Source organism: Erpetoichthys calabaricus, chromosome 10 (genome assembly GCF_900747795.2).
Source record: "Erpetoichthys calabaricus chromosome 10, fErpCal1.3, whole genome shotgun sequence".
Taxonomy (NCBI): domain Eukaryota; kingdom Metazoa; phylum Chordata; class Cladistia; order Polypteriformes; family Polypteridae; genus Erpetoichthys; species Erpetoichthys calabaricus.
In genome coordinates this window covers 102,196,427-102,484,784 of record NC_041403.2, presented here as the reverse complement: position 1 = coordinate 102,484,784, position 288,358 = coordinate 102,196,427, and the positions used below count along the sequence as shown (strand labels likewise).

Genomic DNA, 288,358 nt, shown 5'->3' with positions numbered 1-288,358 from the left:
CGGTGCCTGTAAGCCCCACATCATTTTCTAGCCTGCGTAGTAAAATAGAATGGTCAATGGTGTCAAATGCTGCACTTAAGTCCAACAACATAATTACAGTGGAGTTTCCTTCATCAGAGGATATCAGAATGTCATTTACAACCCGTGTTAGTGCCGTTTCTGTACTATGACCAGTGTGGAAACCAGATTGGAATTTCTCAAATAAATTGTAATGCGTAAGGTGTGACTGAAGCTGACTGGCGACTACTTTTTCTAGTATTTTAGAGAGATACGGTATATTTGAAATAGGCCTATAATTATTTAGTATGTGTGGGTCTAGGTCTGACTTTTTAAGTAATGGTTTAATGACTGACACTTTTAGTGCATCAGGTACTGTGCCATACAATAATGAACTATTGATAATGTTTAGAATAGGCGCTGCAAGAACATCCATTGCACTTTTTACTAGTTTTGTTGGCACTGGATCTAGGGAACAAGTAGTGGGCTTCATTTTAGAAATTAAAGTTAAGACTTCCTGCTCAGTTACAGGCTTAAAATTATTAAAGTGCTGAATGCAATGTGAGACAGGGTCTTCTAAGCTAGTATTTGGTTTGTAGTGTGATGCAGAGATCTGGGATCTTATATTTTTAATTTTCTCATTGAAGAAGTTCATAAAGTCTGTACTGCTAATATCTGTTGGTATTTTGCACTGTTGATCTGAATTTCCATTTGTTAATTTAGCCACTGTTCTAAACAGTACCCGAGGATTTTTATTATTTCTATCTATTATTGTAGAATAGTATCCTGAGCGAGCTTTAAAGAGGGCTTTTTTATATTTATTAACACTCTCTGTCCATGCAATTTGAACGACATGTAGCTTTGTTGTTCTCCATCTGCGCTCCAGTTTTCGACACTCTAATTTAAGAGCTCGAGTGTTTTCATTAAACCAGGGAGAGTTTCTATGTGCTTTGATCACTTTTGTCTTAAGGGGAGCCACTGCGTCCAGAGCATCTCTCAAGGTCACAATATAATGTGATGTTAAATAATCTAAATGGTCTTCCACAATTACACTCGACTTACTCAAAGTATCCGTAAATTTTGAAGCAGAATTACAATCTAGATGTCACACTGTCTTTGTTTTAATCTGTGAGTGTGTTGGCAAGGGAAGGACTAAATCAAATGTAATTAAGTAGTGATCAAAAATAACTTCATTTAATAGAGTAATATTTAAATTTTGAATTTCAACTTTGCAAGTTATAATTAAATCTAATGTGTGGTTATGATTATGAGTTGGACCTTTGACATTCTGACAAAATCCTACTGAATTTAACAAATAAGTAAAACATTTGCTAAAAGTGTCAGTTTCCACATTAATGTGTACATTAAAATCCCCCATCAGTACTACGTGAGCATAATTTATAGCCAAATCAGATATAAGATTGCTAAATTCAGTCATTAACAATGAATAAGGCCCTGGTGGTCTGTAGACTAGCACTATAATTGTGTTGGAATCTGTTATAATATTTAAAATGAATGTCTCAAAGGATGTAAAGTCGCCTAAATTTTTAGAAGTGATTTGCATTTTGCTACAGTGAATTATTCCAAGTCCTCCTCCTCGACCAGAATCTCTAGACTTATGAAGGATTGAGTAGACATCTGGTGACGCCTCAGCTTGGGGGTACAGTGTCACATTTACTAAGCCAGGTTTCAGTGAGAAGACACAGATCAGATTTTGTACTTAATATAATATCATTTACCAAAACAGCTTTAGTGCCAAGAGAGTGAATGTTCAATAAGCAGCATTTAAAACTGCATGGTTCTTTCTGAACTGGTGATATATTTTTTTGTTTTAATTTGAAGTAAATTTCTATTAGAGATGCCCCTGGTGGAGGGTCTGGTTTTATCCCTTGGTCTAATTATACACCTTATTTTTTGGTTATCAATTAATTTAAGGTTTGTATCAAGACTAAATTTACTGGATGCCCCACAACAGGGATTATGGGTAACAGCTTCAGGATAGTAACAGGTGGGATAAACAACAGCCTGTGATTTAAGATCACATGACTGCAGCCTGGATGGTGCTCTAATCAGTCAACCAGGCAGTTTTGCTTCCATATTTTGGGATAATACATAAGATCCCCTCCAGTTAGGATGAAGACCATCTCTTCTGAAAAATCCAGGCCTTTCCCAAAAATCATCCCAGTTATTCACAAACGCTATGCTTTTATTTGCACACCAGGTTTCTAGCCAGCAGTGAAGGGAATGCAATCTGCTATAAATCACATCCCCTCTATATAATCTTGGTAAGGGGCCAGATACAACTAAATTCTGACATTTTCTTTTAGCTTTGATGCATAAAAAGATGAAGTTCCTCTTTAATACCTTGCTGTGAATAAATATCATTAGTGCCGACATGCAGCAATAAGGTAGATATTTCATTGTCTGCGACACGGTCCATTGCGGCCTCTATGTCAGAAATCTTGGCCCCTGCGAGGCATTTAACATTAACTGCTGGTTTAACATAGTTTGGAATTCTAACATTCTGCATTATGGAATCGCCAATTATGAGCACTTTCATTTCAACTGCCTGGAAATTAAACAAGCTAATTATGAATTTCAGATTAGCTTACATGACGAACATTAAGCTTTCGCTTAATTGCGAAACACATTTATATATTTGCCTCGCAGTAAGGAGACCTGGGTTCACTTCCCGGGTCCTCCCTGCGTGGAATTTGCATGTTCTCCCCATGTCTGCATGGGTTTCCTCCAGGTGCTCCGATTTCCTCCCACAGTCCAAAGACATGCAGGTTAGGTGCATTGCCGATCCTAAATTATCCCTAGTGTGTGCTTGGTGTGTGTGTGTGTGCCCTGCGGTGGGTTGTCTCCCTGCCTGGTGTTTGTTCCTGCCTTGCACCCTGTGTTGGCTCCAGCAGACCCCCCACGACCCTGAGTTAGGATATAGCGGGTTGGAAAATCACTGACTGATTTATATATTTTTACATTATAAAAGTTGTGTTATTTTTTCATCCATTTATCTATTAGTATAATTTAATTGTTTTGAGGAGCCAAAAACTGTCACAGTCGCATTGGAAACAAAGCATAGACACTTGATACAGAGTAGCACTCACTAATGCCAGGACACTTTACACTTGTGATTCAATATAACAACTTGTACAGGGTGAGCCAAAAAGAAGTACCACATTTCAAATGTTTATTCTACAAAAATGCTACAAGATAAAAAAAGTTTCATTATAATGCAAGAAAGGGTATACAAAATAGATTTTTTTTACTGTGTTTAAAAAATGATGTCTTCAAGGTGGTAGCCATCATTAGTGATACACTCTTTGAGACAGTTTCTGAATGCTTGCATGACTTGTTTGGACATTTCAAGGGGAATAGCGATGATTTCATGGCCAATCACGTCCTTGAAGGCTTCAAGGTTTTGAGGTCCGTGTGTGTATACCTTCAACTTGAGATAGCCCTACAAGAAGAAATCACATGGAGTGAGATAGGGTGAACGTGAAGGCCACCCGACATCACCATGCAGGGAGATCAGCTTCCCCGGAAACATCTCCTGCAAAATTTGCATGGATCTCAGCACCGTATCAGCTTTTGCTCCATCCTGTTAAAACCAGGCATCCGCCACATCCATTTCTTACAGTTGGGGCTGCAAAAAGTTCTCTAGCATTTCAGTGTAACGTTCTGAAGTGTAGGTAACCATTGGTCCCCCCTCCTCAAAAAAGCAAGGGCCTACAATGCCAAATTCTGAAACAGCGCACCAAACTGTAACATGCTCACTGTGCATGGGTCTCTGATGAAGTTCATGACGGTTGGTTTTAGCCCAATAGCGAAAGTTTTGCATATTTATGCAACCATTCAAATGGAAATATGCCTAGCCGCTGAACACGACAATCTCGAACATTTTGCAGAATGTTCACACACAACTCTCTACGGCTTTCCCAGTCTGTCTCAGTAAGTTCCTGCACTACTATCATTTTGTATGGATGGAAATTAAGGTCCTCATGCAAAATCCTCCTCAAAGACATGTTGGAAATGCCTAAGACAGAAGCATGTCTGTACGCTGAACATCTAATAGACTGCAAAATTGATGCCCTTACAGCTTAAATGTTTCCAGGTGTTCATACAGTCCATGGATGGCCTGGAGATTTTCTGTTCAATGTTGTATCTGTCTGTCTAAATGTAGCCACCCACTGAAGAATTGTTTTCCGATCTGGGATGTCACTGTTAGGAGGAATGCTGAAGTCCATTTGAAAGGTGTGTTGCATAGTGATGATGGATTCGTTGTTTTTGAAGAACACTTCAATAGCTAAAGCATGGTGCGCACTGGACCAAGGCATATTGCTGACTAAAAACTATAAGGGATTGCCTATCAAAGGATCCCCACCCCAACCCACTCGGCTACCTGTAGATAATAGCAAAAGGTAAAATGTCAGTCCAAGTTTAATGTTTGCTAATTAGGCAGAAGAGGCATGCAAATAACCATTGGCTCACCACCTCAGGTGCAGTGTGAGTTGGGTGGTGGCCGAAGGCGGGGACCTTGGCGGTCTGATACTCGACTACAGAAGCTCGCTCTTGGGACGTGGAATGTCACCTCTCTGAAGGGGAAGGAGCCTGAGCTAGTGCGCGAGGTTGAGCGGTTCCGGCTAGATATAGTCGGACTCACCTCGACGCACAACTTGGACTCTGGAACCAATCTCCTTGAGAGGGGCTGGACTCTGTACCACTCTGGAGTTGCCCCCAGTAAGAGGCGCAGAGATGGTGTGGGCATACTTATTGCCCCCCGACTTGGAGCCTGTACATTGGGGTTTACCCCGGTGGACGAGAGGGTAGCCTCCCTCCGCCTTCAGGTGGGGAGACGGGTCATAACTGTTGTTTGTGCGTATGCACCGAACAGCAGTTCGGAGTACCCACCCTTTTTGGAGTCCCTGGAGGGGGTGCTAGAGGGCAATACCTTCTGGGGACTCCCTCGTACTGCTGAGAGACTTCAATGTTCACGTGGGCAATGACAGTGAGACCTGGAAGGACGTGATTGGGAAGAATGGCCCCCCCGATCTGAACCCGAGTGGTGTTATTGGACTGTGCTCGTCACGGATTGTCCATAACAAACACCATGTTCAAGCATAGGGGTGCTCATATGTGCACTTGGCACCAGGACACTCTAGGCCTCAGTTCGATGATCGACTTTGTGGTCGTGTCGTTGGACTTGCGGCCACATGTCTTGGACACTCAGGTGAAGAGAGGGGTGGAGCTGTCAACTGATCACCACCTGGTGGTGAGTTGGCTTCGATGGTGGGGGAGGATGCCGGTCAGGCGTGGTAGGCCCAAACGTGTTGTGAAGGTCTGCTGGGAACGTCTGGCAGAGCCCCCTGTCAGAAGTAGCTTCAACTCCCACCTCCGGCAGAACTTCGACCACGTCCCGAGGGAGGTGGGGGACATTGAGTCCGAATGGGCCATGTTCTGTGCCTCTATTGTTGAGGCGGCTGACTGGAGCTGTGGCCGTAAGGTGGTCAGTGCCTGTCGTGGCGGCAATCCCCGAACCCGTTGGTGGACACTGGCGGTGAGGGATGCTGTCAAGCTGAAGAAGGAGTCCTACCGGTCCCTTTTGTCCTATGGGACTCTGAAGGCAGCTAATAGGTACTGGTAGGCCACGCAGAATGAGGCTTCAGTAGTTGCTGAGGCAAAAACTCGGGCATGGGAGGAGTTTGGGGAGGCCATGGAGAAAGACTTTCGGACGGCTTTGAGGAGAGTCTGGTCCACCATCCGGCATCTCAGGAGGGGGAAGCAGTGCAGTGTCAACACTGTATATGGTGGGGATGGTGCGCTGCTGACCTCAACTCGGGACGTTGTGGGTCGGTGGGGGGAGTACTTCAAAGACCTCCTCAATCCCACTAGCATGCCTTCCAATGAGGAAGCAGAGCCTAGGGACTTGGAGGTGGGCTCCCCCATCTCTGGGACTGAGGTCACCGAGGTGGTCAAAAAACTCCTTGGTGGCAGGGCCCCGGGGGTGGATGAGATACGCCCGGAGATCCTCAAGGCTCTGGATGTTGTAGGGCTGTCTTGGTTGACACGTCTCTGCAACATCGCATGGACATCAGGGACAGTGCCTCTGAATTGGCAGACCGGGGTGGTGGTCCCCCTCTTTAAGAAGGGGGACTGGAGGGTGTGTTCCAACTACAGAGGGATCACACTCCTCAGCCTCCCTGGAAAAATCTATTCGGGGGTTCTGGAGAGGAGGGTCTGTCGGATAGTCGAACCTCGGATTCAGGAGGAACAGTGTGGTTTTCGTCCTGGTCGCGGAACAGTGGACCAGCTCTACACCCTTAGTAGAGTCCTGGAGGGTGCATGGGAGTTCGCCCAACCAGTCTACATGTGTTTTGTGGACTTGGAAAAGTCATTCGACCGTGTCCCTTGGGGAATCCTGTGGGGGGTGCTCCGGGAGTATGGGGTACCGGACCCCCTGATAAGGGCTGTTCGGTCCCTGTACAACTGGTGTCAGGCAGTAAATCAAACCTATTTACAGTGAGAGTTGGACTCCGCCAGGGCTGCCCTTTGTCACTGATTCTGTTCCTAACTTTTATGGACAGAATTTCTAGGCGCAGCCAGGGTGTTGAGGGGGTCCGGTTTGGTGGACTCAGGATTGGGTCACTGCTTTTTGCAGATGATGTTGTCCTGTTTGCTTCATCAGGCTGTGATCTTCAGCTCTCTCTGGATCAGTTCGCAGCCGAGTGTGAAGCGGCTGGGATGGGAATCAGCACCTCCAAATTCAAGACCATGGTCCTCAGCCAGAAAAGGGTGGAGTGCCCTCTCAAGGTTGGGAGCGAGATCCTGCCTCAAGTGGAGGAGTTCAAGTATCTCGGGGTCTTTTTCACGAGTGAGGGAAGAATGGAGCGTGAGATCGACAGGCGGATCGGTGCGGCGTCCGCAGTGATGAGGGCTCTGCATCAGTCTGTCATGGTGAAAAAGGAGCTGAGCCGTAAGGCAAAGCTCTCAATTTACCAGTCGATCTATGTTCCTACCCTCACCTATGGTCATGAGCTGTGGGTAGTGACCGAAAGAACGAGATCGCGAATACAAGCGGCTGAAATGAGTTTCCTCCGCAGGGTGTCTGGGCTCTCCCTTAAAGATAGGGTGAGAAGCTCAGTCATCCGGGAGGGGCTCAGAGTAGAGCCGCTGCTCCTCCACATCGAGAGGAGTCAGTTGAGGTGGCTCGGGCATCTGATCAGGATGCCTCCTGGACGCCTCCCTGGTGAGGTGTTCCAGGCACGTCCAACCTGGAGGAGGCCCCAGGGAAGACACAGGACATGCTGGAGGGACTATGTCTCCCGGCTGGCCTGGGAACGCCTCAGGATTCTCCCGGAAGAGCTAGAAGAAGTGGCCAGGTAGAGGGAAGTCTGGGTATCTCTGCTCAAGCTGCTGCCCCCGCGACCCGACCTCGGATAAGCTGAAGAGGATGGATGGATGGATGAATGGCATGCAATTAGAGGAAAATCCTTCCATACATTGTAATCAGCAATGAAAATATAAAATGTTTGATTTTTTTGGTGATAATCATGATGATATTATAAGGAAAATGATATGTACCAGGAAAGTGTACTAAAGTACCATGCGAATCTCTTATGCCTATCATAATAATTCCCTAAAGCAAATTGTCTGGGCTGTGAGCATTTATTTCTAAGTGAAAGCACTATGTAAGAGTAGAATAATTACAAATACCATTAATATGTACAAAGGAACGTGAATTTCTTGTGTTTTCCAAAAATTTATGACCTTGTAAGATACTTAGAAAAACACATCTTCCATGTCTTTGACAGACATGTTCCTTTATTGTCTTTTTGATACAATGTTAACTTGCACATCCTATGCTAGATTTTCAGAATGATGTATTGAAACTGTCATAAAGAAATGTGAAGAAACAGGGCAAGATAAAGACAGAAAACTAAATACTGAAAACCCCACAAAGCTATTAACAATTTGTGATTAGAGCATTAGAACAATCTACTGTAGATAAGAACAGGTCATTCAGCCCAACAAAGCTCACCTGCCCTTAGCATTTCTGGACCCGACTCGACCCGGACCCGAACCTGCCAGGTAATGACCTCAAAACCCGGACCCAAGTCCCGGGCTTTAAACCCCCAGGTTCGGGTACCTAGAATTTATTTCAAGTTTTAAAATTATTTTTTGTAAAAATCAAAATGTATTACAGTATTACATTTAAATTGTTTTAATTGTAACTAACAATATTTCAGAAAAAAACAAGAATAAAATAAATAACATGAAATATTCGACCAACGAATGCGCGTTTGAAATAGGTTTTTAGTTGTTTTTCCTTGCATACCCCGGGCGAACTGCACCATAACAAAGCTATAATTAGACTCTAGAATCGATCGATTCCAGACGTACAGACGTTTGCGTTTAGTTACGGGTAACTTTAAAACGCAGTAATTCGGTAGTACTATTAACAGTTCGACGAAATATTAAATAAATAATACAATTAATAAATATATAGGGTACGTAACAGCATTTATAATTATTTAACTAAACGCACACGTCTGTAGTGCAGCAAGAGCTAGACTTCAAAACAAGAGGTAACATACGTTGCGTGTTCGATATACCACAAAGGCGGAATGATTTATGGCTTTTTTTATTCTTGTCGGGTCCGATGTCGGGTTGGGCATGTAACTTGGCCTTTAGTAACGGAACTGAGAAGGCTTATCACTGAATACGATCTGTCATCGGCCACTTACAAGAAAGGTAATTATCGAATGAAATGGTCTTAAATATAAATATAATGATTATATCCTATTTAGATTATGATCGACTAAATTATTTCTAATTATTTAAAACTAGTCATTTAGCCCGTTACAATAACGGGCGCTAGAACAGTAGTGCATAAACATTAGTAGGAACAGTCTATATTAAATGGCAAGGGACTTTGACCTCATTCTTTTTGTTGGTCGTATTTTTCTTTCTTTCAGCCTTTCTTTTGTTGATGTTTACTTGCTGAGCTGACTGTTCTTCGTGGGCTGCCGCCGTGTATTGTGTGCCTTTAATTTTCTGTGACAGTAATACTGTCTTGTACGGCTCTATTCAATAAGGGCGCGCACAAAAAGGCGAGCTTCAAAAGGGCGATCTCAATTGAGCGCGGCGAATAAGGGCTCGCCTTTTTGTGTGCGCCCTTATTGAAGGATACCATCTTGTACGTCCGCTGGCTTGTACGTCCGTAATATACCTTTAATTTTCTCTGGCGGTAATACAGGCGTGCGCGTCGGTAATATGCCTTTAATCTCCTCTGACAGTAATACTGGCTTGTATGTGGCTGTAATATGCGTCACTGTATTGTGTACCTTTAATTTCCTCTCGCAGTAATACTGATTTGTATTTCCGTAAAACGCCTCTAACTTTCTCTGACAGTAATATCGTGCGTCGCACCGTGCCCCGCGCATGCGCACTTCATCAGAAGACACCCACACACGGACACCTGGACGCACATAGGGATTTTATATATATAGATATTTCTTGAGAGGCTCTATGACACGCTATGCACAGTGAAACCTACTTCAACAGATAACGAAAGAACATTCTCGGTGTCTGCAAATTTTTGCAGCAAACTTAGATCGGCATTGGGGGATAAGTCTCTTAATGCTTTGGTGTTCCTTAAATATTATTATATTAGAGCTAATAAAAAAATACTTGTAAACTTTATGTAGATAATAATAAGCCTTTTGTATCAAATGTAAAATTCAGATTTTTTTAATACAATGATTTTGGACCCGAACCCGACCCGGACTTACCGGGTTTCTAAAATATTGGACCCGGAATCGTCGGGTTTTTAAAAGCCGGGTTTTCAGAAACCCTACCTGCTCTCTACATTTAATTCTTCCAAAGTAGCACCAAGTCTGGTTTTGAAGATCCCTAAAGTCCTGCTGTCTATCTCACTATTTGATAACTTTTTCCATGCGTCTGTGTTTCTCTGTGTAAAGAAAAACATTCTAATATGTGTGTGAAATTTACCCTTTACGCTTTCAACTGTGTCCTTGTGTTCTTGATGAACTCATTTTAGAATAACATTTTCCATCCATTGTACTAATTCCCTATATAATTTTAATCATTTCAATTATGTCTCCTTTAATCTTCTTTTGTTTAAACTGAAAAGGCTCAGCTTTTTGAATCGTTCCTCATAACTCATCCCCTAGTCGCTCTTCTTTGGACTTTTTCCAACACTGCTGTGTCCTTTTTTGTATCCTGAAGACAGAAACTGCACACAGTACTCCAGATGAAGTCTAACCAGATCATTACTAAAAGGTTGCCTACTAAAGGAACGAAAAAAAAAATCCGGTGAAGTTTTTGCTCAGCATCTGGCAGAGTCTGGTCAAATTCAATGAAATGATAATTTCTGAGAAATATAAATTGATATTAACTCTTTATACTATGGGAAAAATACCTACTGGCAAACATGTTACCTATCTTCAATTTCGTTGTAACTTTGTAAAAGTGACAATGACAATAAAGATCTATCTATTTATCTTTCAGCTTAATAAGAAGCCGAAACACACTGCAAGCAGAGTTAATAAACAAAATTTTTGTTTCTCAAGTAAAAAGGTTTTAATTCAAAATCATGGAATGTATTAATTTGACACATAAATTTATGTTCTAAAGTGGAGTAATGTTTATACATTTTAGAAGTTACCAAGCCTGCTCTTGTATTTTAAAATGGAGGTGCAGGCTACTAAGCTCCAAATGTGAAAATATAAGCCTTAAAACATACCGAATATGTCCAAGCCAAGAGTGTAATCGAATATTGCTCCACATCTTGATATTGCACACATATTGCAAAACAGCAGACCTACTTGCAGGGAAAACTTGGGGGTTGGTGGCAGGAACGGCACTCCAGCCACTGTAAAAAACCTCACACTGTTCACTGTGGTGCCGAGGTGTCACCCGTTGCACGGATGCATTCAGATTGCAGTGTGGTGGGTGCAGCAACGCACTGCAATCAGTGCATGCTCCCAACCTCTTTCTCTTTTTTTATTGTTGCCTATGACTTGGCATTTATCCAGTACTAGACAAAGAGCCTGTTTTGACAACGTAAGATGAAACGGGCACGAGTTTGTGTCAGCAGTGTATGAAGAACAAATGATAAGTAACGAAGAAGTTGTTTTGTAATGATTGTAGTCCGCTGATATAGGTGTATTGAATGAATGCATAATTGAATCAGAATGCGTAATTAGGCCTTGAGCTGTAGTCGAAATCGCCTTTCAGGCCTCTAGAGCTTTAATCGAAGTCGCCTTTCTCTTTCAATTTTTGCGGCCATAAATCCACCGCCTGCCGCGATGTTGGGGTTGGATGTCAGTCTCGTAAGGGTTTTTGGCCAGCTGCGCAGAAGGCCACTGCGCATTCGGCTTCGGAAGTGCGCAGAAGGCGACTGCGCATTCGTCTTCGGACGGACGTGAGTGAGTGAGTGAGGAGGCAGGCAAATTATGTATTAAGATTACTCAACTGACTGTAAATGCATCTATTTCTCTCTCACAATGTTCAAACATCTGCCATATTTGCTTTCATTATGTTCATCACATTATATTTGTGGCACTACTAAACATTACTTCGGATTCAAAATCTAAAAACTAACACAAACTTAATGTTTGCTGATTGGTTTTCAGCAAAGAAGTACACTGTTTTAACAGCCTCACTAACTGCATCTCTTTGCCGTTATGTGATTCCATTATGTGCATCCAATTATGTGCTTCCATTGTATTCTGAAAGAGACTCGCCTCATGCCTCAAAAGCATTATGAGCTCGGCCACAAAAATGGCTGCCAATTGTGGATGTTTTGAAGCACTAACTATATAAAACTGAATTAAGAATGAACATTTCCTCACTGTTGTCGCATAGCTACAGGTACAGAGATAGCCACTTGCCATGATTTTTATGTGCTACAACTTTAGCTGCCACTATCCATGTTAGATTATCTGGTGATTATCAATTGACCACAAAAAGTACTCATTAATGTGTGGGAGGTTGTTTTCTACCTTATGCCCAATGTACTGTATGTAGGATAGATACCAGCTCACTATGTCCCTGAACTGGATACTCTGGTTCCGAATATTGATGGATTGTTGGATGAACAACTGCAGCTATGTCCATTATATTCAGAGGATGACTACTATGTTTCTTTTATTGAGGCTATGTATAGCGGTATATGAAAAAACAATTCATGTTCTATATTCTATCTTCTCCATCAAAAAGGTAACACATTAAGTTAAAACAATTTCAACCCTCCACTGATTGGTCACAAACTCACACTCTCAAAGAGAGAATGGATCGTCTGTTTTTTAAAAATCTCTAAACTAATTCCATAATGAGATAAAAGTGCCAATGACAAAAGCCTTTACAGTGGGAACAGTGGGACTTTGCACTTTACAATGTTAAACTATGGAGTATTCTAAATAATAGGCATAATTCCTGCAGTCCAGCATTGAATTTCAAACCCACTTAGAAACTTTCTCTCTCTCTGTCCTCTCTCAAACACATTCACAGAGAATGAAAAGCACTTACCTAGGTTGCTGAACACTACTGTGCCAAACTCTTTTGAATCTCACTGTAATTGTACCAAACTGAACCAAAAAATACTTAAAACTATATAACATTATTTTTAGAGCATGCATTTCAAGCTTAAGTACAGCATAAATTTTAGATTTTAAAGGGCTTACATAGTTCTAGGATCAATTGGCCCACCCATGGCTCACCTTAGCCAATGGGGTGTGAAGGACAAATGTTTCCAGAGTGCAATAATGTTTTGCTAGTAGTGTAAAGATATTGTAATGCCTCTTAGCCCGGACCGGAGAGGGACATGATCCTCAGGTGGCTGCAGACTGTCCAAAGGAGCAGGAATACCTGGAGATCTGGCTATTAAAGCAGCCCAATGAGCTTAAGGGAGGACGGAGACACAACACTTAGAGAGAGAGCTTTGAATGTGTCCCTTGACTGCTAAAGTCCACTGGCCTCAATGTTGCCTCAATGTTTGGCCATCAGCGAGCTTTAGATGTGGACCCCGGCTTTGGGGCAGCTCACAGAACTAGGGGAAAGTGTGATATATAAGTTGTCTCTGACTCCAGATGAGCAGAGTGAGATGGAACTGGGTGGCTTGAGTGAGTGTACAAAGGTACAAAACATCTGGATGCACATGCCACTGCTGAAGACCAGAGTGGCGTTGCAGAAGCAGCCACCAAAGAAGCCAACAGTCCATTTTAGGGCCACATACTGTCTGGCATAAAGTGCTTATCCTGTTCCTCCATTTCTTGCACATCTGGTTTGTTAATTGGTGACATGATGGGGGAAGAAGAACTGACTAACGACCCCGAGATGGAAAGTTGACAGAGCACTAATGCTGGTGGACTCTTGGCATGCTTAGTCTTGCTTCAGGCTGAGCAGACCTGAACACCTTGCACAGCTTGAATGTTTAGGCAGATGAAGTTAGAGGATGATGGTTCTGAGAGGAGGGAAGTGTGGTGCCCCTGGGTCTAGGCCCGGGTACTGTCCGAGGTGGTGAGAATGCATGGCTGGCTAGGAAAGCAGCTTCTTGAGCAGCCAGGTGGCATGTATGAGTAGATTAAGGGACAAAGCAGCTGAGAGAACATGCCACAGCTGAAGACTTGAGCAGAATGGTGGAACCTGCTGTTGAAGGAGCCAACAGTCTGTTTTAGTGCTATATAAAGTGGTTAATTCCATTCTTCTGTCTTTGGCACCTCCAGGTTGTTACAATATATACAGTGTATACAGTGATCCCTCGCTATATCGCGCTTCGCCTTTCGCGGCTTCACTCCATCGCGGATTTTATATGTAAGCATATTTAAATATATATCGCGAATTTTTCGCTGCTTCGCGGGTTTCTGCGTACAATGGGTCTTTTAATTTCTGCTACATGCTTCCTCAGTTGGTTTGCCCAGTTGATTTCATACAAGGGACGCTATTGGCAGATGGCTGAGAAGCTACCCAACTTACTTTCTCTCTCTCTCTCTCTCTCTCTCTCTCTCTCTCTCTCTCTCTCTCTCTCTCTTGCGCTGACGTAGGGGGGCTGTTCGCACACCTAGACGATAGGGACGTTGCTACTTTCTGTGTGCAGCTGCTTCCTGAAGGACATGCTGCACGGTGCTTCGCATACTTAAAAGCTCAAAGGGCACGTATTGATTTTTGACTTTATTTTTCTCTGGCTCTCTCTCTCTTTGTCTGCTCCTGACAGAGGGGGTGTGAGCTGCCGCCTTCAACAGCTTTGTACCGGCGGTGCTTCGCATACTTAAAAGCTAAACAGCCCTATTGATTTTTTTTTTGACTGCTTGCTTTGTTCTCTCTCTCCTGACGCGCACTCCTTTGAAAAGGAAGATATGTTTGCATTCTTTTAATTGTGAGACGGAACTGTCATCTCTGTCTTGTCATGGAGCACAGTTTAAACTTTTGAAAAAGAGACAAATGTTTGTTTGCAGTGTTTGAATAACGTTCCTGTCTCTCTACAACCTCCTGTGTTTCTGCGCAAATCTGTGACCCAAGCATGACAATATAAAAATAACCATATAAACATATGGTTTCTACTTCGCGGATTTTCTTATTTCGCGGGTGGCTCTGGAACGCAACCCCCGCGATGGAGGAGGGATTACTGTATAGTAATGGCATTAAGGTAAGATAATATTAAAATATATCATTAGAAAACCCTACCACACTATATACAAAATATTTCTCACCGCTATATCTTCCTATTTTGCATATTAATTTTATATTATATTATCCTATGGTTTAAGCAATTTTCATATTATGGTTGTTTAGCATGAGTTTTTTTTCTTCAGTCAGCCTTTTCCTCATTTTGTCATTTTGCAGTAGACCGATTATTCAAAAGTCCAATCTTGGTTTGAAGTGGGTTCTGTTGTTTGATGCAATATTGTCAAATATTTAATGACACACAGTAACTATTTTATACTTCACTAACTTATAATTGAAGTATACAGAATTAATTTATACTCCTGCATTTTCTAATTTTCATTTTTTAAAGAACAATCCCAGCACAGGTATAAAAAAAATCGACAAACCATGTGGATGAAAGTTAGGTCATATATACTGTAATTTCTCTGACACAAAAAGTTAGAGTAGCTTCATTAAAACATAGCACTAACAATATAAAAATAATTTTAGAAAGACCATTCAAGCATATAAATTTAGTTCTGGACCACCGTTTTAATTAAACTTTTATTTGCTATATAATTCTCCTATTCAAATAAGAAGCAGGTAACAAATGCTAAAATATGGTCCCAAAACCCTTGCTCTTCCACATTACCAACAGAATATATTGCTAATAAACGCAGCAAATGCTTTACATAAAAGGATACATCTAATTCATACCCAGAAGCTAAACTTATACCAGAAGCTCAAATGCTGGCTGTGAACTGTCTTAGAACCCTTGACCAAGCTGCTTTTGTTATGGACATCAAATTGTTCAAGGGTGGTTTCTGCCTCACACCCAGTGTTGGCAGGATTAGCAATTTGTAGGATGTTATGTTTCATACTAGTACATCCCTGATGCAGATATACAAAATTAATCTTAGTTGAAAGTTATAAAACACATGAATTAAAATAAGAATACAAGTATTAGTCGGGCGGGACGGTGGCGCAGTGGGTAGCGCTGCTGCCTCGCAGTTGGGAGATCTGGGGACCTGGGTTAACTTCCCGGGTCCTCCCTGCGTGGAGTTTGCATGTTCTCCCCGTGTCTGCATGGGTTTTCTCCGGGCGCTACGGTTTCCTCCCACAGTCCAAAGACATGCAGGTTAGGTGGATTGGTGATTCTAAATTGGCCCTAGTGTGTGCTTGGTGTGTGGGTGTGTTTGTGTGTGTCCTGTGGTGGGTTGGCACCCTGCCTGGGATTGGTTCCTGCCTTGTGCCCTGTGTTGGCTGGGATTGGCTCCAGCAGACCCCCGTGACCCTGTGTTCGGATTCAGCGGGTTGGGAAATGGATGGATGGATGGACTTGTAAGTGCTTTAGATTGGCTTTGAACATTTTAACAAATATTCTTTACTAAAATATTGCCATATTGTATGTGAGATACTTTATTTAACCTTTCCAGCTGACAGATTTTAGGTAAGAGGCCTTAGCGTCAATGTCCTGTCATGCTGAACAGAAGTGCAGTGCATTCTGGGAAAATTGAAAAGTAAAGCAGGATTAAGAGTATTTTACATAGTGTGAAAGTATAGCAAGACCTTAAAATGTGTTATATAGCCAGTCTGTTTGCTGCAAGCAAGCAGATTTTTTTAATTCCTAGGGGATAATAACCTTGAGTTTGTTATAATGATTTGGTAACATTCTGTGTGTCTTAAGAAACTAAAAATAGGGGTCTCTTTGCTAGTAGACAGAATGACAGGTGCTCATTTTTGGTAAGAAAAAAAGTGTTCTTTCGGTTCAGTTCAGTTCAGTTGCTTTTCTGACATTTTTCTAAAGACCTTGGTTCAGCTGCAGAAATGCACACTATTAAGGAGCTTATTCACTGAAGATGGAAAATTAATGCGTCTCTCTTTTAGTTGCTTGACACTTTACAAAGAGATCGGTCTTCAGCAAGAAATCTTTTTCTTTTCGTTTTTCAATTAAGGATATATAATCTATAACTTACAAAATGGACCTTCTGGGAATTATTATCTGCAACTGAATAAAGACTACATGAACCCATATACTGTAAGTTGTATAAAACTTGATTACATTGATTACATTTGTTGCTTTCGGTATTGATGCAAGTAAAATTAATTTTTAAGAGAAAGCTTACTTTGATGTCTCTGTCTGATTGCTATTAATGATCTGATAAGTTAAGACTGAGCATTCCTTGTCTAACTGCGGTCCCACAAGGGCACAGAAAATGCTCTTGTGAAGTGGTAAACTGGGTTGAAGTAAAGGAGTTAAAGCAAAGGCAGTCCCAGTCATTGAAGCAGCCTGCCATTAGGGGTCCCCTGAGATAAATACATGGAGTACAATATTAACAGTGAGGTTAACAGGTTATAGATAATAGTTGTGTATCTGGTCTGGACATTTCTTCCTATTCCAGAATAAGAAAAGAACCTAAGAGGTTAGTTGGTACCTTTTGTGTTAGGCACATCTGACAACATGATAAAACACACCTCTTCTGTTAAAGTCTAAAGTGTGTAATAGAATATTTAGCATACAATTTGAAAGACTATTAAATCGGGGTAGACTATGAGGTGTGCCAAATGCTAAAAGAGGGAAGGCAAGTCATAACATGGTAATAGGCCAGAAATGTTCACTTGAGAAAATCTAAATCCAAATAATACGAAGACAGCTATGAAGTTGAGAACATTCTAACATTTAAAGCTGGTCTTACTGCAAATCCTGCCTACCTGTTGAAAATATCTGTACCTTCAGCTTCTGCTACAAGAGGTATTTTTATATCAAGTTAATTCATCAATGTATTATGTGTTTTAAAGACCATTTTAGATGTGCACATTGATGTTGCAGGTATTTAAAGCCACTTTACCCTTAAGACTAGATATGTAAATGACATCCTATGAAAATTACTGATACAAACATACATATCCCTGTGGAAACAATGGATAGTCATACTGAATACACAATTTAAGGTTGTAAACTTGAATATACCTCTTATTAGAAGGACCCAGGAGTCATAGTGCACTCATCACAGTCTTCATCAAAACAGTGTTCAAGAAGGCTAATGGGATGCTACATTATAAATCAATATGTGTGGAGTACAAATCAAGAGTTGTACAACACACTAGTGAGGCTTCATCTTGAGTACTATGTGCAGTTTGGGATATAAAAAAATATCTAGCAGTGCTGGTGAAATTCCAGAGAGGTATGAGCTATCAGGAAAGTTTAAAGGACTTGAACCTTTTCAGTTTAAGCAAACAGAGATAAAGATGTGACATGATTGGAAGGTTTAAAAATTATGAAAAGAATTAGTGAAGTGGGTTCAGGCTGTTACTTTAAAATGAGTTCAACAAGAACACGTGGACACAAATAGAAACTTAAGAGTAAACTGCACAGAACTCACTCCAGCATTGTGTTGGCTCTATGCTTCAGATCATTGCCATGCTGGAATGTGAAGCTTTCCCCCATTCTGAAGTCAGATGCACTTTTGGAGTAGGTTTCTTCAATGATCTCTCTTTATTTTGCCAAATTCATTCTTTCCAAATCCTGAATAGTCTCCCTTTCCTTGCTGCTAAAAAGCACCCCCATGGCAGGATTTTGCCACCAACATGCTTAGCAGTAGGGATGCAATTAGGCCTGATAATTGCCTGCTCTTTGCCAGACAAAGTGATTGGAGTTTTGCCTAAAGAGTTTGATTTTTGTCACATCAGACCAGAGAATCTTTTCTCTCAAGCTGTCAGGGTCCTTTAAATGGTATCATGTGCCTCTTACTCAAGAATGGCTTCCATCTATCCACTCTACCATAAACACCTAATTGATAGTGTTCAGCTGAAATCGTTGTATTGTCATTTCAGCAGAGGACTCCTGAAGCTCTCTTAGATTTGACCAATAAGTTCTGGTCTCCTCCCTAACCAACAATGTTTATGCCCAGGTGTTCAGTTAGACTGGACAACCTACTCTAGGAAGAGTCCTGCTGGTTCCCAACTTCTTTCATTTCACAATTATTGAGACCGCTGTGTTCCTCTGAACACTTAAAGCTTTAGAAATGGTGTTATATAATCTTGCCCTGACCTATGCCTCACCATCATTTTATTGTAGAGGTCTACAGAGAGTTCCTTGGACTTGGCCTTTTTTATGACATGCAATGTAAATTGTTTGACCTTATATATGCTGATGTGTGCCTTTCTAAATGATGTTCAATCAATTCAGTTTGCCACAAGTGGACTCCAATCAAGTTCTGGACACAACTCTAGGAGAATTACAACCCAAACCAGGATCCAGCTGATCCGAATTTCAAGTGCCACAGCAAAGTGTCTGAAAGTAAACTTAAGAGATTTCAGTTTCTGATTTCTAATAAATTTGCAAACCTTTCTAAAAGCAGGTTTTCAGTTTGTCATTATTGGGTATTGAGTGTAGATTGGCAGAAAATGGCACATGTATCCATGCGTAAAGTGAAGGGGTCTGAATACTTTGAGTATGCACTATTTATAAGAAAATACATGCAAAGAAAGCATTCAAAAATACTACACAGTTGAAACAATGGCCTCAGTGCTAACTGCAACACTGCTTTGCGGCATGTCTGCTTTTTCTGTGTCTGTGCCTTCAGCTGAAGTTAATGATGTTTGGGGTAAATTAATCAAGATCATTAGCAAAATTAATCCAGATTGTTCTCATTACCTTAGAGATTAACTTAACATGGCAAGGCAGCTCTCATTAATATTATTAGACTTGATTAAGGAACTAAAATATGGGTAAAAAATATGAAGCAAAATCTCCAAGGAGCTTTTGTTAAGTTTGAATTATATAGTTATAAACTGAGATAAGGTATGAATTTGATCATAGAGTCATAATAAAGACGTAACATATAAATACGAATAAAAATCATTGTCAAGAACAATTACGACAGAAACATCTGTTCAGCTCATTCATACACATATGCACACACAAGCAAAGGGAGAGGAAAAAGTGCTTTGACACAAGCACACACACATGAAAAATACTCATCTCGCGTGTCCGACATTCTTTTTTTTCTCAGTACTGCCATTTCATCATTGTTGCCCTAAGCCAGTTGACAAATCTATGCTCTTTTGAAGTTTTAGGTTTTTTCAAAACCAATCACGAAATACAGGGACTTACAGAGTATGGTATCCATATAATGTTAAAATAGAAAATTAGTGAAACACAAACAAAAGTAGAGAACAAGAACACTTTATTAGTTTGTAACCTCTGCTGTCTTCCCAGTTCTAGTTAAAGAGTTAGTTTGAGAAGTTAGGCTACAATGACCGTAAAGTCCCAACACTCTTTTCCACCTTGTGGTCAAGTTTGGACTGTTAGTTATGTCATGCCGTACAAAAATATGAAAAAGGCCACCACCGTATTTTTAATACTTGTAAAAGTAATTGTTAAAAACTTTAATTTTGCAAAATTCACACCTCTTATTTCTGTAAAAAATACCAACGAGCTCTATTTTACAATTTAAATTAATGGTTGCAAGCAAGGAGAAGAGAGAAGGCATGCATTTAAAAGCTAACTTGAATCTTTTCTCTCTATTATAAACAAAAATCTTGGGGAGGGAGACTAGGGAGAGAAGACGTGATCTTCTCGGAAGACAATTTGAAGTCCCGCGAGAGACACTCTAACTTGCTCCCAGTTCTTAAAACAACGACAAGCAAAACATGCAGCTCACCAACAGCAGAAACCCAGCAGATGATCTGACCGCTTCTCCTTGCGTGCGTTCAGCCACCCTAATCCCCCCTCCCCCCCCTTCACAACGCGAGCGGCAGAGACGTGAAGTGGCAAAAGGACAGCTGCTGTACATGCTTTAAAATGATCGACGCACAGCGTGACAGCAGCAACAGCAGCAGAAAGCCAGCAGATGATCCAACCGCTTCTCCTTAACGTGCATTCAGCCGCACCCCCTTCACAACACGAGCAGCGTTATACGTCCTGCGAGAAAGAGATGTAACCACGCCCGGGGCCAGAAATAAAGGACAAGTATTGTTTTAAAGTAAAAGTGCAAATAATGCATATGTAACAATTCCCATGAAACTAACAATCTCTTTAAATTGTATATCCGGTAAACCAAACCCGGGGGTGGGCGATCAAAGCGAGCAGGGGGTGGAGCCCTCTAGTTATTTTAAAGAAAACAAAAGCAAAACAACTTATTTTCTACTTGAAATCCAACGTGCTGCACTTAAGGATGTAGTCTTTAAAAGAAGGTAACTTGTAATAAATAAACAACCTACAAGCCCTAAACACTGTAATGGAAGGTCAACAAGTGACTACAAGAAACAGGCCATTCTGTAATGAAATGTTTTACTTCACACAAACTGTACATATACATTCTGATTTAAGCTTAATTTAACAAAAGTTCAACAGTTCAAACAACACATGGCACTATCACGTATAGATATACGGTATATAAACAATAGGTAGTGAAAATACTTAAAATTAAGGCAAATTGATATTTCTTTCTAATCTGATTTTTCTAACTCCTTTTCCAATTCTTTTCTATTGTCATGAAATGAAGAATGCACTCACTCATTCTCAGCCATTTTAGATTTGCCAAATACCTTAATACTTCAGATATTAGAAGCAAATACCACTGTAGATGGATGATGCAATAATAATAATATATTGTATGCGTACAGTGCCTATAAAAAGTATTTAGCCCCATGGAAGTTTTCAAATTTTATTGTTAGATAACATTGAATCACAGTGGATTTCATTTGGCTTTTTTGATACTGATCCACATTTAAGATTCTTTAATGTCAAAGTGAAAACAAATTCTCTGGAAAGTACTCTAAATTAATTACAAATATAAAACACTAAATAATTGATCGCAGAAGCATTCATCACCTTTAACATGGCAGATGTAAATCACCACTGGTGCGGTCAACTTTTTTTAGAAGTCACACAGCTAGTTTAGTGGAGATCACCTGTCTGTAGTCAATAAGTTTTAGTTGATTGTAGTATAAATGCACATTATCTGAAAGGACCAATATGTTGCAATAAATAATAAAAAAAAAAATAAAAAGGTATGTTGGCCTAATCTACACAATGAAGACAAATAGAATACTCCAAGCAGCTCCAGGGAAAGGCAACTGAAAAGCCAGGGGATGGAAACAAGAAAATATCAACATATCATGGAATGTCCATTTAAATCTAGTTGTATCCATCACTAAACAAAGGAAATGGCAAGGCACAGCTGTGAATCTATCTACAGCAGTGAATAAGAAGAGTCAAGAAGAAGACAAGTGAGGGAGTTCATGAAGAGACCTATGATATTTCTCAAGGAGGTACAAGCTATAATGGATGAGATTGCAGGGACTGTGCAGACAATAACTGTTGCCCAGTGCCTAGCCAATTGCAAGTTTATGGGAGGGTGGAAAAGAGAAAGACACTACTAAGAAACAAACAAACATGACATCTTCATTAGATTTTGCTAGAAGGTTTATGGGAGACTATAAAGCCAACTACAAGAAAGTTCTACAGTGTGATGAGATCAAAATTGAGCTGTTTGGACATAGGACTAAATCCCATGTTTGGTGTAAGACAAACACTGGACATTATTAAAAACAAATCATGCCAACTGCCACAATAGACCCTGGACTGCTAGTGAGAGTATAGGGTAAAATGAATGTGGGAAAATACAATGAATTCTCAGAGGAAAAACCAGATGCAGCCTACAAGAAACCTGTGCCTTCACAAAAGATTTGTTAACATCCCCCAGCATAAAGCCAAAGATACACAGGAATGAATTCAAAACAACAATATTAATGTCTTGGAGTGACCAATCCAACTGAGATTTTGTGTCTGGACATGAAAAAGGCTGTTCACTCATGATCCCAATGCAACCTGACAGAACTTGAGCAAAGAAGAATGGAGAAAAGTTTTGTGTCCAGATATACAAAGTTCAAGACTGACAAAGGTGCATCTACAAACTACAAAATACTGAACTTAAGTGGGTTATATACTTTTGTGTATATATTTTGTGTTTTCTGTTTGTAATCAATTTAGACCATTTTGCAGAGATCTATTTTATTATTATTTACTATCTCATAATTATGACTTACTATCTCAAATTTTTGATTTAATACTTTGTAATTACAACTTGCTATCTTGTAAATTATAATTTAGTATCTCATAATTTCAACCTATTATCTCATTATTAGGACTTATTATCTCGTAATTATAACTTAGTATCTCATAACTTTAATTTAATACTTCATAATTATGACTTACTACAGTGCTTTTCAACCAGTGTGCCACATTCAGTAAGTGTTACTGCATACCGTAAGTTATAACTATTTGATACTAAGTCAAAATTATGTGATACTAAGTCATAATAATAAGATTATTAGTTATAATTTTGGGATTTTGTTTGGCAGAAATGGGCTTTTTAATTTTCACTTTGACATTGAGTAAATATTCATCTGTTGATAAATGTCAAAAAAGCAAAATAATTACACTGTGAATCAACCTTGAGCAACAAAATGTGAAAACTTCCAAGGTGGTAAATACTTAAGGTATATAAGCACCATATAACATCTTCAGTATAGCATCGTTTTAAATTTCTTCTTAAGCAAGCAAACAGTAGTCTCATATTAAACAACTGTACCATTACAGATGAATGATGTGCTGATCCTCCACCCAGAAATCCGCACAAGCAGTTCTAAGTCACATGTGAAGAAGATAAGTCTAGGTAGCCTTTTGTCTACTTCTGTCTTCAAACTGTTTGATTTAAAATTTAAGCATTTTTTATGAAAACACAAATATTTAAAAAGAGAGTATAATGTTTAGATTATTTATTTTAATCTGTGCATACATTTTTGACACTGAAATATAAGATTACAAAGAGTCTTTGGGTAATGTTGAGGAAGACGAATGCCATATAGTCTTTAAGTGAAGGTCACAAACATTTCATACATATTTATACTTATTTGCTGTCTTGATGGTAGATTTCAGCTATCTGATCAAATTACGTGTGCAGAATAAAATTAAGAGGAAAGATATTTTAGAAGCATAAAGCATCATTTGTGGAATCTGTTATACTTTTATATGTCCAAATTCTACCCTTTTTCTTTTTTGTGATCTTGTTTTACATTAATAAATTACAAAATGTTTGTATAAAAACAAAAAATAAACCCAAAAATCTCATATTCATCACCTTATACCAACGAAGTGCACAGTGTTCAATGCGCTGTGAGAAGTCAAGGCAAAAGGTAATTGTCATTGTGATCTGCTACTTTCTAAATGAGCTACAATGATGTAAGTTTTAAAGTTTAGTTTTGCTATGTCAGACACTTTTCTTAATTGCCATCTGTCAGATATCACAACCAGTTAGATATACTTTTCATGCACAATTTCTTTTGCTTTTCCACCTTTTCCTTACTAACACGTATCTGACATTTCCCGTGTTTGTAGGCAGTTCATATGCTTATGTTGTCACTATGATTGTCATCTTTCTTACACTCGCTGCAGGGCATGAGCTCACATGCTTCTAGCTATTCTTGGATTGTAAGCCCATCTTTAGGACATTCTTTCTCTAATTAAACAGGCCTCATTGTAAGAGCATCTAGGAATGTGTATTCTAGTTGAAGAGTTTATGTCTTTTATGAGTTTTTCACTTTTTCAGTTACTCTGATCAGCATTGTAATTTTCTTTGTGCTCTCAGGAGATAGTGTCTATCAGGCAGGAGCTCAGGTCTGGTTTCAGGTTAGGTAAGCAAAGAAAGCTCCTATAAGCTCTGTATTAAGACTCCAATAGGACTATGTAACAAATGTCTTTTGTTAACTACTTTATAGAATGGACAGGTTACACTATGAGCTGACTTCCTATGCGGTCGCACTGTTAACATTTTGATTGGGAAAACCCAGAGGCACATCACATCCTTCTAGCAAGTAATATTCCTTTTATATTTTTCTACCAAGTGACCCCTGACATGATGACTTTTTCAAATATTTCATGACAGAGAGAGACAACATAATATTTATATCACTATGAAAATTTTTTGAGCTAAACTGGGGTCTTTATACTATGAACACTTTTGAAGATGTACAATGTGTACAATTGGAGATTGACTGAAGGAAAGAGCCAAGGGAAGATTATTAAGCAGTAAGCTAAATTGAAGTAACAAATGCAGACTAAATGTTCTTATGAAAAAGACTAAGAATGAAAATTGGAGATAAAATACAGGAGCAGAGGTCAAATGCAACACTAACTAGAACAAAAACTTAAGTAAAGATTTTAAAATGGAACATGCAAAAGGTTTTTTGAATATATCCAAAAGCTAATACTGTGAATATCACAAGTTGGCCACTGAGGTATTGACACTGGTTAATGTCTGGTTGATGTTTGTTCAGCATTGCCGTCTGTCCTATGGATAGTTGAACTTCGACCCCCTTTTGTATTATGTTAATACTTTTTTTAGGTCTACTGGTTTTTGAACTGTTCTGCTATTTTTCATTCTGTTTATTGGATTGTGCTCTGGATTAAGTTAACTTTTGCCTTGCCTTCCTGGTAAATATTTCTGACTCCTTTTGTTCTGGATTTTATAAATATAATTAAATTCTGTAAATACAATAAAGAAACTCTGTTTTTTATTGTAGACCAGGGGTTTTACCATTTTTATTCTCATCTTGTGATATTTTATTTGTTCAGTTTGATACATTTCATGGCTATAAAGGCCTTCGAGCCTTGATTTTGGGACGAGGCTTTTTTTTCCTGGACTGCACATAGAGCTTTGTGGCCTGTTTTTCTTTAAGTCAGTTTTTGAATTAAGTGAGCCGTCAATCACAAGACACTTTGCTTAGACTAAGATGAAGGAAACTGCTGCCACAACTGTCTAAACTAGACTAAATTTCTAAAATGTATTCATTAGGATTTTTCGGAAACCGCAAAAAGCTGTTATTATAATGATATTTCTGTTCACTCTTTTTTTATCTGCTTAAAACAATGCAGAGACTTGTTCATCGCTGACCATAGATTATTTAGAACTTTGTTACAAACTGCTTCTTTATATACTAGTTCTCCTAATCACTTATGGGTCTGAAATTAGCAGCAGAAAGGTGAAGGAAAGTCTACACATTCTCAAGTGTGCCTTAGCACACTGTTTTGAAAAGTGTACTCTGTGAACATTTTTAGCATTAAAGTTTCAGAAAATAACTAATGATTTTAAGCATTGTAACAAAGTAACCTCACACTAAACAACAGAGAAGAGTTTGAGAATTGTCCCTGTATAATGTCTGTCAATCTTCAGAAAAATGTTAGCAAATATAGTGATCAAAACCATAACAGTTGATAATATATAACAGTTGAAGGTGAGTATTTATAGAAAATGGTGACCGGAAGGAAGTAATTGTGGAAATGATGTCATAACTGTGTGACCAGAAGTGACATCATCATAAGCCAACCGTAAAGTGATGTCATCACGCGGCAAAACAGAAGTGCCGCTGCCGGAAGTGATGTCATCCGATAGGGCCGGAAATTATGTCATCAATGGGCAGCCGGAAAGTGACGTTGTCCTTGGGAGTTGGAGGCGGAAATGATGAAATGGAAGAGGAGCCAATTTTAGAATCCAGGACTGTCGGTGAGTGAATGTTTTTATTGTTTTTCTTCTTGAATTCTGGTGAAAAAAGGAGAGAGGCATTAATACCCGATATTACCCCTTTGTCTCGCGATCTGTTACTCACCTCAGGGCTTGTTGGCTGCCTCCTAAGCGCATGTGTGTGACAGCATGCACAAAAATAAATGAGGAAATTCAGAATTAATATTTTTCATAAGGGTGGCATGGTGGCGCAGTGGTAGCACTGCTGCCTCGCAGTAAGGAGACCCGGGTCCGCTTCCCAGGTCCTCCCCTCATGGAGTTTGCATGTTCTCCCCATATCTGTGTGGGTTTCCTCTGAGTGCTCCATTTTCCTCCCACAGTCCAAAGACATGCAGGATAGGTGCATTGGCGATCCTAAATTGTCCCTAGTGTGTGCTTGGTGTGTGGGTGTGTGTGTGTGCGCTCTGCGGTGGGCTGGTGCCCTGCCCAGGATTTGTTCCTGCCTTATACCCTGTGTTGGCTGGGATTGGCTCCAGCAGACCCCCGTGACCATGTGTTAGGATATAGTGGGTTGGATAATGGATGTATGGATGGATATTTTTCTTAAACGATTTCTTTGCAGTTAGTTAATTTGTATAAATATTTTTCTGTGTTTCCTTTTTATGAAGTTAATCATAGTACACAATTACTGTGGACTGTGAAATATTAAAAAGGCGTTTGATGCACAATCATTTTCAGCACATGAACAATTTTTAACTTTGTAATTATATAAAATAGTCAAACAAGTAGAGAAAGGTGTATTTTTTAACTTTTAAAACCACAGGATTAGCAATGCTGTATGGGAGTGGCAGAGGTCAGTTATCATAGCAGAAGGTAGATGCTTGTAACCACTGAGTCTTTTCAAAATCAACATTTATTAAGCTACCAATCATGTTTTGGCTTGAGGGGAAAGCACTACTCCAGCCTGGAAGTGCTCACAAAAATGCAGGGCATTTCAGATCAGGGAAACCATGCAATCTCATGCAGAGACAGGAGGAATCAATAAAAGAATTCAAATCATTGTTATGCAATCATAAAAAAGAAATACAGATTGCACAGACAATGAACATCGCTTATGAGGTGCATTGGGCAGGCAGGAAAGACGAAAAAGGTGGCTGATACTTAGATGGACAGATCAACTGCATACACAATCAGAAAAAAAATTCTTGGGTAAGAGTAGGAACAAGTGTTTAGAAATAGAGGGATAGAATAGAATAGTACAGAGAAACAAGAAGCAGAGCCACCTAGAATAGGCATTGGCTGTTTATACAAACAAAATGGGGGTTGTTTGTCTACAGTAGCCTCTTAGATAAGACAAAGAATTAAAAAATGGTACATTTTTGGTTAGTTCATCAAACATAGCATATGTCTCAGGACTTTTATAATATAAAACGATGTACATATGTGGGACTACATGACAACACTGCAAAACACACACTCAAGAAATAATGGGGTCAATGATTGGCAAAACAAGTCTTGACAATTACAAAATGTGCTCACCTATCGTACAGAAATAAGAAATGCATTGCAAGTTACTAAACATAAACTTCTATGGAATTTAAAGGAGTGGAGCTCAATAAAAGCAAGTTAGGAAATGAACATGGAGATGAACATTCAGCTGCTTTGGGCGACTAAGTTGACAACTGACCTGAAAGTTGGAGCATTTCACATTTTTACTTACTTCATGCAATGGTCAGTTAAAACATGTTTGTTTATTATTTTGTTATTGTAACAATGAATCACCTTCAAAAATAATGGCAACAATAGAATGACATTTTATCTGTTAGTAGACTACATTACATACACGCTCTTTAAGAGCACTTTCCATGTGGTTAAAAATGCAGCACAAATAGACTTGTGGTGGCTCAGTAGCTTTTGGACAGAACAGATTACAATTCCGGTGATATAAAAATGGCATTGATTGATGTGGGTTAGTGGTTGAGTGCCTGTAACTTACTGTTCTTTGATTTTCCTAAACATCCCAATATAGTTATAAATATTACTTTAAACACAGTAATTCATTGAAATTAAATAAATAATAACTTGGAAAGGAACTGATTTATTGTATAAAGGGAATACAAAAGATTTTAATTCCAGTCTGAAGATACATGGAAGCAAAAGGGGGTCTTTGGGTATGAATAAACCATAATGTGTGCTCCATCTGTTGGATGTTATACCACCAAGTTACTAACATAACGCAAAGTGTAATCATGCCCTGTCTTTGCTATTAGGGGCCAGCGTGGTCCTTGTTGCATGCCCCCCTGCTTCGATCTTCTGCTTGTAGATCATCTGCAGGTTCATTTGTAAACCTGACTTCTGTTGATATCATTTAGGGCAGCTGCCTCTTTCCAAATGTAATTACTTAGATCAAATACTGCTTAAAAGCAAATTGATAACGTCAGTTTTTTCAATGATAATCTGCAGATAATATTAATTCAATCAATTCAGTCTTATATATGCTGGCATAATTGCTTTTCCCCTTCCCTTTATTTCCAGAGAAGTTTCTTTTTTCTTTTTTGTACTTCTGCATGAGCTTACCTAAAGCAGCAGGAGAGGGGTGCCGCTGTGTGAGCTGTTTGCGTGAGTACACTCTCCCCAGCGTCTGACTCACTTGCAATTGACATCTGAGTGGCTGTCAAACGAGTAAATGAGGAAAATATACAAAATGCAGAAGTTCAAGCAACTGCTCTCAAGGTAAAATTGAAACAGTAAGTTAATTTGTAGCTGAAGTCTCACAGAATGTTCCTCTGTTTAAAGAGAGGTGAGTTCACAAATTCGCAAATGCTTTTCAGTGGGAGGTTTTGAAACTTCACAACTCGATCTGTTCAAAGTATCTCAACACAAATTGAACCGTCTTGACAAATCTCCTTGAAAAATAAGCATGGCACATTTCAACCAGATTAGTCCATGTTTTGGGCAAGTCGTTCAATGCCGGCAGACAGATTGACACATGACTGATTCAATGCTGGCAGACAGATAGACACATGGCTATCTCAATAGGTGGTTTGCACATTATATGCAAATGCACCTTAAAATTGGATTCACTGCTCAGAAACTACAAAAACATGGTTGATTTAGAATTCAATACCTGGGCAGTAGTAACTAGCAGCTTATGAAGACTACTGTGAGGATGAAGGATTAACTGGCTAAGTGCAAGATCAGTAAGCTGCATAGCTCCTTGGTAAATGCCTGTCCCCTTATGAACATACACTACTCTGCTGAATCATTTAAATTACTAGAAATTCACTGGTATGAGTCTGTTTTTATCAGCCACGTCACGACCACGACAATTATATAAAATTTAAATACAGTTTAAGCATTAATATATTTTAATTGCACACTGCTTTAGTAGATATAAGTTTCTCAATGCAATTTTTCATCTTCCGTTGTTGCTTTCTTTCCTATTTATCTGACAAATAGAGCCCTTTGAAATGATCTGTTATTTTGGTGTATTAAGTATTTGTGCATCCTTGAAGAAACTGTATATACCGTATAAGCAATGCCATTATCATTATTGGAATTTTATGAGAAAAAAAAACTGGCAAAAATATTCTTATTGAGATTATATTGTTGACAGGGACAGGCAGCAATCGCACTGTTCATATCTCATTTCAAGAAGAAACAAGTGACAAAATAAAATGCGTATCTTTGTATAAGCTGAGTTTCAAATCCTGCAGTTTATCCAGTAATTTCTCAGGGTGTGCAGAAGTCACTGAATAACAAATCATTGCTTCCAGCATGTTTTAAGCTGCCTACAATTAATTAAACATAAAGAAAGCTGGTCACAGCATCTGAATGATGATCTGCACTGCCTCACATTAATTATCAGGCCAGATTTTTTTCTGCAAAAATGATTTTACTCAAATAAGAATTTCAGTTGGTTGAATTTTTAAAATGTTTTTCTTATACTATTTAGAAATAATTACCACATTGTAAAAAAAATAGCTATTCTGAGCTAAAACAGAAAGATTATACCTTGAGTATAGATGGCGGACCTTTCCTTATGAACCCCAGAACTTAATATTCAAATTGTGATGTATATTAACACAGTAAAATGAATTGGAAAGAAAAGATGCTTGTCAAGGATAACTCTTTTAAAGTATACCAAATAAACACCATTCATGTGACAGGCAAAGAGCAAAATAAAGAGCATTAGAAATCAAGAGAATTGAAAAGATAAAACATGATGGGTCTCTTTTGTGACTTTAGGGAAACATATCCATTCATCCATGTTGTAGCCTACGTCTTTCAATCAGACTGCATAAGGCAAAGGGTAGAATGCAAAAAATGGCATGAATTGTGTGAATCATAACAACAGTATTATTTGTTGATAATAATGGAAAACCATTTAAGAGTGACATCAGGCATTTCTTGCCTCTAGGCTTATTATAGAAATACTATTAAATGAAAAATAATATAAGCAAATGCCCAAAACAGATATCAGTGTGAGCGCGCTTTGACCATCATTAATTCCTCTGCATAGTATTATGAAAGAGTAATTTTCCACATTGCTACATTAGCAGGAGATGGGTTCAAGATGCCCTAAAATCTTAATATGGTTCAGTATTCAGTTCACTGCAGTGTAACCCTAGGTGGCTAATTTAAAGTCACAGATTTACTCAGCCCTTAGGCTGATTTTTAATGATCATTTATTCTATTGATTCTCAACATTGCCACGTTTGCACCAGTTCAGGTAAATAAGTGGTAGCTCTTGCGAATTCAAGCAGAACTTACAGCAAAGTCCCACTCAGACTGATGGTATGGTACGGTAGCTGTGATTAGTCACACAGTGTTACAATCAGTAATGAAATCCATTTCTTTCAGCTACTGTTTTGGAAAAATGGACTCCTTCATCAAATTGTAAGTTTTAATTATGAAATGAGTAATTTAAATCTAGCTCCTTAAACCTACTTTATATTAGTAATATAATGTCAGTTGGGCATTAGACAGACAGAGGATCCATTTATCCAGTTCTTTATCCAGATTTGGTGACCAGATTCATAAAATAACATAAAATAAATGCTTCAGCATGGGAAGACAGTTAATCTGAGAAGCCTTAGGGCATAATGCAATTGGCAGAACTAGCAGAGTATGTATCGAAGACATTTTTAAACTATGAGCTGCATGATGATTTTAAGATAATCAGTACTTTGCTGTGTGGCATCAGCATCACTTAAAATGTAAAAGAGCATGTAGGAATGGAGGCTTTAGATGGAGCTTGTGTTTTGGTCTAAATGCTAGAATGACTGTTTTGGTAGCGCCTTCCACAAATTAAGCAGAAATTAAATGTGTTGGTCACAAAAAAATAAAAATAAAATCTGTGTAAATTAGTACATGGAAATGACTGCTTGTTTTGCAGGCTGCACTATGTGAAAGTGCCTGTGTTTGGGCTTGGTCAAGATGTCCGTCCCTTTACAAGTGCTATAATTATAAAATTAGGCACAAATTAATAAAATACCAAAACACCTGGTCGTTCTATCTGGGCCTACCTATTTGAAGTTGACAGCTAGCCCATTTTCCTACCACAAGTATACAGCCATCAATAATAAATTAATTGAGCTGCAAAGAATAAATGGGTGCTATTGATTAGTGATAAGCAAACGCCACTGAATTCAAACAACATTGCAGAAATGTCTGGGAACTTTGCTGAACTCTGTCACTGTCTTCGATGCATTTACTAAGAAGGAAATTAACTAGTTTTGAATGGATTATAAAGGTGCAATGGTCTGTTAAGTGTTCCTGTTGGACTATTCCATACTGACGGTTGTGGTACAAAATGTGAACTGAGCTGTAAGGTAGCAGTGCTAACCACTAAATCACCTTGCCTACTTGAGATAAAATTAATAGATTTAAATATCAGAACAGTTTGTTTGTTTGTTTTATGTGACACTTTTACTTATTCACTGCTGCTGCTGCTAACAAATGCACAAGACACATGTGGATTCTTCACTCCTTCCTGTTTACATTGACTGCACAGCACTCTGGGTAATACTATTGAAGGGGTAGGCTCAACCATTACTTACTGTACACTTCACAAACAAGCCCATACATAAAGACATTACCGTTAAGAAACAAATACACTGACAAACTTCCAGTTTCCTTCTGCATGTATATTTTCTGTGTAAATGTAAACACCAACTTCATCTCATTTTTAGCCCACTTCTAGGATTCCAGCTGACATTAGCTGCAACAGCTCTGTAACGCTGCACTGCCAATGGCCTGAGATTTGGACTCTGATCTGACCACTCCAGGATATTATTATTACTGTTTTAAGCTAATCATATGTAGCTTTGGCTTTGTGCTTGGGTTTATTGTCTTGCTGGAAAACAAATCTTCTCCAAATTTTTCTTGCAGACTTCATCAGGATTTCCTCCAGGAATTTCTCGTATTTCGCTGCATTAATTTTAAACCCCTACTCTTATATGCTTTCCATGGCCAACAGCAGAGGAGCAGCTCCACAACATGATGCTGCCACCACCATGCTTCATCATGGACGTGATGTGTTATTGATAATGTACAGTGTTTGACTAAGACCAAGCATGGCATTTAGTCTGATGGCCAGAAAACTCATTTTTGATTTCATCAGAACTTAGAACCTTCTTCCAGCTGACTTCAGAGTCTCTCATATGCCTTCTAGCAAACTCTAGCCAAGATTTCATGTGATTTTTATCTTTTTTTGTAACATTGGCTTTCTTTTTGTCACTGTCAAATAAAGCTGCGACTGACGAAACACCTGGGCAACAGTAGCTGTGTGCATCACCCACTCCAATCTCACCCACTGTAGCTTGTAATTGTCAAATGTTTCTTGTTGGCCTAGTCTTCTTCTTGCAAGATCAATCAGTATTTTGTGGATGGCCTCCTGTAGGCAGATTTACAGCTCTGCCATTCTTTTACATTTCATAATGCTTGATTTAACTGGACTCCAAGGAATATTTAGTGACATAGATATTTTCTTGTCTCCATCCTCTGACTTCATGGAGTTTTCTTCTCTTTTTTGTGTGTGTCTTCATTGTGCAGGTTAGATCGCCATACTGACTCACCACAACGTGGCCCTTCCAGATAAGGTGTATTTATGCTGCAATCAACTGAAACCCCCTTGAGAACAGGCAGATCATCTCCATTGAATTAATTATGTGACTTCTAAAGTTAATTGGCTGCACCAGTGATGATATTAAATGGGGGGAATACCTAATTAATCAATAATTTTGTGTTTTACAATTGCAATTAATTTAGACCACTTTGCAAAGATATGTTTTCACGGTTGACATTGTTGATTAGTGTCAAAAGAGCCAAATTACATCCACTGTGATTCAGTGTTGTATAACATTTAAAATGTGAGAACAAGAGGGCAAAAAACCTTTTATAGGCAATGTATTGTTCTTGTGTGCCTTTAACTAGGCCCGGGAAAGTTAACACATTAAATTTTGCGATTAATGTGGCCTATTTAATGGGCTAGCAATGAGGCAAAAGCCTCAGGCAGTGCTTTGGTTAGGGTGGCATTTTCATGTATTTTTTATTATTATTTTCTTAACATGAAACAGTAATACAAATAAGTGTGTACCTAAAGGATTACGTAAACATCCAGTACCGTATTTATATACAATCTTTAAAAAGTTTCTGAAATAAAATTTTCATTTAAAGGTTTAACATGTCATATTACGCGGTTCATGGCATACGCTACATGTTAATATGTAGCACTGGTGTTCATTTTCTTGATTTATACATACTGACAGAGGTGCAGGGGACTGAGAGGAAAGGGGGGTGTTTTATGGCAGTCCTGGTGCAATGCTAGAGAAAAGATGCGAAGGTAAATGTTACGTTCTCTCTTTTTTTTCATTCCATGTTTCTGTAAGAGGATCAAATCAACTTCATATCACATAAGTGCTAAATAAGTTATCTTTGAGTGACACTATATAAGTCTCTAGTGCCTCTGTATTTAACTTGCCAGTCTGCCAGCCAGCTTACAGTGCTGACTGCCCTAATATAATAACAAAATTGTATAAAATAGAAGTATAATGATTATCCCTACCCATGTTCATGTTTGCAATATCTTCAATAATTTATGCAAAGAACGTAATATAACCATCCAAGCAATGCATGGTTTCAGTTTTTAAGCCAGATATCAGCTGGACCAATATTTTTAGCAGGCCAGAAGCAAAGGTATAGGTAGAGCAGTATTTTCCATCAGTTTTTCATTGGAGGCACAATTTTTTAACGAAGAAAAGCCCATAATTCTACCAACCATAAAAGTCTTAAATCTATACATGTGCTAAACTGTCCAAAGGGACAGCAAAAAAAAGCAGCTTGGAGATTGTTGTTCGCAGACACCACACTTAGTGAGCACTTTGGATGCATTTTCCAGCTGCTTTGTCCCTTTTTCAACTCATACAGGCAGTCTTCTCTCTCCCCCCATAGTCAGAGGCAAGTCATATGTCCACTGAGCCTCGGTTCTGCAAGATGCACTCAGGCAGATGGACCCCAACATGTCTCCTTGATGTAAAGTGCTCTCTAAGTGCTGTGTCTGCAAAATGACAATCACAGAGCTTCTTTTATGTCAGCTTCACCAGGTAGTCCCATCCTACTCAGACAGGTCTTGACCACCTTGGACCCAGGGGCACTACATTGTTTTTTCCATGGCATACTGGTTGAAAAACACTTGTGTAGAGTGTAATTATCAAGTCACTGTTGGTGATGAACAATTCAGGGTAGTATTTACGGAGTTTTAACACAAGTTTTAATGGAAACCCATTAAGAGATGCTTATTCTTTCAACTAAATCCGTCATCAGCAGTGCATTCAAAGTCAACAGTCGTTTGAATTGTTTAATTTTTACTGTGTCTCATATGCTATGCCAATTTGATAATGAATACATTGGCCTTGTTTTCTTTTTTGTGCTATTTTCAACTTGCATTTTAGGAAGGTATTCAAATTCAGCTTGTTCTTGCTCAAGTAATATTTTGTTAAAAGTTCAAGTTTAAGGTCATTGTTTGAGTTTAAACTATGTTATTTTTTATTTCTTTGTGTTGATTATATATTAAATTTGTGATTTAGTGTGTATTTATTTCATTATTTATGTATTTATAATTACGTTTTAATATTAGAATAATGACATAACTTTATTAAACTAATTAGTTAATTACTTTTTTAATTGATTCCCAGCCCTACCTTTAACATATTACGGTTGTTTAACTATTTTTACTTTACTGCACATACAGGTTAAGGGATTTGCTGAAAATCACACAAAGACTCTGCAACAGAAGACACCATCTTTTGGTTTAAAGCCCACTACCCTACTATTAGCAATCAGCGCCCTCCTTAATGGGCATTGTTTTTGTACGCTATTTTGTTCTTGTTTACTTATTAAAACAGCTACCTATGGTGCTTGCTATAAAAGGCTCTGTAAAATGAATTTATGATTGATCAAATGATGTGCATCTGCCACTCACAGTTCATTTTATTTATTCAGTGTGTAATTTTATCGACTTGTTTTTGATGTCAGTCAGCACTTATCCGCAGACAAACTGTTACATCCATTGACGTGAACTTTTCATTTGTTTCCACGGTGCCTAACACATTTGAGCTAAGCACATCAAAAGACACATCATTGTCATATTATTGTCACAATCTTATTTATTTGTTAATAGTGTGATTAATTGAGATGACTAGCACAACAACAATTTGAATGAGATACTCTGTCAACTGCATGGTGGTGGAGGAGTGAAGTGCATAAAAATTCTAGAAAAGTAATGAAGTATTTAAACTGTATAGTATATCACCGACTTCTTTTAATGCATGTAATAATGTGATCACAAATGTTGTCAGCAGTCTTTTCAGTTACACTGCTCAACCTATCAAAGATATATAACTTTGAATAGTTTTTTATAACTTGTTTTATATTAGTTTATTAACTACTGAGATTTAAGTGCAGATATAAGATGGTAGAAAGTAAACATGAAGAGAATGTTATTGAAAGCATTGGGGGATGCCCACTGTGAATTATTCTTTTTGGCTGAAGTTAGTTAAATATTTCAGAAATACAGATGTAGACACTGCTCAGCTTTTTTGCCATTTTTAATATCTTAGACCCATATGCTAATTGGTTTGGTATTGTGTGATTTCTCAGCATTAGGAACTGTCTGAGTGGACTGCTGTTTGTAGCTGGACTCAGTTTTGGCTTGGGCCAGTGCTGGGCTGCTTGACTCTATCTCCTTACACATCTGTAGTGCTGCTCTGATTAGTATGCAGGGCTTAGCATGGACCAAATTAGAAATATTCCCATAGGCAAAGGTCTCTCTCGTTTCGCAATTAAATTCAATTTATTTTGCATATATTATTTTACCATTGATTTAAACTAAATTTATCTACTCTGAAGCTACATTTGAGATAAAGTGGTGTAAAAGAGAGCAGGGAGGAAAAATAACTGCAGTGTATTGAATATACCACATGCCAGTCAGAACACTTCCTGGGTGGCATGTTCAAATGATGGGTGGTTGGATGGGAACCTACAATAATGTTCTAGTCTTCTAGCCATTTAGGTGGTAGCAGCAAAGTTCTGGTCCTGCAGTTCAATGCAAGGGTTGCTCAGCTTTATATTGCAGGAGGGCAAGTAAGCTGGCAGAAGCATCTGTTGCAGATAGGTAGTGTAATAGGCCTCAGAATTTATACAAGGTTAAGAATGATCCACAAGTAGTTCATTAAACAAGTCTATGGTTAAAAAGACCTCCTCACCTTTTGTTCGAGGAGTCTGAAGACAAGTAGCCAGTTAATGAACATTGAGAGTCTTACTTGTTCCCTTCTCACTTGTCTTACTTATGAGTGGTAAAGGGATTCAAGTGATGTCAATGAGACAACGGCTCTGCACATTTATGTTATTTCTGTTATAGCTTTCCTTTAGCATTAGGTTTCTTTATAACACCTTTATTTTTTACATGCTCTGGTAGTCCCTGGCTTTACTCTGAGTGAAGAACCTGTTTAATAGCACCCCAAGTGGCTTCGGAGGCTTCTTAGTACTGTACCATTGTAACAATTATTAAAACAGGATGGTCCATTAAGTATTCTGGTAGACAGATGGAAAAAATGCTTGGTCAAAAGGCAACATAAAATCAGGAGTTTAATTTTCTCAGGGGATATGTAAAAGGCAGTCAAAAACATAGTAAGGGCCTGAATGCCACAGAGAAGAGAATAGGCATAATCAAAATCAATCTTAAATTTCAGGGTCAAAATATCAAAAAACAAAAATACATTGGTAATGATTCAGAGTTCATAAAAAAATGCTAACTACAAGTGACTCTTTCTTTTGATTTTTATCCCAAAACCTGGACACCTGTCAATGTGTGCTGCCATCTTAAATAGCTCTGGCCATGAATTAACATGTTTCAAAATAGCGGCTCCTAAATCAAAGCAATAAGTAAAATGACATTACATAACAATGATTTAAAAATCATGCACTTGGTTAGTTTCTGTATTCTTTCTTCAACAAATACTTTTTTTTGTTTCTCTTCTATAAAAACTACCCACCCCCCACAGCTCCGCCTGCGTAATAGTGAAACAGGATAGTGAGAAGGGCCCCATCCGATACTCCACTCCTGACATCACGCTTCCCCCTCCTCTCGGCCAGCAGCCTCTGTCTCAGATTAGCACAAACATATTGCTCTTGCAAGCAAACTATGTTTCTTAGTGCAATGAGAGAAGTCGCAAAAATCAACTGGAATGTTCAAGCAAATTATAGAAAAAAACCTGATCTAAATCCATTAAATAGTTCTCTCGTTTGCTAGCTAAGCGGCGGTAAGGAACCCCAAGGCTAGCACATGAGTGAGGAGAGCCCCACCACCCTCCCATCGGCTTGCTGCGTCTCTCGCACACAAATAAATCGGTATCGCAAGCGAACTATGATACTTAACGTGATGAGAGGTTGAAAAATCCACCAGAATGTTCAAGCAAATTATAGAAGAAAACCCGATCTAAATCCGTTAAGTAATTCTCTCGTGAAGAGTGGACAGACCGACAGACGTTGGATTTTATATATATAGATATGTAGACAACTTGTTTATATTACATATTATGACTTAACCTCCCTGAAACACGCTAGTTAATGTATTACAGTCTGTTACAATGGTACCATCAAAAAGCTGACTTATTAAACACAGGATTTGGGAAGGGTCATTTTGTCATGTAAGAAATTGTCTACTATGTGCTCACACATTTTGTAGGTAAAAAGTGTTAATAAAGTGTGCCAGCTAGTTTGTAGTATCAGGTAAGAAAGTAGCACTCATGCAGTTTTGATCTTCTAACAGAACATGTTATACATCAGGTAGGTAATTTACTGCAAAGAACTAGATACATATCAAAAAGTTTAGAGTTTAACTTTGTGATGGAATGAAAATGGAATTACATATAGCATCAAATGATGTGTGATTGGCAGTTTACAGTAATCCAATATTTGCAAACTACATTTTGTAAAATATACTCATCAAAATATAACTGAATCATGCAGTTACAAATGTTAAAGTGCAGAACTGTCATTTATAATAATCCTTGACACATCAAGTTAAACTCTGTACTGACTTTAAGATGAAATAGTAAATATTCAGCCATTTTTTAAGTCACTTACTGTGATCAGTTCACCATTACAGACATCTGGTGCCTATTCCAGTAGCAATGGAGGCAAGGCGGGAACCAACAGTAGATGCAGGATAATTAATCTGTTAGAAAAATCATTTCAATAAGATATAAAATGTTGAAAAAATAAACATGTCCTTTCAAAGTGTTTTTTTTGCCACTTACCATTCTATGTGCAGAGATTACTTAAAAACATGTTTATATATTTGTTGGAATGGCTGCTAAAGTTCTATTTTGATCCAAAGATCCACTCATTAACAAAAAGTGATACTAATGAGTGACTCGATCAAATACCTCACTACAAAAAGAACCTTAATCACAAAAGTATTATGAGTACCTTCATTAAAAAATTAGATGGCTATGTTAAGAGTCAGAAGGCATTTCAAATGCAGCAGTGATAACCTGTTTATCCCAATTAGACCATACTATAACTGAGCCAAATCATTTCATGAAATAAAGTTGATTTTGTGTGAAAGACTACATAGGGTGAATTGGTAACTGGGTTGTAATGAAAACAAAAAAGTTAATACTTATTACATTACAATGAGCCCAACATTTTATTTGTGTTGTTTATCCTATCATTCTGTCCAGTTTGTCACTTTTCCTCATTAGTAGTTTATTCAGCTCAGTTTCCAAAGCTACTTCTAAAGTACATTTGCATAAGGAACTCTAAACCAAGTAGACAGGAACAGCAGTGTTTTTACAAATGTATATTTGGCTCACATCTGATTTCAAGTGAACACCTCAGTCTTGAACACGTAACTGGGCATTTCAGACTATACTGTCTTAAACTACTGGAACGAGTGCTAAAGCCTTATTTCGATCCACTTAAACAACAACAGGTGATATTAACAAAAGACTCAATTAAATGCCTTGCTACAAAAAGTGTACTTCCCACAAAAGTATTATGTTTACCTCCTCTATAAGTAACATTCATTAAAAAAATTAGATGTTTGAAGCTGAGTAACTACTGTCTCCACAGGTTTATTTTCTCTAAATTACCTGTAGTTCTCCACTTAAGTTTTCTTTTTCTTTGTTTCTGTTACTTCTATTCTGTATATATTTCATAATTTACTATTTTCTGAAATTAATTAATATTTCTGTGTTTATGAAAATTTACTATTTCCTGTGAATAACCAGTATTTCTGTGCTCATTCTTAATCTTTGTGTTATTTAAAATTTTGGCAATCTATCAGCCAGCCTTTTGTCTCTAAACATGAAATGAAATGAAATTAAATGAGTCAGTTCAGAAATGTTTCTGAACTTGAAGAACAACCACTGCTGAGTGCAGTAATAAATCTTTAGGATGTGAACATATTTTATTTTTTCACTGTATATTTTGCAAAATAGGACTCTTAATTGCTTTTATGTGGATGTTCAATTTGTTACAGACTGTGCATCTTTTTTTTGCATCTGGTCATTATTTTACCAGGAGGAAAAACTGGACGTTGGTTGAAGTTAAATTGTTTAAATGGGAAAGCACCAAATTGCTTTTAGAGTATTTATTTGAACTTCAGTTGCATCATTTAAAAAAGAGAATCTAATTTTTCATGCCAAAGAGAGCGCTACCTTTTACATAAACTTTGATATGCTTTGAAGCTGACATCTTTGTTTTTGAATAATGTCAATACAATCAAATCTAATTGCCTTCAATAAATAATTGCTTACTTGTGTATTCCTTTTCTCCGATCTGCTTGTTTACCTCTTGCATTGCCAAAGGTTTTCCATAAAATAAAGGAAACTGTAAGATTGTTTGAATTTATCTTGGCAGCTAAAGAAAATAAGAAGGCAATTTCTATAGTCAACTAATATATCATAACAGGTATAATATTTTTATTTCCAACAACACAACAATCTTACAACAGTATTGTAACATGCTCAGCTGGTGCCTCATTGTTCTTTACCTGCCATTGTCTATTTGAAATTAGCTCATTTTCCTTGTTTCTGCATGGCATTTATGCAGGCGCAAAAATGTCTTAAAGATGTGTATTTTGGTTTATTAACGACTCTAAACTACTTAACATGTGTCAGTATGGTGGTGAGAAAAGCCTGACATGCTATAGATTTGAGTCCCATCCAGAGCTGGTTCAACCTTGCACTTGATTGCATCAGCTTAGGCAGTGACTCTCCATTACCCCATCCATCAAAAAGTGGCTTCTGAAAAAGTACATGGAAATTACAGAATGTGTTTCTGCAATATGCATCCATCTTCCTAACCCATAAGGCAGGAACAACACCTTGACAAGGTGCCTGTTTATTACAAACACCTATACCACACAATAGGGCCAATTTAGCACCGCTAGTTCACCAAAACTGCATGTCTGTTGACTATGAGGGAAAGATGGAGGATCCTGAGGAAACCTGTTGTACAGAATAAGCAGGACAGTATCAAAGGTTTGGGGGTACCTTGAGGCCAACCCTGTATAATTGGAACAATTGAAAATCCAAAGAAAAAAAATGCATATGCAATGTAAAAATTTGAGTTGGCCCAATTTCCGTCTCACGTAGACTGCCCAAGATGGTGGCTCCTCTGGATTTCAGGCATTCTGGGAAGAAGAAGTTGACCCCGGAAGTGATGTCAGGGATGCAACCATGTCAATTTTCCTTTCTGCAGAAGGGGGAGACGAGAGATCATTATCAAACTGTGCCATCTCCTGTCTCTGTGGAAAATCACCCATTCCTTTAAGCTGTTTCCCATGAGCATGTGCTTGCCACCATGTATTAATATAAATAATAAATGTATGCTTTTCACTCGAAGGAAAAGCGCAAATAGAGTCATCTTATGCAATAGGTATTACATGCAGGGTATGCATGAACTCAATGTCCCCCACCTCCCTCGGGATGTGGTCGAAGTTCTGCCAGAGGTGGGAGTTGAAGCTACTTCTGACAGGGGGCTCTGCCAGATGTTCCCAGCAGACCCTCACAACACGTTTGGGCCTACCACGCCTGACCGGCATCCTCACCCACCATCGAAGCCAACTCACCATCAGGTGGTGATCAGTTGACAACTCCGCCCCTCTCTTCACCCGAGTGTCCAAGACATGTGGCCGCAAGTCCGACGACACGACCACAAAGTCGATCATCGAACTGAGGCCTAGGGTGTCCTGGTGCCAAGTGCACATATGAACACCCCTATGCTTGAACATGGTGTTCGTTATGGACAATCCGTGACGAGCACAGAAGTCCAATAACAAAACACCACTCGGGTTCAGATCGGGGGGGCCATTCCTCCCAATCACGCCCTTCCAGGTCTCACTGTCATTGCCCACGTGAGCATTGAAGTCTCCCAGCAGAACGAGGGAGTCCCCTGAAGGTATGCCCTCTAGCACCCCCTCCAGGGACTCCAAAAAGGGTCAGAAGTAGCTTCAACTCCCACCTCTGGCAGAACTTCGACCACATCCCGAGGGAGGTGGGGGACATTGAGTCCGAATGGGCCATGTTCCGTGCCTCTATTGATGAGGCAGCTGACCGGAGCTGTGGCCGTAAGGTGGTCGGTGCCTGTCGTGGCGGCAATCCCCGAACCCGTTGGTGGACACTGGCGGTGAAGGATGCCGTCAAGCTGAAGAAGGAGTCCTACAGGACCCTTTTGTCCTGTGGGACCCTGGAGGCAGCTGATAGGTACTGGCAGGCCAAGCGGAATGCGGCTTTGGTGGTTGCTGAGGCAAAAACTCGGGCGTGGGAGGAGTTTGGGGAGGCCATGGAGAACGACTTTCGGACGGCTTCGAGGAGATTCTGGTCCACCATCCATGGTGGGGATGGTGCGCTGCTGACCTCGACTCGGGACGTTGTGGGTCGGTGGGGGGAGTACTTCGAAGACCTTTTCAATCCCATTAACATGCCTTCCAATGAGGAAGCAGAGCCTGGGGACTCAGAGGTGGGCTCCCCCATCTCTGGGACTGAGGTCACCGAGGTGGTCAAAAAACTCCTTGGTGGCAGGGCCCCGGGGGTGGATGAGATACGCCCGGAGTTCCTCAAGGCTCTGGATGTTGTAGGACTGTCTTGGTTGACACGCCTCTGCAACATCACATGGACATCAGGGACAGTGCCTCTGGATTGGCAGACCGGGGTGGTAGTCCCCCTCTTTAAGAAGGGGGATCGGAGGGTGTGTTCCAACTACAGAGGGATCACACTCCTCAGCCTCCCTGGAAAAGTCTATTCAGGGGTCCTGGAGAGGAGGGTCCATCGGATAGTCGAGCCTCGGATTCAGGAGGAACAGTGTGGTTTTCGTCCTGGTCGCGGAACAGCGGACCAGCTCTACACCCTTAGCAGGGTCCTTGAGGGTGCATGGGAGTTTGCCCAACCAGTCTACATGTGTTTTGTGGACTTGGAAAAGGCATTCGACCGTGTCCCTCGAGGAATCCTGTGGGGGGTACTCCGAGAGTATGGGGTACCGGCCCCCCTGATAAGGGCTGTTCGGTTCCTGTACGATCGGTGCCAGAGCCTGGTCCGCATTGCCGGCAGTAAGTCAAACCCGTTTCCAGTGAGAGTTGGACTCCGCCAGGGCTGCCCTTTGTCACCGATTCTGTTCATAACTTTTATGGACAGAATTTCTAGGCGCAGCCAGGGAGTTGAGGGGGTCCGGTTTGGTGGGCTCAGGATTGGGTCACTGCTTTTTGCAGATGATGTTGTCCTGTTTGCTTCATCAGGCCGTGATCTTCAGCTCTCTCTGGATCGGTTCGCAGCCGAGTGTGAAGCGGCAGGGATGAGAATCAGCACCTCCAAATACGAGACCATGGTCCTCAGCCGGAAAAGGGTGGAGTGCCCTCTCAGGGTTGGTAGCGAGATCCTGCCCCAAGTGGAGGAGTTCAAGTATCTCGGGGTCTTGTTCACAAGTGAGGGAAGAATAGAGCGTGAGATCGACAGGCGGATCAGTGGGGCATCCGCAGTAATGCGGGCGCTGCATCGGTCTGTCATGGTGAAAAAGGAGCTGAGCCGCAAGGCGAAGCTCTCAATTTACCAGTCGATCTATGTTCCTACCCTCACCTATGGTCATGAACTATGGGTAGTGACCGAAAGAACGAGATCGCGAATACAAGCGGCTGAAATGAGTTTCCTCCGCAGGGTGTCTGGGCTTTCCCTTAAAGATAGGGTGAGAAGCTCAGTCATCCGGGAGGGGCTCAGAGTAGAGCCGCTGCTCCTCCGCATCGAGAGGAGTCAGATGAGGTGGCTCGGGCATCTGATCAGGATGCCTCCTGGACGCCTCCCTGGTGAGGTGTTCCAGGCACGTCTAACCGGAAGGAGGCCCCGGGGAAGACCCAGAACACGTTGGAGGGACTATGTCTCTCGACTGGCCTGGGAACGCCTTGGGATTCTCCCGGAAGAGCTAGAAGAATTGGCCGGGGAGAGGGAAGTCTGGGCATCTCTGCTCAAGCTGCTGCCCCCGCGACCCGACCTCGGATAGGCGTGAGACAATGGATGGATGGATGGATGGTATGCATGAAGAAAAACCTAAATAAACTAAATCCACATTATGTTCAGACCAGTTTCTGTAGGCTTTACCCCTCTCCTCACAATACCTACAGTAATACACACATACACACACAGACTCACACATATATATGTTTAGGAAAAATGACAAGAGTCTCACCCTATCCAGAAGATACTTGCATTCAGGGGCTACTTTGAAAAAACATTAGAATAAGGCAAGCATCGAAGAAAACGTAGAAATGTGCGTTCTTAAATTCCTTCAGATGGTCCTGGAGAAGCATGGGGCAATGAGACAAAATATGAAGGAAATGGATCAAAATCAGAATGGAATACCATGATTAGTGATGAGCATGTCTGTTATTATTAAATAATAACTTGGAATGCAATTATAAAGCAATTTTCACATTTTTATTTCAGAATTTATCCAATTTGCTTTTTATAAATTATCTGCCTTTCAGAATTGAAGAAGAAAAAAAAGACTTTCCATTTTATCTTCTAGGCATCAGCTGAAGTTCATAATTAATTTCTTTAAAAGACATCTTTTATTGGCTCATTATAATTCCTATAAAGGTGTATAGTAGCAAATTGTCATTATCAATGCCATTAAAATATGGTACATAGCTCCTGTAGAAGAAATTAGAAGGAAATAAAATGTTAGGATATATCATAAGGCAGGGATGTTATGCCCTCAAGGCCCATTGAAGACTACATTTGAGGCACACAAAAATACATAAAACACATATAAATCTACATAAAAAAGACTAACTTGGTGCGTTATTGTTCTGATGAGTAATCCTTATAAATACAGGATGAAGAAAAAGATCTTCATTCTTTTAACAGAGAAGGCTATATGGGAATAATGTATATCAACAATTTCTCAAAGGTTTTAATAAAACCATACAGCGTAATTTTAAAATTAATAGAGTGAAACAAACAACAGAATATAAATAAGCAATCTAAGGAGAGCCTGCTTCTTTCTGATTTTCTTAATGTCCACAGATACATTCCAAGTCACCATGGTAAAACTACGATCTCTTTTTTAACACTAGTGATGAGCAAACTTCACCAACCTCCGTAAAATGCATTGCAGTCAATAGGGGAGGATAAACTGAACCAGTTTTGATTGGATTATAAGATGAAGTAGTCTTTTAAGTGTCACTGAGGGCTAGGGGAGCATCTGCCAACTGTTGTGGACCAATTATTGTGGCCAAAATTGTGAATATGTCATGCAATGTTAATAAGAATACTTTTTCATATCTCAGTTCAGAATTGTCCATAAAACAAGTCTCATCTTTCCCAAAGATGTGTGCCTGCCTTTCCATGTATAAATCTACTCTCATGCTTACTTTTTCGGTTCATTGCATTTCACTAAAACTTGAATGCTTTAAATGTGATAAGCACATTCCATTTTTCCCCATTTATAAATCTTTGCATTATGTGTAATTCTAAATTGGCATTGTATGAGTGAATCAGGCTGTATACAGTACATAAGTGTGCCTTTTAATGAACTTTCCTGCCATGTGCCCAGTGCTCCCAGGATAGGCTCCCTGTCCTGCAAGCCTTAAGATGGATAGATGGATTACTGGGCAACACCTTATATATCTTCTACTCAGCCCCGTAAGGCAAATGAACCTGTATGTTAGAGACCCCGGCCAAGTATACCCACTGCATTCATTGTATTGAATGAGACAATTATTATCTGTCTTTTGTATGGAAGTATGCTTTAACTGTATGGCTGTAAAGTGAATTCAGCTAAATAAACTTGTCCTGTTTCGTACAAGGCAATGCCAATCTAAATGTACTACTTCTAAAAAATTTTAACAATATTAACACTAAATACTGTATATAATAAATAGCCAATCCAAGGCAATCATCAATCTCATTTTGCACCTCCCATTTGAAATACTGTATTTGGAAGGGTCCATTTGTAGATGGTCCCAGGTCCTCCCTGTGTGGAGTTTGCATGTTCTTCCCCCATCTGCATGGGTTTCCTCTGAGTGTTCCGATTTCCTCCCACTGTCCAAAGACGTGAAGTTACAGATAATACACCACAGGGCCTAACTGAGAAAAGCATTTCCCAAAACAAACAAAGGATAATGCAGGTTAGGTGGATTGTCAATTGGCCATAGTGTTTGGGTGTGTTGTAGGACAAAGTGGGCATTGCCCATTCTGTTGTGCTTTAGTGGCACAACAGGTCTGTTAAGAAAGCAGATTTAACAGGGTGGTAGGCATCTAGCTGCACCTTCCCTGCTTGCATTTCAAACTAAGTGACTTAAGTCCAGCTTGTACCAGGATCTGCCTGGACGTCATCTGATAACAAATGTGTAAATTAGAGTTGAACTGCCATCTACCCAGAGGCCCCTCTGCAGGCTTCTTGAAACGATAGGCAAGAAGTAGACTCAAGCAAGAACAATAAGCAATAAATCAATTAAAGACAACTCTGATAGACAGCAGAACTCACCTATGAGGACATTCTGATTTTGTAACTGAAAATGACTTTAATCCAGTCAGGAGAAGTTATATATTCCCTTAAAACTAATTACACTCATCCCATCTGGGAATTATTCTCTGAGATATTCTCTGTCTCTCTCAGGTGTCTCTCTCAATGGAACTCTGAGGGAAGTTCAACAGGACCTCTGCAGTCACTCGCCAAAATGGCTAAAAACTTCTGAAATCTACCCCCGAAACAAAAAAGTTACGATCCCCTCTTCCTTGGAGAGCTGACTCTGACAACCTCTTCACTTTGTGAAAACTGAGAGCTCAGATCCAGTTTGCTAAGCTAAACAGTTAGTCAGTCTGAAGACTGAGAAGCAACCATCACATCAAAAAGGGAAATACCACATCTAAACTCTTGTGCCAGAAGGAGTAATGCTGTCCCTTATGAAGTTGCAGACAATACACCACATGGCCTAACTGAGGAAAGCATTGCCTACCACAAACAAAGGATAATGCAGCAAAGAGAAAGAGTACACTCCAATGCATGAGGAATCCTCCACTTGAACCAGGAGCAACAACAAAGCAACAGCTCCACTCAACATTGGACATCGCCTTTAAAGACTTGGTATCGTAAAGCTATTTATCTGTGCCAAGATAAATTAGAACTTTAAATGCCAATAAACCACCAGCCTCTCTATGCTATATGTTTGTCGACATAGTCCGTCTGAATCCTGTCTTATATGTCAACAATATATGCAGTTATTATATTTCTATAATCCTTGTGCTTATCAATAAATTGTATTATTCTGTTTCTTAAAATAAGTGTGCTTCAGTTATCTTGATATGTGTAAAAGTCAGAGACCACCTCCTACAACAGAGAAAGGTAAGGTAAAGAAAGTAAGAGCCATGCAGAATTTTTTGAGTAATTACCAGCATTGCCAAAGATAAAACTGATAATTAATGAACTGAGATAACATTCATCCTTCTATTTCTAATATGTATTGGCATCTCTCTGGGTGGACACTATACATCACACTGATTCCTACAGTTTTTGGTGCCTCCCTGGGTCAGTGTATTATTGATTATTAATTATCAATTCCTACAATGTTCAACCTGCGATATATTGGTACCCTGTCCAGGGGATTGTTCCTGTCTTGCACCCTATGCTAACTGGCTTAGGCTGCTGCCCTACGTGACCCTACTTATGATTAAATGGATTAGAACATGACATATTTAGACATCTGTTCATCAGTTTTCAGATTCTACTAATGCTGTGCGGGTATAGGAGGAGTGACAGCCTATCCCAGTCACTGCAGGTACAGAGTAGGAACTGACACTGACATGGATCCCACATCATTGCATTGTATATTCATGCTGGCAGCCACCAGAACTCATACCAGGCCAGTTAAGTTGTAAAAATTTGGAGAAGGTTTATGAAAAACTGAAAAGTACAGCTGACAGCCATTACTGTGGATTGTGTGCTTCTTAATTTATGTTGATGTTTTCATTATTTTTCCCATTTTCATTTTACTTGTATTTGTGCAGACCATACTTGTCATTTTCTCAATATGTCACTCCTTTACTTGTTTTAGAAATAAAGTTGTCAATGGAAGATAAAGTTTGAAAAAAATTGGGAAAATAGAACGTTGCCTCTTTCAATTGCTTAGCCATATCTTTTTAAATATGGTGCTTTAGAAGCGTTGACACGCTTATGACAGGTATGAAAATGATAACTGCAGAATAATCTGAAAAAGCAGAAATAACAAGGCTAAACTAGAAAGTAAGATTCCTTATTGCCTCTTCTATTTTCAAATGAGTACACCTTAGAAACTTTGCAGTCTAATTATAGGTGGCCGACACTAGTCCCTGGCAGCTTTGAACAACATCAGCAAATCTTAACACCTGAAAGAAAAAAAAAAACACTGGCATGTTTCCAAATGCAGAAGGTAATAGGAATGTAGTTAAAGGATAAACCTTTAGCACTGGCTTATTTCACTTCACTTCATTTAGAAGATATGTTACATGTCTGCTAACAAGATTTTATTTAAAAAAAAAATATATATATACTGTTCAAAAAAATTAATTGAACACTTGATCATCACAGTCTAACACCAAGTCAGTTGAGCTTCAGGGATATCAATCTGTCCAATGAACCATACGCGATTGTGAATGCTCATGAGACTGTGCTGGGAGACGCAACTAACCTTTTTGCAATGGTGAGTATTGTGCCATCCTGGAGGAACTGGACTACCACTGCAGGTACCACCTCATGCTACCAGTAGTGACAAGGATACAAGCAAAATGCAAAGCTAAAGAAGGATCAGACAGGAAGGATAAGGAGAAAGAAATTGTCAGTGGCCACCATTGGCAAACCATTCCCTTTTTTGGGGTTGTCTTGTTACCCTTCCAGTGTACCTGCTGTTACTTTCATTGTACCAAAGCAGGTAAAGTTGATTCACAAGTACTTATGCTTCCTAAATGGACAGATTGGCATCCCTTAAGCTTAATTGAATTGAAGCTTAATTGACTTGGTGTTAGAATGTGATTGTAAAATGTTCCCTTAATATTTATGAGCAATATATATACAGTGGAACCTCGGTTTGCGAGTAACTTGGTTTATGAGTGTTTTGCAAGACAAGCAAAAATTTTTAATAAATTTTGACTTGATAAATGAGCAAGGTCTTGCAGTACGAGTAGTATGTATACTCTTTGTCTGCTGAGCGTCATGTGATCACAACTGAGCTGATGGTTCTTCTCTCTCTCTCGCTGCGGGATTGTGGTCAATCGTCTCCTATTCTCTGTCTGAGTCGGCGTGCCTCACTCATAGTAAACATCCGTACAAGCGTATACTGTTTACAACAGCATTAGCATTGTGACAGTGTGTGTGCGCGCGCGTGTGCGTGTGTGTGTGTGTATATGTGTGTGTGTGCATGCGCGCGCTCGTGTGTGTGTGCTCGCACGCGCATGTGTGCTGTGACGTGCGAGTCCCCGTTCTTGTACACTAAGACACAAAGCTGAGTCAACACCAGCTTTATTCAGCTTGAAACAGACACAGCAGTCAGGCAGTGCCCTGCGCATTTATAATGCTCCTTGTTCCTTATATCACCCATCGACAGCAAGCGCTTATAGCATGTCCGCGATTTTTTCAGATTCTGCTACAGAGCTGGGAGACTGCGATTGCTTTGGGACGCTCTTCCATGTGTCGTCCCATTGGGTGGAATCCCACAAGAGTTTAGAAACTCACTCACACCAGCCATGATTCTTTTCAAAGGTGAAGTGCAGGTTAATTTGTTTTATTTATTTTTACTTTATATTTTGTATTAATCATCTTTATATGAATAGTTTTGGGTTGTGGAACAAATCATCTGAGTTTCCATTATTTCTTATGGGGAAATTCACTTTGATATACGAGTGCTTTGCACTACGAGCACGTTTCCGGAACGAATTATGCTCGCAAACCGAGGTTCCACTGTATATATATATATATATATATATATATATATATATATATATATATATATATATATATATATTCACGGCATTCGAAGTCTGTGTCACAATCTGATTGTATGGGTGGTTACCTACCAGGTAACGCTTGTGGTTGGCCAGCAATCTGCTAACATCCGCCACGGTGCCCTCAGTTTGTGAGGAGCAGATCATAGAATGGTTGAAAAATAGTTTACTGTCAAATAAATGCAAAGAGTACGCGACACGTGTTTCGCCCTCATTATGGGCTCATCAGGCGTACAAACTCCACTGCACTCCCTCTCGGGAATCGAACCTCGGACGTCAGCGCCAGAGGCGATGCCCCTAACGTTGCGCCACGGCGTGTGGTTCATTTATTTGACAGCATGTAGATCGGGGTAATTACATTCACGGCATTCGAAGTCTGTGTCACAATCTGATTGTATGGGTGGTTACCTACCAGGTAACGCTTGTGGTTGGCCAGCAATCTGCTAACATCCGCCACGGTGCCCTCAGTTTGTGAGGAGCAGATCATAGAATGGTTGAAAAATAGTTTACTGTCAAATAAATGCAAAGAGTACGTGACACGTGTTTCGCCCTCATTATGGGCTCATCAGGCCACACGCCGTGGCGCAACGTTAGGGGCATCGCCGCTGACGTCCGAGGTTCGATTCCCGAGAGGGAGTGGAGTTTGTACGCCAGATGAGCCCATAATGAGGGCGAAACACGTATCGCGTACTCTTTGCATTTATTTGACAGTAAAGTATTTTTATATATATATATATAAAGAAATTGGATAAATTCAGGTGTTTCAGAATTTCCATATAATTTTCAAAGTCTACACCTCTAAGTTAAAAAAGTTCCAATGAGGGAAACATCTATCACCTATTAAAAACCTAAACTTTGAAACATGATCAGTGCTAATTAGTCTATAATAAATAGCTTGAATAAGAAGGATAGAAATAGAACTTTGGCCTCGGGACAGGTTAATCTAATTATCAAATTGTTATTTGATTTTGATAATCAATTGTGTTTCAGATGCCTTTGTTGAGTAACAGCATAAGCTCATATCAAACAAAAAATGTAAAAATGCCATAAATCACAATATATCAGCAGCTCTGTAATAAAGTAGCTTGTTCATGCTTTGCACATAAAGCTGGTATTATAGCCATCAAACTCCTATAAGCCTTAATTTGAGAATACATATATGTGTCAGGTAATTAGATACTCTGTGTTCCAGAAGAGTACTATATACCATCCCCAATTTAGGAGTCCTCACTTATTCTTCAGGAATTCTTATTTGTACCCTATTATAGATGTCTCTGTTTTAACAATGTACCAAACAGTGGCGCCTAGTGAAAAAAATTTGAGCAGGGGTGCATTTTTTGGGGATACAAACTAAAGCAGCACTTATCTATTAGAGTATATAGTGCCTTTCACATCTATTATATAGAGCCTTTCATGTCTTTCTATTATATAGTGACTTTCATATCTATCTATCTGGTCTTCCCACATGCTCTTGTGGTCCTCACCATAGTGTTAATGCACATCTTGGCCTTTCCAGTACCAGACCTATAGAACAAATCCAGGCTAAAATATATTACACCCTTTCCACCATGCTGCCCATTCTGATGACAGCTTTCCCATTTAGCATGTGCTCCAAAACGTCAATCCAAGAGATCCACAATCCCCTTTTCCTTCCCATAACTTGCACTGTAGATGTGCAAAGGAACAGGTGCACCTGCCACCCACATTTTTTTTAACACCGGTCTCAAGATTCCCCAGTCCTCTGCCAACTTGCACAGTTCCCTATTCTGTCAAAACCCACACCATAATGTCTTCACCACGACCTCTGTAATCTTCCAATAAGGTGCACTTCTGTCTAAAACACCTCTATAACATAAGTCTAATCCAAATCTTATGATGCTTCTACTAATAAAGAGCCCAGACTTTGGCCATTTCCACTGTATTCATATAAATGCACGTAATACAATCACTAGTCTAATGATTTTTCTGAAGTGTTGAATTCCAGTGTATCATTTACTACACCCACAGAGTCATTCACACCCTAAGTTTATTCTACACTTGCTGCCAGTCTGCCCAGTCCTATGCAAGTCTGCCAGGCTTACCTCACCTGGGCAAAAATTCACCTTGTAAGATCCACAGACCCCCTACCTCCCACATCTTAAAACATAACTAGCCCCCAACCTGTCTTGTACTACACCCACTGGACAAATCCAACTTAAATCTTATTCTGTCTTTATGATCAGGATACTTATATTTCTTTGAACATAAATGTTGCCCACATTTCCTTCAGGCCTGAATATTTCTCAATTGATATCTGATTAATTTAAGTCATTGCTGTAAACCTGCCAAACAAATTTAGCCTCATATTATTGCCTAGATAAGTGTTTCCAAAACTTTTTCTCTGTAGTGCCACAATTCTTGTACCCATAATCATCCCAGGACACACCATTATTGTATTAACAACAAACACATATGCAGTATATCTCATACACATGCTCAACTGCCTGAAGAGGAGGGACTACTGGAGAAGCTCGTAAAAAAAGCAGCTCAGAGATCAGTGTTCACAGACACAGCAATTAGTGAGCACTTTGGTGCCATCTCTAAGCTGCTTGCCCACCCCTCTCTGCCTCAGAGGCATCTCATTTGCCCACTATCCACCAGCCCTGTGAGGCTCACTGGTGACCACACACCCAGGGCAGATGGATTCTAGCAGCCAGGAGACACAAAGCTTTGGAACAAATGCTTTGAAACAGCAAACAGGGCTTAAAAAAAGCTTAAAAAAAGGTATTACTTACAGTACACCACATCCAGTTAGCCAACTTCGTTTGTCATAACAAGGGTGAGAAAAAGTCTGTGTGTCAGCTCATTCTTGATCACTTGCCCGCTGCTGGATTCTTATGTCAGTCCAGTCCAGGCTACTTTACCTTTGTGTTTTCTTCAAGTGAACAATTTATGAAGAGGTGTTTCGTTAAAAAAAATAACTGAATTTTCTTTGATTTCTGAAGTACCATTTAAAGTTGCCATCTCCCGAAAGTTATGTTCGCTCATCTGTAGTTACGTTAATGGTGGGTGTGAACTGTGAACCACTGAAGTGAACATGAATTAGTGCGTTGACGATTGTCCAATCAAAATTTGCTTAAAAAAACTAATTCATTGCCAATAAATGTGGGAGTGTCCAAGGCGCAGGGAGCTGTCCCCCCATAAAAGTCTGAGAGCAACTGATTAAAGGGCAGCCTCCAGTCACCCTCTTGCCAGAAGATCAAGGACTTCATACGCTCTCATTTGGCTGGCATCTTTCACGGAGGAAATATAGGTATTCACACAGATTTTTTTTTTAAAATCACACAGAAAAGTCTTAACCAAATGTTTAATGGATGTTGACCTGCAATGACACCAGAAATGTTGTGCAAATAAACAAATTTATTTCATGATTATTTCACGTTACATAATTAATTTATGTAGAGTTTTTAAAATATTTTTTTTGGGGGGGGTGGGGGGGCAACATCTCAGCACCCAGCATTACAAACTGTCACTGGTACCAAATTAAGCACACACTTTACAGAACATATTTTTACATACAGTGCCTTGGTGCACCGTATTTATTGACCAATAACACAAATTCTTTTTTAAAAACATGAATCTGAATTTCCGACAATCAGATGTTCTTTGACTACACCATATAATGACATAAAAAAGGGGGAGAGTTTGTGTTAATATAAACATATTTAAACCAAAGAAAAAAGTTCAAGTGAAAATTCCCCATCCTCTGTAGGCTAGGTCAGGAGGCTCTCACTGATTTTCTCTTCAGCCAGTCTTATTTGTTTTCCGTGGAGCTCCATACTCTTCTGATTTGCTTTCCCAATTCAATGTCAACTTCCAGTGCTGTTCTTTAAATAGCCTCTGGGGCAGAAGAGGTGGGACCTCCGAGTAAAACCGAAAGTGGCTTTACAGTCCATCTTGGGACTTATTCTCATATCTGCAGATGAAAGAGAAGCAGGCATTAGAAACTGTGGTCCCTCAGGCTTACCTTATTAAAGCCCTGTACTGCTGTCTATGCGCACACATGTGGGACACTCACTTATAGTGTGGTCACACAAAAAAGACGAAACAAAAATGAAAAATAATGTATATAATTTGCTAAGATTAGTATTCTCCTTCCCTCCCCAGTAAAAAATATGTAAAGCCACAAAGCTTTTTACCACTAGAGGGCAAGCTTGTCATTTTAAGAGGTATTACACTGTTGTGTCTGCCCTCTGTTCAAACTTTTACTAAAGAGAGGTCAGAGATGAATGCCACAACTGTCTTCCTGTTGTTCATTTTCCCTGTTCATTCCAGGTTAGTAAATATAAAGACTAATATGAAGTTTTATTTAATGACATGGCAGACTTTATGATGTGGGTAGCATCTTACTGTAATTACGCTCAAACTGAAAAGAATGTGCTTGTTATCATTACATGTTACATGGTGAGCAAGTCACCAATGTATCAGTTGGATATAATAGCCTGGGGGGTAAGGGAAATTACAGCAGCATCCTTTTGTGTTGACTTTGTTTTATAATGGTGTAAAAAAACCTCCCATTAAAAATAATCTGGACATGTGTTTACACTTTTGAAATTAATTAAAAAGATAAAAACGTAGTTAACATGTTTTATGTTTAGTGTTACTAAAACCACGAGTGGTTGTAGCACACCAGCATTTAAGACACGTGTGATTATTGCATAGCTGCCCAGCTGTACAGTTGAACTACTTTTTGGATTGTTTATAATATGTTTTGGACATTATTGTCCTGAATAATGTGTATTGTTCTTAAGAATATATATTAGTGTTTGGAGCCTTTTAATGAATAAACAGATTTTAGTATGTAGCATGAATGTTTAATGAGACTTTAAGGAAGACTTTCTGTAATGTTAGAAATATACATCTTATAAATAATAATACAATATATAGGACATCCAGCTAAGAAAGAACATATTTAAATTGTAGTTTTATAAATTATAGTGTATAATGTTCTAAATAACCCAAATCTGGGGGGCATGATTAAATAATCTGGGATTATATTTTAACCCTTGTCATACACTCGTGTTTAGGAGATATCTAAAGGGTTTGAGTACATGTAATTCCACGCTGCACCAGGGGGAGGCGAAGTGCACTAATTCTCCCTCTTGATCTTTTACAGACCATTCTAGGGAAATCCCGCCCGGCACTGGGGCAGCCAACGACGTCGCTTCCGGTTCCGGTCCCGATGACATCACTTCCTCCACTGGCCTTTAAAGCCTCCATCTTGCTTCCAGTTAAGCAGTTCTGTTTTGGACTCAGTTGTGTGAACATGTCTATTATTTTGAAGCAGTTTTGCAGCCGGGAAAAATTATATGGGTGGCTGCCCCAAACCTTTTCCATGTCTTATGGTCATTTTTGTGACACCCTTTTGTCAGTTTACCAAGACAATTCCACAATCACTGGCCATGAGACTGAGTTAATGTGATATTTCAATGAAGTTTTTCAATTTACATTAAATTACAATGGTATAAGGCCTGATCTTAATAGTATCCATAGCTTCTTTATTAGTATATTTATCTCAAAAATCTTTGCTTATAATTAGGATTTGATTATGCTGTTTATTTCATGGGTGTACCCACTCTGCTGGGGTGGTCAAAAAGGCAGAGGGTGACAATCAGTAAGCTGATGTGCACCCCCATTGGCCACTGGTTAACATGTCCTTGAGGTCTGCACAAAACCTTTGAGTTATAGTCTCAGGGAGAGTGAGATGAAAATAAAACACCTAACCTGTGTCCAAGCTGGGAAATGAGGGCTTTGTTTGTTTCTTTACTGGTATATCTGCATGCTTAAGTCATGTTATTACTTCTTCCTAACTTAAAACAAATGCTTTATTTTTAGCAAACATAAGCAAACCTTATAATTAATGAATAAAATAATAAAAATATTTCCCATGCTTTTTCCCCGACAACATCACAGAGCTTCAAGTATGGCAAATATCACCTCAATTCAATGTGTTGACAAATACTATAGCACATTTAGAAAGTATTCATGACTTTTAAGTCAACAAGACAGCACATTAAAGAAGGCAGTGAAAATAAAGACAGAAACTGTTATCACATAGTAAAAGACTGCAGAAGAGCAAAAAAGAAGAAGAGCTGATGCTGAAATCTGAGTATTAGATTCACGGATCCTTATTAGTCAACTAGGAATATAGTTCCAGAATGAGCATTCATCAAGGGAATTAGGAATTAGAAACTCATGTTCAGAGAATCTCAGTTAGTTAATGGGCTTATTCGGGGTAAATTAGCTATTCTACAAAAGTTTAACTTTTGAGGTGACAAATAGATGTTTGAAGATGTGACAGAAAAGTAAAATTTCAATGAAGTTTTAGTCATAAAATACTGTATAATTGAAAAATTCATTAATCCATGATTAAATTTAGTCATCGCTCCATTGCAGGGTTGTAGCACAGATCTCGGGGCTCTATACATAAGCAGTCTCTGTGGGCACCTTCCTCTTGATCCATGTTTGTCACACGTCATTTTCATTCCAGGCTTCGAGGACCCCTCCTAACAGTGGGCTCTGGGTTATCATTACCCTTTTTCCCGCCACTACAACGCCCATGCTCCATTGGATAGTAATTAGTTATTATTTGTTCCAAATTGACCAGGTTTATTTTCAAAGATTTAGTGATTGATAAGTGCATCCTCACATATTAACATCAAGAGGTTTAATTTTGATTATATACACAAAGTGAAGTGATGTTTATTCAGGGTATGAGTGACTGTTATGCCAGTATGAACAAATAAAGTGGCTCAACAGCAATGTTTTCCCTAAACCAACTACCCCAGCTAATCCTCTGGCAAAAAGTGTTTAAGAACAACTGCTATGATGTTTAAAATAGCTGACCAAGAGTTGTGTATTTCTTACAGGAATACAATAAAGAAAGGAACTCTTTCTCAAAGACTTAAGACAAAAATGAAAGCAGAAGGAGTTGTTTTTGAAGCCAGAAGGTTTAAAGTCAGACAAGAACTGCAAAGAGTTGCTCACCCAAATTATATTACTTTATCAGAGCCAAGCTATTAAGACAAAAACTAAGCTAAGGCAAAAGTATAGTGTCTCTAAAGGGCAAAACACAAATGCAAAAAGACGTGTTTGGAATTAATAATAACAAGCGAGAGTGTCAAATGATTAATAAAAAGTAAGACTGTCAAATTAGCATTCAAAAGTAAGAACATGAAGTTAACAAAAAGTGAGTGCGTGAAAATAGCGATAAAAATACTGAGTGTAAAATTAGCATTACAAAGTGAGAGTGAGGAATTAGCACTAAAGGAAGAAGTGTGAAATCAACAAAAACAGAGGGTATTAAATCAACAAATACTGAGGGAATAAAATAAACAAAAACAGATAATGGAAATAAACTTTAAAATGGAAAAAGCTTTTTGGAAATGGAAATAACATATACCCTGTGGCAAAACAGGAGCCCTGCATGCTTTCCCTAGAATTTACTCATGAAGTGCCTTGTCAAAGATGTCTGAACAAAGATACAGTGAAAATATCAATGTGTTAAAATTATCTGCACATGGGACAATGAGCAATTTGTTTCATCAAAGCTATGCGTGCCCATTGAAGCAGCAGTGGAACCACTTAGGGCCATTGGGATCAATAAACAAGAAAAGAATGTAGTGCTTCTGAGGGTTCCTTCCCAGTCAAGGTTAGTCAACAAACTGAGTGCCTCCTTCCAGTCCCAGTTGGTTTTGTTGCACTGATTCCCGGAAGGGGCAGGTTTTAATGACATGGACGCAGAAGTGATGTCACTTGCCGTCCATTTGAGATTCCTCTGAACCGTGGATGGAAATACAGATTGTGTTAACAAGAGCACCCCTCTCTGCTTGTGATGATAGTGCTTACCTGCATAGAGTCTTGATAATGCCTTCTATTAGCACGGGCCTGACATGGCTTCCCTCTTAGCTCGTTGTAAATGGGAATAGAGAATCTGCATTGGCATGCAGGAGATCTCTATGATGCGACACCTTGAACCTGCAAGCTGCACATCCAGGAACCACCTTGCAACCCTCAGGGCAGTCTCCTTGTGAGATGCTATCCATTGTAAAGGAGGGGTGTGATCTTTAATTAAAGTAAATTCCTGTCTGAGGAGATAATACCCCACTTAATGGAGAGTGCCTCATGTTCCACCATTACATATTTCCTCTTCCGGTCCAACAGTTTCCGGCTTAGATACATTATAGGCTGTTCAGTGCCATTGACTGTTTGTCTCCAGAAGTGTCTGACACCAGCATGGCAACAGTGCTTAGCCAAAAGGGAAGAGAGAAATCAGGAGCAATAAGTACAGGCACTGACATAAGGGCCTTCTTTTGGTCAGTGAATGCTGCCTCAGTTTCATGACTCCATATCACCTGTGAGATTTGCCCAGACACCACCAGTCGGAAACCACTTCTTTATCAATTTCACACGTTTATTAAGCATTAATAAAGACATTCCCAACACTACACACAATGCACAAAGCAATAATCACCCCAAATATCTCTCTGTCTCAGTCTTTGACCGCCTCTATTCTCCTCCTGGGAGCTTCGTCCTGCTCCCACTCCCGACTCTGGCTCCCAGACTGTAGGAAGGCGGCGCCTTTTATCCCTGCCCGGATGTGCTCCAGGTGTCTGATGACGTCCATCCGGCAGCACTTCCTGGTGTGGCGGAAGTGCTGCCCTTTGCCCCGGAAGCACTCCGGGCGTCTCTGGCAGGTTCCTCTGCCATCTTGCCGAGTGTGGCAGAAGTAACTATTTTCGAGTCCTACGAGGCTTGAGGCGTCCCCTGGCGGTGGCCACGGGTCCCAACAGGCCAGAAGCTCTTTGTTCTTCTCCCATGGTCCTCTCCTGCTCCAGGGCGGTTGCCCCCTTGTGGCCCGAAAGCTATTCCTGCCACCTTCCAGTCCTTTTAGGCATCCCGGCCAGGTAATGACCCCAGCCATCTGCCACACACCATATTTGGGGTATGCTTTCGAGTGAGATCAGTCAAATGTGTAGCCTTTTCAGAGAATCCATTAATGAGCTGCAGATAATAGTAGGCTAGTCCCAGGAAAGCTTGCACCTGTCGTTTGACTTTATGCCGGTGCCAGTATTGAATGGCAGCAACTTTTGAACATTGTGGTTTGATGGTACCCTGACCCCAACATAACTCAATTATTTGTCTTCAGGCAACCCAAAAAAACACTTCTTTGGGCTAATTCATAAGCCAGACTGATGAATAGTCTGGAGCACCATCAAAACATGCATTAAGTGGTCCTTCCATGTGGTGGAATACATGACAATATCATCCAGATAGACAGCACTGTAGGTATCAGCTTGTCCACCAGATGTTGGAAGGTCACTGGTGCCCCGTGTAATCCAAATGGGAGGGCTTTATAATGCCAATGTACACTCAAGGTATTAAACATATTTTTTTATTTTGGCAAATCCATCAAAGTAATATGCCAATATCCCTTAGTCATATCCTGAGTTGATAAATATTGAGCTTTTTCCCACTCTAGGAGGTCATCCACACCAACCATGGAATAGCATCAAATTAGGATACTTGGTTCATACAATGAAAATCATTACAAAGGCACCAATTGTGATCAGGCTTAGGCTTTAAAACAGTTGAACTTGACTAGGAGCTGACACTTTCCTCTATTATTCCCAAGTGTATGCTTAATTTCCAGGTCAACTTCAGTTTTATTTGCCTCTGGCAAGCAATCAGGGCATTCCTGAATGACGATCCCTGGTTTGGTGACAATGTCATAAGGAACGAGTGCAGTCAGCCATGGCTTGGTGTTAACAACTTTTTTAATGGATATGATAGTATTTTCCAACTGTCTCTATTGTAAAGAGGATAAAGTGTCACCAAAACTTAGGGTCTCTGCTGATGAAAAGAGAGATGGGGAGTTGTCTCAATCCTTACACGGTTTAAGTAAGTTGACGTGATAGATCTGCTCCTTGGACAACGGTTAGGCTGCAGTATTAAGTAATCTATACAGTTATATGAAAAAGTTTGGGAACCCCTCTCTGCCTGCATAATAATTTACTTTCAACAAAAAAGATGACAGTGGTATGTCTTTCATTTCCTAGGAACATCTGAGTACTGGGGTGTTTTCCAAACAAAGATTTTTAGTGAGGCAGTATTTAGTTGCATGAAATTAAATCAAATGTGAAAAACTGGCTGTGCAAAAATGTGGGTCCTCTTGTAATTTTGCTGATTTGAATGCATGTAACTGCTCAATACTGATTACTTGCAACACCAAATTGGTTGGATTAGCTCGTTAAGCCTTGAACTTCATAGACAGGTGTGTCCAATCATGAGAAAAGGTATTTAAGGTGGTCAGTTGCAAGTTGTGCTTCCCTTTGACTCTCCGCTGAAGAGTGACAGCATGGGATCCTCAAAGCAACTATCATGTTCTGAAAACAAAGATTGTTCAGTATCATGGTTTAGGGGAAGGCTACAAAAAGCTATCTCAGAGGTTTAAACTGTCAGTTTCAACTGTAAGGAATGTAATCAGGAAATGGAAGGCCACAGGCACAGTTGCTGTTAAACCCAGGTCTGGCAGGCCAAGAAAAATACAGGAGCGGCATATACGCAGGATTGTGAGAATGGTTACAGGCAACCCACAGATCACCTCCAAAGACCTGCAAGAACATCTTGCTGCAGATGGTGTATCTGTACATCGTTCTACAATTCAGTACAATTTGCACAAAGAACATCTGTATGGCAGGGTGATGAGAAAGAAGCCCTTTCTGCACTTACGCCACAAACAGAGTCGCTTGTTGTATGCAAATGCTCATTTAGACAAGCCAGATTCATTTTGGAACAAAGTGCTTTGGACTGATTAGACAAAAATTTAGTTATTTGGTCAGAGCAAAAAGCGCTTTGCATGGCGGAAGAAGAATACTGCATTCCAAGAAAAACACCTGCTACCTACTGTCAAATTTGGTGGACGTTCCATCATGCTGTGGAGTTGTGTGGCTAGTTCAGGGACTGGGGCCCTTGTTAAAGTCGAGGGTCGGATGAATTCAACCCAGTATCAACAAATTCTTCAGGATAATGTTCAAGCATCAGTCACAAAGTAGAAGTTACGCAGGGGTTGGATATTCCAGCAAGACAATGACCCAAAACACAGTTCAAAATCTACAAAGGCATTCATGCAGCGGGAGAAGCAATGTTCTGGAATGGCCGTCACAGTCCCCTGACTTGAATATCATCAGAAATCTATGGGATGATTTGAAGCAGGCTGTCCATGCTCGGCAGCCATCAAATTTAACTGAAAAGATTTTGTATGGAAGAATGGTCAAAAATACCTCCATCCAGAATCCAGACACTCGTCAAAGGCTATAGGAGGCATCTAGAGGCTGTTATATTTGCAAAAGGAGGCTCAACTAAGTATTGATATAATATCTCTGTTGGGGTGCCCAAATTTATGCACCTGTCTAATTTTGTTATGATGCATATTGCATATTTTCTGTTAATCCAATAAACTTAATGCCACTGCTGACATACTACTGTTTCCATAAGTCATGTCATATATTAAAAGGAAGTTGCTACTTTGAAAGCTCAGCCAATGATAAACAAAAATCCAAAGAATTCAGAGAGGTTCCCAAACTTTTTCAAAATTCCTTAATTTTGTAAAGTCCTTGTCAATGTGCTAATAATTTAGAGTGAAATGTTGGGATAAGTATCGTTACTTAGTCTCCAGGACAAAACTACCTTAAAGCCTATCCCTGATTGTATAGCCTGGATTGCCTCTTTGCGCATGCTCCATATGTTCCTTCATCCGGGGTCGCACTTTCTCAAAGCGATCTTGCAGCTGCGTTATATACTCACTTATGTTAATAGACTCATTGATTCCCATCCCTCTTTTAAAATATCCAGGAGTCTGAAGGGTTGTCTCCCATACAGTAGTAAGAATGGCGAGAATCCCATGGAGGCCTGAGGAACTTCCTGATAAGCAAACAAAACCAGAGGAATAAGCTGATCCCAATCTCTCCCAAACTCCCGAATGACCCTCCTTAATATCTGTTTTAGCATTTGGTTGAAATGCTCCACCAACCCAACCTTCTGGGCGTGATAACCAGACATCTTCAGGCGTTTAATTTGTAGAATTTGTAAACTTCCCTAAATATATCCAACATGAAAGGAGTCCACTGGCCTTTTGGGACTTATTTTGGGATTTCCACCCATGCAAAGACCCCTGCCAGTTCCTGGGCAAAGTTTTTTGAATTAACCTGTCTCACGGCAATGGCTTCTGGATACTCCATAATCCATGGTCACCAATGTGTACTTAAGCCTTTGTGTGGAAGGTTCAACTGGACTTGCTATATCGACCTCAGTCCTCTTGAATAGGATATCAATAATGAACAACCATACAAAAAGGTCACACTCATGGCAAGGAATTTGGTATAATTGTTATTGTGGACATGCCTCACAGAATTGTTGGACTGCTTCATTTATTCCAGGCCAATGAAACCTGTTCTTTATATGCTTTAAAATTTTATCAAAACTCAAATGAGCACCTAATAAGCGTGAGTGTGCCAGGTCACATATCTCTCACCTATATGGGTGAGGGAGTTGGCAGCGTATGGGCCAGTGATATTAACGTTTTTTTGCTGATTGGCCATTTACTGAAATAACAGCACTCTGGGAAAACTTCAATGAATTGTGGATGGAAAGAAAGATTGTGCTAACAAGAGCATCCCCCTTCCCCTACTCAGGGTGGTAGTGTTTACCTGCATAATGCCTTGAGGACGCCTCCTAATCACATGTGCCTGACACCACATTTATTGTAATTTGTCATTATACTTTTTATGATCTATTATTTATGTGTGAAAATGTACACATTGGTACCACCTACTGATGACCCTAAATAAACCCATACACACTTTTAATGGGAATGATAACCTGCACTTCGACTATAAACTGATTAATTTGAAGAACTGTCGGCTAGGTTTATTGCATCTTCTCATAGAAAGCAGTAACTGTCAGGAACTTTGTATGCTCACATGTACAGTAACAGGACTACCCAGTATTCGAATACTAACATATACCACCAGAAGGTGTGTATTATTTCTGTTTTCAAAATGCTATTTCCTTTGTGGGTTTCTTTCCTTTGCCTCTCATTTTTATTGTCAATTTCACTCTCCAAATTTTTAATGTTAATTTCTGGCCCTGGATTTTTATTGCTAATTTCACATTCTCACTTTTTGTTGATTGCACATACTGACTTTTATGTTAATTTCATGCTCTCTCTCATGTTAATTTTTTTTTTTTTTTGTAATTTTGCCCTTCGAAGCTACCACAGAGGCTTCTGTGCTGCTCTGTACTGCATTGACGTCAGTCAGGGAGGACATCATCTAACAATCAGGCAAGGTCTCCTCATTCTTAAAAATACTGGTTCTTTAATTGCATTGTATGATTCTTTACTGTGTTGTGCGGTTCCTCGTAGAAAATTGTTTCACAAAACACCATTTAATTTTAGGAAGGGTTCTCTGCAAATGAAGTTTGTTCTTTGTGCTTTGAAAAACTGAAATCTTTACTGTATGGTAAGCTCCCTACAGATTAAGAAAACCTGAACATAGGTTGTGTCATTGTATACAGCAAGAGGTACTGGTATTTAACACATTTGTTACCATCTATTCATGGCTATTTGCTGTATGGCAGACTGTTACAGAATAAATAAATAAAGGTTCATGTGGATGGTTCTTTAGGGACCCAAAAGTAGTTCCCCTAAGGCACTACTCCAAAGAACCACTCTTCCACCTTTATCTTTAAGAGTACACCAACCCATTATCCACATGCAGATATTTCTGAAATTATGATATGATGTATTTAAAATTTAAATGAAAAATTAAAATAATTCTCAAACAAGCAAAATTGAAACTCATATAAAAACATAGCTTCCAAATTATGCTTTCAATATATATAAATAAAAAAAATTAACTGAAGCCCGAAAAATGCTCTGACCTGTGAAAACAGGGTTCTTAATTCTTAATGTCGACAATAATGTAACATTCATCAAAAATAAGTAAGTGAACTTCATTAGATTCTATTTTTCCAGAATTTGCAAAATATGCTGTTTTGTGAAGTAATTAAGGATAATGAAAATTACTGTGTTTTAATTAAATAGTCTTCATTTTAAATAAAATCAGTCTTTACTTAGTTCTACCACAAGCTTTGTTAAAAATACACATTATATAATGCTTTGCATTACAAAATTAGAACATTGACAACAGACAACTTTATCAATTTTACTCAAGCAATCTGAGGTGGACTGAACAAGCAACCTTATGGTTTAAAGTGTAGTGTTTTAGCCACTGAGCAAATTACCTATGAAACAATAAGTGACCTAACTCTACATCTTCTCAAAAACAAAGAATCATTTTCTAAGAACCAATTAATCTAACATAGAGTCACATGGAGGCAAAGCCTATCAAGGTATCATCAGGCACAAGGCAATCCAGGGATACCAGATATTTGCCTAGTCACGCACACACTCATATAGGCCAGTTAAGAATTTCCAGTTAACATAACATGCAAATCTTTGGGGGTATAGGAGGAAAATCAGAATACTCGAGAGAAACACCCCACACATGAACAGTAGAAGTATTTAAACTCCTCACAAACTGACTGACCATAGAATTCAAATTACAGAATGTTGGATACATGAAGAAACAATGCCATCACTTCATGTGTTCACAGAAACATAACTTTCTTAAATATGCAAAGGTTAGGGCTAGATTAGGGTTATCCCATAAAGTTTTTTTTTCATTCGGTATTGAACTGTTACAAAGCAAATATCATAATTGCAGTGTTGTATAATTCTATAAATACTTATTCACTCTTAACGTGCAAGAGCATTATTGTTGCTCATTAAATCCCTAATAATCCACCTCCTTAACATTTTCATAGCTTCTTGTTGTGAAGCGCACTATGTTAAGAAAGAAAAACTTGTTACAAGGTATAGCTACATTCATTTCTAAATAGTTACAGGTAAAGGTGCATTTACCTTGACAGAGCAGGAGACGTGTCAGATCTCTGGTGTTGATGCGGCTCCGGTTACACGTGTCTGCCGTACGCATGCCTGATTCACAGAGGCCTACATGAATTGGCAGAGCATCATTACAGGCAAATCCAGCTGCCCATCACTATCCTGTGTCTGGAAGAGCAAAAAATAGTAAGGACGGTACATAGCCTAGTGCAAAAGAAACCATAAAAGTTTAGGAAAAGTCCTGGGCAAAAACTTTAAAAAGTAATAACAAGTGCACTTAACAGTGATAGGGCAGGCACACAGGACAGAACTGTGATAAATTGGAAAGTTTCAGGAAGTGAGGGAGCACAGCAATGGCAGTATCACTGTGTGTCGCCATGCGCTCTATAATAGGGGAGATGGGGATGAGTCAGTAACATTTGAGGGCCACAAATCTTCCCAGCCTATAAAACCGAGCATTGAAAACTAGGGGTCATCTTTAGACCAGGATGAGTGTCTGACTGAACCATCTGAGCATTAGAGAGTGAAAGAAAGTGGTGGGGTTAAAGCCCTTGAGTGTTGAGAAGGGGCTCCTAACAGTGTGTTTGTTTATTGTACATTTTTATAAATAATTTTTGTAGATAATTTCTTTTCTTGAAGAAAGATTTTCTTTTTCCTTGACCAATTTCTTTTTCTTTAAAGGATTTTTTTTAAATTTCTTTTTCCTTGTTTTCTTTTGACGTAAGAATGTAAATTTTGTAAACATTGGTTTTGTGTAGAGGTTCTTTTTTCCATTTCTGATTTAGGTTGGAGTAGGAGGAAAGGAAGAGAACTTCATTTATGTAGTAAATATTTTTTCATCTGTCTTTTTATTATTTTGCATAGGTACCTTTGGGGACTGAGCTTTATTAATTAATGGCACTTAATTGAATTTTGTCTTTGTTTTTCATCATTGCACATATGGTTTTTGTGAAATAAAGAACACTTTGTTTTTCACTTTTACAATTTCTTATTTGTATTTCTTTGCTCTCATCATCGAAACATTTGGTCCAAGCTACAAGCACACAGATTGTAACATGATGCCAATTTTCACCACATGGCGGATCACACTTCTTAGACCAACAAGAATGGATACAATAATTTTAATGGACGGGTAGCAAAATGATTGGATTCAGTCCACATGATGACCATTTTTAGACTCAGATACTTAAAATATTTTCTTAGGTTTTCTCATATCAATAACATATTAAGTGGACCCTTTAATGTAGCAAACAACGTGTGTGCCAGTCTTTTTTACTTCCCAGTGTCAGGGAGTGTCACAATAAGAGTGTTGAATAAGCAGAGAAGCTAAAACATCTCAGAACTCATAAAATCCCAAAGCAGTACAGTAGCTTGTCTTCTATTAAGAGGAAGTTACCATTCCAAATAAAGGATATGAGCAGTATGAATATGATAATATGATGTGTACGATGGGTCCCTTGCTTTTACTTTTACAGTTGTGGAAGTTTCTTTTCTTGACTGCTGGGTCAATTATTTACAGCAATAGGTGGGGGGAGTTAAATTATAAATCAAAATGTCAGCAAGTAACCTATTGTCTAGATGTATATCAGCATACTGCCATCATGATTTTTCTTCTTACACTTTTTCAAGTTATAGTATAGATTGAAAAAGCTGGAGTGCATTCAGTTGCAAGTGCTGTGACAATTCCGGAAGCCACAAGCAAATAAATAATCCATGATACTCAATTGTTTACTTTGGCGGTTTTATGACTATAATGTAGACAACCAATTGAATTCTGCTCACTCTGTTACATATACAGCACTAAATAAAATATGTCAGAAAGGAAAGCTAGGATATTCTGTATTTATTTTGGGCAGTAAGCAAAGCTGTCAGCATAACAAGGGAAGAAATGGCTACATGTAAACTGAGAAAATAAATCGGATGTTATCCATGATGAACAGTAATTACATGATCCACTCCAGCGTCAATGTATTTAATAAATATGGTTAACCTGGGATGGTGTATTTTAATGGGTTCCTTTCCTTTGCCTCTCATTTTTATCTGACATAAATGGAAAGGCAACAGTAAATAACACCTCTCATTACTAACAACTACATAAAAGAATACATTAGGTTTTTGATTAGCCTTTCCATATTGTCTGTTTCAGTAATATCATCTGCTCCTCAGACACAGTCTTGTCAGAAGAGACAGTAATACAATCACAGGAGCATTGCCTTAAGTTGTAAAATGTCAGTGATTTATTAATCAATTTGCTCATCATTTGAAAATTTTCTTGTTTTTCTTCTTTCTGTGGAGCTACTGTCTTCTTTGTAAAATAAAGTTACAACATTCAAAATAAATCCCTAAAGACAGAAAGGATAGAATGCACAAGTCTACCTAATGAAAGTCTCTATAGGAAATTTAATCAATTGAGACAGAGCCAAAAGCAATACATTTTCTAACAAAACAGATTTCATGGACTATTAAGAGTATCGATTACTTGGGAAATTAGCATCTTCTGAACATTACCTTGGCACTTCAGATGGAGCCATCTTAAAATGCATGCAAGACACACACACACACACGCACACACACACGCAAACACACACACGCATACAGAGACAAACACACTTCAAAGCAAAAAAGTATTCCTGCTTCTGAATGAGTTATACACTAGATGCCTGTCTGAAGCTTGTTGGCATATCTCTTTATGGCACTGTGCCTTTCATCTTGGCAGGATAGAGAACAGGCTTCTGGATCTTCAGTTATCCGCTTCAGAGCTGCAAGGCAAACAGACTTAGCCATTTTATTATTAATGGCGATGTATCAAATGCAGAGATTTTTACAGAGTCCAAAACTCTACCCTAGGGACACTTGGTTATCCGTTTGACACCATATTCAGAAGGGCTAAGGTGTATAGTGTTAAAGGTGCTGCCCAGGAACTACTCTCTGTAAACCATGCATAACAATTTAGATTATATCCTGCAATGTTTCCAAGTTGTTTCACAGGTGGCATCAATATCATTAATGTTAACTGCCAGTAGTCAAATTAACAAAGCTATATTTATAAAAGGCATTAAACTTTGAACTGCAAGCCACAATAAAAGTAATGGTGTGCTCTTTGAACCAGTGTTAGAGGGGTGATTCTTCATAAGCAGTCAGCACAGAGGTTTTTCCAATTTTGAGTTAAGGAAACAAAACACTTAAAGATGTTTAGACCTTCATCAGCAACTTCATGAGTGAAATGTGACATCAGGCTGTTTTGACAAAAATGGATTTTCTCCTTGTATGATCAAATGTTCAAACTGCCCATAAAAGCTGAAATGAGCATACAATCTGACATTTGTGTAGTTATGAACACACTCACTTTGATAGTGTAATGTTGAGGAATGTCTACCAGAAGTAGCAGTATTAGGCCAACAGTACTGTGTAGTGATGCTAGACTTTAATGCTGGTTCAGTAGCCACCTCCGGCTAAACGTGCATCCTGAGGAAATTGCTTATTCAGCTGTGTTCCAGCTGCAACAAATATCTGTAAACCTTATCCTAATCATATAAGTAATAATAATGATAACAATAATTACAGTAAATTCTAATTCTGCCAACTCATTTTACAGATGCAGTTCTATGCAAGGATTTGGACTACTGTGGTAGAAATAGTCATCTTAATTAAAGAAAGAAACTTATCCTCTAACAAGACAAATCTGATAAAACCTTTTAGCCAGTAATCAGGCATCTACGTCATTTATTACACCTGCAGCACCAGGCTGAGGAGGGAGCATCTCTCACAGCAGTCTGTTACAGCATGATGACAATGGTCACACAAACAAAGGACAGAGGTTCATTTTATAAACTATTGAATTTACATACAGTATCAATCAATGCATACATTTTGTACTCTGATTGGTTGAAAGAGATGAGGTGTTTAGCATAAAGCACAACACAGCCTAAATAAAAGTCTTTCTGTATTAAATCTTTGTTCTTCAATATCTGTTAGTTTGGGTATTAACTTTGAAATCTGCATTCATGTATGTGACAACTGTCCAGCTTTATTGTTTACAGGACATCTTCTGATCTCTTAATCATTCTTGTCTTTGTTGTTCACTTGACCTTATTCTGGTTTCTTGATATGCCTGAACAAGCTTCTGACATTTATTAACCTTTTCATACTTCTTAGATGGATGCTATATTTTAATATGGAAACATATCAAAACACTTTATCCTAAATGATTATGTGACCCCTAAGTCTAATTTTCCTTCCACACTACCCTTGGCAAATTATGTGTTTTGTTGAGATTTGAAGTAAAAAAAAAAAAAAAAAAGTAAATATAACTTCAACAACAAACAAACTTAAAAATGGAATTTTAAAGAAATGTTAAAATGTTAATGCATAGTTAGAATTTACCTGAAAATGTAAGGAATGTGAGAGTTCCAAATGTTTGATCACACTTTCAGTTGAAAGGTTTCAGATATGGTTAGGTTGTGGCCGCCGATTAGGTGTTAGGGTAGTCAAGAATATTCATTAGGAATTGTCAGCTGATGAACATTCCAGAGCCTAATAAATTCTTTGACCCTTCAAACATTGTGCAACACTCAACAGCTATGGACTCTTCCAAGGACATGAAATTAAACTATTTCATATCTACAAAGCAGATGAAAGTTATAATAAGATGTCAAAGCCTGTAATTCCAGCTTACAATTTCCATAATGTGAAATGTCATTAAGAACTGGCAGTTAATGGTAACCATGGAGTACAAAACTAAATTTGGAAGACCAACAAAACTGACAGACAGGACAGCATGCATACTGTACAGGAAGGTAAAGTAAAACCCTCATATAACTGCAAATGACCTGTAGGCAGGTTTACAGTAGCTGAGGAAGAAGTGGTGGTACACTGCTCTGAACAGACATGGACTTTATGGAATAGCCATCTTATGGAAACTTTACCTGCAATCTCATTACAAAAAAGCAACATCTGCATAAGAAAAAGGCATTTTGGGCAGATGAAGTTACAATTGAAATGTTTGCTTGAAGGAAAAAAAAGGAGCAGCATTTCAAGAAAAGAACATCTTGCCATCTGTTAAGTATGTAGGTGGATCCATTATGCTTTGGGGTTGTTTGACAATAAGTGGCATGGGAAACACTGTATGAGTATGGGGAAGAACAGATTCCAATACATATCAACAAATTGTCAAGGAGAATATCAGACAGACAGTAATGATAATCAAGGCAAGACATGAGTTGCTCCTACTAAAAGACATTAAATAATCTGCTGTGTAGTACCTCAAGAAACACAAGGTGAAGGTTTTGTAATGGCAATCACTGTCCTCAGACTTGAACATCCCTGAAAATCTGTGGGTAGATGTTAAACATGGTATGCACACAAAATAACCCAAGGATATCTCATAGCTGGAAGCAATCTGAAAGGAATAATGGGGGAAAGTTCTGGAACTAGAAATAAATGCCTCATTTCTGGCCACAAAAATATGTACAAAACTATGAATTTTGCCAAAGAGGCTGTTACAAAATATTGACTAAGTACTGATGTGACAGGTGTCTGGTCACACTCACAGGAAACCTAACTTAGACACTATTAAAATATCCGATTACGCCACCCAGTTTTATTAAGAAACTAGGAACTCTTAAGATTTACAGAATATAGCACACAGAGTTCTTTAAATTGGGCGGTGAGTAAACACACAATGAAAGACACAACAGTAATTTCAGGAAAAGCAACAGAAAGTTCTATTACACAAGAAAATAAGGTAAATTAAAAAGATAAACGAACATAACAAAAAAAAAAAAATTTAACAATATCAGGTACGAAATTCCTTTTTTTATAAAAAGGAAAGCACACAGTCCACACTCTAAAAGTCTGCTAAAAACAAGAATTGGAAGATACAACCTTTAGTGGTGCAGAGTCCAGTTTGCGCACTGTGTTACCCCAACACTTAATCGTTCGACTGTCCATGGATGCACTCTGTTCACTGGACACTCGTTTCCCAACAGAAGTTTTGTCAAATCGTTGAATGCTTGTCAGCATCTCTTCATCGTTCCTTTTTTTCACACTCTGGGCTCCTTGTGTTGCTGTGACCTAGGCACACCTCATTTCTCATCTGCCAGCTTTGCTTGGTCCTTTCATGCAGCTTCCCTCTCTCGCTGGACCCACAACTGGCGTCTCCTTGTGGAGCTGTCTCTTCCTCCCTGGAAGTAAGTGTTGCCGTCCTTGTGCCTCACGTCGTGCTAGCCAGGTACCCTCGTTTGCCTATGAGCCCCTGTGCTCTGTCTGAGTGTTTTGGCAGCATTCTCAGTGGACTGTCCCTCCTCTGCCTTCTCCTGCCCAGGAGTTTAAATCTCCTTCAGTCCCTGCCGTTGTCAGTCCTGGACAAACGGTTTAAACAATGGCACATCTAAATTTCCTGGGTTTAACAATTAATGAGAACACAAGTTAACAAAATGTATTGTTACCAACCATTAATGAATACAGATCTGCTGATTAGAAACCAATATTGTCAAACATGTTAATTTCCAAGTCAGGAAAATACAGACATCCTCCAAGGAAGGAGCAGTTCTGTTATCACAACTTGGTATTGTCTGTAATCTCAACCAGCCAAAAACTTCAAAGCGGTGACTCCTTTGCAGTCCAACAAATACCTACATCCTGTAGACAGCCATGACAAAATCAATAACAGGATTACCCAGGAAATTTGCCTTTTAACTTCTCACCCCCAGTCCCAACAATGGGTGCCTAATGGAACCACCCAGTGTACAAAATATGTCCCCCTCTGACACTGAGAATGCACAAACCTAGGCAAATGTCACATATACTCTTTGACATTTTTACATTTTTTTCCAAACATATCATAACTTTAGATGAACATTTTCATAAAAATGCCATTGTTTTAGTTTATTGCTTTGCTGGAGCAAACCCCATATAAGTGAAATCTCAAACAGAAAACAAATACGAGTAATAAGCATTGAAGAAAATGTCTTTTCAAAAGGGATTTTGGTTCTGACCATCTAAGATGGCAGTTCTTCTGGTTATGATGGTTTTCTGCAGTAAGAGGCAGGTCCAGGCAGATGGACATCAGAAGTGATGTCCGAGATGGAAGAGCTGTCAAATTTCCATCACCAGGGCCCTTAAACTGTCCCCTATGTGCATACACATGACACTATATATACAGTAGTAATAGCAGTAGTAATATTACGATAGTCAAGGTCACAGGTGGTATTTGTTCCATTCTTCCTGTTTGCATAGATTTTCTCTGCATACTCTTGTTTACCTGACACACCCCATGGTGATGTACATTGTTGATTAAATGCTGATTTAATTAGACTAAGAATGGCTGACTGTGGTCGTGTGTTAGGGTGCCGTGAGATTGTGGTATAGCGGGTCCGCAGCTCAAAAAAAGTGGATGTTTATAATACAGTAAATCCATGCTCACGCAGCTGTGGGGAGTTGGTGGAGTAATTGGGGCGAGTCGCACCTGCACGTGAAGTTGTGGTCTTTCTCAATTGTTTCATCGACTTTCTGTGGTGCGCGATTGAGACTCTGCCCCCACAGAGCCTTAAAAATGAGCCGGCACTGGGCAAGAGGGGGAAGAAACGGAGAAGAACAAAAAAGTGGGGGTTAAAGGATGGAAAGAAAGGCAGGCGCAGTATCAGTGCTTAGAGAGAAGCAGGTGAATAGGAATGGTGCCCCAGGAGGTAGTGCTCAGGAGGGGGCACGAGGATCACCCCTGCTGAGCAACCAGGGAGCAGGAGTGATTGTTACACTCCAGAGTGTCCTCTCGCCTGGTGGAGACAGCAATCTGCAGTGACAGGAGTATGGCATGCTTTTGGCAGGTAGACACTAGGAAGGCAGCAGTGAGTGCAGGAGCAGGGTCCAATGGCTCCCCATGGAACGCCGAGGACTGGGCGGCAGGGACACAGGCCAGATTTGAAGGATGTCTGCGCCTGTTATTAGTCGTCTCTCTGTGCTGCGAGGTCCGAGTAGGACAAGCCAGAGAGGCGTCAGTTTTTAAAAGGAAGCACTGGGGATTGAGAATTTTAAAGAAGACCTTGTTTTTATTGGATTTATTTATTCTGATTTTAACCTCCACTAACTAATAGATGTTTTTATGGATTATTTATTAACTTTTTGAGCACTGCACTTTTTCAATACTATTTGTTTTAATAAAAGCACTTGCACTTTTCACCATGCCCTTGCTTGGTGTGTTTTGTCCTCATTTGCCACGTTCATCTTGGTTACGGTACTGATGGTGTCGGGTTTAAGAGGCTCCCATTACAGGATTGGGAGCAAGGAGCTGACCCACACCATCACAGAGATGTCCTGGATCTCCAATCATACATGTGTAGCACAATACTAGTTGGATGTAATAGTGAACTTAACAGTTAGCATCAGTGACACAGTGTTATTTTTTTCAAAAGCAGGAACAGACAGAAACATGACTGGTGCTTTTTACTAGCAATCAAGGTATAGTGCACCATTAGTTCTCCAATGAGCTTTTTCTTTTCCAGAATGAAGCGGGAGGAAGAAATTTAAAAAAAAAAGATGATGGCATGGAGACAGAGAATGAGGTAGTGTTAGATGAGGGTGTAAGAAAAAGAGAGAAAAAAACAAGGAGTAAAGAAAGCCGAGAGAGAGCTTTGAAATCATAATAGAGAAAAGAAAAGTTTATTTTCTGTTAATGTAAATGTTAACTGTGAGGAGGCAATGAATGGGTTGGCTCACTGGAATGCAGAAGAAAAGGGACCTTGGCTTGGGGAAAAAGTGTCAGATGGCAGAAACATTGGATGCCTGCCTTGTTGGAATTCACTAGATAAAAGAAATGAGAAAAAAATGGAATTTATCATGCATCAAGCATACCAGTGGTTCCATGGCGGAGCTGTGAAATTCCTGTGTTTTATCGCAGATGTTAAAGTAAAGCTCAACGTTCCAGAAGGATGCCATGAGTGACCTGTGGATTTGTGTACTGCACATGAGCTTCAACTAAGCGTGTCAATTATTTTCTTTTCATTTATTTATTTTTTTTATTATTATTGATTTCTACATGTTAATGTTGCCTGTGATGTAACTCGGACCAAGTACAGTAAAACCTTGATTAACCGTCAGGGGTTGGGACAGAGGCTGTGACAGATTAGAGAAAAGATGGATAACAGAACAGCTACTTTAAAAATGATATACAGTAGATTAGTTTAGCAAATAGTCAGATTTATTTACAAAACAAAACTATAATAATAAAATTTAATATAGTGTTAACAAAATGCATTTATTTATATAATATTGTAACGACCAGCAGGTAGGCCTACTGGATTTTTCTACATTTTATTTGGAGTCTTCATTGCGTAAGAAATGGTGTCCTATCTTATACTCCGTTATGTGGATTACAGAGCACACCACCAAAACGATAAAAGAAAGCTTTCCCTACCAATCAGTTTATCCCCTACCACTTATGTTCTTTTTTTCTCCATACAACAAACACTTCTACTTAATACATCCTTCCGACGCACTTTCCTTTTTCTCCTAACTTCTGATGTCACTCATCTCCTAAGAGGCATGTCTGCCACTTACAGAAGAGAAGCCCTTCCCTCAATCCCATCAGTTACAGCATGCATTCCACCCTTTCTGTTCCCATACAACACATCACAAGGTGACAAAACATCACAATATATTAATAAAACATAATATAACAGAATTTGAAAAGAAAATTGCAGTACAGGCGAACGTTAACATAATATATTAACAATAATACAGAATAACATTAGTGGTTTCCATTTTCAACACGTTTTTCAATTTTGTCATCATCACGCTTTATTTCGTTCACTATTGTCCTTCCTACTCAGTAATTGAAGCAATACTTGAAGCACTTTCACTGTTTTATAAATGTTTAATAATTCCAGTTTTTGTGGCAGTTATAACACCGCACTCATATGTTTTTATCGGCCATAGCAATGTATAGTAGATTAATTATAACAAAAGAAGAAAGCTATTAAAACTGAAAGTATGTAGCTGCCACTGTGATTTCAAAACGTGGCATGACACGTGGTGCTGGGGAAGATTACTGTACGCTAGCACAAGGGAGAGTTCCAATGTGCACAGCTCACATACCGCAGGGCAATAGGAGGACACAAATAGGTAGGCGCTGGCGTACACAATGTGACGGTAGTAGAACCGTCACCGGGTCCTTTGCCAGCTACAGTGAGCTGGAAGAACCACTAGTCACCGGTGTGTAAACAAATATAAAACTGTCTAGAGTCAACAGGTGCAATGCTGAATGTTAAACGAATACCCACAAGACGCTTAATATTTAGGGCGTCATTCCTGTAACAATCAGATTTTTAGATTTTATACAATGCCTTCACTTACCGACTTGGCAGAGTGCTCTTCTTTAGCAGACTAGCCATGTTAGTAGTCAGTTGACGGGCAGTTTTCATTCTGTGCGTGCATGGCTGCGTACTCCTTTTATGCTGCTAAAAGCCGGCAAGCAGCTCATTCGCAACTGTCAAGAGTAACAAAACGGGAAAGGGGGATGCAGTCGCAGTGTGATGATGGTAATAGTTTTAACTTAACTTGTTTGTGGAGTTTATGTTTTGTTGTTGTGTCCCCGGGGATGTGTGAAATGTAGGGATCCCCTCCTCTATGAGAATGGTATGAGCGCATTGCCCTTAGGTGAGTAAGTATGAAATGTTTAAAATGCCTCTGTGCCATTAGTTCATAAAGTCATTGAGGAGGATAGGTGTCGTTATTGTGCATATTGCAAAATTTCTTTTATCCCCCCATACTGTTGGCTGTCTTAAAGGTATTTTTTCAATCTTTTTAAGCCATGGTGTCTCCTAGATTTTGGGAGAGCTTCAGCACAGGGGTGAGAGATAGGTTTTGGCTGCTACCAACTCCATGGACCAATTATTCAAACTTTTTCTTTGTACCATTTTTGTTTTTGGCAGCTTTGGACTGTATACATTACTACTCTGTATGAATGTTTTCAATAATTTATCAAATTTGTCCAGTTTATTGGATACGACTGTTTTGTTTTGCTTGATTGTTGCGTATTATTTTTATGGATTTTTTACCTCTTCATGACACCTTTTTTTTTCTCTTGCAGATTTTTGTTCTTTATTTCACTGACAAATACTGACAGAGGATTTCATCAGTGCCTTTGATTCCAAAATACTTTGTGCTTTATTTGTGTTTTAGGGCACATTGAGCACCGTCCGGCCATGAACTACTAGCGTGCACTGACTTAAGACATTGTATCATGACACGCAATGTTTTGGGGTTTTTTTGGCTCTGATGGTTAACGGAGACTGACAGCTAACCGAGTGACAGATAATCAAGGTTTTACTGTAATTGAGTTTGATATCTCCTGAGCAGTGTATTTAATAAATAAATTTTACATATCCATGATTTTGTGGAGTATTTACTCTTTGGTTGCACAGAGCTATATAAATAAGTATATATGTGTATATACGTGCATAAAAGGAAATAGGTATATTGTGTAATAAACATAAAGAATGTTCACAAAGCATTACTTTGCAATATTATAACAGCAGGTATAAATATAATTGATTCATCTGACTCATTGGTTATTTAATTTAATTAGAATGTGTTAAATATGCATCCCACCAATGAAATTTCACCCTATATCCTAAGTAATGTGCCAGTTTGATGGTGGCATGGCTACATTTGGTTCTTACATACAGCTAGTGTTGTCCAGAAAATGACACATGCTCCAACACCTTGAATTGAGTTTAGTAGGTTTGAAAAAGAATGGATAAATAAATGGAGGAAATGCAACCTTTTGATTTTCTGCTTGATGTTTCTTTATTGCTTAAGTATGATACTGAATAAAAAAATAGCACAAGGTTTTCATTATTGTCTAAAGTGGTGAAACACAGAGCTGTAAGCTCAAATATCAATAGAATATTTTGTATCACCTGGGGATGCGCAGTTTAGATCTTATAAGACATTTGCAGCATCTTAAAAGACATCTCTGGCACTGTTGTTATTTTAAGGCATGTAATAAAAATTAGTGATATGAGGATAAATAGTACATTTCAAAAACTGTGTTCATATATATCCAATATACAAGGAGAAGATAAACTACAGGTCCCAAAAAAGAAGAATTTGTATGTACAAGGCATTCCAATAATTCATCAAATATTCCTGTAAACTCATGCCAATTAACTGGGTGTTCTAATGAAGGCTTTGACTGATAAAAAGGAGAAGAGATCCAGCTGCCGGTTTCTGTAGGTATATAATCTTAAAATCTAATTAAGTATAAACATTTCTTCCCATAAAAGTAAATATTCTTATATTCTCATGAGGTATAAAATATATTTTCTTTAAATATTTTGATTGCTGCATTTTAATTGACATACAGTGGATTTCTTGCAGACAAGTGAGCACATACTATACAAGCTATCCACATGTAAATATATTCATTTAAAAATTTTTTTAAAGTTTAAACAAACAGTTCTCGACAGCATGAGTATGGCAATTCAAGTATGGGGATTTAGTTCAACACACATCAACATAAGGTGTGATGTACAGGTTAGTTTCTAGCACAGTCTCTGCTTTCCTCCACAGATGTGAAGAAAAAATGCACAAGGAAGAAGACTGAGGTCACTTTTGTGGTAACTCCTGCTGCATCCATTATGGCCAGCTCACGTCAAACTTCAATGGTGCAGGAAGTAGATGTCCATTTGACCATTGACTCTCAGAGAAACAAGATATCCAGACAAAAAACAATTATTCCCATTGATTAAATTTGTCTTAATATCACAGAAATTTGACAAAGTATTCAGGCTGGTACCCCAAATCTTTTCAAGCCCCTTTCTCTATATTTGAAATTATTCATGAAAACCATGTGTTCAATCTCAGCTCCTCTTCCTACCCTCTGGCAGAATTTTTCAACCTTCAACCTACATGTAACACTTGCACTGAGCTGGTGATTCATTTTCATCATGACAAAAAAAATAGTAAAGAATTCATATTAAATAAATCAAACAGGAACTAGCACAAATGGTATATTAAAAATATGAATTCACGAGCTCTTGTGCAGAATATGCAGTTAGGATAAAGCAGATGTCAAGCTGCAGTTTTTCTTGCGTGTCCATGCTACATTGCACAGCATATTCTTTAGTAGTCAGTCAGAACAAAAAAAAAAGCATGTAAATTATTAATAAAGTATTTGAAATAAATACATCAGCATTTACCAGCAGGCAGGGGAAATGGAAAGTTGCCTGTGTAAGAATTACTTTAAATATCTAGGGAGGTGAAAACAAAAGAAGAGATTGCATAAAAATGGTAATGTGATGAACAGCCTACCATCTTTTATTTTCCTGACAGATTTATAGTTTAAACACAGTACAGAAAATCATAAAATATGACAAAGTGCTAAAAATAAAATAGTGATCAGCAGTTATCAAGGGTCAAGAAAACAGACCACACAGGCCCACCAGTGAAAGCTCAGCCTGAGACCTCAATCAGATCATAAATCGACTGAAGGAACTCAGGTGTCAAATGAGACTGGCATGTGAAGACAAGACCATTAGTTTTTTAGATTTCAAAATTAGGCAATGAGCTGAACAAGAGCGGTGAAAAAATTGAACTTTTGAACCAAGTGGTTTTATTACTCAAGTATTTAAAGTAACTAACTTATTTAATCAGACTAATTTTTTTTGTGAGGGAAGAGTTTGATTGTACATGTTTACAAGGAGCAGGACAATATTCAGGATTGTGGAAACCATAGAGGGATAAAGCTGATGTCAACACAATGAAAATCTGGGAAATAGTTATAGGGAGATGGTTTAGGGAGGAGACCACCATAGGGGAGGAGTGGTTTGCCTTTATGTCAGGGAGAGGAGCAACTGATGCAGTCTTTGTATTGAGACAGCTCATAGAGAAGCATCAAGATAAACAGAAAGGTTTGCATATGGTGTTTATTGATTTGGAGAAGGCTTATGATAGAGTACCACATCAAGAGGTCTGGAGGTGAGAAAAGACTACTAGAGAAGTATTTGACGATTGTCCAGGATATATATGAGGAAGTGAAGACTCGGGTTAAAAGCAGTGTTGGAGTAACAGACAAGATAACAGTTAGGGGGGTCTTTGAACTGGGTTTGGATGTGTTGCGCCATGGAGAAAAGACTAATCCTGCTGGTGCATGCTTTTTTTCAAATGACATTTTGTTGTGTAGCTCCAGGAAACAGAAAGTGGACATGAAGATGGAAAAATGTAGAAGGGCTTTGGAAGATAGAGGAATGAAGATAAACAGGAAAAAGATAGAATGTATGAGTTTTAATGACAATCCAGATTCAGAAGTTAGCCTGCATGAAAAGCTATTGAAAAGAGTTGATAAAGTTAAATATTTAGGAACAGTGGTAGCCCAAGATGGAAAATTAGAGGCAGAGATAATCCACATAGTGCTGTGTGGATCGAACAATTTTAAGAAGTGATCAGGAGTATTGTGTGATTGAAGAATTAAGGCGAAAGTTAAAAGTAAACCAGCAATGATATACTGTATGGAGCTGAGACATGGGCAGTAAAGGGAGCACAGGAGAAGAAGTTAAATGTGGCAGAAATAAGAATGTTGAGATGGATGTGGAGTTACAAAAGAGGGCAGAATAAGAAATGAGATATCAGACATGTAACACAAAGTGGGAGAGATGTAATGAGAGACAATGAATATGTGGGCAAAAGAATGATGGGAATGAAAGTAAAGGGGAAGAAAAAACAAGGGATGCCAAAGGGGAGGTAGATGGATAAAGTTAAAGAAGATCTGAAGGAAAAGAGTCTGACTGAGGAGGAGGTGCAGGACAAAGCAGTTTAGAGGACATTGATCAGGTACATTAACCCTCACATATAAATGGGAAAAGATGAAGAGTAAGAAGGAATGCTTTTTAGATAAGCATATGTATGAAGCTTATGATAAATGTAAGTAAAAACAGAACTATAAACAAGGAAATATAAGAGGTGCATATCTTCATTATTTGTGTTAGGGGTTATAAAACATAAAAAAGAACTGTCTATTTCAAAAGAGTTATTGAACCATCTCAGAATGGAAGGTCCAGTAAGGGAGAAAACTTTATTTGGAAGTAGGGGATTCTGAACAATTTTTGTCAAAATTACTAAATAAAAATCCAATAAGATTTGAAAGAAACAGATCATCTTGAACACAGCGAGAAAGACCAGATTGTTTGTAAGAAAATTATTTATTAATTACTTATACTTTAACTATACAGGTATAACAGAAACTAATAGTTAAAGAAGGCAGAGTACAGGATAAATCATATTATAGTGAATTAAACAAAATTTTCAGAATAACGAATACTTTTTGTGGTCCCAGACAAATGTTCATAGAACATCAGGTCTGGTCAGGTTGGGGAGCATGCACTAGTACAGTGTGTTGCCGCTCAAACCATAAGACGAAACAGCTCAGGATCTTGGTTGGCAACCACTCAGGCAGACACATGGTCTCTCTCTCCAGAAATGACCATCTATCTGCCACAACCAGGTGTTACGTGGGCCTGGTCCAGCTACTCAGGTCCTCAACAATGAGGATCTTGCGAGCCGAATCACTCTTGGGGAATCACACCACATGGCCATAGTGCCGTAACTGATGCTCCCTCACAATGCAGGTAAAGTGCTTCATTCAGGTCAAACCAGCGGTACCCAAGGATTCTCCAAAGAGACACAGTACCAAAGGAGTTCAATCTTAATCTCAGGTCACTGGATAGTGTCCATCTCTTGTAACTATATAACAAGACAGAAAGCACCAGGACTCTAAAAACTTGGACCTTCATCCTTTTGCATAGATATCATGATCGCCACACACCTCTTTCCAGTGACCTCATGGCCTCTCATGCTCTCTCAGTCCATCTACTGACTTCATAGGAAGAGTAACCAGACACATGAATGTCACTGCCGAGGTAAGTCAACCTCTTGACAAGGTCGACACTTTCTCCGCAGACAGACACACTGCTGATGGCTGTGCCTAAGAGGTCATTAAAGGCCTGGATCTTTGTTTTTATCCAGGACACTCGCAAGCCTAGACCCTGAGACTCCTCTCTCAGTCTCTTGAGAGCCTGATCAGAGCCTCCATTGACTCAACAAAGGTCACAGCATTGTCAGCAAACCTAAGGTTAATGAATGTTTCTTCACTAACAGATGCCTCACAGGTGCTGGATCCCACGACCTTGCTCAATACCCTGTCCATGCAAGCACTGAACAGAGTAGGAGCAAGAACACAACATTGACAACCCCTAGAGTCAACTGGGAAAACACAGAAGTTCTGCCTCCACTCTGCACAGCACTCACAGTACCAATGTACAGGCCGGCCATGATATCCAGCAACCTTGAACGGTTCCAGTGAAGTCTCAGGATTTCCCACAGGGCAGCTCGATCGACTGAGTCAAACGCTTTGTGAAAATTGACAAAGACTGCAAAGAAACTCTGCCAATGTTTGTGTTTGCTCTTCATGAAAACCCTCAGTGCCAGGATATGGTCGATAGTAGAATTCTTAGGCATAAAACAAGACTGCTCCTGTTGCTTGTAGGTGAGCAAGTGATCACGGATCCTATTGAGAATGAACCCTAGCAAGAACCTTACCCGGCACCACGAGCAGTTTTATTCCCCTGTAGTTGCCGCAATCCAGGTGATCACCCTTTCCTTTCCAGATAGGGCCAACAAGTCCAGTCAGTTGGTATGATGCTCGTCTCCCAAATGGAAGCAAAGATTGCTTGCAATGCCAGGAAGACAGTCTTACCACCAGCCTGGAAGTTCACCCCAGATACCACAGATCCCTAGAGCCTTCCCTACCCTCAGGTGGCTCACCACCTTTGCAATCTCAGTGAGATTGGGTGGTTCACAGCTAATTGGAGAATCAGCCTCATGAACAGTGGACCCAGAGATATCCAACGTGCTCAAAGTAGCCAGCCCAGTGGGTCACAACTGCAGTGTCATCCGTAAGCTGCCCTGACTGTGACTCTCTGAGGAACATATTCAGATGGGCATAATGGTTCAGTTCCTTTGTAAGCAGGATGTGGGTCACTAGACCATAGATAGTGTGTCACTTGCTCACAGATTCCTCTAACAAATGCCTCCTTATCTGCCCTCAGAACCCCATCAGCTGTCCTTCTCAGTTCCCAGTACAGACCGGAGCTGCCATCAAGTCATGAGCTGCAGCTCCTCTCGATGATATCCCTGCAAGATGAAACGCCTCCTTCTGGGAACACTGGTAATACCAACATAACCCTCAGCAACCTCAGGGTCTTCTCATGGAAGGTCTCCCACATCACATTAGGACTGGCAGTCACATTCAAGTCTGTAAGTTCCTCACACAAATTGCATGCAAACTCATCAGAAACAGCCTGATCTTGGAGTATGGCCAGTTCCAGCATCATTTTCCTAATAGGTGGTTGTGGTGTAGCAAGTTCACAGCTCAAGTCAAAAAGGCCACTTTTTAAATAAATAGGCGCTGCACTCGCGGCTTAGAGAGGCGGCGTGGTAGTTTGGCCGGAGCGGTTCCCGGGTTATTTGTGATGCGGACGGTCCTCGCTTAAGTGCACAGGTGAGCAGTCATCCGCATCCGTAATTGGAGCTGCTAATTGCCACACCTGATCCATGTCCCCATAATAAATAATAAGCGTGAGGTGGATGGAAAAAGGAGGAAGGAAAGAGAGAGAAAAATAGAGGAGAGAAAGAAAAAAGAGAGAGAAAGAACGGAGGGTTAATGGAGAAGAAGGCAGAAGGAAGGAGAAGGCCGGTGCGTGAGAGCAAGAGCAGGTTGGATGGTAATGCAGCTGGTAGTAAAGCCCTGGAGGAGTGTTTGGCCGACTCTCGGAGGGGGCAGATTGAAGCGATTGCTCCAGCTGAGCAAGTTTGGAGGAGCTGGAGTGACCGGCAGAGGGATCAACTGGCTGTTGAAGGAAGCAGAGTTGAGGAAGCTTTGGGTGTATTGAGCCCCAGCGTGAGCACCCTGGTTACTGGGGAAGGAATCCAAGTCTTGGTCCGGCTGGAGCCCGACGTAGCTGGGGATCGAAGGGCTACCAGACCAGAATTGAAGGGAGCTGAATTTGCTGATAGGGCAACGCCCCTGTTGCAGGGCCCGTATGGGAGAAGCAGGGGAGCCGCCAGTAAGGAATAAGTAAGCACCGGATTTTTAAAGAAAGACTGCCTCCAGCCTTTGTTTTTAACCTCGTTGTTTTAAAAGATTTTTTTTTTTTATTGTGTTTTTAACCTCCACGGATTCACCTGTTTTATTGGATTATTTATTTAATGACTTATTTGAAGCACGTCACTATTTATTTGGACACTTTGTTTTGGTTTTGTTGATTTTAATAAAAGCACTTTGCACTTTTTGCACCATCTCCCTGCTTCATGGTTGATGTCTTCACTGCCTAGCTCATCGGTGACATTACAGACTGTTTTGGGTTCAAGGGCTCTTAGAAGTAAGATGGGAGCATGGAGCAGAACCCGCATCATCACAGTAGTAGCCTACTGGACCTAAGCTGGATCTTCAGAATAGCAACAAGTCTGTGGTCAGAATTCACAAACTGGGCACTTCTGTAGAGCCTGTAAGTTTTGTAAAAGCCTCCACCATCTGCCCACGAGGATGTGATCAATCACCTTCACCACACCACCAGAACTGCAGTACCAAGTCCAACGATGGGGCTCAGGGCGCTGGAACAAGGATCCAGTGATCCACAGCCCCTGACCTTTTGCAAAATTAGGGAACATGGAGCCATTTTATCCATGGTCACCAGACCCATGGGGACTGACACAATTCTCATAGCCACCCTTGTTAGTGCTAGTGGTTGCATTGAAGTCACCCATAACTAGAGGAGTGTCACCTCACTGGCACCCATCAACCACCAAGAGAAGCTGAGAATAAAATGTCTCCCTCACTGAGATATCACTCCCCGCAGTCAGAGCATACACTGAGACAACAGAAATAGCACCCAGAGAGTGTCGTAATTTGAGTCCCATAATACGTTCCTTGAAAGGAGTGACATCGGACACCATCAGAAGGAGCTACAGCAACAGTTATTCCCTGAGTATGACAGCCATCAGAGCGACCAGACCAACAAAAGTTGTACTTACCTACGGAGAACTGGTCAGTCCCAGGTCTCCACACCACAGAGAGTGCTGTCACTGAAATGCGGAATTTACGCAGCTCCTCGAAGATGATCATCATGCCGGGGAGACAAGACATTCCACGTACTTACCTGGATGAGCCACCTTAAATTCGGACACGAGTGCTACCGTGCACTGGGAGACACCTCAGTATCACACCAGCACTGATCCCCAACAGGCCTGACCCCATTGGTTCTCCAACAGTTTTGACTCTACCGGGGATGGGGCTCCCGAGGGCTTTCCCCCATCCCCTTTATAATGAGAGCAGCCGTCATATGGGCAGCTGCATCAGAGCTACTCCTGCAGAGAGCAGAAATAAGTCCTATCTATCATCTCAGAGCTGTGTCTTTTTAAGGTGGCTGGAGTGGCAATCCTGGAGGACCGCTTGCAGTTTAACATCATACCCAGGACAATAGAACATCATGTTAAACAAATCCTGTTTTAAGGAAATCCTAATCTCAGCATAATTAACATTTTTTCGACCAAAAATGTCCAGCAAAAATAACAATGTTATGCAAAAAATATTAAATGCCACTCCTACATTTTCTGGGAACCCTGCAACAGGTTGTCTCAAAGAGAGAGACAGTCTGTTGTGAAATTTCTGGTCTTACGTAGTCTTGGGCAGGCGAGTGTGTAGGCATAACATCATGCACATCGCTGAATTCTGAGTCAGTGTTCCTCCTAGCATCTTTGTGGGTACTAGTGTCGTGAACAGATACTGTACTGTTCGAGTTTCATAGTGCTTCTCAAAGTTTTTCTTTGAGATGACCAAAAAAAGTGAGAAACATAGTTTACACTGAAAGAAAAGTTAACAGTCCTGAAAAAGGCTGAATCCGGAATGAAGAAAAATAATGTGGCGAAGCATTTTGGAATCGCGCATTCAACTTCATTGAACGTCTTGTTTTCACTCTGTATTCATACCTGTATGTCTATTTTAAAAAATTACATTTAACATCTCATTTTCATTCTGTGTTCACACCTGTATTTCTATAAAAAAAAAAAGTTACATCTAATGTCTCTTTTCATTCTGTACTCATGCCAGTATTTCTATTAAAAAAGTTATACCTAACATCTCATTTTCATTCTGTATTTTTGTACCTATATTTCTATAAAAAAAAGTTACATCTAACATATGTTTAAATAAAATATTTTTGCAGTTTAAGAAGCACAGTTTTTTTATACAGGTATTGTCAAGCATGGGTCACAGAGTTGCACGAGAGACAGGAAGGTGAGTCCAGGTTCCCAAGGAAAATACAGGTACTTTAATACTGTATAGAGAAGACAGACTCAAAACTTAATTCAAAATAGGAGCTGTTAGGGTAATGTGGAAGCGTCCTGAGCAGGATAATGGATGTTAAATACAAACCTGTGGTGCAATGGTCTACAACAGATAAACCACAACTCTTATATTCTCAACACTGAGTGTTAGGCCTTGAGGACCCTAAAGTCACAATTGCCTCCATATCTCTTTCCCCTAAGCCTGGGAAAGAGAGACATATAACCTGGGTATCACTATAGGTCTGGCTCTAGACAGAGGACTGCATTAGTAACACTTTAAAATATGGGCTTCCTTTTTTGTTAGTTACTTCTATGTAATACAACTGTAACAAGTGTACTGTTTGTTGTTTACAAGATTTGAAAATCAACAACTGCAATACATTCAAGTAATATGTGGCCTACAGTGCATATTTAATCACTTACTTATACATAACAAAATAATGTGGTGATTTAAATCCAATATTCAAGTGTTCATAAAATGTAAAGCTGAACTAGATATGTTAATTATATGCACATCACACATTAAGATGTCACTATTTAATCACATTAGGTGACCATTCAGTCCATCCTGTTCTTTGACTCAGTATGGTACCTAAACTGGATGAGTATCTCAAAAGCTTCATAAGAGTTGTTGAGGTTTCCACTTCCACCACATAATAAGTATTTTGTTCCAGATTTCCATGTCCTGTTACTGTATATGATAATCTGCTTCCTGTTTTTTTTTTTTTTTTTAATGCAGTTTCCTTTGTCTTCCCCAACTACCCTTGGGTATTTATTTCACTTTTCAGATAAAAGAATTTAAAAAAATAATAAAAAATTGAAAGCATTTTCACATTTAGGAGAATTGGGTTACATAATATCTAACATAGTCTCCCCTGATGACTAAATAGATTCAATTCTCTTAGCCTATTCAGACATGTTTTTTGTGCACATGCTGTACGACTGCTGTGGTTTTTGTAATGTGCAGTATTTCCGTATCAAGTTTAAGCAAAATACACCATGATTTATACTTAACAGTTTTTACCTTGTAACCTAACATGTGCCAAGAGGATTAGAAAGTAACATCAACATAAACTCTCTGTATTATTTTTGGAGTTTGCATCCGGTAGGTCAGCATTTTTGCCAAGTTGGCACTATTTGCTGTCACTCCAACTTTGGTGTCGTTAATATAAAGTAACAGTCCTAGAAGAAACCCCTGAGGGACTCGACTAATGACCTCACCACAGGTGTAGTATTCTTCATTTATCTGTACATTCCTTTTCCTGCACATTAATCAGATTGCAATTCAATTTCATAAATTACTGCTGATGTCTTCTGCCTCCAGGATTAATCTTCTACAGAATGTGGAACTACATCAAAGGTTTTTTGAAAGTCTAACTAAACTACTGTATGTCATAGACTTCTTTTTTATCTACTACTCCAGTTAAATTCTAACAAGTTTGATATATAGGGTACTACCTTCCAAATGGTTACTATGTGTTATTTATAATATACTGTATTGTTTTTTTAAATTTGACTAGTGTTCTGAATATAGTTTTCCCTTTTACAATAAAGAAAAACCTTGCTGATTGGTCGATAATTAAATGAATCCATTTTGTCATTTTACTTGTAAACTGGAGACACATTTGCAACTCCCTAACGATAAGCTACTTGAACAATTTACAATAATGATGGAAATGGTAGTACTAATGATTTTGAAATGCAGTTTGAGTACAGTCTCAGTTAACAGGCACCTGCAATAGGTAGCATTGCCACCTCATGGATCAAGTTTTCTTAGATCTGAATTCATATCTTCGTGATGATTTCACAAGGCACCCTAGTTGTCCTCCCACATCCCAAAGGATATGCTGTTTAGGTTACCTGGCTCTTGTCCATGAATGGGCCTCCTGATTATACCCTTCAGGAGTGAGCCACAGACCCCCAAGAAGTTTGTGGAGGTTGAGGTCATGGTTGCCTATAAAGGCAAGACAGCTGGCAACCTGAGACAGTACATCAAGAACAAACCAGACAAATGGGGCGTCAAGTTGTTTGCTAGGGCTTCTGAGGGTGGCTTCATTCATGACATGGTGCTATTACCAAGTGAAGACTACGTTGGTGGCCCACAGTGTCCTCCCTGACACCTGAACAAAAAGCCATGGTTACCACTAGTCAAATAATTTCTGCCCTGGCCACTACCATGTTCTCCTCCACCACCACTACCATAATATGAACAGCTTTTTCACCAGCCTGGAGATAGTGCAATACCTCAAGGACAAGAACTGCAGGTACACCAGGATTGCCAAGGACAAGAGAATAGGCAAGTCTCCACTCAAGCCCATCAAGGAGATGGAGAAGAATGCTGTCCCTCATGGTATGTGATGATGGTATCCTGGCTCTCAGGTGGAAAGACAACAAGATTGTCAATCTGCTGTTAACAGACATGGTGGTGGAGCCAATGTCCTCAGTCTGCCACTACTCCAGTGACACCAAGAGGAAGGAGCAAATGATTTGCTCTGCTGTCATCAAAAGCTACAATGCCAACACGGGGGGCATCAACAAGAGCAACATGGTACATACAGATATTTGCATATGCAATTGATGTCAGCCTTAGGAATGCCTGGGTCATCTTCAGGTGGACAGCAAGGCTCTTGCTGTGGATGGCCTGTCACTAAAGAACTGCAAGATCGAGGTGTTCAGGGGTGCCAGCAGCTAGAGTCTCCCAAAGGAGCTCTGCATTTCCAAGCAGCCCCAGCACCTTTTATGATATCCCCATGCCTGCCCAGGACACCACAGTCATAACCCAGATGATTCTATGCAGTTTGACCTGACCCTGTTCCATGAATCTGTATACTTCAACCACCAGACCTGCAAGTACTGCAGCAGGAAGGGGAACATCTTGAGGTCAAAGGTGGTCTGCAGGGTCTGCAAGGTCCACCTGTGCCTCAATGCTGAGCACAATTGTTTCATCAAATACCATGAAGCAGGTGCCAAAATGACTGGACTGGATTGGACTGGACTTTGATACATTTGTGAAATTTGAAAGAAAACAAAAAAATGTTCCTAAATAAATGTTCCTTTAAATGTATGTGTTTTCCTTATTATTTTTTTATATAGATAGATAGATAGATAGATAGATAGATAGATAGATAGATAGATAGATAGATAGATAGATAGATAGATAGATAGATAGATAGATAGATAGATAGATAGATAGATAGATAGATAGATAGATAGATACTTTATTAATCCCAATGGGAAATTCACATATATGCACTTTTTGGAAAATGTTTACTTCAGAAGGGCAAGGAACCAACTTTATTAACCTTGATTTGCAACATAAAAATGAAAAAAAATTGAAAAAAGTTACAATAGTCAATAAAATGTCTTGTAATATCCTCCAATTTTACTCTAGGGTTTAAATTTTAAATTTCCTGGTATTTCAATTAATGTCCTCTAAATGGCTGTTGTCCTGGCACCAGTGAGTTAACAAGTAAAGTAACTCTCCGTAGGCCGTCCTTGTTAATGATCAGCTAATGGTGGCGGTGTCATTAGCAAGTTTAATGATGGTGTTGGAGCTGTCTGGCACTGTCAGAGATGCACAATGAGTACAGAAGTGGCTCATCAGACTACCCTGTAGACTTCCTGTGCTGAAGATAAGCATGGAAGATGTGATGCCACCAATACATATATTCTGAGGTCTGAACTAAGTGGTGATGAGTCCTAAATTGAGCATTATGGAGGACAGTTCTTGTGGTGCAAAAGTGTTAAATGTTGAGCTGTAGTAAACAAAACTCTGATTTTATTATCTAGATATGCCAGGATGGTATGAAGTGCAAGGGACATCTTCAGAGTGCACAGGACATCCTCAGAGTATTAAAAACCCTTGAGGGGGAAGTGATATGTTGATGATATTTAGGATAAACATTCCTTAAGTTTGCCTTGTTGAAGTCCACAGCAACAATAAATAATCCATTACGTAGTTAATTTGTTTAACTGCTGAATTTGCATTCACTGTTACTGGTTATTTTCTGTGTATTAAAATGCTGAAAGGTATCATCCTTGTACTTTCCAAATGGTACATAATTTCATGGGTTTAGAGAGTAATGTAAAGGGAAGGAAATTAATCATGTTGCTTTTAACATATAATAGAATTCTGAGTTTTAAATGGCCAGACAACATTGTGTTAAAGAGCTGCTCTAGGCTGACAGATAATAATAGTAATCTCTCTATTATAAAAAAAAAAAATCTTGTGACGATACAAGACTTTTTCCTGCAACGAAATGTGATCTTTTGAAGAGAGACAGAGAGACACTTTCACATCCCGTGAGATGGACAAGTCACGTCATACTTACAACCATTGGAAGCAAGTCCTGTGATGCACATGCAGAGCAGGTTAGAGATAATGGAAGTAGGAAAATTCGAAAGTCTCAAAAAAATGAGAGTAAAGATTCCATTAGCGCAAACAAACCGAAAACATTACTCGGTGAAATAACGGAACAGGGAAAAGAGATTGAATAGTGTTTGAGGACGTCTGGGGGAGAAGAGAGACAAGGCAGTGAGACAAAAGGACAGCAGCTGTACAGGCTTTTAAACGTTTGAAGTGCTGCACGAAATGCAGATCACACGGCACGACAGCAGCAAGCCAGCAGCTGATCAAGCAAAGAGGAGGTAAAAAAAAACTATTTGTTTCCCATTGTTTCACTGTTTAAGAGGGGGTTTCGAGGGAGGGACCACGTCTCCTTGGGGTGTGTGCTGCCCCCCTATTCACAACAGCGCATAGCGCTGGCGGTGGGGGAAAGGGGTTGGTGAGCGAAATGACCCGGGGGCATCAATAAATTTTAAAAAACGAGTTGAAAGAAACCTAGAAAAGTACCTGAAATTAAACAAATTAATTTCAGAAAAGCCACAACAAAAATGAAATATTCTGATGACAATTAGCTCATGATTCTTTGCAATCCAAGCAACTCATGAACTCCACCATTTCAGGTTGAAGCTTGATTCTATGACTATAATGAATTACACTCAATACAACGTTGTTGCTGTTGGTAAGTGTGTTAGATGTTGAGAGGGCCTCCAAGTCAGACTGCAAAGCACTTCCTTTAATGGCGCAACACTCCATATTTCTGTTGGCAGAAGTGGTTTGTGATTGACAAGTGAAAGGAAAATTTCAATATACCCCATCTGTTCTCTTCTGTCTGGAGGATTGAAGATCAAGTGTGTTACAAAAATCTTCTTAGTGTGCCTAATTCCATGCCAAAATTTAAGGCTAGTGGATCACAGCTGAGTACACAAGAGTCTGCCGAATTTGAACCACAATTTTTCATTAAAGATAAAAGATAAAGAATGAAAAAAATAAAAAATAAAACAAAAAAACAATAAAAGAGGAAAACAACACATCAGCAGCCATTACATAACGGCTGAATACTTTGAGGACTCAAACATTGGAACTGTCTCCCTGTATAACTCAAGAAACAAAAATATTGTATTGTTCACATTTAAAGTATTTCTAAATTGAAAATGATGAGGAAGGATAAGAAAGGGTTGGTATTGTTTTCAAAAGGTTATTACCTTTCTGCCCTGAGGCACAGAAAACTGCTTAAAAAGAAATGGTACAATCTTACAAAGATATTGTACCTGATTGCAGTAAATGACAGAAGCCTTGAGCTGCCATTAAGAAGGCACACAGGAACAGTGCAGTATTAAACCATGGAGTGTTTTTAGACATGGTGCATTAGCTTTCTACTTTAACTTGTTAGATTATCATATAAATGTAGAAGTCTATATTGCATGCTCTTCTTTTAAATACGCTCTGACATATCAAATTAAAAAGTGTCAATAAAAATTGATAAGGTTACAGTATACAGTGCCTTTAAAAAGTAATTCACCCCCTTGGTGTTACATTTTATTATACAACATTGCATCACAGTGCATTTAATTGGACTTTTTTGACATTAAAAAACAGGAAACTAACTTATTCATGTCATTGTAAAAATAGATCTCTGCAAATTAATTACAAATTTAAAACACAAAATAATTGATTGGTTCAAGTATTTAGTAGATGCAGCTTTGACAGCCATGATAGCCTTGAATCTGTGTGCACAGGCCTCTCTCAACTTTGTTTATCTGGACACAGTCATTTTTCCCCATTCTTCTTTGCAAGAAGAAGTCATTTTTCCCCATTCCTCTGTCAAGCTGCATGCAGATTGTAAGTGAATAGCCCTTTTCATGTCCTGCCGCAAATTCTTAATTGGTTTGAGGACTGGACTCGGACTCTGACTCGGCCACTTCATGACATTCACATTGTTGTTTAAAGCAGTTCATACAGTATGTAGCTTTGGCATTATGCTTGGTGTCATTGCTGGATAAAAAATATTCTCTTGCATACTACATTATGTTTCCTTGCAGGATTTCTCTGTACTCTGCTGCATTCTCTTTCCCCACTACCCTCACAAGCCTTCTAGGGCCTGCTGCAGAAAGGCATCCCCACATCATGAGGTTGCTACTACCATGCTTCGCATTCAGGATGGTGCAGTCTTTCTAATATGTAGTGCTTGGCTGACACTAAACATGGCATTTAATCTGAATTTTTAAAAGCTTAATTTTGTTCTCATTAGACCATACAAGCTTCTTCCAGCTGACTTCAGAGTCTCCCATATGCCTTTAGTAAACTCTAGCACAGATATCTTTTTTTTGTTGAACAGTGGCTTTGTCTTTGCCACTCTCCCTTAAAGCTGTGACTGGCAAAGCACCTGGGCAACAGTCGTGTCCGCACAGTCTCTCCAGTCTCTACCCAGTGTAGCCAGTAACTTCTTCAGAGCTGTAATGTCCTTTGGTGGCTTCTTTCACTAGACTTCTTCTTGCATGATCACCCAGTTTTTGTGGATGTCCTTCTTTATGCACATCTACAGCTGTGACATACTGATTGATTGGACTCCAATATATTCATTGACTTTGATATTTTTCTTGCCTTCATCACCTGACTTATGTTTTGGCCTGCTGCTTGGAGTGTTCTTTTGTCTTCATTGTGTAGGTATGGCCACTATACTGACTTACAGGTAAGGTGCATTTATACTGCAATCAATTGAAACCCCTTGATTACAGACAGTTTATCTCCATTGAACTACTAATTCTGTGAAAACTAATTGGCTGCACCACTGATGATTTATGTGTGTCATATTGGTGGGGGGGAGGGTGTAAACACATATGTGATCATTTAATTTGTGTTTTATATTTGTAATTAATTTAGACTACTGTTGTCAATCAAGATTTATGAAAAAGTCCAAATGTAATGTTTGCTGTGCAAAACAGAACAAAAAGTGGATTCTGCTGTTGGCTATAATGATAAGGTTCTGATGAGCGGTCAGGCTTCAGGATGCCGCATTCCAGTAATGTGCTGCTTTTATAGTATTTGGACCAGAAGGAGCAGAGTCAGCTGCCATCATTGGGAGTCTTCTTTGAACTGTAGGTAGAAAAAGAGACAAGATAGTCAGCAACTGCACAAACTCATGTCCCCAGATGGTAGTGCTTACTTCTAATGAGCCTGGGAAGATGACCCTCAGACGCGCATGCATGACACTGCTTTGCATGGGTATCTTTTCACTTTGACATTGTTTTTTTATGTAAATTAGTGTCAAAAAAAACAAATCCTCCATGATTCAATATTGTATAACTAAAAAATATGAAAACTTCCAAGAGGGTACATACTTTTTATAGACCCTGTATACTGAGGGGCTGCACTTTTTTATTTACCAATTTCACTTCTTTTTGGAGGCATTTCACAAAACAGTTAAGTTAATATTAACTTTTCTGAAACAAGCTTGAGCAAAAATGTATAACAAAGTATTTGTCCAGAAATACAATGAGTAAATATGCTACATTTTCCCAAAGTCAAATTTTGATCATAGTGATCATGCCTAATCATGCAACAATTACCAATAAACATGCCAGATGACTGAATTCTGGCTGCCCACAAGTGGCATGACCTACTGTAGCAGCATTCAAAAGGCCAGTCTTCAATTTTATGTTGCTTAATGTGGCAGTGATTATACTTTCACAGAATCTGTTCATAACTGTTTAATGCTGTTATTTTTCCTTGAATTCCGTATCAAACTACATTTCTGATCACCAAAAATCACCACTGTTCAAAACAAGCAAAGCAAAACATGAGGACAAGGAAAAAGATTCTCCTACCATAACTGATAATAACAGTCCATTGCACTTCTGCTAAGACACTATATAAGAATGCTGCTGTCAAACATGGGTATTCTTTAAATCTATATTATTTTAATGCCTATTCTTAATATTTTCTGAATAGTGAATGTTTTATTTTTGTTCACAGTGTTGCTCAAAGAACTAATGAAGGGCTCTTGCTCAAAATGTGTTGGCTATAACAAGTAAACTTTTGAATTACTATCTTACAGCATATAGAATGTTGATTTTCTAGACCTCCATTGAGGACATTCCTTTAATGGCTTATGAACTCCAGTTTTCATTGTTATTTATTACTTGATATTTTAAATTAATATAAATCTTTACAAATTCATATTTGTTTCTGGCTTAGGTTTTATGTCATTATTAGATTCATTCCATTTTGTTAAGTTCTCTTTGTTTGATTCATTAATAGTCTTGGCTCATTTTTGTAAATATTGTAAGAACTGTTTGTATTATTATTCTATTATATAAACATTCTCTAGATTGCATTCATTCCTGCATTATTAACCATCTTGCCTGTATATTTTTGTAAATATTATTTTATCTGATACTTTTTGGTTTCCTTGTTTTATAACGTTTTTTGCATTTTATTCCTCTTTTTATTTTTCTAGAGTACTATCAGTAACCTGGATAGCTTGGCAAAGGAGTTCTAATGGAGCATTTCAATGACATCCAAGTGAGTAATGAACCAAGCAATGTTGGGCTACTAAACACTAACAAGGCACACAGATGAGAAGTATTCACAAGAATGGGAATGATGTTTTCTCAGCAAGCAAAATGTTACTGACTCATTATCATTTTAAAGGCGGTGATCAGCATGAGCTCAAGCGCATGCAGAAGGAACTCCAAGTCCAGCTCAGGGCGGCGAAGGAGCAGTACAGGAGAAAGCTGGAGCAGAAGTTGCAGAATAACAGCATGAAGGAAGTGTGGGATGGGATGAAGATCATCACTGGCTGCAGCTCGAAGCGGGGTACTACCATCGAGACAGACGTGAAGAGAGCAAACCAAATGAACAACTTCTTTAACAGGTTTGACCACCCTAACCCACTCTCACTCTCACCTTGGAGTACTGCACCCTCCACACATCCTTCTGATGATACCAGCATAGGAGAGACATCCCCACCCATAATTACAACAGTGCAAGTGAGCAGAGAGCTGAGGAGACTTCATGCCAGCAAAGCAGCGGGTCCAGATGGAGTATCGCCACGACTGCTGAAGGTCTGTGCATCGGAGCTGGGGGGTCCTCTACAGCGCATCTTCAACCTGAGCCTGGAACAGGGGAGAGTCCCGAGGCTTTGGAAAACATCTTGCATCACCCCAGTCCCAAAGGTATCACGTCCTAGTGAGCTGAATGACTTCCGGCCTGTTGCTCTGACATCACAAGTGATGAAGACCATGGAGAGGCTGCTGCTTCACCACCTGAGGCTACAGGTTCAACACGCCCTCGACCCTCTGCAATTTGCATATCAGGAGAAGGTGGGAGCGGAGGATACCATCAAAGAATTATTATTATTATTATCTATATGCTATATCGATCCCTCTCCCACTTGGACAGAGGCAGTGGTGCTGTAAGAATTATGTTTCTAGACTTCTCTAGCACCTTTAACACAATCCAACCTCTGCTCCTTAGGGACAAGCTGACAGAGATGGGAGTAGATTCATACCTGGTGGCATGGATCATGGACTGTCTTACAGACAGACCTCAGTATGTGCATCTTGGGAACTGCACGTCTGACATTGTGGTCAGCAACACAAGGGACTGTACTTTCTCCAGTCCTGTTCAGCCTATATACATCGGACTTCCAATACAACTCGGAGTCCTGCCACGTGCAAAACTTTGCTGATGACACTGCTATCGTGGACTGCATCAGGAGTGGGCAGGAGGAAGAGTATCCATCTTACTAACCGAAGGCTGTAAACCGGATATGGACGCAGGGCGCTGGGCACATCGAGGCGCACGCGCACTGCAGCACTGCACAGAAAACACAGAAACGAGAAGGTTGTAAACCGGATGTCACGCGCACTGCCGCACTGCAACGAGCCCGCCACCTGTAATCAAACGCAGCGGCTTCCCAGAGTCAGTACGTGGCACCCAAACAACACAACCTGTAAACTAGACTTGCTCTAATCCACTGTGCCAGTAATGTAGATCACATAACAGTCATTCAGTTTGGCACCTGCCCCAGAGTCCCAAAACGCTGTGACGCCTGCCCCAGAGTCAAACTCAGCGACTTCCCAATATGCGGCGGCTTCCCGGAGTCAGTAGGTGGCGCCCAAATAACACAACGTAATGCGCTGTGGCGCCCACCCCAGAGTCACACGCAGCAGCTTCCCAAAACGCAGCAGCTTCCCAGAGTCAGTACGTGGCGCCCAAACAACACAACCTGTGAGCTACACTTGCTCTAACCCACTGTGCCAGTATTATAGATCACGTAACAGTCACAGACTCTCACCCAGTGGCTTCCCAGACTCAGTGGCTGGCACACGAACACCACAACCTGTAAAATGAACTTGCTGTGCTCCACCTTGCCAGCAGTCGGTGTCAGGAAAGGCAACGGAATCACGTCTCCACAAAACGAGACCGCTTTACTACAGATATGCTTATGTGGTTAAATGACATTTCCCCAGATGCACGCACCCTCCATGATATGTCATCCATCCAGATATCGGACGGAACAGAAACTGATTGCCATTCTTGGATTTCCGATTCGCTAGCGAATCGCGGGCTTACTAGTAGGGACCTAATCAATGACTTTGTTAAATGGTGCGACTCAAACCACCTACACCTGAACACCAGCAAAACCAAGGAGCTGGTGGTGGATTTTAGGAGGCCCAGACCCCTCATGGACCCTGTGATCATCAGAGGTAACTGTGTGCAGATGGTGCAGACCTATAAATGCCCGGGAGTGCAGCTGGATGATAAATTAGACTGGACTGCCAATACTGATGCTCTATGTAAGAAAGGACAGAGTCGGTTATACTTCCTTAGAAGGCTGGTGTCCTTCAACATCTGCAATAAGATGCTGCAGATGTTCTATCAGACGGTTGTGGCGAGCGCCCTCTTCTATGCGGTGGTGTGCTGGGGAGGCAGCATTAAGAAGAAAGATGCCTCATGCCTGGACAAACTGGTGAGGAAGGCAGGCTCTATTATTAGCATGGAGCTAGACAGTTTGACATCTGTGGCAGAGCGACGGGCACTCAGCAGGCTCCTATCAATTATGGAAAATCCACTGCATCCACTAAACAGTGTCATCTCCAGACAGAGGAGCAGCTTCAGCGACAGACTGCTGTCACTGTCCTGCTCCACTGACAGACTGAGAAGATCGTTCCTCCCCCAAACTATGCGACTCTTCAGTTCCACCCGGGGGGAGGGTAAACATTAACATTATACAAAGTTATTGTCTGTTTTTACCTGCATTATTATCAATCTTTAATTTAATATTGTTTTTTGTATCAGTAAGGTGCTGCTGGAGTATGTGAATTTCCCCTTGGGATTAATAAAGTATCTATCTATCTATCTATCTATCTATCTATCTATCTATCTATCTATCTATCTATCTATCTATCTATCTATCTATCTATCTATCTTCCTTCATCCAATTGAATAAGCAAAGAACTCTTTCCACAGCCAATGTAAGGTCACAGTAGTTCTCTTGGGATGCAGTTACTTGAAAAACTGAAACAGACTGGCTATATAAAATAATCTAAGGCCCAGCTTTACATTATAACTTTCCTAGAATATACTGCACCCATATTCAGATACTCAAGACTTTCAAGCTAAGGCCTATCATTTGACATCTGTTACCGAGAAAGGTTCAAGTATCTCCTATACACACATCTTTAATAATAATAATAATAATTCATTACATTTATATAGCGCTTTTCTCAGTACTCAAAGCGCTATCCACACAGGGAGGAACCGGGAGGAACCCACAATCTTCCACAGTCTCCTTACTGCAAAGCAGTAGCACTACCATTGCTTTATGACATTACTTACCAATTGATGGACTGTGGTATAGCTTACATATTATTAGCATGTAAATTATTATACGTATAAATGAAAGAATCCCACTTGGCCTATCATAACATAGTCAGGATCTTGTGCTTGAGTATAAATTCTAAAAACTTAACTTAATTCACTTTAAATTGCTCCTAAGATATGCTCTGGCCCCTTGCAACCCCGAAATGTATCAAAAATGTTATGTTAATTTACTTATTAATGTTGGTCACAATAATTAAGCTTACTGAACCATCTTCTAACCTCTCAAATATTTCAGTATTTTGAGTAATTGATTTTCACTAAATCTTGCTCTTTCTCTGTTCTCTGGATTGGAAGGAGAGGAATCTGACATGATTTTTATAAGAGTACTCTATAGCGTACTAGTTATAAACTCATTGTAATGCAATTGTCAACATCAACAAAATATTCTGTATTTTTTAAATCATTCATTTTAAAACCTTCTTCATCCACATCAGGATAAATGAGGGCCTAAAGCCTATGCTCGACAGGAAACCAGTGCACCACACATACATACACATATAACTACACTCACACAAATCAGGGCAATTTAGTGTTGTCAGTTAACAATACAGACACCCCACAGGTATGTGAGAAGGAAAGCCAGTAAGTCGGAGGACAGTTTGAAAACTCCACACAGGCAGTTTTGTATCCTTTGGACAGTTGACATCAGCTCAGTTGACAGACTTTTTTGTATGGATGTTCCATATATTTTCTTAGTGAAGGTGCAATAATGCATGATTAATGTAAGCATTATTACTGTGACCGCTGCTGCAGGGGGATGCGGCCACCCTTCAGAAACCCCCTCTTAAAAAGTTTTTCAATGGGAAATAAACACACTCTTCAGCTCCTCTTTATGGGGAGACTCGCTCTGCTCTGGCCGCTGTTTCCGAGCCGCTGTACCCCCTAAATAAAGAAGACTTTGTGTTCTTTCGTGCAGGAATTGGGATTTGAAGCGTCAAATTTCCGTGTGAGACCGAATTGCCTCTGAAAGATATTTGTGTTTGTATCTACCTGAACAGCAATAAAGTTTCTACTCCTTGGAAAATCTTCCGTACTCTGCTGTGCAACTTTGTCACCCAAGCTTGACATTATATACATGTGGATAAAAGCAAAGCAGCTTGCATGTAAAGAATAAAAAGGACAGTAAAGATCATTTTGCTTGTTTTACTTGGATGTAAAACATGGACTGGATATAGGAAATGGACGCAAGCATGAGCAGCATATAAGAATACTAATTTAGCGTCATGCATGTACTCCACGTTCACATTCCAATATTATGTGAATGACCTCTAAAACGACTGTATCTTTGAGCAAGCTTAATGTAACAATTCAATGGAAATTCTAATCAGTGTGAAGCTGCCAACATACAGTATACATTCTTCAAGCCCACTGCTTTTCAGAATGCAGCCTGATAATAATAGTCAATTTAAAATAAATGAAATAAGATCTTTGAAGACACTGCCTTATATTTTTAAACCATAGCTCAATCAATGTAATGTTTACCAGTCCTGGGTCAAGGAGATATGAACATAGCAAACATTTGGGGAAAAAAATGTCACTCATCTGTTCAAACCTCTCTCAATCAAAAAACCTAATTGACCCACAAGAGAACTGCTCTGTCTTAAAGGAATGTGAACATTTGACACTTGCAAGCAGAACATATCATTTGTTACTTCCTATTTAGCTAAAGAAACTCTTTGGGCTAATTATTACAACACAAGAAATTACATTTTTTCTGACTCTAAATATATACTCTATTTATGTATCTCATAATTCTGAACTTTGCCCTTGTTTTTTATGGTATATAGTATATTAAGATATTGTATATTTTCAAAACAAATTTAATTCCACCAGTACTTACTGAATTTATATATTTTATTCTTAAACTACACAGTTTTTACATTAATGCTTTTTCTTGAATTAAAAAATTAGACATGCAGTATAGTAGTACTGGAATCACTATTACATTCATTGTAATAAAATTCCATATTTCTGCTCTTCTGTGTGAAACCATTCTTAATTTGATTTAATTGGGAATTTGTACATTTTTATATTGGCTGTGTGGCGGTTAGTATTGCTGTCTAACAGAACTTTGACCTAGTTGCTGTCTGTGTGGAAGTTGCATGTACAGCAGAGTGGTGGCTCTCAGGCTAGAGATCTGCACTGGCAATTGGAAGGTTGCCGCTTCGAGTCCCGTAAATGCCAATAAGGACTCTGCTCTGTTGGGCCATTGAGCAAGGCCCTTAACCTGCAATTGCTGAGCACTTTGAGTAATGAGAAAAGCGCTATATAAATGGAAAGAATTATTATTATTATGTACTCTCCGTGTTTAAGTAAGTTTTTAAATATTAGGTTAACTGGTGATTCCAAACTGGCCTGAGCATATGGCAAGCCAAATTATCATTTACAGATGTTTAAAGAGTTTATTGAAATTAGATATTAATTTGGCTTGCCATTATGTTATGCATTTTCTAGTCATAGTCTAAATCAGTCCCAGTAGTGATCCTGAATTTAAGAATCATTCATCTTTATGAACATGTTTCACTTCTAGAACACTGAGTCTAATTTCACTTTGAAAATAACCTCTGGATTTTTATCTATTGAAGATAAACTTACCACCTCATTAACTCTTATAAACTCAAAGTTTCTTCAGCTATTTTAAATACTACAAATATGGATGTGCTGCTTTTTCTGGATCTACAGGACAATTCAAGAATTTAACTGGTTCCTACCTTGTGCTCAATGCTCAGGCCACCTATAACTCTAAAGAGGTTTAAGTGGATTTAAGCATATTATATATCATTTATATGAAGATCTACAATGAACTATATTCAATTACACTTCTGCATGATATGTTCCTTGAATCTCACTTCAGGGAATATTTTCTTATGCTTATTTATAATTTATTCTTAAATGTCTTCTACCTCTGCTATATTGTCATTGTTGAAGAACTCGTTATAAATTGTAGCATTCAATCTACATGTGCCCAACATAGTTTTAAATGCTTTTAACTGCTGAATCTCTTTAGACTGATCAAACAGATGTTACATTAATTGGAGCTACAACTCTTCTAGTCTTTCCTCAAACTCTAAAATAAGACTAGCAGCTCTTCTTGAAAATTTTTCCTAGTGTACCTCTTGTAATACAGAGACAACAACTGGCCTCAAAAGTGCATTACATACTGTGTGTATCACACACACACACGCATATATATATATATATATATATATATATATATATATATATACACACACTGTATATATATATCATTGTGATAAAATATCAGGCAGCAGACTGAAAAAGGTTTGGGGATGGCCACCCTGTATACTGTACTGAAAAATCAGCAGAGCCAAAAAAAATACAGTTTACAAAGCAAAGTTCACAATTGAACTGGCTAACAAACTGAGGCTGCTCCATAAATATGGTGGGTAGGAGGAAGAGGTGGAGTCAGGACCACCGCAACTGGAACTGATGTGGCAAGAAAATGAATTCTGGGTAACGGAAATTATGTCATCAGGGTTGGCTGGAAGTGATGTCAGAAGGATGTGGGTCAATGGTGATCTCACTATGAGTCAGGGTCCACAGCTGGGTTGCAGAGGAATAAGAGGAAAGAGGGTCAGGTGAGAGCGCTAACCCCCGGTCTGGCTGACAGATACCACTATATGAGCCTGTAAACTGTTCCCCATGCTCACGTGTGTGACTATATATATACCAAATGGCTTTATTTACTCAGTAAGAATATTTCATTCAGAGAAAGAAGGGTAAGCAAGGGGCAACAGAGTCAACTGCACAATTTCCGAGGCACTAAAGATGAAGTGATATGCTGTAGGTGAAAACATGCAATATTACTCATCATGATACTAAAGGAGGGCAAGCAAACGAAGGCATTGCCTGGACACTATCTAACAAGATGAGTGAAAAGACAACAAGAATTAACTAGGGACCACCAAAACAGAGAAACAAACTCATCCGTGCTACCTTTTGAATGGTATACACAGACCCAAATAGACTTTAGCGATCAGACATTTTTAAGAGGAACAATATTTAGAGGTTCAGCATACACAGACACAAAGGAGCTGTTAATACGGGTTTTAGCCAGGCTTTTATGAAGCCAAAGAAGCGCTGCTTCTGACCCCAGAAGAACTTGAAGTTTCAAATTTATTGTCTTATACAGATAACAATGCAACACCATTACCAGTAAAAAATTCTTGGACTCAGAGCCTCTTCAAATTACACAGTAATATAATACTTAACATTAATAAAAAAAAAAGTAAAAATAGTAAAATTAGAGTAAAAAAGTAATGTGCATAGTAAAATACTAAATGTCTGTCAAGCAAGGTAGTGTAATGTGTGTATATATACGTTCCAGCTATATACAGAGGGTAAGTCTAAAAGTGACTAGTATTTTTAAAATGACTAAAGGAAGTTTAAAGCTTCCACTGGTGAGAAAAAGGGGTCAGAGTCAAAAGAGATACTAAAAGAAATATGAGGTAGAAAAAACATGTTTCAGTGTGACACTTAGAAAATGGGTAAGTGGACAAGTCACCCCACCCGAAAAAGGGGTCAGGCCATGAGGAACAATGGGATTTTTAGTTTTGTTCTGTTTCTGTTTAATGTTGTGTTTTGCCCCTGTATCTCTCCTGTGTCACTTATTTTTATAACATATGCACAGCAAGGTGCACACTTAATAACACTAAAAGCACCACATCTCTAACCCAATTGGCATTATGTTTTTAAATCTTAAATAATTATTGTTACAATGAAAATGCCCATGAAGTTGTAAATCTGAAACTCTTTTCAGAAAAATGATTGATGATATTTTTCTTTGTTTTTTTTTTTATTAACATGAAAGGCCCTCTATTATCACCATAGACAACACCATTAAACATTAATACCCATGTATAAATTGCTGTCTCTCTCCTCCATCACATGCTTCATTGCATTTACTTATCTTTTCACTTCAAAAAATCCAATCTACCCCCCATTATCCAGATTATTCCATGTTGATATCAGAATGTGAATTGCTCTCTCTTGTGCTTCCAGATGACTATACAATACCTACAGAAAAAAAGACTCATAATCAATCATATTTTTCATACATGAAAAAAACAGAATAGGCTAATGTGAAAGATATTGTTGCTACAGGAGATTCAGTTAGCTAAAAATTAGTATACATATTCACTTGAAATTGCACTGCAATGTTTTTATTGAACTTGGAATGCACCATACACCACCAGCACATGGGACATTGTGGACAGAGTGAGCTGCAAGTGAAAAGGCTTGCTTTCAGTGCATTCAAAGACATGTCAGACCCTACAATGTATGCAAAAATGCCAACTCATATGTAACATTGTCACACAACTTGGAATACAAAGCACACAGTGAGCACCGACAGACAAGTGTCTTTGAGCAGCAAAGCAGTATATAAAGTATAAAACTAGCAACATTTTCTAGCGTAACACGGAGAACATGCGAGATGGCACATTGAGGAAAATGTGCACTGCTTCAAATTATTATACAAGTGACAAATCAGTAGGATTTCAATTAAATAAATATTTGGTTTTACATTTTTCAATTAAAGTTCTTGCTTGTTTTGTCTCATGTCTTTTAAATAACTGGGATCAAACTCATACAGGTTTGTTAATTAATTTATCAGGTGATCTTAATTAAAGGGAAACCTACTTAGAGACGTTGTTCCACATTATTAAGAAAGTCACAGTTCTACTTCAGTATGTCTTGCAAAAGGCATGAAAACAATTGATATTTCATAAAAACTGACGGTGAGCAGCAGTATATGTCAAAACATCAGCTCTGGGAGGCAATACAGGCATCCTCAAATGACATGCAGGCAAAAACTATACAAAGACTTGCAAGTTCAATGGATGAGAGAGTTGTTAAAGTGAGATCAAAGAAGGGCTCATATATTATGTGTAACTTGATCTGTAAATATGTTTTTTTATATAAATTGCATTTATTTTTTAAAAAATGACTTCTTCTTGCAACAAATACAACAGATTTCTGTTTTGAATTCTTTACAACCCATTGAATGTTTTCAAACTCTGTTGTGCATAACAATATGGAACACTGTGTTTTAAAAAGCTGATGTCATATTAGTAGACTGGCTTGTAATAAAATCCACATTATAACTGATGAGGATAAAATAATCCTTAATTGTATTGACTATTTAAGAAAAACAAATAAAAATAGCATGTTGTGACAAATAATGCCAAAAGACATGATAAAGGTTTGGGGCAGCTTCCCATATATTGTATCCTGGCTGCTAAAATTGAAATGATTGAACAGAGAGATTCACAAGACTGAGTCCAAAACAGAGCCGATCAAAGACAAGAAAGATGGCGGCTTTAAAGACCTGGTCAGGAAGTTCTTTAGGGCCAGAACTGGAAGTGATGTTGTCGGGTCCGGATGTGACGTTATCTCTGGGGCCGGACCTGAAAATGATGTCATCGAAGGTGCTGGAACCTGTCACCTCCTTGTCGGTGGTGGTATTACAATTAATCAAGCCCTTTAGCTGCCTCCTACTCGCACGTGTGTGACAATGTGCATAATAATTTTGGAGCAGGGCATAGTTGTGTGTATAGAGCTCAGTGCCAAAGAACACAGCACATGTCAAATTGGTGCTGGCTTTGTATTTTGTATTCCGTGTTGTAAGAAAACATAACAGTGCACAAACACTAGCAGCAATGACTGCAAAAGCAAGAATAAACAGTTGTCTTTCTTTGCTTATGTTCACATTTGCCATAAAACTGTATGTATGTGATTCAATATGTGCAAGTGTGAGTGATGTAACATTTCAGTATAGCTGTACTCAAGCTACTCTTTTTTTCTAAAAGGCATTTCACTCTATGCTAAGTGTTATTTTCCATCAGCCCTTCCATAATGAAAAAGAAAGCCCACTGTTCATTCTCTCATTTGCTTATATCATCTGGCCTGTGGAAACTATAAAAGTGAGCCTCTTTCCAGCACTGTTCTCTTTACACACAGATCATTCCATCCACTATGTGCCACCTCATATGTTCTCCTGTCCCCATGCCAGATTGATGCTGGTGGTGTACTTTGAATTCAAAGTTGTGTGAAAACATTGTAGTGCAGTTTCAGGTGAGCTCATATATGTTTTCTGAGCTAACTAAAATAACTGAAGCACCAACAAACTATTGACAGTTTTATAATTAATTTGTCATGATTCTTGCCCTTTAACTGCATGTTTCATTAAATATGTAAGTATGGTTGTATTTTTATAATCTATAGATATAGAAATATATTTGATTTTAATTAATGTATTATTATGTGTACCCAGCTGATTGAAATCTTTTGTTTTTTGCCTTTCACTAAAAAATACTAACGTGGTTTTAGGCAGCACTCCCAGAGAAATTTTTTTTTTGTTTTTGAAATTAAAAACTTATGCTAACAGTTAAAGCAAAAATCTATGCAAACAATATATGTTGTGTGCCAAGAAATTATTGATTTTTACATTCACTTAAGCGATATTAGGCTATCTGTGCCTTTTGTGGGTAGGGCAGTAGAGATGTATTATCAACATGCCAAACTGATGGGCCATTGGTGGAAACAAAAGGATTCACACACGACTCTGCCTAGCCTGGGCAGTTTTAGCAGAGAAAAAATGGCAAGAGAAGATAGATTAAAAAGAAAATACTCTCTTCATCATGGCATTCATTTGTTCTGTTAGATTTGTTGAATAATTAGACTCATCATATGACCTCACTGATTCTTCAAATGAAGTTATATAAATGAAATACTGTATATGCGTGAATATGTATGTGGTTTCCTTTAACAAAACTGAGAGGGAAAAAAGGAAATATTAATTTAAAACTACTATATCAAATACAAATAATCACTAAGAATGTGACTGAGCTAAATATCGTATGATAATAATATACGGAACAAACTGCAATGAACACTATGATACTGTAAAGGGTAATAATGAATACAATTCTGTCATTAAACAAGCTTGACGCAGTTTAAACATTACAAGATATGCTATTCATGAACTTCAATAGTTAAACATAAGCATTACTGGTTACAAATAACAATACACTTAAAACTACAACTATTTGAACAATATATAATATATAAATATGAACTAACATGCAGTAGAATTGTTTGACAACTACGATATACATACCTGTACACAGACATTACTTTTACATAGTAATGATGTTGTATTACACACACACAATACCCACTTATTACAGACGCACACGTTTTAGAGACGCTCTTGGAATGGAATAAATATGTTATGATGAATCCTACTGCAGATGAGAATTTGTTTGAGAAACTTCTCATAACGATTAACTGGAGACAACAGGAGATGCGACTACTCGGGCATTCCTCAGGAGTTGACTGATACAAAAAGTCTGGGGCGGATATAAATTCCAGGAAGAGGCAAAAGTGCTTGGACCAATCTGTTCTAGACTTTACAAATTAACAAGTTATGGCTACGCAGTAGATAGCAACCTCCAGAGGACATTCAGTGTTGAAAATGGGAAATGACTGCAGCTGAACAGCAAATCTTTTTCACACGTTCACTAGGCTATTTCTAGTTTAGTTAAATATTTAATGAAACTACTTGGTTTCAGTCAAGACGTTTAAATCTTTCCAGAGCAAATTTAAGTTTAATTTTATCAAATTCACTTACTTTATAGCAAGCATTGGATTGCTGTCCGCTTACTATGGTATAAGAGTAAAAATGAATTAGTAAAAAGAATTATTGTTACAGCAAACCTTTCATTTTTAAGACCTACAACAGTTAGCAACTCAGAAATTAATACAGTTAATGTGTGTGTGATGTGATTGTTCAATTTCCCATTATCAAACTTGCACAATCCAAAATTCATAATTGTTTGGGGCTGGAGCCTCTCATAGCAGCATTGGGAACAAGGTGTGAACAAACCCAGGATGAGGTTCCCACAACCATACTGGGGCAGCTTAGTGTTTCCATTTAATCTAATATGTCCTTCTTTGGGATATAAGAAGAAAAACCAATAAAAAACACAGGGAGAACATGCAAACTCCACAGGAACCATGTGAGAGATAAAAAGCACTAACCACTATACCATTACACCATGCAGTCAGTCAGACATTCTTCCACCAACTTAATTCATTACAGGGCTTTGAGTGGTCAGAGCCTATCTCAGCACCATGGGGTACATGGCAGGAAATAGTCTTTCATAGGACCCCAGTCCACCACTGTGTTTAATATAGCATACTCTAGGTCATTATTTTTGAATAATGGAGACAAAACAGAGGCTATTTCAATAAACTTCTGGAGCCCCGACATATTAAGGAGTTGGGATCAGTGTCAGAAGTGTATTAAATTAGAGAATTTGGAGAAGATGAATAGTAGGATATTAAAATATATAGAAAAAAACATTAATACGTTTTTATGCAAAAGTTGAAAAATAATCTTAAAATGGCATGAACAGTATACAGTTTAAGTAGCCAATATGGCCTGCATCTGTCTAGGTGTTTTTCTGCATTTCAGAACAAATTACTTGGAGACTAGGAGCTGTAATTAGCCTTGCAGTTTCCAACCCAGATGCATTGGCAGTTTATTTTAATTTTTCATTACACTTGCAACAGTAAGCTGAGACAATTGTCAAAATTTTAAATGCAAATGCTATCTTATTCTTCACTTGTTAAATCCAGCTGGGACTCATACTATATGTTAAAAATATGCGGAGAATGCAACTTTATTCTGGAAGTGTTAGACCACTTAACCTTATACTGATAATGCAAGCTTGAAGCTAGCCTACAAAAGTGAATGGAGTTCTTTAAGTAGTGTAGGTGTCAGCAGAGATGAGTTAATAAACTATTTAGATGAAATGACAGCTGAGATTTGTTAGCTTTAGCCATCCAATCTTGAGCATTTGTCATCTTTTCTTCTGTTCAATTTTTCGGTATACTACACAGAGTTGAACTTGATGTGAGCAAGACTGCAGGGACAGAAGGGCATTAACTATGACAATAAAAAGCATTTTTAGCAGGCCCAGTATTTTAGAACCTTCAGATACACAAACCACATACATCATACTGTATAATACTATCCATCTCTCCACCTTCCTAACCCACTTATCCAGTCCAGGAACTTATCGCAGCAAGTATCGAGCCCAAGGCAGGAACAATCCCTGAACAGCATATATTAAGATGCAGAAGCTAATCTTACAAAACTGGTACCACTGAATACCCCTGTAAGGTTTTAACTCAAAACTTTATGATCACTGCTTCTGCATATATATATATATATATATAGCCGGGATGCACAGAACGACCGGAGGAGGGCTTACGCCTCCTCCAGACCAACGAGGGGGCGACAGCCCTGGTTGCTTTGGGGACCACGGGAACTGAGCTGGGAAGCTCAACCCTATAGGGGCCCGTGGTCACCGCCAGGGGGCGCCCCAATGCCTGAGGAGCCCTGGCCCTTGGCACTTCCACCACACCCGGAAGTGCTGGTGGGAAGACCTGGTACACCCTGAGTGCTTCCGACTGTGCAGCCAGTACTTCCGCTACACTGGGGAGTGCCGGTGGAAGCTGATCAGGAGGCACCTGGAGCACATCCGGGTGGATATAAAAGGGGTCGCCTCCCTCCATTCGATGGCTGGAGTCGGGTGGAAGAGGACAGAGCTCGGAGGAGAGGAGTGGAGGCGGACCAGAAGAGAAAGGCATTGTGAAAGGGCCTGGACTTTTGGGGTGATTGGTGCTGCGGCACTGGGTTTGTGCGTGTTTCATAATTGTAAATATTCTGTAAATAAACGTGTGTTGGGTGATAAAACAATGTCTGCCTGTCTGTGTCCAAGCTGTTCCCCACTATATATATATATATATGTATATACAGTATATATATACAGTATATACACAGTAAATATATATATATATATATATATATATATATATATACACACTTTAATAAAAAGTATCTGTGTGTCCGTCCAGTTGCTATGTCTCTGTCATTCTAACAGATGGTGTATCACAAACATTAACATTGCTCTTACAAATCCCATACCAAATGCCCTATAATAGAGACCTATGCATCACATGATGCACTCCTTTGGTACTGTGTCTCTTCAGAGAATTCTTGGGTACTGCATGGAGTCCCCAATGAGGCACATTACCTGCATTGTGAAAGGGCATCAGTTACGGTATCATGGCCATGTGGTGCGATTCCCCGAGGGTGATCCGGCTCACAGGATCCTCATTGTCGAGGACTCAAGTGGCTGGACTAGTCCAAGGGGACGCTCACATAACACTTAGCTGCAGGAGATAGAGGGTCACTACCGGACGGTAGGACTGGACTGCTTGTCTGCCTAGGGGGTTGCCAACCAGGATCCTGAGCTGTTTCATCACGTGGTGGGTGCAGTAACGCACAGTACCAGTGTATGCTCACCAACCTGACCTGACCTGAACCAGGCATCTCATGGGAGGGGTACTTTGAAGAGATTAATACCATCATAGGGGAGGAGCAGTTTGGTTTTGTGCCAGGGCGACTAACAACTGATCTGGTCTTGACAATGAGATAGCTTAGAGAATCGTCGAGAAAAACAAAAAGGTAGACATATGGTGTTTATTAATATAGAGAAGGCTTATGATAGAGTATCACGTCAAGAGGCCTGGAGGTGGATTATAGAGAAAGGAGTACCAGAGAAATATGTGAGGATTGTCCAGGATATGTATGAGGAAGTGAGCATTTTGGTTAAAAGCAGTATTGGGGTAACAGACAAGATCCCAGTTAGAACAGGTCTACAGTAGGGATCTTCTTTAAATCCTTACCTCTTTGATAGGGTAATGGATTTATTGACTTGTGGAATAAAAGTTCAGTCCCCAGGTCCATTCTTTTCCCTGATGACTTTGTGTTGTGTAGCATCAGAAAAGAGGACGTGGACAGGTAGTTTTAAGAACAGAAAAAAGCTTTGGATGGTAGAGAACTGAAGATAAATAGAAGAAGACAGAATATTTAAGGTATAATGAGGATCAGGACTAAGAATTAGCCTGCAAGGAGAGCTACTGAAAAAAGGGGATACGTTTAAATATCTACAATCAGTGGTAGACCAAGACTGATAATAAGATGCACAGATAACCCACAGAGTGCAGTGTGGATGGAACAATTGGAAGAAGGTATCAGGAATAATGTGTGATTGAAGAATAAATACAAAGGTAAAGGTAAGGTTTTTAAGACAGTGGCAAGACCAGGATTGATGAATGGAGCTGAGACATGGACAGTAAAGGGAGTGCAGGAGAAGAAGCTGGATGTGGCAGGAATGAGAATGTTAAGATGGATGTGTGGGGTTTCAAAAAAGGGCAGAATAAGAAATCAGATAGTCAGAGGTATGGACATATGATGAGGGGAGACAATTAATATATGAGCAAAAGGGTGATGGGAATGGAACTACAGGGTAAGAGAAGGCAACAGAGGCCAAAGAGGAGGTGGATGGATAAAGTCAAAAGAAGATTTGAAGGAAAAGGGTTTGACTGGGGAAGAGGTACAGGACCAATCTGTATGGAGAAGGTTGATCAGGAATATTGACCCCTCATAGAAGAGGGAAGAAAATGATGAGGAAGAAGACTGGCCAAACTGAGAAATCAAAGGAAAAGGGCCATGGTAAGGGAGGTGACCAAGAACCTAATGGTCACAGGGAGTCGGTGTGGAGGCGGGAGAAACTTTTATAAGGACAACTATCACTGTATCAGTTCACCGAACTGGGCTTTATGAGCAAAGTGACTGCTTGGAAACATGTACTTAGTAAAAGCCACATGGAAGCCTGTTTGGAGTTTACAAAAATACATCTAAAGGACTCTCAGATTGTCTGATGTAACCAATATAGAATTTTTTGGCCAGGGTTCTAAGTGTCATGTCTGGAGTAAACCAGGCAACACTTATCACCCGTGCAAAACCATTTAAGTGGTGAAACAGGGTTGGAGGCATCATCCTATGGTGTTGTTTTCATAAGTAGGGACTGGGAGACTTGTCAAGGATGAGGGAAAGAAAAACGGAGCAAAGTAAAGAGATATCCTTAATGAAAACCTGTTCTAGAGCAATCTAAAGCTCAGATTGTGCTGAAAGTTCACTTTCAACAGGATGATGACAAGCCCAAATTTAGACTTAAACCTAAATGAACATCTCTGGAGAGACATGAACATAAGTGTCCACTGATGGTCTTCATCCAACCTTTCATGGCTTGAGAGGATCAGCAAAGAAAAATTAGAAGATAATCCACAAATCCAGTTGTGCAAAACGTGTCATATCATAACAAAGAACACATAAGGCTGCTATCTCTGACTAACGTGCTTCAGTTAAGTACTGAACTATGGTCTGAATACTTGGGTCAATGTGATATTTCAGTTTTTTGCTTTTAATGAAGTTGCAAACATTTCTAAAATCCTGTTTTGATTTCTCATCCTGAGTAATTGAAAATTGCCTGATATAGGAAGAAATTCATTTAAAAACAAAAAAAAAAATACTTTAGCATAAGCCTGCAACATAATAAAAAATGTGAACGAAGTGAATGGGTCTGAATACTTTTTCCTTTTTTTTTTTTAACTTCATCTTTGGTTTAGGTTTTTGGCTGTGGTGAATAATTCAAACGTCTTAAACTACTCCCTTGACTATGAATCTATCTACTCCCTTTACGACTTCTCAGGCTCCAAAGATTTTACAAAATATCTATTTATTCCAGAGTGTTTTTGCACATAGTAGGAAACAACACTGGCCAAGGTTCCAGTATATCTCAAGTCACACACACATATTCACAATGTTTATACTATTCAAAGTAATCTGAAAATTATTACTGTAATGTGAAAAGAAACTGTAGTACCAAGAGAAAACCCCATATGAACAAAGCAAAAACATATAGTACATGCTGGAAAAATGTACTGATCTGATTAAAATTTGAATTTTGCGAGTCCAAACAACACACTTACTATTCAATTAAATATGCACAATTAAATGTAGGAATGCACTGGTGTGCCCAGAGAAAATTCACACACAATTGTGCAGAGAAAACATGCGAAATTTACAAAGATGCAATCAGGCTAATATTTAATGCTATGTCAATAAAGCAAAGAGGGATCAGTACTAAAAACTGCGCCACCATATTGCCATTCATTTGATACATATAGTATTAAGATATAAAGTATTCATTCATCCACCAAATTGGAACCTCCTTAAACAATTCAGAGTTGCACAGTGGAGGCCATCTAGTAATGGACATAATGAACTGAATCTCACAGCTTGGTGTCTTTGGCTTCTTCACTCTTCTTCAAGCACCTTTTTATTTTGTGCTAGTGACACCTTTTGATCTGTTAGAGCTTGAAGAGTCCCACTCATGTACAGTAAAAACACACACTCTCTTTAACAGGGCCAATTTAAGGTTACCAATTTCTGCTCTTAATTGATTTCTTTTCCCTTCATTTTGATTGCTGTGTTTTTTAAGATTTAGTCCTTAGAATTGCTACTTAATCATTAAAGGGAAGCCAAACAAACATAAAATGTGAGATGACCAGCTATTTGGGACCTCCAACTCCAATCAGTTCCACTCCAGCCAGTTTCTTAATTAGAACTGGTTCTTGTTGTTAATTAAAGCTGTTATTTAATTCCATGGCCTGTTGCTGCTCTCATTCTGCAATGCCAGACATTTCCAAAACTGTTGATTTACTTTCTTCTAAGAGCACAGCCAAAATGTTTTGTTTACATGACTAGATTACAATATTACCGAGACCTGCACCTTTATTTTTTCTCAAATATTGTATGATAAACACAGGTTAGCTCATCATGTGTTGGCTCAATTTGTATCTCATTTTTGTTTGACTGTTAATTAGGGAGAAAAGAAACAATTAAGGGGTCTGAGTCTTGAAAATCCAGGCAATTAAAATTAAGGCAAAAGAAGTCAATTAGCAGCAAATGCTGGTCACTGGTTAAAAAAGTAGTTCGAATGAAACCCCGCAGCCACTGCAACCCTAAAGAGTCAGATTTGGACACCCCTGATATATATTTAGTAACTAGTTTCATAAAATTAGGTAAAATTGGTCCTCGGAAACAGATTTACACGCATACACAACAATATAACAAGTCCTGCCAATAAACACTCATGAACTCCCAGTGTCTTTTACATGAAATGTCCTTTACCCAACATTGCAGGCCTGTGTCGTGGCTTAAGAACATTGTGGCACCACACACAAAACAGCAGCTGGTCATTTCACTTGTATATCACACGCAAAAATAAATAAATGGACAATGCCAAAAGCTTTTCACAGTTACTCAGAGTTCCTACAGATCTGTCATTCAGCTTCTGTATGACATGCTGATGCCTATTTCATCCGCTCAACTCCAGGCTACAGGCATGCAAGTCTTTCTGACGAATCCAACACAGAAATTACTTTACAGAAAATACTCAGTCTGACTTCCCAGAATATCAGGTGAGTTCACTCAATACGGTATCTGGTATAATGGGTATCCCTGCCAACATGCACAATATTAACGTCTCTAATACACCATTAACAGTCGTGTAACATCTTCCTCATCAGATGTGTCATTTCACTAAGTCAGTCGCACTTTTTGCAGACCTGATTTATTCAGCTTCAGACGGTTTTTCTTTGTCTCCCACAATTTCACTAGTAGTTACTACATCAACATTCTTTCTCCTTAACCTCATGACCATCTCCCACTCAGCTCCTTACATGCCCACCTTCTTTCCTTCTCAAAACTTCCTCCCTTTTTTCCACTACCTAAGTGCTACTCAGTCTACAGTACCCTGTTTGGGCAGGTTGTTCACCTAGCAGGGTTTCCTCTTCATGTACTGTTCTAATAAATAGTACCAATTCTTTCTGTTTAATTTTAATAAAATAATTCAGATATTTTTCTTGTTTATTTCAGTTTGGAAAAAAATATTTGAGAGATATCAAAAAGAAGAAATAAAATCAATAATAATTAGAATATTCAAAAACAATTCAAGTAAAGATATTAAAAGCAGCTTAATTTTGTAATCAATATCTATAAAAGAAATTCATAGGGATACTAATGCACTAATGGAGCTTTGTTTGTTAAAAGGAAAAATCTAATAGATGGATAAAGAGAGTTTATGGCACCTACCAGAACAAAATGTTTCAACATACATTACTATTGTTGCAAGAGCTGTAATACCTCTTCTAAATTAGAACTTGAACAGATGTAGCCTTTAAAATTGGCAGCCCTTATTAAAGTCTTTATTTTAGTCGTGGAAAATAATTCCTAATTAGGGAGTAATTACTCAGACAATCGTCGGCAGCTGGAATACAGATGGAGACTGCTGTACATTATATTTGACTCTATAACTAACAGTGAAACTGATGAGATCAATGTAATTGTAGTCTATTTATACCCATGGGACAGTGTTTAATATATTTAAAGTTATTTACTAAATAAGCCAATGAAAATATATAGATGTTTTTCTGTGTCAGTTTTTTCTTATAGAAAGTTAGTTTGATTTATTTGTAGAAGCTTGCAGAGTGACGTGTCATGATTTGTTCATAGGTCACTATTTTGTGCGTTTGCATTTACTGTATTTACGTTCATTTGGACATGTGCAGATGAGAGATGCTGAGTATATTGGGAAAAGGATGCTAAGGATAGAGCTGCCAGGCAAGAGGAAAAGAGGAAGGCCTAAGAGAAGGTTTATGGATGTGGTGAGAGAGGACATGCAGGTAATGGATGTAACAGAGCAAGATGCAGAGGACAGGAAGATATGGAAGAAGATGATCCGCTGTGGCAACTCCTAACGGGAGCAGCCAAAAGAATAATAATAAGAAGAAGAATGTCCCTTTCACCTATTCTAGTTAAAAAGTCCATAAATACATGTACTATACTGGAACTAAAAGCTAATCATTTTATCTTAAAATACATGCATAAAGAGAGTTTTATTTATGTCTGTATTTATGTTTTTAATTTAGCTTAAATTATTCATATTTGGTTGTATAATTCATGAATTTTACCTGAAATTAAACTTTTCCTCCCAATGTAGTCTGTTTTCAAGTACTTCAGAAGTAGTCTGACATAATCTGATAATGGCCCAATAATCAAGTAGATTTTAAATCTAATCTTGTTCAAAAGTCAGAAAGCCTTCATTCTTGCACTGATCTCCTTGTCCAGGGTGGTTACCATCCAACAAATGCACATAATCCACTGAACCAAACAGCTTTGTGTCTTTTGCTTCTCTACTCTACTTTCATCTCCAACACTTGTTGATCCATTTCCTTCTCCATAACCATATTCAGAATTGGGTGGCTAAGTGGAGAATGCTGTTGACTGGTTCATCAGAGTGAAGTTGAACTTTTTCAAGATGTTAAAAAATATTTCACTTTTGATCATTTTACCACCATTCTTCTTCTTATTATTACTATTTTAGCAGGCAAGCCTAATGTTTTTTAGGGCTTTCATCTCATGCTTTACGACTAGCCGTGGAGTCATTCAATAAAAGAAGTCATCACAAGTTGCAGTCTGAAATATCAAGATGCTTTCCAGTTCTTCATTTCACTGCACATTACATGGTGAAGTTGTGAAGATTTTTTTTACCTGTCACCCCTAAGTTTATATGTTTGACTACAATGATGTTCTTAGCTGTATTGTGGTGGTAGATTCCCTGAACTGAATTTTCTGATTCTGGACTCTACTCATACTGGCATTGTGTCAGTTTTTCGGCTAATTAAGTAAAACTGAAATCAGCCAAGTAAAGGTTTTACTAAGTCAAATTAAGAATAATTGTGGAAAGATAACTAAGAAAAGATACAGTGAAAAATAAAATATATATCATTAAGTAATGAGAGTGTGAGGTGTACAGTGTAACAAAAAATACATTTCTGTTTCAAGTTTCGGGTCAAAAATAAGTCAACTCTTGATTAGTCTGTCATAACCCTACTACAACTTGTCATTTTTTAAAATTTCATTTTCAAAAATAATGAACGTGCAGCTAGATGGCAAGCAAAGTTACCGACCATGAAGTCACAAAGCATGATACATTATAAATGACCACTTTTTCTTTTCTTTTTTTTTTTGTAAACAGTTCTTTAGCAATTTTAAAGGAAAGGGCGAAGAAGCAAATAAGAAAAGGGGAAAAAAAGAAAGTAAATGGAGGAGTCATCATCAAACCTTCTGGACTAAAAATTAATCTTCCTAGTGTGAGAGATGGCCGGCAGCTTATCCCAACCAATACATCCAGGCCGCTAGATGGAGTCCTCCCTGCAACATGGAGATGCCCCGGATTCCCGCAGGGCATCATGGAAAATGGAGTTCGGCTTCACAGCCCTGCTGGATACCGTGGGTGCCGCCAGGGGACGCTGCAGGGAGGCATAGGGATTGCTATTTTACCTATATCCCAGAAGTACTCCCTAGTCACGGGGACGAAAGAACTGAAGTACTTCCGGGCTGAAGAAAGATAAGAGTTTCCCTCTGACCCGGAAGTGCTATGGAATCACATGGACTGAAGGAAAGAAGCACTTCCAGGTCACGGACTATATAAAGGACTGTGGGAAACCCAGAAGAGAGAGCCGGAGTTTGGAGGAAGTGTGACGGAGCTGCTGGGAGTGGAGGATTGATTTATTGTATTGATTATTGTGGAGGTGGAGGTGCTTTGTGCATATTATTGAAATAATTAAAAATATTACTGGGACTTTTACCTGGTGTTTGGACGTTCACGGGGCAACAGCGACCCCTAGTGTCACACTAGTAAGATGTGCCTTACTGCAGGATGTTTTGGTGTCTAGCAACTCAGAGATCACCTGTTTATGGGGTACTGCCTTGCATTTTAAAACATGATTTTGCTGTGATCCAAGTAATTGCACATGAATGGAGAAAGCCATCAGGATGGCAATTTCTTGCATTCAGGAAAGATATGGTACTACACTTGAAGATTAGATTATTTTTAATTATTAAAAGGAAATAAATAGCAGCAAAGTAATTTTATTCCATTAAAAAGTAGCAATATGTTTCCAGAAGCAGAAAGAGTTAGGCCAGGTTTTAAACACAAGTACAGCAATTTGGTATTATTTAGCCTTTCATTTCCATCTTCCTATATGTGAAAGTGTTCTTTATAAAACCTGCATGATGAAAAACTTGATTATTTTAACACAGTCTAAAGTTTATTTAATTGAATTATACTTGAGTTGGATAATGTGATGAACAGTGAACCCAAGGGACAGAAAGTGGTGATTGGTGCGGATTTCAATGGACAAGTTGCTGAAGGGAACAGAGGAGATGAGGAGGTGATGGGTAGGTATTTTGTCAAGGAAAGGAATGAAGAAGGTCAGATGATAGTGGATTTTGCTAAAAGGATGGATATGGCTGTGGTGAATACGTATTTTAAGAAGAGGGAGGGACACAGAGTTATGTACAAGAGTGGAGGAATATGCACACAGGTAGATTACATCCTATGCAGAAGAGTCAATCTGAAGGAGACTGAAGACTGCAAAGCGGTGGCAGGGGAAAGTGTAGTTAAGCAGCATAGGATGGTGGTCTGTAGGATGACGTTGGAGATCAAGAATCAGGAAGTACAACGGATTAGCAAGGAGGAAGTAAGGACAGCTATGAAGAGGATGAAAAATGGAAGGGCCATTGGTCCAGATGACATACCTGTGGAAGCATGGAGGTGTTTAGGAGAGATGGCAGTGCAGTTTTTAACCAGATTGTTCAATGGAATCTTGGAAAGTTGGAGGATGCCTGAGGAGTGGAGAAGTGTACTGGTGCCGATATTTAAGAATATAGGGGATTTGCAGGACTGTAATAACTACAGGGAGATAAAATTGATGAGCCACATCATGAAATTATGGGAAAGAGTAGTGGAAGCTAGGTTAAGAAGTGAGGTGATGATCAGTGAGCAGCAGTATGGTTTCATGCCAAGAAAGAGCACCACAGATGTGTTGTTTGCTCTGAGGATGTTGATGGAGAAGTACAGAGAAGGCCAGAAGGAGTTGCATTGCATCTTTGTGGACCTGGAGAAAGCATATGGCAGGGTGCCTCGAGAGGAGCTGTGGTATTGTATGAGGAAGTCGGGAGTGGCAGAGAAGTATGTAAGAGTTGTACAGGATATGTACGAAGGAAGTGTGACAGTGGTAAGGTCTGTGGTAGGAGTGATGGATGCATTCAAGGTGGAGGTGGGATTACATCAAGGATTGTCTCTAAGCCCTTTCTTATTTGTAATGGTGATGGACAGGTTGATAGATGAGATTAGACAGGAGTCCCCGTGGACTATGATGTTTGTTGATGACATTGTGATCTGTAGCAATAGTAGGGATCAGGTTGAGGAGACTCTGGAGAGGTGGAGATATGCTCTAGAGAGAGGAGAGGAATGAAGGCCAGTAGGAACAAGACAGAATACGTGTGTGAATGAGAAGGAGGTCAGTGGAATGGTGAGGATGCAAGGAGTAGAGTTGGCGAAGGTGAATGAGTTTAAATACTTGGGATCAACAGTACAGAGTAATGGGGATTGTGGAAGAGAGAAGAAAAAGAGAGTGCAGGCAGAGTGGAATGGGTGGAGAAGAGTGACAGGAGTAATTTGTGACAGACGGGTATCAGCAAGAGTGAAAGGGAAGGTCTACAAGGCGGTAGTGAGACCAGCTATGTTATATGGGTTGAAGATGATGGCACTGACCAGAAAGCAGGAGACAGAGCTGGAGGTGGCAGAGTTAAAGATGCTAAGATTTGCACTGGGTGTGACAAGGATGGACAGGATTAGAAATCAGTACATAAGAAGGTCAGCTCAAGTTAGACGGTTGGGAGACAAAGTCAGAGTGGTGAGATTGCGTTGGTTTGGACATGTGCAGAGGAGAGATGCTGAGTATATTGGGAGAAGGATATTAAGGATAGAGCTGCCAGGCAAGAGGAAAAGAGGAAGGCCTAAGCGAAGGTTTATGGATGTGGTGAGAGAGGACATGCAGGTGATGGGTGTAACAGAACAAGATGCAGAGGACAGAAAGGTATGGAAGAAGATGATCCACTGTGGCAACTCCTAACGGGAGCAGCCGAAAGAAGAAGAAAATACTTGAAAATACACATATTTAAAAAAGCAGGATTTGTTTGATTTTTAGAAAAGCATCTATGTAAGCAGTGTCACATGCAGGATATCTCACTGCCTGATGCTAAGCTACTGATATATTTTTGAGGAGAATGTATTCACAAAATCACTAAAACTGTAAAAGTTGGCATTTCAAATTGTGTTCAAGCTTGTTTTGTGGACTGTTTTGTTATTATAGGATTTATGAAACTTACTAAATTAAATTATATTTCATTTGGTTAGTTGCTCAAAGAAATCTGCAAAAGGGAGAACTGCATCATTAGTGCATGCTTTCAATTACGAATTTTTCAAAAAAATGCTGTAATCTTCTGTTTGGGCTCCCAGTTTTCTCTCATTATCTAAGAATAGACAAGTTAAGAAGATAGAGTATGTGGCTAAGAATATTCTGACATGCAATGCAATCTAGACAAGTTCCAGCTCCTTATCATCCTCAGGTTCAGAATATAGATTGATGACTAATATGTAACCATAGTGACAAAGTGACATACAAAATATTCTAGAATTGAAAGCACAAACTGCCATGCCAGGAAACAGAGGGAGAGAAAGAGATAGAAAGAGAGATGGAGGTTGGGAGGTTGGGTGACACCTCAGCACCACACTGGAACAGTGTGAGGTTTTTTTTTTTTACAATGGCTGGTGTACCAATCTTGCCACCAACCCCTAAATTTTCCCTTACAAGTTGGAGGACCTACTTGCAGGGTTGGATGCAGATTACCATCATACCCAGGACAAAGCAATTGCAGGTTAAGGGCCTTATGCCAAATAATTACAGTGATCAAAATGCTATTATATTCCATCTCTTAAATATGATACTCAGATCATGTAATCATATACATTTAGGAATCAATGTAACAAATAGGAGATCTAGTCAACAACATAAATGAACCAAAACCAGGAAAATGAAATTAGAGGAAGTGGGACAGAACGACAAGAGAAGGGACCCTATATAAATTACAGAGAAGGATTCTCATCTGAGGAAATATCTAATTCTTTATGTTCAGTAAGATATTTGATTTGTATTTCTTCCACAAAACATTTCAAATGTCTTTTTCCTAATAGGAAGAGATGAGTACCTTAAAAGGAACATATGAGTTGAAGAGTAGTGCTAGTGATCCTGCTCAGTAAGACACTATAAAGCTGATGAAGGTTAGATAGATAGATAGATAGATAGATAGATAGATAGATAGATAGATAGATAGATAGATAGATAGATAGATAGATAGATAGATAGATAGATAGATAGATAGATAGATAGATAGATAGATGCTTTATTAATCCCAAGGGGAGATTCACATTCTTCAGCAGCAGCATACTGATACAAAAAAAACAATATTAAATTAAAGATTGATAATAATGCAGGTGAAAAACAGACAAAAACTTTTTATAATGTTAACGTTTACCCCCCCCCCTCCCACCAAAGACCCCCCCCCCCCCCCCCCCCCCCCCGGGGGTGGAATTGAATTGAAGAGTCGCATAGTTTGGGGGAGGAACGATCTTCTCAGTCTGTCAGTGGAGCAGGACAGTGACAGCAGTCTGTCGCTGAAGCTGCTCTTCTGTCTGGAGATGACACTGTTTAGTGGATGCAGTGGATTCTCCATAATTGATAGGAGCCTGCTGAGCGCCCGTCACTCTGCCACAGATGTTAAACTGTCCAGCTCCATGCCAACAATAGAGCCTGCCTTCCTCACCAGTTTGTCCAGGCGTGAGGCGTCTTTCTTCTTAATGCTGCCTCCCCAGCACAGGTTAACAGCACTGTGTACAACCCCAATCAACAATTCTGGATTCACCACACTTAGAGGATATTCACCCAGCTTTCATATCTTCTAGCAAATGAACAAATCACAGATATAACACAAAACAATTTTTGTTTAACAGTTGAACATTCTGGCTTCATAATACATAACTCAAACTAAATTATATTAATGGCATATTTGTTTTCCAGAGCAAGTAAACAAACAACTTATGGAATCACTCAGTGTTGTGGAAAATCAACTAAAAAAATCACAATAAGTATTTTCCTGCTCCTTCTTGGGCTTTTATGACGGCCTGAATTCTCTGAGGCATTTACTTCACTATTGAAAAAGAATATTGTACATCACCCAGTTCCAGCTTTATTGAATAACACTTGACAGAACAGCTTTGTTGTATGGTGCTTTGTCATGAACCAATTTTTTTATTTTCCACCAGAAATTTTCAATCAGATTGAGGTCCAGACTGTTTGTTGGCCATATGACTGAGTTGATATTCCTTTGCTGAAGAAAAGCTTTAGGACTCTTTTCTCTATGGAAACATGCATAATCATCCTGGAAAATGACTTCATCATAACCAAAAAGAGTGCAAAATTTTAATGTACACCTAAGCACTGACTGTTGAGGTAACCATCTCATTGCCTTCTCACCTGGTCTTTCACCTGACATGTAACCCTATATCATAAATGAGTGGTGAAATTTGTTTATTCTTTTTAGAAAGTCATCATTATATGGTTTGCTAGAACAGCACCAGACAAACATTCCATCATCATGTCCTTGGCCAATGTACAGTAAATTCATGATTGATCTCTGAATATCACCTTCACCTAATCATTTACCCTTTATGATTGCTGGTTGTTAGCCCACTGTATCCTTGTTTTCTTCTGTTTAGGTATTAGTGCTGGTTTTCATTTGGCTTTTCTATATGTAAATATGATTTTATGCAGCCAATTTCTTAACAGTTCTGTCACAGACATTGAGTCCTGTTTCTCATTTGTTTTGTTGTGTGTTTTCAATTTTCAATGCGTATAGCTTTGAGTTTTTTATCCTGATGCTTTCATGCCTTCTTTGGCCTATCCATATGTTTTCCTTTTATAGCCTCCCCGTTTTTGATTATAGTGCACTAAACTTTGGACACAGCTGACATGGAACAACCAACATGTTTTGCCAGGCGCCACGTTGGATTTTCTTCTTGAAGGAGTTCTATTATCCTTCCATTGTTTCAATTGACAACTCTCTAGTCGGGGCCATGTTTCCTTCGAATTTTCAAAGTCCAACAGCTCATTAAAATCTGTAAGCACTCTCTTTTGACTGCAGTCTAATATGCATTTTTAGATTTGTATGGGAATTTGTTTTAATAATGCAAATTACAAGGTGATTCCAGAATGTATTCCACAACATAGAGGATGTCAAAGTGTAGAGATTTCATAATTTTTACCAGGGGCTGTAGAAGGCAGCAGTATAATCTGCACTCTCAAAAAAGAATCATAACCAAATGGCAAGCTGAGCAGCATCTCAGGCCAAGAAAATTAAAGCCTCCAAGCAGCAGGATAAATACAAGATGGGCTTGTGCTGCATCTCAGGTTAGGGAAGTCCGCATCTATCCTTGCCTCAGTGCTGTTGTTATATAGTAGATCATCATATATTATGATCCCAGAACTGCTTTTGAGTTTCGTATGTAAATTAATAAATAGCAATTCTGCCTTAAGACATTCATGGGGATTGACATATTCTATATTTATCAGACAGGTGGACATCTTGGGGATTTGAACTGTCATGGTGGTTGCTGCAACACGCCATATCAGTGCATGCTCCCAACCTTACATCTTTCCTGTAGTTGGCCCGTATTATGCTTCAGCCCCTAAAATGGTAACTTAAGAGTGGGGACCTTGCTCATCAACTATCAAGGCAATAAGCCAAAAAGCATATTATAGCTCATATATACAGTGTGTGTGTATATATACATACATATATATATATATATATATATATATATATATATATATATATATATATATATATATATATATATATATAACATGAGAAAACACTTTCATCTGCCTGTATTCAACTTTACTGCTTCTGCTAATGCTCTTCCAATAGACGCCGTCTGTCACGATCTGGGTAAAATCGGGTGTGCGTTCAACAACTAGACTAGTTGTCTCAGGGATAACGGAAAGGGGTTAAGGAAGGCTTGATTGACCAGTTTAAAACCAGAAAAACAAAATAACAAATATTTCTGCATACGCCTGATTAATTTTGGGGTCTTGTGCTGCCTTCCAGGTTACCCTATGCAGATGTGGCTGTTGGTGGAGATGAAGCCTTTCTTTTAAAATAGATTTTACTTAAACATTGATTTCACAGTTTAAATGAAGCATTTAAAGAACTATGGTTGGTCTTTACAAACTTTTAAGCAGCATCCTTTAAAGAGAAGAGTTCTGAGAAACAGAGAATAGTGGCTGGTGGAGTAAAGTGGAGTAAAAGAAAAACAGCAACAAGTGAAAGATGGATTTATAGTAAAAAAAAAGGTGGGAGGCAAACTGCCTCTTCTGTCGATGAAAATTCTGCATCATATCTAAAGTATGTCTGGAGAAGAGCGTTCAAACATAACAAAAGAAACCAAGCCCAATCACTCCATGAGAACATATAAGGTTAAGCTTGTTTATGCAGAACTTTAAAAAATGTTTACAAAGCCTTAAGCTTTACTAACAACACTCTGGTCAACAAATTTCATCAAATACATTGCTATTTTTGTATACAGGAAGGTAGTTTTTAATCATTTTTACAATTGTTCATATATCCTCTGGTAGACTATGTTTAATACAGTTTAAAAATGTCATTATGGTTAAAATTACAAATAGCTTTGATGTCCAAAGACAGCAAAGTCACTAATAATGTTTCATCATCTCGTCATTCCAAACGCTGAGCCTGTTAAGTATCCTGGTTAGATGGTAGCAGTTTTATGAACAATATTTAATTTAATTTCTGTCTAGGGTAATAATCGTGGCAAAAATGGAATATGCAAGCAATTTGCAAAGATAAGTCTGATAGGGTTAATTTGAAATACATATTGCATTTTATCTTCCTGACAAACATTGCAGTAATTACATGCCTGACAGACACAGATAAACATTTTAGGAATTCAGCCAACTCAAGGGCTGTATTATGCTTTATTAATTAAGTTTTATCCTTCTACTTAAAATACCAGTAATGTAATTTTTCAATCCCTAATACAAAATGAACAGCCTTTAGCAAATATGTCATTAACAGGAAAGTCAAATAATCTTTTTTTTAAACTCTCAAATGATAAAATTTCTTTTGAATTGGGCATCTCAAACAATCAGCACAAAAATGAAAAGGGCACACTATTTATCGGGAAGAATCAACTCATCAGTCTGTGAATCCAAACAAAAGAAACAGTTGGGTCATGTAACAGCAGGAACATTTTTTTTTTCCTCGAAGACAGCCTTTTTTTGTAAGAATGCTTAAACCCTTATTAATACATTGACATTTCCGCAGGTGAGGCCTTGAGTTTAAAATTATAGGATTCAAATTTTAGTCAGACACATTCAGCTAAACCACTTAAACTAGTGCCTCAATAAATGGCTTATTAGTGATTCTCATTCGTACCCGTCAGTTATATTTATAATCTTAGTGAGTCATGAGGAGTCGTGTCATGCATTCATCACAACTAGTTGTGTAGTGTGACATCCCTAGTGACTCAGTCTGCAACTTGCCACAACAAAATCGAACAGACTTTTGTCTTAAATTGTATCAGCAGGCACTTCTGTGAGGGAGAGTTGGCAACCAGTGAGAGCTCAGCTGGTACAATGCATACAATGCAGCATCAAGAATAGAAAGCAAGCAGTTATTTTGAACCATTGTCTCATATTTGTTGTAGTACAACAGAATGAAAAAGAAAAAAGAATGGGCCAATGCTATGGCTGAAATGACCATATCTGGAAAACATTTACTGTATGTAGCCACCAGTGCATCATGTAAATTGGCTGACAAAAAGCTAAAAGTCAGAGATACTTTGAAAAACTGAAACTGTACTGAAAAATCATGATCAGTTAATTTGCAATCCATTGCCATCCTTACATGTGTGATCTAACATTCTCAAGGCAACAAGATCCAGCAACTGTAGTTAAGTCTGATTTTCTCTTCAAGTCGTGTCCTGTGTCACCCCCCCTCATACACAAACAAATATATTAGACGAAAAAGGTTTGGTGACAGAAAGTATTACAAAATTCAAACAGTCTCAACATTTCACACTATGCAACACTTATACACAAAAAGAAGCTGGGTCTCCCTGTTGTCACTACAATTATTGACAATTCCATCTAATTGGCCATTAATATCAAGCTAAAGAGTGGAAAGCCCTTTAAATAACTTTCTTATGATTCATTCCCTTCATTTCCTAGTAAAAAGAACTAAGTTTATCTTATACTGTAGTACATACAGCATATCCTGCAAACAGCCTCCACTCTTCTAGAAAGACTTTCCACAAGATTTGTGAGTGTGTCTGTGGGCCTGATCAGCCAAAAGAGCATTTGTGAGGTCAGGTGCTGATGTTGGATGAGAAGACCTGGTTTGCAATCAGCATTCCACTTCATCCCAAAGATGTTCAATAGAGTTGAGGTCAGGGCCACTCAAGTTCCTCCACACCACACTCATCAAACAATGTCTTTACGGACCGGGCTTTGTGCAGAGGGTAACAGTCATGCTGAAACAGAAAATGGCCTTTCTAAGCTGTTCCTGTAGCATAAACAATACCCTTCACTGAAACCAAGGGGAGTAGTCTAAACCCTGAACAATAGCCTCAGACCATTATTCCTTCTCCATCAAATTTTACAGTAGCCACTATGTAGTCTGGCAAGTATTGTTGTCCTGGCAACCTCCAAATCCATATTCATCTATGAAACTGCGAGATAGTAAGGCATAATGTTTAACTCCAAATAATATGTTTCCACCTCTCCAGAGTCCTGTGGTGGTATGCTGTACACCAGGGGTCAGCAACCTACGGCACACATGCCAAGCGTGGCACGTGGAATGATTATCAATGTATTTTGAATTGAAATATAGTAAAAAATTTATTTTAATTACAGCACACACATTCGTGCATTCACCTACAATTTGTGTATGCGACTCACATGTAAATGGAAACCATGTGTTCATTGCAGGCTGTGGAATGTTAAAACCAACCTCTTGTCAATATATTTTAATTACAGCTCATGCATTCGCGTTTCGCGTCCCCACCTATGTTTTGCACGTGCGACTCACATGTAAAGGAAAGCATGTGTTCAATGCAGTGGTACGTTAAAACAAACCTCTTATTATTAAGTAATATACTGCCCTAAAATGACTCATAAAAGACAAAAATGTTCACTGATTTCAAGACTCTTTGATGAATGAGTATGGATTTGTACAACAAAAGGATCGTACTGTGTGTGCGTCATGCTATGAAAGTGTCATGTGTTGTAAGTCAAGTGTACAAAGACATTATCAAACTAAACATCAGTCCACATTTAAAGACTGATGAAAAAAGTGAAGCTATAAAAAGGGTACTTTCTGGCTTTAAAAAACAAACTACTTATTTTAGTCAAATAACTGGAACCAAAAATAAAGCCACCGAATGTAGTTATAAAAAAATTTGACATAACATTCTTTTCATATTTGATCGTATGTTTTTTAAAATATTGAATGAGCGATAATATAAGATTCAGTTATAATGGGCTTCAAAAGTATATTTTTGAAGCCCATTATAACCGGACCAATTTTGATACTATATATAACAAAACGTGTAGAATTATGTCGGAACACAGAGTAACATTGTATTATAGGTTCGGCACAACACCGCTGAAAGGTTGCCGACAACTGCTCATTCATGACATTGTGCAAAGTGATCTTAGGCTTTTCTGTAGCTGCATGGTCATGGAAATCCATGAAGCTCCAGGTGCACCATTTTTGTGCTGATATGGCTTCCAGGGGCAATCTGGAACTCTGCTTTGAGTAATGCGACACAGGATAGGCAATTTTTACACACTTGGTGGCTTTGCTCTGTGGGTTTGCACATGGATGTTCTGCTGTTGCTCCTTGATGCTTCCACTTCACAATAACAGCCCTTACTGTGGACCAGGGCAGATCTGGCTGAGCAGATATTTCATATACTGACTTGTGGTAAAGGTGGCTTTGGATCAATAAAGGACGCCATCCATCCCATATTTTCTCTGTGTATACACTAGCTCTTTAAAGTGCATAGAATAACATAAAATAGTAAAAATCAAACCAGTTCAACAAGCAGGGTGAGTAACTTTCATTTCTGTGGTGCACTAATGTTGCAGACAGACTAGCTCAGTTTGCTCCATGAAATTGTGCATCAGCATCATCATTGCAATGTTCACACACTGACAATAAAAAAAAGTCACATTGTCAAGTATAGTGGAACATCCGGAACAACAGATGCACTGTAAACATTACTGATAATCCAAGTCTGCCCATTAAAAGAGGCTATCAAGATACACGTCTAAGTGGGAGACTGAATGTCTGTGAGACTGCCCTGACCCTGAGGGATATCTGACATGAAACAGCACAGTGCGGGTGCTACCTATATCAGAGCAGCTAAAGAGCAGATGACATAGAGTGAATTCCTTATACCTCACTCACACTTCTCCCAAAGCAGATATGGTATGATATTTTTGTTTAATTAATTGCATGTGACCACCTGTAGCCTACATTATAACCTAGATTGGCCTGTATGATACTGTAATCAATAAAACTAGGCAATAATCAGTGCAAATTGATTGTGCTAATATTTCCAATCATTTGAGCTGAAGGCTAAAATAATTGGATCTATTTTCTACTTCATAATCGATACATTTTATGTGTAATTTGAAACATTTACTGTAAATAAATAACCAAATCATGCTATCCTGTATCTATAACCATGGTACATATTTAAAAGGTTTTTTTCAGTCTGTCCTCCTTTATATTATCGTCTTTCTTGATCTGGGATGGAGTAGTAATGAATGTTACAATATTCTTTTTTGCTCTTTGTTCAAGGAAGCATTTTATTTTGATTACAAGAATGGGTTTCATATCTCTACTAGAAGAAAAAATAATGCAAAGAAAAAGCACAGTTTGTAACTCATATTTTACAATACGTACCTACAGAACATGTTTAGTTACTTTTTTGAAAGTAGCAAGTAATGTAACTAAGTTAATTTGTAAAATGATCTTTCCTGATGTTGGTCCCTTGTCAACATTTGTTTTCTGTATCTCGATGTCATTCCTTAAACAATCAATGCAAATAAACTGATATGCTTAAGCAACTTGCTGAAAAAATAGCCAGAAAATCAATAATGTCTTATTTTACATCTTCATATCTTTTTAAAGGCAGAATTATTGACAGAACCATTCAAAGTACTAGACTATTTTGCATTGTGATGTAGCTTAAAATAATAATAATAATAAAAAAAAAAGTTACTTTGACCTTTTCACTGATTAGTGTTTCACTGTTTATTCGTTTCTGTTACACAAATCTATAATAATAAAAGGCAAAGCCCTCACTGACTGACTCACTCACTGACTGACTCACTCATCACTAATTCTCCAACTTCCCGTGTAGGTGGAAGGCTGAAATTTGGCAGGCTCATTCCTTACAGCTTACTTACAAAAGTTAGGCAGGTTTCATTTTGAAATTCAAAGCGTAATGGTCATAACTGGAACATATTTTTTGTCCATACACTGTAATGGAGGAGGCGGAGTCACGTATCGCGTCATCACGCCTCCTATGTAATCACGTGAACTAAAAACAAGGAAGAGATTTACAGCACGAGTCGCACGCGGGAACGAAGGTAAATGATGTTAATTTTTGACTGTCTTTTAATACTGTGTAAGCATACATATTAACACATGTGCAATTAAACGTGTGCATTTACGGGGTGATTTCTCAGGCTTAAAAGCTCGCCTTTTACTAAAAAGGTAAATGCAAAACTATTTTCAATCAGTTTATTGAAATGCTCCCGTTAAGGATTGCAATAACATATTCGCGAGATAAAAGAACGAAGTAGGGGGAAATGGAGGAACAGCCGCAAACAGCGAAGAGCAAAAAATTAATTAAACAATTGAGAACGGAGCGAGTTAAGCATACAAGCATGTTCATAAGGGAAACAAACCACGGTGTAAAACGTAAGTTTAAATAAAGTTTATAGTACTAGGGTGTTGTACCGTGTTAGCCATTATGAATGTAGAGAAAAGCCAAGCAAAATGACACCTTTTATTGGCTAACTAGAAAGATTACAATATGCAAGCTTTCGAGGCAACTCAGGCCCCTTCTTCAGGCAAGATGTAATCAATAAAGTTTATAGAAACGCTCCCGCTGCGGATTGCAATAACATATTCGCGAGATAAAAGTTTAATGAGAAGACACGAGGTATAAATGAACCACACGCCGTGGCGCAACGTTAGGGGCAACAGTTTCAAGCATTCTATGATCTGCTTCTCGCAACTGAAAGACGGCACATGGCGGATGTTAGCCGACTTGCTGACCGCAACGTTAGGGGCTTCAAGTATGGCGCTGACGCCACATCTCAGTGCCAACACTTTGCAGACTGTACTTAAAAGACACGCCCTCCTCACTGGACAGTTAAAAACACCAATCAAACTAACGATGACATCAAGTATTACCCAATCAAAAGTAGGAAAGGAGGCATCTTCATAAAATGCGTGTGGGATGATTTGCATGAGACGCTGCTTTAAAAAAAAAATGATTACAAAAATACGGGATAAATCCCGTCCACTATTGATTCAAAACGGGACGCGCAATTTCATTGTCAAACGCGGCACGATTCCGTATTTTAAAGGACGGGTGGCAACCCTACAGTGCCAGGTAACAACCCATACAATCAGATTGTGATTCACACTAGGAATGCAATGAATGTAATTACCCCGATCTACATACAAGGCGAAAGTCTTGCAACATTCAAAGATGATGGATTGGGATAATTAGTACTTATTAAGTACACCATGGAACATAAAAGAGCTTATGAAGCCTTGAACCGAAAAAAGCAACATCTCAGAGATCGTACAAAAAAAAAGGAGGTAATGTCGTTTTACTCGCTGTAGATTTTAGTGAAATATTACCAGTTATTCCACGAGGGAGACCAGCAGATGAACTCAACGCTTCTTTAAAATCCATGCTTCTCCCACGGTCGGTTATATGTCGCGTGTTCTCGGGTAGGTACACCAAAAAATGTATACATTTAAGCATGTAATGGGCAAAGAAAAAATGAGGTATACCCGAAGGCACTGCAGTAGTACTCAATGTAACTTTACTTCTTAAATGTTAATGTTTTACTGTTTAATAATTTATATGCTTCTTATATATTGTTCAAATTCTTTTATCAAAATACCAGTGACAGCGCAATGCACGATAACATGGAGTGAATACACCATACGCATCTGCCCACGGCCGCCCTGGTGTGCGCAGATAGGAGTTGATTCTAAAATAAAATAAACATAAAAAGAGTAATACAATCATCACCCATAAAGCGGATAGCAGACGTGACGTATTATATGTGTACCACATTTCAAGTCAATAGGTGAAACAGTTTGCAAGCTACAGGTGATTTAAATATCCTGGACAGACCAACGAAAAGCCACGGTAGCAAATTATACAAGAAGATTTTACTGTTTAATTATTTATATTTATATGAAATGTGCTTCTTATATATTACTTCATATTCTCATATGATAATGATGTTAATGTTGTTTATATTGATTTCTATGTTATTGTGAGTGCATCTATGTGTGTATATGTATGTATGTATGTATGTATGTGTATATGTATATATAATATATCTGTATATGTGTGTATATGTGTGTGTATATGTGTATATGTATATATATATGACAGCAACACTCATAACAATGACAACACAATTACATTGACAATCATGTTACGTTATTTTTAAAATGTTTCCTTTACTTTTTCATAACCTCTTTAACACACTACTTCTCCGCTGCGAAGCGCGGGTATTTTGCTAGTATGTATATATATGTTTATATGTGTGTGTGTGTATTTTATATATATAAAACACAGCAACACTCATAACAATGACAACACAATTACATTGACAATCATGTTACGTTATTTTTAAAATGTTTCCTTTACTTTTTCATAACCTCTTTAACACACTACTTCTCCGCTGCGAAGCGCGGGTATTTTGCTAGTTGTTCAATAAACTAACTGAATAATTTATTATGCCAAGGCAAGTGTTTATTAAAACTGTTTGTATTAAAAATAAATCACTGAGTTATTTCTCCTTTAAAAAAATAATAAGCTGGAAGGAAATATGATCAACTGCCATGAATATAGTTAATTTTGATTTAAAATTTTAAATGTGTGATGCATTGCAATTATATTTTTTAATCGAACAGCAGAACCTATTAAAAAGCCAGAGCTAGACCCACTTACGCTTAATAATTATAGAGCCATTTCATATTTATCTTTTGTCTTGAAAAAGTACTTCCCATACAGCTTTAGTCTCACCTTACACTCCACAAATTGTTTGAGAATTTCCAGTCTCACTGCTGCACTCGTCATATACAGAAGCAACGTTTTGATATCCCTTGATGAAGGAAATTCCACAGTAATTATGTTGTTGGATAAGAGCACAACATTTGACACCATTTACATTTGGCTCAAAGGCACTGTGCTTGCCTTGTTGAGTTCTTATGTATCAAATCGTAACAGTACAGGACTGTGCTGACAGTACTTCATCATTATATTCAGAAGTTAAATATGGTGTTCCACAGGCTCCATACTCAAACCTTTATAGTTTTCAATTTACATCCTTCCACTGGAAACTATCATTAGAAAACATAACATTCATTTTCACTTGTACACAGCTGACAACCAGTTATATCTTTCTTTTAGATCAAATGATGTTTCACTGATGCTGTCCTTCATTAATTCTGTCAGTGAGTTAAAGGAGTGGATGGATGAGAACTACTTGTCTCAGAAAAAATAGAAATGTTTCTTACTGGAAGAAATGATCCTGACGTCAATAACATTCCGTCACTCTTTAACTTACCTGGAATCACCATTTCTTTTAGTGAATCAGCAATTTAGGTGTTACGATACTGAGAAATTAATTCATGCATTTATTTCTAGCAGGATTGACTACTGCAATGCAATGTTCACTGGCTGTTCTGATCATTCTTTATGCAGCTTTCAGTTAATTCAAAATGCTGCTGGAGGAATTATTACACAACCCAGAAAATATGAACACATACCTCCAGTTTTCAAATCCTTACATTAGCTCCCAGTTAGGCTTAGGGCTGATTTCAAAAACTTCTTTCAACTTATAAAGCCTTAAATGGCAGCAGCCCTGCTTACTTATCTGAACTTAGCATTACTTACAAACCTGAGTACACATTGTGACCTCAAGACGCTGGCCAATTTAGGATTCCAGCGGTTTGTCTGTTTTTGTCTTGTCTCCCTTTCATCTTGTTAAAATTCTTTATACTTTTTGTTTCTATAGCAGCAACAACATAAAAAATGCACAAAAATCAATTTAAACCAAAAACAAAATAAACTGAAAAAAGCACTGACACCAACTAAAAATATGAATAACAAAAGTGTCTGAACAATTGAAAAACTGTGGTGGGCTGGCTCCCTGCCCAGGATTTGTTCCTGCCTTGCGCCCTGTGCTGGCTGGGATTGGCTCCAGCAGACCCCCGTGACCCTATGTTAGGATATACAGTAGTGGGTTGGAAAATGACTGACTTGATAACTGACAATTGAAAAAAATCAGAAAGGCAGACATTTTAGCATGCTTTCAAGGCAATATTGACATTAAGACCATAATACAACTAAGTTTTGTGAGCCAACAAATTGTAACAAAGCTTCGCTTTAAAAAAAAAACTAGGCCTTAATACTCATATGAGGCTTAGAAACAAAGTAAGACTGGCTCCAAACTTTCCTTAAAGAAGCTAAGCTTATAGAAGAGAGGGAGGGATTGAGAGCATGTATTGACGCAGCACATTACCGCACCCACCACACATCGAACCACCTCAGGATCCCAGATTAGGATGGGTGACACCTCAGCACTACACTTGTTCAAATGGAAAGGAACAGTGTGAGGTTTTTTTTACAGTGGCTGGAGTGTCAATTCCTCCACAAAGCTTCAAGTTTTCCTTGGAAGTTGGAGGACCTACTTGCAGGGCTAGATGCAGGTTAACGTCATACCCAGGATGGAGCAATTGCAGGTTAAGGGTCTTTCTCAAGATCCCAACAGAGCAGAATCACTTCTGGCACATATGGGATTCAAACTGGCCTCAGAGCCACCACTCCGCCCTTACATAATTATAATTCTCAAACAAAGAGAGAGGAGTGATCATTAACCCTTATCAAAAATGTCTTCACGATTAAAGCTTCTATTGGCAAAATATTAACAAAAAATAAGAACAAAAATGTAATCCAGATAACTATCCAACAAAGTACACCACAAGACAAACAACGCAAGTCTATAATCCAAAGAAAGAATCCAAAATCCAAAGCTGAGTTCATAAACCAGGAAATCATAAAGGTACTCACAATAATCATAAAAGGTCTTGGATTTCAAAATGCAGACAACAAGATGGAAAGACAAACAAATATTTTCATACGGTTAAAAATTGACTAGAGGGCTGTCTCACTGCTGTAGCATCAGGGGTCTTCCCACTTAGGCTCAGCATATAAAGGAATATACAAAAAGGGAGAAGACAGAAATATTTTTTGAAAGATAAAATTACAAAAGAATGCACAAGGAACAATACAAAATAAATAAAATACAACAGATCCAGGGATAAAACCCTGCCTATATCATAACAAAAATATAAAATAATATAAACAGAAAACTTAACATAATAAATAACAAAAATCAACACCAATATACTCATTGGCAGCAGAACCTGATAGTCATTAAAGTAGGCTTTTGATGATGAGCGTACAGATGTTAATGGAAGTGTGATACAGTAACTACTCCTATTTAAGGCACACTGATGTACAACCAAAGCTTCTGTTTGTTGTTACTTTCATTTAGAAACAACTAAAGAAACAGATAGTTTTAAAAAAGCTTTCTTTCATCAGAATGAAAAATGAGGATAGAGCAAAATGCATATAATGTGTGCTAAGAGGTATGTCAACATTACATCAGTTTCTTATATTTGCTTTTACTAGTCAATTCAAATCAAGTTTATTGTCCCAAGTGGGAAATTTGGTTTGTCAGCAAGTCTTACAGAGAGACCTCAGCAAAACATTAAAAACATATCACACAGAACACAGCCATCATCCATAAATTTATTACAAATAAATATAGCAGTGAACATGATACTTGAAAATTAAACAGACATTTAGAAATGACTGATAAATGATGCAAATGCTACATCTTCATCCTATGATATTACCCTGTGGATGTTTATTAAAGTTGAACTAATTTAGAACATTAATAGCATTTCGGATGAATGAAACTGTTGCTTTTTATCCTTGAAACTTTAAACTTGTGACCTGATGGCAATGACTAGAATCAAGAATGTAGTGGACAAGTCATGTAATATTTGTTTTTTAAACAGATCTGTGATATTTGACTGTGTGGAGTTATGCTTTAACAGGTACGTGGCAATGAGAGTTTTTTAAAAAAAACAAAAACAAAGTGTGCACAGGGTCCACGGATTTGCAACGGGCCAAGGGTTAATTAATGAGGAAACTGGCTGGTTGCGTTTGCATGTGGCGATACGATCAGTCTGGCCGGTTTCCTCATTAATACTCTGAATGTTGTAATTGAGACATCTGCATCCACAAGAGTTTAAAAGGAGCCTGAGGCAGGTCATGGGGAGATTGAAAGAGTTCCAGAAAGATATATAAAGAGGGAAGAGAGCAAAGAGTAAGTTGAGGTAAAACTAAAATATAGTTAAAAAAAGATGAAAGTCAGGATCGTGTAAGAGCTGGTGCACTGGGGAAGAGTGTACAGCAGTCGAAGAAGAAGCACCATATTGAGCAGTGGTGCTCTGGGGATAGGGTCGCTCCTGCAGAATACTCCAGAACAGCGGGAGCAGCCAACATCTCAGAGATATCCACAGACACGAAAGGATGGCTTTGGGAGAATTGAGCAGGGCTTGCAGGATCCACATAGATGCTGAGGGATGGCAGTTGGATGCTAGCCAGTAAATGGTTGACTGCTCTTGTTTAAAGGTGCCTGCTATTGTTGAGGAGATCTGAAAGAGTGAGCATGTAAGATGCAGAAAGATACACTAAAGTTTGAGATTCTTTTAAAGGACAACTCTTGACTGTGCTTCATCTTGGAATTTAGCCAGTATTTGGAATATTTATGCAGTATTTATTGATTGATTTTACGCTCTTCTAGAACACTGTTTTTATGTCATTATTTATTCATTTATTATAGCCTGCACCACACTTTTTGCACACTGTTTAGGTTAACTTTTTATTAAAAGCACTAAACACTCGTTCCCTTGGTTCCAACACAAATGTGCTTCAATTTAAACATTTTGTTGGTGAAAGCTAAAGTGCAAAGAGTATTCCTGACAATCTTGAGACTTTTCAATTATTTATTTAATTTCATTTAAGAAACAAAATACAACTCAATCAAATGAAAAAAAACAAAACCTTGGCAAATACATATTATGTTAGAAAGGCACTGGATGAAAGTGAGCAGTTAACCCCCACCCATACTGTTACAGAGCTCTATCTAAACGTCTTTACCTAGAATGCAACAGCAAATGAAATAAAACGGTTGAGCACAGGCCCAGCATGTTTATGTTAGAATTACATTAACAAATCCTTTCCAATTTCTGAAAACATTCTGAACAGATCCTTTTTTATTTTTTCCAATCTGAGATATTATACAGCACTGCTTTCCCACTGATTTACAGACTGGGGTACTGGAATTCTTTCAGTCAAACAGAATTTTGTTTTTTTAAAGCTAACCTTTATCACTTCTTATATTATTCCAAATCCAAGCATTTCTGAGAGATATATAAATATTTGTTTGCAAATCATTTGAGGGTAGACACTCCCAGAACATGTGGTCAAAAAATGCATGTGCTTTATGAAATTGCTCAGAGGTTGAATCTTACCTTGGGTATGTTTTAGACAATTTTAGACAATTTATATATGGATGATGAGTAGTTTTTAACTGAATTATGGTGCTTCGTGCATATTTAGGCATTTTATGAATGGCTAAATTCCATTATTTTTGTAAAATGTTGATTTTGAGATGAATAATGAGGAAAGATAGACAGGTAGCATTTAGTAAAGTTTCTGATTTGTACTTAAAGAATTGTGTGTTGCAGTGGAAGATTTGATTTGGAGTGTAATAGTTCAAAAGATGAAAATAAGTATATAGATCTCTGTGTTATGATTGGTGTTTTTTTCATTATTTCTTATGAGATTTTCTGAAATATTGTATAATATTCTTGTTACCTAAAGAATTCAGTTTTGGTCTTTGTTTTCATCTAGTAGGATTCCTGAAAAGGTTAAATAATTTTACTATTATGCATTGTTTAGATACTGGTACTGCCATTTTGAGAGGAAAGCATCATTGGTTGCCATAGCAATCTTACCAGAATGTTTCAGAAATGTGCAATACATGATATAATCAGAATGATGGCATAAAGGTCAACACATGCGTTTCTGAGATTAAGATAATAACTGCGTTGGTGTGCAATTCGTATGACAAAAAATCATTTCCTTGTTAAAAAACTTGCTTTTGGTATTAAGGTCTTTGATTTTTCAAAGAAAGATTTGGCTTTTGCAACAAAATTGCCTTCACATTTCAATTTTGTCTTGCATCCTCATCCTTTTCATTACATTTTTGTGTAAATTCTAATTGTAACAGTCCCTAGCAATGTCCAAAACTGGAATACAGCAAGGCTACCTTCAACGTTTCCATTATTATTAGGCCATGCATTTTTCTTTTGTCTTTTTGATTCTGCCTTCAGAAAGATCTTGTAATATTTAGGAATGTTTGAAGATAAAAATAAACCTACTAAAGAGAATCTTTAGCCTCTACCATGTAAAACATCAATATAAATACTTTTTTTTAGAGAGAGGCCATTCTGAAAAACAATCGGACAACTGGGTGGACTGCTTGGGCAGGGGAATTCTTCTTTTCCTAAGGTGCACTAAAATGGCCATTACTTTTTCTACAAGGGACACATGACCTGACTCTTTATTGTTTTTCCCTTCTTAATTCATATCACACATGAGTTTTTGTAGTCCCCTTCATTGTTGTTACCTTGACTTAAGATTTTTATGCAGGATACACAGTAATAAAATTTATTATTATTATTATTATTATTATGTTTTCATATGATTTATGCCTGACAGTCTCCGAAATCTCTGAGCCAGACAAGTGTGGTTTGAACTATATACAAAATAAATATGGGAAAGTCAGTTACACACTGAAAACTTAAAAGAAGTTTACAAGTACCTCTTTTCAGTACTATATATTTAAAGAAATTGTTTTACTCCTTATCAATATGCTTTTGAATGGCATACATTAAATTATATATAATTTGTATATTTTATAATTGTATAATTTTATAAAACCAATTACCATCATACTTAAATGCAAACCTTTATGCTTTCAAAATAGAATTTAGAAGGTCGCAGAATATGCAACACTCTTATGAGTGTTACAATGAGTACAATGAGTACTGTTATTACTTGCATCATTAATGATAATATATTTTTCTGAACTATTAAAAGGTTGCATAAATGTGACCAGGGCTTATAACGTAAATTGAATATATAAAACACAACCTGCTGGTTATTCCATAACAAATAATGTGCTTCTTTCTGCTACGTATAATGTATCATTAATCCTGGATTATTATAATATATTAATTAATGCTAACTCATAAAAATATTATACATTTGTTGTACAAACTGTCTGTTACTCCTTTTTCTGACTTGCAGTGCTGATTAATTTTATGACATATGGAAATCAAGCATGTCGCACTTCACTGTCTTAGACATCAATCAGTTCACCTGTTATGACAGGGGACATCAAGACTTCTACTTTTGGTGTTTAGTACACTGTGTGACTGAGTGATAAAGAAAGAGAAAAACAACTCCAGGCCGCCTTGGTATTGGATTATTTTCTATTTTATTATTATGGAAACATTTTAAATCTCGTCTGAAATACATGTTAGGGGATTGCATGGTGGTATGTATTGGTGACAGGAGGGAGTACATAAGGCTTCAGGCACCTTGTGTTAATGCACTTTGGAATAGATAATAATGCAACCTGGTTTCATGGGAATCATGTTATCATAGGAGACAGGTTTGCCTTGAGGGTTACACCATATATCAGTTAGAACTGCATCTGGACAGCTAATGCACAGGAAGGACTGTGATTTACACTGAAGGATGAGCAGAAAAAGAGAAATTAAATCCCTCAAAGCCACAGGATTATTAGCTGTTCCACATCATCCAGGAATCTGAATGATAAAATTCTTTAACCTCCTGAGAATCTATATGATTTACAGTCATGGCGATTATAATTCCATCACAAAATGAAAAAATGTGAAACTGAAAAAAAACTTGTTTGCGTGCATGTATATATGTAAATACTGTGTATGTATTTTCTGTAATTTTGTTCAGAATCATACAAGCTGTGTATAGAAATAAACCATATAAAATATTCCTTTATTTATGCTAATACAATATAAAGTCAGTCAGTCATTATCCAACCCACTATATCCTAACACAGGTTCACGGGGGTCTGCTGGAGCCAATCCCAGCCAGCACAGTGTGCAAGGTAGGAACAAACCCCGGGCAGGGTGCCAGGACACCGCAGACAATATAAAATACCTGACTGTATTGCTTTGGTACACCTTTTTCCCCTCCACAGCAAAACTGTTCAAATATGAGAAAAAATGATAACTTTCTACAAACCACAATCACCAGAAATGTAACGTTAATCAATAAATAAAATCTTGAGGTACTATTTTGTATTATTATTTCATACAGAACTAATTTAGGGAACTGATGGATGATATCCTTGGCTGAATCCCAGACTATAGAGATCTGTAATGATCTTTTTTATTTATTACAAAATTTATAATGATCTTTTTTTTTATTACAAACTAATCTATCTATCTATCTATCTATCTATCTATCTATCTATCTATCTATCTATCTATCTATCTATCTATCTATCTATCTATCTATCTATAATGGCAATCAGATTTGCTTTCATTTTCTCCTTCACTGTGACCTCCAGGGGCTCCAGAGTGCGTCCTATAACTAAGCACGTAGAATGGCTTAAAAATAACAATGTTGATGTTCTGAAGTGGTTGAGTCAGAGCCCAGATCTCAAGAAAATTGAGAATTTGTGGCTGGACATGAAAAAAGCTATTCACTCATGATCCCAATGGAACCTAACTGAGTTTGAGAAAATTTAAAAAGATGACAGGGGAAAAATTGCAATGCCCAGATGTGTAAAGCGGACAGAGACCTGTGCACACAGACTCAAGGCTGTCATGGCTGTCAAAGGGGCATCTACTACAGTGTTTCCCAACCTCGGTCCTGGGGGGCACACTGTGGCTGCAGGTTTTTGTTCCAACCAGCTTCTATTTTTAATTGGACTCCTGGGCTAATTAAGTGATGTGTTATTTCCCAAGTTCTGTGTTTTGGGAACAATATAGAAATTAGAACACTAAGTTTGGTAAAAAAAATAAATATATAAATATTAAAATGTACCAAGCGGTTATATGGGAATAATGTATGTTTTTCTTTTTAACAATATTTTCATTCTACTTTTCTAGGTGTTCTAATTGTTTAATTAATCCATTATTTACTACCGTAGATACTCGCGTATTAGTCGATCTCGCAGATAAGTCGAGTGTATTGTTTAAGCCGAAAATTACGAAATTTGTTATGATCCGCGTATAAGTCGAGAGTAAAACTTGACAGCTATCAGAGATAGAGGGCAACAATCAGCTGTTAATGGTGACAAAACTCACTGTCACGTCACAGGCATTCCCTCTGTGCTTGGAGAAATGCTAGACTCGTTGACTCGGCAACTAATCCTTGCGTGTGCGTGAGTTGCGAAGTGTAAACAAAGGCAAGATGGCGTCGATATGTCACAAGGGAGTGAAGCGAATGCAGAAAAGAAAACACTCGGCAGACGATGTTTTGCACATTATCGCTGAGTCGGACTCTGATTTTTCAGAATCGGATTTTATTGACAGTGATCAGGAATCGAGCAAGAGAGTGAGAAGCCGGCATCAGCTGATCGGACACCAGCCGATGCCGCGCCAGCTAATCGGCTGCCAGCTGAACGCATTCGCGCAGCCGATGCACCTACGGCAAGATTCGCGTGGGAGGAATACCCAGACATTGATCCGTGGGAGCCGAACTGGCTACCGGACTTCACAAGACAGCATGGCTTGCTGTTGGACACGACAGATCACCCGCTGCTGGACTACTTCAGGCTGCTCTCTCCTGATGCTGCTTTTCAACTACTGTCAGACGAGACAAGCAGGTAGGCAGAGAAATTTTTTGAATCGCGGGCTGCGCTTGCATCGCATTGATAGCATGCGTTGCCTTGTTTCTTTTTGATTCCAAATCTGGTTGCACGTGGCAGCTAATGGTATGTTTGTTATCCAAAACCTGCAAAAGCTAATGCTCAAATTCAAGTATTTCACAGTTTAAAGAATTATTTAATGAAATTAGAAAAAAACTAGCTAATTAGCAATAGTATTGCTGGCTTATAATTATTTCAAAGACCATGGGAAACGGCAGATGACCGGTGACTTAACACCATGAAGCATTGAGTGTACAATGTCATTACCCAAATTCTATGGACAATTGTGTTGCCCCGCGGATAAGTCGACCCTGTTTTTTTGAATGAATTTTAAGGCATAAATTTTTCGACTTATACGCGAGTATCTACGGTAATTCGTGGGTCTCACACTAAAGTAGTTGCAGCCTTTGATTATTCAGTATTGTTTTCCTGGGTGTCTGCTCTGCTCATTTTTAATTGTCATTAATAAGATACAACAAAGGGGAAAAACTGCACAGAGAAAGGGCAAATTATAATAAAATCAACAAAAGAGAGTTAAGCATTTAAATGTATAGCAAAATAAAAAATATTTCTAAATGTCTTATAAATGTAAAACTCATGCTGCTGTGCTTTTCTGAATGTAGAATAAGAGAAAAGAAATACCAGCTAATTAAATGAGTTCAGTGCTATCAGGTGTTGTCACTGATTAGGAATCTGGTTGGAACAAAAACCTGCAGCCACAGGGGGGCCACAGGACCGAGGTTAGGAAACACTGATCTACTAAATATTGACTTGAAAGGGTTGAATACTTATGTGATCAGTTATTTCATCTGTAATTCATTTAGAGATCTGTTTTCATTTTGACATTAAAGCATCGTTTTATGTTGACCAGTGTAAAAAAAAAGAGCCAAATGAATTCCACTATAATTAAATGTCATATAAGAATAAAATGTGAAAACTTTCAAGAGGTGAATGCTTTTGATAGGAACTGTTAATGTGTTTAAATTTGACTGATGTAGCTCTCCAGCCAGAATGGTAGGGTGTGGGTGAGATAAATAAAAGTTTTGCTATAGAAAAAGTCAGAAAGCAAACTGTGGTCAGTCAAAATGATGTGTTTTCAAACACAGAATATCATTTTGAAAACAAAGTCTGACCTTTAGACAGGTCAGAAATTTTTCTTTCTTACTTTTATTCAGTTATTCTGGTGTATATTAGTGAGGGGGTTTGTTGTCTAATTATTTGTTGGTTGTAATAATATAATAATAACAATAATGTTTATTTAGTTTCTGTAGAAGAGTCAAATTTCCCCTTGGGGACAAATAAAGTTGTATCTGTCTGTTTATCAATCTATGCTTTGAGTCGTCTTGCTAGTAAACAATTCATCTTCCAAGACACAGATATTTTGCAGACTGGACCAGGTTCACCACCAGGATTTCCCTGTGTTTTGCTGTAATCATTTTGCTTTCTTCCCAGGCCTGCTGCAGAAAAGCATCCCTACATTATCATGATGATGCTACTGTCATGCTTTATGGTGGGAATGGTGCATTTTTGATCATTTGCAGTGTTTGGCTTATGAAATTCATGTCATTTATTCCATTGGCCAAAAAAGCTCAATTCTGGTCTCATCAAACCTTCTTCCAGCTAACTTCAGAAATTTCAGGTGCATTTTTTTTTTTTTTTTTAAACAGATTTCTCTTTGCCTCGGCCACAATAAGTTGCGACTGGTGAAGCCTCCAGGAAACATGCATTGTCTATGCAGTCTCTGAAATATTAGCCACTATAGCTTGCAACTCCAGAATTATCACAGGTCTTTTAGTGGCCTCCCTCACTAGTCTTCTTCTTGCATAATCACTCAGTTTTGTGGACAGGTTACTCGTTGCAGATTTACAATTGTGACATACTCTTTACACTTCTTAATGATTGCTTTAACTGGATTCCAAGGGATTTTCAGTGACTTGGATATTTTTTTTTGTATCCACCCCCAACTTGTAGTTTTTAATTACCTATTCACAGAGTTACTTGTACTGTTTGTTTGTTTGTGTGTGAATGTGTGTGTGTGTTGTTGTTGGATTGTGTTTGGTTGTTGGTTGTTGTTTTTTTTTGTTTTTTTTGTTTTTTTGTTTTTTTATCTTCATTTTGTAAGTTAGTCAACAATGCTGACAAACCACCCACATACAGCGGCATTTAAACTTCAATCAGCTGAAACCCTTTGACTAAGGACAGGTGATCTCCATTGAACTAATTATGTGGCTTCTAAAATCGATTGGCTGCACCACTGATGATTTAAGTGAATCATATTAAAGGAATATATACTTAATTTGTAATTAACTTAGACACTTCACAGAGATCTGTTTTCACTTTGACACTGTGGAATCTTTTCCTGTTGTTCAATGTGAAAAAATCCCAAAGTAAAATTTAATTTGATTAAATCTTGTACATTTCATAAAATGAGAAAAATTCCAAGGGGGCAAATACTTCATTTGAAAACTGTATTGTGCTGCTGCATGACATTTTAATCATTTTCAGGGTAATAAAAGCTGCCATGGATACTATATAAACTTCAGGAAAGCTTTAACAATCTAAAACATGCCTTATTTTTTACTGCATTAAAAAAAGTTCTGAACCTATTTTGGCATCATGGAGCTCACTCAGCTGGTGTGAATGCATATGGAATATTGTATTTTGTGTCCTTTTCTATTTTAGGAGTGTTTCACTGTGAATTCAGATTTCTTCCAACTATCTGATTAATTAGAGATCTGCCTACAAATTTACAAATGAGCTCATAACTTAAATGAAAATGTCTTTTTAAAATATATTTAACATATAAACCTAACTGAAGAAATACCTTTTTTTACTTTTCTAAGACACTCTATAAAATGTTTGTAGCATATTCATAAAAGCAAGTACATTTATGAGGTGTTACCTATTAAGATTTTCACAATGCCTATTATTTAAGCAGCCCCTCAGTGTAAATGAATGTACGAAAGAGAATTACCAGCTCCTCTTTAGGACACATTGTGAATATGCACTGGTGCCTGCTGTTTGTTAATTGTCACTTACCAAGGAAAGGGAAATTAATTTTTAAAAAGATAGACAAAGTGAGAATTCTTAATTTTTTTCTCTTTTCTTTTTCATGTTTATCATTGTTTTTTTTCATGGTTTTTCATTTAACATTACTCTGAAAACACTTACCAGTATAGAGGAAACTCTGTGTTTTTTGGTTAAATTAAAAAAGTAAAAAAAAGTTATTTAAAAAATACATTATGTTTTGTTTTGGTTGTATTTCTATGAGCAGGAGCCATGACATAAGAAGTGCAGGGACCTTTTGTTTCATGCACAGTCTAGGTGTTGTCTTTATCAGTTCACCAGACTGCTACTCATCGTAGTTTTCTTGTTTGTTTTATGTTATCAGCATCACATTAAATGTTTTGTTTTTAAATTAAACATATATATATATATATATATATATATATATATATATATATATATATATACTGTATATAAATATGTGCTGCATTCTGAACTTGTTAAGGAGATGTATTATAGAAGAATAAATTGGACTGAAATGTTTGGTGAAATAGCAACATAGTGGCTAGTGTTACTGCCTCACAGCTCCAGCACTCTGGATTTCATTCCTAACACGGTCTTTGTCTGTAGATATTATTCATCTTTTCATTGTCTACCTACTTTGTTCCCTGATAACTCTAATTTCTTCCTTGATCCTAAAAAATGTGCACATCAGGTTAGTTGTTGACTTAAAATTGTCCTGGTGCACAGTTACTGCTCGTGGTGATATGATCATGAGATGAAGCACCAGGATAGACAGCAAAAATAGACAAATGAGGCTAGCAGATGTAAAATACTAAAAGCGGGAGGATACACTGAATAGGCAAAACCTGAGTTGAAAAACAAACACACAACAGACAGACAAGATGTTCTGTATTCAAGACTTCTTGTAGGACCTAAAGAAAAGTAAAGTACGAAACCTATGTGGCTGAGCAGAGCAGCGACTGGAGCCGATGTCACATTACGTGACCTTTAGTCATGTGGTCTGTCAGACTTCCCAGCTACAGTTGCTGATTTTGTCACTGAATCCTGTTCATTTAAATGACTAAAAGTCATTGGGCATGTCTAATTTATAGATTCATTTACAGATTAATTATAATTTACAGCTAACCTTTCAGCACAGTCATGCTAATTCCTTTTTGTGGCAGCCAATAGCATCAATTTCTTCTTTTAACTTTTTTCAATTCTGTTATGGTATGTAAAACATGAGATAGCAGACAGATGAGCTTCTCTTTTGTGTGTGAAGTCCAAAGCACATGAGCTCCTTATTCCTTGTCACTGCTTTATATGCATTTTACTTGCGGATGGTTATCATTGGTTGACAGCTCTCAAGCACACAGAGGCCACACCTATAACTAAGCACAAGTTGGAATCATTTACTAAGCATGTCATACTATGTGACTAGCTTCATGGGAGTGCGCTGCCAACTGCCTCGAACTCCCTAAGATTATGTAAATGAAGGCTATGTCTGAAAATCACTGGAAAAGTCATGTAGTTGTACATGAAAGTCAAATCAAACAACAAAACCAAAATGCAAGGCAAAATCAATGTAAAAAAAAGCAAAGGTCTTTTCACTATCTTGTTTTAAAATGACCCTAAGTAAGACATTGAAGAAACTTGATCTTATCATAAAGAGATTCCATTACACAGATGGCAGTGAATGATCACTGAATCATAAAGATGACCATGTTACATGCCCAGAACTGAGCATTGTAATATTAAACAACGCACTGTAAAAAATCAAACTTAACAAAAGTGTTGGAGCAATAATGCAAAACAAGTTTATGGAACCTAATCAAAGATTTATTTCTTTAAATGAAAAAAAAAATAGTTTGGTGAACAATATTGAATGAGTTCATCCAAAACCCTTTTTCAACTTATTATAAAGTGTTATATTAATAAAAAAACAAAAAAAAGGAAAATGTTCATTGGCTGTTGGGGCGCATGCCTGGTATGTTTACTATATGCAGTATAGTGTAGACATCTTAGAAAGCTGAAACGAGCATGTGTTTTTCCTACTTTCAAATTTGGCTCCTAATTTGTGAGCATGAAGATTTTCTTGTGTTATAGCATGAAGACATGATTTTAGATCAGTACATTTATTTTGCAGCGACTAAATGTATCTTTAAGAGTTTGTTTCATGGTAGCCGCTGTTTTCCCAAATGTGCTCGACTGAGCAGGCCTCTTTACTGCAGTGTACTGCAACTGAAAGTAGAGAAACAACGTTTTTATCACTGCAGGAACCTTTTCAGAAACCAGTAACTTTATCGTTAGGAATTATCCAATATGGGAGCTAAATGTACCTGTTCTAGAGCCAGGTTTGTTGTTCCACAACAGGAACTGTAAGCATTGTGTAAATTGGAAGTGGCATAATATGCGAAACAGCTTTCTTTCGGCTTGCACTGAAATCACTGAATTTGCTTTGCATTCTTGTATTACCCACTTTAAGCAGTTCTAAGACGCACACTTAATCATTTTCAAAACCCTGAAATCATGACACTTTTCAGAATTGATGATGTTCGACAGTCAATCTAAACAAACCACCAGAATCACTTTCAATTTCTAAATTCTTAACTTGCGCGTGGCCAATGCGTTCTCCGGCGACGACATATTCTAGCTATTGAGAAAGAATTAGCGGTGACATATAAAGGCATATGAATAATGAAAGAAACTGAATAGTAATGTAAAATAGTAATGTAAACATCAATCAGTCTGACTTATTATGTGCTGTTTGTTCCACAGTAAAATGCACAAGATACAATTTCACTTGTTTGCGTTAGAAGGAAAGCAGTCTGTTTTCAGTGGTCTGGCGCTGTAATAAACTTTGTACGTATGCTACAAATTAGATGCTTAAATGAGAATTTAAACCAGTGCCTCCAGGTTGAAAGATTTTAGGCTGCTTTCAGAATTGCAATCTCGAGTTTAGGTGTACAATTCCAGTTGATCAATTGTGTATTAGTAATTTATATACAGTGCATCCGGAAAGTATTCACAGCGCATCACTTTTTCCACGTTTTGTTATGTTACAGCCTTATTCCAAAATGGATTAAATTCATTTTTTTCCTCAGAATTCTACACACAACACCCACATAATGACAACGTGAAAAAAGTTTACTTGACGTTTTTGCAAATTTATTAAAAATAAAAAAACTGAGAAATCACATGTACATAAGTATTCACAGCCTTTGCTCAATACTTTGTCGATGCACCTTTGGCAGCAATTACAGCCTCAAGTCTTTTTGAATATGATGCCACAAGCTTGGCACACCTATCCTTGGCCAGTTTCACCCATTCCTCTTTGCAGCACCTCTCAAGCTCCATCAGGTTGGATGGGAAGCGTCGGTGCACAGCTATTTTAAGATCTCTCTAGAGATGTTCAATTAGATTCAAGTCTGGACTCTGGCTGGGCCACTCAAGGACATTCACAGAGTTGTCCTGAAGCCACTCCTTTGATATCTAGGCTGTGTGCTTAGGGTCGTTGTCCTGCTGACAGATGAACCGTCGCCCCAGTCTGAGGTCAAGAGCGCTCTGGAGCAGGTTTTCATCCAGGATGTCTCTGTACATTGCTGCAGTCATCTTTCCCTTTATCCTGACTAGTCTCTCAGTTCCTGCCGCTGAAAAACATCCCCACAGCATGATGCTGCCACCACCATGCTTCACTGTAGGGATGGTATTGGCCTGGTGATGAGTGGTGCCTGGTTTCCTCCATATGTGACGCCTGGCATTCACACCAAAGAGGGCTTCTATTTAGACCAAGTTGGTGAAAATATCAAAGGAACTGTTCTGATGGTGTCTGCGGATAATCTTGGTGCACATGGCCTAGCAGGGTTTCAGGAAAGTTTTAAGGCTGAGAAATTCTGTAGGTTTTGTCTTGCCTCCACTACTGACGTTCATACTATTGAGGTGAGGAAGAGATTGTTCCGATTACATAGCATAGAACTGCATGCCACATTTGTTGAAGAGGTCAAAACAAATCCCACAAAAAGTGTGCATGGTGTTCAAGGTGAATGTGTTCTGAAAAAGCATCTTGCATTTTTTCACCCACTGATTGGGTTCCCTCCAGAAGTGCTGCATGATGTGTTTGAAGGCATTGTGCCATATGAACTCTCTTTGTGTATTAAGAAGCTAATTGAAAATTATTTGACCTTAGATTACAACAACAACAACAACATTTATTTATATTGCACATTTTCATACAAAAAGTAGCTCAAAGTGCTTTACATAATGAAGAAAAGAAAAATAAAAGACAAAATAAGAAATTAAAATAAGACAACATTAGTTAACATAGAAAAGGAGTAAGGTCCGATGGCCAGGGTGGACAGAAAAAACAAAAAAAAACTCCAGAAAGCTGGAGAAAAAAATAAAATCTGTAGGGGTTCCAGGCCACGAGACCGCCCAGTCCCCTCTGGGCATTCTACCTAACATAAATGAAATAGTCTTCTTTGTAGTTAGGGTTCTCACGGAGTCACTTGATGCTGATGGTCATGCAGACTTCTGGCTTTTAATCCATCCATCATTGTTGGAACATTATGGTGCTTTGGGTAGATGGTGGTGGTGCCACCACCAAAAGGACACCGGAAAAGAAAACAGAAGATAGAGTAGGGGTTAGTACAGATTTTAGAGCCACCATGAATAGTTATTATAATGAATTGGATATACAGAGTATCAGGTTTTAAATTACAGTGAAGTTATGAGAAGGCCATGTTAAAGTAATGTGTTTTCAGCAGTTTTTTCAAGTGCTCCACTGTATTAGCCTGGCGAATTCCTATTGGCAGGCTATTCCAGATTTTAGGTGCATAACAGCTGAAGGCTGCCTCACCACTTCTTTTAAGTTTTGCTCTTGGAATTCTAAGGAGACACTCAGTTGAGGATCTGAAGTTGCGATTTGGAATATAAGACGTCAGACATTCCGATATATAAGATGGGACGAGATTATTTAGGCTTTATAAACCATAAGCAGAATTTTAAAGTCAATTCTGAATGACACAGGTAACAAGTGTAGTGACATCAAAACTGGAGAAATGTGCTCGGATTTTCTTTTCCTGGTTAGGATTCTAGCAGCTGCATTCTGCACTAGTTGCAAATGATTTATGTCTTTTTTGGGTAGTCCTGAGAGGAGTGCGTTACAGTAATCTAGTCGACTGAAAACAAGCGCGTGAACTAATTTCTCCACATCTTTCAATGATATAAGAGGTCTAACTTTTGCTATGTTTCTTAAGTGAAAAAATGCTGTCCTAGTGATCTGATTAATATGCGATTTAAAATTTACATTACAGTCAACAGTTACCCCTAAGCTTTTTACCTCTGTTTTGACTTTTAATCCTAATGCATCCAGTTTATTTCTAATAGTCTCATTGTATCCATTATTGCCAATCACTAAGATTTCGGTTTTCTCTTTATTTAATTTGAGAAAGTTACTATTCATCCATTCTGAGATACAAGTTAGACATTGTGTTAGTGAATCAAGAGATCCGGGGTCATCAGGTGCAATTGTTAAATACAGCTGTGTGTCATCAGCATAGCTGTGGTAGCTCACGTTGTGCCCTGAGATAATCTGCCCTAACGGAAGCATGTAGATTGAGAAGAGCAGCGGACCCAGGATAGAGCCTTGTGGAACACCATATAGGATATCATGTGTCTTTGAATTATAATTACCACAACTAACAAAGAATTTTCTCCCTGCCAGGTAGGATTCAAACCAATTTAAGACACTGCCAGAGAGGCCCACCCATTGACTAAGGCGATTTCTAAGAATATTATGATCAATGGTGTCAAATGCGGCACTCAGATCTAAGAGGATGAGAACAGATAAATGACCTCTGTCTGCATTTACCCGCAAAACATTTACTACTTTAACGAGTGCAGTTTCTGTGCTGTCATTTGTTCTAAAACCTGACTGAAATTTATCAAGAATAACATGTTTATTGAGGAGCTCATTTAACTGCATAATGACTGCCTTCTCTAGAATTTTACTTAAGAAAGGCAGGTTAGAGATGGGTCTATAATTTTCAAGAGCAGAGGGATCGAGATTATTTTTCTTAAGTAGGGGTTTAACTACAGCAGTCTTAAGACAGTCTGGGAAGACCCCTGCATCTAATGACGAATTTACTATGTCAAGAACATTATCAATTAGCACGCCCGATACTTCTTTGAAAAAATTTGTTGGTATTGGGTCAAGGACACAGGTGGAGGGTTTCATTTGAGAAATTATTTTATGTAAATCAGGTAAATCTATCCTAGTGAAAGAGTTTAGTTTGTTTATAACGGAATACTGGGGTTTAGGATGATCCTTAGTGTTGGGGAGATACAGTGATCCCTCGCTATATCGCGCTTCGCCTTTCGCGGCTTCACTCTATCGCGGATTTTATATGTAAGCATATTTAAATATATATCGCGGATTTTTTGCTGGTTCGCGGATTTCTGAGGACAATGGGTCTTTTAATTTCTGGTACATGCTTCCTCAGTTGGTTTGCCCAGTTGATTTCATACAAGGGACGCTATTGGCAGATGGCTGAGAAGCTACCCAACTTACTTTCTCTCTCTCTCTCTTGCGCTGACTTTCTCTGATCCTGACGTAGGGGGTGTGAGCAGGGGGGCTGTTTGCACACCTAGACGATACGGACGCTCGTCTAAAAATGCTGAAAGATTATCTTCACGTTGCTACCTTCTGTGTACAGCTGCTTCGTGAAGTGACATGCTGCACGGTGCTTCGCATACTTAAAAGCTCAAAGGGCACGTATTGATTTTTGACTTTGTTTTTCTCTGTCTCTCTCTCTCTATCTCTCTCTCTCTCTCTCTCCCTGCTCCTGACGGAGGGGGTGTGAGCTGCCGCCTTCAACAGCTTTGTACCGGCGGTGCTTCGCATACTTAAAAGCACTCTTTTGAAGAGGAAGATATGTTTGCATTCTTTTAATTGTGAGACAGAACTGTCATCTCTGTCTTCTCATGGAGCACAGTTTAAACTTTTGAAAAAGAGACATATGTTTGTTTGCAGTGTTTGAATAACGTTCCTGTCTCTCTACAACCTCCTGTGTTTCTGCGCAAATCTGTGACCCAAGCATGACAATATAAAAATAACCATATAAACATATGGTTTCTACTTCGCGGATTTTCTTATTTTGCGGGTGGCTCTGGAACGCAACCCCCGCGATGGAGGAGGGATTACTGTATACTGTTATTTCTAATATCATTAATTTTTTGATTGAAAAATACAGCGATAGCCTCACAGGTTTTACTGGAAGTACTTAGGAGGCATTCCTTTGAGTTACCTGGGTTTAACAGACGATCAATCATCGAAAATAAGACTCTGGGATTACTAGCATTGTTATTTATAATCTTAGAGAAATAGCAGCGCCTCTCAAGACGGACTGTGTTATTGTATTCTGTTATTTTAACTTTTAATATTTCATAGTGGATAGTTAGTTTAGTCTTCCTCCATTTACGCTCAGCTCTACGGCATGTTCTCTTTAAATCAGACACTCTTTGGGTCTTCCATGGTATAACAATGCTAGAAAATTTTTTAACTGTCTTTTCAGGTGCAACTATGTCAACAGCAGCTCTCACCTTAGTATTAAATCTTTCCACCTTACTATTTACATTATCCTCGCTATTATAGTTGGCACTATAAATGGACTGATTGCTTAGAATGTTTGTAAGTTTTAAAGCTGCTGATGAGTCAAAGAAGCGTTTTTTAACAATATGCTTCTCATGAGTGTTTTCTATCATTATTCCTATATTAAAAAGTAGAAGAAAATGGTCTGATAGACCCGTATCAATGACCTGCTTTATATCAACCAAGCAGAGAACTTGCATACGACAGGGTATGAGCTACCGTGGAAATGTGCGTGGCTTTACGCCAAGTTTAAGTTTTATACATCGCGATTTGAACGTGGAAATGTTCTTACACAACATTTCTGTGCGTACGCACCGTTTATACATGAGGCCCCAGGTAACTATAAGTAGATATTAAACTCATTGTCTCAGCGCATACTATTCAGATTAATACAGATGGAGATTTAAGGAAAATTACATGTGCTGTGAATGCTGAGCATTTACAAAGCTTTTGAGAAACTGAGTCATCATATAGTCTGAATAACTGATTCTGTGCACTCATGACTGAAATGTCATTCATTGCTGATAATTTGCTACTTGAAAATCTCATTGTTTTCCCATCTTTCAGACAACAGATATAATATCTCACAGGAGGGCTACAGCTATATGAGGCTTGTCACTGTATCTTAGAGAGCATGAACGTATAACAAAGACCTATTTGGTGAGTTTTCAGTAATTTTATTTTGATTCCTCTTAACACTTGTTATATTATAAAACAGGGGTGTCTAGCTCTGGTCCTGGAGGGCCGCAGTGGTTGCAAATTTTCATTCCAACCATTTTCTTAATTAGTGACCAGATTTTTCTTCTGATTAACTCCTTCTTCCTTAATTTTAATTGAATTGCTATTTAAGACTTGGCCGCTTAATTGATTTTTTTTTCTTATTAATTAGCCACTAAACAATGAGATACAAAATGAGCTAACACAAGAGCAGCTGACCTGTGTACATCATACCATCTATGAAAATAAAGAAAGGTGAAGGTCCCTGCAATTTTGATCTGCTCAGATCTACACAGCATTTTGATGGTGCTCTTAGAAAAAAACAAAATCATCTATTTTGAAAATGTGTGCTTTGGTAGCATGAGAGCAGCAACAAGCCATGGAATTAAATAACAGATTTAATTAACAACAAGAATCAGCTTCTAATTAACAAACTGGTTGGAGTGAAATTGATTTGAGTTTGAGGCCCTGACATAGCTGGTTATCTGTTGGCTCACTTCACATCTCATTTTTGATTTGCTATTTACGGAAAAAAAGAAACAATTCAGAGGATTAAATCTTAAAATACAAGGTCATTAAAATAAAGAGAAAAGGAATCAATTAACAGGAGAAACTGTTCAACAATTAGGAAGATGGTTAGAATGAAAACTGCAGCTACAGTAGCCCTTCAGGATCAAAGCTGGTCACCTCCAGTATAGAAACATAGCCTCACAGACTAGACTATGTTGGATCACATACACTAGAAGGATATTACGTGCTTATGATCATAGAGCAGGTTTCTTGATCTCAGTCTTTGTAACAGCAGACTTTAGTTTCAGCCAGAGTGTGTAGAATTTTGATATCCTTGGTGTTTTGATGTTAGTGACTAACCCTAAATAAAATTACAAATAGCACTGAAATGGTTTCCCAAAGGCTCTGTTACGTGAACATTTTTGAGAAAGAGATCATTTAAAAGAGAGAACATTCTTTTAATGACAAGCTCTTACTTAAAACTATCTTGTAGCACACAATCTAACAAATATTATTGTCTTATGGGGTACCATTTCATTAAATGATTTTTTTTCTCTTTACTCTTCCTCCTAGAATACAGATCCAGAAGGCTCCTACACTAGAGGAGTGAAAATGAGCATCCTTGAAGTGATGGAGGATAACAGCTCCCAGGCAACACTGCAGACATGTGTGAACCTGGCCATAAACCTTTATGGTGCTTTTTGAACTATTATATGCTCTGAACATGCAGTATCCTAAAGGGCTCAAATAGACTTTTGCGGCTGTGGAGAACATCATTGTAGGATTGGGAAACAAATGCAGCAATAGAGTTGAGACCCTAAAGAATAAACTTTTTAAAAGGTAGACTTCTCTGGATAGAGACATGTCTCTTTTGAGTTTTTATGCTCATACGCTACTGTTCTTTACAATATGTTGAGTGTTCTTAGAAAACATTTCTTATAGCTAGTGCAGTATTTATACCATTCTGTGCATTCATTGAGTACATTTTCAAAAATATAATCTAAAATAGATTTGGGATTAAGATTTATATCATATTTAGTTGGCAAGTTAAAGATTGATGTTCAACTTGTTTTCAGGGCATCATGTGTTTCAAATGTTTTGTGGGGGGTTATGCAGGAATTTTTATATGGGGAGGTGAAATAGCAGTTGACAACTGTGTTAATGTGAATGGATTTATTGTGTTGACATTTTTCAAGCTAGATGTAAATTAACACTCCTTATTTGAAAAAGAAAAAATATGGCAGAATTTATTTGATTGTTTTTGTTTGTTTAATGCAAAGAAGACTAATTCCAGGCGCTGTGCCAGATGAACAGTATGCAAAATAAAGATAATACTTTCTTCACAATACTTGCCTTAACTGTCATTTTTGGGTTTTATGGCAAAACCTGTTATTGCATAAAAGTATTGATTTCTAATGGCATTTTTGTTAGCTCAACTTTAAAAAGTTGTTCACAGAGCCTCAATTTTAGAATTGAATACATACATTTTTTAAGTTTGTTATAAAAATATTTTTTAAATTTGCTCACCATTAGTTGATGTCAGATCAGCTAAATATTTATTTTACTGATAAAATCGGTCTGTCAGTGATTATAACTATAAATACAAAAAGTTAGGGTTACAAAAAAAAAACATTGGAAATTTGTACTAAGATTTTTTTTTGTTGTTGTGCAAGCTTTAAATTTTTTGCGGTGCATGGCTGTGACTGTCACAGCATGGCAGTGTCATGATCTGGACTGTTTATTTATTTATCTATATATTTTAAAGCCTTCCCTTGGCAACTAAAAATAATTGATGTAGGAGTTTTTTAAAGACGTTCATTTTAAAACGTGTCTTCCTGAGGTGCTGTTTTGCTTTTAGAATCAGTGCTGCCATTGTTTGCTGTTAGTAATGCAGGTTTATCCGGCTGTTGCTGGACAAGAGATCTGAGAATATGTGACACATGAATCGATTACCAAGACAGCATAAAGGCCAGTGTCATACACTATTTTACTCTCTGAGTTTGTGACTAATTCAAAACTTAAACTCCTAGTGTCATTATTGTTAAAGATCTCTCTGGCTACAAAGTGTTTTCTGTCCTTTAAATTTGGTTTAAACCTTGTGTTTTGGCATAGGCTATGTGAAATATTCAGGTTTTTACCTCTCTCTGTGCATCTCTCGATTTACGATTTTGACTGATGTCCTGACCATTGCTTATTTTAATCATGTCCTCTCGCTTTCAACCTTGGCTCATTATTACTGTTTCATTACATCTCCTACTTAAAACTGCTGTCATCCTGTACAGTCATTACAGGCAGCGCACTTCCAAAAAACAGTGCATGTTGAGTTCAAAATTGAAAACAGAAGCTTCCAAAGCCATGATTAAGTCAGGACTGCACTCTTTGATTGACTGGCACACCATCCAAGTGTTTCCTGTCTTAGTCCATATCTGCGATGATGCAGTGAACCAGTGATACTATATTCCTATAATTAAATTAATTCATTGTTAAAAACAGATGCATGAATTAAAGTTGGGTCTTAATGGGAACAGTTCCATCTTTGATTTCACTCTTAATGTTGCTTTGCAGGCATAGGAGGCACAATGTCAAATGGCTACTTTAGGTACAGCAGACCGCAATAACCTTTATTTTCGTATTTGTGTATACGGCTGTCTTATGTGTACTAAAGTTTCTGTAAAATTATGCACGTATTGTTACCACCTCATAAATAAAAATATATGAGATATATATGTTATGTTGTATGGGAAGGAAATAATAAAAAGTTACATTTTGAACAATCACTATCATGTGCACACAATTTGAAACCTTTCAAATCAAAATCCATTTTTGATTAATTATATGTACTTCAGAGTAGATTACATATTTTCATAGAAGACACGAGTTGGCTGGAATGCCTGCCAGAATGGATGGTCCATCTAATGGAAGGGTGGAAAAAGACAATCACCCAGGGTCATGTTCTACCCCATTCTAATAGGTGGCAGCAGCTCTCTAGTGGAACTCCCTTATATACACCCCCACAGAGCTTCATGGGAATTGGAGTTCAAATGGGCAGCCCTGCTGGGTTTCATGGGAGTAACCAGAAGAAGCTGGGGGAAGGAGTTTTCCTCCTCTTAGGGAAGTTCTGCCACCATATAATAGCACTGGAAGTACTCCCAGTTCTGGTATAATGGAAGCCATTCCTCCTTTCCTCCCCCTCCTTTAGGCAGGGGAAAGAGAATGAAACTCAGTGAGGAGGAGTTGAGAGAGAAGGGAAGAAGTGACAAAAGGAGAAGTGAAGGGTTTGTTGTACTTAATGAAGAAACCTGTATAGCAGAGGTATTTGTGTAAGTACCCGGGACTTGTGTTTGTATTGTTGTGTCAGGGGTGCTGCAACTCTCCTTACTGGTCACAATGTACAGTATGTTCATCCTTTTTTATTAAAGACAATTACATCTGACAACCAATGACATTATAATAATAAAAGCTGAAATTAGAGAAGATCATACAGATTGTAATATTATTGAACATTAATGTTTTGGAAATATGAAAATACCAGATAAAGTAATTTCAGAAAGATGTCTTCTGGAAACAAATGTGCAAAGTGAACAGTATAACAAACTAAACAACACCTTCATCTAGTATTCCTTTTATGTCATTCTCAGTCTTCCTTATTATTTCTGATTCTACCATTTTGAGTTCTATCTGAAAGATTCTCTCATCTTACTTTGAGGTAAGAATGTGTGTTTTAGTAAAATACTTCTTGCATACAAATCAAGTAATTTGTATTAATCCAACTTATTTCAATCAGTGTAATAAGTTGTAATTTGGAATTTCTCTGAATATCAACCAGAATACTCATGTTTATAATAAATTGGTAGTAGTCCCCTGGTTTGAAATGTGACAGCAATGTGGTTCACTATAATGTGTTTGAAACCCTCAGCATATTATGGGGGAAAAGGTCTACTAGGAGTTTTTGGCTCAGGGATGTAGGAATACCTGGCACCGCCACAGGGGGCTTGGGGGAGTAGGCCCCAAGTGTTTCAGATACTGTACCTTGCATAACATGTAAAGTCATCCATTGCCAGTAACCCAATAAGTGCAGATTGTGAAAAGTACACATCTGCTGGGAGGAAGAGACACCAAGGTGGTTTTGAGAGGATGGATAGTTTGTGTAATACTTATGAATTATAGGTTTTTCTTCTTTTTTTTTTTTTAGAATATTTTCACAAACTTTTTAGAATTTTTACAAGTATTTCACCCACTGTTTTTTCATTTTATCATTGTGTCAGTAATGTCACTCCAGTGTAATCTTGAAAGGTTTTCTTCTGCTGTTGCCACTATTTTGTGGCATTTTTGAACAGCGTATGCAATGTTTTTTATGCCTAGCTATGTGAGTGGGCAACATGTGTCACCATCACTTAGTGACTATTTAAGATGGCAGTACTGCATTATTCATTGTCTATGTGTTGGGCTCTTTCAAAAAAATGAAAACATAGTGTTAGCTTTGGGTAGAGATTTCACAGTGGTAGGATGTGATAGGTTAGTCCTCCTCCAAGTCCATTAACTGTTCTTCCTCAAAGGAAGGTATGTCAGTAGGATTTAGAAGATGTATGACCATGCAGCTTAGTGGAAACATAGAAGAAGACATGACTGAATTGTTTACAATTATGAAAGGAATTAGTACATAAGATACCATGTGTTACTTTAAAACACACTCTGCATCAAGAACATGGGCACACAGATGAAAACTAGTTAAGAAAATCAAATAAAATTTTGGAAAGTGTTTCTTCATGCAAAGAACTACAAACATATGGAATAATTTACCAAGTAGTGTGGTGAAGAGTACAACTTTAAGGACACTGTAAAAGTAAGCACACTGAGACAAGATTAAGTGTTGGGGAAACTGTCCCCGTATAGTATCTCTTTTTCTTGGTCAGTACAAACAGCCTAGCTGTATACACCAGCACAGACAACATTCTGGTGGCAAGATGGCGTAGTTGTAGAGGCAGGGACGGTGAAAGGGATGTCGGGAATAACGGGGAATCCTGGGAGCAAGGTGATGTCATCGGGGAGGGATGACAAGTGACTTATGCGATGTGGAAGGAGCCCAATTGTCTGGTTGTAGAACGGGGAGTGAATTCATGGCCCTGGGCTCTTTTGTGTATCATCCTTCCTATGAGAGAGCAGAGAGATGGGTTAGTGCACTGGCTTTTCCCCCTGTGTTGCGGGTTCACGCGACATGTCATGTCCTTTGGCTGCCCCCTACTCGCACGTGTGTGACAACACTCAAACCTCAACTTGATGTTTTTTTAGACAATCTAGATGAATAGGATGGATGGACCTGTTATGCTGCATGGCCTGTTCTCATCACAGTTTTTGTAATGTTTAAAACTCACTTTTCCTGTTGGAGATGAGCCAGTTGAGGAAGTATGAGTATTATGTAAAGATAATCAGCTATTGACAATTCCAAATGTAAGTAAGGCCCACCAGATAAGCCCTGGCACATAGGACATGCTAGGCTGAGAACACCTTTAATAATAATGCATTAGATTATTGCTGGAGAAATTACGGTAATAATCTTATCGTTACTATGACTCCAAAATGAATAAGCACCATAGAAAGTGGGTAGATGGACATAAATCTAAGCCAAAATCTATTGCTGAACTTTGATTAATTTTATTTCTCCACCTTCTTAATAGAAACTGGTTGTGCATTTAGTATACTTTAATTTTTGGTGTTGATAACTATCAAGTAAATCTGGAACTCACTGCACATCACCATTACCAGGTGCCCAGGGATATGTCAGCTCAGTTTTATCTTCCTCCATTAAGAAGAGATTCTATTTTTGCTTGGAACAGATTTATAATTGGAGGTCAAAAGGAAATCTGAAAATGTAAGAATAATGTGATGTGCTACATTTGGTAAAGCAGTTGATAATGAAGAATAAAACCTTTTGCAGAGCTTTAAATAGTTGTTCAGTCACAGCTTGTCTTGTAGCACTGGTGAATTTTGCTTCACAAACATCCCAGATGTGTGGCGCAGACGGCAACAAACGCTAAACCAATCTCTCATATCTACTGCCACTTGCTGCAGCGTTAAACACAGTTTCTCATCTAATGAAGAAGCATGCTTATTTGCATTTTTGCCTGTCACCACAAAGAACAAAATGTAAAGCTTGGGAAAATGAAGTGCAAGCTCACCAGAGTTTGACTTTGCAAGATATACTGAAAATTATTTCTACTTTTCTTCTGATATTCTTTCTCATTGCAAAAGCATATAATTTTAGTTAAGCTGTAAATTTTAATTCTCTATATATGTCTAGTAGAAGGCTTTCGTTTTTGCATTTTGTACTTCATTTAGTACGACAGCCTCAGGCTCAGGATAAAGCAGTTAATGTTTCTAAAGTTATTGTAAATTAATTAATGGAGAAAATTTGACAACAACCAAGCTCCTAAGTAACATACAACCATGAGCTAGTGTGAAACAAGCATAGGACAGTAATATGTGAATTTCCCATTGGGATTAATAAAGTATCTATCTATCTATCTATCTATCTATCTATCTATCTATCTATCTATCTATCTATCTATCTATCTATCTATCTATCTATCTATCTATCTATCTATCTATCTATCTATCTATCTATCTATCTATCTATCTATCTATCTATCTAATTTTAAATCAGCAAACCCACAACAATTAAAATAAACATCAGCACATCAGTACAGTGCAATGCCTTATTCAGTCAATTTAGCAAATTATCTGTAAGATGTAGGTGATGAATGGTAGAGGAGGTGAATCTCAACCAGTTCCTTCTCTTGATTGTTTTCTTTCTTTTAATTAATTTAAGGGAGCAAATACATGCAAGCACAAGGATTTACTCTCAAGAGAATGAAGAGTAAAACAGAACACAGTGCGCCAACATGGTAGCTAGCTGGGGTTCATATTTACCCAAACAGTAAATAGGATCATATATTGTGGGAACTCCAAAAGGATTTTTAAAAGAAAGAAAAGCCAAACAAAATGACACCTTTTATTGGCTAACTAAAAAGATTACAATATGCAAGCTTTCGAGGCAACACAGGCCCCTTCTTCTACTGTAAAAAGAAAGAAAGAGGTAGAGCACTTACAGATGTAAACATGCAATCAGAATGTATTGTAGGTGAACTGATTGAAAGCAAGTCTACTTTTTCAGTACTTTTTAATATACAAAATAAATATAAATTGATTTCTAATAATTAAAAATAAAAACCCAGGCACAGGGGATGCACAAACCAGTGTGTTTCTTCATGCTGGTTCCAAGCCTGGATAAATGGGGAGGGTTACGTCAGGAAGGGCATCCGGTGTAAAATTTTGCCAAATCAAAATGTGGACAACAATACAAATTTCCATACCAGATCGGTTGAGACAATGACTGCCACCAGGGTGCTGGCAGAAATTGGGAAATTGTTGGCCGAAGAAGAAGAAGGAGAAGAAGAGGGGGGAGACGTGTCTGGAGGCAGGAGGAGAGGAGGAAGGTAAAGAGTGGAACTGAAGGTAGGAACTTTGAATGTTGGCAGTATGACTGGTAAGGAGAGAGAGTAAGTATATATGATGGACAGAAGGAAGGTTGATATATTGCGTGTGCAAGAGATTAAATGGAAGGGGAGTAAGGCCAGGTGGGTCGGAGGTGGATTCAAAGTGTCCTATCATGGTGTGGAGGAGAAATGGAGTAGGGGTTATACTGAAGGAACAGTATGTCAAGAGTGTTTTGGAGGTAAAAAAGAGTGTCAGACAGAGTAATGATTATGAAGCTGCAAAATGGAGGTGTGATGATGAATGAATATGCCCCGCAAGTTGGGTGTGAAATAGATGAGAAAGAAGATTTTTTGGAGAGAGTTGGATGAAGTTTTGAACAGTGTGCCCAAGGGACAGAAAGTGCTGATTGGAGCGGATTTTAATGGACATGCTGGTGAAGGGAACAGAGGAGACAAGGAGGTGATGGGTAGGTATGGTGTCAAGGAGAGGAATGAAGAAGGTCAGAGGATAGACGATTTTGCCAAAAGGATGGACATGGCTGTGGTGAATACTTATTTTAAGAAGAGGGAGGAACATAGGGTTACGTACAAGAGTGCAGGAAGGTGCACACAGGTAAATTACATCCTATGCAGAAGAGATAATCTGTAGAAGATTGAAGACTGCAAAGTGGTGGCAGGGGAAACTGTAGTTAAGCAGCATAGGATGGTGGTCTGTAGGATGACACTGGAGATCAAGAAGAGGAAGAGAGTGAGGGAAGAGCCAAGGATCAAATGGTGGAAGTTGAAAAAGGAGGACTGCAAGGTTGAGTTTAGGGAGAAGGTGAGACAGACACTGGGTGGTAGTGAAGAATTACCAGACAGTTGGAAAATGACAGCAGATATAATAAGGGTGGCAGCAAGAAGGGTGCTTGGCGTGACATCTGGACAGAGGAAGGAGGAAAAGAAAACATGGTGGTGGAATGGGGAAGTACAGGAGTGTATACAGAGGAAGAGGATGGCAAAGAAGAAGTGGGATAGCCAGAGAGATGCAGAAAGTAGACAACAGTACAAGGAGATAAGGCACAGGGTGAAGAGAGATGTGGCGAAGGCTAAAGAAAAGGCGTATGATAAGTTGTATGAGAGGCTGGACACTAAGGAGGGAGAAAAGGACCTGTACCGATTGGCTAGACAGAGGGACCGAGCTGGGAAAAATGTGCAGCAGGTTAGGGTAATAAAGGATAAAGATGGAAACGTACTCACAAACGAGGACAGTGTGTTGAGCAGATGGAAAGAGTACTTTGAGAGGCTGATGAATGAAGAGAATGAGAGGGAGAAGAGGTTGAATGATGTGGAGATAGTGAATCAGGACGTGCAACGGATTAGCAAGGCTAAGGACAGCTATGAAGAGGATGAACAATGGAAAAACCGTTGATCCAGATGACATACCTGTGGAAGCATGGAGGTGTTTAGGAGAGATGGCAGTGGAGTTTTTAACCAGATTGTTTAATGTAATCTTGGAAAGTGAGAGGGTGCCTGAGGAGTGGAGAAGTGTACTGGTGCCGATATTTAAGAATAAGGGGGATGTGCAGGACTGTAGTAACTATAGGGGGATAAAATTGATGAGCCACGGCATGCAGTTATGGGAAAGAGTAGTGGAAACTAGGTTTAGAAGTGAGGTAATGATTAGTAAGCAGCAGTATGGTTTCATGCCAAGAAAGAGCACCACAGATACAATGTTGGCTCTGAGGGTGTTGATGGAGAAATATACTGTAGAGAAGGCCAGAAGGAGTTTCATTGCGTCTTTGTGGACCTGGAGAAAGCATATGACAGGGTGCTTCGAGAGGAGTTGTGGTATTGTATGAGGAAGTCGGGAGTAGCAGAGAAGTATGTAAGAATTGTACAGGATATGTACAAGGGAAGTGTGACCGTGATGAGGTCTTCGGTAGGAGTGATGGATGCATTCAAGGTGGAGGTGGGATTACATCAGGGATTGGCTCTGAGCCCTTTCTTATTTGCAATGGTGATGGATAGGTTGACAGACGAGATTAGACAGGAGTCCCTGTGGACTATGATGTTTGCTGATGACATCGTGATCTATAGCGATAGTAGGGAGCAGGTTGAGGAGACCCTGGAGAGGTGGAGATATGCTCTAGAGAGGGGAGGAATGAAGGTCAGTAGGAACAAGACAAAATACATGTGTGTAAATGAGAGGGAGGTCAGTGAAATGGTGAGGATGCAAGGAGTAGAGTTGGCGAAGGTGGATGAGTTGGGATACTTCGGATCAACAGTACAGAGTAATGGGGATTGTGGAAGAGAGGTGAAAAAGAGAGTGCAGGCAGGGTGGAATGGGTGGAATAGACTGTCAGGAGTGATTTGTGACAGGCAGATATTAGCAAGAGTGAAAGGGAAGGTCTACAGGATGGTAGTGAGACCAGCTATGTTATTAGGTTTGGAGACGGTGGCACTGACCAGAAAGCAGGAGACAGAGCTGGAGGTAGCAGAGTTAAAGTTGCTAAGATTTGCATTGGGTGTGACGAGGATGGTTAGGATTAGAAATGAGTACATTAGAGGGTCAGCTCAAGTTGGACGGTTGGGAAACACAGTCAGACAGGCGAGATTGTGTTGGTTTGGACATGTGCAGAGGAGAGATGCTGGGTATATTGGGAAAAGGATGCTAAGGATAGAGCTGCCAGGCAAGAGAAAAAGAGGAAGGCCTAAGATAGATAGATAGATAGATAGATAGATAGATAGATAGATAGATAGATAGATAGATAGATAGATAGATAGATAGATAGATAGATAGATAGATAGATAGATAGATAGATAGATAGATAGATAGATACTTTATTAATCCCAATGGGAAATTCACTAAGAGAAGGTTTATGGATGTGGTAAGAGAAGACATACAGGTGATGGGTGTAACAGAACAAGATGCAGACAGAAAGATATGGAAGAAGACGATCCACTGTGGCGACCCCAAATGGTCAAGAGAAGAAGAAAAATAAAAAGTATATTTTATTAATGACAACACAGCAGGACCTCCTTTACAGTAACTGTAAGATGTGCTGCTACCATTCTCAGCAGACCAGCTAACAGAGCTGCTTAGGCTGTAATGTTTAAAACCATGAGTACACATTTTGCAAGCAAAATAGACCACTACATTTTAAATACATGGAATAACCAATAAATGTTTATTCAACAAATATTTACCCATTTTGTGAATGCTTGAATTAAAGACAGGATTATCGACCAATGACTGAGGGAGGAGGCTAATCTTTCATTCAAACGGGAATGTGCTTTTCCTTTTTATCTTTTACACTGAGTTTTCTGGAAGTGAAGTATTAATAATATTTTAGCAAAAAATGAAATGTTTTTTGCACTTACTGAGAATACGAATAGATAACAGACATGTGGATTATTCGACATGAGTTACGTGATAATTTTTTTCTAGGGATTCTAGGGATGTTTTTTACATTGCATTGCTTGGTCCAGAGTAAGTCACTGTTGGGTATTGTTCAATGTGAATCTTTATTATGTCCTTTTTTTCTTTGAAAGCATAAGATTAAACTTTTTTCTCGACCATTACTATAGACTATTTGGAGTAACTAACATATAAAAAAATGTTTTGGGTGGATAATTCCATGAATGGAAGCATATCAATTGGAAAGAGTTGGACAGGCTAAAGACAATATCTTCAAAGAGAACTAACACTGACAAGCGCTAGGGAACTTAGGTCAAGAATTCAGGTGCATGGTAAAAAGAATGATGGGCACAAAGAACTGTGAGGATATATGACATTATGGAGATACAAGCAAGTGACACCACAAAAATATATCCCTGGTGTGTTGAATTCAGCTACTTTAAGAATCATTCACAATTATCAGATAGCAGCAGCAGACTCAGAAGTGTGTTGTTTAAGCTATTGGTTATAAATGATCTATGCACCCCTAGAACAGATTGCAGTTTCTGTCCAGTCTTCAAGAGGCTGTTGGAAAATCCATACCGTACTTACATGGACCTAACCTATTTAGTCAATGGTCGTGTGAAGTGTGAGTCTGTCCACAGAGCATCAACCACAAGGAAGGAACAAACCATGAATGGAATGTTGGTCTAGTGTTCAGTCATAAACATCCATACTAACTCTAGCCAGGCAAACTCAGTAATGTTAATCAACAATAAAACTGGCTTTAGAGTGTACATGGACACTATGTTGACAATTACTTTCAGATTAAGTTGACCTAAATGTTTACTAACCCTAACCATTCTTCCGCTCCACTCATCATAGCATGAATGGCAATATAGTGTCCAAGACACTCAGAAGAAAAAGATTAAGGTGCTAGGTCAGCAACTGTTATGTATCAGCTTGAACTTATGTCTACTGTATGTTTTATTATTGTTTTGTTCATTTTGAGTTATTTCATTCATATCTCTATGTTATTTCTCTTGGTTTCATTTGTATTTCTAAAATGATGTTCCTTCTCTTTAAATGTTCTGCTGTTCTTTATTATTTTGTGGGTGTAGCCTCATGAGGTGGGGCCACCCTGATATTACTGCTGATTAGCCCTCACTCAGTTTGTGAATATTGCTATTTTTTGTGGTTGGATTTTTCTGGTTTCCTTGATGTATTGTGCACTGATTTTTTTGTTTAATTAAATCCTTGCTTTATAACAACTCTCTGCATATTTTTATACAAGCTGAGGGTTTACGGTCATCCCTCCTCATGTGGGTCCTTTTGTTATATTTCTAGTTGTTTTCCCTGCTTCCCATTTTTTGGGCCTGCTCCAGCTAAACTCAGCAAGTCATATTGGTGGCATGGCAGACCAGTAGGCATTCTCGTTCCCTTGCTTGTTTTTGGAGGTCTCACTCCCTTTATACTTTGGTGAAGACTCCATGTCATAACAGTAATACCACTGATACCATAAATATAAAGTGGCATAACAATGCATTATAAACAACAAAAGCAACATTGCACAATGTTAAATCTAACAATTTTTATCCTAGTTTAAAATTTGAGATTAATAATTGCTCACACATCCAAGCCGGGGACCTGTAGCTAAAGAAGTTAAATGTTCTGTTTTATGCAGTATAAGGAGGTTGGTGTCTTGTAATCTCAGTCCGGTTTTAAGGTATACAGTAAGCAAAAGGTAAAAGGAAAATTAACTGTTCAATGGTAACAAATAGAGAAAACGTATTGGCCTGGAGGGAGTGCTATCATTACACTTAGTCTATGCAGAAGACACTAATTAGTGTTTCCAACAGATCAATGAACAGATGGATTTATGGATTTTATATGTTGACATATTTATTCAAGGTCATTCTATTATCTGTTATTTCTAATGTCTTTTGATGCAATACAAAAAAACTTGTGGCTAAACTACTTTAACAATTAAAGATTCTAAAAAACTGACTTGTAAAAAAAATAAATACCAATTTTTTTCAATGTGTAAAACCACTGATTTTGCCTTCAACATACTCTTCAATATGTCTCATAAGACAATACAGATGCATGAAAATGACAGACTTAAGCAAAATTCCATTAGAGTGTTAGTTTTACTGTTCTTTCAAAAGGAAATAACTGAACTACAGCCCAATCAATTAAGCAGTGAACTAAAAAAATTAAAATGACACATGAAACATTTTAATATATACATTTTCATGAGTGCAGAACAGGAAAAAATTGCAAACGGCAATTGTCTTTATGTGACCTTCTAATAGCATTTTCCAGTAGATCGCTGAGACATGACTATGGTATTTTTACCTAAATTAACACTGCTCGGGATTGCTTCATCCTGAGATAATTGCAGAAAACTCTAAGAAAATTAGTTTCATAGTTATTTAGAGAGTAGACTTATTGGCATGATAATCATAGCTCACCCGGATACACATGTCTGCTACAAACATATAATGCTTCTCTGGACATAAATACCACTGTACAATCCATTTAAATTATAATTATCATGTAATGAATTATGAAAAAATGTCTGTAGCCAACACTGTATGACTTTTTTCTATGTTTTTCAATATGGTTACATATGGTAAACTTATAGTAAGTAAATGTTCATCCGATCTTTACATCACTTCACCTCTGAGAGTTTCTAGATGCAATGGTTGGCTCTTGGGGTTATGTAGATGGCTGTTGACTCTTTCATAATAACTTGAATGATTACTTTGTGCGTGTTCATTGATATACAGGTAACTCAACTTATGATTTGTCCTTTGTCGAAAGCTCTTATTTCCTTTTGCTGGTTTGAATTTTCTCCTTTTTCACCCTGTTTTTTCATTTTACTTTGCATTAGTTCCTCCCTTATTTTACAAGTGAAAAGTTGAAGTTGAAGGCAGCAGGATATCTAATTTCAATGAAGTTGAACTTGCATACACTCCTAAATTAGTGAGTCACTCAGCAGTTAATGTATTTTAAATATATTAGACATGTGCTGATGCAAGCAATGTAATACAGTATGCTAATTTACATTTACATAACACTTAGATTTTATTATTCATGGTGATATATATGCTCTAACAAAAGTTCAGTTCAGTTATATGTAAGGATTTAAAAAGTGGAAGGCTGTTTAACTAAATGTCTGGTGAACTATCAACATTTTGGATCCCTTTGGCCTATAAACCTTTATAGGCACTACACCACAAGATTACCAAATTACATATACAGGAGGTTAGAATTTCACTTGGCCTGAGAGACTACAATTGTGCACATGAATGGGCCCTGCCACCAATTAGCATAAATCTAAAATGTACTTCTGCCATCTAAATGATGCCGCCTAGACAGGCTCTGGCTTCTTACAATCTTGTCATAGAATAATGAAAGTATCTGGAATGGAAAACTGGTTGAATGAATGATGAAAAAGGAAAATGTTAATTTTAACATGTTGAGCAGTAGTTCTTTTTATCTTTCTGTTTACATGCTTATCCTGTTCAGTGTCATTGGGACTCTATACTTATCTCATCAGAATTGGCTTCAGGTAGTGTAAAACTCTGAATCGGATGCCAGTCCATCCCAGGACACAGTAACTTATATCTACTGCTAAAACCAAAACTGTAGTAGCATGCACTCCACACATCTTAAAAGGTGTGTGTCAGTTCTGTTGTTCTATGATTTAAAGCGTACTCATTAGTCAGTGCAAATTCCATCAATATTTTTGAAATTTTTGTGTATTAAATGCCATAATTAAGTATTGTTAAGTACATATTAATAAACTGACCTTCACATTAGTATTTGTTTCTGCAAGTATAAGTTTAGCAATAACAAATATTGCTTTATAGTGCAAGTTTGTACATTTAAATGGTTAAATTAAGTTTTTGTTATTTCATGTCATTTATTTTTAAGCTGTAAGTCCATGACTTTGAACAGATATGACCATATGAAGATTTTTAGCTGTGGTTTCCTTACACTGATGTAAGCATCCGTCCATGAAGAGCTCCCACACACCATACACTTTAAATCATCCGAAATATCAGAAGGAGAAATATACTTTTAGCAAACTATGAACTATGAATCCAAGGGCCTCATATATAAATGGTACGTACACACAAAAATGTTGCTTATGCCCATTTTCCATGCTCACATTTTGATGTGTAAAAACTAAACTTGGCGTAAAGCCACGCACATTCTCATGCCAGCTCAAACCATTGCGTACACAAGTTTTTGGCTTTAGTGTTGTTACTCTCAGTGCACCACTCAGAGTATTTTAACCCACTGTATCTGAGTGTGAAATCACAGCTCCACAGCAGCAGATCGGAAAGCTCTACAGCAGATTGTGCCAAAAGCGGAGAGAATTATCAGGGTACAGCTTGTAGCACACGCTGCCTCAGCCGTGGGCACAGTCTATTTGAACTTTCTCCATGCAGCAAATGCTTCAGAGCCTTTCCTGCACAAACATCGCGGTTCAGAAACAGTTTCATCCCAAGAGCTCTAAACACACTCAATCAATCCATCAAGTGCTCCCAGTAGAGCTGTTTGTACCTATGAGTACAATTACCTACTGTAAACTTGCATTGCAGTTGTAATATTGCACAACCTGAGCCACTTAAGATTTCATATTGTATATTTTTTTCATTGTTTTTTTTTTTGTATTATTATTATTGTAGTTGTTGTTATTTTACTATTTTATAGGAAAATAAGTTTATGGAGCATGTTGAATCTCATTGTACCTTACAATAACAATAAAGGAATTCAATTCAATAGTATTTACAGATGATGCCGACTGGCTTCTAAGTTGATTTAGATTTCCAGGCACTATCTTCTTGGAACTGTTGATATTTTTAAGATGAAATGCTGTAAAGTATATATGTAAAATTCTACATATAAATTTTTAACTTAATTTAAATAATGTATACTGTTATTAATTAAACATGTGACTACGCGGGGGCACAGTGATAGCGATGATCTGGAGCCCCATTCAGGAATCGTTCCTGCCTTGCATTGTATTCTTGCTTGCACTGGCGCAACTCTGGATGGATAGATGGATGGAATAATTAAATATGTACTACGAAGATATTTCAATGTTCCTTAAACGTTTTGAAGAAACTGTGTTCTAAACTTACAGATGTGTTCCCATTTATTAAAGATCTGATTATGTGGTGATTGGTTACTTGGAGAAAGAAAAGGAAGGACAGGAATTGGGGGTTAGTACATTTGAAAGAGACAGTACTGCTGCAATAAGTTATTTCATCAAGGGTCGTGCATGGTGCAGCAAGCATCTTTCGGGAGGCAGGAACAATCTCTGGACGGGGCACCAGCTCGTCGCTACAACTGCGCTAATGTGCCCCCATGTTTAATACATCCATCCATCCATCCATTATCCAACCCACTATATCCTAACTACAGGGTCACGGGGGTCTGCTGGAGCCAATCCCAGCCAACACAGGGTGCAAGGCAGGAAACAAACCCCAGGCAGGGCGCCAGCCCACCACAGTGTTTAATACATGCTTTAATTAATTTCATCATGAAAATGATACCAAGCATACATCTTAGTATTTAAATTGTTCAGAGAGCTGTAATATTACTAATGTAATGTATTCTGTGTCCTGTCGGCATAAGAGAAAGCCCATTTAAGAAGCAAGTAGTGATTCACACACATAGAGAACCTAGAAGAACACACAGAATATTAAGCATTTAACATGCTACTTTAGCTACGACGGAATTTGAAAAACTAGTAAATTAAACGATTTTAAGATAAAGAAGAATGACATTCTAGTTTAATGACAATATAAACTATGTGATTAAAGTGGAAATTTCGAGATTAAAGTTGACAGTTCGATTTTTTTTTTTCCCAGTGTGTCATTTTTTTTTTCTTTTCTCTGTACCCTAATAAGCTTCCATATGACACTCAGACGGTGGGCTACGACTCGCCTTTTCACGGCGACTTTGATATCTGACAGCTTCTTTTTTATTTCAGGTACTGTGAACTTTCGAGTTTCTCCAACACTCTATGTCACTCAATCAACTTCCTTTTGTTGTTTATACCACTGTTTAAACCAACAAATAGTATGTTTTTCCTTACCTCCACTTGGTGTTTGCTGAAATTCTTCTTTACCCCATGCTTTTGCCATTGTCACAGAACACTGAACTTAAGGGCTATTTATATTGATTTGCATATTCAAAGAGGCGTAATTCTGGGAGGAGACGGAGTGGGGCAGCAGGTACTTGAACGTGTTTTACATGGGATTTATGTAGCGGAAGAGCGTGAAGTTGGCATACGCAGATTTATGCATCTGGACTTTTTTGTGTATACGCACATTTCTGTTTTTGATCGTATGTCATGTTTTAGTGCGAATTCTACGCATGGCATTATGCATGAGGCCCCATGTGTTTTGGCTCCATGATATTTTTTGATCAATCTTTCTTGTTATTTATATATTTTATTGGTCTTCTAGTTTTTCCATTTTGTGTTTTGCTTTTCATATGGTCACCCTTTACAACCATGTTACAAATACCTTTGCATGGCCTTGCTCAAGTTTTGATGGCTGCTATGCACCCTACTGGCCATTTGGCACTGCAAAAAGCTTTTGGATCCGCTTTCCCTTTGTTTTGAATTCTGATGCCTTCATGTTTAATTGACTAGAATTTTGCCTTTTCCTATATCCATCTCCTGTTTTTCCCTCTCAACACTAATTTTCTTGCGGTGCCCATACCCCTAGGGCTAAAGAAGCGGAAAACTAAGTGCCAGTTAGTATTCAAGACGTATCAGCTCCCAAAATCTATTCAGTTAGGATAATAAAAATGTAGATCTGCATCATTTCCCCACAATTATAGATTATATAGATTATAGAGCTGCAGTACTTAATGTATCTTAGTGTATGATCAGATTTATATTGGTGAGCACAGAAAAATAGTGGGAATAGTTTTCATTTACTTACAAATTACAGAGTATGAGGATTTTATAAATAAACATTTTAACATATTACTGCATTTTGAAGTTGATGTCACCATTGACTTTTGTCCATTCTTTTCTGGGTTTATCTTCTTCTTTCTCTTTATCTTCTCTTCTTTCTTTTTTGATTCTGAATCATTTCTTATACAGTGATCCCTCGCTATATCGCGCTTCGCCTTTCGCGGCTTCACTCCATCGCGGATTTTATATGTAAGCATATTTAAATATATATCGCGGATTTTTCGCTGCTTCGCGGGTTTCTGCGGACAATAGGTCTTTTAATTTCTGGTACATGCTTCCTCAGTTGGTTTGCCCAGTTGATTTCATTGGCAGATGGCTGAGAAGCTATCCAGCTTACTTTCTCTCTTCCTCTCTCTCTCTCTCTCTCTTGCGCTGACGTAGGGGGGTGTGAGCAGGGGGGCTGTGTGCAGCTGCTTCCTGAAGGACAGGCTGCACGGAGCTTCGCATACTTAAAAGCTCAAAGGGCACGTATTGATTTTTTTTATCTGTCTCTGGCTATCTCTCTCTCTCTCTCTCTCTCTCTCTCTCTCTCTCTTCCTGCTCCTGACAGAGGGGGTGTGAGCTGCCGCCTTCAACAGCTTTGTACCGGCGGTGCTTCGCATACTTAAAAGCCAAAAAGCCGTATTGATTTTTTTTTGACTGCTTGCTTTGCACTCCTTTGAAAAGGAAGATATGTTTGCATTCTTTTAATTGTGAGACAGAACTGTCATCTCTGTCTTGTCATGGAGCACAGTTTAAACTTTTGAAAAAGAGACAAATGTTTGTTTGCAGTGTTTGAATAACGTTCCTGTCTCTCTACAACCTCCTGTGTTTCTGTGCAAATCTGTGACCCAAGCATGACATTCTAAAAATAACCATATAAACATATGGTTTCTACTTCGCGGATTTTCCTACTTCGCGGGTGGCTCTGGAACGCAACCCCCGCGATGGAGGAGGGATTACTGTATCACTGTTTTTAAAAAACAAAACAGCCATAAGGTAATAGCTAATTTACTGTCATTTGCAGTTGTGCATGTTCTCCATAAAGTGGATACTATGTGCATTTTACTTGTTAAAACCAGCACTGTGCATTACTTTTCTGCAATTTATTTAATTTCATATGGGTATTTTGCCATTTTTGCCAAGTAATCTATACTCAATAACAAATAATGGCAATGTGAAAACATTTTCAGAAAGATTTGCAAATCAACTAAAAATGAAAAACTGACATCTCTCTGTCGCCATTAATGCTTTTAAAAAAAAGAATGACATTTTTTAAAGGAATTTTTCTGCATGTTGCACTTCAGTGCATAAAGGAAATAACAGCAGCTTAATTAATATTTTCCAGGTTCATGTTTTGAGTTTCTTTCCTACATGCACCACTATAGATGAAGGATGAAGCACCAGTGCTTCCATACAGATTTTTCATTGCTCTTTTAAGGGCTTCCTCTGCATTTTCTCTTGCCAAAAATATATTTTGAATAATATATAAAATAATGCATGGCATAAGAAAACATTAAGTTTAGATGTTTTAAAAAATACTGACTAATATTACTTTTAAAAATAAGGAAATGCTATTCAAATAAATAATGGGTGTTGCCACTGATAAGCTGCTGTACGGTTATGGGTTACAACAGCAAAGACTGATGTACTGTACTTAAATTCCTAATTATAAAGTAGTTTAAACTTTCCTACACAAGCGATCTTATATGAGGTTTAATTACAAGCAGTGTGACTCAGTGATTAGGGCATTAGACTAGAGGCACACATACAGAAACAAGTTCATCCTATATTTTTTATTTATTGTGAGACATTTGTCTCTTCTCATGTTCTCTCTCTCTGTAAATGTAGTTTACAAGTAAAGTGGCATAGCAGAATGATTCACCATGAAAGATGTATTACAAATGAAATATGCTTAACTGGTTTCAAGAAATGAGAGGAAAGAAACAATGGATACATCTATAAGGCAAACATTTTGACTGAATTGTAAAGTGTAATACATTACAATACATTATTTTTATCATTTACTGGCACAACAAAATGAGAGCGGGAACAAAACATCTAATTAAATGATGCTGCAATAAGATTAAGAATTAGCATTTAAGAACTAAACAACATCTCCATTTTTAATGTTTTTACATATGTGGCTATATCTCTGTGATATATATAAAGAGGTTACCAGAAAATTGTATGAATTAAATCAAGAATCACTATTACAGCTCTAAAATAATACTTGTTGAGTTGTAATAGAGCCAGCACTAAGCAGAAACATAAGAATGATTTACATATTTTAGCACAATATTGAATATTTAGAATAAATAATAATTATTCTGTATAAAACTAATATAAAGAATAACAGTCAGTCAGTCAGTCATTTTCCAACCAGCTATATCCTAACAATTATATAATAATTGTTAGTATAATTACATAACCATGCTAACTAGGCATCGGTAAATCCTTCGAGTTGTTAACAATGAAAAGAACTTAGTGATTCCTTGATCTCTAGCTGTAAACACTATAAGCAAAGTAAATCCACTTTATTTACTCAAAATTTGCACACCAGACTATAAATACAGAAAGTACAAGCTTAAAGAAAACTCACATTTGTCAGGAATGGACCCACTGCTAGTCCCTCCTTTGATTTTGATTTGATATTCTCTAACCACTTGTACTGTCAGGTTTTTCGTAGATACATGCCGGCCGTGTTTGTCAGAGTACCACCACACATAACGCCACACAAACCACCTGCTCACCGGCCAGATGTACAGATTAGTTTGTGCTTGAATGAACACCAAGGAGGTCCCTACCTTCATTCTCCAATCTAATGTAAATATATCTTGTTGCTTGATTCTCCAATGGGTTCCCTACACTCTCTGATCTTATGTTAGTATCTTTCAGTGCTCAATACTCCAAGGGAGATGCTCTCTGATCTAATTTAAGTACATTTCACTGCTGAAAACTACAAGGGGGAAAACTTACTTAAAGAAAAAGTAGTGACACTTATGTGTCTCCACTTCAGGCACTGCCTGCAGTACAGTAACTACTACAATAAACTAATAACTACTAGCCTAGTGTGTCAGTTACATACATACGCACCTATGTTTTATTTAGATGTGCAAAACTGTCCCACATAATATAGCTAAACAAAATTTTCCAACTTGCTGAAAGATCTGGAATTTTCCAAACCCAAATAACTCCAAACATGTGTGGTTTTAAATTGTGGAGACAATGTCAAGGGTGTGACCATTTTTCCAGGTTTATAGGACTCAAATTTAAAAAATAAACACACCAAAATGGTTGTAACTGAGACAGTAAAATAATGTATTTTGTAGCCTGGCCAAACCTAAACCTACAAGAAATTGGAACACCAGCCTCTTAACCTCAAGGCTCTTTCCCAAATGGTACCCAAATCCTATTTACTGTTTCATAATTTTATTTTACAACAAGCATTTCTATAATCCAACAAAATAAGTTTTTAGCTGTCAAACCCGTAAAAACATTTCGGAAAATCCATCCAGGTGTGATGGATGCAAGATTATTTTTCATTGAACTTACAAAAGCAAGAATACCAGAACCAGACATTAAAACTGTAGACATTGGAAGCAGAGGAAGCTGGGTGATCAAGACAGAACAGAGCACATACAATATGCAGTTAGAATCACACTAGCACAATGGAGGAGAAACATATCTCATAAATTTAAAGATAGTGCTTTTGTATATTATAGTGTCTATGACTGAGCACCAAAAATAGGGTGTTGGCTTAAATATTAGAAACAATTAGCAACCACACAGCATATGTCACAGTAGCACCTGTTGCCAAAGAGCCAAAGACTTCAAAAGCAGAAAAAGTAGGAAGAGCTGTAGAAAACAGTACAAAGTGGCATTACACTCATGTTAGCAATCTGATCTGTTAATGCAATGGCAGAGAAGCATAATTCCTTGAGACAGGGTCACACGTGCCCCAGCAAGCACTTCAAGATAAAGAAGCATTTATCTGTGACACATAATTTTTTCGCTATTGCCAAATTAGAAACTTTTCTAAATGAAATTTGCCCAATTTTCCTCACCACCTGCCTATTTCTATTCCAGAAGAAATATTGATCAGACTCAGATGACATTTCTATAATATATAAAAACATTTTAAAGTCCCTTCCTTTCAAAGATCCCAGAGTACAGTGGGAAAAGGATTTCTTACTCAACATTACAGAAATAGAGTAGAAGGCAGCCATGCACAGAATTCACTCTAGCTCTGTGTATACATAAATGATACAATTATTCAACTTAAAATCTTTTATTGAGCACATCTATCTTGTTTTAAATTGTCCAAAATGTTTTCAGGACAAGATCCAACCTGCAAACATTGCAGTCGAGCTCCAGCCTCATTGGGCCATTTGGTTTGGGTGTGCACCAAATTAACGTCATTCTGGAGCAACATCTTTAAACACCTTTAAGATAGCCTTGGAGTCACAATCCCTCCTAATCCACTAACAGCTGTGTTTGGTGTACTCCCGGATGGGCTTAAAGTGGAGAAGGACAAACAAACTGTAACTGTCTTTACTTCACTACAAACACATTCATTTATCTTGCTCAACTTCAAGAATCCTAGCCCACTTCTTTTAAGTCATTGGATAATTGATGTTCTATACTATTTGAAACTGGAAAAAATCGAATTCGGACTTAGAGGATCTGTTCAAAACGTTTTTAAAAATCTGGCAGGATCTAATCAATAATATTTTAGAATTAAAACTTATATTGGGAAAAAGGATTCTGTTCCTTCTTTTCTACTCTTAAAGTTTTACTCTGGCTGTTGGCCTTCCCCATTTTCTCTTGGGTGGGGGGATGAATTGAATTTAGTCTTGTCAAGTCTGACTTGATTGTATGGAATGTTACTTGCTTTTAATAAAATAATTTCAAAATAAAAAAAGGAAGTGCACCGATGCCACACTGTAACCAAGAAACAGAAATGGATCATGTGACATGCCAATCTTGGTTCTGTGCATTTCGTGGTAAAGTAACTCATCAATGCTGAAAAATTAAAAAAAAAAAACATAACAGTGGCCTTGGGACTAAGGCTAAGAATAACTGTTCTGCAACAGTAATAGACAAAAAGCAGGGTATCAAATGTCAGGTGCATAAACAAAATAATCTGGAAAACAAGACATTTCACTGAGCATTCTAAGTATAATTAGCAACAGGGAAATTCAAAAAGACTTGATTGATGGTGATAAAAATACCTATTAGGCTTGTTAGCCAAGGACAAGGAGCTAAAGTTGAAGGCCTTAAACTGGACAGGAGATGGCAAGGACTAGCTTTTCTCATTTGGTCCTTCATGGCCACATGTAAGTACATGCCTTAATTAACTAGCCTGTAATGATAACAAAGTACCGAGTGCTAATGACTGAGAGCTGCTTACATTGCATGAACAAAATCAAAAGTGAGGTGCGCAACGAAAAACAAGCAAGAAAAAAAACCAGGACAAGAACTATAGTAAAGAGCATGATTTATCAAAGTAATGTTCACTGTATTAACTCTATCCTCAGCCTTCATTTTAGAAAATATATCTGATTTGATGTTACATGTCACACAAAAACATAAGTCTTGCCATATGGGTTTTTAAACCTGGCAAAAAACAGCTTAAAGCTATGGTCTCATTCTTCTATCCCTTACCTCTTTTTACTTTGACTTGGATTAGTCACCAGAATTTATGAAAGTAAAGTCAGAAGCAGAAAGGTGAAAAATATATACTGCAGAAAGCAAGACATGGAGTAAATCAGAAAAGAGATAACATTTTTATATTGCTAGCCTTAATTTTTCAAAAAAGATTATACAACTGCTTTCAAGTATAACTTTTCAGTTTTATAATGTCTAATTGAAATGAAGCATTACAAGGATAAAAAAGCCAGTGGATTCATAACTTCTTCCTAAGGAAGCAGATTTTAAGGAAATGGGTAAAACTTGCTATTGCACTGCAGCTTTGTTCTTTTATTGAGTTAATGAGTCTAGACAGGGAAATCATTTTACCCATTTAGGTCTGAGTCTTGGGAGTACAAATGATCTTTGTAGCTATAGATTTTTCCGCATAAAAAGCATAGCTCTATTCAAGTATGCAGTTGTGATCACAACCAGAAATTGCAAGTGGCAAGTGAAAATGTTATTAATAAAAATGAAGCCTCTAACATAGTTCCTAGGCATTCAATCAGAAGCTCTCATGTGACACAGCACCACAGGTTGGTGACAGCTATCATACAGGTAAAAATGACAGACATACTATTTTTGGTTCTTTTGTTTTACTTTCTCAAAAAAACACCAAACACTTACCCAGGCAATACAGTATGTTGGTGCCTACAGTATATCAGGTTAAGTCAAGTTTATTGTCATGTGTGTGTAGTACAAAGAAATTGTAACTACAGTAATCCCTCCTCCATCGCGGGGGTTGCGTTCCAGAGCCACCCGCAAAATAAGAAAATCCGCGAAGTAGAAACCATATGTTTATATGGTTATTTTTATATTGTCATGCTTGGGTCACAGATTTGCGCAGAAACACAGGAGGTTGTAGAGAGACAGGAACGTTATTCAAACACTGCAAACAAACATTTGTCTCTTTTTCAAAAGTTTAAACTGTGCTCTATGACAAGACAGAGATGACAGTTCTGTCTCACAATTAAAAGAATGCAAACATATCTTCCTCTTCAAAGGAGAGTGCGTTAGGAGCAGAGACTGTCATAAAGACAGAGAAAGCAAACAAATCAATAGGACTGTTTGGCTTTTAAGTATGCGAAGCACCGGGGCACAAAGCTGTTGAAGGCGGCAGCTCACACCCCCTCCGTCAGGAGCAGGGAGAGAGAGAGAGAGATAGAGAGAGACAGAGAAAAACAAACATGCAAAAATCAATACGTGCCCTTCGAGCTTTTAAGTATGCGAAGCACCGTGCAGCATGTCGCTTCACTAAGCAGCTGCACAGAAGGTAGCAACGTGAAGATAATCTTTCAGCATTTTTAGACGAGCGTCCGTATCGTCTAGGTGTGCGAACAGCCCCCCTGCTCACACCCCCTACGTCAGGATCAGAGAAAGCGCAAGAGAGAGAAAGAGAAAAGTAAGTTGGGTAGCTTCTCAGCAATCTGCCAATAGCGTCCCTTGTATGAAATCAACTGGGCAAACCAACTGAGGAAGCATGTACCAGAAATTAAAAGACCCATTGTCCTCAGAAATCCGCGAACCAGCAAAAAATCTGCGATATATATTTAAATATGCTTACATATAAAATCCGCGATAGAGTGAAGCCGCGAAAGGCGAAGCGCGATACAGCGAGGGATCACTGTACATACATACAGTATATAAACATACACTCAAGTGAGGACCTGAAATTCCCAGAATTAGTAAACAGCATGGCAGTATGGTGTAGTTATCAAATATGTACTAGGTATTGTATACCTATAGTCTGGTTAATCAGTCTGCCAAGTGGCATTGTACCAAGTTTATCAAGTGTGTATTTCTGCCACTTTCCTTAAGCCACCATCGTAGATTTTCAAGAGACAATGATAATCACACTTTTCGATATTGATGACATTGAAATTGCCAATAGTTCTATCTACAGTATCTATGATAGACTTATTAATAAAAAGTTTCAACTCCACGGACAGACTGTTAATCAGTGACACTGCATTGAACTGCTGAGACAGCTACAGGGAAGCATCAGGGAAAAAAAACATCTAGAAAAGTGGCACACAAATTGGCCAACACACGTGCACATACCGTATTGTCAGTCAAAGAATTTTGACCAGAAACAATGTGACTGTTGCTTTACACCCAAAGGTAACTAAACGGTTAACTAAATTTGGCTTCAAGCTTGGGTACGTGAGGTTTTTGCCTCATCTAGTGGAGCCACCAAGATAGTTGCTAAGGTTAAAATGAAGTAGATAACATGCTAGTGAAAAAGCCAAAACATCCCTATTATGAACTGGTGATAAGATCAATGGGAAAACCCATTTGACACCCCTATTAATGAAGTGATGATTTGAATAATGGAAGAATCAACATATATGCTGGCTTTAATTGATTAGTTAAGATGATAGAATTCTGCATAATAAGAGTTAGATGATGTATTAGATAAGGTAATGATAATAGGAAAGTATAAAAGAGAATGAATTTTTTTTGATTGTTCAATCCATGAATTGAGATATTTGTGCATATCTATGTTCAAATAAAAAATTATTCTGCATTGTCATCTGGTCTCTGTGAATGATTTATTTGAATAGAGGAAAGTTTTTTCCACAACACATTGCATACAATTGAGTCAGACTTAACAAACCTATAAACAGCCCCCCTCCAAGAGAAACAGAGGCAAGCCAACAACAAGAGCATTTCTTTTAAAAGCAAAGAAGGGAGAATACAATTTCCCCTGATATAAAAGTTTAATATAAAATTTTAGTAATTAGGTTTTGCCCTATATTAAAAAAGGTTTGAACAGATCCTCAAAGTGAATATATGGTATTTTCCAAATTCAGATAGTATAGAACACTAGGGGGCTCTGCCCCCTGCTTGCTTCGCTTGCCCACCCGCAGGTTTGGTTTACCAAATATACAATTTAAAGAGATTGTTATTTTCATGGGAATTGTTACATATGCATTATTTTCACTTTTACTTTAAAACTTTTGTAAAAACCATACTTGTTCTTTATTTCTGGCCCCGGGCGTGGTTAAATCTTTCTCGCAGGACTTATAACGCTGCTCGTGTTGTGAAGAGGGGGCGGTTGAACACATACTAAGGAGATGCTGTCTTTCTGCTGTTGCTGCTGGCAAGCTGCGTGTTCTTTTTGTTGCGCTGCACATCGATCATTTAATAGCCTGTACAGCAGCTGTCCTTTTGCCACTTCGTGTCTGTGCTGCACGCATTGTGAAGGGGGGGCTGAACACACACTAATGAGTTGCAGTTGGATCATCTGCCAGCTTATTGCTGCTGGTGAGCTGCATTTTCTGCTTGTCGCGCTTTGCATCGATCATTTCAAAGCCTGTACAGCAGCTGTCCTTTTGCCACTTTGCGTCTCTGCCACTCGCATTGTGAAGGGGGGGGGGGGGGGGGGGGGGTGGTTGGACCATCTGCTGGCTTCCTGCTGTTGCTGCTGGCAAGTTGCATGTTCTGCTTGTTGCTTGTCATTGTTTTAAGAACTTGGAGCACATGATACCTGTCTGCCAAAAGCATACCAACAACTGCTTGGTGAGATTTCCCTGAACTTCTTTTAAATGTTGTCTCACTGCCTTGTCTCACGTGACATTAAAGTGTCTCTCACGGGACGTCTCGTCTCCCTAGTCTCCCTCCCAGGATTTTTTTTATAATAGAAAGATTAGTTACCCACTGAATTAAAATAGGTAGGCTGTGATTCTTCCAGTTGAGCAAGATAAGTCTATGTGCTAATAATGTTGTGTAGGCGATTACAATCAATTTGTCCTTCTTCACTTTAAACCCATCCGGCACTATTCTAAACACAGGTGTTAATGGGTTAGCAGTGATGGTGACACCAAGGCTTTCTGATAGGCATTCAAAGATTTTTGACCAGAATGATGTTAATTTGGTGCACGCCCAGAACATGTGGCCTAGTGAGGGTGGAGCTCGATTGCAACACTCACAGGTTGAATCTTGCCGTAAATACAGTTTGTACGATTTTAACTGAGACAATTGTGCTCAATAAAAGATTTTGAGTTGAATGATTGAATGCTTTGTGCATATGTAGCAAGAGCTTATTCTCTGCATGGCTGCCTTCCATTCCTTCTCTGACATAGTAAGTGAGAGGTCCTTTCCCCACCATCTTTGAAAGGAAGGGACTTTAAAATATTTGTATAAATTATTGAGAGGCTGTCTGAGTCTTCAAGACAGATTAATTATTCTTCTGGAAAAGAATTGTTGGTAGGTAAGGAAACTTAGGCAGGTTCCTTTTAACACAGTTTCTGTTTCAAAAGCAGTGGAAAAATTGTGTTGATAGGAGTTTAGATTTGAAGCGTAATTGTTCATCAGATGCAAAGACAATTATCTATATACAAGCCTCTAAGTGTTTTAATCCTGAACAATTTCCAAAGGTTAAATACGGTGTTGGTTTGAGAGGGTAGAAAAGGTAATTATCATGTGGAGGTGCAAAAGATAAAGGCTTCTCTATCTTAAAGTGCTTCCTGCATTGATTCCATATTCTAAGTGAATGATGGATAATTGAATTATTAGTATATTGATGGTAATTTGTGTTTACTAAAGTGCAGAGCGGGGCATTTAAAGAAGTACAGCAATATTTTATTCTATTGCGGACCAGGTTTGAGTATGTTCATAAATTGGTGTCAATTTCCTGGTCCTTATAGCTTATATATTAGACTTCCAGTAATGCTCCCTTCTGTTTTAAGTTATTGTAGAGACACCCTGTGGATACGTGGATGTTTTCAAATACCAAATAAATGAATTGAGTCTAATTTCTTAACTCTTTCAGGGCTGATGTCAACTCTTGTCAAAAGGAGAGTTGAAGATGGTAATTATCTGTAAACTGTGATAAATCAACCATTATGTTGTAGTTGGACTCTTGTTGCTAGAAGCAAAGTTAGCTTAATTGGTTTTGACCGAGATTTCCTGTGCTCGCATGAGTAGCAAGGCGCAAACAATGGAAAAAATGGCACTAACATCTGGCGAGAGATCAAAGCAAATACGTAAAGCAAAATACTCTGTGGGCGACGTTTTGCCTATTATCTCTGAATTGGACTATGACTTGTCAGACGTCGCAAGTGATCGAAAACGAATGTAAGGTTCCAGCTTCAGCTGATTGGTCCCCAATTGTGGTGCTGAACAGGTTCATGTAGCTGACATGCCTAGAGCAATGTTCAGCTGGGAGGACTGCCACTTACAATGATAAGTGGTAGAAACCAGATTGCAATGCATTGTGACCGTGACCGCTGCTGCTGCCCCAGCCACGCGAAAACAGCCTGGCAGCAAGCCTGCTGTACATCCTTGGCAAACTGTCAGCCACAACATGCAGCAACAGATGTTTTATTTTGATTTCTGTGTGAGGCCATTACTTTTCAGAAAACTGTTTTTTTGGAAAAAATATTCAGCCCTCAAAGAGTTAAAGTACGAATTGTTAATGTTCATGGGGATGCTCTGAAATACAAAAAGAAGCAAAATATAGTGGCGGAGGGTGAGAATAAGATCTGATAGTATTGATTCTCCCTGCTCAGGTGAGATGCAGTATAGACCATCTGTTCACATGTTTAATATTTTCCAGGCAAAATTCTATTGAAAAAGATCTTTATATTTACTTGTGATGTTTACCCCTAAGTATTTAAACTGATCTGCTAAAATAAATGGAAAGGTGTCCAGTCTAATAGTGTGTGCAAAAGAGTTCACTGTTAAAGTACAAGTTAATTTTAAGTCCGGATATATTTTGAAATTCTGCTAGTTCATTAAGGCCTACTGATACAGAGGTTTGTGGGTCTAATATATACAGCATCATATCAACTGCATATAGTGATATTTTCTGTTCAAGACCTTCTCTGGTTATAACCTCTATCTCTGAAGCATTTCGAAACTAAGTAGCCAATGGCTCGATGATGAATGCAAAGAGCAATGGTGATAGGGGGAATCCTTTTCAAGTGCCATGTTCTAGTTTGAAGTAGTTTGAAATAATGTTGTTGGTACAGACAGTGATTGCTGGGTTGTCTTATTTTATTCTCAGTTTTCCTCATATTTCCGGTATTTTTTCATTGATACTTGCTGTAATTTATTAAGGTTTATATTAGATTTATTGTTTAAACATACCTCCTGATCTTTTATTTCCTGAAGCAGCTATCTATTCTGCTGTCTATTATAGTATCAGTTCTGTCTGTTCTCTTGTGTATATCGCCTTCAGCTCAGATAGCTTGTTTTGAGCTTCTCCATGCTCCAAGAGTGAAAATACGTAACCTGTAGGAGTTGATTCCACTGACTCTCAGGGGCGTTGGTAGTAGTGAGGATAAAGTTTCCTTGTTTGGTTCCTATATCCTCACCTCACTCACTGTTTTATTTCCATGATCGTTGTTGACCGGAGCAGATGCTGTAGCATGAGGTCCTGTTAGATCCATTCCTTCGCCTGTCTCTTCCAACTCAGTCTCTGGCAGACCGCATCTTGAATATTAGGTCGGCTTAGTCATTAATGAGACAATAAACTACTTTTTACTGCTCTTTCTGTGTGACTCCTTGTTTCTTGCTTATGCTTTGTAATATACTTGTAGTTAAATCCTCTTGGTTGACGAAATACAGGATATCTCAGATATATAGTAAAAAAAGCTAGATAACACTGCCGCCAGCAGTGGTCCATCATAGATGTCCATCTTTCACAGCAGACGAGACCAACTTTAACACTGGAGGCTTTAAACCCAGTGGACAAAAGATGACAAAAGGAAATGTTTCCATAAATGGGAAAGATACTGGAATACAGTGTTGTGCATGAACTAGTTCAGAAGAGCCTGTTCATTGAACAAGCTCATTTTTCTAAGAACGGTGAACTTAATGTAACGTATTTTCAAGTGAAGAACTTGAATGTGAGCTAGTTCAGTTTTATGTGACATCCTGGATCTTTTTAGGTCCAGATTAAACATTTTGCCTTACCCTGTAATGTAGGGGTGGAGCTGAATCCGAATATGGTATTGATTTTTATGAATATTTATTTAGTATGATTTTTTTGCCATTTATTTGTATTCAGAAAAAATAATGTAAAATCAAATAGGCAGTGTATGTGTCTGCCTGCTTGTGCTTAAGCTGCACCCCGATTGACACGAGCACGTGGTGAAGCTCCACTTTTGCTTTTAGGAAAATGTTGTACTTCGCGAGGCCACTTTATATTTTTCCCCATTGGACGTGCAATATGTGACGCGAATTTTGACTGGCAGCATTATTTGACCTGCAGCGTAATAGGTTAGTTCACCTACATGATAGTTCCACAGTCACCATTTGTGTCACACAGTTGGAAATAGAGTGTATGGCCACCCGTTAAATTGAAAGTACTGCTTATGGTTTTATGATAAGTTTCTAGAATTAAGTAATTTTTAAGAGGAGCAGTATTGATGCAACAGACAAATAAATCAAAATAAAACAATTCCACATTGTTCCTCTTTTGTGCCTTCTGTCTACATATTGTTTCCACATATGGAACAAAACTATTTTAATCAATATTCTCATTCCCATTTCATGTGTCTGAATTGCTAGAGTATAATTAATTTAATTGAAAGGCAGAATAGGCCTACATGTAATTAGATGTTTGAAGGGCATTATGCATTTTTCATATATGAGCTGTTAGTAGCTTATTTGAACTGATGCACATTGGCATACATAGGTCCCATGTGAAAACTAAGAAAATTACTTTATATAACTATTTACTGTATTTTTTTGCCTCCACTTGTACAATACGTAACTTTGTACCAATAACCACAACAGTTATTGTTATTATTACCCTCTGCAGTTTGCATATCAGGAGAAGGTGGGAGCAGAGGATGCCATCATCTATATGCTACATCGATCCCTCTCTCACTTGGACAGAGGCAGTGGTTGTGTAAGAATTATGTTTCTAGACTTCTCAAGCGCCTTCAACACAATCAAACCTCTGCTCCTTAGGGACAAGCTGACAGAAATGGGAGTAGATTCATACCTAGTGGCATGGATCGTGGACTATCTTAAAGACAGACCTCAGGATGTGCGTCTTGGGAACTGCACGTCTGACATTGTGGTCAGCAACACAGGAGCGCCACAAGGGACTGTACTTTCTCCGGTCCTGCTCAGTCTATATACATCGGACTTCCAATACAACTCGGAGTCCTGCCACATGCAAAAGTTTGCTGATGACACTGCTATCGTGGGCTGCATCAGGAGTGGGCAGGAGGAGGAGTATAGGGACCTAATCAATGAGTTTGTTATATGGTGCGAATCAAACCACCTACACCTGAACACCAGCAAAACCAAGGAGCTGGTGGTGGATTTTAGGAGGCCCAGACCCCTCATGGACCCCATGATCATCAGAGGTGACTGTGTGCAGATGGTGCAGACCTATAAATACCTGGGAGTGCAGTTGGATGATAAATTAGACTGGACTGCCAATACTGATGCTCTGTGTAAGAAAGGACAGAGCCGGTTATATCTTCCTTAGAAGGCTGGTGTCCTTAAACATCTGCAATAAGATGCTGCAGATGTTCTATCAGACGGTTGTGGCGCGTGCCCTCTTCTACGCAGTGGTGTGCTAGGGAGGCAACATTAAGAAGAAAGACGCCTCACGCCTGGACAAACTGGTGAGGAAGGCAGGCTCTATTGTTGGCATGGAGCTGGACAGTTTGACATCTGTGGCAGAGCGACGAGCGCTCAGCAGGCTCCTATCAATTATGGAAAATCCACTGCATCCACTAAACAGTGTCATCTCTAGACAGAAGAGCAGCTTCAGCGACAGACTGCTGTCACTGTCCTGCTCCACTGATAGACTGAGAAGACCGTTCCTCCCCCAAACTATGCGACTCTTCAATTCCACCCGGGGGGGTAAACATTAACATTATACAAAGATATTGTCTAATTTTACCTGCATTATTATCAATCTTTAATTTAATATTGTTTTTTTTTTGTATCAGTAAGGAGCTGCTGGAGTATGTGAATTTCCCCTTGGGATTAATAAAGTATCTATCTATCTATCTATCTATCTATCTATCTATCTATCTATCTATCTATCTATCTATCTATCTATCTATCTATCTATCTATCTATCTATCTATCTATCTAGTTAGGTCTATACTAAATGGTAAATGATAGTGATGGGCTTCTGGTTCTATTGAAAAAAGTAAACTCATGGTTTATTTATTCTCACTCCTTAAAAATACAAAATGAACTGAACATGAACTAGTTCAAAAGTAATAAGTGTTTAATTGTGTTTAATGTTTAATTAGGAATTGATGTATGTTTAATAAGGTTTTTTTTTAAAGAAATACAGGAATTTTAGGGTCCCTTCTCGTGTGCGTATATGTATATATATATATATATATATATATATATATATATATATATATATATATATATATATATATATATATATAGTAAATGCCATGGGAGACGGATGGGCCAGGCCAGGAGGCCATAATGGAAGGACTGCTGGAGTGAAGACACATTAAAGCTAGAATGCCCTGTAATCTTCATTTTGTCTGGGATTGAAGTATAATGAATGAACTTGGTGAATTTAGAGCAGTTCATAAATTGGTGCAAAAGTGCAGCCCTGTCGTTGTCCTTGGGTGCCATCAGAGGGCTCTACCCTGGGGAGGGTTACATTGGTTTTCATGTGATCCTGAAATACTCCCAACAAACAGTGCAGTGATACTGGAAGCATTCCCAGGTTTTACTTGAAAACAAGCCTGCTGCCTCACATCATAGAGTCAGGAGGCAGCGGGCGACACTCAAATGGAGGAGATGAGTGGGAGAAGAAGACATTGTGTACTTGAAGTCTTTAGTTATCCTATTTGTCTTTACATGGCAATAAGTGTTTTATTTAGCTTGAACAAAAAGCAGCTGGGTGCCGGTAATATTCTTCACAACCCACTGCAGTGCTAAAAAACAGCCAAGTGTTAAAAAAGAATGCGATGTAGCCAATGAGGATGGACTCCGTTGTGCACCAGTAGAAGTTTGTGAGAACAGATGGAGAAATGTAAGCTGTCCTCAGATGTCTGAGGAAGAACTGGCTCTGGGGAGTCATTTCAAAAAGAGTTGAAATGTGTTGTGCCAACTTCAGTTCATCTGTGATAGTTACTATCACACATTTAAAGCTGCTCACTTTTTCAACTACATCCCCTTGGATTTAAATGGTCTGCCTTCTGCTTCCTGAAGTCAGTGACCAGAACTGTGGCTTGCTGACATTAAAGGTGAGATTGTTGCCCTGGCACTACTGAATCAACAGATAGAACTCTTTTCTGTAAGCTGTCTCATCATTGCGGGTTATCAGCCTAAGATGGTCGTGTCAGTAGCAGATGTAATGATGGAGTTGGAACTGTGTCTGGCTGGCTCAGCACACTCACCTTAGAGTGGCCGTGTTGATTATTATACATGCTGAGATCTGTTGGTTAGGAAGTGCAAAATATAGTGGCAGAGGTTGATACTAAGATCTGAATTTATGAGTTTGGTGGTCAGCTTTTCTGGAAAAAACAGTGTTAAATGCTGAGCTGTAATTATTATGTACCAGTATTCTATATAGTATATACTAGTACATCTGCTAAAACAGTAAACATTTTGTATATGTATGTACACAAATATAGATTGAAGGAGTAAATATTGACTTCACATTATGCATCTTTAGTTGGACCTATTCATTTTTTTTAACTCATGTTCAGCTTCCTCTACAGAGTTGTACACATGGGAGTGACCATCCACAAAAACTCTGAGCCTGACTTTGGAACAAAAAGCTATATCTGATGTCAGCTTTATACAAATACTGCTTATTTCTGTGAAAAGTAGTCCACTTTCCAGCAGCTGTAGAAGAGAAATTGGGAAATAGTACTTTCAATCAAAATCTGTTTCTTCTCTCTGATGAGAAATAGCATGATTTCTTTTTTCTGGAGTCTGTCGAATGTAACCAAACAAAGCATTGAGGGCACAGACTTCTGGGCAGGTGATAAGCACTTGCAATTTCAGTAACTGCTTTAACGTCATATCCCTGGATTTTAGAAATACATTTTACCTCAAATTTCACTCAATTACTGGTTTCTAGTTTTTCCAGTATTTTCATAATTCTGATATTTTCCCTTCTTGGTATGTCTTTAGCCTCCATAAATTTATTTGAGTGTTTTGTAGTTGGTTTCTACAGCAGTTATTCTTTTATCAGTGACAGTTACCATTTCTTTCAATTGTTCAATGTGAGTTGTGAGCATATGTTTCAAATCCTCAAGCTGCGTTCCAAACACTTTCATTTTACTCTCAATGTTACTTACTTTATTCTCTTTATTACCTTTCAATTGTGCTAGGTTTACTCTTAGCTTTGAAATTATTATTTCATCTTCTGCCTCAAATCATTAATTCCTTACTGCAGTTTACATCCAATCTCTTTACATCCATCCCCAAAAACAGCACTGCTGCCAGCGGAGGACTGTCCTAGGTATCTATCACTGACACAAGATTTTTTTTAATCATAACATGCCTCAGATACTTTAACAAGTAAAAGGTATGTGGGAATTGAAAGACAGGGAGTCTACAGGATCCTTTCAATTTAAACTTTCAATGTATAATTTTCTTCAAAAAAGTATTTTTTTATTATTTAGAAGTTAGCCTGAAGAGAGAGCTATTGAAAATAGTGGATAAATTTAAATATCAAGGTTCAGCAGTAGCCCAAGATGGAAAACTAGATGCAGAGATGACCCATAGATTGCAGAGTGGAAGGAACAAATTATCAGGAGTATTGTGTAATAGAAGAATCGATGGAGCTCAGACATGGGCAGAAAAGGGAGTGAAGGAGAAGGGAGACATGGCAGAAATGAGAATGTTGAGATGGGTGTGTGGAGATACAAAAAAGAACAGAAGAAAAAATGAGTCAGAGGTACAACAAAAGAGGGGGAGATATCTAAAAAAGTGCAGGCATGTAGGTTGAAGAGGTATGACATGTAATAAGGGGAGAACAATGAATTATGTGGGTAAAAGAGTGATGGGAATGGAAATACAGTGGAAGAAAAAATGAGGGAGGCCAAAGTGGAGGTGGATGGATAAAGCTAAAGAAGATTTGAAGGAAAAGGGCGTAGAGATGGAGGACCAGGCTGTATGGAGAAGGTTGGTCAAGCACATTGACCCCACATAGAAGAGGGAAAAGTTGAAGAGGAAAAAGATGAAGAAGAAGTAATATTTTATAACATCTGCTTTGAGTAACATATTAGAGCTAAACAATGATAAAAATAAATGTAAATATATTACATATACTGTATATTTCTGGTCTCTGCTACTCCGCAGAGGCTCACTAAGCTTGGCAAACTGTGGCTGGCACAAACATAAATATTTTAATTTGAGGGTACGTATCTTATGCACCGATTTCTCACTGTTTCAAATGAGAGGTCGTTTCTTGTGTTTTTGAACTAATGGCACTGCTTCTATTTAATGCTAGATGGGCAGCAATTTGATTTCTTTCACTGGCTTGCAAATATATAATAACCCTACTAGATCAACTTAATGCTTCCCCTGCCTGTTTTGTTTGTGACAAGAGGCAGCCTGCTTTAAAAGGACAACAATTATTCCTGTGCCTAAGAAAAGAAAAGTGGAGCGTCTGAATGACTGCAGACTGGTGGCACTCCCTCCAGTTGAGAGAGCTTTGAGAGGCTGGTCCTGGAACACATTAAAAGAACATTCACTCCTGTCATGAATCACTTCCAGTTTGCACGTTGTCATAACCAGTCCACAGAGGATGCTGTATGCTTTGCTATTCATACCATCCTGAAACATCTGGATATGCCAGAGTCCTGTTTATACCACACTCAAATAAAGCATTAGCATTATCAGTACAAATTAAGAGTTTATTTTAATAATACATAAATATATTTCTTTTAACTAATAGCACATTAGTTTATTAGAGACCTATTTATTAATCATTTTGGAATACTCTACTAGTCACTTCAGTAATATCATAAGATTATGTAAGAATATTGAACATTTCTAAACCTTTTTTCTTCTTTTCTCTGGAATCTTTGTGGTGATAGAAAGCTTAAAAAACTAATTACTTTGTATAGCACGTCTCTTTAATCTGAACTCCTGCCAGCATTCTGCATATTTTGGGTGTGCCAAGTCTCTTGACAAGTCAGAGAACTGGGACTCTTTAAGAGTTCTCAAATTAGCCTCATTTGGGCAGGTACAATGGAAGAAGGTTTGGGGTGTGAGAAGAGAAGGCAAAGACAGCCACTTAATTTTGTCTTTATTCCTACTCTGGTATTCAGCGCTTTAGTGGTTGTACTACTAGTTGCAAGGCACAGCAATGACAGATATGAAATGGATGAAAAAACTTACATTGAAACTCTTTCACTTTTTTAATATCATATCAGAAAAGCTTCCTTGAAGGCAGAAACAGTAGAATACTGATCAATCAGTAAATTTTGTAAGATGGAATTTTAAAGCTCTCAAACATAACCTTAAGAGGAAAAACCTGCTCTCACATACAGTATCACATCCTTAAAGGCAGATAAAATATTCCTACAGAAGACCCACTTAAAACAAAATGATCAGTTTTAGGTGAAAGGAGACTGAGGAAGTAAATTTTTTGGCTCTATGATAAGAAAATCAGAGGTGTGGGAGAGAGGAGAGAGAGGTTAGGAGCATGTGCTGATAGAGTGCATTGCCGCACCCATCACATGACAAACCAACTCAGGATCCCAGATTAGGACCCGAGTGCAGCCAATGGGTGACACCTCAGCACCACACTAGTTCAGATAGAGTGGAACAGTGTGAGGTTTGTTATGGTGGCTAGAGTGCCAATTCTGCCACCAACCCTCATGTTTTCACTGTAGGTTGGAGGGCCTACATGCAGGGCTGGATGCAGATTAATGTCATACCCAGGACGGAGCAATTGCAGGTTAAGGGCCTTGTTCAAGTGCTCAACAAAGTAAAGTCACTTTTTGACATTTACGGGATTCGAACCATGCAAATCCCTAGCCTCAGAGCCACCACTCCCAGCTGTGGAAACTTGAATAAAAAAAGATTGTGCCTGACTCTGAAGGGAAATATAATATAGTGTTGGTGAATCTGGTAATCTATATAAATCCAAACAAACCCTGGCTAGTATATTGGATAAACCCTGAATGTGGATGACCAAAAATGTATGTATGTTTAAGCTACTTCAATCCATTTTTACAGTATGTGTCAATTGTTTGATTTCAAGCATGTTTTTGACATCATGGAAATTATAGTGTACTAATATAATAAAAGGTTAACTCTACCATCAGAATTTAGTATTCTGGCTACAAAAGACACAACTTTTAATAAAATTAGGAAGTACAAAGAAATAATAACTAACATTTAAGGAATGATATAAGTCCTCATATTGTTAAAAGTGTGAAGAAAGTGAAGCTCAAGCTAAGGACTTCATAAAATATAAATACCACAGCTCAGTACTTTCTGCATAAGAACAGCCTGATAAACCTTTTAGGCTCCCTGAAATTCAAGACACCATAAACCAAATGCAAAGCAGGAAAGCTGCAGATCCAGTGTAATTTTACAAAGCTCAATTAACACCCTTATTATAAGCAATGTTTACTGAAGCTACAGACAAAATTCTACCAAAATATTACATCAAGTGTTAATTACTGCCTGTAAGAGCCAAACTTAGAAAGTTAATGTTTGATGCTAAATTCATATGTTTGCTTTAATTTCTGTAGAATACCAGTTTCATATAGCTACCTAGAATATGGTATAGCCTTTTTACCCCCCCCCAACAAGAAATAGAACTTTCTTAGCTATTTCTGAAGAACAGAGGGTTAATTAATTAATTAGGAAATAGTCTTACTGCTAGCATGAACTATTAGTTATGTCTGCAGATAGGAGATGATATTCAGTTTTCTGACTGTGCTTAGACTGCCTCAAGTATGACTGTATGACTACAAATGAAGCAAGATATATAAGCCTTACACAGAACTTTTCTGAAACAATAACTTTTCTTTAATATCATTTTTTTTCTCTATTTTTGAATGATCTGTTTTGCTTTGAAATTTTATTAAAACCTTGAAAATGAAGATATTTGGTCTGTAGAATTATTTGAACATGCTTCACACTATATTGCCTGAATCATCCGATGAAGCAAACTAAAAGCTGCAGAACTTTGGTCATTTTGGATAAACACAGCTACACTGCCTTTCCAAAAATATAACTAATTTGACATAGTGTATGCCAGTTGTGGATGCTTGTGTAATTTAATATATTCTTGTACAGAATCTGAATTTTAGAAGGTTTAGTATCTTTAGATTCAGAAAAAAAAACAACTAATACAGTTGAATGGGAATATCTGCTTTCCTTATAGTACAAATTATTGTTTGGCCCTATTATGCCCACATGGATTAAATTACTTTGAATTAGTCCAAAAGCTACCATATTGTAACGTGCATGCAATGACGGCAATGTGATGCTTGTACTGCCAGGAAAGGTCCAACAGGCCAGTCAACAGCACCACTGCAACAATACCAGGTGGGGGCACCTATGGAGAGGGTAGCTGTTGATATTCTTGGCCCTTTTCCACATTCACTCAGGGGCAATCGTTATGTCTTGGTAGCAATTGACTATTTCACCAAGTGGCTTGAGGCTTACGCGCTACCGGATCAAGAAGCGGAGACTGTGGCCGAGGCCCTCATTGATGGATTTTTCAGTAGATTCGGGATACCGGATGAATTACACTCGGACCAGGGCCGGAATTTTGAGAGTGAGGAATTCCAGCAGATGTGCCAGAGGATGGGCATCCGAAAAACCTGTACAACCCCTCTTCACCCACAGATTGATGGGCTTGCAGAGAGGTTCATACAGACGTTTGCAACACAGTTGGCTCTTGCCACTTCCCAAGACCAGCATGACTGGGATCAGCAGCTGCCATTGGTACTCCTAGCCTTTCAGTCTGCAGTGCAGGAGTCTTCTGGCTGCACACCTGCCCTACTAATGTTGGGAAGAGAATTAAGAAGTCCCACAGAACTTGCAGTCGGGCTACCCCCTGATACTATGGCTGAAGTGTCTGGTCCTGAATACGCTTGCAAACTACAGATTCGCATGGAGTCTGTTCATGCATTTGCCAGGGATCACCTCCATGTAGCAGGGACTCGTCAGAAGCGACAGTACGATCTGAGAGCTCGAGGCCAACCTTTTCAAGAGGGCGATCAGGTTTGGGTCATGGACCCAAACAGAAAAGAGGACGTTGCCCAAAATTGTACAGCTCCTGGGTAGGCCCTTGCTGGGTTCTGGAAAGGGTGGGGAAGGTTGCGTACTGGGTTCAACTGCCCCCGCCAGGGCGCCGCGTATTCCTCCACCAGGATCGTTTGGCTCCCTATTGTGGACGATGCTCTGACATGGAGAGACAAATGGAATCATCACCATCACCAGCTTCTACTCAGGAGGGAAATCAAGGTCTAGCCACTTCCATGGATGCTGCACAAAATTTGCAGACAGGCAGTAGTCTGCTGCACCAACCTCTGCGAACACCCCGACTTCATCGACAGCGACGCCTGCCAGCCCATCTCAGGGACTTTGTGCTTCCTCAGGGATGAGGAGCTGAGGGGGAGGCTGTGTAACGTGCAGGCAATGCTTTCTAGCCTTGTCTGAGGGCGAGGGAGGACTGGAAGGGGAAGTTTCTAATTGAAAGGGGCGGACACACTTTGTGGGGGGTGTGTTTTTCTTGTTTTTGGGGTGTTTTGTATGTGTGTTGGGAGTGAGAGGATTCCCGGAGTCAACGAGATTGCTCCATTTTTGTATAGGACCAATTTAACTAAAATAAAACTGAAGAGGCCCTGAATTTCTGTGAGTGCTCCTGTTATTATTTACCCAGATCACCACAATATTAATAATGTATACGAAGATTATTTTAAGTTACAAAATGGAACCAGGGGATCTCTAATGCATTTTCCTATTGCCATTGAACCAGAGGTGGGTAGTAACGAATTACATTTACTCTGTTACATTTACTTGAGTAACTTTTTAAAAAAATTGTACTTCTAAGAGTAGTTTTACTGCACCATACTTTTCACTTTTACTTCAGTACATTTGTGAAGAAGAAACGTTACTCTTACTCCTCTACATTGGGCAACACTCGAATCATTACTTTTTTTCCATTATACTGTATACGCTATATTTTTTCCAGAGAGAAGCCGCCAGTGGATCTACTGCATGACTGTTTCACCAATCAGACGTAGCAACAATAATCACAAGACTCCGTTTCACTAATCAGATGTAGCAACAATAATCACAAGACTCCATTTCACCAATCAGACATAGCAACAATAATCACATGGCTCTGTTTCACAAATCAGACATAGCCATGCAGTCACAAGACCACGCACAATCTGTGGCGGCATAGCGGCACAAACTCCTGACAGACATCGGACAGGGAAAGAAAGAATACATGAAAAATGAGAGCCAACTCCTGCTGAAGCTTAACCATCACTTCACTGAGTGAAGAACAAGCACAGTTTAACCAAACATGCACAGACACAGACAGTCAAGGTAAAGTGAGAATTCTTGTACGTGCACAAGCTGCCTTATTCTGTTATTTTCTATCAGCTGTGCTATTTGGAGGGCAAGTGAATATGCAGTATTATACTGTCAGTGTACAGTAGATCTTGTCACTGTAAGTAGTTTGCACTGTTCAAACATACATGTTACCTACTGTAGGTATTGGCTTCAAAAGCTTTGTTGTGAAAAACTGAGATTTGGAACTTTGTGTTATTTGTGCATCTTTATTTTATAAAGATGTTATTTATTTTTACTCATTTTTTATTTGATTATTTGGAAATAGCAGAATTTTCACATTATTTAATATTTTTGTCTGTCTTATTACAACATTTCTAAAAAAGAAATAATTTATTATGATCAAACAGTTACTCAGTATTTGAGTGGTCTTTTCACGAAATACTTTTTTACTCTTACTTGAATATTTTTTTGGATGACTACTTTTTACTTCTGCTTGAGTAATATTATTTTGAAATAACTCTACTCTGGTGAGGAAGGCAGGCTGTATTGTTGGCATGGAGCTGGACAGCTTGACATCTGTGGCAGAGCGACGGGCGCTCAGCAGGCTCTTATCAATTATGGAGAATCCACTGCATCCACTAAACAGTATCATCTCCAGATAGAAGAGCAGCTTCAGCGACAGACTGCTGTCACTGTCCTGCTCCACTGACAGACTGAGAAGATCGTTCCTCCCCCAAACTATGCGACTCTTCAGTTCCACCCAGGGGGGTAAACGTTAACATTATTCAAAGTTATTGTCTGTTTTTACCTGCATTTTTATTACTCTTTAATTTAATATTGTTTTTTTTGTATTAGTATGCTGCTGCTGGAGTATGTGAATTTCCCCTTGGGATTAGCAAAGTATCTATCTATCTACTTAACTACAATTTTGGCTACTCTACCCACCTCTGCATTGCACCAAAGCTATCCACAGTCAAATGAAGTCAGAGGTAAATAGGATCATAAAGTAAGGGCCTGAAGAGAAAATATCTCTATGCAAATGTTATAGTGTTAAAGATCTCTGACCAATATTCATCTGCACCATTAGTATTAAATTTGCTAGGAGGATTTCATAAGATCTACAGATTCAAAATTATTTGAATAAAATTCTGCCATTTCTAATTAATTCTCTTGCATTCCAGGCAATGCCAAATCACTTGTCTTTCAACACCAACTTTTTAAGACTTTAAACTTAATATTAATATAATTTGTCTGGAATTCAAAATGGCCACATATTTATAATATGACTCTAAAGCAGTGTTTCCCAACCTCGGTCCTGAGGGCACACTGTGGCTGCAGGTTTTTGTTCCAACCAGATTCCTAATCAGTGACAGCACCTGATAGCACTGATCTCATTTAATTATCTAGTATTATTTTTCTTTTATTTTACATTCGGGAAAGCACAGCAGCATGATTTTTATATTTATAAGACATTTAGAAATATTTCTGCTTTTGCTATAGATTTAAATGCTTAACTCTCTTTTGTTGATTTCATTATATTTTACCCTTTTTCTGTGGAGTTTTTCCCCTTCCTTGTATCTTATTAATGACAATTAAAAATGAGCAAATTAGACACGCAGGCAAACAACACAGAATAATCAAAGGCTGCAACTACTTTAGCATCAAACCCACTAATTAGTAAATAATGGATTATTTAAACAATTAGAACGCCTAGAAAAGTAGAATGAAAATCAAGATGAAAATATTGTTAAAAAGAAAAAAATACATTATTCCCATATAACTCCTTGGTACATTTTAATATATATGTATATATATTTTTTACCAAACTTAGCTTTCTAATTTCTATATTGTTCCCAAAACTCAAGACTTGGGAAATAACACATCACTTAATTAGCCCAGGAGTCCAATTAAAAACAGAAGCTGGTTGGAAGAAAAACCTGAAGCAACAGTGTGCCCCCCAGGCCCGAGTTTGGGAAACACTGCTCTAAAGAGATTTAAAGGTGAAAAAGGTATGACACTTCCTGGCTTTCAGTTCAGTTACTGGGCTTCAAATATGTCATCAAGTGCCTGCATCAGTAGGTCACGTGTTTTGGGAATGTTCTACATTATAATCCATTTTGGGCAAAATATTTTGGACATCTCTCAGATATCCTTGGATTTAAAATCACTCTTAACTCCTTAAAATCAACTTTAGAAGCACTACCAGATAGGATAAAAGTGTGCTGTGGAATATCACTTGTAACATTCTTTCTCACAATATTTAACACAAATGCATATTTTGTTCATTTGGTAGAATCTGAATAATCTCTTCTGTAACTCAGTAGGAAAATGGTGTTCTATATCATTTTCAACTGGAAAAGAAATTTTCAGAACTTGGCAATAACCCATTAATATTCATTAATATTTAGTAAGTTCCCAATGCTATACCCACAAGACGCTGGGATTAAGGAACTCGCACTTCTCACAACTCGTCTTATTGTTGATCTCTCTTAGACTGATTTGATGATTCCATTTACTCTGTGATATAATCTGTGTTTTAGCACACAAAAGGAATAATCCATTTCATACCATTAAAAATATATCTGTTTCTGGACTGTATTCCAAGAACTCTGTTTATACATAGTACAGTAATCTTGTATGCATTTACATATAGCTGAATATAAAAAGACTATTTATGTTACGATTAAAGTTAAAGAGCAAGGTGATTAGTACTTAGTGCTTATAAATAGCTTTAGAAATCCAAGTCGGAATCAGTGCCAGGTCATTTTGTATGCAGAACTTGTATTTTGTACCAGTGTCCACATAGGGGACTGTCTGCCATAATCCAAGACCGTGCATCATCCTGTTATGTGCCAACATGGTCTCCTGTGGGCCACTGAGGTGTCACAGATTTATGTGCTAACAAGTTCTAGATAATAGCTCAAACTACCCAAGGTCTTGTAATGGAATAGGAAGGTTAAAAAATTGGATTTATGGGTGAAAGCTTATTGAAAGGCAATAAAAGTGATTTCACAAAGAAGTGAAATGACAGTATTTATATTTCCCCTTTAAAAGGCAAACATAAACACAAACAACTTAAAAATGTTTTCTAATAGCCAGGTTGAGAATCCAAATTCTCACACAAGATACTATTGTAAACATATAAATTTAAAATTCAACTTGCCATGTACTCAAAAATAGAAATAAAATGAACAAATAAAAACATCTCTTTCTCTCACTAGTTAATCTTCCAACATAGGACTTTGCTAGTTCAGAAACTTCTATAGCATACTGTTTATAAAGGCTAGTGCAAGAAGATGAGATGAAAGCAGGCTTACTTCACACCAGCTATAGCTTTGTAGGGTGGTAAGATCATCTTTACACTTTCTGATATGGAAAACAACAAGATGTAAGTAAAAAAAACTCTTTATAAACATTTGCATCTTTCAGTTATAAAAGTCCAAAGGTTTAAGGTTTTCCCCCTTCCATCCACCTATAAATATGTTTTTTCAGTAGGAACAGAAACTCAAGCAACTTAAATTTTTTTTCTAATAACCAGTGTATTTCTGTTTCTTTAGAGATAACTCCCTTTTCTAAGGTTTTCTCTAACTTTCTTAAATTGATGTATGTTTAAATTTGGTATGAAGTATTTTTTTTTCCAAATTACCCATTACATTTGTTTAAGAAGAGACCATTCATTTTCTTAGGTGGATGGCTAACAGAGAAATGCATCGAACCCTCAAAGGAGCCTTGTCAACAATATATACATTTCTATATAATATAAAGTATATATTTCCCTTTATTGAACAGTCAATTACAGACTTCAGCAAAGCTACAATTGTCACAACTAATAAAATCAAAATAACAGAATAGATAGATAGATAGATAGATAGATAGATAGATAGATAGATAGATAGATAGATAGATAGATAGATAGATAGATAGTATCTATCTATCTATCTATCTATCTATCTATCTATCTATCTATGATCTGAATGTCTAAAAAGAAAGAAAAACAAAAAGAAAGTAAACTTCTGTTATGGATGTCCCAGTCCAAGTGAGGCATTATGCAGGCATATTGCTGTTGATAATAAGGAACACCAGTAATGTTTCTTGCTACACTTCTGCTGAACGATTTGTTGGCTGAAAGTATTTAGTGTCATTGTGTCAGATTGCTCATAACGGCACTCAGTTTTGTTTTAATTCTACCCTTTGCTATGCCCTTCAGGGGGTCAAGAGTGTGTCCTATAACTGATCCTGCCCTTTTAATTAGCTTGCTTATTTGGTTGGCCTCTTATGAAGTGATGTTACCAGCCCATCACACCAGTACATAGAGTACTGTACTGGCCATCACAGAGTTGGAAAAGATGTTAAGGAATGCCATTGCACACAATAAAGGAATGCAATCTCCTAAGAAAAAAGAGCTTGCTCTGCTTGCTCTTGTTCTTATATTTCTTTCTTTCTTTCCTCTGTGCTATGAGACCAGTCCAACCTGTCATTGATGTGGACCCCAAGTATTTGTAGGACTGGACCACGTCTACATCCACTCCCTGGACAGTGACCGGACAAAGAGCCTCGTGCAGTGAAAGTCAATAATGAGTTCCTTGGTTCTGCTGATGTAAAGTTGGAGACAAACCTTTCTGCACCAAGAAACAAAGGTTCTCCACCTGACTCCTATACTCAGTCTCATCCCCAATAAGTGTGGAATCATATAAGAATTTCTGCAAGTGACATGACCTGACTTATGACTTATATGCCTGAAGGGTAGGATACTGTTACTTGACATGGTATTAAAATATAAGTTAACAATCCATAAAATATGCTTAAAAATACTTTTCTGAATCTTATAAGCACTGCATTTTTGTATTGAAAGGCAACAGGTTGAAGCCTTAAAAATGAGAATTGCCTAAATTTCATTGAAGGTTTAGACTGCAACAATATTTTAAGCCACATTTACAAGTCTCAAAGTATGGGATTTTGAAGCATTAGGTTGGGAAGCTTATTTGTGAATTAAATACTCTGTCTGTAGAGCTCCAACTAAAAAAATAAATACTATAATTATGTTAGGTATTCACCCTCTGGGAGAAGGCTTTGTTTAACCAACTTTGGCAGCTATAACAGCAGTCCTTGTGATAAACTACCATTTAAAATTTCTCTTTCCTTCTCACACAAACATGCGAGCTGTATCAAGGGAACTGAGCAAAAGCGATGGACACAGTTTTGCAGTCTTTCTCCAATTTTCAAGTTGAACTCAGGTCAGGCCTTTAACTGTGTCACTAAAAGAGACCTGTGTTCCTTGGTATTAAATAAACCTCTGCTTTGTTCCTTTGACAGTGTGCTCTGGATCGTTGTTCTGTTGAAAGTCACTTGCAGTTTCAGCTTTCAGAAATTGTGGTGTGCCATTTTTTTATGTGGTGTTTCTCTGTAATGGACCATGCAGGTCTTGCTTTATGTTAGGGGTGGTTTGATTTGGCTGTGGAACACAGTTTAATTAGTACAACTCATATTGCTCAGCAGTGAGCCAAATAAAATTAATTTTAGTCAAATCAGCTCACATCTGCACTGGCTTTTAGCTGACTTTTGCCAACACTTTTAACACTATGCTCAAAGGTTGAAAGCTTTTTGTGTAATGCCTTGGAGACCGTTGATACATGAACACCATCTTTAATTGCACCCTCTACATTTGGCAGCATACTGAGAATCACAACTGGCCTTGCAACTGCTTCCTGGAGATGTGCACTTGTTTTCCAGCAATTAAGTGTTGGAGATGGCAGGTCTCAGGAGTGTGGGAGATGTTTAATTTTTTTGCACTTTTGAATAATAGACTTCTAAGTTCCCAGAAAGGAGTAAGGCTTTTGAAATGGTTTATATCCTTCATTACAGTTCTGCCTCAGGATGAGGCTTAAAATGACTTACTTAAAATGCTGTTTTTTCTTCATTTTGAAGGTTGCTTTTGAAGATCTTTGCAACAGAGTGGGGCCTTGCACAGAAATCCAGATTAATCCAAAGCAGGCATTTCACAAACTATTCCCAGCAAACTGTGTAATCTAGGTTTATAAGAATACTTTAATCTGTTGGTGGTTTTTATTTTGTGCAAATTGTTAAACATTTTTGTCATTTTTGACTCAGTTTGACCTGGTTCTAAATGCTTTGTAGACCATTATGGGTGGAAAAAATCTATTTTTTAAAAGAGCATTTTCAGTGTCAATGACATCATTTCTAAAACAAAAGTGAAAAGAAAAATAAGTATTAAGGATACTTGTGTTATTCATTTGCTGAGTCTATAAAAGAATCCTGTTTAGTTTAATCCTGTATGTTATTGCTTGAACACTGGACATCCATCGCAACACTTATCAAAATCAGGCTAGTCTGCCCACTTGATTTATTTTTTAAATTATAACCTACACTTCTTGTGACTTGTTTTAACATTTTGCTGTGTATTATTTATTTAGTTAGTAGCAGAATTTTTAAGATGCTGTTAATGAAAGTGTTTGCAAATAAAAAATATAATGAGGAGGGAATACTTAAAGATCATTACAGTGCAGCATTTAGTATATTCAGTAACTCCTTTTGTGAAACACAAGTAGACTCACTACTCATTAACTAAAATTAAGCTTGTTACTTTAAAGTGTCCCATTTCCACTTTTATCTTTGATCACATTGCTTTCCATGTGCAGAAAAATCAAACTTTTGTGAAGGAGTTTCAGTGCACGGGTCATAAGCACGAAATGTTCTGCACATGCACCATGAGCAAAAAGAAAAATATGAATGATAATAATGAAGCATACAAATGCACATTAAATGCAAACGTACATGTAGTATAGATAGATAGATAGATAGATAGATAGATAGATAGATAGATAGATAGATAGATAGATAGATAGATAGATAGATAGATAGATAGATAGATAGATAGATAGATAGATAGATAGATAGATACTTTAATAATCCCAAGGGGAAATTCACATACTCCAGCAGCAGCATACTGATAAAGAACAATATTAAATTAAAGAGTGATAACAATGCAGGTATACAGACAGACAATAACTTTGTATAATTTTAACGTTTACCCCCCCGGGTGGAATTGAAGAGTCACATAGTGTGGGGGAGGAACAATCTCCTCAGTCTGTCAGTGGAGCAAGACATTGACAGCAGTCTGTCGCTGAAGCTGCTCCTCTGTCTGGAGATGATACTGTTTAGTGGATGCAGTGGATTCTCCATTATTGACAGGAGCCTGCTCAGTGCCCGTCGCTCTGCTACGGATGTCAAACTGTCCAGCTCCGTGCCTACAATAGAGCCTGCCTTCCTCACCAGTTTGTCCAGGCGTGAGGCGTCCCTCTTCTTTATGCTGCTTCCCTAGCACACCACTGCATAGAAGAGGGGGCTCACCACAACCGTCTGATAGAACATCTGCAGCATCTTATTGCAGATATTGAAGGACGCCAGCCTTCTAAGGAAGTATAGTCGGCTCTGTCCTTTCTTACACAGAGCATCAGTATTGGCAGTCCAGTCCAATTTATCATCCAGCTGCACTCCCAGGTATTTATAGGTTTGCACCCTCTGCACACAGTCACCTCTGATGATCACGGGGTCCATGAGGGGCCTGGTCCTTCTAAAATCCACCACCAACTCCTTGGTTTTGCTGGTGTTCAATTGTAGGTGGTTTGAGTCACACCATTTAACAAAGTCCTTGATTAGGTTCCTATACTCCTCTTCCTGCCCATTCCTGATGCAGCCCACGATAGCAGTGTCGTCAGCGAACTTTTGCACGTGGCAGAACTCTGAGTTGTATTGGAAGTCCGATGTATATAGGCTGAACAGGACCGGAGAAAGTACAGTGCCCTGCGGCGCTCCTGTGTTGCTGACCACAATGTCAGACCTGCAGTTCCCAAGATGCACATACTGAGGTCTGTCTGTAAGATAGTCCACAATCCATGCCACCAGGTATGAATCTGCTCCCATCTCTGTCAGCTTGTCCCTAAGGAGCATAGGTTGGATGGTGTTGAAGGCGCTAGAGAAGTCTAGAAACATAATTCTTACAGCACCACTGCCTCTGTCCAAGAAGGAGAGGGATCGGTGTAGCACTTACAACTTTTACCCTATGTTCAAATACATGTGAATATTTACATATTTTTTATATGAGTATTCAAACTCTCATTTTTGTATAATTTGACATCCATAGTCCTCAGTGTGCTAATTTTACTGGAATAACAAACAGTGAAAATGGAGATATAATCATTTGAAGCAATAACTCAGAGTGTAAAGTAATCTTTTGCTAGGCCTTGAGTCTCATTATGTTTATAATTCCCCAAAAATCTAAATTAATATAAGTAATGGCTACAAAAAGGACTTTAAAAAAATGTTTTCCTCTTTCTCTGTCATACTTCTGATTCAAATTATTGTGCAGTCTAGGAAACAATGGAGGCCTTATTTGTTGTGGAGACTCCACTTATTTCATTCCTCAGTTCTGATGATATCTTTTTAATTATGAACTTTTATTCCATAAATTATTTAAGGAAGGCAGATGATGAAATAATTGATAATAATATGTAAATATGTATGCAATTGGTAATAATATGTAATATTTAATATTTGTTTTACCCAGTAAATATTTGATTAATAAAACAAATTTTGAATAGGATAGATTAGTAATGATGGGATTACTTTGCCACTTGCTTATACAGTATTAAAAAAAAGCTTTGCATTAAACTTACATTTTAAATTTTGTTTGTTTCTTTATAAAAAGAAAAAGATAGAACAGGAGAGGATAAAAGCAAAAGCGGAGGTCGGGACAGAAGTAAGTGTTACTTTCATTTTCTTGGTTAATCAGCAAATGTATTTCTATATAAATCTGGTGCTTAGTTTTTGTAATAACTAATAATGAGGTGAACATTATAAAATGTATGGTATTTGAAAGGTTGCTTTGTTTACTGCATATGGAATTTATTACTTAAAAGTCAACAACAAAAAGATTATAATTAAAAACTTACACTATTATGTTCTTTCCTATATTGCATGTGTTTTCACCCTCTTCCTCAACATTTTAGATGCTGATCATCATAGCTAGGGACTGCAATTATCTTTGTTTCCCATTCACGCCTCCCCCTCAATTTACTGAATAAATTGGTTTTATAAACAATGAGCAGAACATCTTTGACTAAATACTAATAAGACTTGAGAGTATTTTACCCACAGAGCACCATCTGCACCACAGTAATTGGACCCTATAACACTTTATTATAGGTCACAATGGGACCTTAACAGCTTAGGCATCTTTAAAAGCATACGCTGGCCATATTAGTGGTTTTCACCTTTTAAACTATATTACTTGCAATTTAGTTACATTACAGAAAGAAACTTCTGACCATCCATCATCTGCAAAAAATTATATTATGTATTGTTTTTTTTTTCAAAACATAAAAACATATTTGTGTCATAAACCATTTACAATTTTTTTGGGCCTGACAGAGTAATCACATGTATATATCCTTGAGCCATGACACCCATACAGTCAAATATAACATTCTCACAGAAGGATTTGCTGATAAAAATAAACCTATTCAATATGTGGTGAGTCAACTTTTTCTGATTCAGTCTTCCGCATTATTTTTGCTCCGTTTATCAAACAGGAACAAAAGAGACAAAATATGATGGCAAATATAAAAGAAAAGCCCTTGCATATTAAATTAAGTGTCCCGATTTCTTACAGAGGTCTTTTTGGGTCAGTGAACTTTTCCATCTTAATATCACTTTCACTGCTTATCGGATCAACTGTACATGCCAGCTCCATGATTGATACTTGACTGGTGGGTCACAACATCATCACCCACTGGAAAAATTTTCTTACATGCTGTTATTCTCAAGCAATCAATGTAAATATGAGTAAGCCCTGAGTCAAATTATTGTAAATATGACAAAGCATTACATTGCCACATTTATATGAAAAAAACACATTAAAACATTTATGTTATTTCTGTAACAAGTCGGAAATAAAATCACAATTTTTTTTTTTTAATTTTTCCATGCATTCAGTTAATCTTTTTTCCTAACCTTTCATCAATTTTGGCCTTAAGGCAAAAATGCCATTCTGTCATAGAAAACACCCACAATTCTTTACTTAGGGCCAATTAGAAATTCTCAATCAATGCACATTAATGTGACAAGTAAACCTGTGCAGACATGAGGGAATGTGCACCTTCTCATCAGTATCATCATAAGCAACAGTTAATTGAAATAGGAATTGAATCAAGGATATTTCAATGATTGAAGAGTGTAGTCCTCAAGCCACAGATCAGGGTCAGGGATGGCAGGAAGTTCTGTTTGAGAATGCCTTCAACATATCTGGGTTCTCATCCATCTTCTTCTGTCACTGTTTTTTTCGTGCCTTGTCAGTGTTGAACTGCTGTTTATTGAATCATGTAGTGCCATAGGGGAATATTCTTTGGCTTCAGGGTCTAAACTAGCAGCTGGCAGTGCTGACCCAGCCTTTGTAAGATAGGCATTGAGGTTGGCAACTCTGGCTTCATCTTAGGTTGGAGTTGGGGACTGGTTTCTGGAGGTGCTGGTCAGGTATTCTGGTGTAGTTTCCTGTTCAAAAAAGTTGACACTGTAATATAATGAATTTGATTATACTCATCTTCAACAATAAGCATAAATGATGAAACTTCTTGTGTGGTGCTGGTGGAATCTCATTAGAGTTTTCAAATAATAACAGTGAGCAAACAATGTTTGCTACAGGTGAGTAGTGATGCAGAGGTCTTATAGGCCTTCATGTTGATTTATTTCTTGACTGTGCTTTTCACAAGGATACATCGGCATTGTTTCCTGAGGGAGGTAATGGCACAGATGATATGATGTTGAATTTACATGTTTATCAACTTCCAGTGTTTTCCAAGAGATGGTGATTGTAGAGGGATCTGTTGCCTGCCTTGGAGCATTTTAGAGGAGGATATTGATTTTTCTAATGTTGAGGAGCTGTTCTAGTGTTTTCTGGGTAAAGACTTGAAAAACCCCCTGAAAAAAAAAGATTTAACCTTAATTGGTTTATTAAAAAATACTTAAAACAAGAACAAATACATTAAAGTTCCTTCAAAATAATCAGTCAAATAGAATTAAAGATAAAAAGTCAAGAAAAACTGAAGGCAAATATAAAAAAGATAATAACAATTCTTTACATATATATATTGTCGCAGGTGGCCAGGATTATTACCTGGCCGGGACGCCAGAAAGGCCCGGAAGGTGGTAAGAATAGCTTCCGGGGCACGAGGGCACAACCGCCATGGAGCAGGAGAGGACCACGGGAAAGGAGAATGAACTGTCGGACTTGTTGGGACCCGTGGCCACCGCCTGGGGGTGCTTTACACCTCGTGGGACCCGGATGTTGTTACTTCCGCCAAACTCTGCAAGATGGCGGAGGAATCTGCCAGGAAAGTCCGGAGTGTTTCCGGGGCAAAGGACAGCACTTCCGCCACACCAGGAAGTGCTGCCGGATGGACGTCATTAGCCACCTGGAGCACATCCGGGCGGGAATAAGAAGGGCAGCCTCCTTACAGTCATTGAGCCAGAGTCGGGAGTGGGAGAAGGACAAAGCTCCCTGGAGGAGGATAGAGGCGGCCAAGGACTGAGACAGAGTTGAATTGTGGTGATTATTGCTGAGTGCATTGTGTGTTGTGGTAGATTTGTGTTTATTTAATGTTTAATAAACGTGCGTGTTTTATAAAGATGTGGTCTCCGACTGGTGGTGTCCGGGCAACTATCATAATATATATATAATGCTTTTCTCACTACTGAAAGTGCTTTTCATAGTGAGTGGGAGGCCACTTCAACCACCATTAATGTTTAGGATCCACCTCGATGATGCGACAGCAGCCATTTTTGCACTGGTACGCTCACCACACATTAGCAGTTAAGTGGTGAAGTGGTGAGAGAAATAGCCAGTTTAAGACAGGGGATGATTAGGGAGCCAAAATGAGTAGCCATGGAGGGCAATTTAGGCAGGACATCAGGATATACCCTGCAATTTACAAAGCATCCCAGGGATCTTTTACGACCACAGAGAGTCAGGACCTCGGTTTTACATCTCATCTGATGGACGTCACCATTTTTACAGCACAGTTTCCACATCACTGCTCTGGAGAATTGGAATCCACATTCAGACCACAGGGTACACCCCCCCCCCCCCCAACCCTGTTGTCCTAACCAGCACTTCTTCCAGCAGCAACCCAGACTTTTCCCATTCAATTACTAGCAGGGCCCAAATATTGTTATGACCTCTTCTGAAGTGCATGTGGAAAGGCCAAGCAATACATAACACTAGAATCCCCAAAGCCTAAGAAAAAAGTCATAATGCCAGGCCACCATAAATTCCCTCACAACTCCTCATTAGCGTCAGCACAAGCAGCAAGCAGCCTGCTATCCCATCCTCCACCAACTCAGCTCAAATCGGACAAAACGTTCTCCCAGCTCAAGTCTTGTTTATCTGGATGTGAGGTAGGTCTGGAATTGTGTAGGGTAAATAATATATCGTTATCATGCATTTCAAGTGTGTTCCATGTCTCTATAATGATCTGGGTAAATGTGGCATGACAGGAAATGTGAGACAAGAAATGTCGAACACATAACTAAAACAGAAACCTTTTTCATGTTATAGTACTAATGACAAAATGTTGACATGAAGTGTATAATGTGTGAAGACTGAAGTCTAAATATCAAATAAACACTTTCACAAAATGTATAAGTATAACAAAACAAATGTGCTTTTATTCAAAGATATAACTGAAGAAAAAGAAACTGGGTTAGGGTACAACTCTGACACTGACCGTTTGGCTGGTGCAGAAGTAAGAACTGCTGCAGTGAGCTGCTCTTATTTTTACTCTTATATATTAAAAAAACACATTTAATTTGAGTCTGTAACAGCCCGTGTAAATTTATGGTACTTGTAAAGGTTAGTGTTTTTTTTTTTTAATTTTTCAGTTTTATTCTCTCAGTCTTGTTCACGCTCCTGCCAATCTTACACTGCTAGTTTTCAAATAAAGATGTGCTAACAGAGGTGAACTCAGATGATGACGAGAGCTCTACATCGGAGAAAAAGAACAGAAACCCTACCCGCAATAAAGGTCCAGTCACACATAAAAACAACGCAGATGCACCAGGCGTAAAGGTGAAAGATGGCACTGTTTGGATGCTGCAAGAGGTTAGGTGTCATCCTGTATATATATATAAAATAGAATGTTTTTATGTGAGCTCTAAAAAGAATGTAACATGATCGCAAACACTGTTTAAAAGTACTTGTTAAGCATAACTATAGTTTTTCTGTAGTCGTAGGGCCCTTCTGAAAGAACATAACACTAAAAAAATATCATTGTAATGTTTGGTCAATATTCTTCAGTTTTCAGTACACACCACTTTCTGTGTAAGTTTTCACTTTTATTCACACAAATGTGCCTGCTTCTCTTCTTCTTGGTTACCTCTTATTCCATTGCAGATACACTGTACTTCTTTAAAAAATATTTAAAACACTAAATTAAAAAAGGGTTTTAGTAATGCAGATTATATTACTGACATGCAGTGATAAAGTGATAAAATCTTTACCTTTATTACTTAGCTTATATAAATTATACAAAATTCTAAAGAAACAATGTGCAGAGCATTTGGTGTCTATTAAATATATTCCAATTATATACAGTAAATACTATAAAGAGCTCAAACAAGTACCATGGTACACAAAGAATATAAAAATGTCAGAAATGTCAGACAACACTGAGTTACTTTGAATAGGTCACCAAATGTTGCAGCATGATAAATTAGGAATACAATGAGTTATCTAATAAAGTTTTAAAACACTGAACAAAGTTTAGATGAAAACACAAAAAGGATTAATTAAAACACTTCAAAATAAGAGAGTGTGAGAGAGCCAAGAATTTAACAAAAAAGTCTGATGCAAACAGTGAGAGAGTACAATAATTTGTTCTTTAGTCTTATGATACGATGTCTCATTTTGATCTCCATGAAACTGTTATAATATCTGAAACACTACATGCATATAAGAAATTAACAATGTATTGAGAATCACAGTTCACCTCAAATTAATTGATCAAAGAACTGGAAAGGACACATTATTTCATAGTCTAGTCTAGTGTTTGAAGCTGACACGATAAAATAAGGATACAATCGATCATTTATCATTTCAAATATTCAACTGAAAAATTGCAGATAATTTTACTCCTTGGCATTTGCACAAAGATGGAAAATAACAAAAATGTCAAAATAAGACTATTATGATACTGTAGGTGACCTACTGTTGAATGATCAGATCAAGTGACAACAAAACACAAAATTCTTAATGTGCCTGTGTGATTATAACCTAAAGTGAATATGACAATGTTTAATTTAACCTGAAGATTTAATTTGGCAGCACCTACTGTTCATTAGTGAAGTGCTCTTGGAGTGGAGAGTGGTGTAAGGCAATGTGCCCCCTTTCTGTTATATAATAGTTTGTAGAGTTTCTACTTTATTAATTAATATCCTCCCACAGCCTTCCCTTATGGCAGCATAACTGGAACAGTTGTTTCTGGGCAACCTTAAATTACTTTGAAACTCTGTTGTTCCAAAGTGACACCTCTGATGCACTGTAGTTAGTATTATCAATGGAACAACAACAACATTTATTGATATAGTACATTTTTATACAAATGATGTAGCTCAAAGTGCTTTACAAGATGAAGAAAGACAAGTTTATAAAAAAATAAAAATATAACATAAGATTAGGTAATACTAAGTAACAAAGAATAAAGTAAGGTGCGATGGCCAGGATGACAGAAAAAAACAACAAAAAAAAAAAAAACTCCAGAGGGCTGGAGAAAAAAACAAAACAAAAATCTGCAGGGTTTCAGAGGCCATGAGACCACCCAGCTCCCACTGGGCATTCTTCCTAACATCAATAATCTCAATCAGTCCTCATGGTTTTCGGGCTTCACATGGTCATGTGGACCTCTGGCCTTCAATCCATCAATGTAAGGACTGCATGGTGCCTTGAGCAGGTGGTGGTGGCACAGATTGCCACCACAGAAAACTGGTAAAAGAACAGCACAGAAAGTAATTATAAGCAGAATTATAAGCAGACACTCAATTGAAGTTCTAAGGTTACGATTTGGAGTATAAGGTGAAAGGCATTACGAAATATAGAACAGAGCAAGATTATTTAAGGCTTTGTAAACCATAAGCAGTATTTTAAAGTCAACTCTAAATGGCATAGGTAACCAATGTAGTGACATCAAAACTGGAGAGATCTGCTTAGATTTTCTTGTAGTTGGCCACCTATCCAAGATGATACAAGACACATTAGAATTTTGTCTCTGACCTGTCTAACTTTATACACGTGTGACCAGGAGGAAGCTGAGTGGACCAAGTGGAGGTAATTACCCACCAGGGCAGGGGGTGGTGGGGTGCAATAAAGCTACCTCTGTTATCTCTGCAGGCCAAATATGGGAAAACCTGCCTGCTTCAACAACACTTCTGTTTCTGGCACCTAGACCCTCGTCACTTCCGGTGTCCAGACTGACATCACTTCTGGTTCCTGCCAAATGACATCACTTCCGTTTTTCGGCTTATAAAGCCTCCATCTTTTCTTAACCCCATCATTTCAGTTTGGAACTCAATGAGAACACATCTCATCCTAATTCTATAGCCTTTTGCAGCCAGGGACAACATACGTGTGGCTGCCCCAAACCTTTTTCTTGTGGTGAGACTGATTCTTTCACAACTGACTTTATCCAAACACAGGTAAACATAAAGGTACATTAAATGAAAGATACTGAACTGCTGATGACCTGTGTCGGTTTTCTCTTGAGATGGAATGCAAATAAAATTAATCTCCAACATACTGTATATTTTATTTATTAGAGTGCTCTTTTAAGCAGCAATTTCAACCTGTGAGGTGTTTTCACAGCTTCTGTGAAAAAGGATGCTTCAACACAGAAACACAGTTTGCAAAGACTGTAAAAGTCTTTCAGGTGTTAAAGGCAAAAAATTCAGTATACCAGTGCACAGAAAAGCAATTTAGTACATTCTTGGCTAAATTATATTCAGACATAAGCCTATGGAAACATTTCATAAATCATCACAGAGTAAATAAAGTTATGCTATAAATTTGAAATAGGTTTTATTTTATCATTGACTCAGCATTCAGGGGTTTACTATCAATTTACTAATGATTACAGAGAATGTTCCCATAACCTTCTAAGGAGGTCACAAAACTAATTAACCTTTTCCTTGGAGTTCCAAAAGACAATAAAAAGGGGCCTACATTCCAAACATAGCTGTACTTTGAGATTTGAGGAATTAAAAAGAAAAGACTGTATGCTTTAAATAAATGTATAGATTCACCGAGTGTATTCATGGATAGACTTTACAGGCCTTCCATATACTTCAAAGAATTTTCTCTTAGGCATATTAAAGTCAATTTAATACTAATAGGAGCAGAACTGGGGTAGGAGTTGCTTTTCAATGCCACCAGCTGAAGCATAAAGGAAAAGCAGAGCTCCTATTTAAAACAGCAGGTGAGACATTTCATAAAAGACACAAAAATGAGAGAGAAAAGAAAGACTTGCACATAATAAAGGGTACAGTGCCTTCCTTTGCTCTGTGAAGGCATCATTGTATCTCACTGATGCAAATTTTAAGATGAACTTAAACTGTATTTATCTTTTTGTTGTTAAATCTTTTTCTTTACTGTAATTCTGATGTGGACTTGGAGCCCTGTCCAATGCTTGGTTTAATGCCTTTCACTCTGTGTGGCAGTGGCTGTCCCTGTGACTGTGAATTACAACGGTATTTAGATTCTAATTCCCAAGCGGTGCACATCATGCAGTCTGCATAGTGACAATAACTTCATTTATGAATGCAAGACAATTGGCTTTGTTGCTCCTTTCTCCACCAGCATACCTTACCTGGGTACTTGACGTCAACAATACAACCAAAGAAACCGCAATGAAAGCCATGTATTTCTGTTTTATTTTTTGTGTGAAATCAGCTTCATTTACCTTCTTCTTTTGCTTATTTCATGAAAACCTATGGTAGCCTTGGAGACATCAAATATTCAGGTATATATTCAAAGTCAGTTATTACAGTAGACTCTTCAAAACTATGTGCACATTGGTGAAGATAAACTTCAAAAATGACAAATTTATAATACCTACTGTATTTTAGAACTCAAAGATAACTTCTCATCTCCCCACAGCTGTGTCACTGCCATGCAAGCTTTGGACATAGAACCCATTCTGCTTAATATAGCTTCAGGGACCAGGGGTGCCAAGCATAATTAGTGGTTCTCACCACTCAATTGCACACTTCCATATAAGCAGGAGGATTGTTTCTGTTTATCAGTCCTTTCAAACGTGACGCAAATCTCAGTAGCTAAAGGTTCTTTGAGTGAAAAGTGGGTGCTATATAAGTGTCTCCTCCTTGGCTGTGAGCTATTATTTTACAGTAGGCTTGATGCATTTATCCTTCAATGTCTGTTACTGTTGTGTTTTAATAATGCATTTTCACTGTTTAACACATTTAATAATGACATTCATTGTGTAGGTGTTTTAAGTGAGAGTACTAAACTATTTTCTGTTTTAATGTATGTGAAAGACTTTACATGTCTAGAGTACTTTCCTTGGTATAAGATGCCATTTTTATATAATAGAGCACTAGACATGGTATATTAGTATAGCTATAATAATAATTTGAAAAGTGCTTAATAAGAGCAAGATACAATTATTTATATCACTATCTTTTACAATTGGGGCACAAGTGGGTTAAGTGGCTCACTTAGAATCAAACACTTAGTTGGAAGAATATACTAAAATATCAGTATTATGGTGTCTGGTACCAAGATTAGGGGGCATTCAGACTCTCCATCTCCTTTTTCAGACATAGGGTCAGCAATCTAGGGGAAATAGTGACGTTAGCACACTTATGGTTCATCTTGCACTCCAGACCTTTGGGCCTAGCAAATGGTGTTTTTGTTGTGTTAGGGTCAAGGGGTGACCCTATTCACCCCTTTATACTTTTTAGGCTGTTTATTATGTAGACCTTAACAAAATGCCCTCTTCAAGACCAATATAGCCATCAAGTGAAAATTGGTCTTCTCAAGAGGGAGAAATGGAAAAAGATAGAGAGGCAGAGAGACCAAACCCAGAAGCCAACTTCCTACTCCACACCAGTTCTTGTTTCACCCTGACCCCATTCCTTCTCTAAGCTAACCTTATCGCTCTTTCATTTCAGACTAGGAGGCCATTTTCAAACGTTTACCTGTTCCTTCCTGGGGAAGACTCATAAAATGTCATTGCAAGACTGATTGCAAGTAGATTGATGAATGCCTCCAACCAACCCTACCACAACGTACAGTCCCAAAGCAGCACTTAACACAAAGTTTTTTGTTTTTTTTAATCAGCAATAGCATTCCTAAAACTTTGGAGAGATCACAATGACTTGTGTACTGTAAATCAAGCTGTTTTTTTCTTTAGCTCATAAATTAATTCCTAAATGACAATTTACCAAACAGTTATCAAAATATTAAACATTAATCTACCTTACACATGGTGATGAGGTTTTAAAAGGTTTGGGATACCTGTTTTAGGCGTGAAATCTCTTCGGCCTATAGTTCTTCTCCTTAAATGCTGCTTCACCTTTCAATGGCACCCCAAGCTGACACTCAAAATATAGTGTTATGCATATAATTAGATTTTGTAGGCATCTCTAATATAAAGCAATTCTAACATAATAAGCAAGATGACATGACACCAAATCTAATGAAATATAACAGCACCAATTCTCACCCAGCAAATGCCACATCCTCCCTCTTTGTTTTCTTCTGTCACTCCCTGATGCTGTATGCATTAATACTTTCATCACAATACATCTTTCCCTCTTTGGCGTTTTCTTTCAACAGGTGCAATTTACATAAACATTAAATCATTAACAGTAACATGTATTTTACATTAGTTTCATATTTAGTCATTCCATCAAACATTTCCCTCAAATGTATCAGTAAATTATACCTAGAGGGAACAGTTTCCAGGTGCGAACGGATTTAAGAAGCGATTTAAGGTGGGACGGATCTACGAGTTTTTTCGTAGGCTCTGGTAATTCTAGTGTTAAGGTAAGCTATTTCAATATAACCTGAAAAGCCGCCCACAACTATCAAATAATGTTCTTTACTGAGTTCACAAATGTCAGCAGAGACCCTGTCAAATAAGCAACTAAGCAGTGAAGTAGTGATCATTGGCTCCTCCCACAATGTATCCTTTGACATCTGACATTCTCTGCATGTGCTGACAATTTCCTTGATTTGTTTGCTAAACACAGATGCTGCATTTGGCTCTTTCACGGCACTTCACAATGATTTAATGGCCATCATGTATGTGCTCTATTATCACTGCTCTAAGGATCACAAATCTATTATTATACAGTATAATACTAACCCTTGTGAAGTTGTGAGATAATGTCTGGATGAGTGGTAGGCATTTATCTTTAGCAGCACTTTCATAGAATATTTTGGCCATCCACTGGACATGAAACATTTGGTCATCTGAAGTTTTGTATCTTGCAGTGACTGATGCTTAATTATATCAAGCTTGCTGTGTGTGATGGACCATGAACCATGTACTGCTTCCACATTGGCATCCAGTTAACTGGTGAGCTCAGCTACTTCCTGTGATGTCATTGTCTGATGATGTCTTGACTGGGTGTTTGCAACAACCAACTGTTTACCTGGCACATATTTGGCAGTAAGGTTTTAGCACATTATATGTAACAACAGTCTGTGACATCTCTCTGACATAGAGTCTAGGTCTTGTTGTTAATTGGAGGACTGTGGTTAGGTTGTAACTTTAATGAATCTAAACCATATTGATATCTAGCAGACGTCTTGCATGCCCAGATGACTGGAAGATACTCCTTCACAATCTGCACATAGCATTTTTTTGCATTTGTAAGTGTCCTAGAACAATAGGCTATTAGTATTAATTGTCTGTTTTCCTTCTGTAATAGGACCTGCCTATACTGGCATCTGCATTGACTTTGTCACATCATAGTATACTAGTACATGCTGAGGTGCCTCAGTGATCAACTGTTTTACCAATTTAAAGACCTTCTCCTGCAATGCTTTCCAAATCCAAATTGCATTACTCTTAAGGAGGTCTGAGAGAGGTTTAGTTGTCTCTGACTGATGTGGCAGGTACCTGCCCAAGTATTGAACCACTCCCAGCATCCTCCTTAGCTCTGTTACATTGCTTGAAGGCCATAACTGGGTGACAAATTGGAGCTTAGTTTAATCTGGGTGAATTCAACTCCTGTCAATACAGTTTCTAGGGTAGCCTTTGCTGTCATGATTAAGCTTAAGGACTGTTTTCTCTGTAATGTCTGTAATTTCTTGCAGCAAGCAATTTTCCCTCTAGGATGATATGTGTCTACCTGACCTAACCTACTCTAAAGTATATGATTTAAACATTCCTTTAACATATGATAGCAGGAAGGGACACATAATACATCAGATGCAGACAGGCTACTGAATACAATTATCAGAGAATTCAACCCACGACACTGGAATATTACCCATGTGATTTTACATACTTTGTCAAAGGCCAGCTGTCAGAAATTTCTCACTGATCAAGCTCAGCAGATGTTTGCATAATTTTTAACCTTTTCAACTGAAATTCCAGTTTCTTGTAGCCCTTTTTCTTTTCAGATTTTGGGAATAATCAGCTCATTTCTGACCAAATTGTTTATTAAAGCTATAGTAGCTTTTGCCAGTGTGCCAAGGTGCCTTGTCTTTCCAAATGGTGGATAAAGTTCAACACCTTATCTACTTTTGCATTTATTTGTATATCTTCTGATTTGAATCTATGTTTCTGCACAATTATAATAGATCATAATTTGCTGGGTTATTATTTCATAGAATATTCTATATTATTGCTTATGTACTGAGGTAGAAAAAGTACTCAAGTATAAATATAGGCAAAAAAATTACTTAAGTAAAAGCAAAAATATTTGACATGTAAATTACTCAAGTAAAATTAAAAAGTAGGTTTAGAAAGAAATACTCAAGTAAAAGTACAATTTAGTTAATTTACAATTAAAATGAAATTAAATTAGTGAATATCCTCACAATATACATAGCGATATATAAATAATTCACAACATTAAAGGCCATAAATAAAAGTATGTGGTATAAAGTGGAATGTCACAGTGAAAAGATATTGAACACTCTAAATAAAGCAGTACACCTAGGCAAGAAACCAGCTGAAATCCGTAAGTAGTTAGAAAGTAATTCCACCTCCTATCTGTGCAAATTAATATCAGCTGGGTTATTCCATGTTTGTGGGCTATAAAAAGGTATCTTTTTAAAAAGTTCTATCCAATGAGAGTAAGCTTCTGGTTGAGAGTACACAATGCGTGTTTTCGCTGCCGCTTCTCACCAGTGTTGTTTCTGTTTTGTTTTATTTTGTCCAGTCCGACTTTTTCACCTTCACCTCCAAATTTGACTACTCCTCCTACTGGATTTACCTTTCTATACGAATGCCATTAGCGATTAGCTAGATCACATCTGCTTCAATCCTGTGCAAGCCCTCTTCCTTCTCTCCTATTACTGCTTTCGCAGTGAGTATGAATATACTCTTGTTTAGTATGCAGGCGCCAGTCTAAACTGTGAATGTGCAGCTTGCCCGCTGTGCTTTTTGCTTTTCTAGCTGGTTGTGCAGTAATATTTTGGGATGGCTAACCTGTGTAGCTGGAGTTAGCATGGTGTTGTGTGGCATTCTGTTTGCTCTTGGCGGTGTCCACCAGTGTCTGGATAATCATAGCCCATTTTGTCTCTGATTTGGAGCTGTGCTGTGTGTTGTCATTTCTACTTTATTGGCTATGCAGCTCATATATTCTCTGACTGATCTTAAAAATCTTGACTGTCATCCACGATTGGTCTCCCTGACTTATAGTTTGTTCCATTCACTTGGAATTACACGGTGTCCTCGCTATTTTCATCGATTCCAACTATATGGACATCTCACCGTGTTCATTGGCATAACACTAGGGTCATCCGAGGAATAAACATGGACCATCTTCATCCTCTTCAGGAAATATCTACGCCCTACTCTCCCGGCTGTTCCAACTTTAGGCTCGCCCTACTGAATGCTCGCTCTATCAGTAACAAGTCCTCTCTGATTAATGGGGTCACTCTACATCACTCAGCTCCTAGCTGTATACACTCCTTGTCGCGTTCTCAGATCCTCGTGCAGTAATCTCCTTACTGTCTCATACACCAGACTCTCCAACCTGGGAAGCAGGTCCTTCAGTGTTATGGCCCTTCAACTCTGGAACTGTCTTCCTCCATCTCTCAGAGATTGCTCCTCTTTTTCCACCTTTAAATCTCAACTGAAAACTTTTCCCTTCGACAAACTTTTATCTTCTGTGTGATCTTTTTTTTTACTCCCCATCTATATATAAAGTGACCTTGGGTTTGTGAAAGGCGCTCTATAAATGAAACTTATTATTATTATTATTATTGTTATCTTGCTACCAAGGTGTCACACAAGAAACATCTCATGATGGGTAAAAGCAAAGAGCTCTCCACTTGATTGTTGCAAACCATTCCAATGGAACTGGTTACAGATGTATTTCAAAACTTCTGAATCTTCCAGTAAGCACCATTGAGGCCATTATCCACAAGTGGAAGGAACATCACTCCACCATCCATTAGCCATGCAAAGGTGCTTCTTGCAAAATTTCTGACCAGGGAGTCAGAAAGATAGTTAGAAGAGTAGCCCAAGAGCCAAGCACCACTTGGAAAGTGCTCCAGAAAGACTTGGAGGCAACAGGTACAATTGTTACAGAGAAAACAATAGGCAGTGCACTCCACTGGCTTGGTCTCTATGTATACTTACCCCACAAGACTCCATTACTGAAAAGGCACGTTGAATATTGTTTAAAGTTTGCTACCAAAGTTTAGACCAAAGTTGAAGTTTCTGACTGTCATACTAGACACCATGTCTGGAGGAGAAATGGCACTGCAGATGACCTGAAAAACACTATACCAACAGTGAAGTTTGGAGGTGGAAGCATCATGGTATGGGGCTGTTTCTCATCTCATGGTACTGGCAGACTTCATGTAGTTGAAGGAATGATGAATGGGGCCATGTACAAGGAGTTTCTTGAAATGAATCTGCTGCCCTCCCCCAGGATAATGAGGGTGAGATGTGGGTGGACCTTCCAGTAGGACAACGATCGAAAATATACAGCAAAGGAAACTCTCAATTGGTTTCAATGAAGAAAATCAAGTTGTTAGAATGGCCCAGTCAATCACCTGACTTAAATTCAATTGAACATTTGTGTTAGGAACTAAAGATCAGGGTTCAGAAGAGGGCCCCCAGAATCTTCAAGATTTAAAGCAATCACTTTAGAAGAATGGGTCAAAATCATACCTGAGCATTTCAGGCGATTGGTTTCTTCATACAGGAAGTGCATTGAAGCTGTCATTACAAATAAAGGCTTCTCTACTAAGTATTAAATTATCATGTTCAATACTTTTTACCTGTGTCATTCCACTTCATGACAGATACCTTTATTTATGGCCTTTAATTTTGTGAATTCTTTATATTTGGGGATTTATTGAGCTAATACCAATGTCTGGTGAGAATTTCAAGTGAAAAGCCACATTGGAAATATATTTACTGAAAAAAATGTTCATGTTGTCACACACATGCACATGGGAGGCAGCTAAAGGGCCTGAATGACAGTAATTTCATGCCAGACCAGGGGGTGGCAGAGTGTGCTAACTCTTTCTCTCACATCTTGGCAAACCAGTTACGGGAAGTTCCGCCTAGCCCCGATGATGTCACTTCTGGTTCCAGCATCAATGATGCCCCTTCCGGTTCAGGTCCCAGAGATGATATCACTTCCAGTCCCGGACACAATGACATCACTTTCGGTTCCGGTCCCACAGAGGACCTCACTTCCTCCGCTCTGCCTTAAAAGCGCCAAAAGGCGAGTCGTAGCCCAATGTCTGAGAGTCATATGGAAGCGTATTAGGGCACGGAGAAAAGAAAAAACAAATTAGAGACATGGTGGGAAAAAAAATTGAAATGTCAACTTGAATCTTGTAGTTTATTTTGTCATTAAAGCAGAACGTCATAAACTTCTTCTTAAAATCATTTAATTTACTAGTTTCTCAAATCCCATTGTAACTAAAGTAGCACGTTAAATGCTTCATACTCTATGTGTTCTTCTATGTACTCTATGCCTGTGAATCACTATGTGCTTCTTAAACGGGCTTTCTCTTTTGCCGACAGGATACAGAATACATTACATTCATGATATTACAGCTCTCTGAACAATTCAAATACTAAGATGTATACTTAATATCATTTTCATGATGATAGGAATTAAGGCATATATTAAACATGGGGGCACAATGGCACAGTTGTAGTGACAAGCTGGCGCCCCATCCAGAGATTGTTCCTGCCTACCGCAAGATGCTTGCTGCACCGTGCACGACCCTTGATGAAATAATTTATTGCAGCCGTACTGTCTTTTTCAAACATACAAATCCCCAGTTCCTGTCCTTCCTTTTCTTTCTCTGAGTAACCAATTGCCAAACAATAACCTCTGCATTTAGAGCTCTTGGGATGAAACTGTTTCTGAACCGTGAGGTGCCTACAGGAAAGGCTCTGAAGCATTTGCTGTATGGACGCAGTTCAAATAGACTGTGCCCATTGCTGAGGCCTGATAATCCTCTTCCCAATCAGCTGCTATAGAGCTGTGATTCCACAGTCAGATACAGTGGGTTAAGATACTCTGAGTGGTGCAGTGAGAGTAACAACACTAAAGCAGCTATGGTGTTTGGAATAGTTCAGTGCACCATTATATTGTTACAAGTTGATTACAATCAGATGCCTTAAACTAATAAACGATATGCAGTTAATTTCAGTGTATTTGAAAAAGCTGCATCAGGGATGTGAATCTAAAAAATAAAGGTAAACCCCACAGGAACAGTAGCACTGCTTTGATGCTGGGTGCTGCCAGTTTGCATAAGCGAGCCGAGAACTTACGAATGCAATGGATTGAGCTGGTGTGAGAATGTGTTTGGCTTTACGCAAAGTTTAGTTTTTATACATCGCAATGTGAGCGTGGAAACGGGCACACACAACATTTTTGTGTGGATGCAACATTTGTACATGAGGCCCCTTATCACTACTGGTAGCATGAGGTGGTTCCAGGATAGCACATCTACACCTTAACACAAAGGTTTGCCTGTGTCTGCCAGCACTGTCTCAAGACCATGGAGAAGATACTTGGAGATGGGCCGTTTTATAAGTGGTACTGGGCAGGGCCATAGAAGGGCACCAACCCAGCAGCATATCTGGTATCTGTAGACACTTGGATGATCTGTGAGATGTGATTTTTGGTAGATTTAATGCTCACCATACAACTCGTGGTGGTGGCAAATCTGATCAGCCTCAGAAACAGGAAAAGATGGCTACCTGTGTTGCATGTTTTCCTGTGGAAAAATATGCACTTATGTACATGACAGCACAATTTAGTACATCTCTGTGCTGAAAATATGTAGCATGTTATATTTTTTTAAAAAAGCACCATGGTCCTCTGTGGTGATGTGAACGGAGGGCCATGCAGTTTAATACATTTTTGCTGGTGTGATGCAGATTACCTGGGTAGTGTAACTGTGGAAATATCGCAGATAAATGCATGCAGTTAGTATGAATGAGGCTTTAATGTGAATTTGCCCCCAGCAGTGGTTTTTGGTACTACACTCATCCACCTAAACAAGTTTAATAAATAAGCATTCGAGTTAAGCAGTTCGCGGCTTGAACATGAATGAGGAAAGAGCTGTAATTTGGACACTAAGGGTAATCCTGATCTCAGTTACAATATGAATCACATTTTTTTCCACACTAAATGGCATCAAACAATTAATGCACTGTTTTTTCCATTCTTTTATTAAGTAGCTTACATTATTATTAATTTTCATAGAGAAGGGTGCAAGTACTGTAGGTTTTCTCGCCATCTATACTGAAACAGCAGTCAATTAGCTGATAAATGCTGACATTAAACACTGTGCTAGATGCAACTATAGAATATATGTCCTATGTGATAAATTATAATCTTGATACTCATCAGTCTTTGTTAAGGTATGTGAAGACTAATCTAATAACTACATCTTTCAACATAACTAATTCTAAATTGGAATTTAATTCAGTCAGATTATATAGAGCCTTAATGTTCAGAAAGTAATATTCTAGAGAACATGAGCTAAATGTGGTGCTGTTGCTACCATAAACAAACATTATTTATATAACATTACTCGACTAACATGATAGGTTGAACAAATCGTCATTGCATGTGGACAAATTGAAGAAACATGGTGAGCAGTTTTTTTTTACAGAGAAAACAGCTAAAATGCATTTTAAATACTGTAGTTTACTTATAGGGATATTTTTTAAATGTCAGCTGTTATTTCAGTTATATAATTTTATGACTGCTGACATTTCTATCAGTGTTTCTGCATCATTTAGCAAACTTTCAGAATGTGGTTACCTCTGTAAGATACTGTGCATTAATTTGAAGGTGCTGATGAGGGAGACAGTGATCACTGCATGAACGAGCAGATGTGATCAGCTGGGTGGATAACAAAAAAACAACAACTAAAAAATTCTTGCAGAAGAAATTATAATTCAGATATTTAATTAAACGTTAAGATGAAATGAAAACTGCTACCAGTTTGCCAGATTAAATATTTAATGAAACCAGTAATTAAAAGCATTAGTTTAATGCACTCATTTGTAATAATAATCTTTGTTTAAATAATTGTAAATGACATGGATGCTGGTACTGCAGGCTCCTGTTTATTATGTTGTTTTTCTCTTTCCTGCTGCCATCACATTGTTAATACCTTAACTTATAGGAAAATTGTTTCCATGTAATCATCCATCAGTTCTTTTCTGTATATTATTTTACAATTTAGAACACTTGGGTTTTAAATTGCATGGTTTCTTGGCTCTAGAGGCACAACATCCCCTGCTGCAAAGCTATTCACTTAACTTCCATTTCAGATGTGCAACCATTCTTAATTTACAGGTCTCTGCATGCTTACAAGTTAAGTGATATATACTTTGTGAAATGCTTAAAAATGGAGGCATTTTCTGATAGAAAATCAAACTTACTTGCTACTTACTTACTTGTTCCAACTGTTTGTTAAATTTGTATCAAGAGCATAAGCTTAGAACATGTTTCATGAATTGTAGTCAGAAACTGTGGGGGAATGTTTGGTAACAAAAAAATAGAACATATAACTAGAGCCCAAATTATAAATCATAGTCAAAAAGCAGGACAAAAAATATGTGTAATCAGGAATTCAAAAACACACAATATGACCTTTATGCCTTTACCCTGGTAATGTTATTCCCCACATATGTCCAGTTGACCTTACCTAACAATAGCAAGGTAATTGTCCACAAATATACCTCAAAGTGGCGGCGCTCATAGGAAAAACAAAATGGTATCAATGGAGAATGCTACTTAATTTCATCATTGCTAAAAATATATCAAGTACCAAAAAAGATATGATCATGAGATTTATTGATGTCTAAAACCACTAAAACAAGGTCAAAATCATTTTGAGATAAAGGAGAATTTGTAAAAAGTCAAAAACAAAAAGCCTCACCATGACAGATCTCATGTCATCATCTCATCTAATTATCTAAAATCACTCCTCCTGGTGAGAGCCACAATGGCAGCAAGCCAAGCAAGTCAGCCATGACTTCCCTGTTCTCAACTACAGATTCCAGCTCTAATGGGGGAATTCCTAGGTGTTCCCAAGGTAGCTGAGAGATGTAATCCCATCAGCGTCTCCTGGGTCTGCCGCAGAGTCTCCACCCAGTGGGATGTTCCTGTAAAAGTTTAATGAAGTGCTGCCTGGGGCACCCATACAACACGCCCAAACCACCTCAACTTGTTCCTCTCGATCCAGAGGATTAGCGACTCTGCTCTGAGATTCTCCTAAATTGCTGAGCTTCTCACTCTATCACATGGTGTCGGCCTAGTAGCCCTATAAAGAGCCCTAATTTATGCCACTTGTACTTGCAGTCTCATTCTTTCAGTCATTACCCTCAGCTCATGACCATAGGTGATGATAAGATGTAGATTAACCGGTAAACCAAGAGTTTTGCCTTTAGACTCTGCTCCCATTTCATCATCAGTGCAGAACATCTGCTACCGTTGTGATCCACTTGTTGATCTCACATTCTCTTCTTCCATCACTTATGAACATGACCCCAAGATATTTGTAACAACTCCACTAAGTGCAGCTGTTCCTCTCTGACCTGGAGAAAGCAATCCACACTTGGAGACACTCATCCTCATTCCTGCCGCTTTACATATTCCACAGTGAATCACTTGAGTGTGTGCTGAATATGTCAGTGGTAAACTTAAATATATTATTTGTATTGTGTTTGGAGTATTTACAGAAAATGAATTAATTTTGTTCATTAGCATTTCAGAATCTAAGTACATTTTTTTATAGGATAAGGTTCACTCTTTTGATACCAACTTGTAAATTACATTTCTGAGAGGATTTTCAGGGCCAAGACACTTGTATAGGAATGAAGAATGTTGTATTTAAAAATAGGATTCAAAAAATCAACCTGACATTGTAAGCTAACCAGGACAAACGAAGAATATTTGGGACACCAGCCAGGTCATCCCATTTAATTCCCTGCTTTACTTCTTCAAACTTAGACAAATGCCTACTGGCAACAACTAACATAACCCCGTAAGGCAAACACAAAAGAAAATAAGGGCTCGGGTTTAGCCGTCACAACAAATGAGAGATCTCTCGTAGAGCTCTGACAAAAAAAGACAGGTCAGTGGAGGCAGTCAGACTTTTAATAACAGGAGGACTGGAAGGGGCGGAGCTAACTTCCCTCACTCTGTGGTTTCTCTGAGCTGTGGGGAGAAAAGAAGACGACACAGTTAGTGACAGCACCCACTCTTTCCCTGGTGCGTCATCACCTACCTCGAATGAGCCAGCAAGGAGATCCTCAGATGCGAATGCGCGACAACATATATTTCTAAGTAACATCACGTATCTTTTTAATTTGAATTTTTTTTTTGTGATCATCTTTTAAATAAGTAAAGACAAATTGACAAGATATATCAATAAATGGACATAGCATACAAAGTAACCCAACCAATCCAGCCCTACCCTCTCCCACCCAGCCTCAGCCAAGGGATAATAAAAACAAATCAAGGAGTTAGAAGCTGAGGATCACAACAAATTCTAAAACCAAAATAAAGAATGTAAAACACATGGGAGAACACTAAGAAAAAAATGGGTTATAATCAAGTAAAGCACAAGCAAAATATTGAGAGTTGGTTAAAGGAAAACACAATCAGACGATTTGTAAACTTGTCAGTGCTTACACAAAAGAATAGCCCACAAAATGGCAACATGCTGATATCACCATCACAGTGTTAAAAATTCATAGCAACCAGAAATAAATGTTTCAGAATAAATATGTAAGGCTAAATGTGGTAATGTGTCTCACTGGCATTACCAGCCATTAAATAAATTTAGTTTAGTGTTCTCTGCAGTGTTAAGAGAGAGGCATTTGTTGAAAAAAAAGATAAATAGGTATAAAGAAATAAAGCTTGCTTTTTTTACATTTAGAAAGTGTATAGGGGCGTCTTCACTGACGATATGAGTGCCTTCCCGTCGCAGCGGGTTTCGTGTGAGAGAGGAAAGACGGCTCTGCCATTGTCCGGCCTTGATGGCGTTGTCTGTCTCCCGCAACCTCATAGCACTGGAAGAGTAAAAGAAAGTGCGAAGCATCTTAGTATCGTCTTTCCGTGGCTTATAATGTCTGAAATGCCGGCATAGCTATGTGCGCACACGCCAGCTGCTCGCATTTTTATAGGAATTTTGTGGGGCAGGAGACGCTACTCTTCGTAGATGCATCCTCGTCATTTTGTACCAGTGGAGGGGTGACATTTAGCAGCTTAATTGATCGGCGCGAGGACGCCGAATACAAAAGGGAATTTCCGGCCTCTAGTGGGGGTCTTCTGGCTAGATCTTACCGACAGAGAGGTACTTGGTAGAACATTTTCGTCAGTTTACCAAGCACTGTGGCCTGTGTCTTGATTATTGTAAATATTTATTTTTTTCTTGTGTATATTTTAATAGATATCTCTGGATTTAACTTTGGTGGAGGCATTTATTGGGTTGTGGTTAACAGTGCACTGTTTATTTGGTATATACAAGTTTTCTTTTTCTGTATTTTGAATATTTTTCTTAGTAAACCCTGTACTATATATACACTGTTCGAGGAGCAGCTTCCTGACTTTGATTACAGCCGAGGAAGACAGCTTTATTTTTGTTTTTTGTGTATATATGGGTTTTACCATTTTGTGTGCATTTTTCTTTTTCATTTGGGACTTTCAGTCAGCACTGTAAATACTGTATATAGGCATCATTTTGGGCTCTGTTTTATAACTGTTTTGGGTGTCCTTTGTGGTATTCTACTATGTATTGATTTATATTTTTCCGCAGGACATTATTTTTGTTTTTCATTGTGTGCACCTGTAATTAAAATTTCACTTTATTTTTGCAAAAACCCAACCCTTTTGTGTCCATGTCTCCCTGTGTTACACCATCATCCTGGTCCCGCATACTAGACACCTAGAGTGTAGGCTGGTGTCCCCCAATTCCCACTACATGGGGTGTCACACTAAAATGTGAGATTTATGACAAATGCATCTTGCTTTTCATTTTGCAGGATGGACATAACAACACCAAACAGAGTCTGGAGACTAATTCAAAGATGGATGGTTATGATATGCAAGGAAAAACTGAAGGAGTTAAATTTTTTCAGTACAAGTAAACTGTGACTAAGAGAAGATATGATTATTAAAAGTATGAGTAAGGCTGATGCCTGCTGTTATTTTAATTTAAGCTATTCAACACTCACAATGGGCACTAACAGAAGGTTCTTGTCCAATGTCCAAATATCTCAAAAATATTAGGAAACATTTCTTGTTATTTTATATTTGACAGAAGCCATTACCCAGTTCTGTTTTCAAGATCATTACCATTTCCAATTGTTTACATTTGTTTCTTTACATTTGCATCCCAAGCAAAGTGAAGTAACTTGTTTTAGGTTCAAAGTTCAAGGATAAAAAGCAACCAATGCAAATGCTCTTTTATTCCAACTACTATTAATCTCCTAAATAAGTTTAATTTTATTAAACACTCACAGGTTTAAATCATGAGATAAACAATTAGCATTAACAGCAAGCAAGTTTAAAGGTTGGGTTAATTTTTATGTCTAATATGTTTGATGTAATGTTTCATCATACATAATTATGCTTACTGCTATATTGTATTTTTTGTGGTGTGTTTATGTTTGATGGCTGTGTTCTTTGTGATGTATTTTTAATATTACATAGTTGTCTCTCTGTAAAACTTGATGAAAAACAAAATTTCCCTCTTGGATACAATAAAACTGAATTGAATTAGTCTGTATTGTAGGAACAACAGAAACCTGGCAATATCAGATCAAAGATTGTGTTGCTTCGACTTCGATGTTAACCCCTTGTTGCCTAAATTTATTTACAACTATAAAAAAAAAAAGAAATGTGTGTTTTTGCTGCCAAGCAGATGCTAAATTAAGTGGAGATTGTTAATTTGAATGTAGCACACAAGTGAACAATAAGCTGGTACGTATTTTTATCTTAGCACAACTTACCTCAAATTTGGACAATTTTTCGAAATTAGCAGCCAAAATCCATGTGCATGGCCACACCAACACTTCGCTTCCATCAGGCAGATGTAGTTTCCACTACGATTGCTAGATGGCATGACCAGTGCTTCCAATACGATCCTTGGCACGTATCAAATATGCATCAACCAGCATTGGAGGGATACATATGCCACTTCGGCTGCATTGAGGCCGGAAGTGGTTTGAAGTGATTTCAAGGGGTTAATGCCTCGGGAGGGTGTTTGCCAGTGTTGGGATTCTTAGGAGCACCTAGCTGGGTGCCACATACAGATGGTGATTGGAGTCCCGAAAGTCTGCCACCTGTTGACTTTTTCTTACTCACAGAGCTCAATACATTTTTGCACAATAGTGGAGACACCTAGATGAGAGCAATGAGACGAAACAGTCTGCCTAATTTGGCTCCAAGAAGACTAACTTGGCTCTTCAATTATTGTGCTAATTATTGACTCTCCATAACAAACATGATGTTTGAACAGGTTTCTCATAATTATTTCTGGTACAAGAATATAAATGTTCAAAATTCAAAGACCAGCCCATATCATATCATCATACAGTCATGTCATTCATTAGAGGACCTAGACTATGGTCACTCACATAAAAAAGCAATGCTGGGTTGTCAAATAGCACCTATCCGGTGGTGAATGTTGGTAGGAAAGGCATTGGCTGCACAGACTTGAAAAAACGAAATGCTGGTGATTATCAGGAAATGGCACATACCAGTTAAAGTGCATGTATCCTCACCATTAAAATTATAATTTGTACGGTCCAGATCTTTTTAATAAGGGCTGGAAAAAGGGTAAATATCAGGAAGATTGTAATATAAACATTTTATAGTTTGGCAGCAGCTTCTGCTAGACTTCATTCATAAGAGTCTTCATGCTGGTATTTTGTATTAGTCATTTGTTTACCTGCCTTTAGGGTAGTAATCTGTCCATATTGTATTCAAAATGTCCAAGGGACAAGCTGAATAAGTCTAAAAGTCCACTTAAAATGCTAATAGTGTTGGCAGGGATTTAAATCAGGGATGAAGCACTCTATAATAAATTCATGCAACATGTATTGTGAGACTTTCCAATAGCACCTTTAACTTTTAACAGCACACTTTAAAAGCAAAAGGTCACTTTTCAGCATGACTTTATCTTTATTTCTATATGTTTGTCTAATATGTTAAAAATCATCAATCTAACTTGAGAGTGTACACTAGCAACTGTACAAATCAAGACAGAATATGTTGAGGCAATTTATTCAGTAAAATATTACTCCCTCTGGATTCTTACATTCATTTCTTAAATGGTGCCGTAAAGTGAGTTGAAAGAATTATTATAACCTTGACGTTCATTTCAACATTGTACAAAATGGCACATTAAAGAGTCTAAACAGCTTTGGGGTTTCTGTATGGCAATTCAAGAAGATTCTGGTGAACCTTTAATCTGTAGCTACACTTTGATTAATAGATCTTGAGTTAATTTCATACAATTACAGTGTTAAATAAGCAGACAGGAGGCAATAGCTGTGAATAATGCAGTGACATATTGTAATTATTACAACACCAATTTGTTTTCCCTGAACCTTCTATATTACTGGAGAAAAAATCTTTTGTAGTAAATCATAATTTACACTTATTTTCACTGAGGAGATTTCAGAACACTGCTATACTCTAATATACTGCATAGAATCACAAATCATATTTTTGTTTGTTTGTGAACTGCAATTAGCTGTTGAGGATCAGTGTCTGTTGGGACACTAATGTTAAATGCAGGAAAGATTCTGAATACTAAAGGCAGAGGGATATTCTGTTTCAGGAATAGTATTAAAAAAATCATTACACACAGTATAGTATATTATCAAAGAATTAGTAACTATACGTTTAATGGGTTTTGCTTATGCATGTATTGTTTTTGTTTTTCCAACAGGCATTCTTCCAGATCTTCTGCCATTTAATCCAACTAGATTTCTCAAAGCTGTTCTTCACAAGTAAGGAACCTGGCAGGGGGCGGCTGGGGTTGGCCTATGCTGGCAACCTTGGGTTCAAACAGAAACCAGCTCTGAGCAAGTCATCAGTCCACTGTGGACACACACTGACACTAAGCTAATTTAACTAAGCCTTCATTTATTTGAGGTGAATTAGAAACACAAGAAGAACATGTAATTACAGACAGTGACCGGACTGGGTCATCAACACAGTCTCCCACTATACCACAATATACAGTAGGCCCCCGCGAAGTGGCGGTTTAGAGTTCGCGGCCTCAGTCATCCACGGATTTTTACTTAGAACCTAACTAATAATTGTTAGCGGAAGCCGCAAATATCCTCCGCAATTTTTATGGCTTTTTCCATGGCAATACTGTACTGTAGAGAGAACAGGAAGCAGCTGTAGATAAAACCGCGACTTGGGATGGTGAAAGTAGCCAATAGAATTTGAAACTGCAACTCCCAGCAGTCCCTGCGTGGCTCTGATTGGTCTTCTGCTGAGGGTGCTGGGGCTGTTGAGGTCAAAGGATGTCAGCGCGGCTTTTAAAAAGGGGGCCAGTGACCAAAAGCAAAAAAAAAAAAAGTTTTTGTAATTTGTGTTTCAAGTTCCTGTCTGTCTGCCTTCTGTTAGGTTACCTGTACTTATTCATTTTGTCCTGGATCATTTCGTGCGTCAGGATTGTCTGCCTGTGTACATGAGCACTGTAAGTGGATTCATGGCCATCCTGCAAAGAAAGAAGGGCTCCTGAATCCGTCCACCCGTCTTCACCATTTCAGGAACTACTGGTAGGACTATCTGTACATTCCCATTCAAAGTGCGGATCTCTGGACTATCTATTGTCATCATTACAGTTCCTCCGTTGCGGTTTTCATTAACTTTTTCATGATTAACTGTGTGTGTTTTGTTTGTGCTTTGTTGTATTTAATGTGTAATCGCCGTAAGGGGAACAGGGGTGGTATCGTTGTTTTCTTATTTCATTTGTTTTCATTACATTCTTTGTTTGCTGTTTGATTATTGGTTTGGTTTGTTTTTGTCTCTGCTTGTGAGTTCGCGCGTCGGGTCAAGGCTGGAATCTCCACCATAAAGATAAATAAATTACCGTCTGCTTGATTGCGGCTTCTCGCGCGATGCTACACTTACTTAAAAGCCTGAACCATACCTGTCCTTTTTGGCTGATTGCTTTGTTTCTCTCTCCTCCCCCAGACAGGTGTTGTGCTCCCCTATGATGTTTGTCTATTGTTTAATCGTTAACTAACTGCATGCTGAGCACCTTTTACTTCTGAAAGAGACATGTTTGTTTGAAGTGTTTGAATAAAGTTCCTGTCTGTACAATCTCCTGTGTTTGTGTGCAATTCTTTGACTCAAGCCTACAAGCATCAGCGCTTACCTCTGTGTGCTTGCTTGCAGCCAGTTTAAGCGCAGTTGGCTCAATGATTTACATCCATGGCGTTAATTGCACTTTGTACATATTGTTTCAGTAGTTGTTTAAATAGTTTTTACAGTTCATTAGCACTGTAAAAAATCAGTGTTGCATTAATTGTGATGCTCTTTGCATGAAAAAAAATGTGTTCCATTAAAATTTCACTTTTTCTTTGTTAATTGTGACGTTTACTTAAAGTTCAGCAAAAAAGTATTTGGTGTCCAGGGATGCATTAACACCCAAGTATGTGGCAGTTTAATGGTTACAGTCCCAAGATGCCGCCGAAACGAGCTGCACCGCCTAAGGCTTTTGGCAATGAAAACGCGCTTGCATGAATTACAGTACATATAGCGGTAACATTGGTATTTTACATTCTAGCACTGCGGGAGACATAGCAGTACAATATACAGGTTTACCTTTACACTCTTTATTTTAAGGTAATGTATTAAGCTGAGTTTGAAATTAAGTTAGGGTGGTGCAGTGGGTAGCGCTGCTGCCTCGCAGTTGGGAGACCTGGGGACCTAGTGTTTTGGGGGCATATTTAGGGTTTAAACTATGAAAATAGGCATTTTTTTAACCACATCCAAAATTTGCAGTTTTTCACAATTCGCGGGTGCTCTAGGAATGTAACCCCCGCAAATTTTGGGGGTGTACTGTAATTTTATAACTGTTCACTAAGCATAATTATTTATGTAAATGTTAGTTAGTTTAACTGGAATAACTGCTGCTTTAGTGGTAGTATCTCAAAATCTGTCAGGCTTAATTTCCTCCACAAAGTGTCTGTAGTAGCAAAAACATTGTTTTTTTGCTGTTTTAATATATATATGGGCGGCACGGTGGCACAGTGGGTAGCGCTGCTGCCTCGCAGTTGGGAGACCTGGGGACCTGGGTTCGCTTCCCGGGTCCTCCCTGCATGGAGTTTGCATATATATATTGTCACGCATGAGCGCATAGGGAGCAGCTTAAAGGCCCAACAAGCACCGCGAAATCTCATGTCAGGGGACATGACGGACTCTCTTTGGCAACACCGCCGTGAGTTCACCTGGACTCGATAAACACAAGCCACTCCTGGGTTCCTTCCTTCCTTCTGGTCCCCACCTGATGATGTCACTACCACCCATCTACCACCATGGTTCCTTCCCAGCATTCTGTGTGTCCACTTCCGTTCCCACCCCATAAATTGTCCACCTGTCATTGTTTGAATGTTTGTGTTCCATGTATGAACTGACCCTATTGAGACGAAATCCTGACAGTATACGGGGACGGATACCCCAAACCTTCATTATTTCTTTGTCTCTTTCTTTACAATATATATTATTACTAGTTGATTACCCAGTGGCTTTGCTCACTGAGTGCAAGGGAAAAAAATAAAATGTAATCTATAAGTTATTAAACAGTAAAACATTAATATTTAAGAAGTAAAGATATATTGAGCACTACTGGAGTGGTTTGGGGTAAACTACATTTTAAAGGCGCTATAACACAACAAGTAAGTAGTACTAACAGCAAGTAAAATGTATTTGGATTATCTCTCGGTAGTAGATCACTTGTGAAAGGCGCTTCACAACCGCTGTGGTATAGAAATTACATTATCTATGTGATCATCTTAATTTCTGCCTGACAACCTTGCACTATGTGCCTGTGATTTACTTCTTAAAATAATTCATCACAAAAGGAACCTTGAATGTTGCAGGGTTTTAGTGACCTGAACTCACCTTAAGGGACAGTAAGTGGTAGTGCAGGGTAATTTACAAACAGAGTCCTGCTTCGATGGTGCCGATTACACTCATTCGCAAAGAGTGGCACTTGAAGTGTCACAAACAGTGCGAGATGAGAGGACGCTGCCCAAAACTGCGAAGCTCTCGACCCCGTGGAGCAGACCGACATTCCGTGCCTCCCAGCGTCCACTTTGTTCTCACGCACATTGTTTACAGCTCGCCGCAGTTAAAAAGTAGAAAGACGCAAAGCTGTTTTCCTTATCTCTTCTACTATGAAGTACTGCCAACTAAAAAAAAGTTACAGTGTGGCAGTTTCTGCGACAGTCACGTGGATGAATAAATAAAACTTCTCTGTCAGAACGCGCCTGGCGGTGGACAGCTCAGCACTGTAGTCCAGAGGGCTGGGAGAGGGACATGCGGGGCACACTTCTATGGGATAGATCGGCGTGTTTGTGTTTACTTCTTTTCAATATCAGTAAAATAACTCTCACACAAATAATAACAATTTGTAAAGACGATATGAAAATGGCATCCACAAACGAACTGATTAGTTACTGTATTATAATATGTTCTGTAGTCATACGTAATTTCCATATCGCGTGGTCATACGTAATTTCCGTTTCAAACGCGAAAAGAGTTTTATATATATAGATATAGAACTACAAATTTCAATACGATATGTTCACTTGTTTGACTTGTTACTTTCTTATTAAGCAGTAAATGGCTTTACCTTATAATTGATGTCAAAACATTTTTTCAAGCAATCATTTGTTAACCATATTATACTAAAAAATTACTTTTAGTTTAGTAATAGAAATTGCACTGTTGGTATTAAATGGCAAATAAAAAAGTGTTTAATCCTTCTGTTTTTCTTGAACTAATATTGAGTTCCCAACATTCTTAAAATTATGATGAAATCTGTAGAATTCAACTTTCACTAATAAGTATAGCAAATCTCCATATACTCAGTTATACATGATGCTGCAATTAATCAAATGATACTTTATTGGTGAATATATTCATTGCTAAAAATATTAAATAATTTCCTATCCATCCATCAGTTTACTAACATGCTTATGTAATACACCACCACCCTGAACCATTGATACAAGGCAGGATGGATCCATACTTTCATGCTGCTGACACCATCTGAATGTCACAGCAGAAATCAAGACTAATTAGACCAGGCAATGGAAGGAAGACCTGCACAGCTGATGACAGAAGAATCCTCACTATGAAAAAGAAAAAGCCCCCAACACCTGTCTGACAAATCAGATACAGTCTTTAGGAGGCAGACGTGTACGTGTCAGAAACTACTATCTTCAGAAGATTTCATAAACAGAAGTACAGAGGCTGTAAAAGATGGAAACCACTAGTTAGCCAGAAAAATCTGATGGTCAGATTACAATTTGTGAAAAAGTGCTTCAAAGAGCCTGCAGAATTCTGGAAAAGGCCTTTGAGACAGATGAGACACAGATGAACCTGTGTCAGAATGATGGCAAGAGCAAAGTGTGGAGACGAAAAGGAACTGCCCCAGATACAAAGCATTCCACCTTATCTGTTAAATATGATGGTGGAGGTGTTATGGCTTGGGCACATATGGCTGCCACAGGTACTGGCACACTTCTCTAATTCACTGATGATGTAACTGCTGACTGCAATGGCACACTGAATTCTGAGGTGTATCGAAACATCTTATCTGCTCAATTTCCAGTAAATCGATCCAAACCCATTTGACTGTGCTTCACCCTACAACAAGATAATGATCCCATATATACCTACAAGGCAACACAGGAGTTTTTAAAGCTAAAAAAATGGAAAATTCTTGAATGAGCAAGCGAGTCACCCGATTTTAGTCCAATTGAGCATACCTTGAATACGCTGAAGAGAAAACTTAAGGGGACAAGCAGGACCTGAAGCTTGGCAGAGCATCACTAGAGAAGATCCTCAGCACCTGGTAATGTCTATGAATCGCAGACTTCAAACAGTCATTGCATCCAAGTGATATGCAACAAAGTACGAAATATGACTGCTTTAATATCCCTGCCATTGCTGTGTCCCAAAACAGAAGGGATGACCTGAAATGGGGTCATCATGTATAAAAAGTGTTGTAATTTCTACCTGGTGTGACCGAAATGTGTGAAAATACCCTTACATTAAAGTCTGCAATGTGCACTTTAATCACATCTTAATTTTTTGATTTGTAATTTTAAAGTGTGGAGCAGAGAGGTAAATAAAAAAAATGTGTATATGTAGTTAAATATATATTGTAACTATCATCAAATATATCAAGCTGATTGTGTATTTGTCTACAATGCATATCCATATTGTTAATCCTACCTCAGCCAGATTTTGCACAGATTCTCCATTTATACAATAAACACCATAGGCTACATTTTTGTTTCCAGATCTTTCCCCTTATGGGAATTTTAATTAGTGAACACACCTGCACATGTTAGTAGGAAAGTGTCCCTAGGAGTCATTTTTGGGATTTGGCACAGGCATGCAAAGATGCTTCACACAATGGGTTTAGTCCATCAAATTTTGGTTTGCAGCCAACGATTTTTGCCACAGAGAATTTATTTAGTGACCGTATCTGCACTTTATTGCATTCTGGGCAGTTATGGTATCCTTACTAGTTGTATACTGTATATATTGTATGTTGCATTCTATGCATACTTTTATTTGTGTGCATGTGAGCCTGTGTGTGAATCTGTCTTGGTATTGTATTATTGTCACTGCTCTGAGGAGATGTGCAAGTAAGAATTTCATCATATACAGTATGTACACTATGCACTATGTACACATTGCAATAAATTTGAACATGAAGTAGGTATGTGATTTGAATCTGCTGGCCAGTGTGCGTGACTCTAGTTTTGAGCAGCCAGTTAATTTATCATGAGACCTTTGCCCAAGATGGAATCTGAACCCTGAACTCTGAAGCTGTGAAAGAGAAGCTGAAACCAATGTGTCAGACTGGACATAATTTTCCTATTGTTTGTTCATGCACTGATTTCCAAAAATGCTGAGTCCTTCTAGTCAACTAAATAAATAAATAAATAAAAAATCTTTGAGGCTTCATGTACTGTACATCCTCCTTGTAACTATGGCAAAAAAACAATACGCAATTGCTAGTGCCAAGGAGACCTTGATAACCTATCTGTACCGTCACATTTATCCTGTAGACATTAGCAATGAAAAAAACATTTTTATTTTAGAAAAAATTAATTTTGGTATTATATGATCATATTATTTAATGCATTTAATTCTAAAATGCAAGTACAGTTTACTCATTTTTCTCTGATAGCAACCAAACAACCAACATTTGGGACTGAACCTTGGAAATTCAATTTACCATCCATTAGCAGACATTACTGCCTGAACACACATCCCAGCTCATTTGCATTTTTGAGAGTCACCCACTACGTTGTGCCCATGGGATGTGCTTCTACATGACATTATGCTTTACCCTCCATTTAATGTACATAATTACTTCTCAGTCTCAAATGATGCACAGTAATTAAAATGATGTATTCTAGTTTATAAAATAAATATATTGCAATGGTCTCTTGGTGGAGTACGCTAAAAAGGTGCTGCAGCCAGTTTTGTCTGATAGCTTTAAACCTGTAACTTTTTTACTATGAGCAATAGCACCGAACAGAAAAGACATCCAATGTTAGCTTTTTGCCTGTGAGTGAGGCAAACGAAGATGTGTGTTTTTAGAAATAAATACACAGAGAGCTGCTCTAGAAGTTAACGAAGAAGATAATTGATGCATTCCAATTTAATTTGTTCTTAAATGGCTTCTTTGCCGCATACCCGTATAAAATAGTCATTCTCAAACCCAATTAATCCAAAGCATTGTTGCAAGCGCTGGAGCCAGTCCTAGCAGCACTGGGTACAAGGCAGGCAACAACCCTGAACATGGCACCAGTTCATTTCATGTTCCACTAACACTGATACTGGGGCTAATTTGGATTTGCAAATCAACATAACATGTGTGTCTTTGGGGTTGTTGGAGAAAAACATGGAAGAACAACACCCAGAAAAAAGGAGAACATGCACACTGCCATCCTATGCAAAGACAGCAAGAATAATATATTGTGATGTGTGAGTCCCTGTCTTGCACCCAAAAACACGAGGCTGAGTCTCAGTACTTTAGCAAAACCAGCTTTATTTAACTTGAAACAGGAACAGCAGGGTTATTTATTGCAGTGGGGAGCTACCACTCTCCTACACACAGACACAGCAAACGGGCATAGTCGGTGCCAGGTTAGTGGCCAAGTTATACTGTTGCCTGCATTTATAATGTTCCTTGCATTACCCATCGTCAACAGGCTCATATAGCGCAATCTCGATCGACACGTAGTTGTTTCCGCAGGTCTCAGCAATGGACAAGCAGTCCTCCACAGACGCGGCGGTTGTGCTTCGGCGTGTCGTCCCATTGGGGGGAGTTCTAAAAGAGTTCAGAAACCTCACAATATGTTATTTGTGAAAGAAGATGTATTAAACAATACTGTAGTTCCTTTTGAATGGTTTCAAAAAGTGTCCAGAATTTTTCCAAAATTACTCTTCAGCAGCCACCTGAGACAATTACAGGTAAATTCATTTTAGGTAGCTCAAAAGAACATCACTCTTGTCCCCAGTGTGCAGATGAAATGATTGAAATATTCCATCATTTTTATTGCTATTCCAACATATTTCTGGAATTAGATAAAGAGGTGGTGCAACTGGATCTTCTGTATGGAAAAAAATACAATGACCATCAGAATCACATGTATTAATGTGGTAGCGGCATTTTCCAATTACAGTAATCCCTCGCAAAATCGCGCTTCGCCTTTTGCAGCTTCACTCTATCACGGATTTTATATGTAAGCATATTTAAATATATATCGCGGATTTTTTGCTGGTTCGCGGATTTCTGCGGACAATGGGTCTTTTAATTTCTGGTACATGCTTCCTCAGTTGGTTTGCCAAGTTGATTTCATACAAGGGATGCTATTGGCAGATGGCTGAGAAGCTACCCAACTTACTTTTCTCTCTCTCTCTCTTGCGCTGACTTTCTCTGATCCTGACGTAGGGGGATTGAGCAGGGGGGCTGTTCGCACACCTAGACGATACGGACGCTCGTCTAAAAATGCTGAAAGATTATCTTCACGTTGCTACCTTCTATGCAGCTGCTTCGTGAAGCGACATGCTGCATGGTGCTTCGCATACTTAAAAGCTCGAAGGGCACGTATTGATTTTTGGTTGTTTGTTTTTCTCTGTCTCTCTATCTCTCTCTGTCTCTCTCTCTCTCTGCTCCTGACGGAGGGGGTGTGAGCTGCCGCCTTCAACAGCTTTGTGCCGCGGTGCTTCGCATACTTAAAAGCCAAACAGCCCTATTGATTTGTTTGCTTTCCTCTCTCTTTCTGATAGTCACTGCTCCTGATGCGCACTCCTTTGAAGAGGAAGATATGTTTGCATTCTTTTAATTGCGAGACGGAGCTGTCACCTCTGTCTTGTCATGGAGCACAGTTTAAACTTTTGAAAAAGAGACAAATGTTTGTTTGCAGTGTTTGAATAACGTTCCTGTCTCTCTACAACCCCCTGTGTTTCTGCGCAAATCTGTGACCCAAGCATGACAATATAAAAATAACCATATAAACATATGGTTTCTACTTCGCGGATTTTCTTATTTTGCGGGTGGCTCTGGAACGCAACCCCCGCGATGGAGGAGGGATTACTGTATTCCAAAATTCTATGGCTACTGGATAGGTTCAGGTATGATGTGTAGTTAAAAAGATTCCACAGTTCCACAATGCTGCAGCAGAATATAAAGAATTTACCATTAACGTACTAGCTTATAGTGGATAAAACAGAATCTGTCCATTATCTAGGTAGTCATATAACATTTACATTTCACTAAAAAACACACAGACATTTGGTCCTCAGCTAAAGATGGTTCATACAGAGCAAGCTGACCTTTTCCATTTTAGTAAAAACCGTGTTTTATTTTCACGGTCACTGCTTGTCCTTTTCCTGTTACAGAGTTCTTTGTCACGGTTGATGTTGAATATCTCAATTATGAATTCAGAAGACATATGAAGCGTGTCCTGGGGGATTATCAAAAGATGGGCTTCTGAGGATTAAGCTTTTATTACAGTAAGCTTTTCTGGCCACCAGTAAGACACTCAGCAGATGGCACGGCTTTTCCTTCTGTTATGTCACTTTGCTAATCACTTTACTTTTCCAATGTTGCTACAACCTTAAAATGATTTGACTTTCCAGAATGTTTAAGACCAAGATCAAGGTTCTAACCTCAGTAGTTTATGAGTATCAGCAGACGGCCATGCATTATGTGCTTGATGGTTATCAGATGCAAGAGGTATTGTTCTTCTTCTTTCTATCATGTAATCAACTTGTGCAACTGGCTTCATGCCCTACAGATGTTGCTGCTCTTCTTATTCTTTCTGCCATGTCACCTTCTCAATGACACAGACATGCACCCGTCTCCTGTGGCCAAGGTTGACACTACCTCAAATGTGTTGATTCACCGGCTAGTATCAGGTCATAATTTTTTGCTTAAGACAAAGATAATGGTTCTAGCCCCAGTAGTTTGCAATAACATACAAGCAAACAGACCTTTGCTTTTTCTGTATATAGATTATAATCAAGCAAGCACTTAATTGAATTTAACCTCAACATAAATGTACTAAGATTGGCTGTTACAAATCTATTTAAACAGCTATCCAAACAAATATTTGTTAATGTATGCTGCATCTGTTGTATCATTATAAGGGGACATAATAATAATAATAATAATAATAATTCATTACATTTATATAGCTCTTTTCTCAGTACTCAAAGCGCTATCCACACAGGGAGGAACCGGGAAGAGAACCCACAATCTTCCACAGTCTCCTTACATTAGTGTTTTTACATTTCCATCCTCATTTTATGCAGATGTTCCATGGCAAACCTCCAAGGAATTAAATATGTTCATGTGTGTATCTTTCTATCCACCCATCGATAATCCAAACCTCTTTTTCCTGTTAGAAAATGATGGGACACAGAAGTCTATTGGGTGCTTAACCTTGAATAGCTTGCCAGACTATCACTGGGCCCACGTGTGCCCATGCTCAAACTCACTCACACATATACAATTTACATATCATTAGAACATGGGTGCAAATCAGAGTCAGTAGAGAAAACATACAAGGGCATGGCATCAATGTACATCACCCGTACTTACAGTAACGAGGCTAGGAATGAAGCTCGGGTCCCTGGAGAAGTGAGGCAGCAGAGCTAATCAGTACACCTCCATGCCATTCTATCTATTGATTTATTTATGTGTCACTTAGTATGTATGTGTGAATTAGCTCACTCTATTATATTTTGAGGAGGGCTGGTTCACAAAGGTACTGCTGTCATTAAGGGTAGAAGATTATTACAGAGAGAGAATGAAAATCCTAAGTTTAAAGATACAGGTCAATATCTGTAGTTTCTGACTGGGTCTATGCCATAGCAGTGGCTACTCTATATCTAGATTAATTTCAGAACAGTTTGAATGGATAATAATTGCATTTAAACAAAGCATTTGGCAATGGGTGTGGGGGGAGTATACAGTAAAATTATATCTAAAAAAAAAAAAACTGATTAAATTTGCAGGGTTCCAACATACAGATGTATGAGCCACAGTGCTTACAGGTTTACTGTATTTGTCTACAGGCATCTTGCAAAAACAGTGTGGGGATTCATAGGCCTGCCAACATGGACACAAGTTGATTCCAACTCATTACCTCTATGCTGTTTCAGAGATAATAGAGTAAGTGTGTGTTTTCTTTATTACATGACTGAAAAATGCATATGCTATACTTAAAATTAACAGCACCTTAACCATTCACAGTTTTACACAAGAAGAAGTGTCCAAAAAGAATTTTACTGGTTTCTACTAAATGCTTTCATTGTGCAAATAATTCCTCAATTCAAGCTTGTGTTTTTCATCTCCAAATTACATCGCTAAGGGTTTTTACATACTGAACGTGATTTACATACTTTACACTTCAATCTCACTGAGCACCTCAGTGAGTTGGCTTCATGTAAAACTGTCAGTTGCCTGGGAAATTTTAATCCATTTAATGGACATGTGTTTGGGATGCTCAGTTTAAGCACATCTGTGGGTTAGTCTCTGTAGTTCTCAGGGTTTATTTATATTTCTTGTTCTTAACTGATTTGATTCATTTAATTCCAATTAAATGTGCCCTTTTTAGTTAATTCCAACCTTAGTTCCTATGTAGTTAGAGTTCCTATAGAGCACTTTCAAAAATAATTCAGAGCTGATGCAACTAGAACGTATTACTTACTCTGTATCTTTTTTTTTTCCCCTAAAACCAGTGAAGCAATTAGGTAGTGAGTTCAAACATTATATCACAGCTGCCACAAGAGGGAGACAGAGATAACATTTTCTACCAGATAATAACCTGCTCAGAGTGCCGATTTAAAATTGTTTAATGGAATAAAAGAGTTAGGTGTAAAGAATTAGAATAAGTCCAGCTGCCTAGGGCAATTGAAATGATGCAAGACAATTGCACTGTCTCTCCTAATAATACAGCACAAGTGATACTTGGATTTTGAATAAAGTGCTAAAGCATACATGAAACACATTATGACAGTCTTAGCTTGTTCTTATTTAAGTCATGACAACGCCTCATGTTCATGGATTATACTTATATGGATATTCAAATAAATTTTAAACAGCTTTAAATTGGAAGGCATGGTGGTGCAGTGGTAGCACTGCTGCCTCGCAGTAAGGAGACCTGGGTTCGCTTCCCGGGTCCTCCCTATGTGGAGTTTGAATGTTGTCTTCGTGGGTTTCCTCCCACAGTCCAAAGACATGAAGGTTATGTGCATTGCCAATCCTAAATTGTCCCTAGTGTGTGTGTGTGCCCTGTGGTGGGCTGGCACCCTGCCCGGGGTTTGTTCTTGCCTTGCGCCCTGTATTGGCTGGGATTGGTACCAGCAGACCCCCGTGACCCTGTGTTAGGATATAGCGGGTTGGACAATGACTGACTGACATATTTAAATTTAAGATACTCCACTATATAGGAGTGATACTAAATAAAATTACCTAATTAATGTTAAAAAGCTTATGTCTACTACTATTACTACTTATGCTCTACATATATACACCATGTATGATTGTAAAAGTTTTCTTTTTAATTTCCCTAAATTCTGCTTCACCACAGTTTTCTTCCCTGAAGCCAAAAAACATGCAGTAGCATACTGATTCATACATTGACTTCATGTTATTTTTGATCATTTAGGTGAATAGGATGAATGTCTCGCAGATGGGCAAGTTCAACTTGATACAGATATTCTGAGTACTTGAATATGCAGATCATTTAGTAATTCATTATTTATTTCATTTTTTAATTAATGGACAGATATTGTTGGTTTCGATTTATATTTAATCACTTTCTACCTTGCTCTTTGTGTGCTTTTACAAATCTGCATTTATATTTGTACCAGTCCTGTATTTAGTAATGAGTATAACCTATACTTGAATTTTAACTGAGAAATGTTCACAAACCCTGTACTCAGCGAAGAGTGCTATACAAAAAAATAAGTTATATTGTGTTTTTTAATAATCAGCAGGGTAAGGATATTGTTTTTTGACATCTCTAATGCGTCCAACACCATACAGCCCAGTGTAACGTATAACTGTGTATCGGACACGGTCATGAGTAGCACACAAGTCCCACAGGGAACTATACGAGCTCCATTCCTGTTTACCCAGTACACCTCAGGCTTTAATTACAATACTGAATCATGTCTACTGCAGAAATTTTCTGATGACATAGTCATAGTTGGTGTATCAGCAGTGTGCAAGAGAATGAATACAGGACACAAGTGAAAGTGAAGCATCTGCAGCTCAACATCAGTTAGATACAGGAAATAATTGTAGACTTCAGGTGGGTTAAGCCCCCTCCAGATCTCACTGATGGTGAAGATTTGGAGGTTTTAAGGACATATACTGCATAACCTTTGAGTGAATCTGAAATATTAACAGGCCTAAGTGGAGTACCAACATAGTGGCTGTATACAAGAAGGGTCAGAGTCACATCTGTTTTCTGAGGAGGTTTAGGTCATTTGGTGTCAGCAGGCCACTCTTACATTTTATACTATTCTGTAGTGGTCGGTGTATTTTTCTATGTGATAGTGTACTGGGAAATGGCAGTAGTGGAGGTGATGCCAACAGACTAAACAAACTGATTAAAAAGGCTTCTTCGACATTGCAAGTCAGACTGTACTGGAAGTGGTAGAACAGAGGTCACCTTTGTACCTTTGTTCTTTGTTCCCAAATGGTCCTTCAGACTGATGTTTACTTGCTGACCTCTGTTGTAAGTCGTATTGGATAAAAGCATCTGCTTAGCAAGTAAATGTAAATGTAAAAAATTATAAGCAGTGTTTACCCACAGATAGACCTGGGCCTAATTGATCCTTTGCCTTACTAATCAATAAAATGTGCAAAGTTTATCTTGTAATTACGTTTGACATACAGTATGTATTTTTTAAAATACTGCTATACACCTTTAATTATATTGTGATTAAAATATTTAATGTCATTTCGATTATGGACTTAGTTTAGAAATAATAATACACTATTTGTGCCTGCTTTGATAGCACTATGATGTGACCATTCAGATGTGTGTTGTGAGCAATAGTTTTAATTCAGTGTGTCACATATTTAAAAGTTTGAAAATATACCATGAATATGTTTAATATAACATCATATATAGCCCAGATAAAGGAACAGGGGATTTGCATTCATCTCCTGAATGTAATGGATATGGCTGCTGTTCTTCATTCAACCATCCATCTAACCATTCATCCATTTTTGGACTAGCCAGTTTATTACAGGAATACTGAGCACGAGGCAGTAACCTTCTTCACACACATCTATGCTTACACTATGGGGCCAGTTTACAGTCATCTATTAATCTAACTAGCATGTCTTTGGGATGAGGGAGGAAAACCAGAGAACTTGGAGGAAACTCAACCTCAAGATGTGCTAGCTGAAGTAGTAGCATGTAAAAATCCATGCAAGTTTCAATCCCATACCTGTGGCTAGGCTACAACAGTGATGAAATAAGCTGCTTCATATATTCACTCCAAATAAAAGTTTATTTAGTTAGTGATCTAAAACTTCCACATTGGCAAGCAGTTCACATGGCTCAGCTAATAATGCTTTGAAGCACAGGGCAAATATCTCTTGTAGCTGTGTTTTTCCCAAAATTACCAAAGTTCAGCAGCTTAAACTCAAAGAATGGGATTCAACAAAAGCCTGACGCGCAGAAATGATTCCACAGACAAAATATCTTCGTTTTAAAGTTTAGTTAAGTTTTAAAGTAAAACAGTTTACACAAAAAGAAAATGGAAAATTAAAATAGTAAAAAAGGGAAAATTAATGTTAAGAAAAGTTCAATTTTAAACTTAATCTTGTTATATCTCAAATCGTTACTATTTACTTAACATTTCTGAACCATTTCAAAACAGTCAGAAAACTGTATGCTTATCCCATTTCTAAACTTAAAATGGGTTTATCAAGTCCCTCTTTACTGGGACCTGTTCTAAACAACAACTGAGCTTATTATCACACTGTTTCTCAGTTACAGCAAGAAGGTTCTATCTCTTGCTAACTTATAGGGGGGAAAGACTATACCATAAGTTATGACTATGAAAGAAGTTTATATTCTATTCAAATTAAGCAAACATTAATATGAGTTTAACTCAAAACTTTAACTTTCTAAGATTGGCTCTTACACCTCTAATGATGCAATGTGTAATTTGTTAGTGGAAGTGTATAATCACACAGATGCTTTCTTGCTTCATTGCTAAAACACAAATCAACAAGCATTAAATTTGTGTTGTTTGTTAAGTTTTGAAGCCAAAATAATATTCCTTAGTATAACCACTAAAACTAAATTACTGGATGTATTATACACACATCATACAACGCATGTTTCAATTTTACGAGAGAGAATGGGATACAGTTAGGAATAGTCCAGTTGAAAGGCTAATTCTGAATTAAGCAATAACATAAACTTATGTAAGGCTTGTTAAAAATAGAGGTGTACTGTCTCGGAAATAAAACAATAGCTTAAAGTACAGTGCAAAGTTTGATAACTTGAATGTCAGATTGATCTATCACCAAGCCCAAAACAAAGCCCAGACTCCTAACTCCAAAACTGAGAGAATGAATACAAGAAAACACGTGCAAAGCTTTTTAATAAGGACTTATCTGCAATCTTAGATAAAGACAAGCCATTGGTTACCTTTTATCCTATCACACAATTAACGAAGTTGCAAAAGCACCAAAATGAAAACACCCAGGACAAGCAAATATAGTGTCAAAAACAATACAAAAATTATTTAAATAATTTAAAATACTTTTTAAAAACAAAAACTGTTGAAAATTTGAATTCTGAATAATTCTTAACCCCACAGAGACAGAAAACCTGCAGAAAAAAATGTGTATTCAAGTAAAACAAAACAGGATTATAACAAGAGGCTTTTTTAACATGAATTCTGAAATGATGGATTCATTCTCAGTTGAGAAGTTTGATTTCACAAAGGTAACCTTATTGTTGGGACAACTGTAAAAATTGAGAAATTTGAAAAACTGAAGCATCACTAGTTTGTGGCATTTGAAATTTGAATTCATTTAACTGTTGAATTCTTCATATACTGATGTAAACATAAATCTCAGTAAATACCACAGACCGCACAAAGCAATATTCTGACAATGTTTAATGTTGTCAGGTTGAAAAATTGTGCTTTTTACAGTTTCTTAAATAAGACTTGTGATATTTAATTTGTGTTTTAGCTTTTAAGTGAATAAAATTTGAAACTTAATATTATTTTTGGTAGTGTGTATTTAAGCAAGAGTTTGAAAGGCAGGTGCCTTTTGGACAGAAGGTTTGGTCAGCATGACAATGACTCATAGGAATAAATATGTGTTTTCCAAGAGATAGAATTATGGGATGTATGCAGAAAGGTTCAAGAATGCTCTTTCATCAGTTTATATTGGCTACCCGTTGTCACTTCTCTGGGTACAGCAGACAGATCAGAAATATCTCAGCCAACCTTTACTCTGTCCTGCCCACTGTGCTGGAAGGCAGTAACTGACCAACAAGTCACTACAATCAGTTTTTGTACGATGTGGGTATGGTGTACATATATAAAACATAACATATTTTTGCCAACAAAGCTACATATCCTCTCTCTGTTGCACTGAGTACTTTCAGCTAACAAATTCTACAACAGAAGTGTGTCAAGAAACATTACTGGGCTCCTTTATACCAACAGCAATACACATGCATAATGCCTCACTGTGACTGGGACTGCCACGTCAGATTATTTTTGTCTTTTTAATTCTCTTCTTTTTATTCATCCTAGTGTTTGTTCAGACTATTGCGTGTGTGTATACTTAATATGTTTATTTATCTATTTATTTGTTTAAAGATCTTCTGTAAAAAAATGTTCGTGAGGACTAATAAAGATCTATTTATCTAAAAACAAACCCTGGTTTGGAATGTTCCACTTGTGGCATCACATCGGCATTCAAAATCTTTTGGATTTTTGAACATTTTAGACTTTGTAATTTTGGATTAGGGATTCTCAACCCTGTACCCCCTTTCTAGTTGCTAAAAATGCCAATGTCTAAATGCTATTTCCAGTCAAACAAAGAACTATTACTTTCAACCTTGAAAATCTACACTCTATCGATCTTTGACTTAGTGCAGTCATATAAACACTCTCATGTAGTTATTTTTGAGGACAGAGATGACGCTGAAATTGGCAGTGAATGGAAATAATAGAACCTCCTGGACTTTCTAAAACTGCTACATTGTATATTTATGGTACATTTATTTAGCCTAAAAAAGTCGAAGCTCTATAAGCAAACTCTGAGCAACCTTCCTGCCTAAAAATGGTACAAGATCTCAATGCTAATTTATTTGGCACCACCAAAAATACCCCATGGGTTAGTAATATCTGGGTAAGGTAAAGAGCCCTTATGCAACATATTAGAGTTAATCCTTTATTAAAAATGTAGTATATAAGAATTGCCTGTAATTAAATGCTACATTTTTAAACTTGTTTTCTTGCAAGCATTTTATTCCTTTCTTCCCCAAGGAGGGTCTACAGGGTCTCAGAGTTAAACTGCACGTTTAATACTATTCAGTCTCAGCATTCATCTCATTTAGTCATTCAATTATCACTAATACTCAGTTAATCAATTACTGTAGGAGAATGGCAATGCTTAAGTCCATTGACATTTACTGCAAATCGGACTCAAATGCCTTAGACAATATGCCAACAGTTTAAACATGGAAATAAACACAAAATACTTCTGCTGAGTGGAAATTTATTTGAGAAAAAGTGGCGTGAAGGAGTAAACTTCTATTTTCTTGTGCTTTTCTTTTTTCCATTTGTTTTTCTTTTTTCTATCCAGCTGTACTAGACTGGAAAAAAACAATGATTTCTGTCTAAGACTGAAGCACACGTTTTGACTTATTGAAAAGAAAAATGAATGTTCATTAACAGAAAGCCATAGGATGTCTTTTGTATACTCACCTTTTTAAATACTGTAAGTGGGACAATGCTTTTCAGGTTTAAGAAAAATGTTATACAATGTTACTGTTACCACTAATACTACTCTTTTTCTAATCCTTTATTTTAAATATACTAGTTTTATCAGTGCAACTTAAATTTTGAGTTATAAACTATAATGCTTTGAATCAACTTAATATTCTTCATTATTGTATTACTCTTGCTGATGTTTGCTCTGAGGATGTTGAATGGAGAAGAATAGAGAAGGCCAGAAGGAGTTGTATTCTCTATGGACCTGGAGAAAGCATATGACAGGGTGCCTTGAGAGAAGTTGTGGTATTGTATGAGGGAGTCGGGAATAACAGAAAAGTATGTAAGAGTTGTACAGGATATGTATGAGGGAAGTGTGACTGTGGTGAGATCTGCGGTAGGAGTGACGGATGCATTCAACATGGAGGTAGGATTACATCAGGGATCGGCTCTGAGCCCTTTCTTATTTGCAATGGTGATGGACAGGTTGACAGACAAGATTAGACAGGAGTCCCCGTGGACTATGATGTTTGCTGATGACATTGGGATCTGTAGCGAGAGTAGGGAGCATTTTAAGGAGACCCTGCAGAAATTCACTAGAGAGGAGTGGAATACATGTGTGTAAATGAGAGGGAGGTCAGTGGAATGGTGAGGATGCAAGGAGTAGAGTTGGTGAAGGTGGATGAGTTTAAATACTTGGGATCAACAGTACAGAGTAATGGGGATTGTGGAAGAGAGGTGAAAAAGAGAGTGCAGGCAGGGTGGAATGGGTGGAGAAGAGTGTCAGGAGTAATTTGTGACAGATGGGTATCAGCAAGAGTGAAAGGGAAGGTCTACAGGACGGTAGTGAGACCAGCTATGTTATATGGGTTGGAGACGGTGGCACTGACCAGAAAGCTGGAGACAGAACTGGAGGTGGCAGAGTTAAAGATGTTAAGATTTGCATTGGGTGTGACGAGGATGGACAGGATTAGAAATGAGTACATTAGAGGGTCAGCTCAAGTTGGACAGTTGGGAGACAAAGAGAGTGTGTTGGTTTGGACATGTGCAGAGGAGAGATGCTGAGTATATTGGGAGACGGATGCTAAGGATAGAGCTGCCAGGCAAGAGAAAAAGAGGAAGGCCTAAGAAAAGGTTTATGGATGCGGTGAGAGAGGACATGCAGGTGATGGGTGTAACAGAACAAGATGCAGAGGACAGAAAGATATGGAAGAAGATGATCCACTGTGGCAACCCCTAACAGGAGCAGCCAAAAGAAGAAGAAGAAGATTCTATTACTCTTGCTATGCTATTATAATCAATTCATTCTTATGTTCTGTTTTGTCCCTTCATCTCTTTAAGCTTCATATTTTCTTGTTATAATTCAGTCAGTCATTTTCCAACCCGCCATACCCTAACACAGGGTCACGGGGGTCTGCTGGAGCCAATCCCAGCCAGCACAGGGTACAAGGCAGGAACAAATCCTAGGCAGGGCACCAGCCCACCGCAGGACACACACACCCACACACCAAGCACACACTAGGGACAATTTAGGATCGCCAATGCACCTAACCTGCATGTCTTTGGACTGTGGGAGGAAACCGGAGCACCCGGAAGACACCCACGCAGACACGAGGAGAACATGCAAACTCCATGCAGGGAGAACCCGGGAAGCAAACCCAGGTCTCCTTACTGCGAGGCAGCAGTGCTACCACTGCGCCACCATGCTGCCCCTCTTGTTATAATTATTTTTTAAAACTTTATTTTTCTTATGTAGTGTTTTGTTCCTCCTTTCTACTGTTATCCTCTCTTCATTCTTAGTGATTTATTATTATCTGTATCTGTGGTGCTGGTATCTTCACTAGTGCTATTACTATTATCATTCCCATTATAACTATTTTATTACTCAGAATTAGAATTAGTAGTAATATAATATTAATTGCAGTATTACCAGTTATTCAAGTATTTTGATCCTTTGACTGTTTTATTATGCAATTTCAAAATTATTGTGCACTATTTCTCATAGCAATTAATTGATCACTGTTGTTGTTGAAGCTATGAGTTTTTGGCTTGCCTTGTTACCTGGCATGTTGACAAGTTGACAAACTCTGAAAGTTTCTTTGCTTGCATTTAATTTATTTCGTTAAAACATTTACCTTTGTGAATGATTTTACTTCAAATAAAAGCTATTGGATGAACAAAAATAACCAAGTGCTATCCAATATTTCACTGATAAGCAAAAAGGCACAAATCATTAATTTCTCTAGGGGACGCCACAAAGCCCCAAAACCAGACATGAATGAAAAGATATACTATAGACCCAGATTCAAAACACAAACTTTTATTTAACAGAATACCTCAGCACAGCAATATCTTCTTCTTATTATTGTTTCTTTTCTCTGCTACTCCCCTCAGACAACTGCTGCTTGTCTCCTCTCCCTTCTCCAACTCATCTGGATAGGCCAAGCAATTCTGGGTCAAAAGCAACTCCCATAAAGTGGGGATTTCAGCTCCCTGCAGCACCCCTGGTAGCACCCAAGGATTCCAACAGGGCTGCCCCTCTGGACTACAATTTACAGCTGAATAGTTACCAAAGCCCAGGGATGCTGCCACCTAACATTTCAGGGAGCATATGGCCTTGAAACAGAGCTTTCCTCTGATCTTTCCATTGTATTGGCTTCTTGTCCAGTTATGGGAATGGGCCCAATCCTGGCAGGGGGCACCCATAAGTGCTGCCCATTACTACATATACAATATAATAATATTATATATATATAATGCTTTTCTAGAAAATCAGAAAATTTCCTGGTTTACTTTGCAAATTTATTTTACTAATTATCAGCATAGCTGAATTTAAAATAAACCTTATTGTTTCACAAGTACTGCGGTGGGTTGGCACCCTGCCCGGGATTGGTTCCCTGCTTTGTGCCCTGTGTTGGCTGGGATTGGCTCCAGCAGACCCCCATGACCCTGTGTTAGGATTCAGCGGGTTGGAAAATGAATGGATGTATGGATGTTTCACAAGTAATTGTAGTGCAACATTCAGTATGTGAAATTTTTTTTTAGTCAATTAACATTTATAAAATGTAGGACAATTAGATAGATAGATAGATAGATAGATAGATAGATAGATAGATAGATAGATAGATAGATAGATAGATAGATAGATAGATAGATAGATAGATACTTTATTAATCCCAAGGGGAAATTCACAATTCTCAGAATTAGAATTAGTAGTAATATAATATTAATTTCAAAATGAAATGAAATGAAAATTATGTTTCTCTACCAAATTAAATACAAATAAGAAATCTTGTCCAAACTCAGAAACCACTTCACTGTTCTGTATTAGAGCATTGTATTATACAGGACATTTTTTGGCTGAATACAATTATTTTATAACTAGCTGTCCCCCGTGGCTTCACCTGCATAGAAGTGAAACAGAATAGCGAGGAGGGCCTGCCCGACTCCCTAATCTTTATGTCACACTTCCCCCTCCCCTCAGCCCACAGCCCCTGTTTCGGGTTAGTGCGAGACACTTCACTCCTCCTATTGAACTATGATTCTTAGTGCAATGAGAGAAGTCACAAAATCAGCGGGAATGTTCAAGCAAATTCTAGAAAAAAACCTGATCTAAATCCTTTAAGTGGTTCTCTCGTTCGCTAGCTAAGCGGATGTAAGATACGCCCCGAGGCTGGCACATGAGTGAGGAGGGCCCTGCCCTCCTCCCCTCGGCCCACTGTGTTTCTCTTGGATTCGCACAAATAAATCGGTACTGCAAGCGAACTATGATACTTAGCGTGATGAAACAGGTTGCAAAATCAACCAGAATGTTCAAGCAAATTATAGAAAAAAACCGATCTAAATCCGTTAAGTAGTTCTCTAATGAAAAGTAGGCATACAGACAGACAGACAGACAGACATTGGATTTTATATATAGTGATGTCAAAATGAAAACAACACTCTAAAGCTTATTCTAAGCTACGCATAAATACTAATGTTCATAAATTATATTATACACATAGTATTGAAAACTAAAGACAACAGAAATGAATACATTAGTAAAATACATTTTAGAATATGACACTGCATAATAATAACAAGCTTGCATTGTAAGACAGTGCTGTTGGTTCAGGTATCCAGAAGTCATGCATGTTAATTAAATTAACTGCTGATTGGACTGTGTATGTGAATAGGGTCTACAATAGAGTGGTTCCATGTTTAGGTTTGTTTCCTGCTTTGTACCTGACGCTAACAAGACCGGCCTTGTTCCCACCACAACCCTGAATTGGATGAAGTGAGTTTGAGAATATTATATTATCATAAGAACATCAGCTTTAAATACGTCAGCCTGGAACTTGTCCAGGATCTTGAAATGCATTACAGAAAAACCATGTTTAGTAGACACGCATACCTGAATGAAGAAATTTGTGATTTTAGAAGGAGCACTGAGGGCTTATGGCAGGTCAGCATAATGTTATAGGTGGGAAATGAGCTGCAGTATAGAAGCAGTAAAATGGATCTTCAAAAGAAATTACACTATCTGTGCAAACTGCATCTACCCGTGATTATTATCTAAGTTGCATATTTTCCAATAAAATGTTGTTCTTATAAATAATTCTAAACTACCTCGATCCATTTTAACTACTGATTGCACTAGCAACTGTGGTGAATAAAACAGTCTTCACAATTTGAAGACATGCCTGCTCAAATCAAGGCCACAGGGATTGTGCAAGCAGATTAATACTCAAGTATGCAGACAGTTTTTGTTAGTCTCTTCTTTGCCTGTAGATCCTGAAAGATATGATGTGTTTCACAGGAAGCTGGAGAAGTGATAGAACCTGAAAGGCAAATATGGCAAGGACACAATCACAATTCATTTTTTGAATTATTTGAATTTCAATTCAAATAATTGATTTTGTAGTCGACACATTGAAAATATATCTTTCAGTGGTGAATTGCAGATCCATTAATGGCCAGCAGTATTAGCAGTAGTAGTAATAGTGTAGGAATATTGTCCACTAGTAATACTGTTCACCAATGAATGAACTAACCCGTTAAGGGGCACCTGGGCGACAGACAACTCGGCGAAAAGACAACTGGGCAATAGATAACTCGGCGAAAGACAATTCTGCGAAAAGACAACTCGGCGACATCCTTTACCAGTTAGGTAATAGTTAGGTTCAAAGATATTTTTTTAATAATATTTAAATGACAACGTAGGGCGCCAGAAAATCCACACAATCACCTACTTTATGAGAGTCCCAATATGTTGAGAGTAAAGATATTCCTTAAGCTGCACTCGCAGGTCACCTTTTCTATTCAAAATAACGTTATCATACGATTAAAATCAATACAATTTATATAAAGGATTAGCAATTTTGGTTGCAGAAGATAATGTAAGATAGAGTTTGTTCCATCTGCAGAATAAAGTTCATTCGTCAATTATATAAATTTATTTTCAACATTTTAAATGTTGTCATTTAAATATAATTTAAAAATCTCATTGAACCTAACTATTACCTAACTGGTAAAGGATGTTGCCGAGTTGTATTTTGCCAAGTTGTTTCTTCGCCAAATTGTCTTTTGCCGACTTGTCTTTTTGCCAGGTTGTCTTTCGCCAAGTTGTCTTTTCACCGAGTTGACTGTCACCCAGTTGCCACCGAACCAAATTAACCCAGCGCAGATCAGCTCTTACTCCCATACTTCTGAACATACAAGATGATGCACTTTACTAAGATTACAGTATACACTGCTATTCAACACTCTCTTGGTTACCTTTCACATTTCCTATACATTGGAACCTCGGGTCACGAACGTCTGGGACAACGTATAAATTGGGTTATGACCAAAAAGTTCGTCAAACTTTTGCATCTGTTCACAACCACACACTCGGGTGACGAACAAGACAATTTCCCTTCCAGTTCGTACACGCTGATGATTTCCGCACATGTTCAGACTATCCCTGTGCAGCGAGCGAGCGCGAGCGAGAGAGAGAGCACGAGCGAGCAAGCGAGAGAGAGAGAGAGCACGAGCAAGCGAGAGAGAGAGAGAGCACGAGCGAGCAAGCGAGAGAGAGAGAGAGCACGAGCGAGCGTATACAGTATATATTTACATACAGCTCGTACGGTCCGGAACGGATTAATTGCATTTAATTGCATTGCACAATCCTATGGGGGAAATTACTTCGGGTTACGACCAAATCAGGTTGCGACCAGAGTTTTGGAATGAATTACGGTTGTGACCTGAGGTTCCACTGTACTAGAATTTCTCTTTGGGTTTTTTTCAAATAAGGTTTCAGATATCATAGAGTAGGACTACTTCAGGTAAGCAGATTTGTGCTGTCTTTCAAATAAAATAATATTAGTGATTAGTATGGGGATTTTTAATTTTATTTTATAAAAGTTGTCATAGTCTTGATCCCAAACCTGTGCTTCATCTTTAACCAATAAGCCTTTCATCAATAATGACTAAACAAAATACTCTTCATTAAGACTCTGCTTATGTATCTAATTAACTGCTCACTATGAATTCCGCAGCTCACAAATCCTTAGAGTTAATGACTAAACAAAGTGAAAAAAAATGAAGTCTTCAAAGGGTGGTGAAGCTGGCACAGCATATTGCTGACCCTGGTCTTCCCACAATAGAGTCCATGCAATTTTTTGCAATCCAACTCACCCTGGGCACAGTCTGTTTTCCAAACTGAGGTGAGGCTGTACGTGTGTTAGCATCAAAGCTAGCACCGCTAATTTCAAAAATAATTTTTTGTTCCTCTGCAGTCCATCTTCTCAGTAATGTTTGCCAGAGTTAAAATATGGGAAAGGTGCTATATAAATAAAATATTATTATTACTGTTATTAAACCATACATTAAATCTACATTAAACATTCAACAACACATTACTTAGTCATGTGTTTTGTATTGTATTTGTATTCTCTTGCACTTGTTTGTCATGTACTATATATGAATGACCTGTACTAAGTTTCATGTATTTGACTGTACAGATCGAGTCAGATTTTCTATCTGCATTTATACAAAAGGCAAATAATGAATTTTGAATCTTGAACAATTAAGTCTAGTTAAATAATTGTATATATTCTGAAAAAAATGAAAACATGTACTAAGATGTGTCCCAGTCAATAACACCTTACCAGGGTGTACAAGACAAAACTGGTCATGGAAAGGCACTCCCAACCTTACCACAGTAGTTGACTGGGCTTCTAGTGCTCTAAAGTGACATACCTCTTAGGATGTCATTTTTATACCTGTGAATGAAAGGCAATTGTACCTTTGATCTTTAAACACCAGAAAAATTGATAAGCTAGGCAGCAGCAAGATACCAGTGTGCAGAAATTGTACGTTCTACAACAGCCTATGTAACTGAAAATATATCTCTTTATTTATTTTTTATTTCTCTGAGTACTTTGAAAGTGTTTGGAGCTTGTTGCACAAAAATTCATTCTCAATTTGTGATGCTATCACAGTTCTGCAAAACTAGTGGTGTCAGTTTTATCACTGATATATTTATTTTGCTGGGTGGTAAACTGTTGTTCCCATGACAATCATAATTAATGAAGGGTCATTGAATGAGATCTTATGATTATATTTATAGTGATGAATGAGGAAACTGTCCTATATTTCATGAGTATTGGTATGATCTTATAAAATCTATAGGGTAAAATGTTTGTTTGAACTGCCAAAATCTTTTTGAATTGAACAGTTGAAATTCTGAGCCCCTTTTAATTCAGCGTAAAATAGGCCATTCCGGCAATAATGGGTGGAAGGCTTGAAACCAGTCCATTACAGGACTCATGCTGGTATGGGCCAATTTGGAATGAATGATTAAACTCACCTGTATGCCTATGGGAACATGGGAGGAAAACCCACAGAAACATAGGAAGAATAATGCAAACTCCAAACCCAGGACAATTAATCCATAGAGCCTCCCTCAGCCCTAGGATGTGCAGGCGATTCTAAATTGGCCAAGTATATGAAAGTATTCTTTACAATGAACTGGCACCCAGTCGAGGATTGTTTCAAGCTTTTCATCCAATGCTTTCACGACTGATTCTGGCACTCTGTGATCCTGTGTGTAACACTCTGTTTTATAAAAAGAATAATTAATGCACGGTTGGCAGAAACAGTCTTCTTTTAACTGGGAGTGATTCAGACACATTTTGTTTTGTAGAGATTAATTGAACCTAATGCAAACAAGATTTAACACAATGATTGCTCCCAGATTTAATTTCTCTCAACCCAAATTAATTGTTGCATTGCTTATTTAAACCAGTGATAATCTAAGATGATTGGCAAACAAAGTGAATTAATTAAAAAGAAAAGGTTTTGATATAATGCCACACTGTAAAATCCTCAGGATCTGGTTTCTAATAAGTAATCCTTGACTTTTTAAATGCAGTGAAAATTGCATACTTTTTTAAACCCAATGAATTTAGTCAATAGTTTGCTTATGTGAGTGAGATCATTTATTGTTTAGCTGCCCTCCAATTTAATAAAACGGACTCCCAAGTAATTTCCCTCTCCCCAAAGTCAAGTCACTTGATTACATGTATAACTCAACTTGCTAAGACTAATGCTTCTTAATTGATATGTTTTCTTCCACTCTAATTCAAGACACAATATACAACCATTGTTTAAACACATTAGGTGATGCAGGCAGGTCACATTTTTACAAAGATAATGAATTCTTTGCTTCTTCATGATCAATGTAAAACAGAATGTACCATGCACTGTGAATTCTCTGTTACAGAGTCAATACTGAGGCCTGATAGTATGCCAAATAATCTGTCCTGATGTTTGGACTGATATTTATTTAGGCAAAATTCCTCTGATTATACTACTGTGTGCCTATATGAAAACCCATTGTAGGGGATTTGGAACAAAAACTTTATTCCTACATAGACATTTCATGAAGTCAGCAGAGTCTATTAATCCTATGTATAAGTACAAGTGTTTTGTTGTTGATCAAAAAGAAGAATCTCAATCCTACGTTATCTTACAGGAAGTGGTGTCAGTCTGTGGTGTCCAGTGGTTGCTCCTGCTGATGCTTTGTACTATTTGGTCCCACTATTTGTAGATTGAAAAGAACATTAGAATATCTTTTATGACATTCAGCCCAAAACAACTTGCCAATCCGATTCGGTTACTTCCTGCAGTAAGTTTGCTTTTAAATAGAATCTTTATAAATCAGTCATAATGATTCCATCAAGGGGGCATTGTCTCCTCTCCTTTCCTGTTTACAGTTTTAAATAAGATGAGGATGAAGCCAAGGTATAGAATGATTCCAGTCTGGGAGTCTAAAGACTGTATGCACACAAATTGTTCACATTGTCCTCCTAGCACCACTGGATCATTCTCCAGGGAGTGTCTGAATCAGGCTGTAGCCACGTTGACACAACTGGGATGAGAATATTCCTCCATAGTAGTAGTCTTCATCTCAGGAAAATGGTCTACTTTGTGCAGAAAAGGGAGAAGTAGCTGGGCCAGCTGGAGGTGTTTAAGCCTTTTTAAAGGGCCTTGTTTTCAAGTGAGGATAAAAATGTAATCACGAAACTGAACAATGGTGCAGTATAGACAGTACCCTAATATCCCAAACAGAAGTAATGAAGTGCAAATTGTTGCAGACATTTTAAATAAACTTAAAACAAGGAGAAAAGGGAAACAAATATCAAAAGGAGAAGGTATAAGATGTGTTCAGAAAAATGGGTAAGGTCGAAAGCCAGGAGATCAAAACAAAATCTTTTGCCAAAATCCAAAAGGCTAAAACAAAATAAAAATTGAAATCAAGAAGTCAAAACAGAATGTAAAAGTCAGAAAATGATACCACCAGCTGTTCTGACATGTAGTTAGTTACCACTTGAGAAATATGAGTCTTCTGATTTGAGATCCAAAGCAAGAATGGCACTGCCATCTTAAATAAGGTTTGTGTGATGCCAGCAATCATTGTTGCCCATGAACATTGTTATTAAAAACATGCTGGGAACGGTCAAAATAGCAATGATCATGATGACATCACTGTCATAAAGCATATAAAATTAAATTATTTAATACAATAAAAACAATAATAATGATAAGACTAGAAGACAATGTAAGCTGGGATGACCAAAAGGCCAAGATTTAAACAAACCCTAAATCTTTGGATGAATGTTTCCAACTGCCAGTTAACCTACATCTCCAAGTTAACCTATCAGGAGTAAGCAAAATAATAAAAAAAAAAAAGATTACATGTAGAAGCTTCCAAAAGCTTCCAAAAAAATGAGATTGCAAGTATAATATAAAGATTATATGAAGAAGCTTCCAAAAAATGAGATTGCAAGTACGCATAGCCAATCTCAAGAGGATCCCACAAAGTGGCTAACATATTGAAAGGTTCCAGTTGATGCGGTTTTGACATTTAATAATAATAATAATAATACATTTTATTTATATAGCGCCTTTCCCATGCTCAAGGCACTTACAGAATAAATAAAGAACGGCAGAATATACAGTATATAGCATTGTACAAACCAGATAAAATAAACAAAGAAGATTAAGACAGTAAATTCTGAAAAAAAAAACAGACAACATAATTGATGGTCTCGCACACACATACAGGTTACATGAGCATCTTGACAGAGAAGTAAACTGAGAGAAAGGTAATAAAGTCAAGTAGAGCTAAAAGCCTTCCTGAACAGATGAGTTTTGAGTTGTTTTTTAAAGGAATTCATGGAGTCAGCTGACCTGATTAATTTTGGTAGGTCATTCCAGAGTCTGGGCGCTATACAGCTGAAGGCCCTGTCACCCATGGAGTGTAGATTAGTGACGGGCACAACAAGATTACCAGAATCCGAGGACCTTAGTGGGCGGGCAGGCACATAGTGATGGAGAAGGTCACTGATGTAGTTTGGCGCGAGGTTATTTAAAGCTTTGTAGGTTATTAGTAGGATTTTATATTCGATTCTGTAGGACACAGGGAGCCAGTGAAGGCGGAGCAGGATGGGTGTGATGTGCTCGCTGCTGCTGGCTCGAGTAAGGACTCTTGCAGCTGAGTTTTGAATAAGCTGGAGCTGTGATATAAGATTAGAAGGGGCACCTGCCAGTAGGGAATTACAATAATCGATGCGGGATGTGATAAAAGCATGGACAAGTTTCTCAGCATTAGAGAAGGAGAGGAAGGAGCGAACACGGGATATGTTACGGAGGTGAAAGTAAGAAAGTTTCTTAATGTGATTTATGTGGGCGGAATAAGTGAGGGAGGAGTCAAAAATGACACCAAGATTTTTTACAGTAGAGGCAGGTCTGATGAGATCACTGCCAAGATGGACTGGGAAGGAGCTCATTTTATTAAGTTGCATTTTAGTCCCAATTTGCAGGAGTTCAGTTTTATTGCAATTTAATTTTAAAGAGTTCTGCTCCATCCAGGTTTTAATTTCACTAAGGCAGGTTGTGAGCTGAGAAAGCTCTGATGAAGTTCCACTTTTAACATTGAAGTAGAGCTGAGTATCATCTGCATAAAAATGATAACCCAATCCATAACTACGGATAATATGGCCAAGGGGAAGCATATAAATACAGAAAAGCAGAGGACCGAGGACAGAGCCCTGAGGGACTCCTTGTGTGACTGGCGCTGAGCTGGATCTACTGTTGCCAAGACTAACAAACTCTTGCCTATCAGTCAGATAGGACTTGAACCACTGGAGGGCAGTGCCAGAGATACCCAGCATGTTCTCCATTCTGAACAGTAGGATGTCATGTCTGACAGTGTCAAATGCTGCACTGAGGTCTAACAGAATTAATATGCTGGTTTGTCCAGAGTCTGCTGCCATAAGCAAATCATTGGTTACCCGTAGCAGAGCAGTTTCACAGCTGTGCCGCGCCCTGAAACCAGACTGAAAGGGTTCCATCAAATTATTAGAGGTTAGGTAATTGGTGAGTTGGGAAGCTACAACACGCTCAAGAACTTTTGACAGGAAAGGTAAGTGGGAAATAGGCCGGAAATTGTTAAGATTGTCAGCATCAAGGCCAGACTTTTTTAACGTTGGGGTTACAGAAGCAATTTTAAAAGTGAGCGGCACAGAGCCAGTGTCAAGGGATGAGTTTATTATTGTTGTAACAGTCGGGATTATGGCATGAAGGCAGGATTTAAGTAGTGTGGTGGGGATGGGGGTCCAGTACACAAGTAGTCGGCCTCATCTTATAAAGCAGGTCATTAACAAACGCAGATGTGACTGGTGAGAACTTAGAGAAGGAGCTGGATGGAGTGGGAAAACAGGGAGAGATATAAACAGATGATGTATTTATGTTGGTTGAATTATTTAGATCTTTAATTTTGTTACGGAAAAAGTGGAGGAATTCCTCACAGACTTCAGTAGAAGAGGTAGTTGGACCAGATGCGGGTTCGAGTAGTTTATTAACTACAGAGAACAAAACCCTTGGGTTATCATGGCTACTTTCTATTATTCTGCCATAATGGGTGTTCTTGGCAGAAGTTAGTGCTTCTCTGTAAGCTCTTTGGTGGTCAGAGAAAGCCTGGATGTGCACGGTGAGGCCAGTCTTACGTGACATTCTCTCAAGGCGTCGGCCAGCTGCTTTCATAGATCGCAATTCTGAGTTATACCAAGGAGCTGAACGTTTAAAGGAAACCTCCTTATGTTTTAAAGGAGATGTTTTATCTAATGCTGAGTGAAGGGCTGTGTTATAGTGGTGAACAAAACTATCTAGTGTTGATGGAATAGGTGCAGACAGTAAAAGATCAGAAATGGATCCAGAAAGGATAGAGGGACAGATATTTTTAAGGTTTCTGTAAGAAATTTGTCGTTTACAGGTAAGAGGTGGGAGAGGTAATGAGACAGTGAAAAATACTGCTTTATGGTCAGAGAGTGATGATTTAGTGATGATGCCTCGAACGACTAGTTCTTTAAATTGCCCTGGGATATTTACCATAAGAAATATAAATATGTTAGATAAGATGGAGAAATCTGTTGCAACTGCAACATTTACCAGGATAAGTAGACTAAAAATGAGATGAGGTGGAAAACATTTCAATAATGCTGTCTTTTCAACATAACAAAATTTTCACCTACAATTTAATTCTTAGCATATTAAAAGTAAAAATGAGTGCTGACACACTGTAGAATGAGAAGCCATTTGGGTGGTATATTTGGTAACCAGGTTATTTTACAAAGCTATTTAGCATTCAAACAAATATTGCCTCAATATAGTCATACTGTATATCTTTTATGGTTTCTGTGAAAAAATAGCTATTAATGATTGAAGTGTGGTTCAGCTATTTAGACATGTATTACTAAAATTACCTAGTAATGTTTTATCAAGGGTGAAAACATTGTTTGTGATTCTTCATCTCATTGAAGATTGATGACCATCATCTTAAACAAGCCTTTTCAAGCCTGATACCTTGTACATATCTCTCCACATATCTCTCTCTGCATGGTGCCCATGACACATTCATTCATTCATCTGAAATCAGTGACCTGTGGGCAGCCTTGATTGTCTTATTTTTTCAACATTGGATGCTGCAAAAGGAAAACAAATCATATCAGATTGTCACCTTTTTGTAGGTGGACATGAATTTGCTTTTCAATATGGAAAACTCAGCCAAAGTTAAAAGGACTAACACATGGTGACATACTGTACTTAAAAAGTCAGAAAATTGTGAGAAAGACTACTTGTGGATGCATGGTGACATGGTTGGTTATGCAAAATTTCAGTCGGGTCAGCACAAATCACAAGGAAAAAAGAGCATGCAAGCATGAAATCCAAATCCAAAACTTCATGATTTAATATTTTACAGAGGTCTCAATTATATTTGTCTATATTTTGGGGTTTCCAAAATTGCAGATATCTTAAAATGATACAAAGTGCCACTGAAAGTAAAAGAAATTGTATATTAAAGTTATTTTAAAAGAACTTAAAATACACAGAAAATCTATTTCAAATCTGTTTTCTTTATAACTAAACCACCTGCAAAAAGCAAAAGGGAAGCTGTATCACAATATGCCGTACAGTACATAAGGTATAAATATATTTTAAGGTAATTGGTATTGTAATTTGTTTTGTAAAGCATTTTGAACTGCATTTAAATAATGCCATATAATATAAATGTATTATTATTAGCAACAATAAGTTATTTTCCCATCTTCTAGAAACTACCCATATACTTTTCATTACTTATTTTATTTAACTTTAATAACAGAGTTAAATAATGAAAAATCTAAGGGAAATAATTAAGACAAAAGACTTAGCTCACTTTTTCTAATGCAGTAAAAACAGTAAAGTAGAATTCAATACAATCAGTTTTCTGCTGTTTTAGATAAGCTATTTATTTCAAAGTACTTGATTTGAGTGCACTTCATAAAATAGTACATCTAAGCAAATTCCAATAGAAACTCTAACCCTCAGGAATGTGTGAATTAGATCTTTAAAATGAGCTTGTTTCTCCGTGTAGCGTATGTGTTTCCAAATCACAGAAATAACAGCATTTAGTGAAATTTATAAGCTTGATTCAAGGGGGATTTGGGGGAAAGATTATAAAACTGCCTCCAAGACATGCACTTTGAAAATGTTTAGAATGGTTCAGTTAAGAAAAAGCAGGAAAGTAAACGGTCAGAGAAATGTATAGTGCAGAATATTTTATAAAGTTTCAGTACCTGCACAATGAAAATATATCCTTAGATTTATTACTTTTACACTTCATATTCAGCATATTTTTTCTTTAAAACCATCCATCCATCCATCCATTTTCCAACCCGCTGAATCCGAACACAGGGTCACAGGGGTCTGCTGGAGCCAATCCAAACCATGATAAGCAAAATAAAGTGAGTTAAAATAGTAAAGAGTTTTCATGTTTTTGTCCGTAAAAAACAACAGATTATTCAATTCCATAGTTACATGTTCCTTAATGCAATTACACTATAGTGTTTCATGCATATATTAGTGTAGGGTTTTCTCAGGACATCCTATAATTAGTGTAAAGCTGTTAAAGTAAAACAAATATGCCAGTTCCTGCAGAACAATACAAAAAATGGTTATATTTTGGTCTAAAAAACCACTGATGAATCATAGGATTTTTCAGATATTATAAAGAAGACAAACTCATTTTGTTTCTAATTACACATTTCAATGCATTTGGCTTAACCTCCCTAACAGAAGAAGGGAAAATTTCAAATAAATAGATAAATAAATAAAAGTAACTTCATGAGTAATTTCATGTCAGTAGATATTGCAAATTATCTGTTTGTATTCCATCTGTAACACTGTGTAAGCTATTTTCATCTCTATCCTCCACTTTCATGAAGGTTCCTTCTGAACTCAGAACTACAGTATGTTGACGGGATATTTTTGGGGGCAAACAAATCTATCTTATGCTCACTAACACCCTGTGCTTCAAGTTATTTGTCTCTTAAGTACAGGAAATTGTGTTTCAGATGTGCCCATCTTTGTGATACATTGGTACTTGCCTACCTACATTAAATAGCACTGTCTGCAGAGTTAATGCTGTTCATGAATGATTAGCCAAATATTGTATGCTTGAAGACCAGGTTTACATATTGAAAAAGCCATTAAGTGTTGTAAGAGCCCACTTTTTTAAGTTAATGTTAATGGTAAGTTCATAGAGGCTTTTGCTTAGTTTGATTTTGAATAGAACGTAGCTTTCACATAATGGAAGATTCTTTTTTACCCACGTAATCTAATAAGTTAATGGAATGTTCGTAATGTTCAGCTATATCTCTGTGTGATATCAGAATGCTTGCACATTGTAGTTAGTCAGCCAGAGGGAAACATGAACAGTTAGGCAGAGAAGCATTAAGGGCCTATAGTTTTCTGACCGTATGTGCGTTACCGCAACCATTACATTAGCATTAAGCTACGTGAGGATGGTCCTAGTGTATGAGATAATATTTAAGAAGCGTAACCAACACACTTAAAGCCTTAAACGGAACATCTTATACAAGAACTTTGCTTTCTTTGTAATATACTTTTTTTCTTTCTTTTTGTGTGAATTGTTTCCTTTGAATTTAAAAGACACTTGGACTTTCCTTTTCCTTTTTGATAGCTGTATTTTGAACTTTTTTGAACTATTTGGAAACTCTCAACAAACACAGCTATAAATGTCCTTTGAAAACACTATCCAGCCATTCTTTGAACCCACAAATTGTTTGGAGATATCCACATTTCATTTCAAGACATCTTAAACTAGATTTCTGAAATATCTGAAAAAACTGAACTACATTTTACACAAAATACATTAAGATGTCTGAAATGTACTTCCCTTAACTTATACATATTTATTTCCCTTGGCTTCATATTCATGAGTAGTATAGCCTCTTACAGAAAATGTACAAAAAATAATGTGTTTCTTTTTGCATTTCCCCAGCCTAAAACAGTTTATATTTATCAATTTATCACTGCACTGGCTGTTGAAAGCTAGCATGCCTCTACAGGGTCAAACACTGCTCATTTTCTTTAAAATTAGATAGGAATATACTTAGAGAAAGCTATTTTCACTTGAAAGTTTAAAGTACTTCACAGTATCAGGCTATGATAGATTGTGTCAGTCAAAGGGAATGTGACAACAAAATTACTTATAAAAACACATCAAAAGGTGTGTTTTTGTATTTGAAAATGTAAACATAACTTTGTCAAATTATAGCTATGTTTGCAAAGCACAACACATTTGAGAATTTAATATATGAAAAGTAAACTGCCTACTATACAATATTGCCCATTTCACAAACGAGTCAGTATTAACTTTCGAGAGAGGAATACAGTGATCCCTCGCTATATCGCGCTTCGCCTTTCGCGGCTTCACTCCATCGCGGATTTTATATGTAAGCATATTTAAATATATATCGCGGATTTTTTGCTGGTTCGCGGATTTCTGCGGACAATGGGTCTTTTAATTTCTGGTACATGCTTCCTCAGTTGGTTTGCCCAGTTGATTTCATACAAGGGACGCTATTGGCAGATGGCTGAGAAGCTACATTGCTTACTTTTCTCTCTCTCTTGCGCTGACTATCTGTGATCCTGACGTATGGGGATTGAGCAGGGGGGCTGTTCGCACACCTAGACGATACGGACGCTCGTCAAAAAATGCTGAAAGATTATCTTGACGTTGCTATCTTTTGTGCAGCTGCTTCCTGAAACGACATGCTGCACAGTGCTTCGCATACTTAAAAGGTCGAAGGGCACGTATTTATTTTTGACTGAAAAACAAACTCTGTCTCTCTCTCTCTCTCTCTCTCTCTCTCCCTGCTCCTGACGGAGGGGGTGTGAGCTGCCGCCTTCAACAGCTTTGTGCCGTGGTGCTTCGCATACTTAAAAGCCAAACAGCCCTATTGATTTGTTTGCTAGAGATTGTTTTCTCTATCTATGTGACATTCTGTGCTCCTGACACGCACTCCTTTGAAGAGGAAGATATGTTTGCATTCTTTTAATTGTGAGACAGAACTGTCATCTCTGTCTTGTCATGGAGCACAGTTTAAACTTTTGAAAAAGAGACAAATGTTTGTTTGCAGTGTTTGAATAACGTTCCTGTCTCTCTACAACCTCCTGTGTTTCTGCGCAAATCTGTGACCCAAGCATGACAATATAAAAATAACCATATAAACATATGGTTTCTACTTCGCGGATTTTCTTATTTCGCGGGTGGCTCTGGAACGCAACCCCCGCGATGGAGGAGGGATTACTGTACTCACAGTTTACTTTTCTGATTTGGTTAACAGAAGACTCATTTAATAATGATCACAAAAGAAGGCATAGGTTTTTGGTTGTAAAATATCCATTTTTAAACAAATATTTTTAACAATGTTTTCCTTCACCATATCTTCTTGCAGAATGATTCCTTAGTAGGCAAAACCAAATCTTATTTTATCTAATAGAAAAGAAAAATATTTCAAAACTAACTACTACTACTTTAATCCTAAACAGGTTTACATAGGTGTGAAATGGTCATTTAGCCTCCGGCCATCTTGATGGAACTCTTTTTATACTGAAACTGTTTGCCCACTGAAAAATTACCTTTTAAAAATATAAGAATCATGCTGACATCCAGCTCAAAACTGTTCTAATTTGCTCTTTGTGAAGTGTATACTTCATTTTATTCTGCTTGGCATTAACCCCGAGCGTGACTCGAACTTGGAATTCTATGTAATTGCGGTTAAGCCCAAGTCAGACTTGGGGTGATATGTAATGATCTTCTTTGCAGTATTAAGCCCAAATAACTCTCGGGAAAGTATTTTTGTCCATCTAACTGATAAAATAGCATTGTGCTGCACAAAATCATGACTATTTCTATGGGTTTTACCACTCTAAGGTAACACATAATACTCATTCATGAGTGGGGCAGAGCCTTCAATGAAAACACAGTGGGGTGTAAATGAGAAGCTTTAAAGCCAGTGTTAGAACAAACCGAAACTAAACCATTTGTTGAATCAAGTGATAGCAATGACAATATGAATTAATGTGTGACAATGTGAATAGTGAAACTGATGCATACAGCACTGAACGATTGACTCACCATGATATGCCTGGGGAAGTTTGTCCCATGAAGCTTCACTGTGGTGTAGGTGTGTAGCAAAAAGGAAAGTGGAAAAACAAGAAAGATGTTAGCACCCTAAACAATGTTCACAACACAGCAACTGTTGTTCTGTCAGGGCAAATGTAGAAGTCTTTAAGTCATGTGATGTGGTAGATTACAATAGCACTAACATTCTATCCTTTCATGTGCAAGCAACAGCAAAATACAAGAAAAGTGTGCAAAGAAACCCACTTCTACTGTTCTACATGTGACATCGAGCTATGCGTTGGTGACTTGCAAAACATATCACAGAAAGGACGTGTACTAAATCTGCATCAGTACAGCAGTATACCCTAGACATACCTTTCCTACTTTATTTATGTTGACATTTTGATATGTACATGTTTCTGTTGCACATAATAACATTTTTCTTGTTAAAAAAATCATCCTTTTAACTCTTTTTCCAGGGGCGGTATACACTTAATAGGCTTCTGTTTTTAATTCATGCTTACCTTTAGCCAAATATGAACTTTAACAACAACAAAGTAAATTTTACATTCAGTGAGTTAAACCTGGAAGCTGGGAATTTACAAAGTTGTTGAGTACTTTTGTTTTACTGCTTCTTACTACGTGACATTGAAATAAAAAAAACAATCAAAGTATTCAAAATGCAGTACAATAGATAAGGTCAGGAGGGGTTGGGGGTAATTATCCATAATAATAATAATAATAATAATAATAATACTGCGGTGGGTTGGCACCCTACCCGGGATTGGTTCCTGCCTTGTGCCCTGTGTTGGCTGGGATTGGCTCCAGCAGACCCCCATGACCCTGTGTTCGGATTCAGCAGGTTGGAAAATGGATGGATCGATGGATAATAATAATAATTCACTTTATATGCGATATGCAATTTCTTGCATTAGGAAGTTGTCATTTTTCACATACCCCTACTTTCCAGAGACACACAGACAGGTTGAGAGAAGCTTTGGGTCAGAGCACAGGGTCAGCTATTTGTGCAGCACCCCTGGAGAAATTTCAGATTCAGACTCTTGTAGTTCTTCTGGCACAGCTGGGATTCTAACCAGCAGCCTTCCGGTTACCAGCCCAGATCTTTTAGGTGGAGAGCCATCGCTCTACCTTAGACAGCCACCCTTCCACCTTAGGAAGCCTCCACAATAACATATAATAAAACAAAAACATATAAAATGCATGTTCAAACAGTGGTAAGGCATTAGAGTTTAAACTACAAGATTAATTTCCAGACTCTGACTCACCTTGTAAATCCAGGCAAGTCACTTAACTTATGCTCCAAATGTGTGAAGAAACAAAAGGTACGTAAACAATTGTGCCATACCTTAATCTTCTAACATGCCTTAGATAAAGGTTACCAGCCAAATGAATAGCAACAATAAGCATAATATCCCAGAGTAGTAATTGATAATATCATGATAAGCAATTTGCATCAGGATTTAACAACCAAAAAATATTAAAGCTTGTATAGTTACTGATCTCAGCCCTTTCTTGTTATAGCTTGGCTTCAAGATTTATAGCACACCTGATTTTTTTTCTTCTTAACTATCACAAATGTCATTGCTGAAACACAGAACAGGTATAAAGTAGAAGACGCATCAATGGACATGTAGCTTTCAGTTCTTTTGATGGTTAAAAGTTTAACATGTTGTCATCAGGAGATCTCACACCATCGATGTTTTAAATAGCAGAACAGCTACCGAGAAGAAACAAGACAGTCTTCTTTAAAGCTTCTAAATAGCTCATCGACACTGAATAAAGTAAGCAGACACCTGCAAGTCTGTCACTTCTAAGATAAGGAACAATGTTTTCATGGAGTGCTAATTAGTGAAGGATCACTGATATTGCTCTACACACACAAAAAATACATAATTTTACGTAGAATTATCAGACTTACAAGAAAAATTAAGTAAAGGCAAAGAATGTTTTTTCAGTGCATATATTCAAACAGTGTTACACTAAACAGTATGGATGGAAAAATAGTCTGATTAAATAACGAAGGGGAAAAAATATTGCATCTCGCATAAAGATGAAAAAGATCTCTCTTGTGAAACTGACTCAGAATAAATTTTACACATTAGATGATTATTCCATCTCATTTTATGCAAATTCTGTTGACAGTTTGGTCTTTGTAGGTGGGTGACACTGAAATTAGCTGACTAAATATAGATAACAAGGTAGCACTTCAGATTACAAGCTGTCAGTAGACATTAATTCTTCATTTTGAGCAAGTTATCTATAGTTAACTATAGATACAAATTACCATTTAATTACTGGTACCGAGCTGTCACTTATTAAACCTTAATTATACAATGATGAACATAATCTGCTCTGTTTGCCACACTTTCCATCTGTCTATAGATAAAATATTAAATCCACAAAATCTCTGTCTAGTTGCATTCAGAATATCTGTCAGGAACTTTAGAAAAAATAATAGAAATAGATTTGCTGTAATTTACATGACAAAGGCTTTTATTTGTTTTTTTTTTTTTTTGGTTTTACTATACAATAAAATGGGGCTAAGGAGTTTTTTCGGCATTGACTTAGACCTATCATAATGTGGAGTACCTGAATTGTTGCTCTTGGTTTGGAAAAACATATGGTAGAAATTCTTTTTCTGGTCCATAAAATTGTTCTCTATTTATGCTATTACACTTGCTACCAATCTCTATGCAGTATACTGTGCATCTTTATATACTTTCTAGCTTGAACTAACATTTATAGTAATTGTGAATTGGCCTTTTCCCTAAAAAATAAATAATTAATGAATCAATTACTCAATTTTAGATAATTTCAGCTTAACCACTCTCAAAATATGTAAATTACATAGCACAGAGAATACACGAATTAATGAAAAATGAGTAAATAATGAAAAAAATGTCTTACATTACATAATTTTTTGCAGCTATATAGGAAAGCTTTATTCCTGGATATTTTCTGCAAAACATGGAAGCTGTTGAGTTACTTTAATTTTGCAAAAGAAATATTACTAACATGCTGATTAATTTAGAAACATGCAAGGATGAACTTTCTTACAAATTATTTTTGATAGCTAAAGTGACATAGAAACTGGTGGACTTGAGGTTCCAGTAAAAGTGAAGTGTCCTTGTTCATGAAATTTGCACTGTATGTTAAATTCAGATTACCTAACAACATTGAATTAGCCAAGTGAAAATATTTGTCTGTGTGTATGTCAAATGTATGTTGTCACTTTTCTCCTTAACGAAAAGAAAAAAGACTGAAATTGAATTAAAATATATGTTTAGTGGAAGTCGATATAAATGGGCTAGTGTGGCAAACAATCTTACTTTGTGTGTCTCATTTTGGTTTGGCCTAATTTCATGTTTTGCATAATTCATATAAAAGCTGTTTACCTTGGGATTGTAAAATGCAGGTTGTGTATTATTCCCTATTTAGTTTTATATAGATGTATACTGAGTATCAGTGTGTAAACAGATCTTAGATGTTAACATTTCTGCTAATTCATACATTTTTCTAACCTGCTTATCTGGGCAGGGTTGCAGGACTGCTGAAGGCTATCCCAGCAGTCACTGGATATAAGGCTGGAAACTGAGCCAGTCTGTTGCAGGGGGAACACACAAAGACACATCTGGGCCAACTTTAGCAATGCCAAGTCACATGTTTTTGGATTATGGAAAGAAGCTGGAGCACCCAAAGGGAACCCATGTGGACACGTGGAGAATATGCAAACTCCACACAGAGAGCACCCAGGGCACAAATCCCAGTCTCCTTGTTGTGAGGCAGCAGTGCTACTACTTAGCCACCATGACATCCTTTTCTACTAATTAGTCAGTCAAAAAATACAAGCTATATTTTGAGGCCATAACTCGATGACTGTTTTAAGCCTCAGAGACAAAATGGACTCCTTCACATAAAGACATTCTAAAATATTTTCTACTAAATATCCTCCCCTTAGGAAAGCAATGCTTTGTTACTGACATAGACATCAAATGTGACGTCAGTTTTCTAACTGAAACTTGCCTTAAATATACAGATAACCCATTCATTAACATAGGTTTCACCTAATGGGTTTTTGTGCTTCGACAATTCACACATTTGAAGTGAGACAGCAGACATGATGTATTTTAAATCGTCAATTTAGATGATCTCCAAAAGGAGTAGGTGGTATTACCTCCTTCTTGAAAGTCTGATTTCAGGCATTTAAGCCAAATTCTGCATATTTTTATTACTAATTTACAGACTCCCTGGTCTTTATTATTGATTAGTTTAGAAACCTGTATCAATTATGATAAAGTAATTCTTTTTGGTGACTTTAATATTCACATGAATGTGTAAGTGAACACCTTCAGTTAAAGTATTCTACCTCAAATTGATTCTACAAATTGAAGGATGTGAAAGACTCTACATACTTCATAGTCAGGTGTTAATGTTCAGAAATTCTCTTTCTTGTTAATGAACACATTGCAAGTCATTATTATGTTTCCTTTTATTTTCTCTTTCCCTTGACTATAAATGCTTAAGTAAGAACAAGATCAATTAGAGTTTAAATAATGACAGTATTTCAAGATTTATTACGATTGTACCAATCTAAAATGTGAAATAATAATGATATGCGTTATCTGACAAATAATAATAACTCCTAAGTAAAACATGTAAAGCAGCTCCTCTTATGGTTTAATAATACCACAATGGCTCTTAAATTAGAATGCTGAGAGGTACAGTGTAACAGAAAAATAGAGAACAGCAAAGTTGTCAATTTACTGCTCTTCATGGACTGGAAGTATTCAACGTTAGAAGACATCTCTCAGCAAAGCAGATTATTAAATCTGATTCATTAATGAAAATATGAATAACCCACTTAATGTTAGCTGTTGTGACCTCATGGATTTCCTTAAACTAGTGATAATAAGAATTTAAAATGAACATTCAATTTTTAGACCATGAAGCGCTGGCTTACAACATATAATTTCTTGTGCTTACTGCCTCAATAACTTTACATTAAAACCTTAAAAGAAAATTTCTGCATTTAATTTCTAAAGTGAAACTTAATATATGTTTACTGTACCCAACTTTAACTAGTTTCTTGAAAAAGTCACTTGAAAGAGTTGGAGAGCAAAAGACAAATATAACTAATACATCTTTACCAAATGCCATCATCCGTAGTTAATTCAAAATGTTTATCATTATACCTTTAGGTTTCAATACACTCTGAAGTAGGATGAAAGTTTCTTCTTTCTTGTATAGGATTAAATGGGAATTGTCCATCTTTCCTAAGATTTCATAAGGAAGTCTTTATTACAACAGACTTGAAACACACATGCTTTAGCAGACAGGCAGCCCAGGCAGAATGGCACTTATGCTGCAGTGATAGCATGGATAATGGAATCATTCCTAGATATCCATTGATAGATTTTCTAAGCACACTTACTTCAATGCAAGGTGTTGGAAACTATCTGGCAGCATTTGGGACAAATCTACTTTGGATGGGACACTTGTAAGATGGATGATCCAAAATTATAGTAACCCAGAAGTGGGTAATAGAACCATGAAGCAGACTGTTTAAGTCAGTCTGACTAAATAGAAGGCAATGCAAAAAGCTGAGTTAAAACAAAAATGTCTTCCTAAAACTAAAGCCAGTATCAAATTACACTACTTCTAGTCAGAGGGAATGTCACATTTGACAAATGGAGTTTCTGATCTCATTGGTGAGGATGTTACATTACATGACTAGATATCACAGGGAATGACAAAAGATTTCTTGACAAATTTCCAGCACAGTGCCACATTTCAGAAATACTGCAAGCCTGCCCTTTTTCAATGCTACCTGACAGAGTAAGTGCCATACAAATGCCTTCCAGATACGGCAAGTAGAGCCTTAATTTCAGCCTGTTATTTATTTTTTTCTATTCAGTTATGGTAAGTAACCACAGAACATCAAACAGATGAGCCCCTCCTCTGTTTGCGAGTTCCAAAACACCCATGCTCCTTATTTCTTGCTATTGCATTATACACATCGTACTTCTGGGTTAGTGCTCTTTGGCTGTCAGTTCTAATGCGTACAGAGCTCACCACTATGACTTTAATTCAAGTCGTACGCTGGTTGAACTGATGGAGATGTCAAACTACATGACTGGCGATTACAACAGTGCACTGTGACTGCTCCTTACTCCATAAAATAACATAAATGAAGTTGGACTAAAAATCTCTAGGAAAATTGTGTAATGTGAAAGGGCCTTAAACCGTAAACAAAATGGGGTGCCGGGGCGGTGTGCTAGCGAGGCTAAGGAAGCAGCCACATAAATCCCCGCTTCCAAGCATTTTTTCCTCTAATGTGAGGTCTCTGGCGAATAAATTGGATGAGTAGAAGCTGCAGATTGAGACGGAAAAGATCATCAGGGACTGCTGCATCCTGCTGATCACGGAGACATGGCTAAACCCACTTATACCGCAAACGGCTATCGAGATAGCAGGCTACACAGGATACCTATTAAGAAAAGAGGAGGGGGCCTGTGAATTTATGTGAACAATAGCTGGTGCACAAATTCCACCATAGTCACCAGACACTGCTCTCCGGACGTGGAGTTTGTGACAATTAAATGCAGACGTATATACCTCCCCCGTGAATTCAACGCCGTACTGCTAACTGCTGTGTATATAGCACCAGATGCTAATGCTAACTCGGCTCTGAGGCTATTCACATCATTTCTGGGGACTTTAATTATGCAGATCTGAAAGCAGTTCTCCACAAATTTCATCAACATATAAAGTGTGCAACCAGGGGAGTAAAAACATTGGAAAAGCTATACACAAACATCAGACAGGCCTATAGGGCTAAACCCCTAGCACACCTTGGCTAGTCTGATCATACGTCCCTGCTTCTGATCCCTGCATATACCCCCCCCTCAGGAGACAAGCTCCCATTATGACCAGGACTGTTACCATATGGCCAGGGGAGGCCTCCCAACAGTTGCAGGACTGTTTTCAGAGAACTGACTGGGAGGTTTTCAATCACGAGGACCTGGAGAGCCATACGACTGCAGTCATGGATTACATCAGGTTCTGAATGGAAAACATCACCAGGAACAGACGTATAAGGATTTATACTAACAGGAAGCTCTGGATGATGAGGGAGGTCCAGAGTCTGCTGAAAGCCAGGAATACTGCTTTCAGGTCTGGGGATGGGGCACTCTACAGTGCAGTCAGAGCAAACCTGAAGAGAGGCATCCAAGAGGCCAAGGCAGTATATAGAAGGAGGATAGAGGACCATCTGAAGAGTAACAAAACCAGGCAGGTGTGGCAGGGTGTCCAGAACATCACCAGCTACAAATCCAGTAACTCCTCGGCCGCTGAGGGAGATGCTTCTCTGGCAAAGGAGCTGAATATCTTCTTTGCCCGTTTTGAGGCGACACCAACAGCAGTTCCATCACTGCCGCCTGTTCACAATAGCAACATACTCATGGTGGAAGAGTGTGAGGTGATGAGCGTGATGAGAAAGGTGAACCCGAGGAAGGCTGCAGGACCCGACGGGGTGGCTAGACGGGTGCTGAAAGACTGTGTGGATCAACTGGCCGGAATCTTCACTAGGATTTTCAACCAGTCCCTGTCCCAGGCCACTGTCCCATCCTGCCTTAAGTCCTCCATCATTGTTCCGCTGCTGAAAAAATTCATCACGAACAGTCTGAATGAATTCTGCCTAGTGGCACTCACATCTGTCATTATGAAGTGCTTTGAGAAACTGGTGCGGAGTCATGTCATCGCCTGTCTGCCAGTAGACCTGGAGCGATTTCAATTTCCTTATAAAGCAAAGAGATCCACAGAGGACGCTGTGGCTACAGCCCTTCATGCTGCCCTGACCCACCTGGAGCAGCAGGGGAGTTATGTCAGACTGTTCTTTGTGGACTTCAGCTCACCGTTTAATACCATCTTCCCACATTGACTGGTGTCTAAACTGGCAGATCTGGGACTTCCATCGCTCACCTGCAGTTAGATACTGGACTTTCTGTATGGTCGCTCCCAGAGGGTCAGGCTGTATCCCCACACCTCCACTGCTCTCAGCCTCAACACCGGGACACCGCAGGGTTTCGTGCTCAGCCTACTTCTCTACACCCTCTACACATGACTGTGTTCCCACACACTACAGCAACAAGATCATAAAGTTCGCAGATGACACAACGGTGGTCAGACTCATCTCGGGCAAGGAGGGTGAGCTGGCATACAGGAACGAGGTGGAGCAGCTGTCAGAGTGTTGCAGAGTCAATAACCTGCTCCTCAATACCACAAAAATGAAGGAGTTTGTTATTGACTTTAGAAAAAAACAAAACTGACATCCAGCAACTCATCATTGGTGGGGTCTGTCTGGAGAGGGTACCGGTGTTCAGGTTTCTGGGCATTGAGTTGGAGGATGACCTGAGCTGGAGCGCCAACACCAAAGAGCTGCTGAAGAAGGTGCAACAGAGACTGTATTTTCTGAGAAACCTCAGAAAGAACCATCTCCCCAAAAATCTGCTCCTTTCCTTTTATCACTGTTCCATCAAGAATGTGCTCACGTACGGACTGCGTGTGTGGTAAGGCAGCTGCACTTCCTCAGAAAGGAAAGCGCTCCATAGTGTCATCAGGACAGCGGAGAGAACAATTGGCTGTACTCTCCCCACTCTGGAACAAATCTACACCTCCCGATGCCGCAAAAAAGCAATAGACATTTCACAGGATTCATCACATCCCAGTCATTGCCTCTTCCAGCTTTTGCCATCGGGCAATGGCAAAATACAGAGCAATGAAAACCAGGACAAACCGTCTTAAAAACAGTTTTTATCCAAAAGCAATCATGGCCCTGAACTCATATAAAACTGCTCCATATCATTCTCTAAATGTGCAATATAGACCTTAAGTCAACCAGTGCAATTTGTATATATGACAAGTGTAATTTGTAAATATTTGTAATGTACTTTTATTACTATTCCTTTTCTTGTTTTTTTTTAACTCTTATGCCTTACACTGAGTCGACAGCACCTTTAATTTCGTTGTTCTTTTGTAAAAGTGACAATGACAATAAAGATCTATCTATCTATCTATCTTAACACAGAATGCTAAGGTCCATTGAAGAGAACCTCATTAAACAAAAAAGTATTTTCTTTAAAATTAAACATTAATATTTTTAAATATGCAAAAATGGTTACAAAAATTAAAAACCGTCACCATCAAGTTCTTCCATGTGAACCCTGAATACCATGAGGACTGATTGAGGTCATTTATGTTAGTTAGAAAGCCTAGAGGGGGCTGGGTGGTCTCGTGGCCTTGAAACCCCTGCAGATTTCTTTTCTCCAGCCGTCTGGAGTTTCTTTTTTGTTTTTTCTGTCCTCCCTGGCCATCAGACCTTACTTTTATTATGTGTTAATTAGTTTTGCCTAATTTTACTTTCTTATATATTTTGTTTTTTTTCTCTTTTTTCATCATGTAAAGCACTTTGAGCTACATTGTTTGTGTGAAAATGTGCTATATAAATAAATGTTGTTGTATCTCATCAAGCCTGTCAAAATGCGACATACATACATTTTTTGCTGGCAACATCTTATGGAAAATAGTGCTATAAATAGAGAGTTTGTAGTTATGTTCTCGCAAAAAAGGTATAAAACTGCTGATGTTTTGAAACAAATAATTAGACTTTTTGCAAAATGAATAATTTGATAATAATGACAGTGATTGAGATAGTGAGATAGTCAAGTAGATGATGCTGAACCTGTAGGCTCTGGCACTGATGTGGATATTTGCCTAAAAGACTTTCTTCATTACAAGGCGTCCGACTCATCACTACTGTCAGGGTAACACCACATGGACATTCTGCCACCCACTAACTGCAAACAGTCACCAATTACCAAATGTGTTGTGTGTAACAAGCGAAACGTTATATTTGCGGCATATGTTTGTCTAAGCCTGCACACTGCAAGGTGCAATGCATGAAGTTCTCTTATTCAAATGCAGACTTTTAGTCATGGTGCCAATGAAAATAAAGTAATTAACAATTTCTTTACATTTTTGATAGAGTTACTGTTGATAATAAAACAGTTCCTTTCTAATGCATTGTTTTTATATGGATTTTTTTTACGAATTTTGATAGAGGTCATTATTTATCACATATGTATAGATCTATATTGCAATGTCCCAGTAATAAATGGGCCAGCAGTCAATGTGTTAAGAGACCCAAGAGCTGCATACATCTGAGTGCATTGACCAGCATTGTCTATGACAGTTTCTGAAATATTCCAGGTTGTATTAATTGATTTGCCACACCTTTTGATTTGCTTATGCTTTTTGGTATATTAAGAATGTTAAAGACTATAATGACTGAATAAGAGTTTATTGCCTGCTCCCCTTGCTTGCATTTAATATTTGTTTTATCCTGCTGCCTGGTGTATAAGTGAAAAAGTGGAGATGTCCTCTAATAGGAGAAGTATTGTACAGTAGCAGTCATTTCTGGGTGTAGAATCAGATCCATAGCCCTAGCGGCAAGTGCATTGTGACTGCTGGGCTGTCTTACCTTCCTGGTCAGGTATGTGCAGGCATAAGAGTGCAAAAATTGGAGTGCAGGACATATGTGTGGATCTGCATAACAAAGAATCTGGGTGTGAGAAAAAAGAGTTTAATGTTTTCATATAGGGTTACCACAACACCCTTCCATAATAAAACACTATATGAAGTTTTTGTTAAAAAAAAGTCACCAGGAGCTCAGGCATTTACATTTTTTCAAGGCTATTTGAATGTGTCATCTCTATTATATTTAATGTGCCAGAATAGGATAAGGCATTCATTTGTTTTATCTCATGTAGTTCACTCTCATTTTGCTCATTTTGTGGTACAGTACTATGTGTTAACATTGAACCACAGAAATCTGTTTTGCAAATAGATGATGTCAAAAACACATTAGTCCTTAACTTGACAGATGCTGTTGACATTTCATTCAAAAAAAGACAAAAACCCCAAATTCAATGAGATGTTCTTGAATACCCTCCCCACATCTTTCCTGTCAAACATTGCTACTGGAAATATTTTAGATAAATAGGAAAGCAACAATGGTGGTGGATGTGGGGAGGTCTTAAATATTAGCCCTTTTACCACTGGACCCTCATTTATAAGCTTTGATGTGCCGGATAGCTTTTAAATCAGTTACCTCACACATTGTACTGTGTGTATGCTATGCAGTATGTCTGACAACAGAGGAAAAACATTTTGGAACTACACATATAAAAAAACAAGCACTATTTATAAGGAGTCCATTTCATTACGTAAAGTAAAGTCATCTTGCTCTAAATAAGTTCCCCTAACCCCTGTCATTTTTTGTTCATTATCAAAGGGTCAGTAGTGTACATGCATACCATAAACTTGAACTAGAATACCTGAGAAATTAAGAAAATTTTGTGTCAACCTTTAATGGAATTAAGTGGGTATTTCAAACTGCCTATGTTTAATAACATGAAACATCCAAGATGGAAAAAATAAAGTGGCACAAATAATTGTGACAGATTCTCACATTTTCATTAATGACCGTTCACTGAATTATACTGTCATGCTGGACACTCAATTTTACTGTGTTCAGTAAAACAGATAGATAGATAGATAGATAGATAGATAGATAGATAGATAGATAGATAGATAGATAGATAGATAGATAGATAGATAGATAGATAGATAGATAGGAGCCAGCACTAAAAAGTACTTTGTGGCAGAATTATCTTGGACTTTTTCCCCAGTAATACTGTATATTTCAATACCTAAGGCAAAAAATATATCAGGAACACCACACCTACCAGTTCTTTGTAATAAAAAGTGCAAATTAACACTAGAATTACCAGAGCCTACGAAAAAACTTGTAGATCTGGCCCACCTTAAATCCATTCGCACCTCTCCGTCAGCGTCTTTTGTCCTGTAAATGTGCAGATAAAGACAAGCAGCAAGCAGCCTACTATTCCATCCCTCCACAGCTGCAGAATGTGCACAATGTTCTCCCAGCTCATGCCTTGATTGATTATCTGGGAGTGAAGTGCTAGAGTTTTAGAGTCGAAATAATAGATCGTTATTTGGAACAAATGCATTTCATGTGTGTTCCATTTCTACAATAACCTGTGTAAACATATTGTTAAAACAGAAACATTATTCATATTTTAGCAGTAAATGACAAAATGTTGGCATAAACTATATAATGTGTGAAGTCTGAAGTCCAAAGATCAAATAAACAATTTCACAAAAGGTTCAAGGACAATACAACAGCTTCTGTGGCATAGCGGTAAGATTTGCTGACTTGTAATCAAGAGTCCCTGGTTCGATCCTGACTGCCTCCTATATTTGCCGTTTTCAGTAGTGAGCTGCTCTTATTGTTAATATTATACAGTACACACATATATTTGGTTTGCATCTGTAATAGACAGTGTACATTTATAGGACTTGTGAAAGTTACCGTTTTATTTTCACTTTTATTCCGTCAGTCACGATCACAATACATACTACCGCCCTGCCACCCATGGATCTGACGCTGATAGTTTTTATTTGAAACTGGGAATAACTGTAGATGTGAGTGGTGTTTTGAGGCAATGGAACTGGACATTCTCTGATCTGGAGGGATAAAAGCTGACACACAAACGCTGGTGAATCTGCCTTCTTTGTATCTCACCGCCACTTGATTTTTTTTATTCAGTTTTATTGAGTGTTCCTGCTCATGCTGAATTAGTATGCACATTATGGTCTATATCTATTTTAACAATGTGTTTACACAGGTTATTGTAGAAACGGAACACACATGAAATGCATGTGTTCCAAATAAGGATGTATTATTTCCACTCTAAAACTCTAGCACTTCACTCCCAGGTATTCAATCAAGGCATGAGCTGGGAGAACATTGTGCACATTCTGCAGCTGTGGGGGGATGGAATAGTAGGCTGCTTGCTACTTGTCTTTATCGGCACATTTACAGGACAAAAGACGCTGATGGAGAGGTGCGAACGGATTTAAGGTGGGCCGGATCTACAAGTTTTTTTGTAGGCTCTGGTAATTCTAGTGTTAAACTAAATGTAGTAAAAAATAAAGGACAAACATATTCTTCTCAACTTAGAATACAATTCCAAGTATGTTTTGATTAGTTTTGGTTATTCATGCTTATCTGCGGTGGGTTGGCACCCTGCCCAGGATTGGTTCCTGCCTTGTGCCCTGTGTTGGCTGGGATTGGCTCCAGCAGACCCCCGTGACCCTGTGTTCGGATTCAGCGGGTTGGAAAATGGATGGATGGATATTCATGCTTATCTTTCAACTTTCATTTGGAACCTTCTTTTAACATTAAAAGACTCCAGTAGATGGATTGGCAGAGCATGGGGGCTCATGAAGTTGATGTAAAGGGGTGTGTGTCACTTCTGATATCTCTGTAAAAGGATGAAGGCCAAGTGTTTACAGTCCTGGTGCTGCCTGTTTTGCTATATGGTTGTGAGATATGGATGCTATTCAGTGATCAGAGACGGAGACTGGACTCCTTCGGTACTGTGTCTGTTCGGAGAATCCGTGGGTACTGCTGGTTTGACTGTGTCGAAAGAGCTGTTGCCCATGGAGTCCCAAATGAGGCACATTACCTACATTGTGAGGGAGCATCAGTTACGGCACTATGGCCGTGTGATGTGATTCCCTGAGGGTGATGCAGCTCACAGGATCGTCATTGTTGCAGACCAGAAGGGCTTGGCCAGGTTAAGGGGATTCCCACATAAAAACTTTCTGCGGAAGATAGATGGTCATGTACTGTAGCAGTGCATGCTCCCTGACTTGACCTGACCTGATGCAAAACAGTCTTGACCCATCAAGACATGGACTCCACAAGACACCTGAAGGTGGCCTGGTATCCTGCACCAAGACATCACCAGCAGATCCTTTAAGTTGCAAGGTGAGGCCTTCTTGGATTGGACTTGTTTTTCCAGCACATCCCATAGACAATGCCAGTCAAAGCCCATTTGGAGCCCTAGGCAGGGTAGTTGGACATCACCCCTTGTTGTACATAGAACAAGTCTGTATTTTTATATTTTGAGGGGTCCCTCTCTATCTACAAAGCTATGTTGTACTTTAAAGAACATGCACTCCGTATGTATGAAGCACTTTCATAAATGGCAGCCAGCAGTTAACAGGGCCCTTGTGGTCCTTCTCGGTTTATAGAGTGTGCACCCCTTAATTTTCATAAAAGGCACCCCTCAGGTTATGGTGTCCTTGGTGGATGCCAAAGTTGCCCAATTAATTGACAAACTCTGCAAATTGAGATCTGGGGAATTAGGAGGCCAAGTCAACACACTGAACTCGTCATGTTCCTCAAAACATTTTGCATTATGGTAAAGAGCTTTATCCTACTGAAGGATGCCACTGCCATCCAGGAATACCGTTGTCATGATGGGCTGTTTGTGGTCCGCAGCAATCTTTAGGTAGGTTGTTCATCAAAGTAACATTTACATAAATGCCAGGATCCAAGGTTTTCGAGCAGAGCATTTCCCAGAGAATCACCTGCCTTTGCCATCATGCCTTCTTCCCATAGTGCATCTTACTGCCATCTCTTCCCCAGGCAAACGATGCACAAGCATCCAGCCGTCAACATGATTTCAATGAAAATGTGACTCATCAGACTAGGCCACTTTTTCCATTGCTCCATGGTCTAGTTCTGATGTTAACAAGCTTATTGTAAGTGCATAGAACAATGAACAGGGGTCAGCATGGAAACTCTGACTGGTCTGCGGTTACACAACCCCTATACTCAGCAAGCTGCGATGCACTGTGTGTTCTGACACATTTACCTCATGGCCAGAATCAAGTTTTAAAGCAATATATTCTATAATAGTTCTTCTGTGGGATCAAACCAAAAGGGCTAGCCTTCACTCTTAACGTAGCATTGAGCATTCATAATCGTGTTGCTGGTCACTGGTTGTCCTTCATTGGACCACTTTTGGTATGTACCAAGCACTGCATAATGGGAACACCTCACAAGACCTGCCATTTTGGAGATGTTCTAACTCAGTCGTTTAGCTATCACAATCTGACCCTTTTCAAAGTTGCCTAGACTTACGTTTGCTCATTTTTCCTGCTTACAACAAATCACATTTAAGAACCAACTGTTCACTTGCTGCCTAATTTATCCGACCCCTTAAAAGGTGGCATTGTAACAAGACAATGTTATTCACATCATCTGTCAGTGGTTTTAATCTTGTGGCTGATTGGTGTATGTAATGTGGGTTAATGGAGTAATATAGAAATACAGCAGATTTAAGATGTTTGATTGCATATTTTTAACAAGAAATGGATGTCCCATCTAAATGTAAAATAACTGGTATATGTCTTTGTTTATAGAATTCTCAAAACTCATCTTTTACAAAAAGAATATGCAAGAGTGAACACCAGGATGCCCTCTTAAAATTTTTACGAGTTTATTAATATTTCAGAAAATCAAAAGCGGACCTCCAAGTCACAGGTAGCTAAAAAAGAAGCCGCAACAAGTCTTGAATTATGCATATAGAATTAGATGTTTCATTAACAGAATTTCAAATGTATAATCATTTTAAGAGAGTGCAAAAATACACAAGGTGAAAGCTATTTTCTTTGTGCCAGACGAGCATTTAAAAAGGCATTTGTTTACTAAATATGCTGCCGCTTCGATTTTCTGTGAACCGTTAGGGAAAGATCATTTTCTACATTTTCAATGACACCCTGGTGACCTTTTCAAAAATTGTACGTGTCAGACACTGGCAAAGAGCATTTAGCAGGAAAAGACTCAGATGCTAGTACACAAAGACCTGGTAATGAAATAAAAGTAAAACATAAAAGCTATACAACATTCACTTCATGATAACCAAAAAATGTGCATGTAAAATGTAAATAACACAAGACCTCTGTCTGTCACTTGAATAGGAATTTCCATAAAAACTGAGAAAATACAGTATCACAGTAATACAAATAGTAAAAGGAAAGATACAATAGTCCCTAACTGGTTTCATTTTACTTATTATAGGAAGATTTTGGAAAAAGATGACTGCCCCACCAGGTTATTATGAGCATACTGTACACTTACTTAGAATTATATTATTTACAAAAAAAAAGCAGCATATGTCAACCTAATTCAGGGTGTTCATGAGGAATGCAATGATTAATTTCATGAGTTAGAAGTACATAATAAACTAAAATAGTTGTGTCAAACATATGAAAAATTAAAATGTATGTTTCCATTTAAATGCTTAAAGTCTAAATATTCTCAATTGTAATAGAAATTTTTCTTTTTCACCCTGTGATAGACGTTCATAGGAGGCTAGATCTCTAATAATGGATCAAAATTAACATCATATTTGTAAGCACTTACCTTGAAATAGTCTAAAGCGATACCCCACATCCTTATGTTTGAAATTTATCATTTATAACCATTTAGGAGTGGCTCTTAGTGGGCTAGGACCACCAGTAAAGAATAAAATATCAAACATATCATGTTTGTGATCAGCAGCCTTGCGGTAGCATAAAATGACACACCACATACCTGTATTAACAGTCCTCATTTTTTTCGAAGTTTTGTGTAAAGGAGTAACTAACTTTGACCCCTCATATCCCATTGGGAGGTGAACCCCTGGGGTCAGTTGATGTTTATGCACACTTTCAAGTCTTTTTGGTCATCTTTGTTGAAGACACCTATTTGTTTACTCTTTACAATTATGCAATTTCCTACACAAAATATGGTCCAAAATTGGCTTAAACATTGGCTTTGGGAATTTTTGGAATAGGGAGTCAAAAAGAGGCAGGAGGAGGTGGGGGGTGGGGGTGTATAATTTCTAAAAAGCTTAATGCCTTGCATAACTAGACATCAAATGAGTCCATATATGGCATGGCATATCATATATGGGTGTTTTTGTACTGGTGACTCTGGTGGCGCCACACCAAAAAACTGAAGAGATTTCAAAGCATTCATAATAATTCTGAACACAAAAAAAGAAAGTTAAAATATTTGACAAGCTTTGGATAATACAGAGCTTAGCTAGACATTCATTATCATTATATATTGCATATGGAATGTTTCAAATCTCTGTTAACCCTCCTGTTGTCTTTGGGTCAAAATTCAACCAATATGGAGTTTAAAAGCAAGGGGGTAAACCTTCAACATAATTTTCCTACCATGAAATTTGATTAATATTACTTGGTTTAACCTTATTTTGGCAAAAAATGGCTGTATTTTCATTGAGGTAGTAGACAACTGAGCTACAAAGTGGTTCTTAAGTATTTTGCACAAATTTTAGAATTAAAATCCAACAAAGAAAACTAAACAAAGAAAAATAATTAGTAAGAAAACTAGCATGAACAAAGCCAACACCCTGCCACAACCCTGTTTGTTTTTAATTAAAAATACTTTCTACAATTTGCTCTAACAACTTTCTAAAAAAAAATTGGTAACTTGTTGTGCTTATTTTAGTGAGCTCTCTGATGCTGTCTAGAGGGGATTCATTCTTTATATTCAAGAAACAGGTGAGTGACAGAACAAGAAAGTCATGATTGCAGTTAATGCACCCATGAAGCATCAGACAACATTCTAATAAACTAATTTAGTAGACATGCAAATTACAAAAGGATTCCAAGCTTTCACATACGGTATAATGTTGTGTTAAACATCTACTGTATTAAAGAAATGTGTAGAAGAGTGACCAATGCAAATCATAAGTGATTAGATGTCAGTAACATCCAGGCGCTTGTCCAGGCTACATGTTCAGTTGAGGTTGGCCACTGGTTGAGAATGGCACTTTAAGGTCATTTTTACCCATAATAAATTTTACCACTCAGAAAATAAAGTTATAATAAATTATTTATATCTACCATAAAAAAACACAAAGAACTAGAGAACTAGATGACTTTTTTTGTCTTTCTCACTCCAAAATGAGAATATACTCAGGTTTGTCATTTCTTTCAAATACATTTTTCATTTATTTCCATAGCATGGGAAATTATGCTTAAATTCAGTTAAAAAGCTACAAAATGTTACCTGGCAAAATAAATTAAGCATTTCTTGAGGGTTATAATATAAATTAAATTAATATTAATTTAGTAATACATTAGTAAATTTCATGTGGCGTTCCAAACCTGGTGAAAAGGATGTGAGGCCTCAAAAAAGACCCAAAATACCAGGCTAGTGCTGTGGTAGCCTGGCACAACTAACCCAACTAACCCTAACCCAGGCAACCTGACCCCAAAATCTACTTGTCAGTTTTGGCCCGTGATAAAACTCTGGTTTAAAGACCAAAAGAATATTTAAAAATAAAAGCATTTAATTACAATAGAATATATATATATATATATATATATATATATATATATATATATATATATATATATATATATATGGTTGAAATAGTTTACTGTCAAATAAATGCAAAGAGTACGCGACACATGTTTCGCCCTCATTCTGGGCTCATCAGGCGTACACACTCCACTGCACTCCCTCTCGGGAATCGAACCTCGGACGTCAGCGCCAGAGGTGATGCCCCTAACGTTGCGCCACGGCATGTGGTTCGTTTATTTGACAGCATGTAGATCGGGGGTAATTACATTCACAGCATTCGAAGTCTGTGTCACAATCTGATCATATGGGTGGTTACCTACCAGGTAACGCTTGTGGTTGGCCAGCAATCTGCTAACATCCACCACGGTGCCCTCAGTTTGTGGCAGATGTTAGCAGATTGCTGGCCAACCACAAGCGTTACCTGGTAGGTAACCACCCATATGATCAGATTGTGACACAGACTTCGAATGCCGTGAATATATATATATATATATAACTCAAAAAGAGCAAAAGGGAACTGCCTGAAAAGCAATCCAAGTAAATAAATCCCCAAACACCACCCAAAGGTAAATTCAATAACCAAAGCAAAAGAACGTCAAAAAAGCTGTAAATCCAACGCAGCAAAAATGATTCTTACAAATGACTCCTACAAATTCCAGTGTGCCACTCCTTTGGTCCTCTTTTCTGGTTCTTAAAAAGCCAGAGGGAGGGCTCATTAGTGGCAAATTCAGACTGGCCCCATCTCTTGTGGTACCACCCACAGAGCATAAGTTATTGACTCGCATTTAAAGACATCATCTACTTCCTTAGCTTATCCCACCTTTATTTGGGGGTCACAATTTTTGACTTGATTTCTCCACACTTTTCAATCTTCATACTTGTCCCCATTTAATCTTTTCTCCCTCAGATCTTTACTTATACAATCCATCCACCTCTGCTTTGGTCTTCTCCTTCCCTCGACATCCAATCTCATCACCCACTTGCCTACATAGTTGCCATTTCTTCTCATCATGGCCATACTACTGTTGCTTTTTCACTTAGTTTTTCTTTGAGATTTCCACAACTTTTGCTGTCCTTATCCTCTCATTTTTGATCTTATCCATTTTTCTCACTCCACACATTCAACTCAACATCCTTATCTTACAGAGTTGATGTGTATCTTTTGATCACATAGCACACCAGACAGCTGTTTTCAGTTGTTCAAACCTGTATACATTTCATGGTATACCTCACTATCTAACCCACCCTCTGCTGTCTCACAGGAAACAAGGTATTTAAATTAATTTTCAGTTTTTAAATCTCTCTCCATCCTTCTTGAATTTCTCCTTTAAACGACATATAATATATCTTCTTTCTATTAATCTTAATCCCATTATCCTCCATAGCTTCTCTCAATAAATCAAGCTTTTGTTGCAGCTCCTCTGTTGGAGGCAAACAGAACTATCATCATCAAAGAGCATGGTACAAGGTGCTTGTTCTCTGATTTCACTACTTAGAAAATCCATTATAGGATCAAAGATGCAAGGGTTTAAGTATGATCCCTGATGGAGTCCAGCCTTCACAGGAAAACTTTCTGTAGTACAACATTACTCTCATAATATATATCTTTCACTAGCCTAACACACTTCTCTGAGACCCCTTTTTCCCTCATACACCTCCACACCTCTTACCCTGGCACCCTGTCATATGTCTTTTCCAGATCTATAAAAAAATGCTATATGTAATTCTTTGTCCTTCTCTCCATACTTTTCCATCACTTGTTCCTGGAAAATAGAATCACTTGTTCCTCTTCCAGGCATAAAACCAGACCATTGTTCACCAACTGTTGTTTCCACTGTCAATTTATTTTGTAATATCCTTTCCCATACTCTTTTTGTTGGACATTAGTTTTATGTTACAATAGTTTCCACAATCCTGTATGTTCCCTTTTTCCTTGTAAAGGGGGGCGCATGGTTTCTCTTCATGCATCTGGCATACTTTTTTTTATCGTAAATCTTATTCATTAAGTCCCATAATACATCCACCATTTCTTCACCCAAATTCTTCCATACTTTGGCCAGTATATATAGTTCTGGAGCAGAGGCAAGTTTTAGTCTTTGGGATACTGAAGCTGGGGAGGAGACATTCACGCTTTCAGATTTGACAGCCAAGACCGGAGACCTGCACAATGTGTGACAAAATGCCAGCAATCACAAATGTTTGGGACAAACGGTGAGAACAGCTGTCTTGCTTGTATAAAAAGTTCCATACAGAGGTAAATTATAATTTCCATGTCTAGAAGTCCTGTTGGTTATGTTGTTTACTGCTATACAATATAGCAATAATGTTGTTATTTTTGACAGCAAGCAACCTCCTACATATACCAACACATTTTTCATCAAGATATTAATAAATCAGAAGTTTCTTCTTAAAACAAAATAGATTTTTATGTATAAATTATATGTATAAAATTTAACAAAAATACACTTTATATTATAAAGAGGTAAGTCTCTTTTTTTCTGTGTTCAACTGATGAATACAAAATTTGTACTGAACAGGAATGTTGAACAATCTTCTCACTATAAAGGTATGAATGGATTGTGCAGAGTCTGAGATGGCCAAAATCCCATAACCATGTATCAGAAGAACTCTCTAAACCAGAGGTTGTTTTTTTTTTCTCACCAATCAATTTTGCCTTTTATGTTCTTTTATGGCCCACATTATCAATCTTGTAGAATCACCCCCTGGTGGGGGGGTAGGAGGACCACCATCACAAGATAATCCCCAAACTGTTTGCAACCTTTTCCAATTTGGTACTATTGTGATTCACGACTCAGTGCAACCTGAGTTCAGAGACAGTTTAAAAGACATACTGCACTGCACTAAATGAGGTTAATTTCTGTGATCTAAATATTAACAAGATCTTACAGCTTACTTGGAAAAAATTAAGAAACTTGCCCTCATGAACAATCCTGCTGTTGCTTTATAAATAAATAAACATTTTTGTAACTAATAACATTGCTTTTTAATGGTCTACAATGTTTTTCCGAACTTCATTGCTCTGCTCTGAACAAATATTCAATTTGCTTTATGATGTCAATACTTTCTTTGCTTGTTGTGTTTAAATAGCACTCCTTTCATCTCAACATTCAAATTCCAGAGGAAAGCCCATTTGTGTTACTCAGTACTGAATACTTTTTTCTTTTTAATGCCTTTGAAAGATTTCATTTACTGTAAAGAATGCTTGTTATTTACAACAGATTACTGTATTTTTCCCATGATACTTCTTTACTACAATGTCACTGAATGACTGTAGCACTTTTTGAAATGTGTATTATTCAAGTTAAGATGAAATTCCAAGCAGTAGCTGTTTGCAAAATCTGTTTCCTAATGGAGTACAGTAATTGTGGCAATGTTAAAAGATATGTCATATTTAGCTTCAACAGAACTTTGACTATAGCCAGCTGAGGTAGTCTATACTACTGCATGGATGACAAGTCTTTCCTAACATTAACTCTTGCCCAGGACCATTTAATTTCAGTACCAACACAATCCCTGCCTGCCACTCCATTGACTGTTCAATGAGGATAATAACTCCCGTCCTCTTTTTTCTACTCTGCTCTTTTTATTATTTATTCAACAACAATACTGGCACTTTAAGTAGCAAAGTACTTTGGTGTAGTTTAGCATTTAGACTTACAGAGGTACTACAAATACCACCACTTTGCATTCCATTCCAAAGTATTCATAAGTCTCGATTTTATTCTATTCTCAATAAGATTTAAACAAACATACTGTATTTGATTGGGATACATGAATGCTTAGACTTCTTATTGACTTTTTGACTTGTTTATGCCTTTATCTGGAGTTTAATCTGAAGAAGTATAACATATGTTTGTCCTCATTTATTGTGATGGTACCCACTTGAATCTTATCGTTATTGCATCTCAGCTACGGTACTCAATTGATCAGTACCTTTTCAAAAAGGTAACAGAAAGAAGTAAGATTTTATTTTAAAATTGCTACAACAGTCCCATTCTCTTCTGTGACCAGCCATAGACATCACTCACAAAAGCTTCTGTGCAAGATTTTAAAATCTCACATGTTGTTGATATTAATATCTACACATCATAAAATACACAACATCTGATAATCTCTCCATTCTCAAAGCAGCAGTCTTATGCTGTGCTGTCAGGGTCTCTCATTGTACTTATCTATAATGGCAATGCTCTGTAAAACCCAGATAAGTGCCTTTGAAGGCGAGCACGTAACTATTCTAAATTTTCTATTCACTAATTCAAATCAAACTATTCTTATTTAGTGCACTTTCATGTATGAGCCCAGCATGTTATAAGCTAACTAGAAATATTGAAGGATGAAAAAGAAATGTGACATGAACCAAAAACATAATGTTGAAACATAAACTAGCATACCATACACTGTAAAAAATAACGCGTTAAAAGTACTTAAAAAAAATAAGGCAACAAATTACAAGCAATATTTTTGAGTAGATTTAATATACTGTACTATTGAGTAAACTTAATTTATTAATTTTACTCAAATGTACCTAAAATAAATGAGTTTGATTAAATATAAGTAGTGGCAAAAATGGTTTATTTTACTCTTTGAATTTACTATTTGAATTTCAGTACTCAAAAAAAATGAGTAATAATGCAATGCTGGACAGTAATGACTGTATAACAAATACATACTAAAATTCCATATATCTTTATTTATTTGAACATACACAGATAGTCACAACAACTGAGTTATATTTTCAAAGGAAAATTAAATCAATTGTCTGAGGATAATTCTTACTGAATTACTGACATTCAAATGTCAATGAAAATTTTCTTTTCTTTTTTTAAACTTTCTTCAAAAAGTATATCTCAATCAAATAATGTCCCAGGAATGGGTGCTAAACGGGAAGGAAATGTAGAGAGTGAAATCCTCAAGCAGATGGCGCTCTTCAAACACGTCCTGCATTTACGCCAACATATCCGCTTAAATGAATGGCCGCCTTTTCCACTACTTCTCAGTATGCGATAGCGAAAATCCTGAAATAAAATAGGACGTAGGAAATCAAACATCGCTAATAAATTACAGTATTGAAAATTAACCATAAAATACATTACCTATGTAGAACACAAATTAAATAAGAGGTCAAATAATACCGTGACGGTTAGGCAAACGTCTTTTTACGTTGTTTACAGGTCGTAGTTTAGGACAAACGCCATAGCGTTCTCAAACTTATCTCAAAGTGTCATTTTCTTTTTCTGTGTAAAATAAAAGTTTTAAACGATAAAAAACATGAACATATGTAACTATCCGAGAAATGTGCTTACTTTTTAAAGCAAACCAACGAGGTAGGTTGTTAGAAAGACGCTACCTTGCCCGCCATGTTTCCCACATGAAGGGAAAGGTTTAGTGAAAACAAGAAATGCTTACGTCTGTAATTATACAAAATGAAATGCTAGTTATTCATTACGTAATTAATATGCTTTATACTTACACATTCATAGTAAAATAGCTCTTATTATGGATAAGCGTTACAGCTGAATGCGTTGTTGTAAAGACCAAGAAATTGATGTGAGAGGAAGTGCCGTGTCATTACATTTCGATGTGAGAGGAAGTGCCATGTCATTAAATTTAACTTAACTTAAATGTGTTCAATTCACAGTATAGTTTTTTTTTACTTAGAATAAGTTAAAAAAATGTTTACATTTTAAAAAAATAATAAGTTAACATCATTCTTAATTTTTTTTATTGAATTAGAATTAAATAATCAATAAAAGGGTAAAACCTATTTTTATTAATTAAAGTAATGATTATTTTGCGTATAGTTACCTATTTTTTATTATTTTTTTTCACACATGCAAAATTTATTTTTTACACTGTACACACTACCTGAAAAGGTTTTAGAACACCCCTATTTTTCCAGTTTTTATTGAAAATGATGTAGTTCTGGTCCAGTGAATAACCTGAAATAGTAAAAAAGGTAAGCAGTAAATTGCCATTTAAATGTCATTTTCAGAATTATACCAAAAGTCCCTTTTCAGGAAACAAGTAATGGATTAACAACTTACAGCTTTTCTGGAGCAATGGAAGTTTAATAAGCTTTAAACGTTGATGCAAACAATTCTTGCAGATGTCCCAGCTTTTGTTGATTATTTACTAACCCTTTCTAGGTATAAAAGCAGTTTTGAAACAAACTGTGTTGCTACCCTCTGACTGCCCACCTGTTCACTTGGGAGCATCTGGTCAATGCTGGACAAACTCAAAAGTAGCATTATTACATCAGAGCAGGAGGACACCCATGCTGTCAAGGTGAGCCATTCATCCATTATCCAACCTGCTATATCCCGACTACAAGGTCACGGGGGTCTGCTGGAGCCAATCCCAGCCCACCACAGGGTGCACACACACACACACACACACCAAGGGACAATTTAGAATTGCCAATGCACCTAGCCTGCCTGTCTTTGGACTGTGGGAGGAAACCAGAGCACCTGAAGAAAACCCACGCAGACATGGGGAGAACATGCAAACTCCACGCAGGGAGGACCTGGGAAGCAAACCCGGGTCTCCTAACTGCGAGGCAGTAGCGCTACCCACTGCGTCACCATGCCGCCGTCAAGGTGATCTAGATCACAATATGATTAGTTAGCAAATGTGTGGTGAATTGAAAATAATCCTGCACTCTTTTCTATTAACACAAAAGTAAGTGGTAAGTTCAAACTCCTCAGCAGCTTCTAGTTGTATGTTACTTAATTCTTTTTCCATTAAAGCATGTACATGAAGCAATTTTTATTGATCACATTTTATGCATGACTGCTGACACCACTGACCCATGGTTTACTA

At 38.1% G+C, this 288,358-nt stretch overlaps 1 protein-coding gene and 1 long non-coding RNA gene across 2 annotated transcripts; both read left to right on the top strand.

Moving 5' to 3' along the window:
* The first annotated feature begins 114,450 nt into the window (after nucleotides 1–114,450).
* Nucleotides 114,451–245,962, top strand: LOC127529423 (uncharacterized). Its single transcript, XR_007936108.1, has 2 exons — nucleotides 114,451–114,512; nucleotides 245,817–245,962. It is a non-coding gene; the product is annotated as an uncharacterized LOC127529423 (long non-coding RNA).
* On the top strand, nucleotides 118,237–118,842 carry LOC127529415 (uncharacterized). The gene has a single exon (XM_051932879.1). The coding sequence runs from the start codon at nucleotides 118,237–118,239 to the stop codon at nucleotides 118,840–118,842; it is 606 nt and encodes a 201-aa protein (XP_051788839.1).
* Nucleotides 245,963–288,358: the final 42,396 nt, after the last annotated feature.

What these genes read in the sequence shown, in the direction of transcription:
- LOC127529415 (XM_051932879.1), top strand. Translation starts at nt 118,237, where the DNA reads ATGGTGAGGATGCAAGGAGTAGAGTTGGCGAAGGTGAATGAGTTTAAA.